This window comes from Podarcis liolepis (genome assembly GCF_965112155.1).
Source record: "Podarcis liolepis genome assembly, chromosome: 7".
NCBI classification, from domain to species: domain Eukaryota; kingdom Metazoa; phylum Chordata; class Lepidosauria; order Squamata; family Lacertidae; genus Podarcis; species Podarcis liolepis.
The window spans coordinates 52,701,075-52,938,461 of NC_139561.1; the positions used below are offsets into that span (position 1 = coordinate 52,701,075).

The 237,387-nt window shown below is 43.4% G+C and overlaps 6 protein-coding genes and 1 long non-coding RNA gene across 14 annotated transcripts; 3 read left to right on the forward strand and 4 right to left on the reverse strand.

Annotated features, from left to right (window-relative positions):
* Positions 1-8,782: 8,782 nt before the first annotated feature.
* On the forward strand, positions 8,783-32,505 carry LOC310712214 (galanin receptor type 1-like). 2 transcript variants are annotated; one of them, XM_083515103.1, is made up of 4 exons: positions 8,789-9,906; positions 20,450-20,515; positions 29,417-29,476; positions 29,703-32,505. In XM_083515103.1, exons 1-4 carry the CDS (start codon positions 9,217-9,219, stop codon positions 30,018-30,020), a joined length of 1,134 nt encoding a protein of 377 aa, XP_083371229.1. In that variant the 5' UTR covers positions 8,789-9,216; the 3' UTR covers positions 30,021-32,505. The 2 variants fall into 2 exon arrangements, with proteins under 2 accessions (XP_083371230.1, XP_083371229.1); XM_083515104.1 differs by lacking the exon at positions 29,417-29,476 and having other exon boundaries at positions 8,783-9,906.
* Positions 32,506-34,168: 1,663 nt separating this feature from the next.
* Positions 34,169-36,093, reverse strand: DDX28 (DEAD-box helicase 28). The gene has a single exon (XM_083515018.1). It carries the CDS (start codon positions 35,976-35,978, stop codon positions 34,323-34,325), a length of 1,656 nt encoding a protein of 551 aa, XP_083371144.1. The 5' UTR covers positions 35,979-36,093; the 3' UTR covers positions 34,169-34,322.
* A 432-nt stretch (positions 36,094-36,525) lies between these two features.
* Positions 36,526-54,418, forward strand: DUS2 (dihydrouridine synthase 2). Of its 5 annotated transcripts, none has more exons than XM_083515052.1 (17): positions 36,555-36,631; positions 37,359-37,421; positions 38,332-38,471; positions 39,655-39,700; positions 40,516-40,607; positions 40,916-40,959; positions 42,453-42,513; positions 43,061-43,108; positions 44,136-44,201; positions 46,580-46,650; positions 46,821-46,907; positions 47,802-47,970; positions 48,862-48,983; positions 49,827-49,970; positions 50,787-50,874; positions 52,466-52,539; positions 53,403-54,418. In XM_083515052.1, exons 3-17 carry the CDS (start codon positions 38,346-38,348, stop codon positions 53,629-53,631), a joined length of 1,467 nt encoding a protein of 488 aa, XP_083371178.1. In that variant the 5' UTR covers positions 36,555-36,631; positions 37,359-37,421; positions 38,332-38,345; the 3' UTR covers positions 53,632-54,418. The 5 variants fall into 5 exon arrangements, with proteins under 5 accessions (XP_083371177.1, XP_083371178.1, XP_083371179.1 ...); XM_083515053.1 differs by lacking the exon at positions 36,555-36,631 and adding an exon at positions 36,638-37,011; XM_083515051.1 differs by lacking the exon at positions 37,359-37,421 and having other exon boundaries at positions 36,526-36,631.
* A 29,125-nt stretch (positions 54,419-83,543) lies between these two features.
* Positions 83,544-93,089, reverse strand: LOC310712250. The gene is made up of 2 exons (XR_014528803.1): positions 91,760-93,089; positions 83,544-83,851 (listed from the first exon to the last, which is right to left on the reverse strand). It is a non-coding gene; the product is annotated as an uncharacterized lncRNA (long non-coding RNA).
* Positions 93,090-93,814: 725 nt separating this feature from the next.
* NFATC3 (nuclear factor of activated T cells 3) lies at positions 93,815-144,567 on the forward strand. The gene is made up of 10 exons (XM_083514927.1): positions 93,815-94,349; positions 109,858-110,980; positions 117,022-117,184; positions 127,102-127,301; positions 129,061-129,233; positions 130,827-130,967; positions 131,977-132,032; positions 133,368-133,494; positions 134,975-136,036; positions 143,470-144,567. The coding sequence occupies exons 1-10, from the start codon at positions 94,208-94,210 to the stop codon at positions 143,592-143,594; spliced, it is 3,312 nt and encodes a 1,103-aa protein (XP_083371053.1). The 5' UTR covers positions 93,815-94,207; the 3' UTR covers positions 143,595-144,567.
* Positions 144,568-155,552: 10,985 nt separating this feature from the next.
* On the reverse strand, positions 155,553-205,112 carry ESRP2 (epithelial splicing regulatory protein 2). Of its 3 annotated transcripts, none has more exons than XM_083512483.1 (17): positions 204,879-205,112; positions 204,449-204,609; positions 203,324-203,452; positions 183,126-183,239; positions 181,810-181,924; positions 180,823-180,921; positions 180,624-180,684; positions 177,696-177,806; positions 176,870-177,002; positions 175,808-175,850; positions 174,573-174,874; positions 170,023-170,244; positions 168,786-168,984; positions 165,265-165,484; positions 164,985-165,162; positions 161,059-161,170; positions 155,553-157,024 (listed from the first exon to the last, which is right to left on the reverse strand). In XM_083512483.1, exons 2-16 carry the CDS (start codon positions 204,587-204,589, stop codon positions 161,081-161,083), a joined length of 2,157 nt encoding a protein of 718 aa, XP_083368609.1. In that variant the 5' UTR covers positions 204,590-204,609; positions 204,879-205,112; the 3' UTR covers positions 155,553-157,024; positions 161,059-161,080. The 3 variants fall into 3 exon arrangements, with proteins under 3 accessions (XP_083368609.1, XP_083368611.1, XP_083368610.1); XM_083512485.1 differs by having other exon boundaries at positions 168,798-168,984; positions 204,879-205,080; XM_083512484.1 differs by having other exon boundaries at positions 204,883-205,022.
* A 25,995-nt stretch (positions 205,113-231,107) lies between these two features.
* LOC310711066 (leukotriene B4 receptor 1-like) lies at positions 231,108-233,468 on the reverse strand. Its single transcript, XM_083512531.1, has one exon. It carries the CDS (start codon positions 233,355-233,357, stop codon positions 232,347-232,349), a length of 1,011 nt encoding a protein of 336 aa, XP_083368657.1. The 5' UTR covers positions 233,358-233,468; the 3' UTR covers positions 231,108-232,346.
* Positions 233,469-237,387: the final 3,919 nt, after the last annotated feature.

Below are 237,387 nucleotides of genomic sequence, written 5' to 3' on the forward strand. Positions count from 1 at the left end.
TTCTTCCCAGCTCTCTTGGATGAGTTCTCTACCCCTGGCACCATATCATTACTTACCCTGAAAAACAGAATTCACCCCAAAAGCTGCTCGATTTGCAGGTTCCATAGCAAAGGGTGGCTTGGGAATGGTGTCGTGGCAAGTTGTTTCACATACGCAGGACTGGGGATCAACAATTTGAAGGTGATGATAATGGCATCACCTATCAGCCTGGAGCTGTTTTCACCAAAACCGCAGTGATAGCAATGACAGGTAAGTAATTTTCACCACACACACACACACACTTTATTTATGCTGCAAAGTGTTTCAGCTTCTACCTTCTTCAGCTTCTCTGATAAAAATAAATTGATGCTTTCCTCCTGTCTAGAGAAAACCTCCATCCAAGGGAGGTGGCAACTAACAAAGAAGCTCTGTGGTAGAGGCTGCCCTGTCATTAGTATTGAAGCAAAATTCAGCTACCAGCCCAGTACATGGAATGAGACTGGCACCATCTTATCCTTTGCATCATGGTCAGCCCTGTATGGGCCATTAGGCTGCTTGTGTTAAGCCAAGAAGAAGGGAACAAAGTTATTGCTCTCCTCTCCTGAATTGGAGCAAAGCTGGCAGTGTAGCTTTGCACACACTTCTAAGAACACCAGGAGAGTGCCCGGCAAGGTGGCTCATCCTGCATTGAGTTCCAACTAACTCAGTCTAAGGAAGCAGGCCAGAATTAGCAGCCATAAAAGCCCAGACGAGCCCCAGCTGGCTCCTCTGCTCACCTGATCCCACTGCAGTACATACTCTGGCAATCTAGAGTGATGGCACTGCAGTGTGGCAGGGACCAGGCCATCAGTTCCCTCTGTTTGCAGTCTGCCACTGCCTCACCCACAAGACTTGATGCTGCTTGGGTTTTTCTGTCGCAGTCACCATTCTATTGCTCCAGCCTCTTACAGTGACCCCTGCTAGAACGGGCTACAAGGGCTATCTAGTAAAACGTTTTTAGTAGTCTCTACCACAGGCATAGGCAAACTCGGCCCTCCAGCTGTTTTGGGACTACAACTCCCATCATCCCTAGCTAACAGGACCAGTGGCTAGGGATGATGGGCGTTGTACTCCCAAAACAGCTGGAGGGCCGAGTTTGCCTGTGCCTGCTCTACCAGTTACTTTCCTGAGGGAAACTCGCAGGAGGATTTTGCACCAGCAGTCAAGTAATTTATTTTGGGCAATCCGATTAAGTAAAGTTTATTACTGCTTAGCAACAGACACACTCAAGAAAAGTATTGTACTTCTGCCGGAGCAAATTTTCACTTTCTAAGGTGATTGGTGTAAATACCTTAAGCGTGCACCAAACACATTTTATCCACGGCGCAAATACCCCCAGAAGCACAGCTATTGCAACCTGATGCAATTCAGGGGTCTCTCTCTCTCTCTCTCTCTCTCTCTCTCTCTCTCTCTCTCTCTCTCTCTCTGTATAGCTGTATTTTTTCCTGCAATGTTTAAAAGCTGGAGCTAGGTGGCAGCACTTTCTCAGTGTTTCCTACTTTAACCATAGGGAAGTAGCAAAGAATCCCCACCACCACCCTGAATCATAGAATCATAGAATCAGAGTTGGAAGAGACCACAAGGGCCATCGAGTCCAACCCCCTGCCAAGCAGGAAACACCATCAGAGCACTCCTGACATATGGTTGTCAAGCCTCTGCTTAAAGACCTCCAAAAGAGGAGACTCCACCACACTCCTTGGCAGCAAATTCCACTGTCAAACAGCTCTTACTGTCAGGAAGTTCTTCCTAATGTTTAGGTGGAATCTTCTTTCTTGTAGTTTGGATCCATTGCTCCGTGTCCGCTTCTCTGGAGCAGCAGAAAACAACCTTTCTCCCTCCTCTATGTGACATCCTTTTATATATTTGAACATGGCTATCATATCACCCCTTAACCTCCTCTTCTCCAGGCTAAACATGCCCAGCTCCCTTAGCCGTTCCTCATAAGGCATCGTTTCCAGGCCTTTGGCCATTTTGGTTGCCCTCCTCTGGACACTTTCCAGTTTGTCAGTGTCCTTCTTGAATTGTGCCCAGAACTGGACACAGTACTCCAGGTGAGGTCTGACCAGAGCAGAATACAGTGGCACTATTACTTCCCTTGATCTAGATGCTATACTCCTATTGATGCAGCCCAGAATTGCATTGGCTTTTTTAGCTGCCGCGTCACACTGTTGGCTCATGTCAAGTTTGGGGTCAACCAAGACTCCTAGATCCTTTTCACATGTACTGCTCTCAAGCCAGGTGTCACCCATCTTGTATTTGTGCCTCTCATTTTTTTTGCCCAAGTGCAATACTTTACATTTCTCCCTGTTAAAATTCATCTTGTTTGTTTTTGCCCAGTTCTCTAATCTGTCAAGGTCGTTTTGAAGTGTGATCCTGTCCTCTGGGGTGTTAGCCACCCCTCCCAGTTTGGTGTCATCTGCAAATTTGATCAGGATGCCCTTGAGTCTATCATCCAAGTCGTTGATAAAGATGTTGAATAAGACCGGGCCCAAGACAGAACCCTGTGGCACCCCACTAGTCACTCTTCTCCAGGATGAAGAGGAACCATTGATGAGCACCCTTTGGGTTCGGTCAGTCAGCCAGTTACAAATCCACTGAGTGGTAGCATAGTCAAGACCGCATTTTACCAGCTTCTTTACAGGAATATCATGGGGCACCTTGTCAAATGCCTTGCTGAAATCAAGGTAGGCTACATCCACTGCGTCCCCTTCATCTACCAGGCTTGTAATTCTGTCAAAAAATGAGATCAGGTTAGTCTGACATGACTTATTTTTCAGAAATCCATGCTGACTATTGGTGATCACAGCATTCCTTTCTAGGTGCTCACAGACTGTTTGCTTAATGATCTGCTCCAGAATCTTCCCTGGTACTGATGTCAGACTGACTGGGCGGTAATTATTTGGGTCCTCTCTTTCCCCCTTTTTGAAAATAGGGACAACATTTGCCCTCCTCCAGTCTGCCGGGACTTCGCCTGTTCTCCAGGAATTCTCAAAGATGACTGCCAGTGGTTCTGAGATCACATCTGCCAGTTCTTTTAATACTCTTGGATGCAGTTCATCTGGCCCTGGAGACTTGAATACATCTAAACTAGCCAAGTATTCTTGTACTATCTCCTTAGTTATTCTGGGCTGTGTTTCCTCTGCTGAATCATTTGCTCCAAATTCTTCAGGTCGGGCATTGTTTTCTTTATCGGAGAAGACGGAGGCAAAGAAGGCATTGAGGAGTTCAGCCCTTTCTGTGTCCCCTGTTTGCATTTCACCATCTTCTCCTCTGAGTGACCCCACTGTTTCTTTGTTCTTCCTTTTGCTACGAGCATACCCATAAAAGCCTTTTTTGTTGCTTTTAACCTCTCTAGCAAGCCTGAGTTCATTCTGTGCTTTAGCTTTTCTGACTTTGTGTCTACACGTGCTGGCTATTTGTTTGAATTCCTCTTTGATGGTTTCCCCCCTTTTCCATTTTTTGTACACATCCTTTTTTAATCTTAACTCAGTTAAAAGTTCTTTAGATAGCCACCCTGGCTTCTTTAAGCACCTTCCATGTTTCCATCTCATTGGTATTGCCTGACATTGTGCTTTTACTATCTCCCTCTTAACAAACTCCCAGCCATCATGAACTCCCTTTCCTTTTAGTATTGCTGTCCATGGGATCTCACCCAGCACTTCCCTAAGTTTTATGAAGTCGGCTTTCTTAAAGTCAAGAAATTGACTCCTATTATGCTCAGCTGCTCCTTTCCGCTGTATAGTAAACTTCAGAAGAGCATGGTCACTCGCGCCTAATGATCCTTCCACTTCTACCCCACTAACCCTGCTTTAAAAGTAAAGGTTCCTGAAATTATGGAGCACCATCACAATTAGATAATTTTAGATTCTGGACTTATTGGGCTCGTGAATGGCACTGAATATTGCTTCACTTACTTAGGGAAGGACTATAGCTTTACATGTTAACTGTCTATGGCGTTTCCAGGTAAGGTTCTGAATGCTTGCTGTCTGAAGGCTGGAGAGCTGCTGCCAGTTGATATAGGTGAGCTACAAGACCAATGGCCTTATCTGAGTCAGTGTAAGTTACAGAACATGTGTTGAGTTATAGCGCATTGATATACTCTGCCTGCAGAAGGTCTCGTGTTCACCCTCCAGTATCTGCAGTATGTTGCCCAGCATGGCTACAATGGAGTAGATAATACAGCTGTGCGAATTGGAGCTGATGGACACTGTAGTCCCAAACACCAGGTTTGAGGAAAGCTGTGTAGCGTAACTTAGTATAAGAACATTCCTGGGGAAGCCTGGGCAGTTGTGGAGGGTGATGCCTCTAACCTCCTTACCAGCCCCTGGTCTCCTCTTCCCAAAAGGGTTATTACCAATTCATGACCAAACAATTCTCAGTATTTGCCTTTATAGCTTGCCAGGGCTGCTTTGCAGTTACTAAAAAATGTAATTTCCTCTCTGCATTGGATCATCTCCATGCCTCAGTGACTATATTTGCTGTTGTCAACAATGTGGCATCACAGGAGTACTTGGAAAGAGTCTTGTTCTAAACTCACAGTGGCCGGCTTAGCTCTCATTCATCCTATGGGACAAAGCATGTGAGTTGCAATCCAGGACACAGTTGCGAGGGGGGCAAACCTGCCACATGCGGCAAGCACGAAGCCCACTGCAGCTCCCCCCACCCCAGTCTTAGCCACAAATCCCCAAGGGTACATCTTTTCACTTTCTCCCAGAGACCATTATTGACTTGTAAAATGTATGCTCTGTCATTCTGCTGTAATCACAGCACTCTGGGAAGCTTCAATTTAAAAACTATTAACAGAATAGATCATAAAACATTTACAAATGCAATAAAATGAGAGGCAGTTATAGCCAATAAAAACAGTTCAAAAAAAAAAAAAAACAACAACACCCCAACAACTAAGAGGAATCATGTTACTGAAAAAACAAAAAACCTTCAGTCTGGTAGGTAAAAAGTGGGCCAGAGTAAGGCATCAGAAAACCAGTAGACTAGGAAAACCTGTGAGGTATGGACTTTGATTGTTGTACTTGCACAAAAAGGTATTAGCCAGGATGGATAGATGGATAGACAGACAGACAGACAGACAGACAGACAGACAGACAGACAGACAGACAGACAGGTAGGTAGATGATACCCAGAGAAGCAGGCAGGCAGCTATACTGTACCAGTCATCTCGTCCAGCCTCGCTTGCACAATCTGCAGTGCAGGATGGAACAATGGCAGCCCTGACAGGTGCCCATCCAGATTCTGCTTAATTCTCTCCCAGAGAAGAAGAGCTGACCAGCCCGCTAAGGTAGACTGCTCTACTGTTAAAACAGTTGATCCTGTTAGGATGCTTCTCCTAATACTTAGCCAAAATCTTCCCTGCAATTTCATCTGTTGGTCTGTGTTTTGCTTCTGTGTGGCAGCCCTTCAGATATCCGAAGACCACTCATGCCTCCCCTTGACCTTTGCTTCTCTGAGCTAAACATACCTGGCTCTTTCAAATAATTTGTTATAGGACTTGGTTTCCAGACCCCTAAGATAGTTGGGAATGAGATTGGGAGAGAGGTATTAACAGCTATTTCCACCTCAATCCATAGCATGGATTGCTCTAATGCAAATTGTCTAGCTAATGTTCTATCCCAGTTCCTGCTGTTCGTGGGTTCTGTTCCCAGAGGAGTCCACTTAACCATTTCCCCACCTCTGTAGGTAAATATGCTGAGTACCTTTTCCACTGCAGCGTTATGACATGCTTTGCCTGATTTTAAAGTGCTTTTGAGAAAGTCTGATGAAAGGGAGGTCTGCAGAGTGCATAATCAAGCCCAGACACCAAAACAGAAGCATTTCAGAAATTCATGGCTCCCTGATGCTCCGATAAACAGCATCAAAATGAGCCAAAGCAATGTTAAGTAATCTTGGCTCTGGCCAATTTACACAACTGTCTTGACATTCTCACATGCAGGGGAGGTACATAAAATGAAAAACAATTGGATTGGGCCAGCATCCAATTTCCCACAGGGGACAACCTGTGAAGCCCACAAGCAAGACGTGCACACTTGTTGTCCTTTCTCATTGTGGTTGCCCAGCAACTGCTTTGAGAGACTCAAGCTCAACCTGTAACAAAATATTGCACTATGGAGTGTTTCGATTCAGCCAGCCATGCCCCGCTCTAAGACACTCCATTCCCTCTCTCCTGTCGGGTCATCCTCTCAAACAGCCAGACAACATTCCACAATCACTTAATTAGCTCAGACTGCACTGGGCTCTGCACTTCTGCAGAACTTGGAGTTTTCCTTCGGCTGCTGAGATGTCCTGTGCATGGATGGTACTGTTTTGGCTACATAAGCCATGACACTCTGCTCCGAACACTGAAAACATAGAGGGAATGACACAGCCTCTGAACGCTGTGGTTGCATATGGCTCTTGTGGAAAGCATCCATGGAGAGACCCAGCCTTCTTCAGAAGTTTGTCTGGTTTCCTGTTTCGAAGCCGTCTAAGTCAGCATACCATAAATGCAAGCTGTGTTCTGTAGGGAAAGTACTTTCTTTTATGGGGGGTGGACAATGGTTTTGCCAAATAAGTGTTCCTAGTCAAAACTGCATAGAAAAATGTGTATATTAGGAACAAACTGCCATAAGATGCTGAAGAATTTTCCTGAGGACTTTTTGTTATCAGTGCAAGCTTATGTAGAAATGTGGAGAAGTGAATTGTAAAAGTGGAAAAATGTGAAACTAATAGGAACTGAAATTGATAGATTCAGCTTTCCCTACCTTAGTCACTCTTGGCTTTTTCCAGTCAGATCAGCCATCCAGCTTATTTGACATTTACATATTGCTTCACTGACAGCTCCCTTATTATCTCCACTTTTCAACACCTAATGAAGCAATCTCCTTTGCCTCTTTAGGCAGGACATAATGATATAAAGCTGAAAGAGCAGCAAAATGTGTCAGAAGCCAGAACGTTTTCTTCAGAGAGCAGTACAGTACATTTTAAGACTCTATTCTTGCTCCTGATGAAAGCAGAAAATTGCAGCCTCTGTGTAACTTAAGGCTGCAATTCTATACCAGCTTAACTAGGAGGAAGCCTCACTGAACTTACTTCTTCTGAGTACACTTGTGGCCATCTACAGGCTGTCAGTATTTTGCCAGAGAGATTCAGGTGTATTCCAGAACTTTAGTTTTATGCAATTAAAGTGGATTTGGGTGTTCTAGTCAAACTCCCTGCAATGCAGGAATCTGCAGGATATATACTTGAATTGTAAAAAAAAAAAAAGCGCCTTGTTTGCCCGAATGATTCTCCTTCACTGAAGGTTTTTAAACAGAAGTTGGATGGCCATCTGTTGGGGGACATATGTTTTGAAATACTGTTGTAAGCTTCAGGAGCACACAGAACTATTGGGCAGAACAGCAGCCTGAGTGGCCAGGACCCACCGGAAGGGAGTGAGGTTTTTGTATTGTAAGACATTATTTAGCTGGAAAGGGATTGATAGATGTATTAAATTATAAAATTACTGGCCATTACAGAGTGGACTGGAATGGGAATGGCTAAATAATAATGTATTTGAATTAATGTTAATGAGTTACCTTGCTCTCTCTCTCCATGGCTGTGAAACCTCCTTCCCTCTTCCTTACTGAAGAGTTCTGTGTAGCAGGAAAGCTTACATACTTGTTAACAAAAGTTAGTCAAATAAAAAGTATATTTTAATCTAAAAAAATAAAATACTGCTGTAAATCTGTCTTGACTTTATAGTTTTATCTTATTGTAAACTGCTTTAAGGGCTTTTCTTTTCTCTTTTTTTACAATCAAATGGTGTATAAATGTTATGACATAAAATTATTTACTTGTGATTCCTTGTTTTGCAGTGGGTTGGACTAGATGACCCTTTGGAGCCCGACCAACTCTACAATTCTATGTTTCTATGAGCTTCATTGGGTGTGCAGCAGGTCCAGGGAAGGGCATGATCTAGGGAGAAGGCGTGGTTTAGACCTGAGGGGCCAGGCAGGTAGGATACCAAAAGGTTTCTAATGGAGAAGGTGGCCCTCAGATTTCAAAAGATTCCCTGCTCTGGATTTCTTCAGGTCCCTGGGCAGCCTGCATTTCTTGTAGAGAATATTGACACGCACAAAGATACAGACCTCCTTTGTGTACATGTTCTGTAACACTGCACAGAAAGTTGAATGCCTAGTGAGCCAGCAGAGGGACTGAAATATCTGTCAATTCTGATTTCTCTCAGTTTCTCACTTTTCTAAGAATACATTTAGTTCTCCACCATTCCACATCAGTTTGCATGAAATAATTTTAAAAGTCCTCATGAAAATTCACCAGCATTTTAGTGCAAATTTCTCCCAATATACACATTTTCCAATGCAAATTTGCCACATATGCACACATTTGCAAAGCAATTTCCCTAAGATGATTCACATTTGCATGCTGATATATGCATTTTTATGAACACTTAGCCCTAGTATATGCATTTTTATATACATGGCTAGAGAACTGCATTGCAACGTTCAGAGAAATGCAAATTTCAAAGAACAGCTGTGTTTAGGTTTGCGTATTGCTCTGGAAAATGCAAAAAGCTTCACCTTTAAATTGAATTTCTGCCCCACCCCTAGAACATGTTTTTAATTTGCACTGTAGATTTTGGGAAATTAGGGAAAAGGCAATACTTTTGATTACCCTGGTAGAAACACCCACTATACCAGCACTTCATCTGCTTAGCTGTCAGCCCTCTCCCCTCCCTCTGACTACAAAGCAAAGGGAGGAGGAGCTGGAAAGAGCTCAGTTTGCCACTCTCAGCCTAGGCTCACAACACTTCAGCCGCAGATCTTTGGAAGAGGCTTAAGGCAACAGCCTCTCAAGCGCAGAGGTCTCTTTAGCTTTTTCTCTCTCACACGCTGTCTCCTCCTGCTGCTGACCTTTGGCTTCCAGTGACAAGCAAAGACCAAACCCAGAAGATTCTCGTCCAGCACACCCTTTCGTGGGGCATCACTGACGTTGACCACCACCACACTGGAGAAGGTATCTGAAGAGAGAGCATTCGGGATCCAACAAGTCTCCATCCTGGAGGAGAAGCCTTTGCCCCAGGGTCCAAGAACTCCCAAACCTCCAGACAAAACACACAGACACCCTCTTTTTCCTGGAGGGTCCAAGGAAAGGTAGTTCTCTCCCTTAAAAGGGCGGGGGGGGCATCCCATCAAGTGACCTGGCTCCATGGAAGAAGCTGTGAGCAATGCTACCGTTTGCAGCCATGACTTTGGGTTCGAACAGGCCAACGCCTCCCTTTCCTGGCCAAGCGTATCTGGAAGTGGCCCGGAGACGGTGATTGTGCCTGTGTTGTTTGGGGTGATCTTCCTCCTGGGCATGGTGGGGAACATGCTGGTCCTGGTGGTGCTTGGCCATCTCCGGCCAGGTGGGCGCCCATCACGGAGTGCCACCAACATCTTCATCCTCAACCTGAGCATTGCAGACTGCTCTTTCCTCGTCTTCTGCGTCCCCTTCCAGGCCACCATCTACTCCCTGCCCGAGTGGGTCTTCGGTGCCTTCTTCTGCAAGTGGGTCCACTACCTGGTCATGACCACCATGCTGGTCAGCATCTTCACCTTGGTGGCCATGTCGGTGGACAGGTACATCGCCGTGGTGCACGCCAAGCGCTCGCTCTGCATCCGCAGCAAGCGCAACGCCACCCTGGGCGTGGGGGTCATCTGGCTCCTGTCTCTGCTCATCGCCATTCCGGTGGCTCAGCACCAGGCCCTCATGAGAGGCCATCGGCAGGCACCCAACAGCTCCTTCTGCTGGGAGCATTGGGCAGACAACCCGGCGGCCAAGCAGGTCTACAAGGTTACCATTCTGGTGGTGGGTTACCTGCTACCTCTGGTGCTCATCACCTGCTGCTATGCCAAGGTGGGTGTCGGGGCAAGAGGGGATGGAGATGGGTGGTTGGCAACAGGTTGCGGAATGCTGCCACAGACTTCTTCTCTGTGGCTTAGTTTAAACCACAACTACTTGATCCCAGAACTTCTTTTGACAGCCTGCATAAGATCATTAGGTCTAAGACCACGTAAACTGCGCCACTGGCAATCCCAGCGTGTTTGAAGTTAGCTATGTCTCTAGAGCTCTTGAAAATCTGAGATTAAGGAGTGGGGGGGCATTGTCTCCATTTTCGGACTTTTTCTCATGGTCATCTTCATACTTTCTCTCTGTCAGCTATGTGCAGGTCTCTCCTCCCTTGGATGTCTGGCAGAACACCTCACTGCTTTCTTTCCAGAAATGTTCTTCTTCCTGCTCTTGCTCTTTTTCTGCTTTGTTCTCTCTTGTAGACTGCCTTGGCTCCCGTTATTTTCTACATTCATTTTTGCTTCAGCCAAATACAGGCACTAAGATTTCCCTTTTTCTTCTCCCTTTCCAAGTCCCCTAGGACAGTGATGAGCATCAAATGGATTGTGTTCACGGGTGGACACTTTCTGGGGTTCTTGCAGCAAATGCTAAGTTACGGATGGTGGTCTAAGGAGAAAGGTGGTTCTTACTGCACATGTGGACCACCCATGGCCTGAGGGCCAATCCCTAGCCTCAGATGCCTTCAGTGTGGCCCCCAAAGGTGACCCCTTGCCACCAAATACCTCCCCAAAATTTTGCTGCATGTCTATGTTCATTCTCCCCATGTCGTGTGCAAAGCCCTCCCCATAGAGATTTGGCCATGCTCAGGAACTGGGACCTACACCTTAACTCTAATATTGGTAGGTAACCCTTAACTGGTGCTACTCCTGGGCTACACCAGTCTAGCTACTGGTGCTATTCTAGTGGATCTCTATGGCTGATGAAGCCTTGGATTGCTGGGGGTGGGGGAACAGAGCTGCAGTTAGGGGTGCGAATTGTTGTCCATTTCCTTCTGATGTGCATCTATCAAAAGAAGGTCTTTCTCCCTTTTCATGCTCTCTCATTTCCCCATTCATTCAGTGGGATTTCTCTCTGAACGGACATGTTGAGGATTGGTGCTGTAAGGCTGTATGTGCCATGTGCATTACTTAGACAGAGGTTATTCCCTAAGTCGGGGGGACCAAATGTCCAAAGGGTTTCCTGAGAGTAAACCCCACTGATCTCCAAGGGGCTTACTTTCCAGTAGACATAGTTAGGATTCAGGCAAATAGTTTGCCCCACCCTGTAGCTCTTCAGAGGGGATTTATTTTTCTTACTCGTATTCTTATTTTTCTTATTCATATTCCTATTCTTCCACGATTATTATGAATAGTTTAATTGCATGCTAGACAATTGTCTCATGATGCACGTTGCCTGTACAGCCAATTTGAAAAGGAAACAGGGCAGTATTATTAGCATTATCTACATAAACACCTGCCATTGGAAAAAAACAACAACAAAATAACAGATCGGATTGTGGCTTGTCATGCGTGCTTACTCCCGGATTTGGAATTGCAGTTGTTGTGGTAGTTGTTGTAGTATGTTTACTCAAAAGTAACTCCCGTCCTTGGATGTGATTTGGACAACACAACATCCCTGAAATCCTATGTACAACAGAACAAACGGACCTGCCTCATTGCTAAAGAGAGCCTTGAGATACTGGGGGTGAAGTGCAGAAAGGTAGTCTTAGTAGGACAGGATCCTGCAGAACTAAGTGCCATTGAATTTAAAGGGGGTCACTCCTATGTAAGTCAGTTTAGGACAGCAGCCTCAGTCCAGTTTGTTTACTCAAATGTTTAAGTCCCATTCTCAGGATGCTTTGGACAGCACAACATGCCTGCAATGTAGAAAATCCTAATCAAATAACTCCTTCTCAGAGCAGACTGACTGAAATGACTGAACCTAAGTTAGTGTGCCTATTAACTTGAATGACCTACTACTTTCAGTAGAATTAGACTGAATACCACCCCAGGCCTACTCATAAGGAAGTCCTAATGGGGCTTACACTCAGGTAGGTGGGTTTAGCGACAGAAATGCACAGTTTTGATGTTGTTGTTGTTGTTAAAAATTTATATACTGCCCTATACCCGGGGGTCTCAGGGCGATTCACAGAATAAAATCAAGATATAAAACCACAAAATACATAATAAAAACCAAAACCTAATAGCCCCCCCCAGCACATTTTAAAAGGGCATAGGATGCCAGCAATTGCCCCCTTGCGCTTGAATGAAGTTAATCCAGTCCTGAGGACTTTCAAACTTGTGAATAGAGGCAATTTCTGCACTCATTTCAGAATTCCCTGTGTGGGTTTGGTTTCTTTTGAAAAAGATCAGCAGAAACTGTGGTGTCTTTAGGATATATGGTTTTTTTAACCCATATATACAACCAGAGTATAAGATGGAAGGACTCATGGCATTATTACTCCCACAGGTCTTCCTTCTGCATTCAGTTTCCAGGAAAGCCCCAAACTCATCTTTGGGTCCCGCCCAGAGCAAGACGTACTATTTTTCCCTCCAGGTGTTTTGTTGTTGTTGTTTAGTCATTTAGTCGTGTCCAACTCTTTGTGACCCCATGGACCAGAGCACACCAGGCAATTCTGTCTTCCACTGCCTCCCACAGTTTAGTCAAACTCATGCTGGTAGCTTCGAGAACACTATCCAACCATCTCGTCCTCTGTCGTCCCCTTCTCCTTGTGCCCTCCATCTTTCCCAACATCAGGGTCTTTTCCAGGGAGTTTTCTCTTCTCATGAGGTGGCCAAAGTATTGGAGCCTCAGCTTCAGGATCTGTCCTTCCAGTGAGCACTCAGGGCTGATTTCCTTCAGAATGGATAGGTTTGATCTTCTTGCAGTCCATGGAACTCTCAAGAGTCTCCTCCAGCACCATAATTCAAAAGCATCAATTCTTTGGCGATCAGCCTTCTTTATGGTCCAGCTTTCACTTCCATACATCACTACTGGGAAAACCATAGCTTTAACTATACAGACCAGCTGCTAGCATTAGCAAAAAGTCACACACAAACTTCTGCCTACTGTTCTTGCACCTCACAAGAGGATGCCACTTCCAACATTATTTATTTTATTTTAGCATATTTATTACCCAACCTTCACCAAAGGTAACAGAATGAGTTACAAAACAATAAAACACAACAGGAAGTAAACCATTAAAACAAATGCCCACCAATAAAATCATACGCAGAAAATAAACCATCATTTCACCTTCCCAAGACCTGGGCAAAAGAATATACACCTTTCCCTTTTCCTTTTCCTATGAAATAGCTGGGTCCAGGTGTACTTCAAGGGGCAGGGAGTTCCAATGTCTGGGAGCCACCTTTAACAATAATTGAAGGAAAGCCTGTGTTGTTTTATGATGAGATAAATGTTGTTTGTTTGTGACTGTTTGTAGTGGAAGGTCTGTGTATTTAAAGCATTTTTAAGAGAGAGTGTGAGAGACACTCAAAGTGTATTTATCTCTTCCCATAACCCCTGTGCCACATATTCTCTCCAAGGCTTCTCAATTACCACCCTTAGACCATTTGTCCCAGTTAGGATGTGTGAATATTTCAATTTCTTTCAATTTCTCTCCCTCCCCCCAATCTTAAGTACAGTTCTTCACATTACCACATCAGTATGTGGTGTTGTGGGTTTTTTTTTAAAAAAAAGTCCTCGTGAACCAGTTACAAATATTTTAATTGAGTCATCATATGAGTTTTCATTCCATTTGCATATGAATAAGATAGTAATTCTGAAGCAAGAAATGTGCTCCCTTTATTTTTAGGTGATGTACAAGTGTGTCATCAGAAGACTGTATTTTATGGTACATGGTGTTTTGATTACCTTGTACAAAGTGTGTGTGTGTGTGTGTGTGTGTGTGTGTGTGTACCTACCATCTTGCATGATAATTTAGGGACATCATTTCAGCTGATTCAAAGTTTCTAAATTGATTAAACTTTGCAGTCCTACTTTTTAATGTGTTTTCTTTCTGAGCAAAATTCAGACAGAGATCCTTTGCAGAATATCATTTTCTTCTGCAGGTAATAGTTGGAGCAGTGAAATTGCTCGCATCAAATTCTATCAAGCAAGTGGATTACATTAGCACATAGTGTGTCTGGGTAAAGAAAACCTTTCCAAGGAGAGGAATAGCTATTATCATCCTTGTGTAATTTTTTTGGGACAAGACCTGGTTACACAAATCGCTACATAGTTTATAAATAAGTTTTGGAAAGACCACAGGGAATATAATATGTACGAAGGTAAAATATATTTATTGTCTCTGGCCCTGGTCCTCTCTGACAATGTCCAGAAGGGAAAGCAGCCCTTGCATTCCCTTCTAGGCCACTATGTTCTCTGAGACAGATGTGGCTGGAGACATGTATATTAAGGGCAGAGGAAGGTGGAAGCCTTCTGGGTGAGAGAGACAGGAATGGAGTGAGAATAGCTCCCTTTCCACAAGAGTACAGCCCTAAACTTATTTCGCCTCCTTTCCTCATTTCTTTTCTTCCCCTCCAGCTAAGATCTTGGGAACTTCCTCCTTTCCCTTCCTGTGGGACTCAGGGAGTGCCACTATCACAAAATACAGAAGGTCAGGTCTAATGGACTTGATACCCAATAAAATGTCCTTTTCATGACAGGTATTGAGTCAGATTTGTCTCCCACGGAAGCTGGGACTACCTTGAATAATCCATGTTCCCAGCCCGGGTGATGCTAATGCAGCAAACTAATTGAACTGAAGACAATAAGAATTGGCTTTCTTTCCCCTTTAATGCACACCTGTGCAGATCTTATGAAGCATTAGGCTTGAGTCAAATCCAGAATGTACCCACATGCCTACTTGGCTTTATGAACCCCACCCCTATTCCTGAACCACGACAGGTCCTATTCTACATATGTGCTCAGTCATGAGACTAGTTCAACACCTGCCTGCCTTTTCTCAGGTGGTTGTGTGTCCTGCTTTACAGAAGACAGTCCTCTGTTTGAAGTCATCCTCTATTTCATGGGTGGGCAAACTAAGGCCCGGGGGCCAGATCCAGCCCAATCGCCTTCTAAATCTGGCCTGCAGACAGTCCAGGAATCAGTGTGTTTTTACATGAGTAGAATGTATTTAAAATGCATCTCTGTGTTATTTGTGGGGCATAGGCATTTGTTCACCCCCCAAAAAAAAATATAGTCCAGCCCCCCACAAGGTCTGAGGGACAGTGGACCAGTCCCCTGCTGAAAAAGTTTGCTGACCCCTGGTCTATTTCAAGGGTAGGAAGCCTGTTCATTGAATGCAACCTATAGAAACCTAGGAAGCTGCCTTATAGCGAGTCAGACCATTGGTTCACCTTGCTCAGTACTGCCTTCCTTTCAGTTAGTAGCAGTGACCCATCTGCTGGGAAGCTGGAACAGCAGCTATGTTCCCCCTGGCGAGTCACTTCCACTTTCCTGAGTGGCTCCACCTCCTCACTGCAACAAGTCCAAGGGGAGGGCGACTTGTCGTTGTGTGGACTCTCCGCAGATACCCAGTTATGCTGACTCTTGGTGCTGGGCCAGGTGCAAAGATGAGCAAAATGATAAGCAGCAACGTTCAGCAAAGCGAAGAGCACGAGCGGAAAAACTGTGACAAACCAAAATGGTCAAAGGCCTGGAAACGATGCCTTATGAGGAACGGCTAAGGGAGCTGGGCATGTTTAGCCTGGAGAAGAGGAGGTTAAGAGGTGATATGATAGCCATGTTCAAATATATAAAAGGATGTCACATAGAGGAGGGAGAAAGGTGGTTTTCTGCTGCTCCAGAGAAGCGGACACGGAGCAATGGATCCAAACTACAAGAAAGAAGATTCCACCTAAACATTAGGAAGAACTTCCTGACAGTAAGAGCTGTTCGACAGTGGAATTTGCTGCCCAGGAGTGTGGTGGAGTCTCCTTCTTTGGAGGTCTTTAAGCAGAGGCTTGACAACCATATGTCAGGAGTGCTCTGATGGTGTTTCCTGCTTGGCAGGGGGTTGGACTCGATGGCCCTTGTGGTCTATTCCAACTCTATGATTCTATGATTCTAAGAGTTAGGCTGGTGTAGTTGTTAGATCAGGACTTTGGAGACCCATGTTCAAATCCCCATTCAGTTAGGAAGCCTTGGGCAAGTCACTGGGAGTGGCCTAAGCTACCTCCCAGGTTGTTATGAGGGTAATACAGCAAACTAATGTGCAGGAGCATATTGTTCCACTGTAAACCCACCTCAGGTGCCAACACTGCAGGGAAGATGTGGATCAATCGAAGGAAAGGTGATCAGTCTTACTTTGGGACAGGCAGGTGACTGGAGCCAATGAATGTATGTTTCCTTCCAAGCAAAAAATTCTGTAGTGTGGCTGCTTGGGAGTAGTTTGATTGCCTTCTGCCTCATTGCTTTGTGTGAGTATGCCAGCAAGAGGTATACATGATGGATTTTCTTTTAATTAATTGGCTTAAGTACGTAAAGTCTCCTAGCATTAATGGTTAAGCACATTCATTGCTTGGTTACAGTGCTTGCTGTAACTGCGTTTTCAAAAGGTTAATCTAAATTTTGTTGGTGCACTGCATGAATTCCCCCTCCCCCTTAATGTCATTCTTTAAAAGAATAAAAATAAAATCTCCAGTGAGTCTAACGTACCTTATCTTGATCCTGGAATGGAGTTAAATAATGGAGTTAAATAATCTCTGCAAAACCTTTATGCAGAGATTATTTACCTGAAAGTAAATAATAGACATTTGTTTACAAGCAGCTATGTAAAAAGAAAAAGTCTCTGTCGAGGGGAAGGGCCATAGCTCAGGGGACGGCATCTGCTTGGTTTTCATGAAGAAGGTCTCAGGTTCAGTCCCTGATATTTCCAGGTAAGGCTGGAAATGTCCTCTGCCTGAAACTCCAGAGAGCTGCTGCCAGTCTGTGCAGACAAAGGTGAGGGAACTTTTTCAGCCCAAGGGCCACATTTCCTTCTGGGCAACCTTCCGAGGGCCACATGCCAGTGGTGGGCAGGGCCAGAAACAAAAGTGGGCAGAGCAATGAATGCAAATGCCACCTTTGCACAGTAGCTTAGTTTCTGCACGTTCCCCTGTTTATCTATTTATTATTTACAGATATATTTATATACCACTATATCACAAAAAACATATCATCCTCTATCCAGGGAAGCAAAAGGTCTCATCAGAGTTCAAGGACACATTCCAGCCAGGCAAGAACCCCCAAGGTGCAAAGCAGAGTCAGCGAAGGGGGCAGCCTGGGAAGGTGAGGGGTAGGGGTAGGGGGTATCCTCCGGAGGGTTTGGAGGACCAGATAGAGAGGCTTGTTAGGCCACATTTGGCCCTTGGGAATGAGCTTCCCCATACCTGGTATAGACAATACTGAGCTAGATGGGCCAGTGGTGTGACTCACTGACAGGCACCTTCCTGTGTAATGATCTACTAAGCCTTGGGTAGGCAAAAAACAGGCTGGGATCTACTGCTAGATCTTTTTGAAACCTGCAGTAAGTAGATCACAAGAATGAATCCCTGGGCTGAGCATAATGCTCAGAAGTATCTTTGTCCTTCTTCAACTGCTCAGCTGCACTGAGCCAGTGTGGAGGGGAAGTCCATGTGGTGCCCCCCAGATGCATGTTGCTGGACTTTGATTCCAGCTCTCATCATCCCTGACCAATGGGCCTGCTGGCTTGGATTGATAGAAGGCAGAGTCCAACAACATCTGGAGGGCACCATATTGGTTACCTCTGCACTTGGTTCCAGTTGGTGGCTGTCAGAGATCCCGTATAAAGCTAAGTAGGCGACACAGGCTGCCCACCACTGTACTTAGCAACACACACCTGCTGAGACTGGCTGTGCCTCTTAGAGATCATAGATGAGAAGCAGGAGCTCTCTAATATAAAGATATAAATAGAAGCCAGTACACAACATTATTTGAATATCCAAGGAGACAGAACCATTCCTGTTTTTACAAGACATGCTTTACCCATCTGCATACTCAGTTTGTTCCATTTATATACCTGCACCTGACATGTAAGAACCCAAGAAGCTGGATCAGACGAGAGACTTAACTGGTCCAGCATCCTCTTCCCCACAGGGGCTTTGCCTGATACCTGGGCAAAGCCTGCAAGGAGAACATTGGGGCCAGTGGCGTAGCGTGGGGGGTGCAGGGGGGCCGGCCGCACCGGGCGCAGCAACTGGGGGTTAGGGTTAGGGGGCGCAAATCCACAGGTTAGGGGGCGCAAATTACTTGCCTTGCCCCGGGTGCTGACAACCCACGCTACGCCACTGATTGGGGCAATGGGCTTATCCTCTCATTGTTCCCTGGCAACTGGCAAATCAGGGCCAGACTGGGATCTCATGTTAATTACATGAATGCAATTAAGTCATGTGGATTTTGTTATGTAAACAGCTGCTCCGGGGGAGCCTGAACAACCTCAGCACCACTGGGAAGGCAATGTGAATACTTTCTCTCCTTGCTAATGATCAATCACCTTTCCAAAGCATTTTTGTGCATTCCACATTAGCGTCAGTGGAAGATTCAACTGAAATCCAGAGAGCTGCTTCAGAAAGGCTGCTGTTTTCATAACAATAAGAATGCAAGTTATTTACATTCACGCAATGAGCATTATGCCTAGTCTCATCCACAAAGGAATATTGCTTCCAAACGTGAAGGTAGCATATAGCCATCCCAGCTAGTAGCCATGGATAGAGAAGGGGGAGAAATTCAATCCAGAACACATTCAAAGCAGAATCTGTCAAATAAACACTATCTGACACAATATATGAAACAAAACACAGTCACCCTCGAATGGAGTCGAATGGCTGAGTCCAATTGTTGAGTTGAATGGTTGCCACTGAAATATGTCAGTCACAATTTTAGTCCATCACACTCCCCTAGTAAACTCAACTCAAAAGACCACTTTTCCCCATTGCTGATAACAAGGTGAGATCTCACTTCAGTTATCCATGCACTTGTCACTCCCAGACTGGACTACTACCATGGCCACCTGTTAAATTTGGCTTATAGGTTGGGGAGTGCTGGGGGATGTAATAACCTGACCCACCAACCAGATCCAACTGCCCACCCCGGGATTGCATCAATGCCATGAGAAACGCAAATAGCAGAGAGCTTCCAAAATGAACCCCAAAGCAGAAAACAATGTGTCTTAAGATGCTGAAAACATGGGTTTTGTTTTCCAAACAGCCCAACGTATTTCAGCCAATTATTGTTTAAAAGCTGTCTTCAGGGGCTATAGCAACAGAGGCAATACATCATGTGAATCATTTCTACTCAACATTTAAAAACAAACTAAATTGATTATGTACAAATTGCATATAAGCCTAGATAAACGAATCAATGTGGGAGAGGGACAGATCTGATTCTGGCAGTGGCCATGGCTGGGAGCAAAGGGTTGAACCCTGTGCTTCCTGCACACTCCATAGTCTGGCCCTTCCGCAGGGCCACCGGTTTGGTTCTGAAAATCAGCTATGCAGCGGCCAACCATGTGACCCAGGCCACACTGAGTTTGACCCTCACTTTTTGACCTTCACCCTTCTGTAGCAAAAGCAGCTTCATTAATGTTGAAGAGGGAGATAGCAGCAATCTTGTGGAGACCTTGAGCTTCATAGAAGTACAAAATTTATTTTTGGCTGGCAATGGGAGGGAGACTAAGGTAGGAAGGACGGTGGGCACAGGTGACTGCTGGGAAATGTTGGATTACATGTGTAAAAATGGAGGTGGGGCAGAATGGTGTGCTCTGGGAAAGGGCACTGTTAGCTGGATTGGAGGCCCAATTTGGTTCAAGACCCAATTTGGCAATTCTGATCGGGTCCCAATTTGGACTGGATCTTTCCATGCCTGATCCAACCTGAGCCCTGAACCAAATCAGGGGCCTTTCATAGCCATGAGGAGCCTTTTATAGAGATATTTCATACGGCTGGACAAAGAGGAGGGCGGGGGAAGGAGATGGTGCTGGCAGAGAGTCTTTGCTTGCATGATCTCCTTCCCCCTCCCCCTCCCCCTCCCTTGACCACATGTTTAATATCTTCCCTCCACCCTCCACAAAACACACTTTTGACAGCTCTGGGTTGCTCCAGGTGGACCAATCCCTTTCCAAGACTGGCTTTCAGTGTGGCTACCCCTGTTTTGTGGAACAACAAACCTGTGGAGATATGACAGGCACTCTCTTTTTTTGTCCTTATGGAAACAATTGAAAACATTTTTGTTTCACCTAACTTTTCTAGCTAGGTGAAAAGGGCTCTACCTTATGCGTTATTTTCAACCTATCTTTAGCTGGTTTTTCGGTACTGTTTTCAAAACTATTTTTTAGCTGTTTCGTTGTATGAATAAATTAATACCACCACATTCTGGCCAGGCAAAGTCACCTGAGGAGAGCACAGGGTTGGTGCGAGGTGACCTGGTGAGAGTCCCAGGAGATGACAAGAAACGGCCAGAAGGCTGCACTTGCCCCCCACCCTGACCTAGGGTACTCCACACCCCTGATGCAGTAGAATAAGAAACATCTATTGTGCAATAAAGCAAGTTTCTTCCTTTCTTTCCTTAGGTTATACGCCATCTTCAAAAGAAGGTGAAGAATATTTCCAAGAAGTCAGAGAGATCCAAAAGAAAGGTAAATTAAAAGAAAACAACATCCAATTACCAGGGAACATTAGCAAGCAAAATATTGCCTGCCCCAGCACTAATGTATAACTGATCACAGAGCCCTGTAAAATTATTCTGTCATGCTCCATCAGAAGCAGATACTTTTGCAGTGCTGTCAGCCAGATCACTATTTAGATGCGTGACTACGGCTTGTGGTTTTGGTCTGTTTCCTTCCCAATTATGTATGTGATTGATTCTGATTCTGATGTGATTAATAAATTGTAGCAGACGCTTGTCTCTTCACCCAGGTGACCTTTGGAAGCTGTACAAACGTAAAACTCCAGAGACATTTATCTTGTTCTGTCAAAATGACGTCTAAAGTTGGAATACGTTTAAGTTCACAAGCGGGGGAGCAGACCTCCCACCCACCTCAAATGAGTGGCCTGAAGAGGCAGGAAAAGGTGCAGAGCAGGGGTGGGCACCTGTCACAAGATTTGGTTGGGATCCTAATTCAGCATGTCGGAAAGCACCTTGCTTTGGTCTGAAGTATTTTGGAGACTGCCTAATTTGCCTTGGGGTCCGAATCTTAGAATTGTAGACCTGGAAGGGACCCCGAGGGTCATCTAGTCCAACCTGCTGCAATGCAGAAATATTTTGCCCAACAAGGGATTTGAACTCACAACCATGAGATTAAGAGTCTCATGCTCTACCAAATGAGCTACCCAGCAGAAACCACTTTGGACAAAATGAAGCTTCATTCACTATGATGGGGAATTAAAAAATGGCTATTGTCTTGACATTTGCAGGAATAGTAGTATCTGTTCTCCAGTGTAGATAAAAACCTGCCAAATTATAGGCAAAATATATCCTTGTGGTTTGGTGATAAGTTATCTTTAAAGCCTGATTATCTTTTCTATTTCTTTATACCATAACTGTACAGTGGTACCTCGGGTTACATATGCTTCAGGTTACAGACTCTGCTAACCCAGAAATAGTACCTCGGGTTAAGAACTTTGCTTCAGGATGAGAACAGAAATCGTGCTCTGGCCGCGCAGCGGCAGCGGGAGGCCCCATTAGCTAAAGTGGTGCTTCAGGTTAAGAACAGTTTCAGGTTAAGAACAAACCTCAGGAACGAATTAAGTTCTTAACCCGAGGTACCACTGTACTACGGTATAGATACTGATATCAGTTCCTTGCCTTTCTGAGACCATTTCCCATGCAACACCTCTCAGCCTCCTAGCTCTCACCCAGGACTCCACCCATCCACCCTGGCTCTCACTCAGACCCCAAAGAAATTCACAGATCAATGCCAAAAACTCATGCAGTGGTACCTCGGGTTAAGAACTTAATTCGTTCTGGAGGTTTGTTCTTAACCTGAAACTGTTCTTAACTGAAGCACCACTTTAGCTAATGGGGCCTCCCACTGCTGTCGTGCGATTTCTGTTCTCATCCTGAAGCAAAATTCTTAACCTGAGGTACTATTTCTGGGTTAGCGGAGTCTGTAACCTGAAGTGTCTGTAACCCGAGGTACCACTGTAATAAGAAGAGTTCCTGCAAGATGCTGGCATCACCTATATCTCTAGGCTTACTTTTATGGGCAGGCGTCAAGGTTGACAGAGCTTGCTCAGGCTGCTCCCAGCTGTGTCCCACACACCTAGTTCCAGGCTACAGCAGATTTGCTTTGATTGGAATTTCTTAGGGGGTCTAAAGGATGGCAAATAGGACACCACACCACACACAGTTCTTTCTCTAGCCTCTGCACATTTCTCCTCTTCTAGCAGGGAAGGAAACATGTATTTTTTAAAAAATTATTGAATTCTTCAGGTGCTGTAGACCTTTCTGAAGGGATGAAAAACTTCAAAATAATGAGATTAAGGAGGAGGAAGCTAACAGGCAGCACTACCCCCTGGATGTAAGAAAACAGTTAGTGGGAAGCAGGTTGTGGGCAGGCCATGGGTGTAACCAGGATTTTTGTTGGGGGGCAGGACTTTGTTAGGGGGGCAGAACTGACATGATTGATTGATTGATTGATTGATTGATCAATTAGTTAAGTATTTCTATTGTTTTACTTGATCTGGGGGGGCAGCTGCCCCCTGCCCCCCCTGACTACACCCATGGGTCAGACAGCATGGCAGTGCAATGCCCCATTCACCCCCATAGGCAGGCCTCCACTGAATACAACAGAAGGATGGAGTAGTCTTGTACTTTGCCACATACACAGAACTTACACATCATTCTCCATTCGTCGCAGACGCTGTGTTCTTTCAATGCCTGGCTTTAAACATTCAAACAGCTTTCAAGGAGGAAAAATGAGGGGATTAACTTGTGTATCAAAGGGGAGAGAATAAATCCTGGATGTGAGCCATATTGCCTGTGCTGCTCTTCTGTTTTCAGGATCATAACTCAGACCGTATAGTCCCATATAGCGTCCTCTTTCAAGCCAGAATAGCCAGTGACTCTTCTCTCCTTTGGCAGAGGAACTGTGCAGGGCTGCCTACAGACATTAGACCAGGGTTTCCCAAAATTGGGTCTCCCACTGGTTTTGAACTACAACACCCATCATCCCTAGCTATCAGGACCAGTGGTCAGGGATGATGGGAACAGTAGTCCAAAAACAGCTGGCGACCCAAATTTGGGAAACACTGCATTAGTTCACAAGAATAACCTACTGGATCAGGCCATTTAGGTCAGCATCATGTTCTCACAGTGGCCGAACCCTTTGCTTATGGGAAGCTAACAGAATGCAAGCACAATAGCAATTCCCAGCAACTGCTGTTCAGAGGCATACTGCCCCCAACAGTGGAGGGAGAACATAACATAGCCATTGTGGTGGCTAGCAGCTAATGGTGGGCGCTGACATTGGTGCTGTGGTCTTGGGGCAACAATAGATAGCTACAGTCCTCCGTTTTAAATTTCCCAAAATGCTCCTGGAGAAATGCCCTTGGTGCCTTAGGGGTCAAATTAATACAAGGACTTTGAACCTGGCTTGGTAGCAAATGGGCAGCCAATGCAGATGCTTTAACAATAATGTCCCATGTTGTTAGCCATGTTGTGCTCCCATCAGTAGTCTGGCCACTGCATTCTGCTCCCACTGGAGCTTCCGAACCAGGCCCTAGGGCAGCCCCACATACAGCATATTACAGTAATCCAGCCTTGAGGTTACCAACACATGGACTACAATGTGCACATGTACATAATGCATATATTGCTGGCAATAACAGACACAAAGGCATTATATTAGAGGAAATTGCTTTCAAAAAGGTGTATGTTAGAAGAAATGCACACTAAAATGCTGATACATTTTTGTGAGGACTTTTAAAAAATTGCAACCTATGCTGAAATGAAAATGAGAAACTTGGAGAAATGGAAACTGGCAGATTCATCCATCCTTGTGAGTCACAGGTTCTCCCAGAGTATCCCCATTGCCATCTGCAAAATGTTGATGGGAGGTTGGAGGCAGCTTTTGCCAGAGGGCAGCTATTTAGCATCTGCTTCCCATCTGCAACAAGTGGGAACAACAAACTTTCTTGCAGCGCTCTTAGATGGGTGACTCAAAATGATGAATGTGAACCATGATCCCATTCCCATGAGCAGCATATGATTCTCATACTTTAGACTGGCTGGTGGCACTTTTAAACAAGAGTGGTTGGTCTTTGCAATGCAGTTCTTCCTCTGCAGCTCTTACATTTTTGGGCTACTACAAGACTAGCAGAAGTTGAATTAATTGGTTTGGATTGAATCTAAAAATCATTTCCCCATTTGGAGCATCTTCTGCTGAGATATTCTTCCTTGCTCTACCTTCCTCTGTCCATTAGCTCTCTAGTGATATTACATTCCATAATATGATTACAGACTTTGCCACCTATTATTCTGGTATAGATGAGGTGGGGAGGGGGAAGGCGAGGGAGAGAGAGAGAGAGCACATTCAGCACAGATATTTGAGTTTTGGTCTCAGTTTTGTGGCAGATTGCTCCATAACATTTTGTAAGTATGTTTACACTCCTCTTTGTAGAGAATGAGCACCGCCTCTTCCATTGCCAATCCTGCCCAATAGCAAAGGGTGCCTTCTCCTATTCTCTCTCTCTCTCTCTCTCTCTCTCTCTTTGCTTGCTGCCACCTGTGCATGTGTAGGCAGGGGTGGGTGAATCAGTCAATTTCAGAGTCTCTCAGTTTCTCCTTTTTCTGCAATTCATCTTTATCGGTTTCTCCTTTTTCCAGTCTTAAGTTCAGTTCTTCACATTTCCAAATGGGAGAGATGATTGCTTTATTCAGGTCTTACTAGCAGGCTTCCCATAGGCAATTGGTTGCCTCTTACTGTGAAAGCAAATGTTGGACTCAATGGGTCTTTGCCAAATCCAGCAGGGCTCTTCCTGGGCTCTTATTGGTCAGCACGGCACAGAGGCGCTCGAACAGCTGCCGGTGTGAGTCTGCAGACACCAAGACGTCATCAAAATATGGTACCACGCCCGGAAGCCCTTGCAGGAGACGCTCCATAAGGCTTTGGAAGATGCCAGGAGCCACACTCACCCCGAACTGCAACCGGCAGCAACGGAATGCCCCCCGGTGGGTGACGATCGTCTGGGCTTCAGCAGTGGTATCATCGACTGGCAGTTGTTGATAGGCTTGGGCAAGGTCCAGCTTAGCGAAGACCTTACCCTCACCCAGGGAATGCAGCAGGTGTTGGACAACAGGAACCGGATAAGCGTGCTGCTGAAGTGCCTTGTTGATCGTGCACTTGTAGTCAGCGCAGATTCTCACCGACCCATCTGGCTTGACAGGCGTGACGATGGGGGTTTCCCACTTTGCGTGGTCAACCGGCTCCAAAACTCCTTGGGCGATCAGTTTGTCCAGTTGTTCGTCCACCTTAGCCTTGAGAGCAAAGGGAACCCGGCGTGGCTTTAGCTTGATGGGGGCGACTTGTGGATCAAGGCTAAAGGAGATGGGCGTACCTGTATATTGGCCCAAGGTGCCGTCAAAAACCTCGGCAAAGTCTTTGACCAGACCCTCAGTCTCTGCGTTAGAGATGCAGTTGATGCCGGTGACTTCCAGGCCGAGGGCATCAAACCAGTCTAGCCCTAGGAGGCTTGGCCGCTGACCTTCGACCACCACCAACCGGAGCAGGCCCGAAAAATCTTTGAAGGCGATCCGGAACCGGCCAACGCCTACCACGGGAATGTCGTTTCCCTGGTAGTCTCTCAGGTGTACGCAGTGAGAGTCGAGTTGCCTTTTGGACACTCTGGGTACCAGTCTTTTGATGGTGCTCCATGACACGATGGACAGTGCAGACCCGGTGTCGATCTCCATGTCACATGGAGCTCCTTCAATGAGCACCGTGACGTTCAGCTTGCGTCGCGTAGGCGAGTCGGTTTGGCCAATCGTGGTTCCAGACGGGCAGCGGCAGTTGGTGAGAGCGAAACAACTTTCCTTGGCAGACTGGAGTGAAGACTTGGACTTGCGAGTCGATGAAGGGGGGGTGTCAGACGGAGCCGATCGGCAGACCTTAGCGATGTGGCCCCTTCTGGAACACTTCCTACAGATGGCGTCTCTGAATCGACACTTGGCACGGGAATGGTTGCCTCCGCAGCCAGCACACTCCGGTTGGCCCTTGAACTTCTGTTGGAACTTCCTGCGCTCCCGCTTGGTCTGGTGCACGTCATCGTCTTCACTGGAGGATGCCTCCTCACTGCTGGCCTCTTCATGATGCACCGGAACTGGCCCCCTAGCAAGACGCGGGCTGCTGGACTTGCGGATCTCCTGGGCGGAGCGTTCAGCAGCTTCTGAGGCCACAGCCTCCTCAATGGCTTTCTGTAGCGTGAGGTCTGGCTTGGCTAGGAGGCGCCATTGCAGATGGATGTCCCGGACCCCGCAGACGATTCGATCCATCAGGGCATCGTCTAAGTCTCGGAACTCACAGTGCATTGCAGCCTGTCGCAGGGCGGTGGTGTAGTTGTTGATTGACTCCCCCTCTGCCTGGTTCCGGTGGTAGAACGCATGGCGGGCAGCAATCTTGGACGGCTTTGGTGCGTAGTGGTTGCGGAGCTTCTCTTGGATCGTGTCCCATGGTGTTGCCTGGACTGCTTCAGGCGCAACCAACGCTCGGGCCGTCTCAAACACCTCAGGCCCACAGAGGCTGAGGAATAGGCCCCGCTTCCGATCCTTTGATACTGCTGTCAGCTCGTTGGCTTGGAGGTAGCAGTCGAACCGAGCGAGGTAGGAGTCCCATGATTCAGAGGCTGGCGCAAACGGCGGTAGAGGCACAAGTGAAGCCATGATTCCGATGCCGGCGTGAAGGGCGATGGATGGAACACAGTGCTCTAGCCAGAACAGTCAGCTCTGAATTGGTTCTGCCCAGTGATTTCGCTCAGTGATTTCGCTCTGTGATTCAGCTCAGTGATTCAGCTCAGTTCAGAGGCTGGCCGCATCTGGCTGTGCTCTGATGTCCATCGATCCCACCTTCGTCGCCAGTGTTAAGTCGTGGGTTGACATAGCAGCCGGCACAGCGATTTCTTCAAGTAGCTCTTTATTATGGTAAGCTGGAATAGAACTGACTGCGAACAGCTCAGCCGGCCTGTATTTATAGGCAGCCGGCTGTCAACATTGTAACCACAACAGCCCAGAGTTCCCGCCTAAAATAACTGGCGCGGACCTGAGTGAAAACTATCTACAGACCTGAGTGAAAACTATATACAGTATCCCCCTGTTGGCCCAGGGTGAAACTACACTACATAACAGGTGCCTTCTCCTATTCTCTCTCTCTCTCTCTCTCTCTCTCTCTCTCTCTCTCTCTCTCTCTCTCTCTCTTTGCTTGCTGCCACCTGTGCATGTGTAGGCAGGGGTGGGTGAATCAGTCAATTTCAGAGTCTCTCAGTTTCTCCTTTTTCTGCAATTCATCTTTATCGGTTTCTCCTTTTTCCAGTCTTAAGTTCAGTTCTTCACATTTCCAAATGGGAGAGATGATTGCTTTATTCAGGTCTTACTAGCAGGCTTCCCATAGGCAATTGGTTGCCTCTTACTGTGAAAGCAAATGTTGGACTCAATGGGTCTTTGCCAAATCCAGCAGGGCTCTTCCTGGGCTCTTATGAGCAGCTGCAGGTTCTCTAACAGAGAGTGCCCTTTCTTCACGTGTGCTTCACCTCCCCTGCCTCCACTCCACAAGCTGCTTTGTAATTATTTTCCAGAATTACCAAAATGTGCTGTCGAACATCTACGCAGCTCCAAATGGCTGTGTTCTCTGAGCCAAACACAGGTAACCAAAGCAACATGATTAGGATGCATTTCCAACAGCACTTTAGCCCATGTGAGGTTTGCACTTTTGCAGTGATGTTTGAATGATGACTCAAATTGAGATTACACTCAGGCACCTGAGAGAAGCCAGTGCTAAAAGGGCAATGCAGACTATACCAGGATGTTGAGCAGGGCTCCCCTGTAATTGACACATCCTGTAAAATCCAAATCAGGGCCTGCTAATGGTGGAGTGGAAGTGCAGGCCATCATCACCATCACACAAAAACACATACACACCCAGGGCCACAAACCCCTAAAGGAAGCATGAAATAATAGCCAATCTGTTAGGATCAGAGTGACTGCAATTCTTTGCCTGATTACCTGCAAGTGAGCTTCACTGAACTCAGTGGGGCTTTATTTATGACGGCATTGGCTAAGAACATAAGTGCATCAGGCATCTTTTTCCCCCCTGACTTCTCCAGGCAGGGCTTGGAGACCCCCCCATCTGAAATCCAGGAGAGTTGCTTCCAGTCAGTGCAGGCAGTACTGAGCCAGATGGATCAGTAGGTCTGTGTTGGTATATATATGGCAACTTCCTGTGTTTCCAACCCAGCATCCTGTTCTCGCAGTGACCAACCAGGGAGCTCGTAAGAAGGACCTGTGCACAACAGCCCTTTCCCCAGGAGTGAATCCCAGTAACAGGCGTTCAGAGGCATAATGCCTATTGCCTCTGACCGTGGCTGGTAGCCGTTGATAGCCTTTATAAAATAAAATCAGCCCTGCAAAATCAGACCAAAGGCCCATCTAGTTCAGCATTCCACACGCAGGCAGGACGTGACTACAACTGGAGACATCTGGTATTTATAGTTAGACAGGCTGAGCAGGTAGGAGAACAAGCGTGCAGGCTGTACGAATCCCAAAGCAGCAGCATTCCAGCACTCCAATAATTCCCTTGCCAGCCAGAAACTTCTTGGCAGTCATCTCCCGCCAGCCTAATTCAATCACATGTTTACAGCTATGTTTTGCTAATGGGAAATAAAGTTTTAGAGCCAAGCCCTGGATGTTTATCTTCTGCCCATGCATGAGCCCCCGCAGGTATATGTACAAAGGGAATGACTAGCCTGTGGTGGTGTCACAGCTCTGTGCCTGCAGTGCTGTGTTCTTAGACCTCTGGCTATTAGCAAACACTATTTCCCTCCACTCCACACTGAATCCAAAGGGAAAACAAAGACACTTCTTTCTTTTGGGCACGAAGCTAATTGGGAAAGAAGCTAATTAATGGGTTCTTAGACTGTTCAAAACAGCTAAGAGGATTAGCCCCCCCATTGACTAAGTTCAGCAGTTAATTGCAGCTATTTTCCATTTAATGTGTTCCAGATGGTGATAAGGCTATCCAGATTGATGATTATTCTAGCATCTTCTGACCATTTCTCAGTACCGCCTCTTTATAACATTCTCTTTTGTAATTGGTTATAAGTGGAGGTTGTCTTTGTTTTGTGCAAATGGTTTGTTAAATGCCTCTTGCAAATTTACCGTGTGCTATTTTTGTTACTGTCTCTCTGTGTTATAAGTAGGACGGGGAGAGTGGAACAGAATTTTGGGAGGCAGGCTCTAGAAATAAAAAAAAAATGATAGAAGTGTAAAAAAACTATCCAACCTACACTGCTGTGCAACTGCACACAAATTAAACATGTATTCCTTCCAGATGTTTTGGACTACAACTCCTATCATCCTCGACCACCGGCCATGCTGGCTGAGGTTGACGGTAGTTGCAGCCAAAAGCATCTGGGGAAGGCTGATTTGCATCCCCCAAAGTCAGCCAAATCTGTTTTAGTTGGTAGCAATAATTTATAATAGCCAGACCACATTCTGTGTTGTTGATGTTGTTGTTAGAATTACACACCCTTCACTCTAAGGTCCCAGGGCAGGCTATACAACTATCAAAACACACTATTAAAATTTGAAAACCTTTGTTTGCTTTTGTCTTCTAGACCGCTCAAACAGTGCTGCTGGTGGTTGCTGTCTTTCTGATCTCCTGGCTCCCGCACCACATCATCACTATGTGGGCTGAGTTTGGGAAGTTCCCCCTGAACGATATCTCCTTCACCTTTCGCATCATCGCACACTGCTTAGCCTATGGGAACTCTTGCATCAACCCCATCATCTACGCTTTCCTGTCGGAGAATTTCCGCACAGCCTGCCGGCAAGTCTTCACATGCAAGGGCCTCCTTCAGCCGCCCCCTGCGGAGAAGATGGTGAGGATCCGCATGGAGAACTTCTCCACTTCTCACTCGACAACCAACGTGTGACAGGGGGCGGGGAGGAAGAGCTATCAGCAAAGGAAGAAACAAAAGAGAAACGCAGCAGTGTCCAGAAATTCCTTGCACAGGCACAGATTCATCTCAAAAGGGATGGGGGGAAAGGGGTGGGGGAAGCAGACCCATTCTGGATGTTCCCTCTGTGACATTAATGGTACTCACAGGAGCTGTCCATTCCTCATCACCACCATTGCTCATAATTGTGGCTTCAGAGTGGCAGCTTTCTGAGATGTTTCCAACATTTTATGGAGGGGTGGCACCTAAAGCTGCTACAGGCTGAGATTTAACTGTGGTTTACAGCTGACAGTAAGGGAGCCACTTAAACCCTGCCCCAAAAGAGGATGCTGGTGTATAGGAATGAATTTAGAATCGCTGTAAATTCAACATAAGTACAATGTGGGGAAGACACTGGCCAAGTGACTGGTGGGCATGCTCACTCTTGACAGGTAACTTCAAACCCTCCCAGGGTTCTTTATTTTTAAACTGGACTTGGACCTCAAAACCCTTCAAAGTAAGGGCTGTCCTTTGTGGAGCAGGACACATATCTGCTTTCACTATTCATGAAGTGTAGTAATGTCTTATAGAAAGTTATGTTCATGTGTGGAGTAAGTCTATTTAGCAGTGACGGATAATAAAGGTAGGAGGATGAAGGAAGACACACTGGAAGGCAATTGTTGCTATGGATCCATAGTGCTAAAGCTCACTTTTATTTCCACCACCTCACTTGTGAAAAGCTTCCTTGATTATATCATGGTGAGATGTTTCATTGCACATACCAAGACATTTTGAATTTTTGGCCCAAGATAATTTTGCCCTTTTGATGCAGAATGTACATTGGCATAGTCACTCTTTTTTGCATAATTTATTTAAAAAACTGATCTGTATTATTTATTCTTGTTTGGGTATTAATAGGAAGGAGCTAGTTAGGGCACTGATGCCTCCCTCTCAACCACTGAAAATTATTTCAGCTACTTTTCTGGGTTCTGATGTTTCAGCATGCCCTGCCTGAATACTGTTAAGTATAACTTCATAGCCATAAGGACTAGAAACTTGTTTCTCCATCTCCAGTTAAACAAACAAACACTTTGATTTGCAGGAAGCAGAAATCTGCTTCTAATACATTTTGCTTCCAATGCCATCCTGTGCTTATTCCGTATCCTGCAGAAAAGGTTGCCCAGGCATAGCCCAGATGGCCCAATTCATATGTCTAAGTGGCACATTTATCATTTGAAACACAATGTGCACAGCTTCATTTGTGAAAAGTGTTGATGTGACACCAGTTCCCTGCACAGTTCTGACAACATGAAAAAGTCTATCACAAACCTCTGCTTTTGTGATGGTGTTGCTCAAATCCAAGGACTATGTTCAGAGCCCCCTGGAGGGTAAAAATTAAATAGATCAATCTCTACAATCAGAAAGAGAGTTTGATCTGATTCCACCTTGCCATGAAGACCTGTGTCCACATAGCTGTGTCTCCAAAAAGTAACCATGCTGTGTGTAATATTCCTGCCCGATCACTGAGGTCTTTGAGAGATTTTCTAGTGGTACTCCCATGGTTCAGATGAATGGCTTGTCGCCAGGAGCCATGCATTCAGTACTGTAGACCCAGTTTCATGGAACTTCCATTCAGTTGGGGTCAAGCAGGCCTGCTGAACTTCCGGCACCTACTGAAGACTTTTTTTAGTTCAACAGGAATTATGATTTTACAGTCTTAATTGAGTTTTGTCATTATTGTGCTGGTTTACTTGAAAGGATAGAATGATAGAATTTGAAGGGACCCCATGGATCATCTAGTCCAACCCCCTGCAATGCAGGAATATGCATCCATACAGGGATAAAACCCGTCACCTTGGTGTTCTCAGCACCATGCTCTAACCAACTGAGCTAACCAGCTTGTACACAGCTTAGAGACTATAGTAATCATGATATAAAATGGCAGATGCAGGTGCACACCAGATCCGGCTAGGGCATGGGAGAGACAACAGAGGGGGAGAGGCAACAAGAATAATCAGAAAATAGGAGAATGGTAGAGGCAGAGGCAACGCATCATGAATGTTAAGAAAATGTCATTAGACACATGTATGCTTTGTGCTAAGCTTCACTATGGTTTCCATAAGGCACCAATCTCTCTTTCTGTTCAGAGACACTGCCTGCAAACTGTGTGATTGAGTATGTATATATTTTTATTTCATTCTGCAAACCGCCCTGACACCTGCGGGTATAGGGCAGTATATTAAGTAAATGAATAAATAAATAAATAAATGTTCATGTAAAAAAAAACACCTGCTACTGTGCATTATCTGAATACATCAGACTAACCACCAGGCTGTGTGTTTTTTCCTACACTGTGTTGCTGTCGTAAAAATGAGAAACACCATTGTGATTAGCCTGCAGTGGGAATGTCCTTTGCTTCACTCTGCTGTGCAAAATTGGAAAACACTGTATTAAAACATTGTGTGACTCCATATTCAATAAATCTCAGTGCTTTTATTATTATTATTAAGAAAAATAGCCCTAATAAACTAGCTATCAATCCTGCATGGTGCTGCTTCAGGGACAAGAATAGAATAATAGAATTGTAGAGTTGGAAGGTCATACTTGGAAAGGTAATGAATGAGGAGGCAAGTCCAAAGTCCAAGAATTATTATAGAAAGTGGTCCCCAGATGTTCCACAGGTGGTCATTCATAACTGGCCAGTAAAAAACCCCAGCACAATAATGAAAACAAAATTTGAACTACAAGCAGGAATTCAAGTCATTGTAAAAGCTTCCATGGATTTAGGAAACTCTAATTGGGATCAGAGAGGTAGCATCGAACTAGCCTTTCTGGATCCTGGTGTATGGGATAAATTTTGGTCTCTAATGTTTGCTGAATTTATTCAAATTAAAAGGTTGTCTCAATATCCACACCAACCTTTCTCTATACTTAATTCAGAAAGGAAATTGCAATTTGTAAAAGGCAACTTGAGCAGAAGGGGCAGGAAGTTGTAGAGCCATAAGACTCCTGCCTTTTGTCACCTATCCTAATAATATACAGATAGGTTCCAAGACAAAAGAAGAAGGGAAGATTCATTATATTGGCCAAATTGCAGGTACAGTACTGGAAGAAATATGCCCAGGTTAGAGGCCCCAAACTCCTACCCTGCTAGCAATATATTGTCCATAAATCAAAGGAATTATCCATTAACAAACGCTCAAGATAAGATCAGGCCTATGAGTAATTATAGAAAAGCATACCTTCAGCTCTCCTTTAAGATACCATAACTGACTAGAAAACATCCAGAAAAGTCTTAACATTCTTTCCTGGGACCTGGCAGGTTGGGATAATAGGAAGACAGATAAAGTTCTTTTTAATACAGGTATCAAGCATTTGGATTAGCAGCCAAAGTGGGTTATGCTAGGGCAACAAGAGTTGCATAGTCATTTGAAGGTCACATCCTATTGGTGCTGGTACAACCACTGTGGCTCTTGCACCAGCAAAACTGGTGGCCTTGCAATAAGTATGTATATTGCACCCACATGCAGATGTCAGGCTGGATTTAATCTGTTAGCTCAACGTGAATACCATTGAAGTAAATGGGTCAAATCAAGTCTTAACTCTCTTTGATTTCATTAGGAGTTAAGTTCAGCTAACAGACTGGCTTCACGTGCATAGGAACATAGGAAGGTACAAATATTTTCCAGTCACAAGTCCTTTTAGCTCAGTATTCTCTACACTGACAGGATTGTCTACACAATCCAGGATTAGAGGTAGGGGCTTTTCTCAGCTGTACCTCATGATGGCTGGAATTGAACCGGGAACCTTTGGCATGCAAAGCATGTATTTCACCACTGACCAACAGTTCATGCATCAAGAAAAATGTGCAAATGGCAGAGGGATAAGAAGAGCCCATTGAAAAGTTCTGCCCCAAATTCTCTAACTGCTCTGGTTGCTTAGGTAAGAACAAGAAACAAAGGGTGCTTCAGGTATAGGTTGTCATTCTTTCTTTGAAGTTGAATCTGACCTCTATAGGCGAAAACAGTAAGGGGATCACACAGAATAGTTCCTCCCTCCCCTTTATCTGATGGATGTGCTCACCTAACACACAAGCATGAGCCTACATGAAACTGAGAAGTCAGATAATTCCATTCCAACAGTAATTTATGCTTGTGCCTTTAATGAGTACACATAGTTATTTGGTTGGGCTGCTCTTTTGCACAGGTTCTCAACCTAAGTACACAGAATGTTTGATTGCACTTACACAGTCAAGTACCTATTCAAACATCACTTTAAACTAGAATCCTTTAGTGAGACTCAGGACTTTTTCTTTTTAGACAAAGCTTTAACAACAGGTTCCATTCCTGGCAATGGAGTCCTTTTACGAGCTGCAGTTTCTATTTTCCGGACAAGGTCCACATCCCACCTGTGGGTTACAAAGCTAACTGCAGTCCCAGGGAACTTACTGCCTGTGCGACCAATACGCCCAACACGATGCAGATAATCGTGCAGTGTTGCTGGGAAGTCATAGTTCACAACTAGCTCTACATGGGTGGTGTCCAGACCCCGGGAAGCAATATCAGTGCATACTAAGATGTCGAATTGGCCTTTCTGGAAGGTGTCAAAGATGCCAGCTCTCTCAAGTGCTGGCATCTGTCCTTGCAGGCGTAGGTGTTTAATTTTATGATCATCCAAAATGTAACCAAGCCAGTTGACAGTGCTGGCCTTGTTGCAGAAAATCAAAACAGCTCCAGATGAGGGCCCCCGGTCTTTCATAAGCTGCAACAGCTCCACCACCTTGTCAGCTCCTTTCAGACGCACAAACTTTTGCTCAACATGAGGTTGAAGACGATGCAGACTAAAGCTGGTTAGGACATTGAAGCTGCTCAGATCAGTGACTTTACTCAGCAGGTCACCCAACCCCTTTGGAAGGGTGGCTCCTACAGCCACTAACTGAGCTTTAGGATTCCAAACATCACCAAGTTCCTCAGGGCTAGTGGCAAAGAAGGCATGCCGAAGCACATCTTCCACAAGGTCTACAAATGTGGGATCCAGCAAGGTGTCCACTTCATCCAACACTAGGCAGCACAGCTTTTCCAGGGACAATCCCTTTCTCTGCAAAGCCTTATACAGTGCACCTGGTGTGGCCACCAAGAGATCAGCAGGACCAGCCCGGAGCTTCTGCTGGACAGAGTGTTTGCCCCGGCCACCACCTATATCTGTCACCTGCAAGTCCAGTGGAGTGCACAGGTAAGAGGCAATGCGTCGCACCTGTCCGGCAAGCTCCCGGGATGGCAACACCACCAAGGAGCGGGGGGCAGGGATAGCAGCGGCCCCATATGTGAGGGCCGGGGATTGCAAGAGCCGCTGGATAAGAGGCAGTAGGTAGGCCAGGGTTTTCCCGCTGCCAGTCTCTGCAGCACACAGCGCATTACACCCCGTCAGAAGGGGAGGGATGGCACGTATCTGCACAGCAGTGGGCTTAGAGATGCTGAGAACATCCTCTAAGATGGAGGCCAGCTGTGGCTGCACTCCCAGAGCTTGGAAAGAGGAGGGAGCAGCATCAGGGTTTCGCTCCTGAGGCGCCTCCTGTCGCATTCGCTGCAGCTGGAAATAGTCCCCCCGAGACAAGCGATGCTTCCAGCCAGCCGAGACCAAGGGCGGCTGTTCCCAGCGCCCCACCGTGTGGCGAGCGGCTTGACTGAGTTCCGGCCGCCGGCTCCGCAGCAAAAGCTTCCCGGTCCGAGGAATGTCAGCTGCGGGGGCGCCTCTTCCTCTGCGCCTGAAGGAGCCCCGCTCCAGCCGCAGTTGCCAAGCGCGCGGGATCCGCACCACCTTCTCCTTCTCCGACTCCGGTGCGAGCGGCGGCCCGCCGGAGCTCGGGCGGAGGGCCCATCGGTGGAGAGCCAGCCGCAGCCACGGGGAAAAGCGGGTCGGGGCGCCCCGAGAGGCCCCGCACGCGGCGAGAGCCATGAGACTGAGCCTCCGCAAAGCAGAATAGGAAAGTTTCGGTAAGAGTCGCGTTCTAATGACGTCTCAAACCCGCTCTTGTTTCTATTCGACGATCGGCCTTACCGCATGCGGTCGTCGACTGATGGCGTAAACCGCGTGCGCTGTGCCGCGTTCAGAGAATGGTACGCCATAGAGAAACAATTAGAGTGATACTTCCGGCATGAAGTTTCCAGCCGGGATGGTCTCACAGAAATATAACAAGATATTGCAGTCACACAAAAAAAGTTCTGTTTATGGACTATTTATGCACGTAGAGTGGTGTCGCTGTATTGCTGTGGTATCTCCATAGATATTATACCGTATCTAGCACTTCATCATACCGTACCTAAATATTTCAGGGCTGATGCCCAAAATTGTAACGGTCCAGTCTCTGTTGTTTTCTATGGACATTTCTCAATTTCCGAGGGAAGAACAAAAATGTTTCTTTTCCTTTTTTCATTTTGTTTTCCAAAGTAGAACTCGGAAATCGAAGTTGCATTTTTCTCCATTTCTATATCTATGGGAAAGGGGAGACTTGTGCGGATGACGTACTGCGAGGGGGTGGAGAAGGAATGGGCGCGCGTGCGTGGTAGCTGACTCCTCGAGGAAGGAGGTGGGGCTGAGTCCGGCGCGTGGTGAGTTCGTTGGGAATGGCATTTGCCTCCTCTAGGCCGCCCCTCTGCCCCTCTCCTTCTGAAGCTCCTTAAAGGGATAGAGGAGGCCCCCATCCCCTCCCCTAAAACCCCCTTCCCTAACTTTGGGCTGGGCTCTCATTTAGCCGTGCTTGGAGAAGAAAGCAGCAGAACATTAAAGGCGATAAAAATAAGTCCATAATAAGTCGGCCTTCCTAAACCTGATGTTTTCCAGATGTTGAACCGCCGGCTGTGCTGGCAGGGGCTGATGGGAACTGGAGTCCCACAACTTTTCAAGGGTCCCCCCCCCATTACTGTCTTGGTCTTTTCCTCTCCTTGGTTCATCAAATGACCCTATTATTGGAGACCACCAACATCTGGAGGTTGCTTAGGCTGCTTAATATGCCATAATTAATTTGTTTAATCATTAAGGTGCTGCAAATCTGGGTTGTATCTAACAAATCAGGGTTGATAATTTTTCATAATGTGGCGCCCTCAAATCCTCTCATTTATGGATCTTCTCCATTTTGTGCTCCCTTGGCTCAATGCCCTGTGTGGGGAAACTGCCCGCACCGCCCTACATCTGGCACTGAACTCATGGTCAGAGCAGACCCATTGAAATCAGTGCTGTTCAGTTAGTCAAGACTTATTTAACTCAATTGGTTTCAGTGGGTCTGCTTTTGAGTATGACCTAGTCAGATACAAGCCTTTTCTCTCTTTGCTTCAGCAGACTAACACAGGAGCTCCCAAATTGTTATCTAGGAACTGTTTGTGAAGAACAGCAGAAGCAACAGTATGTTTTATTATTTACTAAAAAACATGTAGCACCTACTACAGCATATTGCAATTGCTACAACAGACAGAAAAATCATTAAGTGGTTTGCCAAGACACTCTGCAGTTTCAAGTGGCCTGTGGGGAAAGAAGCTTGGGAACCACTCAACCAACACACTTAGTTAAAAGATGCAGCAGGAGTTTCATTGATTCTTAAAGTTTGGAGAGGGCCTTGTAATCAATACAGTCAAACAAGAGATCTTCAGTATCCCCAACAGATTGCTTTCTACCCTCTACTTGAAGGCCTGCAGCAAGGTTGAAAAGCTATCCCAAATTGATTAGTTCCATTGTTGGACTGCACTTACTTTTTAGTTCCTTCTTATTTTTCTTGCCTCTGATCATCCTTTACCAATTTGTCTGTTTCCTTAAATAACATTGTATTCTAGATGTGCTTGACTAGTGCAGAATGAAGAGAAATAATTCGGAAGGGTTTTTGTCCCACTCTTTGGCCCTCAGAGTGGCTTACAAATAAATCTAAATCAGTGAACAGCCCTTGTCTGCAGGTTCCCCAAGAGACATGACAAAAAAGGAGAAAGGATTAGGGAGTACAACAAGCTCAGGTGCTATGTCTTACAGAGTGACCAAGTGAAAGGGAAAAAATTATCACACATCCCAGTCTCCCACAGGGGCAGTAATTTCAAAGTGCTTGCCTAGCTGCCCATGAGGCTACTTGCAAGAAGGGGGAAGTGCTTTGGAAATACTTGCTTGGGTTGGGGCCTGACTGAGAACTAGGAAGAAAATGAAGCTTCCAGCTCATAAGTTCCCACTGTGAACTGCTTCATGACTGAAGTAAGATATACATACTATTGTAGTTTGTCTTTGTCATTGTTTAACAATAATGCAATTTCCCCCCAAAATGTTTTCATTTCAGACAATCCAAGAAACATGACGGTGTACACAACATCGCTCTCTTTCAGAAATAAGGCCATATTGGCACCTATGGTCAGGGTTGGGACCCTACCAACACGACTTCTAGCTTTGGATTATGGTGCTGATATTGTATACTGTGAGGTAGGGTGGCTGAGTCAGTGAGGCAAGAGAATATTTCTATTTTGCTCACGTTCCCAGTGGCTTGGCTTGCATCTTGTGTTAATTTTGTTTCGTTATGGTTAACTGCAAACAAGCGGTGTGTTGGTGGATGTTGCTCAAAACTTGGAGTTTTGCTCTTTCTTTTGTCTGGCTGTGTCACACCAGGGGCCGCAAGACTTTCCTCAAAGCTACAGTGTTTTGTGGAAAATGATGTGAAACTCTGCCAAACTCCTCTCCGCAATGCAGGAAAGTAGGAAGAATGCATGAGCCCAAGGCTTGCAGTGGCTCCTTCCTTCTCATGCATGTAGCATTAAACCATGGTTTAGCATGGTGCATAAATGTAGCCTCTGGAGCAAATGCCCTACTCCTGGCTTAAGCAGCAAAAGGAAACTTCAACTCAGAACTTAACAGTGTTAAATGGTAACCAGGGTTTACATGTCTTTTAAAAATCTAAGGCACTTATACTTTGCCTTTTAGCCAAAAAGGCCCTCTTACAAAAATGAGTACTAAGATAGATTCTTCCCTCAGACCTGCAATCTAAACCCCATGACACACGAGGAAAAAGGAATGGGCAGGAAGAGGGAGAAGCAAAGTCAAGCAGAACTTCTTAAATGTGTTACAATTCTTATAACACAGTTATATAGTTCTGCTATGCCGATTTTAGCAGTCTAGAAAACTCTTGCTGATTTCAGTGGCAGTTCTGGCTGACTTGCTCTTTAAAAACAGCAGTCCTTCCCTAGAAGCAGTCCCCACCCCCAATCACTTCTAGGAGCAGAGTTGGTGACCATGTCCAGGCAGGAGGATGGGGCAGCTCCTGTGACATAGTTCTCCCTTCAGGCTGCTGACTTGATGGGAAACTCCTCATGGAGGGACTCGGTGTATCAGTGGTGGTTCTGGCTGTATAGCCCTCCTCAGAAGCATTCTTCTTCCAAGGTCACAGTGTCCAAGCCAGGAGAAGTGAGCAAATACACAGATTTTCCTTAACATAAATGTCTTGAAGCTGCTTAGTCCAGCTAAAGTCCACTGCTGAAAGTTATTTTTGGATTCTGGTAATAGGAACCTGAGTCGGTTTAAATCATGATTAAGTTGGGGTGCCTTCGTGTATATGAATCCACTTTTCCCTTTGTTTGATGCATTTTTATAACTTTTGCCTTTTTTCTTGAAGGAGCTGATTGACATAAAGATGCTGCAGTGTAAGAGAGTTGTAAATGGTAAGTATCTGCTTATATATTCAGTCACTTGAGGGACAAATAAGGTGAGGTTATAGGTGGGGTTTTCCAGTTTTCTTCTCTTGGGCTCTCCATCATCCCACGCCATTATATATACTTCCTGAGGCTGATGGGAATTATAGTTCAACAACATCTGGAGGGTCAGTGGTTCCCTGTACCTAGTTTAACTGAAGCATCCCATAAATCAGTGTTTCTCAGAGCACTGGTAGAATAGTTTGTTGTCTACTGCTTGTATTTAATTTAGTAGAAAATCTTCACAGACTGCTAAATATTCCCCGTAATATTGGCTAATGGAATGCATTCTAGCACAGCCCCAGAATGAAGTCCTTCTGACCAAATGGTTGTGTAGATAATTGCGAACTTCTTCAACTATGAACTAAATAAATCTTGAAATAAAATAAATATAAGTATGCTATGTCTCTTCCAATTGCTGAAGATTCAGTTATAAGTTGCTGGGACTTCAACCTGTTCAGGATTGTTATTAGAGATAGGGGCACTCTGCACCGAAAAGCAGCATATAAATATTTGATATTTTGAGTTTGAAGTGTATTGTAATGGACCTGCTTCCTTTGGAAGAGTTTAACACTAATCCAACAATGATACACCCAATAAATTTAATTGGGAAAATGGAAAGCCTGCTAATCATCTTTATAATGCATGCTTTTTTACAAAAAAATCTGGCAGCAATTTTGTTTTACTTTCTCTTTTAAGAGCTTAGAACTGAAACACTTTGAGTGAAAAGATGGGTGCATTCTATTTATCTTTATGCTGTTCTGTTTCCCTTTTCTGTCCTGCAGAGGTGCTTGGAACAGTGGACTTCATTGCTCCCAATGAAAGAGTTGTGTTCAGGACCTGTGAAAGGGAAAAGGACCATGTTGTCTTTCAAATGGTAGGAAGTAACTAGCCCTCAACATCCTGCTAACCAAATATGATCTGTGGTATTTACATTTTTTAATGTACTGCTAAGGACAGTTCCAATGAGATCTCCTGTGATTTCATGGGTGTAGGAGAGTACATCGTTTTGTAAGGTTTGGATGAAATCATGGGTAATTCTTGTCTGCCATGTATTAATTATTTTATTCATTTATTTCATAAAATGGCAACACTGCTTGATTGTAAAAAACCCTCAAAGTGGTTCACAAAAAGGTAAAACCATTTTTGTCTATGTCTTTTTGTCTTTGCTGCTGTACTGTTCAGGGGACAGCAGATGCTGAGAGAGCCTTGGCTGTAGCCAAACTTGTGTAAGTATCTGTCAAATTGTACCTTTTTATAAAAACCTTTTTCATCCTTTGAGGGCCTGCTGAAAAATGGCTTGGCATGATCTGTACCAATTCACCCAGCCTTGCAAATAAATTGACAAAAATTACTACAGTGGTACCTCAGATTACATACGCTTCAGGTTACAGACTCCGCTAACCCAGAAATAGTGCTTCAGGTTAAGAACTTTGCTTCAGGATGAGAACAGAAATCGGGCTCTGGCAGTGCGGCGGCAGCAGGAGGCCCCATTAGCTAAAGTGGTGCTTCAGGTTAAGAACAGTTTCAGGTTAAAAACGGACCTCCGGAACGAATTAAGTACTTAACCCGAGGTACCACTGTATCTTGCTTGTTACTCTCTCACTTCATCCATTTTTGTGCATCAGGAGTAAAGATAATACTCTGCATGCCAGCATTTACACCTATACCAGGCAAAACAGTAGCTAATAAGAGCCTGCTTGTTTGTAACAGCCTAATGGTGTGTTTAGGTTATTGTGCAAAGTGTTGCTTCCTTATATTAAAAGTTTTATTTTAATACCCCCAAATGGGACCTTGTGACAAGGGTGAGGACCCATTTTCAGCCTGTGGGCTGTATTCCCTTCTGGACAGCCTCCCAGGGGCAAAAGTAGATGGGCCAGAAGCACAAGTGGCCAAAGCAATGGATGGGAACCTTACCTGTGTATAGTAAAGGTAAAAAGGTAAAGGACCCCTGGACGGTTAAGCCCAGTCAAAGGCGACTATGGGATGTGGTGCTCATCTCGCTTCAGGCCGAGGGAACCGGCGTTTGTCTACAGGCAGCTTTCCATGTCATGTGGTCAGCATGACTAAACCGCTACTGGTGCACAGAGGACCGTGACAAGTGCCAGGGAGCACGGAAAACCATTTACCTTCCCGCCACAGCAGTACCTATTTATCTACTTGCACTGGTGCTTTTGAACTGCTGGGTTGGCAGAAGCTGGGACAGAGCAACAGGAGCTCACCCCATCGTGCGAATTTGAACTGCAAAAGTTGAGAATTTCTTCACCCACCCATGCGCTCCCCATCCAGGCAACCAAAATGCATGATCACTGTTCAAGGACACCTCCCAGCAAGGCAAAAGCATGTTTAGCAGGCTTGGAGGGGATTGGCTTTATCACATAATGCCCCTTAAGCATCTCTCTTGAGTTCTCCAGCCCAGCTGAAAGCAATGTTCCACCTGGTCTGGAAGAAGAGAAGCACTGCCACCTAGTGACCGCCCAGTACTTCTCGGCAGTGTAAGAATGGCATCAACAGAAACGCCAGTTCTTAACATTGTGTTCCCACCAGCTGCCAGTGCCTTGGTTAGCCACCCCACAGTTGAGAGATGAGCAATTGTTTGTACCTTACTGTTTTAATCTGTAGAAAGCCACCTTGGAGATCCATTGTTCAAAGGCAGTGTATAAATGTTTGGGGGTCCTTTGGTTTTAACATACACAATTTCTTTTTCTCTCTGGCATTTCAGAGAGAATGATGTTGCTGGCATTGATGTCAATATGGGATGCCCCAAAGAATATTCCACTAAGGTAGGTTGACTCTTGTCCAGCTGTATTTTTTTTCTTCCTTTAAAAAGAATGCATCTTGTGTTTATGCATGCAGTTCGACTTAATATCCATTTGAAGAAATAGGTTGTTGTAGTTGCAGGACATAGGGAAGCCTCTTCTAGCCCAGGGGTACAGGCATAGCTGAGAACAGTCCCAGCCTATCTGAGATGCTTTGAACTAAAGGAAAATTTGTGGTCCTCCATATATTGTTGGACTACAACTCCCATCATCCATGTTGGCTAGTGCTAATGGGAGTTGGAGTCCATCAGGTCCCTCATTCCTGAATTGAAGATTTCAGGGGTTGAGAAACATGTACATTGCTTTGTATCAGACTACTTGTCAATAGTTAGCATTGCAGAAAGTGTAATAATGATCCATGGGAGCAAACATGATTTTTCTGCGTAATATGTGGCGATTTGAAATTTTCATGTGTGGGTGTGACTGTACTGCTTTATATTCTCTTGGATAAATGCCTTGTTGGTTCTGTGGTACTGAGATAATGAATGCCTTTGTGTACGCCTTTTCCCAGGGAGGAATGGGAGCAGCACTCCTGTCTGATCCCAACAAGATAGAATCTGTAAGTAATTTCTGTATTCATTTTTACTTTGTCTTGCTTTTGGTTTTATGCTGTAACTCAACAAAGAATAAACTGCAAAATGTCCTGGGAATTGGACAGGTTGGCAAGGCATTAAAATGTCTGCTGTTGTATCACGAATGTTTTAAGACAAAGGGTGGTTTGTAGTGCTATTTTGCTATCTCAACAGCTATAGTTTTTGGATTTGGGGGCGTTGTTCAGTGCAGGACCAAAGAACCAGCTTGTGCTTAAAATCCTTGATTTCTAAAGACTTCCAGAGCATATGGAATGTTACTGATTTTTTTTAAAGCTATTAAAATATGTCAAGAATTAGAAGTCCTTGAAAGGAGGAAGTACAAAAACAAGGTACTTGAACATTTCCAACCACCTGTGCATAGGACAAATGAGATTCAGAGAATGAACAAATAACAATGGGGTGCCGGAGTAACTGGTGTGCGCTGTTCAAAAGCTGATGAAAATGCAAGCATACCACAACTTTTTTTTAAAAGAAATCTGCTCGGAAGGAACAGTTGGGAGTAGCATGAAGCAATTGTTCTAGGCATTAGTTAAGTCAAACTTCCCAGCATGGTGCTCTCCAGTTGTTATGGACTTCAAGTCTCTTGCAAGCATGGCAAATGGTTATGAATGATGGGAGCTGTATTTCATAACATCTGAATGACACAAGACTGGGGAAGGCAGCTTTTGACCTCAAGCTGCAGATATGTTGTTTATTATGTTGTGTATTTTTGTGCTTTTATACTGTGTGATCCTCGGGTGAAGTCTGGTTCATAAGTAAAACGAAACAAACAAACAAACAAAACAAACGGTCTGAGCAGATAGTGAATTAGATTTAAGATGTTGTTCACTTTTTAAGGTGCTTTTGCTCCTCCATGCTTCTTACTGAGAAAGGAAGTGAAGTGGGGAGGGATGGGAGCAGAGCAAGTGAGGAAATCTTAGCAGTACTAGCTAGGCATGTCAAGACTGAAGTCCTGCTTTCCTTTTTCTGAAACAGTCCTTTTTGTCTCTTTAGATTCTGACTACTCTTGTCAAAGGCATTTCTAAGCCAGTGACCTGCAAAATCAGAATCCTGCCGTCAGTAAGAACATCTTGTGGTTTTTGAAACATTGGATCTTGGGCAAATGCACAGTGCTTTGACCAGAAAGCACAGTAAATTATGATAATACAGTAATAGTTGTGTTTTATCAGAAATGAATAAAATAGCACTCCTGTCTAGGCAGCCTATGACAAACCAGTGAAGCTTAAAAAGATGGAAATCTTTAGCTTTTAAATTTAAGATGGCAGGCAATATATCTGTTGCAAAAGCCAGCTGAAAATAATTGCTCAAGCAAATGGTTTTATCATGCAGAATAGTGCCAAGTTGGAAGAAGCAACTCTTATGAAATTTCCCCTTCTGTGAATAGGAAAATCAAATATTGCATCCATGCACAATCTGTCTAGACCAGAAATAGAGACCCTATGGCCCTAAGCATTGTCCCTAGCCCTTTCTCATGCTGACAGGGGCTGATGGGAGTTGAAGTCCAGCAACATCCGGGGTGGGGGTGGGTGGGCAGTGCTGTCGCTAGTTGAATTTGGTCTCAGCAATAAGACACGAACATTCATTTTGTGGGGTTCAGGCTGCTATTCTGCACACATTTACCGTATTTTTCGCTCTATTGGACGCACTGGACCACAGGACACACCTAGTTTTTAGAGGGGGAAATCAAGGGAAAAACTATTATTCCCCCCCCCAGCCCCAAAGAGCAAGGGACAGGCTGCGTGCAGCCTGTCCGCTTCTCCCAGAGCTTCTCGGGGCTGCAGGGGAAGCCTGGGTCCCCCCCCCCCCAGCCCCAAAGAGCAAAGAAGCCAAGACAACGAGCGGGATCCATAGCTGCTCAACCTCTCCAGCCAGGAGCTAAACCTCTCCAGCACAGCTAAAGAAGAAGACAAGGCAGCGAGCGCGATCCATCCCGCTCACTGCCTTGGCTTCCTCTTTAGCCTTAAGCAGCATCTTTAGCCTTGCGCAATGGGATGGATCGTGCCCGTTGTCCACCGGGGCTGGACTAGATGACTCCTGGGGTTCCCTTCCAACCCTGTAATTCTATGACCTTGGAAGGTGTTGGGGGTCTCCACCACTGGAGGCTTTTAAGCAGCAGTTGGGGGACCATCTGCCTGGCGTTCTTTAGCTCTAATTCCTACACTGTGAGGGGGCTGGGCTAGATGACCCTCGGGTGGCCCTCCCAACTCTATACAGTCCTACACGTCTGCGGCAGGAGATCCACAGCCACTTCACACAATGCCCACTCCCAATTTACATTGGAGAGACATGTGGCTTCAGTGTCTAGGTAGGTACACCCCTACCTGCCACTCTCCCCCCACCCCACTTAAGCCGAGGGAATTCCTGCCCAGAGAAGCTCCCAGGTGAGGCAAGGGTTAAGATCTGCCTCTGGTAAATGGCTTTCCCTTTTCTCCTCTTCTATGCTATTTCCTTCTTTTGTGTTTTCTTTAATCTGTTTTTATTGTATACTAAAATAAAAGCTGCAAAGTTTCCTTTTTTATAATATCCCCCCCCCAAACTAAAATGTTAATCTAGATAAAAACACTGATCCAGAGGAAAAGAAGGGAGTGGAGAAAGGATGAAAAAAGAAAAAGAGGTAGAGATAGAGAGATTTTTTAAAAGTTGGCTTCTTTAGCCTTGCGTAGCCTCCTGCGGCTGGAGAGGCGCGCACGGCTAAGGAGGAAGCCCGGGCAGTGAGGGGATGGGTCGCGCTCGCTGCCCGAGCTTCCTCTTTAGCCTTGCGCAGCCTCCCCGCGGCTGGAGAGATTGCGCACGGCTTTTCTAGAGGAGGGAGAAGGGACTGACTGACCACGTCAGTCCCTTCTCCCTCCTGGGGAAAAGCCCGCAAGAGCCGCGCAAAGCTTGTGTGTGGCTCTTGGGGGCTTTTCCTGCCTGCCTCCCCCCCTGCATTCACTCCATAGGATGCACAGACTTTTCCCCTTAGTTTTTAAGACGGAAAAACTGTGTCCTATGGTGCGAAAAATACGGTACCTGGGAGTCAGACCTCCTAAACATAGGGAGATTTATTTCTGAGTAAATATGTATGGGATCGCTCTGTTAACGTTGCTTGGTAATGAGCCAGAGATAGACATAGCTCCTGCTGGCATAGAACGTACATGGAGAGGGGAAGCAGAACTGGGATGGACTGGCCTAGCCTCTCTGACATTAGGAATGTACAGCTCACTGCATGTAGACCCTGTCTTCACCCCTCAAAGTTGGGGTGTAATGTTTTGTTCACTGAGCCTGTGTGTGTAGGCTCTTCGCCAAACATGACATAAGGGTACAGACGTCAGGCAAGGCCTGCTCATTTCCCATCACTCATTGGGCATATACCCAGATCATCATATAGTTATGTACTGCCTGCATTGAAGGGAACTTGCAAAACGGGTGGCGGTTTGTGACTTTTTCTCCATTTCCAGAAAGAAGAAACAATAAGTTTAGTGAAGAAGATAGAGCGGACTGGTGTTGCTGCTGTTGCAGTTCATGGAAGGTGAGTTAATTTTCCGTCTCTCTGGAGCAAAATAATTTCTGGTTAGCCCTTCTTGAATGTATTTCTGCGCCGCAAGGGCCTGGCTGGCTGGAATTACATCTGTGAAGAAGAATGCTCTGCGCCAGTAATCTTTGATCTGCTTGTTTCCTTTCATTCTCTTCCTTGCAAAGGAAGAAAGAAGAGAGGCCTCAGCATCCTGTCCACTGTGATGTGATCAAAGCCATTTCTGAAGCAGTCTCTATACCAGTAATAGCCAAGTAAGTGGGACTAGATCGCTACTTTTTGTTGTGAGATATCCCTATCTAGCAATGGGCAGTATGTTGAGAAAAAATAGAGATAGGAACTGAAAGATTCATTCATGATAAATGACATCACACTAGCACTCAGAGCAACGTGTACTTAGTCCTAAAATCATTTTTTTTAAAAAAAATGGTTCACTATATTGCTTTAGTGTGCACTCAAACTCCAAAATGCCCAGAAATTACAAATGTTAAGGACTTTGCATCATTTAGGTGAGCTTGACAAAGGATGTTATCCTATCCTGTGGTTACTTGCAGCTTCAGCAGTACCTTGGAGCTGGGTGCCTGTCAGGGGCAGAGTGGTGGACCCAAGTCCCAGATTTGTCTGTTGGCTTAAAAGTCAAAATTCTCAGGATTCCCCAAACCACATTCTGTGCTGGTGCATATCCACAATTGTGCAGGTTCCTGATGTCAGTCCTTTTATTTTGGCTGAAGTGTTTATGCTTGCTTTAAAGTGTTCCTGAGCTGCTTATTATTCTTATTCTTATTCTTATTCTTATTTCGACCCTCGCTATGAATAAGAAGCTTTGCACAATTGTTTTGACTGCTTTGATGATAAACTTCCTTTAATCCTTCTGGCTGCAACAATAGCACCAGGTTTGAGTACCTTCCAGGCCTTTGCTGGATAAGCATGATCTCATAAAATAGTGGGGCGCATTGTTAACCAAATGAGTCTAATTAGAGCAGTGCCATTCTTGGCTTGCAAGGATTGTAGCATAGGGAAATATTCATTTTAAGCTTTGTGGGGTTAATTGGAATTAAACTACATTGCTGTAACTTGTTGTTGTTTTAAATTAAATTCTAATACTGAGTTTGTTAATACTGATAGAAGTAATGCTGTTCTTATTTCAGTGGAGGCTCTCATGACTTCATAAAAGAATATTCTGACATAAAGGTCTTCCAGCAAGTAACAGCAGCATCTTCAGTCATGGTTGCTCGTGCTGCCATGTGGAACCCCTCTGTCTTCAGGAAGGAAGGTCCATGGCCCTTAAAGGATGTCATGCAGGAATATATCAAATATGTACGGTTTCTTGATTTCTGTTCTAAAAAATCTACATCCACAGTTGCTTCTGAATACCAGTTGCTGGAAACAATAAGGAGAGAGAGAGTCCTGCTTGTGGAATTCCCATGGTCACTGTGAGAACAGGAAGCACCTTAAATTCAGCCTGGAAATGAATAGGCAGCCAATGAAGATCTTTCAGGATCATTGTTACCTGAACCCTAAGGGCAGCCCCATAGAGAGTGCATTGCAATAATCCAACTTAAGGTTACCAGAGCACGAGTCACTGTAGCCACACTCTATCCAGGAATGATTGTAACTGGCAAACCAGTCAAAGCGGGGAAGATACTCCATGGCACTGAAACATATGAGCTCTAGTGCCAAACTTGAATCTGCTCTTTCAAGGGAAGTGCAGGCCCTATCCAGAACATGCTGTCTACCCAATTTCCAGATTCAAGAGCTACTCCACAACAGCACTTCCATCTTAACGAGTTTCATTAAGCCCCCTTTTTTTTTTTTAGATAAATAGGCCCTCCAGATAGTAGGATTTTAGCCAATTTTAGCCAACATAGGGATATAAAGAAACAAGATGGGATGGCCTGGACTAGAACAGGATTGGGAGGCCTCCCCCCAACCCCAAAAGCCATTGATCCACAAATAATACTAATAATATGTTAGGGGACACTTCACACAAGGGAAAATGAGGGATAGTTTTGAGAAAGGTGAAAGTGTAAATAAAGGCAAAAGCATCCCTTCTCAGTCTACTATAATAGATTTATATTTAGATACACTTACTACGAGCTGGATGAAATTCAGTAAGTGGCTGAAGGAGGCTCACAGGCTGTAGGTTCACTAGCTGATTACAACCTGCTTTTTCTTCTACCATGTTGTTTCTTGTATTGCTCTCATCAGGCAGTGAGATATGATAACCACTACACCAACACCAAGTACTGCTTGTGCCAGATGTTAAGGGAGCAATTAGAAAATGCGCAAGGGAAGAAGCTACATGCAGCACAATCCATGCAGGAAATCTGGTAGGAGTATTTCCTTTTGAACCAAAGTAAATAGCCCTTGGTAAAGCGACCACTGTACTGTGCCTGAGAAAGAGGGCCTGGAAGGGGATGAGTTTTAAAATGTAAATGAATTTGAAGTGTGTTATTAAGGTTGCTGTTTTAAAATTTCAGTTAAAGTACCATACGAGGATCTTGAATTTTAAAAAGTAGTTTAGGACTACTTCCTAGTAGTCAATGGTTTATTGCATCTAGTAGAGAGTTGCCATCACAGACAAGTCTTTGAGGTCAGAGCAGCATGTTCAGTGACAGATTGCATTCACTGCCAAGTGGCAGAGTGAGGGGGGTGAAGAGGTGGGTAGGAGAGGATGCTTAACTTGGTCTACTGCTTTCCTCCTGCAATACCTGCTTCCCAGTCACTGGGTTTCCAGGCACATAGTTGCTGCAGCAGGGTGGGGTGTGAAGATTGCAGGGCAAAATGGCAGTCAGGTTAAACATCTTCCTCTTCTTCTTGGCAGCTGTTCAGGAGGGATCTTGGCTCTGATGTAAAAAATGTAGCTTCAGCATGATCATTCAGGACAAAGGAACAAAATCTTTTTGGAAATCATCTCCCCAGAGCAGCTTTCCATGTTTCCAATGTAATCCTGCAGTTCTAAAGAAACCTATGCACACACTTTATACACTGCCGTGCAACAAATTTTGTGGCATAGACTGCCCAAGACATTTCTTAAGAAGTTATGAAATGGGAAAATAGTAATACTGTCCCTGCTAGCTTTGACACCTGATGCATTCTTTAAAACTTCTCTGCAATTAGAGGGTATATTTCTAGTATTAATTTGGATGTATTGTGGCTTTGTTTTTCATTAGTGAAGCTTTTGAGATGAGCAGTTTTTACCAAGAAACTTCCGCTCTTTTGGAAGCCAAAAAAGCATCTTTAGAAGCTAACAACCAAGATGAAGAAGACCACAGTGAAGATTCTGATGTCATAAAAATGGCTGTTAAATTTGATAAGTAAGAAAAATTTGATTTGATTGTTCTGTTTCTTTCAGTACAGGGCTATCCCAATGTCTTCTGTTCTCCATTGAAAAAACCTGCAAACACCCCACTCTTCCCCTGCCTTTAGTTGTGATGTTTTGTGGTCACTTCCAGTTTCAACACAATTGAACATATATCAGACGCACCTAAAATGGTCACTCTCTGCATTGGACACAAGGTTCAGCTTTCTGAGAGTCCCAATTTTTGTATTTAAAGAAGCCCTGATGGTGACACGGATATGCTTGGAAGTGTATGGGAAATGCTTGCTAAAATTTCAGAAGCCAGAGAGGAGCCAATTTTCATTGATTGCAGGCAAGGGGCAAGTTCCTTTGGTGCCCCCACAATACTCTTTAATTTTGATTATGACTAGGAAAAGTGAGAATTAATTATGCAGAATAAAATAAATGAGGGTATGCAACCACGGTCTACTCAGAGTAGACCCAACAAAATGATTGAAACTAAGTTAATCATTGATCATTAATTCCATTGGGTCTCCTCTGAGTAGATGTAACATTCAATACAATCCATGGAACATATACTCAGTTTCCATAATTTACTCAGGTTGTAGAATTTGGATTTTATTGGCTCGGAATTTGGATTGCCTGGATGCAGAGCTTAATTTTTATTTTTAGCACAGGCACCACACAGCCATGTCAGTTGCCCAGAAGAGTTTGTTCCTGCGGTCCCTTTTTTTGCATTGTGCCTGCTTCAGTCATCCTTTTGCCATCCAAAGACTTAACACAGTTACTCTCCTGGGATGATTAATAATTATGTTTTTGCTTTTTTCCTCAGACGAGAATATCCCCCACAGATCACACCCAAAATGTGTCTCTTGGAATGGTGTAGGAAAGAAAAGCACCCTCAGCCTGTTTATGAAACTGTGAGTCTCTGCGTTCTGCAACAAGTACTCTTTTGAAAGACACAGTGTAATCCTATACATGTCTACAGTGGTACCTCTAGTTACGAACTTAATTCGCTCCAGACATCCATTCTTAACCTGAAACTGTTCTTAACTAGAGGTGTGCTTTCGCTAATGGGGCCTCTTGCTGCCGCTGCACCAGCGGCACACGGTTTCTCTTCTCATCCTGGGGCAAAGTTCTCAACTCGAGGTAACTCTTCAACGGTTAGCGGAGTTTGTAACCTGAAGCATTTGTAACCTGAGGCGCTTGTAACTTGAGGTACTACTGAACTGAGAAAAAAGTCCAATTGAGTTTGATGGGATTTGCTACCAAGAAAATGGGCTGATTCACACACAAACATATAAATCAGCTTTCCAGGTAGTATGCAGCGTGATTGAAAGCCATGCTGCATTTGTACAAAGTGGTCTCATGTTTTATTTCTATGTGGCAGTTTTGTCTGTAAATGAATATGCCACATGTGTTTAGTTTCTGAACACTTATTGAGTCTCAGATGAATGTGTGAGCTACCTCAAAGTATAATTACAGAGATAATGTTGAGCAGGATTTAAGATTTATCTGTGGTGGCTGTTGGGCACATACAAGTTATTATCATTTGAAGTTGCAATAATTGCGTTTGAAGTTGTGACATAGAAGCTTCCCAGAATCAAAGACCTCCAGCCAGATATGATTTCAGCCATCTTTGATGCCACCCTCTGGCATTTATTGTAGGGGTATGTGAAACCTTCCACACTATTTTTTTGCAAAAAAATTGCATTGCCAGAAGTTATCTTACATGTCTGGAGCACTTTTTCTTCAAAGATGGGCAGCTTTTACAAGGGTGGTATTTTCTGATTTTTTTTGCTCATTTCTTAGTATTAGTACACATAGTTCCACATTTCAAATATAAAACTGTTCCTTCTAAGGGGAGAAGTGACTTTCTCATCTGGTTCCTCTGTGAAAACCCCAACGAACTGTTTTCTGCTTTTGTATTTACTGGATCATACATCCACCCTGCATCTTTGAAACAGGCTGTAGATCTAGTTCTGCTGGGCCTATTATCTGGGCTAAGCAACTTTACTCTTCAGGTGACAGCTAGTTCATTTTTTAAATCCCATGTTCATAGAAAACTATCGTGTCAGGGAGTAGACTGGGCTAGAACTCTTCTGCCTGACACCTAGATTTCTATGAGAACATTCAGTCGGATGAGTTCCAATCTGCAAGGGGAAGTGGTACAGGCCAAACACAGGTTTCCTTCTTGGTGGTGACATTTGCCCCAACATCAGGTTAAAATATCCTAGCTGCTTGGTGGGCAGGATCTGATGTTTTATGTTGAAGTACCACAGCAATACACCTATTAAATAAGTTACGTGTATTCAAAGAGAGCTGTGCTGTTGCTTCCATTTACAATTTCACAGTTGCAATTCCATCAACCTGCCACCTGAGGGCTGCCCGTACCACTTTCCCAAGAGGATATATGACCCTGTAGCCAGAGCCAGCTCACATCTCACAGGTGTCTTTTTCATTTTATGAAGACAACATGAAATTATCCTTTGATGTTTTGCCTTGTTTTAGGTCGAAAGACCACTAGATAGACTCTTCTGTTCTATCGTCACAGTAGCAGAACAAAAGTACAGATCAACTTTATGGTAAGTCTTTTTGGAGGGTGGGTTTTTTAACCCCAAATGAGAGCTGGAAGGTCAGAGGGAACAACATATAATTGTTCATTAGTTTGCATAACCTGTAAATGCAGAAGTGATGCTGGTGTGTAGGCATAGCGATTTCAAATGAAAAAATTCCTTCCAGTAGCACCTTAAAGACCAACTAAATTAGTTCTTGGTATGAGTTTTCGTGTGCATGCACACTTCTTCAGATACACTGAAACAGAAGTTGCCAAATCCTTCTATATAGTGAGAAGGTGGGGAGGGGTATTACTCAGAAGGGTGGTGGGAATGGGAGATTGGCAGATAGCTGAGATGAGCCTGTTGACGACTCTTAACGACTGTAATAGGTCTTACAGGAAAAGGCAAGGGGTGAGAAGGTGAGAAATGGCTTAGTCATGTATAATGGGATAAGAATCCAATTTCAAATGTTTAAAGAACTTCACATGCATTAGACTGGTTTAGATGTAGCACACTAAACTACCATTTTGCTTTGCCAGAATGAACTGCAGCAAGCCTTGGGCTTGTTCCGTCCCCTCTGTTACAGCTGTGATGATTTCAGAAGCTTTTGATTAATTACAGCTTGCTGTGTTGTCCAAACCCAGGCAGACTGTGGTTAATTGGAATGTAGGAACCTGCTGTAAATCAAGTCAGACCATCAGTTGATCTAGCTCAGTGTTGCCTACACTGACTGACAGCAACTCTCTGGGGTGTCAATCAGGAGTCTCTTCCAGCCCTACCTTGCGAATTCATAATAGGACATGCAAGTGTCACAGCTGGGGTTGGGCAGCATGTACCGGTACGTTTCTAATTTGTTCTCTTCCTACCTTACATTTTGTTCTTTCTTACAGGGAAAAGTCAAAGAAGTTAGCAGAACAAGCTGCAGCTATTGCCTGTTTACGAACCCTTGGCCTCCCAGAAGGGAAATGGAATGAAGAAGCAAACCATTTGGTTAACAAACGCAAGAGGCAAGACCAGGAACACTTGAACAATGGAGAGCACGGAAATGACCTTGTAGCCGAGGCTGCTTGCAAAAAAACTCATTTTCTTCCAGGCACTTCTAACCCCAGTGTTTCTTAAGTGTCGCGATGGCGTGAAAACAGCCATTCTACAACTATGCAGCTTGCCCCACTTGCCCTCTATTTCTTCTGGATGCAGTCCGCTGGAACAGACAATTCTGGATTTTGAATTGCAATGTGTATGATATCATTGGCTTCTTTCTGCTCTTCCTTTGATGCCTTTGTAGCTTGCAGTTTCACTGAGAAAAGAAGATTGGCTCTGCATTGAATTCTCTTTTCCAGTAAATGGGGGGAAAGTTAATGTGTGTGTTTAAATAGTCCTGCAGTTTTCCGGTTTGAAATGATCTTCCTACACAGCAGTCTTCAGTCAGTCAGCCAGCTGGTTCTCTCTTTGGGAAGAGCTCAGTGACACAAAGGAGCTCAAGGGCAGTAACCCCAGTGTCACAGATATATTGAATCTATTACCTATTTAATATCTGATGTTTGGTTGCAGGCTGGTGAGAATCTTAATACAGATTTGTAGCTGTGGAGGGAAGGTGGCTAGGGTGGAAGCGGATTTTGCTGTACATCTTTTCCATACCTTTTACAGCAGCAGAAGTCAACAAGGTGGACCTTGGATGTTGTTGAACTACAGTTCCCATCAGCCCCTTCCAACATGGACAGTGGTTGTGAATGATGGGAGTTGTGGTCATATATGTGGAGGGCAACACATTGGCAACCCTTTTTACAGAATGTATCTTTTTAAGCTATATGAAATTCTGAATTCCAGTTCAAAAAAAGTGTACATCTTGTTATTTGTCTGTCTTCTGTAAGTATCAATTAAAAAGATGATCCTCTGTCTCCTAAAAGTGGTTTTACATTAAGTGCTTTCTTATGTTTTGATTATATTCCGAGCCTAAGTGAGATGAGGGGGACAAAAGTAATTATCTGAACCCATTATATTTAGATGATCTCCTTGCCTTTTTAGAATAGTCAAGACTATTTGTATACTAGCAACATTTCCTTCATTATCAAAAAACAAAACTTAGGCTTGAGCTGATTCAGTCCCAGATTTTCCCCACAAATTTCTGTGGGGCAAAACAAATGGAATGCGGTTTTGAGACACGGTTAGGAGCTGGGAATGGGGAAACGGTATGTTGCAGAGAAATCATGAGGGCGAATGAATGTTGGGCCACCGAGTGTCTCAAGGATGGGTGGCCGATTTTGTCCCACCGAAAAGCTGTCCTCGAACGCAATTGTGATCCCCAGCAACTGGTATTCAAGTAGGGAGAGTGTTCTTGCACTCCAAGTCATGCTTGCGGGCTTGATGGCTGCTGTGAAAATAAGATGCTAGACTAGATGAGCTATTGGCTTGATCCAGCAGCCAGACTCTTGTTCTGTAATGCTTTCATTTCTGCCATACAAATGAAGGGCATCCATTCGCTTACACAGGAGAAAGTAAAGCATGGTGCTTACTGGGTCCTTACTGGTGATTCCCAAAAGAAGGTTCCTGCCCCCCAGCACTCCTGTCTCTGATGATATCTCATTTATTTGGTTGCAATAACTGTGGGAGCTACTTAGAACTGAGAGAGACTTCCTTCAATATTTTCTGTTCTGTTTTTATCTCTTCTGTACCTTGAAAAAAAAGATTTCTGTCAACCAAATGCAAGGGGGGGTTGTACTCTATGTAAACAGCAGAGGGCAGTGTGGTCCATAGCTCATGGTCCAGCTGTGTGCAACTGTAGTGCTGACCTTACCGCCTTGGTAATGCTGAACCAGGAGCAGAGGAGGCCACTTTCTGGGTGAGCCCATACTCAAAACTACTTCTGTCTCTGCTTCAACATGGCTACTGGTATTTCTGCCATACTCACCACAGCAGTCACACTTCAGCTTGCAAACAAACAGAAGTCCAGTGCAGCAAAAACGTCAATGATCTGCTTATGATTCACGCATGAAAACTAGGTCAACATCAAATATGCACCATTGATTTAATCTGAGCATTGATTTTGAGGGACTGGGATTTTCTCGGCACAGCATTTGTACTGTCGCTTGTTCCTCTAAGGACTTCCTCTTAACGACACCATCTGTTACCCAATTTAGCCAGCATAGATCCAAAGGGGGATGTCACACCACCACACAAAAAATTATGACTCTCCCACTGAAACCTTTTGAAAGCATGGTAAGATCCTACCTGTTTGGACTAGCCACTGAGAAGTGTTTTTCCTATCTGGATTGTGTCTTTGAACTCCAATAATGCTTCTTGCTTGCCTAAGTGCAGGAAAGAGGTGTGCATGAGTGTGTAGAAACTTGCCTCCTGCACAAAGGCAAAATTCACATTTTCTTTGCCTACATTTGCTTCTGACCACCAGGTGCATGTGGCTTCCAGGCAGCTGCCCTAAATAGAATGCGGCCTTCTGTCTGGAAAATGTTCTGCACCTTAGTGTTAGAGTTTTGGATTGCCCAGAAATGATTTGGATGCTGCATCTCAATTAATTCTGATTTCTTGCCCTGATTTTTTATTTGTGTGTTGTTGTTTTTAAGCATGCAAATCTAAATAAGTAAACAAACCAAAGCCAGAAATGGGTGCCCTGTCAAAGATCTCAGTGCAGGAGATGCTGCCATCTCTCCCCTTCTGCATTTGCACACACTGTCCATTTGGAATGTGACTCTGAAGAGCTCTTATAAGCCCTTTGGCCTTAGATACTCCTGCATTGGGGACTCCCTTCTCCTGAGGAAATGTCAGTGGAATGATTTTTGGAATGTCCCAGGCTTCAAGCCGAGCCCAGCCCTGGAATGTGGGGCCAAACGCTGCTTGAATAGCGAAACTCCAGCAGGGCAGTTTCAGAGCCACATGGCAGCTCAGCTGCTCTCTGGTTCAGGCTTCAAAAATGCTTGGGTGGTTTTTCTTTCTTTTTCTTTTTTTAACTTACCCACTCTGACCTGCGGGGCAGCGCAGCTTTCAGGAGGCTTTCAGCAGGGCTGCAGTGCCATGAGAAACAGGTGTGAGCTTGTTAAAGGACTTCTCATTCACAAAAGGGTTTTGTCACCAGTTGTGACAACTAAAAGTCACCGGGGGAAAGCAGGTGGCCGGGGTGGGGTGGGGGTAGGGTTAACTGGGGCAGGCGGCAAGTATCGCAGCCAAAAGGACCTTGTTCTGAGCTAGTGGCTGTTGTCTGGCTGGCACCAGCCTCTGATCTCCTGAATACACAACCTCTGTGTGAGCTTGTTATTTGTTGTCCACCAGGGAAGGCAGAATGCAAAGAATGATAGGCGGTGAGGTCTTCTGGCAAAATCCACTTGAAAGTATAGAATTACAGAATTGTAGAGTCAGAAGGGACTACGAGGGCCATCTAGTCCAACCCCTGCAATACAGATTGCTCCTAGTCCTCATGATTCCCTCCCACCCTCCAATTTGTACGTTTTCCTTTCTTAGGTTTCTTACTTTCCCTTTAACCATAAGGTCCTGGGGCAGTAAAATATGCAATTGTAAAAAGGTCGCAACAAGAAAAGCATTAAAAAAATTAAAAACAATTCCATATATAAACACAGGTAAAAAATAGTTTTAAAACCAGTTCAGTGGTTACATTGGAACCTGCTACACAAAATAGAGAAATAAAAAAATAAGCAATATTGATTATTCAACATAGCAGGCAATAATTTTTTTACTGCAGGTTTGGAGTGAGAGTGGGTGTTGATACCAACAATAATATGCATTCAACATGTAACTTTGAAATTTATAAAACAGATGCAGAAACTTCAAAACAATCAGCTTGATGCCTCAGTGGTATTTGAGCTCTCGAGTGTTGTCTTCTTGCGGTTCAGGAGTGTGGACCTGCAAAAGACTATTGTTGTTTTTATTGCTTTCTGGGTATAAGAATTGTTTTCATTTATTTATTTGCTACATTCATACTCCAGCTTCATGTGGTTTTTGTTTTGCTAGCGTTGAGTAGCTAGGATCCAGCTTGAAATGGAGGTTCTCCAAAAGGGCGGCTTAGTCAGACAGGCAGAGCGCCTGGAGTTCAAGTAAAACATGCGGCTGAGGCTTAGCCTATTAATAGCCTTCGCTTTAGTGGCGTGTGAACAAAGCAGTGACCTCAGGCTTTATATGACTCTGTGCAAAATCTGTTCAATAAGTCCTAGTGGGAATGTTTTCCTTGCTGTTGTTTCACTCTGGGAAATCTTCAGATTGGCAAGTTGTGACAAGAGAGTTTTTCCTGCTTTGATAACAGGAATAACTCAGAAGTTGTTTTTGCCCCCCACCTTCTGCCACCCAGAATACGTTTGCACACAAGATGTTCTGTGATAAAGTCGAAAAGCAAGCCTGAAAATTACTTTGGAACTCAGTGCTGTAAGAATTGATTATATAAGAAAAGCTGGTTTTTGCAGCAGCCCTTGCATCTGCTGAAAGTCCAGAACCTGCAGGGAAGTGGCTATGGGTTCAAATATTCTGCATCCCTCCTTGTCCTCTTTCCTGACTCTTGTGTGTGCCACCATTTCCCTGTATCTGCTTTCCATTCCTCCTACTTTATCATTCTTTGCAAGTTGAGAAAGAAAGGGACTTGCATATAGTTAAAAAGCAGTTATGTTCTGGTGTTTCTTTTTAATGAACACGCCAGCTATTTTTCTCTTATGCTACAATATTCTTACTTTGGCACTTTTGCTTTAAAAAATGCTGACAGAAGTCTTGTAACGTACACTTTTGGCTTCATTCCCTAGACCCCTTTGAAAGTCATTGTGTTTTCACATTCGTGTATGCAGCTCAACTGAAATTAATCCAGAACTGTGAGGACTCTCTTTTGAGAGAGGAACCGTGTGTGTTTAGACTGTCAGAATGGTACTGAGTCTCCTCAGGGGTTTTGCCTGTTTGTTGCTGAGTTTATAGAGAGCCATGGCAGCACTGCACAACACCCACCCTCCAGTGAATTAAGCCCTGTGGGTCTTGTCACCAATGGGAAGGTAATTTCAGTTTGTTGTGCTGTTGTGACCTGGGTATAATGCCAGCTTTTAAACTTTTACAAAATGGTGCAGGTGAGAAGGGAATAAGAGTTCAGAGATGATGAGTAGAATTGCAGACACCTGGAAGCAGGTAGTTTATTCATTTGAGAGCTGCTTGGGCCTTTCATGTAAGCCTTTAGCAAGAGCCAAAGAACTCTTGCCATGTGGCTCTTTGCCTGTGCCAAGAGATTGGGGGGGGGGGGAGTTGATGCTGTGGCACCAAGATTTTAAGTGCCAACTCAACATCATATTGATCCTGGATCTATGAAATGGATGCCACTGTGTTTTCAGGACGGGGGTGTTTCTGGCCCCCTTGCTGTGATTGGATGGATCGCACAGGGCAAGGAAGGATCTGTGTAACCTACCTGCTCCATTCTTCTTTTTGCGTGACCTCTGGCATTATGAGGTTTTGTATTTTTGCAGAAATTGTCTTGTTTCTTTGTAATGAGGGTGGAGTGATTTGTTTCCTGGTGTTTTGTTGTATTTTATGTGAAATGGGTTGTTGAAATGTGCTTACAAGAATTCAGGCCTTTTTTGAATGGTTGTAGGATGGCAGTTTTCATTGATTTTTGTCATTTCTATGGGCTGCAAACTACCTTGAGGACAGCAATGAAGAAAGCCTGTAATATAAATTGAAAATGAAATGAAATAAGTAGACAGCTGCCTTCTTTCATGTGCATTAGCTATCAAGTAACTGTGGATTTTAATATCATTTTCCTTCTAATTGCCTTACGGTCAAACTAGATGTTTAGCGAAACACTTGGGTGATGGAATCCAGCGCTTTGTGGAACATCCTAAAAAGTGGTGAGGGGAGAAATTGTGGGGGGAGCAAGAAGGTGATGGGTTAAGCACCCCTCCCACCCCCCCATTCCAAATGCTATTCCTTTACCCTCGTCCCCTTGCTTTTTAGAAGTTTGCCAAAGGCTTAGACTCAAATATCCGAGTCTTTTTGCTGAAAGTTTTCTTTGTCTCTTAGTGAGAGAGCCTGCAGATGATTTAGGGGTTAAAGTTAAAGCAATACATCATACCTGTGCTCATCTGTTTATTTGCTGATAATGAATTACACCCTGAGTGCAGACTTTGCAAGCTGGGATTTCTGTGCATCCCTTGGAGACGAGGCAGCGTTCAGAAACAGTTGGCTGGCCTGAGTCCAGGGATTCCCAGTGGAGTCACAGTGTTCTTCTGAGCAGGAGTGGGGTGGGGGAGGAGATGGTCCTGACACGATTTGGCAAACCGTAGCAGATCTTCAGCCATAATCCAGCTCTGTGTTGGATTACTTTAATCCCTTTGCTCTGCTTGCAGGAGCCCTTCTGCTAAGGGCGCTTTGAAACAAGCGTTTCTATCATGTTGCAGCAATGATGTTGTTTTCCTGCTGTTGAGAACTGGGGATCTCTGCAATGGGAGAAGATGGCAAATGGCACAATAAAGTGGGTTTGCAAAGGAATGTTTGATGGGTGCCTGGAGTTCAGGCTTTTTCTTTAAAAATAAATAAAAAATAAATCCACAGTCCGGTTGTTAACCTCAAATTATATTTCTTAATTTATTTTTATTATGTATATCCAAACAATTACAAAGAAAAAAATTTCCCCCAAAGCAACTCATGAAAATCACAGATATAATAAAAAAGAGGGGGAAATTTAAGATCTGCCAAATGTCAAAACCATCACAACTGCAATGCAAGGAAGACAGCATAAAACTGGGGGAAAGTAATCATTACAAGCCTTGATGGATAAAAAGGTTTTCAGCGCTTGTCCGAACACAGGAAGAGATGAGGATTGGTGTACTTTCCCAGAGAGAGAATTCCTGAACCAGTGAGCCACTGTCTAAAAATCCCACTCCCTTTAACCTGCCATTCACATTTCTGCTAATGACACATCAGGGAATAAGGTCACTGATGCTGATCTTGGGACTTAGATTGCTTTCATATGGGCGGAGGTGATCCTTAAGGTAATGTAGTCGTAGGTCAATTAGGGCAGTAAAGGTTAATTGAGTAGCAGCTGACCTGTGACCCTCCAGATGTTAGATTCAAACTCCAGTCACCCCAGCTAGCATATTCAGGGAAGATGGGAGTTGTAGCACAACAACATGTGGAAGATCACAGGTTAGCTGCTTCTGGGTGGAAACCAGCAGTTCATACTGAGCCCAGAAACAAACTGGTAAGCAAAGTAATTGGTATAGGCTCGATATAGTCTGTGCTAATGGTCTTACTCTTGCCATGATCCTATGGCCACATTCTGAACCCATTGCAGTTTCAAAACTCCTTTAAAGGTAGCCCCACATGACAGCATTGCTGTAGTCTAGCCAGGATCTAACCAACACGTAAGTGATTGATACCAGATCTGCTTTCTCCAGCGTGAAGCTGATAAAAGGCATTCTAATTATCAATGGCACCTGGGCATCCAAGAACAATGTGGGGTCTAGGAGAATCCTAGACTTCAAACTTGATCCTCCAGGGCAGTGCTATTACAGTGGTACCTCTGGTTAAGTACTTAATTTGTTCTGGAGGTCTGTACTTAACCTGAAATTGTTCTTAACCTGAAGCACCACTTTAGCTAATGGGGCCTGCTGCTGCTGCTGCCGCACCGCTGGAGCACGATTTCTGTTCTCATCCTGAAGCAAAGTTCTTAACCTGAAGCACTATTTCTGGGTTAGCGGAGTCTGTAACCTGAAGCGTATGTAACCTGAAGCGTATGTAACCTGAGGTACTACTGTATTCTAGAAATAGAGGTGCCAGAACTCACCCTGAATGCCTCCCTTGTTCTCTTATAATGGAAATGGCGCCCACCTGAGAGGTGCCAGAACTGAGTGAGTTCTGGCTGGGGGGGGAAGCCCTGCTTCAGGGGGAAGTGCAGTCTGACCTGGAAGAAGCTGCATACCTCCACCCAGATCAGCAGAATGCCCAACTACCAGAGCCTCTGTCTTGCCTGGATTGTTTCGGTTAGTTTGCCCTTATCAGGATCAAAACTGCCTGCAGACACTGGTTCAAAGTTTCCACCATCTCCCTAGGATCATCTGATAGAAATGAGAAGGATGGCTGAGTGTCATCAGTGCGCTGATATGTCAACCCAAACCTCTGTGTGACCTCATCCGGCAGTTTTGTGTAGATGGTGAAGAGGAGTCTGTGCCTAAAGGATATTTCTGAAAACATGCACAAATGTTTTATATGTTTTCCTTACTCCTTTTTGGTCTTTAAAAAAGGGAGGGGGAAATTACAGGAGGAAAGGAGACCACAAGTGGAAGCATGACAATGGATTTAATTGCTGCATTAGCCAAAGAAATCCCATCCCTTAACTGTGAAGGTTTCCCACTAATCCTTGTTGCTTTCTAAGTCTTTGGCAGATACTACTGATGTGTGCCAAGTGATTTCTTTATCTAGGGGACCTTGAGCCAGGCACACATAATCTCGACCATATCTCACAGGGTTATTAAGAGGATAAAATGGGATATATCCATGTATAAAATACCTGAAAAGAAAGCAGGTACGATCAAAGTATTCGTCTGGTGTGGCCCAGTTATCCCTGGTTTCCCTGCCTATCAAATTCTACTGATGCCAGAGTTCCTTTCCTGTAAAGTGCTGGGGACCTCAGAATAGGCTTGCAGGTTAATGGGATGATCCAATAAAATGTTTGTGTCATTCTTCCTCTGGGCCTTGGAGTGCATAGAGCAGCCTCCAGCCTTGCCCCAGCAGACAGTTGGTTTCAGGAAACAAGTGAGGTGGGAGTCAGTGAGCCCTCAACTTGAGAGAGAGAAAGAGGAAGCTGTTTCATGTTTCCTTTGCTTCAAGTCAAGTGCATTTGTTCATTGCCTTTGAATAAGGCAGCCTAGGTTGGTCAACAGGGTCCAAAAATAGGCGTGTGGAACTTTCCCCGTCTTATATTGTGATGTTATGTAGAGAACCGCCCTGAGACCTGCAGGTATAGGACAGTATACAGATTTAAAACAAATATATATATATATAATTATGCACAACTAACAAACATAACTAAGGCAGGGGTGGGGAACCTGTGGTGCTCTAGATGTTGTAGTGCCCCAGACAGGATGACCAAAGGGCAGAGAAGATGGGGGGTTGTAGTCGATCAAAATCTGGAGAGCCACAGGTGCTCCACCCCTGTACCCAAAGCTATGAGCAAACCTTTGGGCCGTCTTTTGAAATATTCACTTAATGGAGGCATGGACAAGAGTCGTTACTTTCATGTGTTGACTGGGAGGGGAAGAGAACTCTTTTTAACCACCAGTCCTTCATCCCTTAACACGAGGGAAGGGCCCTTCCTCCACACACACACAGGATGGAGAACTTGTGGCCCTCCAGATGCTGACTGACATGGTCATTGACCATGCTGACTGGGGCTGACGAGAGTCGGGAATTTATCATTATCTGGAGGACTACAGGTCCCCCATTCCTGCTTCACAGTTAAGCTCCAACACATCTGTGTTAAGTGATCTTGAGTATATCTTCATAGCTGGGTCAAGTCCAGAATGCTTTGTGAGAAGCAAGCAGGCATTATTGGGCAACTCATCAGAAATGTGGCTAGTGGTCATCGGTTCCCCCTTCTTTCCAACCTGCAGGGCTCCAACTTGGCTTGCTGCTCTTCTGGAATGGAGAATGTGACGCAGAATATTCCTAGCCCCCCTCGGGTGCCTGCACTTCACAGTAGCAAGTTTATTACTAACAGACAAGCTGTGTTTCAGGGCAGCGTGTTTTCCAAGCTGTGATCTTCCCTTTGAGGAAAGCCCTGAAAAGTTCTAGGGAAACCTCAAACATTCCCAGAAATACAGTTGGAAAGGCACTGTTGAAGAGTGCAAGAAACACTCCAGTCAAACACTCTAAACGGCAAGTGTTTTGATGCTGCAAACAGCCTGATTCAGCAGTTCCTTAACTTTCATCTTCAGAAGCTGTACCATACACACACTGCCTTCTCCCCCACCTCAGTTTGATTCACTGTCCAAGCTTAGCGGTTTTAAGCTAACCTTGGAGGATGTGAGGCTGCCTTGTTCTCTGTTGCCAACCAGAAAAAGCCCATAGGAAGCTGCCTTATTCAAGAGCGTTTGGTCCAACTAGTGCAGTGTTATCTAGAAACTGACTGGCAGGGGCACTCCAAGGTTGCAGGCAGGGACTCTCACATCCCTACCTGGAAAGGCCAGGGATTGAACCTGGGACCTTCTGCCTGCAAAGCAGATGCTCTGCCTCTGAGCTACAGCCCTTCCCCAGCTGAGACTCTTGACTCCTTCAATCCATCAAAGTTACTGGGGAAGGGTGGAGGTTGCCATCTGTTGCTCTATGCAGCCGACGCACCTGTTTGCCTTTTTGACAGAAGCAGAAAAGAGAACAAAGCCGGAGGCCAAATATAGATACAGATAGATCGATATAGCTGTATGCATTTACAGGCACACATACGTGTGTGTGTGTGTGTGTGTGTGTGTGTGTGTGTGTGTTCAGAAGAACATTTTGTCTCCCCCCCCCCACAAGTCCAAACCTAAACCAAATGGATGTGTAAGCAAGTTGAGGGGAAAGTGAGCCTTTGCCAAAACAAGAAACCAAAACAAAAAACCCCAAACTCCCCAAGAAAACACAACTTGCTCTGTTGCCCTGAATTAGAAAGTCTTAACCTCATCCTGTTTGCACCAACAAAACAAACACTTTACTCTTCATCAGCCCCTTGATCTCTTTGAGGCTGGCTGTGTTCATACCCATTGCCCCAGGTTGTGAAGTCTCCATCCAAAAATCTGCTGGAGGAGAAGAATGAGAAGAAGCTCGCCCACACAGTTCACATCCGACATGGAGGAGCAGCAGCTTCCTCGCTCACCTTCTGCGCCATGTGCGCACTGACTTTTCTGCTGACCTCATGCAGCTGCAGACACACTGATGTGCGCAGCTGGACTGGCTTGCCCTTGACGCAGCTTGGCACACAGGCGCTGATGTTTGCTGTAGGAATGTGCAGGTATGTTCTCTAAGGATCTGAAGGGCACACAAGGGACATGTCCCAGTCCTGAAGGTCTGGATCATCCTAGCACATTTGGAACAGAGGAAACTACTGTACTGAGTCAGGCTATTTTTCCAACTGGTTCAGTATACTACACTGACTGGTAACGAATAAATTATTATTATTATTATTATTATTATTATTATTATTATTATTATTATTACCCCACCCATCTGGCTGGGCTTCCCCAGAATTCTCTCCAGGGTTTCAGGCAGCAGTCTCTCCCAGCTCTTCCTGGAGAACAGGAACCTGCAACCTTCTGCATGAAAAGCACCAGGATATGAAGAATTTTGACAGTGGGGAATAGGACAAAAGAGGGAAAGGAAATTGCCCAGAGCCTCCCAGTGACCTTTGGTCATGGATGTGAACCTGAGTTTCCCTATACTGAATTGCTACAATTGGGGTTGGCATGGCTGAGTGAGAACAGACCACAAAGCGTTCCCTAGACCTTCTCCAGCTCCCTTGCTTGCTTCCCTGACCTCTCTGGTCCAGAAGGGGTGAGCAACTGAATAATGGTGGCAGCTGTCATCACCTGCCTACCCACCAGCTATGTGGCCAGAGAGCAGGTTCTGGCATTGATGAAAAGGAAGCACAGCAGCAACAGCTGGTGACAGCAGCAGTGAGGAGAGATGCGCCAACAGAGGGAAGCAGCTCACACTGAGAATGGGTGTCTTACCCAAGAGCTCCCAAATCCTGGCAACAACCAGATATTACTGTATTACAGTTCCCACCATCCTTGGCCACTGGTCATGCTGGCTTGGCCTGATGGGAGTTGGAGTCCAACAACACCTGGATCCCCATCCCTGATCTTGCCCTTGCACTGCACAGATCTTTTCAAATGCTCAGATTAAAAATAAATACAAATGAGACAGCTATTTGCTGGCCCTTTAAGAAACCTATATGGAAGTTTCCCATAAACAAACATGAAAGGGTGTGTGTGTGTGTGTGTGTGTGTGTGTGTGTGTAAAATCGTTTGACAAAACCTAGAGCACCAGGAGGTTTTTCTCTTGATGGGCAAGGAAACTGCACAGCTTCATTAGTTTCCTCCTACACCAAAGTATCTCCAACCACATCTTCTGCCACCCACGCCAGCGTGGCTGTCAACATTCAGCTTGATTGACTTTAAAAGGTCATCGTCTTTTAAGATCTTTGCACATGCATGCACATGTTCTTGTGCTTAAACCAAAATACACTTTCTGAACAAGTGGAGCAGCCACAACTGTCAGATGTGCAAAACAGCTTCCGTCTAGCTTAAGTTGGCCCATCTTAGTGAAGCTGGCCCACCTTTAAAACAATACAAAAATGCAAAACTTGGTGTGGGCCCTGTTGGGTATTTGAGGCTTAAGCCCCTGGTCCAAAGATCTAGTCCCAGCTCCAGTGACAAGTGCTTGCACAGGGTTAGCCAAGTGCTGTATCCTTAAGCCCAGGTGGGATGGTTGGCTGTAGGCCCTTCCAAAGACTGGTGGTGTTGTTGTCATCATAGACACAATAACAGTGCATCAGTGGTGGATTTATACTGGACTGTCCACACATCATTCCAGTTTATTGGTTCTTCTGCAAAGGTTCATCTGGTCCAGCATCCTGTTCTCATAGTAGCCAACCAGATATGCATGGGAAGCTCATAAGCAGGAGAGGAGCACAACAGCTGGTATTCAGGGCGCATGCTGCCTCTGACCCTGGTAGCCATTGACAGCCTTGATTTCCACAGAACTTCTCTCCAGAAGTTCTTCTGCTCACTAGAGGTGTTGCCCATCTCAGCATACCCACCACCATATCCCTTTCAGTACAAAGTCCAGTGTCTCCATCTCACACAACTCACGGAATATATATTATTTCCCCTAACTAATGAAACTAAGGCCAACATCTTCATTTTCTGCTTGTGAATATTACTGGTGATGACTTGAAACTCTGCCGTTTTCAGAACCAGGGAGATATTTTCCAGACACAAAGATAAGCAGACAAGCTCTATGCCTGCCCTGACAAGCTTAGACTCTAAACAGAGTGAAACTAGGGAAACAAGATTGCTTAGTCAAGGAGACCTTCCCTGTTTTCTCTGGCCTACTTTGCCCCCCGCCCTCTTAAATTCACCCTGCTTTATTTTAGTAATCATACAAAGACAATAAAGAGGTATATATACACACACCAAGAACAAGCGGGCAGCATCACCGTGTCACCTATACTGCTTTGCAGGGAGTTGGACTAAATGACACTAGATGAGTCCTTTCCAACTCTACAAATCTGATTTGATGATACGACCTGCCTTATCACAGTTCAGAGCACTTCTTTGGTGCCCCTACATTGTCATCTGAGTGCTTCTGGAGCACTCAATTATTACTGTCAGGAATCATCGCAGATTGGAGCTGTACTTAGAAGTCATCAGAGCGCTTAGCTATTAGGCCACAATTTGGGAACCCCTGCATTATAAGAGGGCATTCTCTGTGTATGGTGGCGAGTGGGCTTATGAAGGGTGTTTTTAGCCCACATGAATTATTTAATAAAGACAATAAATAAAGTGCTTATTTAAGTTCTTTTTGATATTAAATACCATCTTCAATGGTCAGGGATGCTGTGAGTCGTAGTCCAACAACATCTGGAAGGCCAATGTTTTCCCATTCCTGCATTAAGATGTGGCCTACGAAGACCTGGGTTCAAATCCCTGTTCATCAGTGAAGTTTTCAAGGTAACCTGGGGCCACTCACAACCTCTCAGCCTGGCATGGAATAATCCCATTGCAGAACCCTGAGCTGCTTGGCTGATGGGCTGGAGGCAAAAACGACAATGTATTGCATGTGCAGCCAATGTGATTCCCTTTGAATGTTAGACTGATTTGCATTAACCCTCCAACCTTTCCTCTTACATCAGCAGAGCCACCTCCTAGAAGAATATTGTGGCCCTCCAGAAGCTGCCAGGCTGCGACACCCCATCATTTCTGATCATTGGACATGCTGGCTAGGCCTGAAGGAAGTTGGAGTCCAACAGCACTTGGACTCTCCCTGGTGAACATTCAGCAGAGAATTCAAGTATGTTGCACTCAAGATGCAGTTAGTCCAGCCATGCATGATGTTCCCCTGAGGAGGTGCATACAGAGGGAAAGATGGGGCAGAACCAGGTTCAGAGGCAATATATCTCTCTCATTGATTGACTGGTATTTATTTATACACCTCTTAAAGCCAAAATACACTTCTAAGCATTTTTCAAGTACAAAAGCCAATTACACTAGCCTTATTATTTTCTGTGATTCTTGCATTGCAGGGGGTGGGACTTGATGTCTCTTTGCTTCCCTTCCAGCTCTACAGTTCTATGATTCTATAGGCAACAACAATAGGAGGCTACTCTCCTCCTGCCCTGATTGTAAGCATTTTCTTAACCTTTGTAGAAAACTTGATGGCTAGGCAGGCCTTTTATTTGATTCACAAGGCTTCTTCTTATGTTCTTGTTTTTTGTTTAAGGAACATAGGAAGCTGGCTCACTCCGTCTTGATCAGTATTGTCTACACTGACTGGCAGCAGCTCCCCAGGCTTTCAGGCTGTGCTTTCTCCCAGCTCTACCTGGATTTCCTGGGGAAAGAACCTGGGCTATGGCCCTTCCCCTACCATGTGAATCATCTTCTAGAAGGGTCAATTTATTCCTGTGCAAAAAGATGGCATGGAAGCTTGCTGAGGTCTCCAGATGGCACAGAGACATGTGGTCAGAAAGCAAATACCACTGGCTAGGAACAAGGAACATCAAGCAAGGGAAGAGTACATATTGATCTGTTTCATCCATGAAACTTTTTTTTTATGCAGAACGACAGGAAACTAACTTTGAGCAAAGAGGCCAAGTCATCTGTTGAGCCACACACCATAATTACCTGGAAGTCTCCTTCTTAAGTAGCCCAGTTCTATGCTCCTTGTTTATTCACCATTTTTCTGGGTGCATTTGCCACAAACTGAAGTCACAGGCTGCTGCTGGTGCATGCCAAAGATGCGTAAACCACCCTGATTTCTGACTGGATGCCTTGTTGAACAGAGAGGATGTGTTTATCTGAAATGAAAGGCCTTATTTGGCGGCTGATCTTGACAGTTCATAGACAGGCAACACAGCCTTCTCCAACCTGGTGCCCTCTGGCTGTTTTGGACTATGACTACTGTCAACCCCTGCCAGCACAGCTGTAGTCCAAAACAGCCAAGGTGGAGGTATTAGTTTAGAGAAGGGTGAAGTAGTCCTATATGACTAAAATATAGGGGGAGCCTGCAAATATGGAAATAAGAGCTCAGTGGTAAGGCATCTGTTTTGCATGCAGACAGTCCCAGCGTCCACCCCCTGCATCTCCACGTAGGGCTAGGAGAGACCTTGTCTGAAATCCTGGAGATCTGCTGCCAGTTTGTATTGAACTAGATGGACCAGTGAATGCTGGTCCCCTAGGGCAAAAGGATAATTGCCCCACTATCTTCAGCCTGCTCCCCTCCAGTCCCCACCTGTTTGCTTCTTACATCCAATCCATGGATGGTACTGCCTGTCAGCTTCCTCCTCCTTAGTCTCTGTGTTGCCTTTGTATTGCGACTCAGAAGGGGGAATTGGATGAGGGAATGGAATTAGTCGGTCCTGCCTGTCATTGGCTCTGCCTCCTGCTTGGTATCCTTGCCCTCCCCCCTACCAGTCTCAGAGGACGGCAGCCACCACTGAGATGGAGCAAGGGTCTGAGTCAGGATAAGGCTGTTTCCAAAGTTCTGTTTTGAGGACGGGAGGAAGCAGAGGTTGTGAGGTATAAGAGGGAGGGAGGTTTGTTTACTGTGGGTGGTATTGAGTGCTAGTCCTACTCAGAGTCAACCCGCTGCAGTTAATGGACATAACAGGTTCAATAATTTCAGTGGGTCTACTCTGCATAGGATTTTGTGGAATAAAGCCCACTGGGCCTTGCAACTAACATGGTTGTGAACTGACTATTGATATAATTCTTGGGCACCACTGCTTCAGGCAAGAGCCACCGCCTTTCCCCCAACGCTGCTCCTATGCCTTTAGCAGAGTTTCTTCCAGAAGTCTCCTTTCAGGTGCAATTCAAAGCAGAGATTTAATTGCATGCATCTTTTGGAAGTCTGACTGAGCATCTTTATGTAGACTGAAAACCCATCTCTCTCTCTCTCTCTCTCTCTCTCTCTCTCTCACACACACACACACACACGCACGCACGCACACACACACACACAAGAACAACCTTCCCCAACCTACGATCCTCCAGATGTTTTGGATTACAATCTCCATCCCATCTGTAGTTGAAAACATCAGGAGGGCACCCGGTTGGTGAAAGCTGGTGTAAAGCTCTTTTCCTAAAGCTCATTGATTGTCATCTGTTCTGAAGGTTAAGTTGCTTATGCCATTAGTTACATTTGAGACAATCTGGGAAACTCTCTAACTGGAGGAAAGCCCTTCCTTGTTTAGCAGCAGAGAGAAATCCAGTACTTGCTTACTTTGTCTTAGGGCATTAATAGCTATGGTAACAAACTGGCAATGATGGCAACCTTATCCCAGTTACTAGAGTAACAGGAGCCAACATGAAGAGAAACATTCTTTTTTCTTTTTTTTGTTCTCCTTTATCTGTTGCTGAATGTATTTGCCATTGAAACTGTCTTGGTTTCTGCCCGCAAAATTGATGCCTTTACATCACGGGGGTCAAACACAAGGCCCACGGGCCGAATCCGGCCCGCCAGACCTCATCATGTGGCCCGTGTAGCCGCCGTCGGCCGCCAGCCTTCACCTTTTATTCTCACTTTTTTTTTTTTGGACACAAGAAAGCCACCTCTTCAGCGCATGCGCAGCAGCCTACAAGCCAGAGAACATCTGCCCTCTAGTGGCGCCGGCCGTTCTACACAGGAAACCTCCACTTTACATGCATTCCTACAGATACAACCGGCCCTTTGAGGGTGACCAAACTGCCGATGCGGCGCCCGATGAATTTGAGTTTGACACCCCTGCTTTACATTGTGAGTTTGCATCTAACAGGATCCTGACCTAATGCATGTGGCTGGGGCGCAGCCCCTTACTGGGTTTGATATTCCTTGCTGGTAGCACCACCTGGCTCAGCAGAAAGGATGTCAACAGCAGCCATCTTCATGGAGCAGGCTGAGCCAGAAGGGAAGAAAGGGCAGAGCAGCACAAGAACACAAGACAAGCCTTCTGGATCAGGCCAGTGGCCCATCTAGTCCAGCATCCTGTTCTCACACTGGTCAGCCTGATGTCTGTGGGAAGCCTATAAGCTAGACATGAGCACAACAGCGATCTGCTCACCTGCAATTCCCAGCAACTGGTATTTAGAGTCATGATGCCTCTGACAGTGGCTAGTAGCTGTTTATAGCCTTGCCCTCCATGGATTTGTCTAATCCCCTTTTAAAGCCATTTAGGTTGGTGGCTAGCACTGCCTCCTGTGGGAGTGAGTTCCATAGTTTAATTATGTGCCATGAGAAGTGAACCCTGGATAGATAATACCCACATACCTATGTAGATAATAAATAATACAGCCTTGGTGGTCTGGGTGATATTATTCCCTGGTGTGGTATTCAACTAAGTTTTACTGTACTCAGAGTAGACCCATTAATTTCAGTGGCTCTGCTCTGAACAAAACATAATTGACTACTGCCCTAAGAAGCCATAAATATCTCATTCATTGTTTTGGGCTCTGGAAGAGCTTTCCTCTCTTAGCTATTCTTGGCAGGGCCTGACCATCCACATGTAATCTAATTAATACTGTGTTCCAATTCAGTGGCCGATTCAGCCAGTGAAGCATCAGCTGAGCTTTGCAGCAAAGGCAGGGCTGTCTGTCTTTGCTGTTCAAAGGCAGACAAGCCTCGCCATTTGGTTCAGATCCTTGCACAATCCCTGTCCTTTGCTTTCTCTTTAATCTGCCTCTCACTGTGCAGTTCCATGCATGTCTACTCATAAGTAAGACCTACTCAGTTCAATGGGGTAAACGGATATAGAACTACAGCCTAGTAATAAACACACTTACTAAGGAATAACTCCCACTGAGTATTTTAGGATATGTGCCATATAATTGGGGCTGAACAAATGCCAGAAGTTTGGTTTCTAGTTTCTGCAGGCAGCAATTATTTGTGACTAAACAAGTCAGTTCTGCTGAAATGCCAACTCTATTGGGCCTCCTCCCCCTCCACTTGTAGCAGCCACTCTAGCAGGCTGGCTCAGTGGGAAAGATGGAAAGCAGGGCCCAAGAACTACTATTCAACTTTTAAGAACTGTCACACAAGTTTGCTTTTCCTTTTGCCCTCTTCCCTCCTGGTCCTGTTTTCCTTGTATGTTGTGTCTTTTAGATGGTAAGCCTACAGGCAGGAACTGCCTTGTTTAACCTGACTGCAGGTAAGCCTATTTGGGAGTCTTTTTGGCTGAAGAACACTGTACAAATCCTCAAAGTAAACAAATTCACCTGGCTATCCTGGAAGGTGGACTTGAGGTTTGATTGCCTTGGCTGTGAAAGAGACAATGATCTATCTTAAGCAAGCCTGGAAAAATTTCAAAATATTTGGCAGGAATTTCTTGAGCTATTTTAATAATGTTGGTAGTTTCTTAAGAAAATGTCCAATGACTGTTTTCACGTTTCTGCAGTTGAGGCTGCCCTCTCCCTTTTCTCTTTTCCCCCTTGTGTTTTTGATATGTGTGTTTCTGCCACATCATCTGCTCCTCCTCCTCCTCTTCTTCTTCTCCTCCTCCTCCTCCTCCAAAATTGCCATTAATTTGGAGGAGGATGAGATGGAGGGCTTATAGAGAGGGAAGTGAAGGCAGAAAGAGGGTGGATTTCATTGTGGGCTGTGGGTGAAGGGGGGGAAAAGTGGCTATTGTGGCTTGCTTCAGAACTTTATTATTTAGTGAAGTGTGTGTGCACGCCTTTGCAATCCTGTGTGTTTTTCTATATAAGCTTATAGTAATATGGCAGCTGTGCCACCTCTGGAATTACAAAATTGGAAACCCTAAGCTGACAAAAAAATGAATATTAGTAGTTATCAAAGTGTGTGTGTGTGATTATTACATAAGTCTGAACTAAAAGTGTTCAACAGTCTTAAAAGTGTGGAACTCACTAACACAATATGTAGCGATGGCCACCAACTTGCATGGCTTTTAAAAGAGAATTAGACAAATTCATGGCAGAATAAGGCTAGCAATGGTTACCAGCCATGGTGTCTTGTGTTCTACCCCCCGTGTTCTGAATACCAGAATGCTGGGAATCACAAGTGCGGAGACAATGCTATACTCTGGCCCTGCTTGTGGACTTCCCATAATGGGCATCTGGTTGGAATCTGTGAGTACAGGATACTGGACTAAATGGACTTTTAACATTATTCAGCAGGACTCTTCCTGTGTTCTTAGCTATTATTTTGGAAGTTAAGTTGCTTTGAAATGAATGGAGCAAGATAGGTGTTGCCTGCCCTCTGGTCTGAAGAGCTTTCCTTCCTTCTGACCATCACCACAGCTGCTGGCAAACTGCTATAGAGGAGGAAAATATCCCTTCCCTGATTTAATTTCTTGCTTGTTTTAGCTGTCCAAGCACTGCATCTCTCAACCCCCTCCCTCCTCTACTTCCAGCCTCTGAAGCCCCAGGAGGGAAGCTGGCTGTTCTCACAATATTCCAGCTGGGATCAGAACGAGATGCTGCTAACGCCAGCAATCTCTCACAAACAAGCCTTGTTCTCTCAGAAGCCTTCCAGGCTGACATTTCTCGCCCAAGAAACCCAGCTCCTTAAGATGAACAGTCAGACCTCCGAAAGCATCTCTGAATTCAGGCCAGTTCTCATATATCCAACAGTTGCAGTTGCACACTAAGCTAGGAGCTTTCTAGCTATCATAAAATATTTGAGGCCTGGCTGCTTGTTTGGCTTTATTTCATTTTCGCAGGTATGCTGCTGTGGTATGATGCCCTCGCCCTCACAAATCTGTAATTTAAATTGTCATGTGTGTAGACACAGTTCTTAAAGGTTCTTTCGGGAGGCATTGTGCTTTTCTTCACTGAAGTTTCAACACATACTTTCCATCTATCCACTGATGTGTATCACGCTTTCCCCTCACCAATACGACCCTTTGATGAGACTTTTCTCTTTACTTCTCTGGAAAGACGGTCTCAATATTTGCTAAGACACAATAACACATATACACACAAGACTCATTGGCTATAATTTAGGAGACATCTTTCCTTTGTTCTCTGCAACAAACGCTTCTGTTTGTTCTCTAGTATTGGTGCCTCTTCCAGTTTCACTCTCAATCAGCCCTCTCATGTTTTCTTTAAAGGGCATCCCAGGAGGACAGCAAACAGTCCCCTTAGCTTCAGTATATACCCTTGAGCAAGCTGTTTGAGGTAACCAAGATGGTTGTTGGCTTCTCTGTAAACTTCAGGTTGCATTTCCCTGCCTAGAGATCTGCAGCGGAGACTCTGCTGGAATTTGCACCACCCTCTGAAGTCCATGGGGCAGCAGTGCATGAAATAGCCTCCTCTGGGGCAGCTCCCTCTGAGGTGCATCTGTAAATGTAACCTCATTAATCTAAATATTTTGATGTGTGGTCAAGATGCACCCTCTTCCCACAAGCCTTTGTTTGTGGAGGACAAAATCAGAATATCCCTCCCACCACAGAGTTGCTGCTGTCTCTGATTGCTATTTGATGCAGTTTAATTCATAATCTGGTGATGTATTACTGTAGTCTAGTTTATGTATTCCATGGTTTACTTGTATTGAGTTGCATGGACCAACCCTGAGACTGCATGATGAAAAGCAGAATACAGATGCCTGGCAATCAATCAATCAATCAATCAATCAATCAGATGCAGCTATGTATAATCTCAGCAGAAATAAAAAGCTATCCATTCTAAGATAGCTAAGATAAAATTGCCTTATTTAAATGAAGGCAACCCATAATGAAGTTTTCAAAATTAACTTAAAATTTTGCATTCAATTCAATTCAATAGACTTTATTTGCGTAGCCGACAGGCCATAGCATCAAAGAACAAACACCGACAAAAATACATTACAAATATAGTTACCATAAAATTTTGCATTGTTGAAGGCCTCCATGAGGAGAGTGTCAAGAGCATCATGGAGACATAATGGAGAGGGTAATTGATGAGGAAGAGTGGGAGGAGATTGGGGAGCTGGAATAGTCTGGCCTGGGGAAGATCTGAGCCGATTGGGGTATAGGAATCCACTCTATAATTTCTAGGATTCTATGAAAGCTCCTTGTACCTTGTGGCCAGATTGGTCTCCTCTTTGCAGACAAGATATTCACCATATATGTGTCTGATAATCAATAGTGTAAGATGACAAAATGTCTTTTAAAATGTGTTCACAAGCCCTGAAGAGAGAGAGAGAGAGAGAGAGAGAGAGAGAGAGAGAGAGAGAAGGTTTGAGAATTCCCAATTTAGCTCTCAGGCACAGGAACCAGCCGTATAATTTATTGCTGCCTGTTGCTGTGGTACATTCTGACTTCCTTATAGGTCAGAACAGACTGGCCATGATTTGACCCACTTGCATACAGGATGAAGGGATGCCCCTTCCATTCAGTACTGTGCAGAATGCCAGGCCAATAACATATTTAGCTTGTTATAACCCACTTAATAAAATATACACAGGCAGGCCAGCGTTGGTGACAGCCCTACAACTAGGGTCAGTCATTGCTCAGGCTGCAAGATGTTCTGGCAAGGAGTCAATGTGAAACAGTTCCAGTAATTTGTGCATCTGGGCTGACATTTGGCTGCATGGCTGCTGCTTGGTCAGTAATATCACATCTGAGTAGGCATCAGGTCAGGATGGGGAGAAATTCAATTCAGTTTGCATTTAAAGGCAAACCTACCAAATCCACAATTTCCAAAACAATATGTAAGCCATAACGCAGCCATCTGTTGAAAATTGCCCATCTCTGAAATTTGCAATGCAGTTCTCCAGCCAAATAATGTGTACAAAAATACATATATCAAAGTCTGTATATAAATGGTTGTATTTGTAAAAACAGCATACAAAAATGCATTGTGCTGGGGGAAATTGTTTCTCAAAAATGTGTATATTAGGTAAAACTGAATACAGAAGTGGGATAAATTTTCACAGGGACTTTAAAAAATAATAATGCAAACTGATGTAGCAATGTGGAGAACTGAAATTAAGAGTGAATGGCAAACCAAGAGAAACTGAACTGGATAGATTTGCCCATTCTCTCTCTCTCTCTCTCTCTCTCTCTCTCTCTCTCTCTCTCTCTGTGTGTGTGTGTGTGCAGGGCCGTCCTAAGCATATCTGGCGCTGTGGTGCAAAGCTCCCTCCGGTGCCCCCCCCCCCCGTTTCCCAGAGTTTCTTTAGGGAGGACAGTGTTGCTGGCGGGGCTGGAGGAAGAGGGCAGCGGCTGGATGTGGCTCAGCTGGCCGCTTTGTGCCACAGTGGCCATGGCAGACAGAGGCTCTGGGCGTGGCAGAGGTGGGTGAGGGCAGCGAGCTGATGCTGAGAGGCGCCATGTCCAGCTTCCACCTTTTCCCTGGCACCCTCAGCCTCTATGGGTAAGACCCCCTGCTCTCTCTCTCTCTCTCTCTCTCTCTCTCTGTGTGTGTGTGTGTGTGAGAGAGAGAGAGAGAGAGCAAGAGCAAGAGCATATAAGAGGAGAGAGTCCCCCTTCCCTGCTCTACATTCCTTCCCTAATTTTTTGCTATTCATTTCTTTTTAAAGTAAGCCTCCTTAAAAAAAGAAAGCTACTGTAGTCATTAGAGACAGCAGAAATTGTGCCAGCAGTTAACGCATGCAGTCATTAACAGTACAATCCTACTGACCCACTGCTAACATTCAATAGGAGTTATTCACAAACAAGCATGCATAGGATTGCAGTGTAGGATATAAACGCTCCTCTCACACATGCCAGTGCTCTAGCCAAAGTGGGCAAATCCTCTGGAAGATTGGCAAGCACTTGGCAAGCTAACATTTTAATTGCAATGGAAACACTGTTAAAAATTAAAATGTGTTGTCCTGTGATGTCACTTTTGAAGTGCAGACTGTCTGTACTTAGCCCCTTCTGACATGCACCGATTTGGACATAGGAACAGCCTTAGACAGCCTGCCTTGGGAGCCACATTTTAAGTGTGGATGGCGCAGGGTAGGAGGAGAACCCTGCCAATTCATTTCTATCACCACGGAGAGCACAGTCTGCATTTTTGCCTTCAGGCCTCAAAAATGTCTTGGGAAATTTCTGCTTACAAAGGGCTATCTCCTAGCCTAAGCCCCCAAATATATGCATAAAACAGTTCTGGCCTAAGGCCTGGCAGGCACTTTCTTGCTCACATTAAATCCCCGCAGATGTCTCTGTAATCCAGCACAGGAGTTCCCAAAGCGGGAGGTGGGGTGGAAGTTTGCTCTGGCTCCTGCTAGTAAATGGATTCTGCATTCTTTGGAACCATCTGTGATGTAGTGGGGGGGGGGCAGCTGAAGGGTGGGTGGTCTTGCCTTGTGTCAGAATAAGCTTGAGGGTCTCTTCCAATCAAAGCTGCATTTATATTATGATTGTACAGAAGTGAATATAGCTGGGCACAGAAGATATTTCTGTTTCCTGAGAATCTGTGCTTTGATGTAGTTTGGTTTTTTTAAACAAACAAACAAACAAAAGCCAAAACCAGCACCATGATCCCCCCCCCAAAGTTAAGCATTTCTTAATTGCCCTGATTTCAACAGGGGAGATTTGAGGACGTGTACTTAACTATCCCCTTGAAATCAGGCAGATTCAGGCTGGACTTGCATATAATAGATGTACAGTCATATGCGTTCCCCCTTATACTTTTTCAAAATAATTATTTCAGTTATGTTCAGAAAAATAAAACATACAAGTATGTATCCACAATTCACCATATGTAATTTTTGATGCATTTTTACTTACAAATGGTGGGGAAATTTAGTTTGGCTCTTGAATTATTATGTTTTTGTAAACCTACCTAATTCTCACTTCCCCCAAACCACGAGAAAACAGTAAGCATCTATTCTTTGAAATTTGTAGTTCTTTGAATTTTGCAAACCAAAATAAATGCATATTAATGAGAATCATACGGAAATGCACAATCATACAGGAAAAGGCTTGTTAGGCAAAATGGCAGGAAAGTATGACTATATTAAGAGAAATGCAAACTAAGATGCTGACATATTTTTGTGAAGACTTTGTTTTCTAAAAAATTGCAAACGGATGTGGAAATGTGGCAAACTGAACTTGAGATTGGAAAAAACGAGGCAAACCAAAATCAACAGATCCACCCATCTCTACTCCAAAGTAATGTGCTTAGCATTGTAGCCATTTCGACATCAATCAATTTCTTACAGTCAATAGAGCAAAAATAATAAAGCATACAGTACACAAGAATCTTGGAGCAAAACAGATTGTGAAGTACAACACTAAAAACTATCATATAAAACTACAATACTCTCAAGTTAATCCTTGAAGATGGTCCTTCCAGTTTCAAGTGCTGAGTTGTTCTCTTGGCCTTCCTGCTGCTGACAGAAATTTTGCCACTGTGTGCTTGTACCTTCCATTAGATATTTAACGTAGGATTGAATGGACCTTCCCAGTAGTTTGGTCAGCAATGGGCCATTCGTCTCCAGCATAGAAACAAAAGAACGTGATCTACAGATCTACAGATACCACTTCCTGATTAATACAGGGGTAGAAACCTTCCTTAAGAAACCAGAGGCCTTCCTTTTGGGCATTGTCGGCCAAGGGGTGTTAAAGAAGGATAGAACTTTCTTTATGTATGCAACAACAGCAGCAAGAATACTCATCGCAAAGCACTGGAAGACACAGGATTTGCCCACTCTGGAAGAATGGCAGACGCAACTGATAGACTATATGGAACTGGCTGAAATGACTGGCAGAATTCGAGACCTGGGATAAGAGACGGTGGAAGAGGACTGGAAAAAATTTAAAGACTATTTACAAAAACATTATAAGCTGTATGAATGCTAAGAGAATGCACGATAGAAAATAATACGGCATCAGTAACTTAGTCGTAAGATATATGAATAAGTGATATTTAAGGAATTGATGAAATTTGAAGTAATATTATGTTTAAGTTAAGCAGTTCAGCATATGATAAAAATAGCCAAAATTGGGACATAATATTTGAGAACTATAAAATAAGAATTGAAATAAGGTAATAAATTGCTGCTTATAATTATATGATTGAGAACGCAGGAAAGGGTGATGTGAGGAAGTCCAAAGATTATGAAAATATGATTTATGGATAATTGATTTTGTTATACTTTTTTTTCTTTCCATTCTATGTTCATTCTTTAAACTTTTTCTGTCTTTTTTTCTTTCTGTTTGGTTTTATGGTGATGGTATTGTATATGTTTGATGGTTTGTTTTTTGTTGAAAATTTGCAATAAATATCTTATAAAAAAAAGAAACTTTAAGGAAAGGGGGGATGCAACATGCTTGAATTTCTACATGGAAAGCTGGCATTAAACGCACAGTGGCAGAGGTGGTAAGATACAAATCAAAACAAAAACGGCAGGCCTCTGTATCCTATTTCAATTATAAGCACTTATTTGGCATGGGAGTCAGAGGCGATGAGCAGCAGGCACATAGGCCTACCTTTGTTACAGAGCTTGAACAGCTTCCCCAATCAGTGCCTCCTCTACTTTCTTCTTTTTTTATGGCTTTTGCCTTTAATCTTCCTCCAACAACTGTGTAAACCTGGCGGATTAGAGTCTGCAGGAGAGCAAGGCAGCTGTTGCTGTCTCCGGCATTTTCTGCCAAGCAGAAGCATGTCAGAGACGAGAACCACTCGATGCCATTGCCTTGGCGGAATTCGTGGGTACATACAGTTCTGCTAGCTGAGACTTTCCCCCAGCTGGCTTCCTTTTTAGAACAAGCGCTCGCTGCCCTTGACTCACGTCACCTAAGCAGGATCAAATAGGACGCTTTGATCAAAAGGTACAAAAAAAATGAAGGAGGGAAGAGGTTTCCGCAGGCCCCTTGGCCAGGGTGGAATCATAAAAAGGGATACGGGGGCTGGATCTCCCCCCCCCCCCACACAGATGTAGCTGTGTGTGAAGGAGAGAATCAGCTACACACACATGCCTTCTGAGGAGCGACTACCTGCTTTGGGATTGGGAGGCAAACATAATTACGCCATACTCATTTTATCCTCACAATAACCCTGTGGGGTAGGCTAGGCCAGAGGCAGCAAAAAAATTTCAGCCCAAGGGCCACATTCACTTCCAAGGGCCATATGCCTATGCTGGGCAGGGCCAAAGGCAAAAGTGGGTGGAGCAATGATTGTAAATATATCTTTGTGTTGTACGCTAGTTTTATACACATGCAAACTCCTGTATTGTCTATCCAGTCAATCAAGGGGCATTAGCAGAGCTCAAGGGCACATGCCAGTCAGGCAAAACCATTTGGGGGGTGAAGCAGGACCAGTGAGGTATGTGGTCTGGGGAGAGTAAGTCACCTGTAAATATTTTGTATTAGTCGACTAAATAATACTAATGAATTTATAGAAAGGCAGACTGTGCACAGTGCTGATTGGCTAGAAATAGATGACATCACTAACCCCACCCCTCCCTGGGGGCTATGTACTCTATTTCAACGTCGTCGTCATCATCATCATCATCATCTTCTTCTTCTTAGGCAGGGCTAAATGTACTTGGAGTACTCAAAAAATAAAAATAAACTCAGAAGTGGACAGTATGCCTCAAGCATGTTGGGATGACCAAGACAGGGCAAATCAAGGTTCAATTTAATGCCCAGTACACTTGTCAAACATATTGCAGAGGAGAGGGTAAGATAAGCTTTAGATGCAGGAGAAAGTACCCATAGCAAGTCCTGGCCCTTATGTTTTTCTATATACACCCAGTTGGTGATATCTAAAATTAGGTTTACTCTGAGTAGTCCCATTGAAATAACACACTTGACGCCATTGATTTTAATGTGTTTACTCTGAATATGGTTTCATTGGATACCACCGTATGATATCCTCATAACTTAGGCCCCACTTCGGTATAATATCTTTCATTACTGGATCTTAAGCCACTTATCTGTTGTTACTTTATACTTTCTAGATATGACTGAGTTTTGCTTCCTTGTTTTTTCCCCTCCTTTGACCCTTTCAAGGTCTCCACTGTTTTATCTTCACCTTATGCAAACTTCTCAGCTGGCACCAGAATAAAGAGCTGCAATTGTTAAGATCGCAGAGAACAGTTCAGTTGATGAAAGGCACAGGTAGATATTTTTCATTTAGATATCTTTTGATTAAGGGGCAGGGCAGGAACTATCTTCATTAATAGTTTTCAGTGAATAATTACTAGTGCGTATCGAGTGTGCCATATCGTGAACCATATAGTTGGGTTGCCATATTTTGAAGAGCAAAAAAGAGGACACATTTGCCGACTTCTACTTTTAACTATGGGATGCGGGTGGCGCTGTGGGTTAAACCACAGATTCTAGGACTTGCCGATCAGAAGGTCGGCGGTTCGAATCCCCGCGACGGGGTGAGCTCCCGTTGCTCGGTCCCTGCTCCTACCAACCTAGCAGTTCAAAAGCACGTCAAAGTGCATGTAGATAAATAGGTACCGCTCCGGCAGGAAGGTAAACGGTGTTTCTGTGCGCTGCTCTGGTTTGCCAGAAGCGGCTTAGTCATGCTGGCCACATGACCCGGAAGCTGTATGCTGGCTCCCTCAGCCAGTAAAGTGAGATGAGCACCGCAACCCCAGAGTCGGCCATGACTAGACCTAATGGTCAGGGGTCCCTTTACCTTTACCTTTTACTTTTAACTATGGATTGCCATGGGGGGGGGGAATGTGTCCTGGAAAAAGAGGACACATGGCAACCCTATTTTCTATCCCATGTTTCGTTTCGTTTCTCCCTTACATTTTTTTACTTAAGTTCCTTGGTTGGAGCTTTTGTTTGTGAAGTAAGCCAAAGGAGATATTAAAATCTGGGCCTCAATCATTAGGCCCCTTGGTTCTCAAATTGACCTGAACACAGAGGCAGACCCTGTAAGGAAACAGCCATTTTTGTCTGCCCCTTAATAATCTCAGAAATATAAAACAGCAGAGAACTTTATGAAGTAATGTCTGCTTTGTGCGGTAGACTGCTAACCCAACAATAAAGAAAGGCAGTGTTTGTTTCATATCAGAAATGTACCAAGGTGTGTGTGAGAGAGGGTGGGGGGAGGTAACAGGACTCAAGTAGGCTAATCTTACCCCTGCAACTTCTGAGGAGCTGTTAAACTTCCTAAGGAAGGCCATAAAAGTGCTTGTGAGAGACTCCATGGCCTCTCTGAGTTTTATGTGGGATATATTTTCATCCGGGCTCACCTTGTGGGTCGCCATTATTGCTGTAGGACAAATGTCCCATTGATCAGAAATTTAGTATATATATTTTTAAGAAAAGGTGAAGTCAATAGCAGAGGCACTCTGGAGAGTCTGCATTTGACAGCATCTTCTCACATCTCATCTGAACTCTTTTTTTTAATAAAAAAGTTATGACTATGAAATCCCGTTTTTTAAACAAATGCTTCAACTAACAGTAAAGATTTTAATTCTTGAGTGGAGCCAGCTGTTGAGGCAAAACTTCAGTGCTGTATACTTTACCCTCTCTCCCTCTCTCCAAGTTAGCATTATTTACTTGTGCCAGGAGTTTCATGTTTCACCGTTGCACTGGCAATTAGCCAAGGGAATTATTAAAACAACCAGATGTCGTGCATTAAATAAAAGTCACCTATGACCTTCTGTGCTGAATGTAGAACTCCCTTGAATGCTGAATTTCACAACTAATTGGGCAACATATAGAGAGCTGTTAACAGAAATCGATAATCAATTAAAATTGAAGGAATTTCAAGAAATAAAAGGGAAGGTAACAGATTGGTTATAATATTTTCAGTTAAATGAAGTATTTAAAAACGATAAAAAGAAAGGATTCACCTATGAAACTTCAAATTTCCAGAGAGAAATAATAGAAAATGATAATAAATTATTATAAAAAATGTATAATATATTGTTGGAATGGGAAACTAAGGATGAAGTGGTCAAGTGTGTTATGATAAAGTGGGCAATAGATGTGGGAAATAATATTCAAATGGCAGATTGGGAAAGACTATGGAAGAATGATATAAAATGTATGGCCTGTACCTTACTTAAAGAGAATTATATGAAAATGATGTATAGGTGGTATTTAGCAACAGTTAAATTGGCAAAAATGTACAAAACAAGGGAAAATAAGTGTTGGAAATGTAAAGAAACGGAAGGTGGTAGCATATGTGGTAGCAAGATGAGGTTATCAAAAAATTCTGGGAAATGATATATAACTAATTGGAAAAAAATATTAAAAATAACCTTTGTTAAAAAACCAGAAGCTTTTCTATTAGGAATTACAGGAACTGATCTACCTAAAGAGTACAAGAACTTGTTTATGTATGCAACAACGGCCGCTCAAATATTGCTAGTCCCCACTAAGGAAGATTGGCAAATTAAGTTAATGGAATATGCGGAAATGGCTAAACTAACTGGGATACTTAGAAATCAAGATAATAACAAATATAAAAAAGGATGGGAAATGTTTCTTGCATATTTACAAAAGCACTGTAAGGAAGTGAATACATTGGCAAGATTTTTAAAACACTTGTAATGTTATGGATAATGTTTAAATTTGGAGGTAATTAGAGATAAAGACTTTATTGACATGCATAAATGAAGATAATACAAAGGAACCAGGGGAGGGAGTGGAGGGAAGTCGGGGGATTCAAGTAATCCCACAATATGGATTTAATACTAAGTGTATACAGTTATTTTAAATGTTTCATTTTATTTCTTTTACTTTAATGTAATGATTTTGTTTATTGTGAAAATTAATAAAAATGTGTGTGTGTGTGTGTGTGTATTTAAAATGATGAATTTCACCAGTATCTTTTTAAAATGTTGCTTTGATGCTAAAAAAACTCTGAGCCCCGAAAAGCTTCTTTCACATACTTTCTTCAGATGTTCTGTGCACAGCTCTGAAAACAACGGGACAAATTTTGGGTTGACTGACCTTAAGAGACGAAGCAGATTAGTTATACCCGTTGGTTACCTGTAACTTTAGGTATATAACCTTGGATTTATTGATATATTTCTTATATAAATTATTAATTTGTAACAGTCAATATTTTGAGTGGGAATGCATAATAGATCAGAGAGGCAAGCTGCTGGCCCGTCTTGAATGAGTGCCCTTGTTGAAGTTGTGAGCTTCCTTGAGGAGAGAGTGAGTTGTCTTCTTTGGCTCCTTGACTAACTGTTGCATCAGAAGTTGCTGATAATAGCCTGTCTCATCTGAAGAGCTGTGCATCAACCCGGATCCTGTCTGGGCCAAGGAAGATGGAGAAAATAAGGTCATCTTCATTTGGGTAAGGGCATGAGAGATCGCTGTTATGGCATGTGAGCATAGATGCTGCATAAGAAAGGTGGTCAAAATATGTAATTGGACTGTATGTGACATCAGGTTATATAAACCCAAACTGTAACACTTTTCAGTTTAGGCTTCCTGTAATTTTATGCATTACCTGAAAAAAATACCTTGTCACATATGTATTGTGTACCTAACTGAACCCTGAGTGCCTCCACCAAATGTAGTGATGCTGGCTATCACCAGAGGGTGGGGGGTTGGGTTTCGATAGCAGCACCCGTGTTATGCAACAGCCTTCCCAAGGAAGACCGACTCTCCTAAGCAGGGATGGGGAACCTGCAGCCCTTCAGAGGCATTGCTGAACTCCAGCTCCCATCAACCCTGAGCATTGGCCATGCTGGCTGAGGCTGGCGGGAGTTGGGTCCAACAGCATCTGAAGGTCCACAGGTTCCCCATTCCCAAGACTCTAACAGTACAACCCTAGTCATGTCTGCTCAGAAGCAAGCCTTCCCCTCAACTCAGTAGAATTTGCTTCTGGATGAATATACAGGTATGGGATTGCACTGTAAAGTTATTATATACTCTTGGAATACTTTTGAGGTGAGAGCTGAGGGCCACATGCCACTGGTGAGCAGGGCCAGAGGAAAAAGTGTGCAGAGAAACAAATGTGATTTTTAAAATCTTTATACAGTATGCTTACTTCTACACTTGCTCAGATACTCCTCTCTTCATCCTCCATCAAGACAAGCAAGAAACATTATGCGAGTTTGAGGGCACATTCCAGCCTGGCAGAAACACTCAGGGAATGAAGTAGCACAGCCTGGGGAGAGGGGACATGGCCTGGGAAGAGTTCTGTGGGCCAGATAGAGAGGCCTGGAGGGGCCACATTGGCTCCTCAGGCATAAGGCTTCCCAGTCTTTGCTTACTTAGCATTTGAGGGCCTAATTCACCAGTAAGTTTCCTGTTCATTTCAACTGGGTTTTCCTGGCTGCTGGATTGTGCCTTTCGTTTGTTTCTTGCTCTACTTTGCCTGCTCTTCAGAAGGAGTTGTCGAAGCTTAATTACCTCAGGCCATGTTTCCCACAAAGAGCCTGCTTTGGCTGGGTTTCCATTGGCAAAGCTGCCATTCTGACATTTCCAGACTGAAACCGGAGGCCTCCTTAGTGCTTCAGGTGAGGTTCTATTGTCAAGCAAAGCCACACCTGTGCCAACTAGGCATTTCCTTTGGAGTAAGAGACTGTTGGAAATAGTAATAATAACTTCTCACACACCTGAGGGGAAAATAGTGCTAAATGTTGAGCCTAGCCTTCCTGCAGATAATGGAACTATAATCTGAAGCTGAGGACACACCCAGCGTTGCTTTGGAGTAGCTACCAGTCTATGCATCCCAGGCAAACACAACTTTGTTGATATTCACTAAAGAACAAGAGGGATTTTCCTGTACTGACATCAGAGTCCTGGCACTAGGAGAACTACTGCAGTCTTTACTGCACGCCACATATTGCCCCTGGAATGTGTGAGAGCTCCAATGTGGCAAAGTCTGGATCAAATGCAGAGGGAGGCCAGTTCAGATGTCACGGTGTGGTTGGAAGATTAGCAAGAGCTAAAATCTACTATATATTCTATCAAAACGGGTGGAAGAAGGGGTAGCCAATGTGGTGCCCTCTAGATGTTGATGAACTACAACTCTCATCATTTCTGATCGCTGGCCATGCTGCCTGGGACTGATAGAAATTGGAGTCCAATGTCATGTTTATATTCACAAGGGCATCTGTTACTTTTGTTTATAACTCATCAAGTCAACAACACAGCAGCAGCAACACAGGTTAAAAACAGTCACTCTCCAGTTGAAGCAAAAGGGTTTTTTGCCTGAGACATCCACAATCTAGTTGCATTGGTCAGTTTAAATTGTTAACTAACAGCACCAATTCCATCAGACTGCAGAGCAGGGGGAGATATTCAGCAAGGCTATTCAATGGCCTCTACTGAGAGACAGCTGCTTTTGACACTCTGCTTTGTCACTCAATTGTCACTTAGTGGTACTATTCCATTCAGACTACCTAGACTGTTTCCACTCCAGCTGCTTGGTTTAAGAGCTGTCACTTTCAGAACCACTGCCTGAGCTTGCTTTCCCCTCCCTCCTCATTCTCTTTTCCTCTCCTGTCATGTCTTTTCAGTTGTAAGCCTGAGGGCAGGGATTGTCTTACAATCTTGGTAAGCTATGTGGGGAGCACTTTCAGCAAAAGAGTGGGGTAAAAGCCCACTACCTCACTTCAGTGCTTAGGCTGTCTCCTAAGAGAGAGAGCAATCAAGTGCTTAGGCTCTCTCCTCTCTCACGGCTTAATACAATGTTGTTAGAGTTCATCACACCAGTATCTCAGGGTCAGCCTTACCATTAGGCAGAGTGAAGAAGCTGCCTTAGGCAGCAGGTGCCTGGAGAGTGGGGTGGGGTGATCAAGTGAGGTGTTGGAGAACAGAGCTGCATGAACTACATGTCTTGTGCTCTGCAGCCCCTAAGCTGTTGTTGTTTAGTCGTTTAGTCGTGTCCGACTCTTCGTGACCCCATGGACCAGAGCACGCCAGGCACTTCTGTCCTCCACTGCCTCCCGCAGTTGGATCAAACTCATGCTGGTAGCTTCAAGAACACCATCCAACCATCTCATTCTCTGTCGTCCCCTTCTCCTTGTGCCCTCCATCTTTCCCAACATCAGGGTCTTTACCAGGGAGTCTTCTCTTCTCATGAGGTGGCCAAAGTATTGGAGCCTCAGCTTCAGGATCTGTCCTTCCAGTGAGCACTCAGGGCTGATTTCCTTCAGAATGGAGAGGTTTGATCTTCTTGCAGTCCATGGGACTCTCCTCCAGCACCATAATTCAAAAGCATCAATTCTTCGGCGATCAGCCTTCTTTATGGTCCAGCTCTCACTTCCATACATCACTACTGGGAAAACCATGGCTTTTACTATACGGACCTTTGTTGGCAAGGTGATGTCTCTGCTTTTTAAGATGTTGTCTAGGTTTGCCATCGCCTTTCTCTCAAGGAGCAGGCGTCTTTTAATTTCGTGACTACTGCAATCACTGTATACTGAAGTATGGTGTACTCTCTCATCATTCGTGCTGAAGTAGGATTCAGCTACAGATCCAGTTGGCTTCCGTACAAGGAATAAGATGAGGGGATGTGGCATTTCTTGTGGCAAAACATCTTGGGCCAGCCCAACAACATATTCAAAATGGGAAATTGTGGGTTTAAGTTCGGACTATAACCCAAAATTCCAAACCATGGTTTGCCAATCGGGATCTAGCTAGTGCTTAAACTGCAGTGTCCTAATGTGGACATAGCAGAAAACTGTGGTTTAATGAATCCTGGGCATGCTGCATTAAGATGCCAGAGTTGAGGGGAGACTAGGCAGGGCTGTGGAAGCAGAAAGTTTTTTCCTCTTCCCAAAATTATTGTTATTACTCAACCAAACTATTACTCAACCAAACTAAAATATTGAGATGGACATAAATGATCATGAGGAAAAATCACAACTGGCCTGAAACGGGATGTGGAGAGGGGAGGAAGAGGATGGGTTACTCATCCTGTCCTTACTTAGTGACAGTCAGGCTATACTGTAGTTTTGAACTACAGGGTGGGGAGAAAACTAAATTAAGTCAGATTACTGTGAGACTGTTTCTAATAGCATCAGCTTCAGCCTAGCTGTAATCATCTCATTGCTGCATATACAGATCATCACATTCAGCAAATTCAAACAGCTATATTTTAATTAATCTGGTTCTTTTGCTGTTAAATGATATGGCAGCTGTTCTTACAGTTCATATCAAATTACACAGTTGGGAATCAACAATGTGATATTTACACTTTTGCTTCTCTTTCGAGCCCAATCACTTTTCTGAGCAATAAACCTGTCCCCTCAAAAAAAGAAAAAGATAATTTTAACAATAAGATAGAAAAATTATATTAAATAAATTCCATGTGCAGTGAACAGTTTTTAGATTAATATAAAAAGATGGATATGGCAGTAATGTTCTTATGCTAAAATAGTGTGCATGGTTTAGAAATCCCACCCTGCCCCTGCCCCTGCCCCCACCCTGTATCTTAAGTCCACACAATGAGGACCACAGTCAATCATAGGGACAGCTGTTCACACTACTAAAGATAATCCTGTATTTCATTTTAGTGCTATTTTCTTACATTTTAAAACATATCTTAAAATGAAACCAGTTTGACCCTGAATATAAGCATGATTACTCAGGGGAACTACTGAAATAAGAAATAAGAAATTAGGAAATAAATTAGTCAAAGTATTGGGATATTATCACTCATCTTCTAAATACAGATGGACACTGGACTTTTTTTTGATGTTAACATTTTCCACCCAATAGCAAAGGCAGTGAAAAGAACAATTACAAGATAATGCCTTATGATTATTAAGTGAACATAAAACTCACCATCAGTCTATACTGTTTCAGCCAAGAGTCACATCAGAGAACAATAATGAAAAAAAAGAAATAATTGCAACAAAAGAAAATGTTCACTGTAGCAACAAAATCTACTTCTTTATCATACTGCTGAGAAGAGAAAATAGGCTCTCACTTTAGAGGCCTGCCATGCTGAATTCAGCCACTGCTAATAGGGTCTCTTGATTATAAGAGGCTGGCAGAAAAATCAATTTTCTGCCATTCAGACCAATTAGCTTTCCCAGCTGGATCTGAAAAATCTGTATTAACTGCCGAAAACGGCAATAAAATAATGTGGCATGTCCTCTATAGAACTACAGCTGCAAGGGCAGAGACTAAAATCATGAGAGATTTTTTTGAAAAAGCTATTCTAAAATTGCAGTTGGCATCAGTTGGGCCTTTAGATTAGTTAAGGTGGCTCTAAGAGTAGGGTTAGAAATAAATTTCAGGTAGTACTCTGAAATAAACAAAAATCTGCCCTTATTCCCTTATGGGGGACACAACAGCCCTTATAGAGTCCTTTGTAGGTTCTCCATCGGTTGGAGAAAATAACAGAAGCCAACCAGAAAATATTGAGAAGCAAAGCAGCTTGTAAGCCTGATCTTTATTGAACTGTTGCAACAGGGTGCTCCCCTCACACGCAGGAAAGGAGGATCCAGAACAAAGGTGTGTCTGCCCTTACATTTTAAATTGCCCGCCCTGGAGTCCACCCCCCCCCCCAGATACATCATACCTACATCACAGTAAGGGGCATAGCTCAAGACCACCCCCCAGATACATCATACCTACATTACAGAAAGGGTGGTCTACAACAGAAATCCCGAGTGCGTTGGTTATCTCCTGTCTGGCAGACCTGTTAATGGTCACTTGATTGGATACCCTGGGGAGCCTGGTCAGTCTTTTGTAATGACAAATACTTTGTTCCTGAGCCCTTACTTAGTTCACAGGCTCACCCTATTCATACACAGACATACCCTTAAAACAGGATTTGTGAACAAAAAGACGATGGGGAGGCTCCCCCCTCCCTCCTTGCAGAGAAAACATTTGGTCAGTTTGGGAGTCAAAATGGTTTCAGGGCGGTCCTTCTGTGATGCTCCAGACATGTGGTCCACACATCTATGTATGCACTTGGTTGGTACATATATATATATATATATATATATATATATATATATATATATATAACCTTAAATTTTTTATTTCAACTCAAATGCAAATCTCTATGTAATCATGTCACACCAAGGGGCTAATGAAACAGGCTTTGTGGATTCAACATCAAACCAGCTTTTCTCCCTCTCCCTCACTTTGCTTAACATCCAGCCTGCTGAGGTGTTCTGAAGAACTCAAAAGCTCAATCACTAAATATTTTGTGACAGTTTAGGTGGGCCTAATAAAGGTATTGCCTGTCCATGGATTTTGGAACCATTCTTTTGAAATTGCTTGTTGGCAGGCAGAGGCAGTTGGGGCTCTTATTTCATCTGGCATAACAGTCAAAAGTTGCCTTGAGGATGTCACTGTATTAAGAATTTCCTTAACGAGAAGTGCAAGTCAACTCCAAATAGTAAAAATAGAGAAATAAATGAAAGATCCCAGCTACAGTAACACAACTGCAATGTTTGCCTCGTACTGGAAGATGTTCAACATTGCAATAATAATTCTAGACTCTGGAGTTAACGGTCTTACAAACACACATACCTTTTTAGATTTATTTTTTCCATTCAGTTTATGAATCACTTCCTATCAAACCTCTTAAAGTGATTTAACAATAAAAATGTCAACAATAAAAACAATTTCAAATAGATACAAGACTGGGAGGGAACTCTCCAACTAAAAGCTTGTTGAAGAAGAATGACCCTCAATAGGTACTAAAAGAGACAATAGGGAGCATATTCATTTGCTTCTCTTGAGCAGGAGCCTTGTAAAATCTTGGTTTCTCCCTCCCTCCCTTCCCTCCTCCACCTGGGCAGAAAGAAAGGCATTGCAACAATGAACTCCCTTCCTCATGGGGTGCTGGTGGAGAGACTGAGAGTTGCTAGTATTTTACAAGCATCCTGCTGTTCAAGAGAAGCCCCTTTCAAAGTAGATAGGCAAAACCAGGCCCCCAATCCAACCCACCTTTTGCGAGACTGCTTGAAAAGGGGCTTCCTTTGAGCTTAGCCCTGCTTGTAGAATACTAGCATCTTCCTCCCCACTTCAAAGAGTGCTTCTTCTTAAAGTTTAAAACATGTTAAGCCAGCCTGGCTGCATTTGGGAACCCTTCTGCTTATTTTGCTGAATAGGGGTCTGGGCATATGTGCTAAAGTGATGGCATCACTGAGTATTCCGTGTCCCCTGCCCCTCGCCCCAGATCTTAAGAAAAAGATGCTTGATCAAGCTTCTCTTTCAAGCAGTACTTTCCCCACACTCCCTCCCTGCTGCCACTATCACTTGTGTTTTTGCCTCATTGGCTCAGGCCCACCCCTTCTTTCTAATTTGTTTAGCACTTAAAATAATCCAAGTGCTTTGAAAAAAACATAAAGTCCCCATCTGGTGATCTGCAGCAGATCCCTTGAGACACAAGAGTGAAAGGGGGGGGGCAGGGAGGACAGAAAGAGAGAATAGCTTTATTTGTACAGCTGCAGGTGAGCTAAAGAAGGTGTTTGAGGGCAGATGCCAGCTCAAAAAAACATCCAATTTTAGAACAAACAGAAAGACCTGCAGAATCATACCAATCGTCTATCTAATCAGTACAGTGAATTTAAAAAAAGGTAAATTCTATGTTAGGGAGCAGTAGGAAAGGAATTGAAAATAAAACGGTCAGTATCATAATGCCTTCATCCTAAATTATGAAGTACTCTACTTCCCTTTGTCTGTCCTGAATCGTCCCACATTCAGCTCCACATGATGGCCTCATTGGGTTCCAATATTACTTTCTCTACACCCTGCACAATGTTTTGCACTTCTATCATGTTTCCCCTTACCTCGTAACCAAAAAGCAACCAGAATTGTACACAAGTACATTCCAAGTGTGGCTGCAACTTACTGACCTGCGGAGTGCTCTGGGCAGTTCATGGTGCAAATCCAGGTTCTTTGATGGCATGGGGAGGGAGAAGGCGCTGAATGTGTACTGAGGAATTACTTGATGGCAGAGTTCCCAGCCGAAAGGACAGATCTTTTAGATTATAGGTGGTTTTTGGAATGTTTTCAAGTTTTCAGGGGCTGGGGTTGTTTTGTCTTGCTGTGTTTTGTTAAGTTTATATGTTGTATGAATTTATTTTATTCACACTTTCCCACCACCCTGTAATTTTTTTTATGAAGAGCTATTAGAATACTATTAAATAAATAACAATTTGTGGGGATCCTGATGAGTTGTTCCAGGTACTGTGTTTTTTTAAAGAGAGTAATAACACTAAACTCAGTCGGACTTACTTCTTGGGAAATAGGATTAGGCCAGTGTTATCAGCTGGAGCTCAGAAGAGGGACTACTCTCTATATACTCGTAGGCACCTTCCCGTCGAGGCTTGGCTAGAGTCATCTCAGAATCTAACTAAACGGGCATAAACCACCTGGTGTGCCCGGGGACAGCTGCTAGTGCTGCATTCACAAAACAAGCTAGTTCGCTCCCCAAAAGGGCAAAGTCAGGAGGTCTCTTTAAACCAGACATTGTTGGACCACAGCTCCCGTCAGGGTCAGTGAGCGCGGCGCGACCATTAGGGATGATGGGAGTCGTAGTCCACCAAAACAGCTGAACCCACAATTCCTACTGGTTTCTAGTCACGAGGCGAAAATGTCCTGGCCGTTTTTTTTACGTCATCGGGCAAACCGCTTTAGCTTGCGTAGGGAAAGCCAGACGAGAAGGGCGAGGGAGGAGCCCAGGGGACAAAAGTCTTTCCTGACGGGCGGAAGGAGAGGCTGTCGGGTGTGGCTAAGCTAAAAAGCAACGGCTGTGGGAGACTGGCTGCGACGAAAGCGTGACGTAAAAAGGAGGCGGGGCCCGCGCGTGCCAGTAAAGCTAGGGGCAGCGGACAGAGCTGGCGGGTGGAGTGAACTGCTCTTTAAGGGCCCAGAGCCTGTGGTTGACAAAGACACTTCCGGCTTCTTATTGCAGTTCGAATCCTCTTGATGAGGGACAAGAGCTGTAGAAGTACATAGGAATCAATGTAAAACGGCATACAAACCGCAACTCTAAAACGAAAAGTAGATTTCTTAAGAGGTTGCATGGCTTTGCGGTGATCATACCATTCTGCGCTCAAAGTAGAGACGTTATAAGGAGGTTTCACGTTAAATACTATACATTTAAAGCGTATTTCCCGCCTCCCCAAATAATCATTTTCCTTTACATTTCTATCCCCATGCTTTTTAGGTGGTCCCTTCCCATAAACGCGCACTCAATCTTCTTTTAATTGATTGTATGTCGCTGTACTGGAACCCTTTATGAGGTACTACTAATGTTCCAAATGCATAGAAAAGTTCCAAAACAGACAATGAGGTGTCACTGTCAAATTGTAATCCTAAACACGAGTAAACAAAGAAACAGTGCAGTGTACAATGGTTAGAGCTTAAGACTGGGGTATGGAAGACCAGGGTTCAAATCCTTACTTTCAAATCCTTACTGAGCATGTTGCTCAGATTGCCTCAGTCACTCTCCGTCAGCCTAACACACCCTGTCAGGCTGATGAAGAGGTCCGGAGCAGTCCAAAGCTTGCTCGTGATAATGTGTCATTTTAGTAAGTCTTAATACTGTAAAGGCATTGCCCAATTGTGGAATCTTTTGTTGTTGACCAACATTCGGCCTTGCTCTGTTTAGTTTTGAGTACATATGCATAGTGGGATCAGTGGTGCTGCTAATGCAAGGATCTGGGTGAAAAAGAGTTCTGGACCTGTAACAGAAAGATAGTGCTCAGTGCGGGTAATCAAACTGTTTGTGTGGCTCTGCTATTTTCATTTGGGTCTACAAAAGAGAAACAATAGTTTTATTCCCTACTGCGAATGCTTTAACTACTCTGAGCATGACTAATGTTGGATGCAATCCAATATAACTGCAACAGAGCATTACATTTCATACATCTGCTGAAGTTTATGTTCACTTAAGATTGTGCTATAACAATTTGCACAGTAGCACAATGCAACCTAGATTTAATCCTTAAAAATTAAATGGATTTATTCCCAGGCAAATGTCTGCAATCCTAATTTGGTGAGCCCGATTGTAGCCAAGAGGCAGTACCTCTGTGTGTGCATACATTGCTGTTTTTAAATAAATGTTTCTTAAATTTTGAGAATACAACCCCAAATAATCAATAGGATATACTAATCAATCAAAGGAAGATGTAAAAAGAAAAGAAAAAACCCAATAAACCCGCACTGTTAGCGGCCCTGCAAACTCTTGTCTCTTTTCTCGGTTCGCCAACCAATAAGCGAGCGGAGGGCTCGAAATGGGCGTGGCGCGATGGCGGAGGTGCCGCGTGAGGGGAGTGGGCGTGGCCCGGCGCGCGGAGACCCGGGAGGCGTGGCCTCCGCAGCGGCTTCTAGTCGCCTTTCCCCTCCCCTCCCCCCCCTCCGGCACTTGTGAGTGACAGGCGGGAGTTCAGGAGCTGCGAGGACGCCGAGTCGCCGTTGCCGCCGCCAAACCGTGGAAGGAGAAGCCGCTTTTTCGCCGCCCGGAGCGCTGCTTCTGCCGCCTCCTCCCCTTCTTTCTCCTCCTCCTCTCCTACGCAGTACTATGAGGCGGCCCTGACGGGGGCCACCGCAGCCCGCCCGCCCTGCCCCCCTTCCCCCTCTCCTCGTCCCCCCCTCGCCCCCAGCCCCCTGTCCTCGCCTCAGCCCAGCCCAACGAAGCCCGGCGCGGCGGCGGGGTCTGGGCTCCCCACCCGCCCCCCGATGACTGCGGCAAACTGCGGCGGCGCCAACGACGAGTTCGACTTCAGGCTCATCTTCGGGGAGGACGGGCAGCAGCCGGGGCCGCCGCCGTCGACGACGACGCCACTGCCACAGCCGCTTGGGCCTGCCTCCGCCTCAGCAGGTGCGTCTCGCGGACCGGGCTGGCTCGCCTGTTGCCCTCTGGCTCGGCCGGGGGGGGGGGGAGGCGGCAGCTTTGCAACTCCTTCCAGCCGCTTCGGACGTGACGGGGCTTTGGCGAGGTGCGGTGGGGTAGGGGGAAAAGATTGCCCCCAACCAAGTCCTACTCGGAGCAGAGCAGTTGGAATTAACGGACCTGAATTAGTCACGCCCTTTTATTTCGTTGGGACTACTCCGAGCAGGTCTTGGTTGGCTGCAGCCCTTGATTTCCCTACCCGAGTCGCGCTGGCCTTAGGACTGGTGAGGGGTGTGCGCGTGATGGTGGCCCTGCGATTCAGCGCACGTTTAATTTGTCAGGGTTAGTCTCTTTAGGCTGCTGTAACAGAAGCCCCCCAAAACATTCTTGCGGAACTTTGAAGCCTGATAACAAACTTCTCCGAGTAGACGAGTGTAAGGTTACTCGGGAGTAAGGCCCAGTGGTCACAGAGCCGGCGTGCGTAGGATCCGGGTCACAGGGCGTGGCTGCTGTGTATATATTGTGGACGCATAGGACCTTTTGGTTCCACTGACTTGATTCTGCATAAGTGTATGTTAAGTTACTTGGAAGAAAGTGACATTGACCCCAGTCACAGGATTGATGTGCGTGGAATTGCACCACGAGGTCATGAGCGAGGAACTCTTGACGGAATAAATTTATTCAAGATTATTTGAGAGTGAATCCTATTGGAACCCATTGGATTTATTATGCATCTGCTAAATAAATAAACATGGTCAAAACTGCTTCAGGATCAGTGTGCGTAGGATCAAGCTGCATGTCTATTTGGTTCAATTCAGTGACTTAAATTTATGCTTGGGGCAATCCAAAATAAGCCTACATGGGAATAGATCTTGTTGGACCTAGTGGGACGTGATTCAGAGTAAGCACACATAGGATTCAGCCATATGTCTGCTGTAAATGCTATGCACATTTCACTAGTGAGTAATTGTTATTTATTTAGGTAACACTAGCAGGACAGGTGCCTGCTTGGAGGAGCTTACAAACTAAAATTGGTCTCACTTCTGAGTGTAAAAAATGCATACAATTGTATGCACTCTCAGGGGATAAGTAGCATTGAACTCTGTAACTATGCATAGGATTTGACTCTTACGGTGGCTTCAGTCTTTCGTACATTTTCTTCAAAGCAAGTCCCATTGAACTTTATACTCATGTTATGGAATTCTGGACATTCTCTCCCATCCCACCCCACCCCATCAGTTCTCTTCCCCACAAATGCTCAAGGACAGATGGATCAGAGAATGAAGCTTGCTTCTGAGTAAGCATGAATAAGATTGTTCTCCAGGTCCTGAATGAGGAAAGAATAATGAATGTTTTGTTTGGGCTCAAAGATCCCAGAAAGTGTTGTGAGATGTTGAACTCTTGGTAAGGGAGACTGTATATATCCTGTTTAGAAACTTCTGTGAAGCTGATAGAAAATAACTTGGGTTGAACATAGTGTATTTTACACATATGAGGCAGTTGTATACTGAACTGGTTCATGTAGCCCACTATTGCTGCCTCTGACTGGCAGTGACTCAGGCCAGAGGTTTTCCCCAGCTTTGTCATATGAGATCCTCTTAACTGTCAGGGATTGAACTTAGGACCTCAGCACATGAAAAACACATCCTCTACTACTGAGCTATGAACTCTGTGTTCTTAGAGGTTCCTGCGGCGGCGTTAAGGCAGCAGGCGGGTAGTGAGAGGGGTGGTTGGAGGTTCTATCTGGAGTTGTCTTTGCATATGAAAAGGGGTGGGTGGTTGCGGTGCCCAGCTGTAATATTTCATTGATAAAGCAAATTTCAAATGGTCATTAAGTGAGCTGAACTGAGGATTCTGCAGCCAGCTTTTATTTGAATGGTTGGTGCTTTTACAAACTGATGTTAAATCAAATTGCCAAACTTAGCAAATTTAAGCCTCAAACCAAGAAGCCTACTGGGAGAGCTGGCATTCAGACTATTTATTTGTGATGTGGTCTGTTAGTTCCATAACTTTCTGGGAAGTCACTGGTTTATGATTCTGTTTTCTGGAGGTGTTTGGTTTATTTTGGGTTGTTTCTTTAAGGTAGTTTATTTATGGCAGGTTGGATAACAAAGTAATTTAGTGTATATGGTCTGTAAGAATTATTCAAGTACTGTAATGAAAAAAGTGTAGGAAGTTTCTATCCTCCAAGAAAATTTTTAGAAAAATAAACCACTTAAACACAAGAGAAGTCAACTACCAAAAAAACAACAACAAAAAACCCCAACATTCCTCTGGGGGAAACAAACCTGAACAGACTAGTCTGCTATGCCAAAGGCTATGCAGTAGTGTGAAAATGGAGGAATTGGTGGTGAATCTGTCAAGCTGTTGTCTTAGGAAGTAAACTGCTTGTGGAAGATAAATACTGTATTTACTCGAGTTTAATGCGCCATCAAATCTAATGCACACCTCAGTTTTCAGAACCTTGAAACCAGAAGCATATTTGTTGGTGAATGTAAATGTGCTATTGAATGTAATGCACAGCTTAATTTTTGCAACGTTATTTGGCCAGAAAAAGTGAGCATTAGATTTGAGTAAATATGGTATATTCAAATCACCTTGGCCCTCAGTGGTCCTGAAAGCTGCATAACTAGAATTGAGGAATCCTGAGGTGCCTTAGTGAAATAAGTGCAACAGGGTCTCAATAGCATGTGCGTGATGATTATGAACAAGCTGAGAAAAAGGAAATAAAGAGCAAGTGTGTGAAGGAACTGAAACTGGCAGTATTTTGATGAAAGCCTCTGTGAAGATTATGGACATTTTGAGGCAGGTTACTTCTAAAGAAGAGCACAGTGTAAAATATCCTTTTATCGTTCAACGAATCCTTGACCAAGTTATATGTTAGTGATGGTAACAGTAATCTTGTTTGTACTGTGTTGTTGAAGAATATTTGTATAACGTGCATAGAACTTGATTATGGACACAATCATAGAACTGTAGTGTTGGAAGGTACCCCCAAGGGTTATCTAGTCCAACCCCCTGCAATGCAGGCATCACAGCTAAAGAATCACAGACAGATGGCCATCTAACCTCCCTCTGAAAACTTCCAGTGAAGGAGAGTTCGCCACGTTCTGAGGAAGTTGGTTTCAATACAGGCAGACTATATGGTAATCCAGTATTAAACTATTTAGTGTCTTAAAAGTTAATTTGAGCATGGAAATGCGTTGTTAGCCACTTCTTTTTGTGAAATGAATAGCTTACGAATCTCTTAAAACATAGCATAACCACATACCCCCAAGAAAAAAATGAAGGACGCAAGGAATAAGGCTAACGCTTTAGGATGTTAGTGAAGATGATACGTAAATAGCACATGGCTATTTTGGGAAGTCTAGTTTTGAAAATGCACTTCATGTTTTTAAAAATATACTAGAAAAAACTGTTTAAAAAAAGATTGGCAAGTATTGTTGATTCAAATGAGTTGCTTCAACGTGATTTGTTCATCAGGTTCCACCTATATTTCAGTGTTCTTAATCTTTAATTGACTTGTAAATTAGCTGTATTCCTCATAAGAATTCCCATCAGGTGAATAGGCATGAACGTTTTTCTAATTTGGAATAGTTACTGTTATTAGTTTATTGCTTGCTTTTTCAGAAAAAGTTATTTGCAGGGTAAAAATAAACATTAAAACAGGAACCTAAAATGCTCATCCCATTAGAAAGATGAGTAGAAGAAGAGGCAGTAAACCTATCTATGGACCCCCCAAATTGAGGACCAAAAGCCTGGGTGAATAAGAATATCTTTTCCTGGTGTTTAAAAGCAGATAATGATGCTGCCAGGCTTGCCTCCCTGAGAAGAGCATTTCTCCAAGCTTCTCCCCTTCATTTAAACCCTACGACAACCCTGTGAGGTTATGCTGAGAGGTAGTAACTGGCCCAGCAAGCTTCATGGCCAAGTGGGGATTTAAACTCAGGTGCTAGTCAGACACACTAACCACTATATCATACTGACATTAGCAAGTGGCAAGTGCCATAACTGTCCTTTCCTTCACACTTGCGAGATTCCTTTCCTTGTGTGCTTTAAAGTCTTCAGTAAAATTGTACATACTGCCTGCCACTGTGCAGCTCCACTTATGAAGCACCATAGCAAGTAGCACAAAGGCAAATCCTCTGCACTAGCACCTCATCATTTTGTTTTGCTTAATTTTATTTTAATATATTTCAAGTTTTGTGTATCCTTTCATCTATAAAAGAGTGCACATTCGCTGCATGTGTGGACAGGATATTGTCCATCGGAAGGGAACTTGCAGGAATATGATGTAAAGTTGAGCCATGCCTTGTGGTGAAAGGCTGTGTATCTGCATGCAAGTGATAGAATCAGGAAGTCTTTAAAGATAATTCAACTGGGACGCTATAGGTCCAGTGTAACTAGATGTTCCTTAATAATTGGATATGAATAGAGGGATTTTAGAGTTGAGATGAACTGTTTTTTAAATATTCCTTTTCAGCCTGGATAGGTTCCCCAAACACTTTATGGCTAAAATCCATACAAATTAGAATTTAATTAGGGACACGGTGGTGACATGCATGTTGGGGGAGCAGTCTTTGGCCCTTAGAAATTGATGCCACAGTCCAGGCCCCAGGCTTTTCCCACCAAAGGAAAATGGTTTAAAAAACTAAAGATTGACTCAGGGACTGGGTGATCATAAATTTAAACCCACAGAAGTCTTCCGTCTGTTGATCTTCTTTCTTTATTCTTTCTTTGGTGATCACTCGTAGCTGAGTAAGATTGTCTTCCATGAACACAGTCTTAACAGTGAGTCCATAAGTGGCTGCGGAGACCAATTCAGGATCCACACGTCCTTCCACATTGGGGACATAGGTTTCCAGGCGGGAGTTGATCATGGTGAGGGTTTGCCAAATGTGCCTTCCTCTTAGCCTGTTTCTCTGTTTCATCCTACAGTCTTCTAGACCCTATCATCACACCAGTATCTATATACCAAGCCTTTGTTCTTGTTAAATACTGTAGAATGTTCTTACTAAATATGATTTTTGGCTGCAAAATGTGTTTAACTGGCTAAAATCAGGTAGCTATGGTAGTTCATCTGTACAGAATTCAGAGTTATAAAACTGGTATGTGCAGAAACCCATTACTGACAGTACTGCTGAAATGAGGCTGCTAATAAAAAGAGGACCGAGGCTAAAATAGCTTGAACTGTTTATGTATTGACATTTTGTAAAAGTTCAAAGTTATTTATTGGAAAGTGCAATGTTGTTTTTTTGGCTGCTCTTTGAGGATTGTGGCAGTTTTAATGGAGGAAGGGGATGAAGAGTTTGACAGGGTAGTATTGTATTTATAAGCTCACACTGCAAGCTTCTTCATATTGTAAACGACTTAACACTTTTTGTGGATGACTACTTAAAATAAGCCCCACATAATTAGTTCCAGTGTTAGTCTGTTCGCACTGATTGTTGCTGCCTTTGTTTGTATCTGTCCATTTGCATTTATGAAAAAAGAAGTGCCGAACATAACACACACAATATTACCAAACTTTGTGCAAATAAAGATGCAAAATTTCCTTGAATTCTGAAGATAGGGAGGATAATGGTGGTAGTTTGTTTAAATGCAGAGAAAGAAAACAAATCTACAGTAGTTGCTTTCAAAATAGCTTGTATTAGGAATAGGTATCCTGAATAGTATTTTGCATACTTATTAATTTTACTTTGTTCAAATTACTATAGCTATGCATGGTATATATCTTAACTGGACCTGGTGAAATATGATAGCTTAAAATTTGAGCCTCAAAACGTTCAGTCACCACAGAATGGAGGAGAGGGGAAAGTGGTTTGGTTCACATGTCCTGTCAAACCATAGTTAAAATAAGCTGTAGCTTAATGTGAATGTGCTGCATGCTGGCATATGCTGGCAATCAAGCTACTGGGAAACAAGCCCATGGTATCACTTGTATTATCCAGACCAAGGTTGTGACTTTGTCTCCAAACTATGAGTGAAAGGTCCGAGTCTGGATGACACCACATGCTACACAGCATGGCTTTCAGGACCAGGCATCAGACTTCCCATACCCCAACCCAAATAATAAGAGACCAATGAGATTGGCTTTGGGTCAAAACAGGCCACAACTTTATTGAATGCAGATGAAAGAGGTTTGGCTTGGGCGTTGGGCAATCTAAATACTTCCTGCCCGCCTGCCAGAAGTGATGCATGGTCAATCCAGGTGGGGGTTCCTAAGACTTACATGCAATAGGGTGACCCCCACAGGGATCACCGTCTGGGGGAGTGCCTTCAGCCCTGGCCCTGCAGGGCACGCGGACATGGCCATTCCCCCTGGATCCCTGGATACCCCAGCGTTTGTAGGGGCAGGTGGAAACTACAACCTCCCCTCCATCCAAAACAAAGGATTGCCCCAATTCCCAACCAGTTGTGATGATTGCTGTGAGGTAGGCAAAACCACTGGGTCAGTGTCAATTAGCCCGATGGCCAAATTCCTTCCCAGCCCCTGAAATGACGGTGACCACCATATCCACAGCAAAGTAAATGACTATCAGCTTAAACCGAGGGTGGCTGGGCGGGGAAACACGGTGCAGGAACAAACAGGCTGAGCCCCAGGTGCTGGCTGCTTAAATGGGAAAGGGGTGGATCCAAGGGAAGCCCACTGTCTGCTCCATCGGCTCCGCCCCGGCACAGCCCAAGCCCCAGCTGCATCCCGATTTGCCAAAGCAGGGAGCAGGCCAGGATACGGTTCCTGATAGACGGAAGGGGATTATACCCCCTCCGCCAATCAGGAAGGGCACAGCCAGTTTGAATTCCATTGTCAGGGCTCCAGTGAAGCCGCCTCTGTCCTGCAATGCTGCCTCATGAAAAGGCTGAGTGGGCTTCTTCCCTGGCAGCATAGCAGCAGGAGCAGAGGAGGAAGGAAACACCCATTATTTTAGCAATGCTTATTTACATTAAGTCATAGTTTATTTTAACAATGGTTTAATGTGATGTACAAACCAGGCCAGCCTATTGAATGAACCTCAGCTTTCATGTCATGCCTTCCTCTTCTCTTAGATTTTAAGAGAAGAAATGGGGCAGATGATGTTGATGTGGATATCACATTGGTTGTAGGAGTTAAAAGTAACATGCCTTTTCAAGTCCATGTTGTAATATTTTATGAAAGTATATTGCTTCTTTTAAATAAACTTTCCCAGTTTACTTGAAAGTAACATGAATTTTCTTGAGAGAAAATTTGACTGAGTTGCACTTTTGATAACCCTTTAAACACACACACGAACATATTTGTACATGTTTTGAAAATTACAATAACTTATTGCCTCCTGTTACCCTTTTTTAAAAACATGGTTGTGACTGCATATTTAAAACATTTATATCCTGCCTTTTGGTCTCATAAGCTATATGGTGAAGTATAGAGGATGTAATTCTGAGAACAAGATAAATATCATAGTTGTTAACCTATGCACAAATTAGAAACAGCAGCATCATTGACAATAGGCATATATATTTTTTTTAAAAAATCTGGAAGCAGGTGAGGAGGAGCTGGTGGTGGAATTTAGCATGATGAAGTTTCCTAAGTGAGCAAAAGAATCTTTTCTCCTAGTTAATTAGGAGGGAAAGCTTCTTTCATGTGTAACTAAAAAAACTGTAGAGATAATGGCCATTAAAATGTTTTATTTAGTGCCATTTATGTACCTGTCAGTTTACAGACTAATGTAAGCCAAAGGACAGCTCCTTGTCTGTAAGAGCTCACAATTTAAAAAGGGAGAGGAAGATTAAGAAAAAGTAATAGGATGATTGTGCAGCAATACAATACACAATAATTTTTGTGTGGAATGAGAGGTTTCACAGAAGGAGTTGGTTGGGAGGGATTTAAAGGATGGATTCATGCAGTGTATGTATCCTGGGAGGTAGCACCAGCAGGAGGAAAGGCCTGCATGGGAGAATATTATTTTAAGTGATCAGTAGGTCTTTAGGTTGAGGTTTTGCTTCAAGGTAGTAATTGGGAGGTATGATAATCATGGGCAGTAATATCTTGGAATATGAAGCTTTTGGAGAGCTTTAAAATTAAGGACAAGAAGTTTGTGCTGGTTGTTGAAGAGGACAAGATGCCAGTGAAGCAAGCTAAGGCATTGCAAGGTCTACGTAAGGTGAATGATGTGGCTGCCTTATTCTGGTTACAGGTGGCTGAGCTGTAAAAAGTTAGAAAATATGGTTGCAGTAATCCAGGTGGTCAGAATGTTCTGGATTGGTCTTGCCAAAAAACAAAGGTTTTGACATGTTATAGTAGGTACATTCCAGAGGAAACATGTGGTATTTGAGTCTTATCTGAGAGACTTGTGGCTGCATTTTGCTACCTTAAACAAGCTTGAGATGGTCATCATGACACTACCAAACTTCATGGTGGGGAAAACTGTTTCTTGAGTGAATGAGTAAATGAAATAAAATCCTACTTGAAGTGGTTTTCTGGAGAAAACCAGTGGAACTTGATTGAGAGAGACTGTAAGACTAAAATGTTGAGCAGGTGCCCAAGAGCTTGGTGTATTTAGAATTCTAACTATTTTCTTGCACAACTTGCCTGTTTTGTAGCACTTTACAGAATACTTAGTAATTTAACCAGCTTTCAGTTCTGTTTGTTTATAAATCTGCAGCAGTGAGTGTTATCATAAATGGAGAACAAAGCACAGCCATGAAGATGTTGGGCATTTGGTTAGCTCATCATAATTTACGTAACATATGGACTTATTTATCTCTTAATTTTTAGTCTTCCTTATTTTGTGTATAACGAATACAGTAAGCTTTCATGTTTTGCCTCAAATCATTGCAGAATAAAAGTTATGTTTATATGAGATAAGGATTGTTTGTGTTTAAAAAACTGTTTGAAAATGAAACTGACAGATACAGTTGAGGCAATTATAATTAAGTGAAGTTATGAGCCAGTTAATAGAATGGTTGAATTTTGGAACTGGTTATTGGGATTCAAATCCCAGTTCAGCCTTGAATCTTGGAGCAAGTTATTTCTTCCAAGCTTTGGTTTTTCTATAAGATTGGAATTGTAGTGACTGATTTCCTAGTTGTGTGGGGTGCACACTAAAGTTGGTATAGACACAAGTACAGTATTGAATGCATTAGTCTGGTTTATACATCACACTAAACCAGGCATGGCCAAACTTGGCCCTCCAGCTGTTTTTGGACTACAACTCCAATCATCCCTAGCTAACAGGACCAGTGGTCTGGGATGATGGGAACTGTAGTTCAAAAACAGCTGGAGGGCCAAGTTTGGCCATGCCTGCACTAAGCCAAAGGTAAACCATAGAGAGGTGATATGCATAACTTGTAGGCCAAACTATGACTTAGCAAGGTCATGTGATCCACTTTGCATCTTCCAAGTTCTTTTTACTGTTGCACTGCACTGAAATAAGCTAAGGTTTGGCTTGACATGTTGGCATGTTGTCCGAAAAAGGGCTTGTGGCTAAGCGTTCACCTCATTCAGTGCTATTTTTCTGGAAAAAGAGGTACCGGAACTCAACATGAACGCCTCCCTTGTTCTCTCTTTTTTTTTTTAAAAAAAAATGATGTTTATTGAGAATTTTAAAGTTACAAAGAAAGAAGAAAGAAAAGACAAGAAAAGGAGAAGAAGAGATAAAGAAATAGATAAACATAACAATTAAACAATACAGATAAATAAAAACCAAAGTAAAAAAGAAGGAACAAAACACACAATACATCTAAATCAAAAAACAAAAATAAACAATTAAAAAACAAATCTAATATTCCCAAATCCTCAACTTTCATTAACTTATTTCAACGACCTCACACCTCCCTTTTTTGTATTCTAGTTGTTAATTATCTCAGCAAATCCTTTCCATCTTTCACAATATTCTGTCATTTAAATTACCTTAATCTATTTTAACCTTGTCTTACCTAAAAAACTCTAAAACTTAAAACTTATATATACCAAATTCTTTTAACCATAACATATTCTTTCATAATTCTTTTTGACATTTCTGCTAAGGCCAAATAATTTCATTCCAACATTTTTCTAATACTCATTAATTTTACAATACTTTTCTAAATAAATTTTGAAACTTTCTTCCAATCTTCATCCATCGTCTCTTCTTCCTGGTCTCGGGTTTTGTCAGTCCTTTCTCATCTATCTAGTCCATCAACCCGGTGCTCTTATGTCCGAGGCTCTTAAATCTTTTCCATGTCCCTTCTGCAGGTGGTCTTCTTGTTTATACCTGCCCTTTACTTCATCTTTTGTTGATCGTTTTCTTGTTTTCTTCCCTTTCTCATTGGGGGGTAGGTCTCGGGAGGACTCCAATCCAAAAGTATCTCCATCTCTCCTCAGCAGATCAGCCCATTCCCCACAGTCCCATTCCCCACAGTCAACACTGTAATCTAAAAAATATTTAAAAGCATGTTTCAAAGTCTTTCCAAAATTAAGAGCCCTCACAACTCCAGACCCCCCCTGGTCCACTCCAGGTTCAAACTTCAAGAACAGCGGCTTATACTCCTGCAAGGCCTCGGATCTCTCCATTTGTGTTATTTGAGGTTCAACAACAACCTCCTCCATTTTCTTCTGCCCTTGCGCTTGCCCTATCAAAACAGATTCTTGAGCTGGTTCCTGAATGGTTTCTATATGGGTATTCACCGTTTGTCCAAAGTTTTTAACTGCAACAGTCATCAAATCCATCTTCTCATGCATCTGCTCCAGCAAGGCACTTGTCTTGCAAAAAGCAAGCACCAAGACTTCTTGTAAACACACTTTCCCCCCCAAGGTTAGAGTCTGGTCTCACGATCCTAATCATACAGCTGTGAGGTCCCCAGATCTGCTCCGGCAACAAATTAACAAGCTCCCTCTAGAGGAGACAATTTCTATTTGTATCCATCTTTTAAAAGCAGGACCAACAAGGAAAACTTACTTTCACTTTTCAAATACTTTGTTTCTTTTGATTGCAAGAAGCAACATTGGAATCAATATATTTCTCTTTTTTTTACTATCTGTCAAAAGACGTTCCGTTCACAGTCGATGAACTTTCCCCATAAATTTCTGTCTCTGACACCCCGTTCCCAGGTTTGAGACGGTGGAAAATTTATCTTTCTTTACTCTCTCTCCTGCAGGCTTAAACAGTCAAAAATCCCCCTCTTTTCTCCTGCTTCCAAGAGGGGTTTTGGTGGTGATGAATGAAGGAGATTTAGAACTTTATATACGACTTTCCAGACTTTAGCTTACAAAGTTTTTGCTTCAATCTATTTCAATTTGGCACCGAAACGGGAAGGTTCTAAACAGGAATATTTCTTAATACTTAATACATATTTCTTAATACTTAATACTTAATCCAATTTTTCGTTCTACTCACGGGTACTTGTTTAGAGTCCAATTGTCCACAGGAAAAAGTCAGCGCTCTCCGGCAACGGCTGTGCGGCTTCACTCCGTAAAAGTAGCGGTTGATTCAAAACACCACGCCACTCACCCCACGTCGCTTCGGACCCCCCAAAAAGGGTTTCCCTGCGAGTAGGGGAGGCACTCCTGGTGTCAGCCGAATCCCACATTCCCAGGCTTCCTCCGCCTGGGATTTTTAAAGGGTCTCCGCCTTCAACGCGGCGGCAAGACCCGATTTTCACGGAGCGGGTTCCTCTCTGTCAGAGGAACTCCGCCATTGCCGATGGCGCTGTCCTGGAAGGGCTTGTGGCTAAGCGTTCACCTCATTCAGTGCTATTTTTCTGGAAAAAGAGGTACCGGAACTCATGAACGCCTCCCTTGTTCTCTTTAATGGCAATGGCACCCACCTGAGAAGTGCCAGAACTGAATTCCAGTGAGTTCCGGATGAAAAAAAGCCCTGACCTCACTAATCATGAGCTGTTTGTAGGGGAACTTAGGAGAAATTTGTTGAGAGAGTTGTTGGCATACCCTAGGGGTGGGTATCTTAGCTGAGGTGTTTTTCTTGCTTTTAAAACATGTTGACAAGCACTGTATTCATTTGTGTAGTTGTGACTTGCAATATGTGCAGGCATGACTTGCCAAATGCTAGTAAAAGGCACCTTTTAAACAATTAAAAATTGGGTAATGTAGTGAAAGCCATACATAATGGAGAATAATCACTTGAACTTTCTGTTTAAATTTTCATGTCTTCTCTGCACCATAGATGTACAGTGAATGTGTTATTTTTTTTGAGGGGGACTTCAGAGAGGTTCAGTTTGTTAGTTGAGGACAGAACAGAAGTTGCTTTAAGGTTTCATCACCATGTGTCACAGCTGTAAAGCAAAGGCTGTAGGTTGAGGAATTGGGCAGGGAAAGGATCCTGTTACTAGGCAGACTTAGCAGCAATGTCATATTTTCTGGCACAGACAGTGAGAGCAGTTTCATTTTTCATCTGCTCTTGGCTAGCATCTCTGTAGCTTGGAGGGTAAATTGGGCAGGACAAGCAAACCACACATATAACATGTCCCAGTTCATACATAATGCTAAACAACAATTAAGGTTATTAAGCCAAGAGCATCCCATGGATTCTTATTTTCCAACAGACCATAATTAATAAACCATAGTCAAGATGCTGGGTTGGGTTTTCATTTAACACCAAATCATGGTTTAACATTATGTGTGAATCAGGCCGATGTGTAGGTGGTTTCTTTGGACTCAATATTCTCAGAAAATACTATTGTGGAAGGAGAAGCATATCTCACATGGAGCACATCCAACTAAGGGAGATGCCGATGTACTTTAATAGTTGTCAGCGTTTGTTGCTCCTCCAAGGTATCTTCTAAGGTTATAGTATATCTTACATTATAAAAACAGTTACTTGATCATGCAGTTCAATGTGAGGTTGTCATGTCTGGGTTCAAACGTGTGGAGGAGAGGACAATTTGCTTTTATATGGCAGTTTAATTACTGTGTTAGCTTCTGTGATGATGCCAAAACATTAGGCTTCTGGATTCTTGTCTAGAGACTGTATATTGGCATTGTCTAAATTTATTTGATAATGTTTTCCCATTCCATTCACCCTCATTGGTACAAGAATCTAGAAAATCACAATGAATAACTGAAATACTTGGTGTGACCTTATACAGAATGTTTCTGGTGATGACAGCAAAGCTTTTGTCATCCTTGAGTAAAGTCTGTGATATATGCCAGTTAAAGGATAGCTATAATATTAAATGTGGGATTAATTGTTGAGACTTGTTGGTCATACATAAGATAGGCTTCTGGTTAGTATTTTTACTGCTGATGTTTATATCAGGTGTGGGGAAGCATCCAAGTGTTGAAGTACAACTCTCTGGCCATTGGCCATGCTTGTTGTCGGTGATGGGAGTTACAGTTTAGCAGTATCTGGAGGGCTGAAGGTTCCCCATACCTGGTTTATATGAAGTCTGCATTAACTTTTGTGCTCAGTGATTCAGTTACATATATGCACAATACAGGCAGTGAGTGATTTAGGTGTGTCCAGTATGTGCTTGACTTCGCACAATGCGCAGCACACTGAACTTGGAGATGACCTGAAAACCTCTCAAAACATCACAGAAGGGTGAGAACAGGGTGAGGGCAGGGATGGGACAGGGGCAGCCTTACGCAGGCCCCACTGACATATGTGCTTCCAGAATGTAACCCCCATGTAAATTGGTTGCCTGTATTACATATTGTCTAGGTCAGGCTTTATTGCTTTAATAGCAGTCTGTGCTGTGAAGTTGAATTAGCCTAATGCTGGTGTACCATCACCGACAAAAGGTCATTTGGCATGTGTATATACAAACAATGGAAAGCTCAACTTGGCATTTCTCTGACACTGGATTAGTGCAGAGATTATTGTCCTAAAAGGCCATGTCCCTTAGTTGTGCAATTCCTATATGGACAGCACCTCTTTGTAGACCAGAGTTGGAGAAGCTTTAGGCTTCCAGATATGGTTGGACTCGAACTCCCATAATTGGTGGCTGGTGGCTGGTGTTGATGGGTGTTGGGAGTCCCACAACATACAGGAAGCAACAGGTTCCTCGTCCCTGGTGTGGGCCATAGTATGTGAGTGGCAATTTTACATGTGTGTGTGTGTGTTTCTACATGTGTATACACAGTGGGGAAGGCAGGAAGATTCTGACCAAGTATATCTGACCGAGTACCCCACATATAAGGGCATTTGCCCATGGTCTCTATTCAAAGTTTCATATTCATTCTCATACAGAATAGCATTCTGTTTTAAGAACTCTGCAATGTATTAAGTGGCCTTAAATATACTGTGGATCTGCTGCTGCTGTGTAGATTATGTTCTCTAATGAGAAAACATCAGTTTGTTTAAAAATGCATGAGGTTTGGTGCTCATTTTGTTGTAGCCACATTTTAAACATGCATTTGTTGGCCTTTGTGCTGGAAAGGGTAGCTGTATAAACCAGTTAGACCTTTTTTGGGTCAAGATATACTAGAAGGAGGAATATTGCAAATCTTGGTCTCAAACAAAGCTACAGGCACATTTAGCATTTACACTATACAAGTGAGAAATGTGTCAAACAATGTTGAACCAGCAGTTGTATTGTTTGTTTAGCAGCAGCAATGACATTCTGCTGGTATTGTAAATCAACACTATCATTTGAATCTTTTGTTCACAAATGTCTGTTTCACTGAACTGTAAAGTTATAGGCCCTGTTTCAATGTGATGCAAAAGCATATTTTAGTAGTACAAGGCCTTCTTCAACAACAGATTCCTATATTCCTGCTGTTTCTGGTTGGGGCTGCAAGGAAGGGATTGAAAGCATCACCTTCCTAGTTTAAACTAATGCTGGCAGTAAGTAATGAATCAAATTATGTATAGACTTCAACAAAAGATATGAAGATAATATTCCCAGCTGATGATATACTTCTAAGCAAAGCTGCTTTTTCTTTTTTTGCGAAAGATGCTGCCCAGCTTTAGTATGACCTTCAATAATTGAAGTACTTCTGTTGCCATTTGTGTGATCTGCGCTATGTGCTGAGATCCTTTAGAAGTAAAATGTGAAGTACAGTTAGGCTGCTAGGTTTTTTTAACCGTTGTTTGAAAGAACACACACAGAAAATGAATGCGCGTGAATCTGGTACATGTGGTTTGGAAAGGATAGGCTGCTTGTTTTTTGTTTTTAAATAGTGTAGTGAGTATTGTCTGCCTTCAAGGATAGGGCAGCTTGTCTAAATAAAAGCATACTGAAGGAAGAAGCTCTTTTTCTGTAGAATTCAAATTTTACAGGAAGCTAACAAACTTGGTACACATCTGATGTTACCTTTTTATTAATGAATCAGACTTTTTTTTAAAAAAAAGTTGAATGAATTTTTATAATGATTTGGTCATATTATATTAATTTTATCTCCTGTGTCTTTATTTTATATTGCTCTCTTAGTATTTTGAAATGTTAACTGTTTTGGACACTTTGTTGAAGAAGGGTAATGGAATTGCTAGAAATGTCAGCGTAATGAAAAATTCCTAAAACAAAGTATTTAAATAGTTTACCAAGTTACAATAACTGCACTTCAATGTCTGTCTTTCAGATCTTGAACCTGATGACTGTGCTTCTGTGTGCATCTTCAGTGTAGATCATTCACCATCTGTAAATCATCCTATTTGTATCCCTTGTCATGGATTTCAGTCACATCATTCTCCTTTGTCTTCGCCTACTAGACTGCAGGGTCATAAAAGCTATGAAGGAATGTGTGAAGTACCACAATCCAAGTACAGTGCACTAGGTGGTCCTAAGACATTTGAGTGTCCTAGCATTCAAATTACATCTATTTCTCCTAACTGTCATCAAGGAATAGAAGCCAGTGAAAATGAATTGCACACAAATGGCCCTCAAAATGAATATATGGAAAGGCCTTCAAGGGACCATTTGTATCTTCCTCTTGAGCCATCTTACAGGGATTCGTCCCTTAGCCCAAGTCCTGCCAGCAGCATTTCCTCCCGAAGCTGGTTCTCGGATGCCTCCTCTTGTGAGTCGATTTCTCATATTTATGATGATGTGGATTCAGAACTGAATGAAGCTGCTGCTCGATTTACCCTTGGATCACCTTTGGCATCTCCTGGAGGTTCTCCAAGGGGCTGTCCAGTGGATGAACCCTGGCAACAATCTTATGGATTTGGGCATGCCTTGTCACCTAGACAATCTCCTTGTCATTCTCCTAGGACTAGTATCACAGATGAAAATTGGCTTAGCCCTAGGCCAACCTCAAGACCATCATCGCGACCTACATCACCGTGTGGGAAACGGCGACATTCTAGTGCTGAGATCTGTTATGTTGGTTCACTTTCTCCTCACCATTCTCCAACTCCCTCTCCAGGACATTCTCCTAGGGGAAGTATAACTGAAGACACATGGCTAAATTCTTCTCTTCATGGTCTGACTCCTGGCCTTTCACCTTTTCAGTGTTGTGCAGAGACTGACATCCCTCTTAAAACACGAAAGACCTCTGAGGATCAAACTGCCATTATATCAGGAAAAATAGAGCTTTGTTCTGAAGAACAGGGTAGTTTATCACCATCACTTGAAACAGCAATAGATGATAGCTCTGGAGCCCAGCATATGTTAAAAAAAGACTTGTCTGGTGACCAATTTCTTTCTGTTCCTTCACACTTCACCTGGAACAAACCAAAGCCTGGCCATACTCCTATCTTTCGGTAAGTAATTGTGGGAAATGGACTACTTGTGCTGTTGTCTTTACATGTACATATGACTAGAAGTTGATACACTGTAATACAAGATAGTAAGTCTCTTTAGGCAGTTGTATTCGTAAGGTATTTTGTTGAAAACAAATCACCTAGTGCCTTAACATTATATTGCCTCACAAATTACAGCTAAATAACTTGTAAATCATTGAATACGTGTAGAGGTAATTTGGCCTAGACACAGAACTCATTCAAGCATAGTGCTAAGCTATTTTAAGTTTCACTTCCAGTTTTAACTGTTCGAACATGGATAAACTGGTCAATCTTAACTATGGTTTAGGGAAACAAATCTAGCCATGGTTAATTTCCCCCCCCCCATGGCTTATTTCCCCAGGCTATGGTGAAAATTAGTTAAGATAAATCAGTTTTGATTTGGATATAACAATAAATTGCAAACACTTAAAAATGAAAGTCAAAGTTCCTGATCTCTTTGCAGCTTTGCCAGAGAATTAGAGACTAATGAAGAGGGCGGGAAGAGACACAAGCCCATAGTTTAGTGTTGTAAAAAAGGTAAAAAGGTAAAGGACCCCTGGATGGTTAAGTCCAGTCAAAGGCAACTGTGGGGTTGCGGCACATCTCGCTTTCAGGCCGAGGGAGCCGGCATTTGTCCACAGACAGCTTTCTGGGTCATGTGGCCAGCATGACTAAACTGCTTCTGGTGCAACGGAACACTGTGTATCCAAAGTAAACCACAATGACCCGGTTCACATGACATGGTGAGCCAAACTATGGCTTAGCATGACTATGCAAACATGGACTTCCAGAGAGAAGCTTGCAAATTGACCCGCTGGTTGGAGCTGATGGTTGTTGGAGTCCAACAATATCTGGAGGACCACATATGCTGCTGTTATGGTACTATACTCTGTCCTTTGCTAGATGTTCTACAGATGTAGTGTAGAAACAGATAGGGATTTCACCTCTTATCTCTCCCCCTCCCCCTTTTCTCCACCAGAATGTAGCATGTTCAGAATCTTATGATCAAAGTAGGGCACATCCAAACCATACATTTAAAGCACATTTAACACATATTTCAAGCACATGGCTTTCCCCCAATAACCCCAGGAACTGTAGTTTATTAAAGGTGTTGGGAATTGTTGTTCTGTGAGGGGTAAACTATAGTTTCCTCAGGATTCTTTTTTGGGGGAACCCCCCCCTCAATGGTTAACACAGCACACTTTAGGTCTTTCCAATATTCAGCTGGGCAGCTACACGAATATATCCAATTAGGGACGTGAAATGACAAGCCCCCTTGTTGTTTTGAACAGTGTTTAGCAAGGCCAGTTCCAGAGATTTCAGAAGTTGCTGTCCAGACATTTTAGTAATTCAGCAAAGTCCAAAACTGCAACACTTTTTCATAACCCTGGTTTCCAGTATCCTCTCCATCATTGTATTGAATTAGATATCTTCAATTCAAACAGTCTCATACACATCATATACCATTTTTGCACAATTTTTAATGTTTGCTCCCTCCTACTAGCTGATATGGATTAAAATGGGAATGTTAGTCACATATAATTCTAACAACTGCCTTCAATCAAAATATTATTCTCTTACTCTCACATATATTAAAGGCCCTCTGCAGTGCCCATATCAATGTTTAAAAGTAGTTATTTGCATTACCACAATTTTCCTTGGTTGGTTGGTTTTTTCAGATAATTTCATCTGGTCCATTGAAATTGATGGACAAGGCTAACTTGGGTACATTAATTTCAGTGGGTTTATTCCAAGTAGAATTTAGTTGGATACAGCCCACAGAGTTTATGTTGGGTATGTTGAGCCCACTCTTCTCCTTTAGATCTCCCTGATAGAAAAATGAGAGTGCTTTAAATAATGCGTACCCATTTCCCTTCTTTTATCAGTGCAGTGGAACGAATTGGGTATTATTACTTAACATTTGTTTACTAGCCAGATGTCTGAAATCAGAAGGCTTTTTTAGATTTACTCTGATTTTGAATTAGCAATTCAACAATCCTTTAATCCTTTTAGGGTTATCAGTCATGGGTTATCAGCCATAGCTATTGGTGACTGCCTAAACAGAAACAAAATATATCTTAACTGTGTATTGCTCAGTAACATTAGAAACTAAGCTACATTAAATAAACAAAGCCTTCAAATACATTTGTTGACCTGGGAATAAATGTCCCCATAAATTCAGCAGGTACCTTTGAAGTTATTAGGTGTTAGAAGAATAAACAGCTTAATGTTTATGCACCGTCTAATGGATCTTTAAAAATGCAGTTACATTTAAAAAGTTAACACAGGTGCGTGTGTTTGCCCTGTGGTGTTCCGATTTTCAGTCTTTTAGCAATGGCAAACATTCTGACACCAGTTTAAATAAACTTTGGTGCTCTTAAGCATTAGTGTTTGATCCTGAAACCACAATTGCTTTGCATTTTCCTAGGAACTGGAGCCAGAAAGACAAACTTACTGGCTGTTGGAGCATCCAGACTTCCCTAAATAAAGCTCCATGTTCAATTACCAATGTAATAGTGGAAGATAACCTACACATACAGTGGTACCTTGGGTTAAGAACTTAATTCGTTCTGGAGATCCGTTCTTAACCTGAAACGGTTCTTAACCTGAGGTACCACTTTAGCTAATGGGGCCTCCTGCTGCCGCCACGCCGCTGCTGTGCAATTTCTGTTCTCATCCTGAAACAAAGTTCTTAACCCGAGCTACTATTTCTGGGTTAGTGGAGTCTGTAACCTGAAGCGTCTGTAACCCGAGGTACCACTGTACTTGATTCTTCAAAATTGTGTAGTGCAAGGTCAGAAGCAAAAGAGAGAGGAAAAAACCTTGAAATGAACAGTATAGGCTAAGGCAACATTTGCTATATAAAGGTAAAGGACCCCTGACAGTTAAGTCCAGTCGCGGACTACTCTGGGGTTGCGGTGCTCATCTTGCTTACTGACCGAGGGAGCCGATGTTTGTCCGCAAACAGTTTTTCCGGTTATGTGGCCAGCATGACTAAGCCGCTTGTGGCGAAACCAGGGCAGTGCACAGAAACGCCGTTTACCTTCCCGCTGGAGTGGTACCTATTTATCTACTTGCACTTTGATGTGCTTTCAAACTGTTAGGTTGGCTGGAGTTGGGACTGAGCAATGGGAGCTCACCCCGTCGCAGGGATTCAAACTGCCGACCTTCCGATTGGCAAGCCCTAGGCTCAGTGATTTAGACCACAGTGCCACCATGCATCCCAACATTTGCTATACTTTGTGTAAATAGGTTTGGGGCAATTGATGCTATTTGCCTAAGAGCAGCCAGTAGCCTGACATGCAGTTTGACAAAAGAACTTAGGTTTAACAATATTGCCCCTGTTTCTCAAGGTTAGAGCTGTAAAATAGAAAGAGTTTTGTGGCTGATCACTCTGCTCTTTGCCCACTTGCATGTTAAAGCAGTACACACTTTCTGCATTAGCTTTGCAATGCTTCTCTTGCTTGGTATTTCTTAGCCAGTTCTGCCATAGATACTGGGCACTGGTAACTGCTGTGCTATCAGACAAACAAATATTTAAGTAATAACCATAAAGAATTCAATTAAGCCTGTCATAGTCAAGTTGAACTACAGTGTATGTGTCATTAGTGTTTCTATGTTCAGATGCTAGATTTACTAAGTGGTTTCCATTTTTTATATGTTATACTTGGACTAGTTTTAGTCGCAAATAATTTTTCTGTCCTCCTGTGAAATTGGCTAGCTGTCTTGGAGCAGTCAGCTGGGTAATTTGAGGTGGTGGTGTATATTTGTTTCGTTTTTCATAAATGAGATCAATTTAGTGTAGCATTCTTAATAGTACATTGACCTCTCACTGCAGGCTTCTCTTGATGGTGGGATATGAGAAATACTAATAAGCAAAAAAGGTTTTTGGGTAATGTTCTCCCTAATGAACATTTAAAAAATCTGCATCTTTTCTCTGATAGTTTGTTTACTCAAAAATACATTGCTAGCAGATATGCTTTTTACCTTGGTCCCCTCTACTTATTTAAAGTTTAGCTCTTATTTTGAGTAATGCTGACATTTCTTCTGGTATTTTTGTAGGAATTCTCAGTGCTTCATTCTCTTTCCTCTAATGTTAGAGGAGAAAATAATAGTGAATAAAGTGTATGCATTTAATTATAATACAGCTGCTATTATTATCTGCTATTGACAGAGCAGTTGCCAACAAGTGGTGATCATTCTAATAAGAACTCTCATGATTTCTATCAAGTTTGATAATACTATATTTATTATTTATTCATATATGCCCTTGCAGCTTGGGTGAACAAATTCACCTAAGTTTACAAGAAATGCATGCTTTCCTCCTTGGTTTTTCATCTTCTGAAACATGGAAAAAGGTGGATGGTAAGATGACTTAGCTAATTAAGGGTTCTGCTTCTAACCTGGAAAAGGCTGCATGGATTGCATTAAGTTAGGAGGACAGCACTTAATTATGGAAGGTGATCTTAAGTAATCCAGACATCTATCAAAGAAAGCTATCTATTGAGAAAGAGGCAGTCTTAGCCATATTCAGTAGGCTAGGGTTTGCAGGTGTCTGTTTATGCTCCAGAGGAAAGCTTAGGCAATCGCTGTATTACAAGCAGCAGTCTTTCCATGACTTCAGAAATGTGGGTTTACAGCCTGGCTAATGAATATTTTGGAATAATGCAAAAGTTTATTGTGGGGAGGGGGGCTCAATTACCATAGTTATTGGCTTTGTAGTATTATACTTCATTGAAGAATGAATTTCAGATTAAGATTAATGTTAGCCTTAATAAGAATTATGGTTCTGAATGCAGGCTTAACTGCTCATGATGGCCACATTGTATTTAAACAGTTTAAAGTAAATAACTTTTAAAATTTGATCCTGCTATGTTTGTTTGATCCTGCTTAGACTTCTGTTTTGTTTTGTTAGCCAATCTTTTATTTATAATGCTACAATAAAGATAAGTAAGAATCCCTCTATGGCTGCTAATAACATTTAAAAATTGTTTAAACATCTTGAAAGACCAGTAACAATAGAAAGCCCATATATGCATTCCTTAGACTGAATGATCAGGGTTTTTTTAAATAGATCTTTTAATGTATTTAAATAAGAACCTAAACTTCAATAACGCATAAGAACAAAGAAGAAGAAAAAGGAAAACAACGAAACTGAGTGAAAACGAAAATTAAACTTGTACACAAATAGTACAAACTTGGGTTGCTTCATTCACATTCCCTGGAAAAACCTATTATTGGTGTTGGGGTAGTAACATTTTTTAAAATACTTGTTTTATTTTTAAATATCAGGATATTTTCTTTGAATGATCACATAGTTGGGCTCAAACTGTTCCACTCTTCTGATCAACTCAAGAAGTAAAATCTGTCCCAAGTAGGCCTCTCTCATAATTCTTAGTGGGTGAAGTGGTTAATATGAGAGGAAGTGCTGGCTATGATATGCTGGACTAAAATATATGTTTTGGATGGGATCGTTGTTCTCTTTTACCAAGCACACAGCTTTGGGTGCACCATATGTGGAATGGTGAGGGAGAAAGGGGACACCCACCTAGCCAGCCAGATCAACTGAATTAACCCTGGTAATCAGTGCAGTGAAAGATGTCACAGCCAGATGGCTCTCACATCCGACCAAAGGATACAGGGCTTCTGTTAAGGGTTGGTTTTTTGAGTTAAATTTTGCAGAAGAGATTGGGTGAGGACTTCTGCATGCAGTGAAGGTTTATGAAAATGCAACAAATGTCACTTTTGCACATGGTAGTCTCTCCTCATTCATACTGTGTCCTTTCCATGGTGGCAATTGCCTTATAATTGACCACATTACCCTTGTCCAATGGTGGACAAGGTCCACCATTGCATGAAATATTTTACTGTATTCAATAGATTTTTATTCTGTTTGATTTTTGTATGCTCACTTTTATTACTGTATTTGTAGTGCTTGCTGCCCTTGGCGCTGTTTAGGAGTTGAAAGTGCAGGGTATAAATGTATTAAATAATGAAATCTGTTCACTTCTTGTTTTTAGCACATCTTCGTTGCCTCCCCTAGACTGGCCTTTGCCTACTCAATATGGACAGTGTGAATTGAAAATAGAAGTGCAACCAAAAACTCATCATAGAGCACATTATGAAACAGAAGGCAGTAGAGGAGCAGTAAAAGCATCAACTGGTGGCCATCCTGTAGTGAAGGTAAAAGATGCTAATATAATGTTTTATCCGTGAACTACTGTTAACTTTGAATGTTAATGAAGATTGTAATAGAGGTGTGTGTTGAATGATAAATTTTGAAGCATTGTTATCTTGCTCTCCAACCTAAAAAGAGTCACATGGCAGCTTGCAAAGATCAGTTCCTGCTCTCAGCCTTGCAATCTAAAGGCATGGCACTGGTGGATTGGCTGGTTTCAGGTGACAATTGATGGAGGGAGGAGTCTGATGAAGGTGGCTTCTCTGCAGAGCTGATTGGGACACTATTTCTCTTCTATCCCTCTGAGGTAGCCCAATGAAATTATCTTTGTACAGCCGGACTTGAGAACCTGTGCCCCTCCATATATTGTTGGACTCCATCAGCCCTAGCCAAGATGATCAAGAATGCCAAGAGTTGTAGTTCAGTAAGCCTGGAGGGCTTCGGTCCCTTCATCTCAGAGCTACAAAAATAAGGTTGACAGTCCTTTGTACAAGTATTAGAAAAGCTTTAAATTTTGTTCATCCCTGATTATCTGTGGCAAATGACTGTTACTTTCAAGGGATGAGGTGCATTTTCTCTGCTCTGGTAATAGCTTCTGTGCCACTAATGGAGAGAAGTGTGTTGAAGAGCAACATTACTGAGGTTTCATGTATAGTTCTCATATTCAGGGGTTGTTGTTGTTGTTTTTTTGCCTTAAAGATCCTGTCTCAAGATAGAAAAGAAAACCAGATTGCCAAGAAATTAGTTTTCAGAAAATTACAAGTTATGTTTGATAATAAGTGAAACCATACATTATGTTTATGCTCTGTTAGTTGGGACTTATCTTGCTTACTTTGTGGACTGTGTTTTTAGAAATATGCACAATTAGAAAAAGCTAGTTTTAATAGATGTGATAATAGTTGAGTTTGTCCTAAAGAATTAGATGGAAAATGTAGTAGAAGGTGGTACTTTTTGTTAGAAACTGTCTGTAGGGCAGGGGCATGGAGGATATCAAGTTCCACAGAATATTCCATTGAGGAGAGTGCTGTTCCACTTAGTTCCTTCTTGTGGGCTTACCATGGGCATCTGGTTGACCACTGAGAACAGAATGGTGGATAGGTGAGTCTTTGGCCTGATCCAGCAGAATTCCTATTGAAACTAATTAGGCATGCTATCCTATGAGCAGTTTCCTAGCAATAGGATCCATACTCCAGTCCAGAAGGCAAGCGTGACTTGACTGTGTTCGGGAATTTTGGTAGGAGCAATGACTAACACCTGCTCAACATGTCATTTTTATATACCGTACAGATTACTCGCAATTTACACACATTCAACTTTTCAGCATTCAACTTTATGTGCTTAGCATGAATGAATGAGGCATAAAGGGAGTGAGCGTCTGGGGAAAATAACTTTGGCAATCCTACCCACCATTGTACCCATTGTGTTTTGATTATATGCAATTTTGGCTTTATGTGCTACATAACTCCAGCGTAAGTTGATAGTTGTCTGTATAACACAAGTGGGCTTTGAGATAAACGTAATACCATCTATATGAAGAAGCACTGGGATTTTTTAAATTATCAGTTCAGGTTGGGAGATGGGAAGGAAGAAATTTCCTAAATTGTATAATTTATGTAACAATTAAATAGAACCTTGTTTTACTTCCCTGGATAGAAATATTGAGTCTGAAACAGAACCCACAGATCAAGTTCAAATTTTCACAGTATTAGAATACAGCTCTTACTTTTTAAAAAAGCAGCTGTTTATCCAAGTAAAACTACTCCTTTTTAATCAAGAGGGCAAACACTCCCCAGGTGAAGAGTCTAGTTGTATTATATATTTTTCTTTTTCCTCTGCTTGTTTCAAATATCTCTTCTTTTTTAGATTTGCCATATGTATGTATGACTTTAGCACTACTTAGTAGGTATTGGACTGCTTTGAAAGTAAGTTAGGATGTATGCGGCATTTCACCCCCATTTGTGTTATTCATGAAGTTTATACACATATGTGCTCATGCACATAGGTTCAGTAACTGATACTGAAATGTATGTGATCTATAGGAGCTAATGTAAAGGGATGGCAGCCGCCCATGCAGGAGATACACTACTATTCCTTATTACAACTAAAACTCAGTTGCTGATCTGTACAGTCATTATTCAGTGTCATCTTGTGAAGAGGGAAGAAGTTGAGTGGTCTTCAGTCTGTACAGTTTTAGTTAACTGTGCTGTCTTGCTTTCTTGCTCACCAGTTGGTGCTGGGCACACCAGTCCTTCCATTCTCCCCTTGCCTTTGTGTGAACTTAAGTTATCCAGAGAACTTTTATAACTGGACAGCCTATAGATATAGTTAAAGGTAAAGGTAAATAAAAATGCTGCTGTTCTAAGAGATTTACCCATAGCACTTTTCTACTGTTTGTCCACTTTCAAGTGTGCATTAATGTGTCCAATTTGAGTGATCATCTCTTCTATTTCAGTAGTGCAGTTGACTTTCTGAGTTGCTTCTACAGTTTTTGATTGAGAGAGATGCAGTCTTCAAAAAACAGCCTCTGTAAACAAAGTCTTGAAGCAGCTTGCCAAAAGTGTAGTTTATGTGGAGCTGGGATTATTGAACTAACTTTGGATAAGCTGATAGTTTACAAGGATTTTTCTTGTTTTATAATGGTTATTAGAACCAGTTAAGTGTTGCAATGTGAGATTGCTAGAAACCTAAGCACCATGCATAGCCTTTTATAGAATAACATCTTAGCAGTAAGTATTAAAACTGGTTGTTTACAACTTTTATTTTGAAATAAGTTGGCTTGTGTGAAAGGAACATTACTAGGACCACTTCTATAATTAAGCAAAATAAAGTGTGCTGAGCTTGGAGTTCATATGAGAGCCTTTCCACAAAGCTTACATTATTTGATGGGGGCAGTATTGGGGTATGAATTATAAGGTATTGGAAAGTAATAAGAAATACCAGTCAGGATTCTCACTGGGTGGCCTTGGACAAGTTCCTGTTTCAGCTAATAAAGCTCATGGACTGGTGGTGAGGATAAATGAAGATAACCTAGAGTTTCTTGGAAGATTGGTGGGATACAAATGCATTGAAAATGAGATGAAATTTAGTTTAGCCTTGAATTGAATTTAGAACATTTCTGACCATAATTACTAAAGGAGCTTTCCCCACTCATTCATCACAACTTGACTGTCATGTTAGTCTGTTGTGCCTCTGTTTCTGGTGGCTGTTCTTTCTTGTATTTTCTTTTTTAAATAGAGATCTCCAAGGGCTCCATCATTTATTATCAGTTTTTAGGTCCAAACTAGTTAAAAAAGTGAGAGATCTGTGAACATATCGGTTGCATTTCAAAATCTTCTATTTCACTCTTATTACTACTGCATTGGTAGTAGGTTTGAATCAGGGTTGTGCAGTGGAGAAAGGGAAGATTAACCCTAACCATGTGTCATCTTTCCATTTTTAAATCCCCTACCAGTTGCTGCTTGCCCCATGAAGAGAATATTAAAATGTCTTGCAGTTACTCCATTAAGCACAAACTGATCTTGTGCCACTCTGTTTTATTTTCCCTCTGTGCATGCAGTTGGGATTTTCCTGAAGCTGGTACAACTATATGTGTCTAGAAGTTAGCACTTAATTATGAAATCTCTGGCCTGGTAGCTGGAGAGTTTGCAAGAGAATTGATAAGGTGATGGTGATGAAAATGTTGTTTAACATTGGAGCATAATGTTTAATATTAGCTTGCCTTTTCCAGCCCTTCCATTGTATGTTCTCAAGATGCTTACCCCCAGCACCTTTGAGGCTGTTCTGTATGTTGGTGGTTAAATACAGAATAAACTGCCAATCTGCTAAAGGAGGTGGGGAGTCAAAACTAGAAGATACAAAAAACGAACTTTGACTAAAATGACGTTTTAAAGTTTGCCTGTTCAATTTTCTTTGCTATATGCATGCTCATTTTATATTTTTGAAATTTATTACAAGTACCTGTTCTGCACCAGTTCTCTGCACCAGCCCCCCAATCTGGATTGTGTGGGTTATTTTCTGCAAGGACCTATATAAGATGGTAACTTCAGATCTGGAAATTTAAAGGTCTAACCAAAATAATTCTAATGCTGTATAATATGGTAACATTATTTCATTCCAAAATGTCAGTTACTAATTCAAACAATATGGTCAAAAGTTTAACCTTGTTTTTAAATTTTATTTTTATTGCTTTTCTTAAGTTTAAACAACAACGCGTGCACACATATCACAACATACACAACAGAAACAAAGTTTAACTTTGTAATAAACATCAGTATACATCTTTGGTTGAAAGCATCGTGTTCTAGATATTTTCAAATTTAAAAAATGCATACATACTGATTTTCATAAATTCATCTCGCTCTACATAAAAGCAGAGCTATCCACCTGTAACACACTAGTACAATTAGTTTTTTCAGGGGGAAACTATTGTAGCTTATCCTTTGGTGACCTTCTCTCTTCAGCCTTTCAGCTTTAGTTTAACTTAGCATCCACTGACCTTTGCTATGGAAACGATACAGAAACACACAAACAACTTGGCAGAGTTTCCTCCATAAAGCAATGGGTTGTGTGTTACAGTATACAGTTACTAGCAGAGGGTTTTTAGAGGTCAGTAGTGACAGTGTGCTGTAACTTTTTCATTATTTACAACATTCTGTTTGATCCCTTGGGTGAAGAGTATATGATTATGTTTACAAAATGAAAGTGTATGATTGTGTTGCACACGAGTGTGTTTAGATTTAACTGGAGCAGATGCTGGTAGTAAATATAAATTTATTTTAAATATACTGTGCTCCCTTTTGTAATATTACACTTCTAGCTCATCTCCTCTCCCTTCAACCACCAGTTTAATTTACTATCTTTGTGTAAAGGACATATGGTTGCATATTCAACAGGCTGGCATTGGTGTCAGTAATCTAATTAAACTTAATATTTATGGGAGATTTATCACTGCCTAACTTGTATGAGGATTTTGGATTTTACAGAAGGACAACAATGCAGCTGTCATTCCAAGTAGACACACACATTTTCTTTCTGGAAGACTTGTAAAGGGCGAAATCATGCAAAACTCTTCTGCATGGGTGGATTCATAGTTAGGAAGACTGCATGGAACAGAACTATTGTGGGGACATAGATTGGTGCCTTACACCAGACCAGTTTATCTGTCAGTCCTAGGGCTGTCTACTCTGACTGGCAATGGCTCTTTAGGGTCTCAGGAAAAGGTCTTGTTCTTTACTTGTTACCTGGTTCTTTTAACTGGAAATAACTGGGACCTTCTCTGTACAAAGTATGTGTGCTACCCCTGAATTATGGTCAAATGTCTCTCAGAAACCTTAATGCCAAGAAAAAGAATCTTGAGACAATATTGATGATAGTTATTCTGGTTTTTTAACTCCTCAGCTTCCTCTCCAAGGAGATGTACAATAAAATAGTCTGTACACGATACAGTAAAGCACAATACAGTTGGAACATCCACTCTGGCACAACCTATTTTATTTATTTATTTATTTATTTTATATATATTTGTACTGAGCAATATCTTGTTTTCAACATCATGATATATCACTAGCTAAATATGATATCTCGATATATCACAATATATATCTGTGGTGGTGGAGGGCCTTGCTGGGCCTCCCCATGGCGGCAGAGGGTCCCGCCATACCTCCCTGGAGTGGCAGAGGGTGTGTCGTGTTTCCCCACAGCAGCAGAGGGCCTTGACGAGGCTTCCTGCGGTGGTGGAGGGCCTTAAAATTTAAGAAGGCAATAGATTTAATAAAAATATTAAATAAACTTCCATATAATATATTTAATATATTTTCAACTAACTTAAGAATAGTTTAAGTGATTTACTAGTCAAGTTGCATCTGCTTCCCCACTCAATGGTCTAAGTGGTATCTTTGCATGCATAAGCCCCACTGAATTCAACTAAACTAACTTCTACCTTCCTGGGAGCAAGCCTCATTCAATTCAGTAGGGCTTGCTTGTGAGTGGACACAAATTTGCTTGCACTGCTTACTGAAAAACACCCTCCCCATCATTCTCACATAGTACCCAACCTCCCATTTCAGCATAAGGTAGCCAGCTAAATTTCCCCTCCATTTGCCCTCCCACAGAAGAGCCCCCCCAAAAGCCCTCATCTCACCAACCTCTTCCTTTATATCCAAGGGAAGGGAGGGCAAGCAAGCAAAATATAGTCTCCTTTAAATAAAAAAACCCTTCCTTTTTGACATGGAGGAAAGTTATTTAGGGGGAACCAACAACGTAAACACCACCAGAAAATTAAAAAAAAAACCCCGCTTCTCTTTTTTCACTGGTGGGGTTGTGAGAGAAGAAAGAAGTGCTTTCCAGTACTTTGTTTAGTTCTTTGTTTGCTGCTGGATCTTGACTGTCTAGCTGTGGGGGGGGGGGGGTTCCTCCTGGATTGGTAGCAGGTTCTACATAATTAGCTGAGTTCTAAGTGGAAAGACACGGGTGTCGCTGTGGGTTAAACCACAGAGCCTAGGGCTTTCCGATCAGGAGGTCAGCGGTTTGAATCCCTGCAACGGGGTGAGCTCCCGTTGCTCGGTCCCTGCTCCTGCCAACCTAGCAGTTTGAAAGCATGTCAATGTGCAAGTAGATAAATAGGTACCACTCCGGTGGGAAGGTAAACGGTGTTTCCGTGCGCTGCTCTGGTTCGCCAGAAGTGGCTTAGTCATGCTGGCCACATGACCCGGAAGCTGTCTGTGGACAAACGCCGGCTCCCTTGGCCAGTAAAGCGAGATGAGTGCCGAAACCCCAGAGTCGTCCGCGACTAGACCTAATGGTTAGGGTTCCCTTTACCCTTTAAGTGGAAAGATACTGGTGAAGCTGAAAGAGTTTGCTGGTTTGTGTGAGGGCTTTTCTTATCGGTTAGGAGGGAGAGACAAACAAAGCTGGATATACCATGCCAGCAAATAATCTGCAAAGTAAAGTATCGTTCAGCTGAGGTGCCCCCTGGGAAGCTGTTAGTGTCCACTTTTTGTTCACCGGTATATTGCTTTGGTGAAACACTTAGCACAATGTTATTTCAATACTAGTATTCAATGATACGGCGATTTATCACACATCCCTAATCTATATATCTGTATTTTGGGGGTTTTCAGAGCTAGCCCTGCAGATGGCAACAACTGTGTAAACAAAATAGATTTTTAGTATTCTCTTGAAATAAAACTTTTTTCAAGCAAAATATGGAAAGTGCACATGGAAAGTGTTACGTTGCCATATTGTGAATGTGGGCATAAGTATTCTTCACAAGAAAGACCCTAAGCAAAGAATAGGCAGGAATCTGGTACTTTACTTTTAGTTTTGCCTTAAAAAAGGTAGAATCTCAGTTCTGACAACATATTCCTGAAAGAGCATGTGTTCAAGTAAAAGCAGTCTTGGACTTAAATGGTGGAGTAGTTTTCCTTTCATTTGCTGAGGTAGTGCTCATTAAGTACGGTAGTCAATGCTCTTTCTGTGAAGTTCCTGAAGTTCACTAGAAATATTTTGAGCGTCTGTTGTGCATCAACACAACCTGGAATTCAGTAAGTTCAAAGTGTCTGTGGGTGAGAATATTATTCAAGTTTTCAATGATACACAGTAATGTATAGCTGCTTATTTTGGCTGTTTTAATATGGAAGCAAACACTGCAGGATACAAAAGTGGTAAATACATTACAAGACCAAAATGGAATTTGTAGTCCTGTGTTCTTCCTGGAGGTGCTTCTTTTTACCATCTTCATTTTGCTTCAGCACCATCATGTCAAGAGCTCATCTCCACCCAGATGGTTTATGGTAACCTTACTAGCTTACCCTCTGGTCTTCAGGTACAAGTGCTAAATTCCAGGTTAGTCAATAACAATTTTTCCTCATCCATTTGTGATTAATTGTGGATAAGGAGGCTGAGTTGGTGTGTAGTACTGAGACTTGGTGAGCTGGGAGGAGTTAGTCTATCTGGGCTGTTCCTTTTTGGGTACTCAGTGCAAGCATAAGTATAGGCTTGTGAGATCTCTATAGGAATTCCATAAGTCATCCTGTTCAGTCATGTGCCAGGCTTGAGTGTTTGCGTCTTGTACTGGGGTCTAGGGATTGATTAGGGATTCTGCTGGTGTATCAGCCACCTTGCTTCCCATTGGTTTCCCTGCCTGAGCTGATGTAGATGATCCCTGAGTTGATGTTGAGGAAGATTGATCTGGGAAAATTTGCCGAGACCATTATATCCAGCTTGATTGGCACGCATATGAAAGCCTTGGTCAGTCTGTGGTTATGCAGATGGCTCAGGCAGATGACACAATGCTGCATATTATTATTGTTTCAATTGTTTCTGTGTTGCTTGCTGGTTTTAACTTGGGTTTTTTGCCTGGGATTGTTGCCTTGTTGTAGTGTTTTTATTCTGAATTGTGTTTACACGAACCACCCAGGGAACCTGGTTGGAAGTACAATATATAAATGTATTCAATAAATACAAAGCAACATTATTGCAGGGCAACATTTGCATGGGGAGAATTGGTGGACAGTTTAGGTTCTTAACCACTGTGGTCTAATTGACCCCAGTGCCATGATTAGTAAAACACTTCTCTTTTTTAAGCATAGGATCATCAAGACATGTAGAACCGTTCTTATTTTGTTGTTCCAGAACAAGTCTATAACGTCTTCCAGCCAGTGTAAATGTTTAAAAATAAAATATTGGAGAATACTTATACTGAGTTTCCCTAGCACATTGCATTATGTGGCAGTTAATTTAAGATTAGTACAGTTGATACAGCACATTGCTGCTTCCTTAAAATATCCTAGTTTATAACATCGTGTCCCCAACAGCTGTTGGAGTTTGTGGGAAACCCGGCAGTAGTAAGGCCATGCTGGTTCATAAATGTCAAAATGCTGTATTTACCTTATTGGGGCCAATTAACATGGGCAACCTTCCTGCCAAGTAGTATCTCTCTGCCTGTCCCGCCCATCACTTTGGTGTAGAATCCAGGTGAAATTTAAGCTGGTGAAGAGCACCCCCTCTTGTTTAACCCTCATTTGGCACCTGGATATAGCTTTCTGAATGCTTAATAGATGAGCCAGACTAGCAGCCTTGTCAGGTGATGTCTCATTTCTTATTCCTGGGATACGGCGATTATATTCCCCACAACACAATGGGGAGTTATTGTAGGGAGTGATTGTGAATTTTGATTGTATTTGATACATTTCTTGATGAGCCAGGAAGCCAAGTCACTAGTTGGGTTTAAGTAAGCTGCTGTCATTTCTGTTCAGCAGTAAAGCGATATTTAAAGTACTGTAATTCCTTCACTGAGGTCCAGCTCTGAGGGACTTCTGGTGGTTCCCTCACTGTGAGAAGTGATGTTATAGGGAACCAGGCAGAGGGCCTTTTCGGTAGTGGCACCCACTCTGTGGAACGCCCTCCCATCAGATGTCAAGGAAATAAACAAGTATCTGACTTTTAGAAGACATCTGAAGGCAGCCCTGTTTAGGGAAGTTTTTAATGTTTGATGTTTTATCGTGTTTTTAATTTTCTGTTGGGAGCCGCCCAGGTTGACTGGGGAAACCCAGCCAGATGGGTGGGGCATACATAATAAATTATTATTATTATTATTATTATTATTATTATTATTATTATTATTATTCATGAGTTACAAAGATTGCAATGAATGTATGGAAACTATTTTAAGTGGTGGTAGTAGAATTCATATTTAAAGTTTTTTAAGTAGGTACAGCTTAAAAAAATGTATACCTTGAGACAAATTCAAAACCAGTAGACTCCATAATCATGCCTTTTAAATTATTTGGACTCTTGTAAGTAAATGTATTTATGTGTAACTTACATTCGTAATGCATTAACGTCTGTTTTTTAGTATTTGGGCAAAGCCAATTTCTTTTACAAAACTGGGATTCAGAAGCTATCTTTTTTTCTTTTTTATTAGCTCCTGGGTTATAGTGAAAAGCCAGTAAACCTACAGATGTTCATTGGGACAGCGGATGATCGTTATCTACGGCCACATGCCTTCTACCAAGTGCATAGAATCACGGGTAAAACAGTTGCTACTGCTAGTCAAGAGATAATTATTGCAAGCACAAAGGTCTTGGAAATTCCACTTCTTCCTGAAAACAATATGTCAGCCAGGTACGTCAAAAGATACGTTCAAGCAGATCAACATATTGCATTCCAGGTTTCTCAGCCATATTTAGGGAAGTGTTGTTACCAACTTCTTAGGAAATGTGTGCTATCTTCTAATGATGGCTTCTCACCAATTGCAACTGAAAAGACTTTAACAAGCTTTTACCAACTCGATGCAAAGTTTCACTTTGGATTATTTTTGAATCTATCTTCAGTTACATTTTGGATTGTTTTTAAAACTATATCTGGATTTTTATGGGTGTAAATCATCTTGACACATGTAGAAGGTGGATCATAAATACATCGGCTAGATAATAACCGATTCACTTACTTTTTTGTATTTGCATATTAGAATTCTTAAGTAAATTTTATTAGCCTGTAAGTATATTCATGATTGCTGTTTGCCAGTGTGGTGTAGTGGTTAAGAGCGGTGGACTCGTAATCTGGTGAACCGGGTTCGCTTCCCCGCTCCTCCACATGCAGCTGCTGGGTGACCTTGGGCCAGTCACACTTCTTTGAAGTCTCTCACCCCCACTCACCTCACAGAGTGTTTGTTGTGGGGGGAGGAAGGGAAAGGAGAATGTGAGCCGCTTTGAGACTCCTTAGGGTAGTGATAAAGCGGGATATCAAATCCAAACTCTTCTTCTTTCTTTCACTCCCTTTTCCTCTACAATTTCTGTATGATTCATATTGATTCCAGAATATTTTTTTTAAAAAACACATACATAGCTCAATTGTAAAAATCCTCAGAGCGATTTACAAAAATTGAAAGGTTTTTTCAAACAAAACAAATGTTTCTAGTCCATGTAATAGCAAAATACTAAGATCTGACCAAATAGGAATGTTAAAATAGATTGGCTCGGATGTAATGTTCTTGATCTCCAAACCCGTGTTTTGGCAGGTTAAGCATGTGCATTCCCTTCCCTCATGCACTCAGATTTCCTCCTTCCCTTCCTTCTTTGCACAAGTCATAGTTTGAGTGCAACAAGTAGACTATGGTTTGCTCAAACTAGGAAGAGAGTATGTGGGATAAAGGAGTCCATGAGCCTTCACCATGTGGTTTGGAGGGATAGGAATGTTGTATTTGAACTGACTTGGTGAATTTGAGCTTAATCCAACCCTCAAGATTTATTAGTTCAGATGGAAGAAATGTGATACATGAAGGTAACAGTTGCTGAATGAGGCTTGTAACAAGTGCACCATAGCCACCAGCTGTAGTCTGGCATGTGCAATTTTCATGAGCATTACTCATGATAATTTCATTGGCATATGTTAACTATAGGAACAGTCACCCAAGGTTCTTCCAACTCCTACATTTTCAGAGTGGACCTTAGTGTTGGACAGTTTGTTATACCTGTGGTGTAATACTTGGCCTGTTTAGTGTTTTGCAAATTTAAAAAAAGTATCCAGTTTCTTCCACATTTTATTATATGCATAGTTTGCCATTTCAAAACTATCATTTCATGGAAAAATAAGAGATTGTTTTGTTTCCTTGTGTGGCACAGCTGTGGTTGCTTCTAAGGGTGACTCCTGCAATTTTAAATAGCATTCTTTGTTTCTGCATTTGTTAATGGTACTGGGGTATTGAGACTGTATTCCAACATAAGCTAGTAAAGAACAATGTACATGGATGTTGGTTTCATGTCTGACAAGCATTCAAACAGCAGGAAGGAAAATAGGAGTTACTATAAAATACGCATACTTGAATTATATAAAAAGAAACACCTGACATGTACTTTTTCATTCAACTCTCTGTCTCCTATAGTATTGACTGTGCAGGTATTTTGAAACTCCGCAATTCTGACATAGAACTTCGAAAAGGGGAGACAGATATTGGAAGGAAGAATACAAGAGTGCGGCTTGTGTTTCGAGTTCACATCCCACAGCCTAATGGAAAAGTCTTGTCCCTTCAAGCTGCTTCAATACCTGTTGAATGCTGTAAGTTTTCTCTTCTTTGTGTTGTGTTCCTCCTTGACTACACTTAATAAAGTAAAAACTGATTTCATGCAGGATTCATCCCCTTTTGATGCTAATTTGTAAGAACTCATTTTTAAGGTATTATTTTGCTGTTGTGTTGAGTTTTTGCCTTTGTTGGATTAATTGGCTAGATCAGGCTTCCTCAATCTCGGCCCTTCAGATGTTTTTGGCCTATAACTCCCATGATCCCTAGCTAGCCGGACCAGTGGTCAGGGATGCTGGGAATTGTAGTCTCAAAACATCTGGAGGCCCGAGGTTGAGGAAGCCTGGGCTAGATCCATATTGATAGTTATAGAAATACATAATATTAGAATTCTGAATTTAGCATGGCAATATATATTATTGCCTTATTATCAGCTGTGTGGGGCTTCTAGCTGGAGGGAAATAATGGTATAAAATTAGATGCAATTTGCATGCATAACATTACCTGAATGGATAAAGACTGCCAAATTACTGTCAAATAGATCCAGGGTTTTGGTTTTGTGTTGGGCTCCTTTAAAAGTTAATATTGGTAGGAGAACTAAATGGGATTTGCAGTTTTGTGGGCAACAATTTTATTATAAAAATGGCATGCATCAAATACTCTAGGAAAGCAAACTGCACAATTTCAGAAGTTTGGGTGTAGGGACTAGGGAATTATGATAAATGAGTGTGGCGGGAGATGGGGAAACTTCAGCTTTGTGTTCTACTGTATTGGCACCAAAAATCAGAAAGTTGATTATAACAGGAGTGGATTGTGGGGAGATGGTACAGAGACAGAGGGATTCAAATGTCTAGCATTTCCAAGGAAACACCCCTAACAGAACTAGGAAAGACTACGTAATAGACAAGAACAAGGTGATACCTTACTTTAACATCCATTCCCAGAAGTTGATTTGAGAGCCCTGGTAAAATCCCTCTGATTGGAAGCTAAAGAGCTCTTCTTCTCCCTTAAATGGCAAGCTTAGGGAGAAGCGTTTCCATTCTTGGAGATCCACTGCACAGTTTTTTTAACAGTCACATTCCCCTCAATCTGTTTAGAGGTCCCCACTTGTGTTTGCAGCATTTCTGACAATTCCCCTTCAGCTAATAAAAGCTCTGAATATGTCCCACTTCAGTTTTTTATTTGGAATTTGTCCAAATCTGATGCATACCCCCACAAAATAACTTGCATTTTGATATAAACACTTTTGAACCACAATTTCTTATGAAAAACATTATTTGAGTCGTGTAGCATTGTTTTCAACATGGGATTTTCCACCCATTTTAATAGCTTCAATTGTGCCTCATAGCAGATTTATATAAAATTGGTTCTAATTTAGCATTTTCCTTTCATAGAAGGGGCATAGTTGACTTGGAAACCAGCTTAGTGGTAATGATGTAGGGATAAGAAAAAATTGTTTTCCTCTCCTTTAGGAAAATGAACACTGCATGATTACCAGCACCTATCTACTATAATAATTATGTTTAAATGATGCACACTGTTTTAAATGGTAAATACAGGCTTTGGCCACCTTACCCTCTTAGCTATAATTCTAGCATGCTTATGTATATTTGTACATCTTTTTCACAAAGCTCAGAGATCGGCTCAAGAACTTCCTCAGATAGAGAAATACAACATTAACAGTTGCTCAGTAAATGGAGGCCATGAAATGGTTGTTACTGGATCGAATTTCCTTCCAGAATCAAAAATAATATTTCTTGAAAAGGGGCAAGGTGAGTATATAACACAACATTAGTGAATTTTTTTTGTGTGTGTGTGTGTGTGTGTGTGCGCGCATGCATGCATGTGTGTAATTGTATGCAATTTAATATAGAATGTTTTAAATATATAAATAACAGAGCTATTAGCAATATATAATATAACTGCAAGTACTTGGCAATCATTTTTAATGATTTTAATGCAATTTCCCAACATTTTTTCACAATTTGTTTAATAACACAAGTTTAAGATTATTCCACAAAATTCTACAAAAATGTAAAAGTCAATATTGTGTAGTTATTTACCAAAAAACCCTAAATTATATTAATTTAACCAAAATATCTTTTGAATTCTCAAGTCATGTTACAACTTTTCATCAGCCCTCATTTTGGGAATTGAAAAATTCAACACACCCTGCAACATTTCTCATCAGAAGTGACATTAGAAACTAGTGTAGAGCAACAGCCACTGTTTCTGCACATTCTAAGCTTTAGCTGCTTAGAATTAAAGGAGCCTTAAGTCTCCCCACCTCCAAGTGTAGCCTCTCTTTGCATTCCTTTTTTATGCAAGCTGTTCTGCAATTGCAGCAGCCACTAGTTATGAATTAATTATGAATGTGCCAAAACAACAATTTCCTTCTCTCCCCTATTTCAGATTCCTCTTTGAAACCTACCTTTTCTATACAGTATTCATCTTTCTGGAGTAGATAGGTAGCCGTGTTGGTCTGCCATAGTCAAAATAAAAAAATTCCTTCCAGTAGCACCTTAAAGACCAACTAAGTTAGTTCTTGGTATGAGCTTGGTCCATCTTTCTGGACTCTTTGCTAGCAGTTAAATCAAGGCAATTCTGTGTCAGTACTATGCATAACTCAAATGTTGGGGATCTCGTGCATTGAGATACCTTTGGATTTTTAAAGGAAAACTAGTATGAAGGATTTTTACAGTCTGTGTTTTGCCTATCATTAATTATTAGATTGCTTTTTTCAGTAATTTGATACTTCAACTAAAATCTTTCTCTTGATAGATGGAAGGCCCCAGTGGGAGGTGGAAGGAAAAATAATTAGAGAAAGGAGTCAAGAGGTGAGCTTTCTTTTAAACGTGGGGAATTATTTTTAAATGTACTGTAGCCTTGCAAGCAGCTTGGCAGACACTTGAGCACAATGTGGGTAGCCATAAATTTTCTCATTTTAGCAGAAAGGTTAAATGTTTAAGTATAACTGATCTACTTCATGGGTGTTTACATATCAGTAGGGGTGCAAAAAATGTTTGCAGAATGTAGGAGCTAGCTAGTTTTTCTAGGAGTTGGCTTTCAGCATGGCAGTTAGACCAGAATTGGCCAGTAAGAGGAAGTTTTATGTTCTTTCTGCAAGGACTTCCCTGAAAGGTGGCAGACCCGACCTGGAATTCAGAATTTCTGATGCAGAGCCTTTCCTCCATTGAGTGCTGTGACTATCATGGTTGCTGAGGAAGGGCTTATCTCAGTGGTAGTCATGCTTTGTGTGCAAAAGATTGCAGCTTTCAGTCTATGGCACCTCCAGGTGGGGGGTGAGAAAAATTCCATTATGAAACCCTAGAGAGATACTGCCTGTCAGCTCTGTATTGTCTACATTGATCATGTAGGCCAAAGAGCTGTATCAGTAATGAGGGGAAAAGGCACCCACATAATCTTATTGCTGCTTAATATGTTTGAGAACTGAGCTCTGGGTTTGAAAGAGCTCCTGAAGCTATATCCTGGGCAGGCCAGATTAATATTAAAAAGGTTTCTTTCTAGAGTACTATCTGGAAACAAGGAGAAAAAAAGATTAAAACAGAGGAGGTGGAAAAGACTAAAAATGGGTGTCGGAGTAGTGGAAAGGAGTTGAGCCCAGGGGCTTGGGATGTAAAAGGAGCCAAAATGGTGTGAAGAAAAAAGGGGATAATAGATTTCCAACATACCACAGCAAATATAGCAGAAGTCCTATATCTACCTTTTAGCCACAGAGAACCCAGCCATGACTAAGCAGTTGAATTTGTGTGCCACTGACATGTCTAGTAGTCTAGATGTTTGGTTAGCAAATGAAAATTCTGGAATATACTTTACATAATTAAAACATTAATATGGTAATTTGTCCTGCATCAAAGAACTGCATTATAAGAAATTTAAAATCACAGTTAGATTTTCTATGACTTTTAAGGATACAAAAGAAAGGGGATGGACAGATGGGGAGGTGGCCTATTGAACTTTCCCAGCAATGGCCATTCTTTAAAAACATGCCACCACTTAAAAGTCTCTGCTTGGTAGCCTAACAAATAGTACAGTACTTTAGGGGAGAAAGCATATGCTTTGCCAGCTGATCTTGGAGAGGACGAGGCTTATTTAGGGGAAGATGTTTGCTCTTGCTTTTAATATGCAAATTTCATTCATTTTTCATTCAGGCTACAATTGTTCTTGAAGTTCCTCCATACCACAACAAAACAGTTACAGCTACTGTCCAGGTGCAGTTCTATGTTTGCAATGGCAAGAGGAAAAAAAGTCAGTCTCAGCGTTTTACTTACACTCCAGGTACATACATACCTTCTTTCTAGTATAAATCATGGGTGAAATTCAAAATGTTCTTTGTTTCAAATTTCAATAGCACTTAACCTGGATTTGGGGTACCTGTTTTTTAAAAATTATTTTTGCAATTATATTTGGCTATGGCTATTAAAGTGCCTAAATTGGATCTTGATGTTTTGTACAACACTGTAATTCTTGGCAGCTGATAAAAGGTTGAGAAGTGCATCCAGCGGTATTCTGAAAGCATTAATTGTAGCTCTTGACCCAAGATCAGGGGAGAAACTGTTTACCTTTTGAGCTTGAAGGTTAGAAACAGGAAAAACCCTTCAACATGCAGAATAAATGTGAATGTCAATGCTGGGTGGAAAATACAGTATTTTCACTTTATACACATCTCCCACTCTTGACAGTCTGTCTCAAACCAACCATATACAGCTTACTCAGATGTATATAGTATTACTGTCTTGAGTTAAACATATCAAGATGTCTAAAACAATAGTAATGGTACACACATTTTGTAAAATTATGCCATCTCACTACACACAGAGATTATTAATTTTGAAAGCAAGCTATGCCATAAAACGACAGTCAGACTGATTCAAAAATAATGCTTCCTACACTGAATTTTGACTTTGCATACTGAAATGGGTCTCAGCTTTTTAATTTTTGCATAAAGTGCTTGTAAAAAGTTCTTCATTCTTCACAATTTCCAGTGCTTATAATGTGAAAATCTTTAGGTAATGTAAACCTATATGATCAATAGTTGTGTATATTTCATTCACTACTTTCAGCAAAGATTGACTCTCAAAGCAGCTTACAATTAAAATCTATACAAAGACAGCAGAGTTAGATATATGTGGGTTATTATAGCCAAGGAGAGGAGGGCACAATATTTTCTGGTTCTTGCAGTTGGTAGCAGTTCAGGTTCCAGGCTTTTCTTTCTGACTTCTAACAGCACAATTAATTCTATTATAGTTAAGTGTGGCATAGATTCAATCTTGAATATGGGACCTTGTGCATGCAATCTCTAACATGTACCTTAATAAAGATATATATTGCTTACCGTGGCTGGGAATGACATCTGCATGAAACTCACATGGCTTCTTTTGGTCAGGATTGATTATACAGTGGTACCTCAGTTTACGAACTTAACCTGTTCCTGAAGTCTGTTCTTAAACCAAATCCATTCTTAAACCGAGGCGCACTTTCCCTAATGAGACCTCCCGCCGCCGGTGCCCTTCCACCATTTGGCTTCCGTTCATAGACCGAGGTAAAGTTTGCAAACTGGAACACTACTTCCAGTTTTGCGGAGTTCATAAACTGAATAGTTCCTAAACAGGACTGTTTGTAAACCGAAGTACCACTGTATGGTGATATGCATGGCCTTGTACTGACTTGGGATAAGGTTGCATCTTATGTGACCAAGTTCTGATGTCTGTCATTTTATCTGTGAATTTAGTAAATAGTTGATTTTCTTATTTCACAGTTGTACTAAAGCAAGAGAACAGAGATGAAATGGATTTGTCTTCAGTTCCATCATTGTCCTTGACTCGTTGTACAGGTGTCAAAGGACTCTCTTCTCTCCAAACTCAGCTGCCTTCACCAGATCCAGGGCTCTCGCATGATAGTTTACTTTCTACTTCACCTAGGAGCCTTGTATGCCCAGTTCAGCAGACGTACACATCCATGGCATCCTCACCAGTATCTCAGTTGCCACACATCCAGAATAGAAGCATTAGTCCAGGTGAAGAGCATCATGTTTTGTCTCCAGCTGTAGTCCACCAATCTTTTCAGGTAACATCAGCACCTTCTGCGAGGCCTTCCTACCAGCCTATGCAATCTAATGTTATGTTTAATGGACAGACTGGTCTTCCCATGAACTCTGCTTCCTCCAGCCAAGGATATGATGCAATTTCCTTTCAACAAGATGCAGCTGTACCTCCATTGATAAACCTTAGCTGCCAATCTCTACCAACAATGCCCTATCTTTCTTCAAGTCCAGTTTCAGTGTCAACTTCAGCTGCAACAGGAGGGCATCCTTCAGTCCACCCAACTCAATCAAGACAATCGTCACCTCATTTGCAGTCAATGGGATACCATTGTCCAAATCCTCTGCAAAGTTCTGTCTCTTCCACAATGACTCAGTCCCTGGGACACCCTTCCACACAGTTGCAACAAGTTACTTACCATTCTTCAAATCCAGGTAACACTTCATCGCCATCCCCAAAACCTTCTCATTCATTGGGCCATTCACCACGATCTGGGCCATCTTCTCCACAATTGCAGCCTATGCCTTACCAGACTCCTAGCTCAGGACCCGCTTCATCTCCTCCTCCAACTGCTGTTGGTCATTCTGGACAACAGTCCCCACAGGCACACAGCCCAGGCTTGGGTGGAATTCCTGCAGCTTCATCTTTGATGCATCATAACATGTGTGACTCATCTCCATTTTCACCAGAGGAATCAGCTGTTAACATTAAACCTGAACCTGAAGATCGAGAGTTGAATTTTCAGACAATAGGGTTGCAAGACATCACTTTGGATGATGGTAAGTGATGTTATAAGTGTAAGGTTGAATGCGTTTTTGCTTTTTTAAAAAAGCAGTATATTGAAAAAGAAAAGGGAAAAAAACAGTATAATAAAGGATTACATTTGGAGAGCCTGATACATACACATGACCTGGTTGTTGGCTTTCCTGTTTGTTGTAATATTGGTTGCAGGTATGCAACTGGGGAATGAGTGCTTGAGCATTTCATATATAATAATGCCTCTCTAAACATGACTTTGTGTCATACTTTGAATGCAAAACAGGTAGTTGAGGAAAGCATTGCTTACTCCATGTGACAGCCCTTTAGATATTTGGAGATGACTATCGTATCTCCTCTCAATCTTTTTACCAGGCTAAACATACTCAATTCCCTCAACCAGGCCTCATAAGGCTTGGTTTCCAGACCCTTGATCATCTTGGTCACCCTCCTCTGCATACAGTCCAGCTTGTCAATATCCTTCTTAAACAGTTCATAGAAATAATTGATAGACGACACTCCTAAATATTTGCAAAGCACAAACAATTTTTGACAACTGACTGAGTGTCCAAAGTGCATAACTTGCATCCACTGGTCAAGGATGCTCAAGTCTCCTGGAAAATTTACATACATTTATCTTATTTTTAAAAAATAATTATATAAAAGAATCCAAATGGTGGAATGAGTAGCGCAATTACTTAGATTTTGAAAAGATTTCAAGATACTTGAGAATTTTTATATGAAATGTTCCTGTTTTAGTGTAACAATATGCAATCTTTGTTAACTGGTCTGAGGTTATGTTAACCTTGATTTATGTTCAGTATCAGATTATGGTTACCTTTTGCTAATCTTCTTTCACTCCCTTATCCGTTGTATCTCCCATTACATAAAGCTGTGGATTAGAAAAGCAAGGAATAAGGCTGTGTATTTAGGAGTTTGCTTTGGAACTAGACTATGAGCACATAAGGAGGGCTCATTACTTCACTTTCCCTATGAGCAGTATTCTTGGTATAACACTTGAAAAGGATGTTGCCTGATTAGTAAAACCTACACGTCCTGAAGAAGTCTTCATCCAAAATGTGTTGGGCTTTGCAGTATTTTATATCATTTGATAAAGTTAGATTTTAAGCACCATTTTGAATGTCTCAATTTACTTTGTTGCCATTTTGTTTCTGTGTCTTTTGCTTTTGGTGTTGTGCCCCCCCCTTCAGTATTTCAGAATAGCTGAGATGACTCGAATACAAGCCCACCTTCATTAAGAGAGTAACATGAATTACCTCTTTTCAGTTACAGTAAGCCTCCTACTTACGCACATTTAACTTGTGCGCATTCAGCTTTATGTGCTTGGCAAAAAAGTTTTTTTTTTTTTTTGGAAAGGTCGCTGGTGTCCAGGGAAAAAGACTTTAGCAATCCCACCTGCCATAGAACCCATATTTTTTTACTATACTGTATGTGATTTTGGCTTTAGGTGCAATCCCTTGAACATAACTGTCACATAAGTTGTGGGCTTAAAGTGTTTTGGATGCTGTCCTGCTGCTGCTGGTTAGGTGACTAGAAGACATTTTGAGGTAGCTCAAGTGTGACTCCAGTTGCTCATCTTGTAACTTGAGATTCTTGGTTTTAAAGGCTCTGGGGTTCAGGAGCAGCACAGTTCCCTGGAACTCTAAAAACCAGGCAGTTCTGTGTAAATTAGGTTTAGGGTCTTGAACTTATAAGAAGATAGTAAGTTTCCCCAAAATTTACTTAAATTTCAAGTGAAAAACCTTCTGTTACACAATACAGTAATAACCTTTCCAAATTAAAATTGTTCTTCAGGAGCTCTGTTCCAACCTATGGGCATAGAAAAATAATTTGAGTATCAGATGGAGATGTCATAAGTTCCTAACAAAAGCATTTAATTCCAGAATAACATGTAATTAGTAATGATACAGTGGAGCTCCTTTTCAAGTGTACATAAATGAAAAATTTGGAGAACTCAATATGGTGGCCACCTAGTATAACTGATAATTCTGAGGAATTACATTAAATAGCTTAATGGAGTGATCCGCTTCTGCTTCTTGTGTTGCCTGGGCACAGTTTTAGTACAGTGGTACCTCGGGTTACATACGCTTCAGGTTACATATGCTTCAGGTTACAGACTCCGCTAACCCAGAAATAGTGCTTCAGGTTAAGAACTTTGCTTCAGGAGGAGAACAGAAATCGTGCTCTGGCGGTGTGGCAGCAGCAGGAGGCCCCATTAGCTAAAGTGGTACTTCAGGTTAAGAACAGTTTCAGGTTAAGTACGGACCTCTGGAACGAATTAAGTACTTAACCCGAGGTACCACTGTACTTCTCAAATTTAAGGTTTATTTGCCATGTCATTTGTTACATTCTTACTAGTTTGGAGTTTTTACCACATTAGAACCCAAATGTGGTGGTGCAGTCTTGTCTGTTCCTAATTCAGAAGCAATATAACCTAAGGATCTGCTTTCTACAGTTCGTACCTTTCTTCCCTGAAACGTTTGTTTCCAATTCCACTTACTTAAAAATACCACAATTTATCTTGTTTGTTTGCTTTTAAATATTAGATCATAGAATTATACTTCTTGAAATCCAAAACTTTAGCCATTTCTAAACTAGGATTACTGGCACATTCATGACTCAGTTGTATTGTGATTCACTTGTATCTGAGCAGAGGTTCTACGGTTTGCAGATAGGTTAATGCAGCCTGCCAATAGACTCTTACTTTAAAGATCAAAAGGCAAAGCAGATCGTTCCAGCAACTTTATCAAGTGTCACTTGTCACCTGTTCTGCTTACAACTATACAGCCTCAAAATAATTTCCAAATGGTCAGCAGGTAATCAAGTAGTCCAGAATGCCAAGTTCTCAAGCTACATGTAAACAGGATTCCTTTTTTGCTCTCCTCCACTCTGGAGTATCTTATATAAAATACATACTGCCTAGAAGTTTATAAAACTGAGAATAATTCTATAAACCCAGCAGCTCATAAAATACTAAGAAACACATAATTCCTTCTTCCTAGTACTTCTACTACTGGCACAATTTTATCAGATGAACTGCCACCACATGCTTTTTCAGGGACTACTGGCCCTTTCCTTGCATACAACAACTCTTCTAACAGTGCTTTTAGGAATAAATCCAATAGATATTAAAGGCACTTATTCCCTGGTAAATATATGGAGGATTCCAGTCAACACGATGTTAGGGTTATAGATTATTCACTACTGATTTTATCCCACAGCATGAAAAAAGCCATAGTTTTTCCTTAATATTGGTATCAGTGTTGGCATCACTGTTGTAAGCATTTGTTAAAAATAAATGTCACTTAAGCCAAATATTTGAAGGCTCAAATGAAGAGAAACACCAGTAACTTACATAGAACTATAACACCTCCTGTGTTGTTTATCCAGTATTTAGTCTAGGTTGTCTCCTATTAGGCCATACAGAAATCAATGAACATTACTAACTTAAGTCCACTGATTTTGACTTAGTTGGATACAAACCACATTCATCCGAAAAGTCAAAGCCAAATGTGGATCTCTTAGGGAAAGTTTTTATGGTCTTAGAGAGGAATAAAGTGTTAAATAACTAAAGATGTGAAACTGTGCAGAAACATATTCCAGTTAGCTCCCCAAATTGAATAAATGTGGCAAACGTGTGTGCTGCAGACTTTGAAACCTTTAGCTGCTGGCTGTAAGATATCCCTAGCTGGTTTAGCTGCTGAGATGTTTTGGATGCGTTTTAAGCTCATAATTTTAAACTGTCTAGACCAAGAGACCAGATGGAGTATTGGTGGGAAGGAGGTATAAGAAGGTAGTCCTATAATAGTGATACAGTACATAAGTGTTACTGTGTGACAGAGGAGGCAGGCTGGAATGTAGGAAGCTGCCTTATGCAGTGTCAGACCATTGGTCCATCTAGCTCAGTCAGAGGACATTTCTAGTTCTTATCTGGAGATGCCAGGGATTGAATCTAGGACTTTCTGCATTCAAAGTAGTTAGTTGCTCTACCACTGAGCTATGGTCCTTACTTACCCTTGAGAATAGGGAATGAATATTTGCAGATAACCTTTGTTTTTAATCTAATTACAATTTGAAACAGATTGTGTTCACTTTTTTGTTTCATAAACATAACCTAGGTTCTCACCGCAATCAATTTCAGTATGCTTTTGTCAACAGAAAAATTAACTGAACACTTAGCAGTAAATGTCTGGCTATCACAGAGTTAAGAACGATACTATGTATAATTCTAGAAGGCAGAAGCAGTCTAATTCCAAATAATGTTTATTCCTCTGTGTTCTGATGTTTAATAGAAACATGCAGATGCAGCCATTGACTTGAACAGCAGTGTGTTCAATAGCTTGCAGTGCATATAAGGACAGTGTTGTCATTTGTAATACGATAGGATTGACAGTGGATTTTACTGTATTTTATTTCTGTACTAAGGCATTATTTGAATCAGCATCAAAATCGCATATTTAAAAGAATAAAAGTGCAATACATGTAGTCCCCTGTCCTCTTACCAGTAGACTGACTTGTTAACTAATCAGCTTCTCACTTTAGAAATGTGGCAGTATGTTCCAAGTCTCTTAGAATAATAGAATCATAGAATTGTAGTTGGAAGGCATCCCAAGGGTCATCTACTCCAACCCCATGCAATGCAGGAATCCTGGCTACATCCCTATGTGTGCTCAAACCACCAACTTCCTCGCCAAATGCGCTGACCCATTGAGCCACCCGAGGACCTTTGGCATAGTCAATTATTAGTTTCAGTTATGATGGAAAGAATTTGCTAGCATACATTCAAACCATTCAAAATTTAATTATTTATTGTAAGCTCTGCATGTGACATTCCTCAGTACTTTCAATTTTATTAAAGTTTGTAGACTGTTAAAGATTGTGCTTCTATAATTCTTTGCCCATACTGACTTTGTGTGTAGTCCCAAAACAACTTCCTGGCCAGGCTGCAGAGTGTGTGGCTAAGAAAAGTGACCAACTCAGCCCCGAAATACTGGCCAACTGGTGAAGGAGTAAGGATAATGATAGAGGGAGAAAAAGAGACTTTGTCATCTTCTTCTTCACCAATCTCAGTCCTGCCTGTGAATTTTTACAGGCACTTGTTGTTGTTTAGTCGTTTAGTCGTGTCCGACTCTTTGTGACCCCATGGAGCAGAGCACGCCAGGCACTCCTGTCCTCCACTGCCTCCCGCAGTTTGATCAAACTCATGCTGGTAGCTTCAAGAACACCATCCAACCATCTCATCCTCTGTCGTCCCCTTCTCCTTGTGCCCTCCATCTTTCCCGACATCAGGGTCTTTTCCAGGGAGTCTTCTCTTCTCATGAGGTGGCCAAAGTATTGGAGCCTCAGCTTCATGATCTGTCCTTCCAGTGAGCACTCAGGGCTGATTTCCTTCAGAATGGGTAGGTTTGATCTTCTTGCGGTCCATGGGACTCTCAAGAGGTCTCCTCCAGCACCATAATTCAAAAGCATCAATTCTTCGGCGATCAGCCTTCTTTATGGTCCAGCTCTCACTTCCACACATCACTACTGGGAAAACCATAGCTTTTACTATACGGACCTTTTTACAGGCAATTATATTACTGCTATTATAATTTATTAAATGTATTTACCACCCTTTAGCCGAGGATCACAGGGCAGATTATAGTATAAAAACACAAAATGCATAACATGACAAACAAAAACTACCTCCATACATCAAACATTGATTTCTCCCTTTAGCATTAACTCTGCATTTCCACATTTTAAAATTAAGCTGTTGCTGCTATGAAATTGCAAGTTTCTCAAAAAAAACTGGGAAGAAGGAAATAATTCATCTGTCTGTTTCTGGACATGTTGGGACTTTGAGCGCAGGACTAGGATAACCCTGCAAAATTTATTTATTTTCAAGGTGATTTAACTAACTCAGAAGCAGTATGGAAAATAATTACCTCATGGGCCACTATACTATAGAAAAGGAACTGCAAGGAGAATCAATCTGTATTAAATCACGTTCTTGACAAATTCAAACATTACTTTTTAAAAACAAACTTGAGGTTGTTAGCCCTTGGGGCTCTTTGAAGGCATCTTAGCAGAACTGCTAGGTATTGCCAAAATTGCTTGGAAGCAATGACAAGTAGACAGGGAAGAGCTTTTAGGGTAGGGAATGTGATAGCACGTGCTGCAGCTGAGAACAAATCCATTGAAGCTCAAGCATAGCTTAGACTACTGGAGCATTGTCTGTATCTATTTTAAGAGTTCTGTTTTCCAGAGTGCCTCACTGTGTGCTCTTCTGCATCTGATGGCTGATGCCCACTGACACATCTGGCAGTGTAGCTGGAGAGGGGGATTGAGAGTATTGCTGAGTTGCATATTTGTTTTGCACAATCATTAGCTGTAAAAGAGAAAGCTAGCAAGTGCAAGACACGTTGTCTGAAGCAGGGCCCCCCATATGTTTTTGCACTCCCATCAGTCTCACTGTCAGGGACTGGCTAGACACTAAGGAGTGATGGCTGGATACTGATGAGTGGGCACCGGGAGAAGGGACCAGTGGAATGGCGGAGCCTGTAACAGCCGGGAGAGGCAGGAGAGCAGCAGGATTGACGAGTGAAGAACCAGGTGCAGGAGGAGGGAAACATAGGTCAGGCTGGTGTAGTCAAGGACTTCCACACCTCCTCCTCCTGCCCCCACCTCTCCTGCTCCACTGTCTCCCAGGACCAGAAATGGATTGAAGTATGACTTTTGTATAAGATTGACTCCATTCCTCTTATTTAGAAATTAAGGCATACCCCATGACATAAGTTTCTGAATTCATGCATTGTTTACACCTACACATCCATTGCCAAAAATTAAACAAAAATTAAAGAAGACAGCTTGCTTCCAGTTGCATGCAGCTTCTGCAGCCAACCGGAAGCCACGGAGGGTGCATCAGACATTCAGGTTCTAAAGAACGTTCGCAAACTGGAGCACTCACTTCTGGGTTTGTGGCGTTCGGGAGCCAAAATGTTCGACTCACAAGGTGTTCACAAACCAAGGTACAACCGTATTCCAACCAAAAGACAAAAAAAGACTGCTTTGATGCAGGGCACATCAGAGTGCATCAGAACATTTTTGTAATGCATGACTCTGCCTGAAAATGTGACGTAATGATCTCTACTCGTGTGCAAAGTACATCACACTGCTCTGTGAATCTTTGAAAAATGGGATAGGAAATGTCTGAAATTCTAACTTTCAAAAAAGCATGATCTCTCCAGCCCCTTTGTATTGTTTAAAAGCTTAGTTTCATCCTGCATACGTTCTTTTCAATGGTATAGAAATTTTTAAACCTGTGCAGCTTTAACTGTGTTTAATATGAAATTATATAAATATCATCCTGAATGGAGTTTGGAAAATGTACTACTCAGAAAACAATATTTACGAAAACTGAACAAATACATTAATCCTTTCTCTTTCCTTTCAGTGAATGAAATCATAGGAAGAGATATGTCACAGATCTCGGTGTCCCATGGAGCAGGGGTGGCTATCCATTCTTCGCATGCATCTTCTGCATCTCTGGAGACAGGACTATCAGATGGAGCTCAGTAGCTACTAAGCTTGTGACTTAGTGATCCAGAAAACTTCGCACTTTTCCTTTGAGTAATGCTTCATCCCCCTCCTTAGATTTACTGTGCTTCCGACTTTGTGGCCTTGATGATCTGGAACAGTGGATCCTTTGCAGAGCTGTTCTGGGAGGGTGGGGAAACGGTTACACTTCTAGCTTCCTAGGATGCTGTAAAAATTACTTTGTAAAAATGGACACAAAGAAGCAACCCAAGATACTTTAACCATGAAAAAAATACCAATGAGCTATGCTTGTTTTGTGCATTTAATAGAATACTTTTATATTAAGTGCTTAATTGTATGGAGAAATATAGTTTTGCTCTCAATATGCACAGTACTGAATGTGGGAATTCTTTTTTAAAAATACACATCTTCATATGCTGCTTTTCCTTAGAGATATTAGGACTGTAATATAAGTTTGTATACCCTTTTGGGGGTCTTTTTGAAGAGCCTTTAAGCTTATATTGTTTGAAAGAGAACTTTTTTTTATAATGAAATCTTCCAGAGGCACAAAAGTACCTGTCATCTTAAGCCAATGCCTTGGAAGTCTTGCGTATAAAAAAATAGCATTTTCTTTGGACTTTTAGGAAGCAAAGCCAAATGTAGGTCTGTTGTTCTTTATACATTGAAAATGCTTGGTAGGCTGCAAAGAGACCATTCCATCATGGAAATATTGGGATTAAAATGACATTCCAAAATCTAACTTTTATAACTTTATACCCCTTGCTAGCACAGGCCCCCCTATAAGTGAAACAGGTTTTTCTAGTTCAGAAAAGTTTATAAAATGCTAATTTTTAAGGAGAGAACCAAGATTTTTGGATGCTAAAAAGCAATGCTCTGTAAGGAAACCTTTTGGTTGGAATAGTTTTAAGTACGGGTTATCCACACTGTCTTGAAATCCCTCAGGTAGGGTTTTTCACTTAGTCCATGGTGTGTCTCCCCACCCCCCCACCCCACCCCTAGACAAATCCAATTTATATCTCTTGTTACTCAGACTTGTTTCTTAAAATATTTTCTTTATAACATTTTGATACTTATGTTCATGGGGATTCCTCCTTCAAGAAATCTGATTAGTCCCAGTATGTAGTAAAGGAAATGTAACAGGTTTTGATAAATAGTGAAAAACTGTTTAGCCGCTCATGCTCTTAACAGTTGTGCTTAACACTGCTGACAGAGGCAGCTTTTTCTAGTAGTTAACAGACATCAGGGCATACCCACCATGAGTTTCTCTCCTGCAAGCGCTATTGAAATTAGTGGGGACTGCCCTTCTGCAACTCCTGTTGTACTTCAAGCAACCCACACCATCAAGGAATCATGTTTACACTACATTTTGAAATTTCAGACCACCCTGAATAAAAAAATCATGATTGGAGCTGAAACATCAGTGACACAACTGTGTGTTAGTATTTCATACAAGATGGGCAATTACGAATTCATAATCCAAACATGTAAGATCCAGAATCCTTGTTAGATAGTATATTTATGTTGCTTTTTATATGAATATTGAGTTCTTTAAAAAATTGAAAATCCAGCTTATTCAGCTTTGACTAGCCAAATAAGAAAGAGGGACTCCAGATTGCTAAGAAAGCGATCAAGTAAATATTAATCTGGCCTGTTGTAAAAACATTGTAAGTCTTAACTGCATCCCCAGGATATATGTGCAGAAAGAACATAAGAGCCCATCCAAATCAGGGCATCCTTTTCTGGAAATCTGTTCTAACTCTGGCCCACCAGGTAGGAAGCCCAATGCATTTTAATCGATTTCCCACATCTCCTGTGAAGAGAGCTTTGTCTTTTTAAGCCTCCTTTTAGCTATCAAGAGGGCACTTACAGATATTAGCCCCAACTGGCAATGTTCGGCTGACTGATTTGTCACTTGGTCTGCCAGTGGCCCACCATTCAGTGTAAAATAAAATACAGTACATTCAGATGTTTTTGCTTATCTTCAGTGGAAACATAATGCCTGTCTTCTACAAAATTCCTAAAGTTTAGAATATATATATTTAACCTTGACAGTCAAAGCAAATACAATTTTGGGGGTTAGAATTTACAATTCAAGAGGGAAGGAAGTGGCCTTCATATGAACAGCTATCTTGAATGCTTTAATCAGGTAGATGTCAAATTGGAGTAGCTCTTAAATTCATCCCTTTCCCCCAGTAAATTTGCTTTTAATTACCGTATTTTTTGCACCATAACACTCACTTTTTTCCTCCTAGAAAGTAAGGGGAAATGTCTGTGCGTGTTATGGAGCGAATGCCTGCGGGTGGCGGGGGGGATCTGCTGCAGTCGTGAGCAGAGGATCCATGGTTCCCCTTCCTTCCCTCCTCCGTAGTTACAAATCATGGATCCACATGGATCCTCAGGATTTTTGCATTGGGCTACTCCAAACTCACTATCAGATCACATGTCTGTGGCCACAGCATGAACCACAAAAATCATATATCCACTATTTCGTTTAGAATATTTTTTCCCTTGTTTTCCTCCTCTAAAAACTACGTGCGTGTTATGGTCCGGTGCGTGTTATAGAGCGAAAAATACGGTAACTTTTTGAGATATGTAATGTTATTAGACTACTGTTACTAGCTTGACATATATAAATATTAGAAATCAAAAGGAGCGATACTGTCATTTGGAAAAGGTAGTCTCTCTGTAGTGTTGCTTTCAAGTAAGTCTGTCTTCTGTTCACATAAGTTAAATAGCTTTAAAATAAGCTTAAGTACAGCTAGTTACATGTGTAGCACTTCACTCCTTTTTAAATTGCCTTAGCCTTTTCATGTCTAGTTGGTGACAATTCCTGCATTACAGTTTTCACTCCGTAAGTAGTAATGGGTCTCTAGTAACCAGTGGTTGCAGGGAGATTTCAAGTTTTCAGAGCTTTCAATACACCGTGGGGTTTTATGCTCCTTGGTGGTGTACGGTGTAGCCTCTTCCCTCTCTAAGTCCTCCTGAGTAGTTTTGAATTTATATTTTTCCTAAATTGTGGGAACCCAAACAATCCCGTGTTGCTATGCACTAAGTGAGCAATCCACCAAAAGCTGTACCATTACAGCCTCTCTCCATTTCAGCAGGGCTTGCACAGGGGAGCCCCTTGCAAGCAAGCTACTGAAACAAATTGAGATTTTTGCAGCTGTGGAATTGGCGGATGGTTCACAAAATCTTCTGATGCCTTTAAATACCTTGATGCCTGTAGATGTAGAACTGCTTTCCTATTTAAAACAAAAACATAGACTTTGGGTACTAAAAATGGTTGTATTTGCCTTGTAAACACTTCAGTGCAAGGGTCTTAATTTTATTTTAATGTTTTGCTTGTGTGATGCTATAGATTTAAAGACTGTTAATCTTGTGTAATGTAGTGGATATAAAAGCACATGATTTCTATTGGACTATGCAACTTACCATTTTCAGCAGCAGCCGCCTGTGACTGGCACTTTGGCATCTACCTTGCTAGCCTCTCCCGCCTCCAAATCTGCACAATTGCTTTCTATGCTGATGTCCAATTTTTTAAAAAAAATATTATGGAAAGCATTCAAAAACAACTCTCAGCAGAAAGAGTGGAGGCTTTTGTTAATCAAATGAGGAGGCAGTACATGGCCCATTTGATATGGGCTACTAAAAGCAGTTTTGGCTTTACCAAAGTTTGACCACAATCTGGCACTCATTGTAATAAACTCTTCATCAGAGAAATGGAACTGCCATCCTTTGTAAACCAAAGATTAAAGAAGAAAACAATGACAAATTTTGTTTGTATGCAAACAAAACTTTGAAAACTCTATTTTTGATACACAGAATGAATGTCATTCCTTGAGAGGTTTGGAGACTATTCAAATTGAAGTTTTATATTTAACCATGTGGGACAATAATGATTTTAAGACTAAAGGTTACATTCTAGATGTTTACAGAGCCTTGTATTGTAATTTCATGTACATTTTGTGTATTAAACCTTTTGTAAGTTATGATTGCAGTGCTACACGCAGAAATACAAAGGGAAAAACTTGCGTTTTAGGCTCTTGAATCATAGTGTTGAAATAAAGAAGAAAATGCACAAAAATGTGTGTCTCCAATGAGGTGTGTGTACTATTTTGGGAGATTTGGCATGTTTTGCATGAGATGAGACTTTTCTCATGACCTCCTTGGTCCTTGGAGGATTTTATATTTTCTCCAGATTCCATAGAGATGCCCAAATCCATTCCACAGTCTCTTGACTGTAGTGCGCTTTCCACAGTACCTGTTCCACACAGTTCCTGTTTCACAAACTGCTGCGGTAACATTTAGATAACCCAGGAGCCAAATAGGCTTGCATGTGATTTAGAGTTCTTTCCAAGCAGTGTTCTGTCTGAATATCAGGAGGAGCACCCCCCCAATGCATTTTATGAGAGGCAATAGTTCAATAGTAGAGCATGTTATTCTGCTTGTAGCATAAGGTTCCCAGTTCTGTCTCTGGCATCTTAATTGAAAAATAGTCTTTCCCTTAGTTTTCAGAGAGCCACAGCGCATCAGAGCTGCAGATTTGTTGCAAGATGGGCAGTATGTTTCTAATAACCCAAGCTACACTACCTGGTGACAGAAGGCTTGCCTGTACTGCTAAGGTGCCAGCTGTAAATACAGTGGTGCCCCGCAAGACGAAATTAATTCGTTCCGCAATTTTTGCCGTCTAGCGAATTTTTCTTCTTGCGAAGCACGGTTTAAACGGTTTAACAAAGTCGCAAGACGTTTTCGTCTTGCGAAGCAAGCCCATAGGGGAATTCGTCTTGCGAGGCAAATCGCGAATGAAAAAACCTTTCGTCTAGCGAGTTTTTTGTCTTGCGAGGCATTCGTCTTGCGGGGCACCACTGTACAGGATCAGTAGCTTCGAGGTTGGTAGTAGTTGCATCTGTCTATGTGAGGAAAGAGCAAGGATCCAGACCACATGACCTAGCAAGAGCCCTGACCAATTTAGGATTAGCCTCCTCGACGGCGCCTCTGCCTATATGGATGCTCCTGCAATATAAATAGAGGGGGTAGATGGAAGTGCCAATGATTTCATATTAAGCCATGGTGGCCTAGGCTTTCTAAAGATAGCTTGGGGAGGCTTGAACCCTGCTCCACATTCTTACCATGTAATTAAGAGCTGTAACGCTGGAGCTGCAGATCGATTGACAGGAGGATAATTTGCTTGTGGGTTCAGGCTTTCCTCTCTCTGTAATCTGCTAGTGCTTGTGTGAACTGATGAGGCCAAGAGGTGCCGTAAAATGACTTACCCTCTGTGGAATGAAACTGTGACTCAAGCCCCCTCTCATACCACTGCTGTGTCACATAGGGCAATTAGTCCATAACTCATTCTAGGCATCATCGCCTTACGATGAAGAGTTGTGACAGAAGCAGTTTGCCCTTCAAGAGCTAATTGGGTAGATGCACTTACTTACTTGCCTGCCTACACTAGAAGAATTCTTTTGCTGGAACCCAGGAGCTAAGGGGTTTGTGTGCTGGTTCTGGGTCTGCAGAACTGGGTCTTTTGCTTGCATGTTTGGTTAAAGAGGTGTGAATTGTTACTTTTTTTCTCATTAAAATATAATCAATTTTCTCCCTCAAATCTACTCCACAGAATCTGGAGAGACAGATGGTATGGAGAACTTAGGCTCTGCACTTCGATCCTAAAAGGACCATATAAATTACTAAACAACACTCATCCAAGTTCACACCTTTTCTGAATAACCTATTTTATTCTCTCTCTCTTCCTATTACGAAAATGTGTTCATGTTCCAGTTTTATCACCAGCATGTTGTCATATGTTTTTGCGTTTCCCTGCTGGTGGTGTTGTGTTTGGATCTCAGTTTGGAGGCACAGGTTCCGCTGCTTAGAATTTTGCTATTTTCTCTGTTGCATCTCGCTTTTCCTCAAAGTGCAGCAGCTCCTGAAACTTAGAATTTGCATCACTTCCTTCACTCTCTTCCTCTTGGTGGCTCTTGATGGTGGTGATGACATCTAAAATCTCTTTCCTCTGCTTTTTTTATTGCACTATTATAAAAACCATAAAGGCTTGCATGCAGCCTTTCAGGCTTACTGCAGTTAGCATAATGGAATAGCTGTCAGGTTTTCTTTTTGGTTTGTTTGTGCACAACATGGAACTGTGAATTGCTGCTGCCTTTCTCCAAATAATGTTATCCTCATTTCAGTTGCCTCACAGTGCTCTTCTGCTGTTTACACACACAGGTTTTTTAAAAACACACTAGCCTTAGGCTTTCTGCTCATCCACACTGCATTTTTCAGTACTTTGTAATTTTCAGCCCTGTTACTACTACTTACTACTTATCAAACCTTTATTAGGCATTGTGCAAATAAAACCATAAAAGAGGAAATAACATATAAAAGCTTTGAAATATATATAAAAGGCAGCAGTTGGCTACATACATATATATATATATACATATAAAATCAGTGGTTTTCGTTGTTAACCTGCTCCTTGGAGGACTGCTACCAAAAACTCGATTCAGCCCTGTTAAGATAGGACCATCGTAGGCTCTTTACTCATCACTGGTTGAATGCTTTTCGTTAATAGCTGTGCAGGTGTACAGCTCAACTGTTAGGTATTTGCATTCAGCCAGTGTACAGTATGTGTACACAATAGCTGAGCTTGTGTGTGCATGGTTAGTCACATGTAACATTCAGTGACAGTGTGCTCAGAAGTGCAGCATCAGTGTGTCGATGGGTGAGCTAAGATTTAAAAATGGGGGCCATTCCCTTGATGATGCCTGTACACTAGAACTTAATCTGAGCAGGAGATGAACTTTTAATAAGCAGAAGGATATGAGAAAACAGGATGGAGCATACCTGCACTATTCAACCGAACTGGCCTTTTGCTGCTTTGAATTCAGTCTCAGCCGCCTGCGTTACTTAACAGCAAGGCTGTTCCTAAGCCCCTGTTGTTGCTGATGGCTTGAACATCCTGCAAGCAGTTGTTTTGGCGTTCCTCTGAGTTGGTGGAGCCAGTTTCGCTTTTCCAGTTTTGTGCTGTGTTCCACTTGGCATCTTTTCAAGCTCAAGTGAGCTGTGCTAATATTAATTAGCTGATGGAATCACAGTGGAAATCAGGATGCGGCATGTCAATACTGGGCTTCTCACCACCTGCTTTCCCGGACAGGGACATCCGCTATGCACATACCGTGCAGGGAACACCATCGTTCCCATCCAGCCCCGTCACCGCTATTAAATCAGAAAGATACTGTGACCTATTTAGCAGGCAAAGAGTAGTATACAGCATGGCAGTAGCCAATGTGCTGCCTTCCAGTTGATGATGGACTTCCATCATCCCCAGCCAGCATGGGCAATGATTAGGGATGATGGGAGTTGTAGTTCAATAACATCTGGAGGACATCTGGCTACTCCAGTATCATAAGCAATAAGAAAAACAGGGTAAGGCTGCTTGGGAGGGGGCATACACACACACACACACACACACACACACACACACACAATTGTGTGTCATCTGGCCCATCTACTGCAGTTATTAAGTTTGCAGATGACACTTACCATAATGGGTTCAATAACAGGTGGAAACGAATCTGCGTATAGAGGGGAGGTCCAAAAAATATCTACATGATGCCTAGGGAACAACTTGCACCTTAATATCATCAAGACAAAGGAGATGGTGTTGGACTTTTGGAGGAAGAGAGAACTAGCCCCGCTGTACATTGGGGAGGGCTGTGTGGAGAGAGTCTCTTTAAATTCCTAGGAGTTTATCTCAGTGAATTCCCCTCATTTACTGGAAAATCAGTACAACCCAGGTGGTTAAGAAAGCCCAACAGAGGCTCCATCTCCTTAAGAGTATTGCGAAAGAATGATGTCAATCAACATGTGATGATCTCCTTCCACCAGTCCACAATGGAAAGTGTCCGGTGTGGTACGCTGGTTTGACACCAACTGATAGGAAGTGCCTACAGAGGGTGGTGAATACAGCACAAGATATTATGGGCTGTCCCGTGAATCCACTGGATGACATCGTGGAAGAACGTTGCCTCAGGAGAGTGAGGAAAATTCTGAGGGATGATTCACACCTTGGCCAACACTTTCTTGATCTCCTGCCCTCGGGCAGGAGATATAGAAGCATGATTAGTTGCACCAACAGGGTAAAGAACAGCTTTTATCTGTGGGCTGTTAGGCTGCTGAATGAAAAGATAACAGGGCAACTGATGGGTTTGGTGGGTGTGCCTCAGTAAAAGAGGGGAATTAATACTAAGAGGTGAGTGGAGGGTGCTTGTGTAATCTGACTGTATACAAGTTGTACAAGTGACAATAAAGTATTTCATATGAGGGGAAGAGACCAGCTAAGTTTGGCTGAAGGCTTTTGTTGCCTTCCTTCTCCTACTAGCCACATTTTTCTGCTCAGCCTCACTGTTACTGAGTGCTTAGAATGTAGAAGAAGCAGCTGTTGCACCAGTCAGACCAGTTTCTGTAAGATTATCTGTAAGATAATGCTCTTAGCTGGCCATTTACATGTCCAAAGAGATTGCCCTGCTGCTACAGAGACAAATGGGTGGCTCTTTTCCACCTCACATGGCTGAATGCAATGCCATCCCAGGAGGGAGAGCAATAGAACAAGGGAGGCTGTGTGAGAGTGTGTTTTGGGGGGATTCTGGAAGCTGGGGACACAGCTGGTGTGTTGGACCCCAATATGTGACTTGGGGCTTCCCTAGAAACCTAATGGAGAAGCAAAAATCTTCTGGAGTGTTATTGCTCCGAGTTCCTCTGTCCTATGTTCAGGTTGCACATGTGCAAATGAAACCACATATAAAGACACCACAGTCTCTTTTGACCTTCATTCCAAGGAAACAACCCTGGAAAAGAGATATGGAGCCTCTCACTGCTCAGAGATTGGGTTGTGTGCAACAATAAATATAGATTAGTAGCTAGTGGCCCTCCTGATGTTGCTGAAATTCAGCTCCCATTGCCCTCTAACCACTAGTCATGCTGACTCATTGAATGTTGCGCATGAATAACTACAAAAGTGTGCGTACCAATTTTTGTGTACAACAGGTACAGAGGTTGTATACTTGCTGAATTCAACATGTGAATAATACCCTCTATGATGCTGCTTTAAATGTATAGTGCAGATGGGCATTTTTATCTGCAGCAGGGGTGATTGGTTTTTTTATGTTTCATGAGAAGAGAAAACAGAAAAGGGGGAGATTGCAGAAAGAGAAAGCGCTGCCTTACCCAACAGATTATCCTGAGTGAAAGATCCCTGCTTTGCAGGAATTCTGTGTACTGCAAAACACACCAACGCAAACCCAAAACATCCCTCCCCCCATATTACATGATCTGGAATCAAATGTGGGACAGTTCCCCCCCTTCCAGGGCAATGCAGAGGTATCAGGCAGGCCCTGCCTCCTTCTACCCACCTTCCTCCCAGGTGCTGGCCTCGCCTTCAGCTTCATAGAAGAGCTATTAAAAGCTGGCCAAAGCTGTTTTCGTTTGCCACAGTCTCCCTTGACACCTCTCAGACCTGCCTCTTCCCCTGCCCTCCTGCCAGCAGCATCCATTAAATTACTATTTCAAGGATGTAACAAGAGGCTTCATTTATATATTTCCAAGCATTCAGCAAGCTGCTTTCTGTATCGTACATTAGGACAAATGGTACCCATAATAATATAAAATGCTTGGGAACTTGCAAAAAGGCAAGAAATATCCCCCCCTCCCCAAGTACATTGTGTCCATTGACCCGATAGACTCACAGTAATTAGAGTGATGAGGCAGGGCCAGGTTTTAAGGGGGATTTATTTACTGGGTGAAATTCTGCAAATCTGCTCGGAGAGCAAGCATATTTGCATGTGGAGTTAAATCACGATATCCTGTAAGAACTTGATTCTGTTCCTTTTGATGGTGGTCACAACTGAAACAGCCCCGCAGTGTAATTATAGCTTGCTCTTTACACTGGCTAGAATAAAGTCTGGATTCTTGCATTGCAAGAAAAACAGATCCAACAAAGCAGACTTAGTAGAAACCTAATCAAGTTTGACTCATTTGAAGTCACTTAGATGGCCAGGTGTGGCTGAATAAATGCAGTGAGAACATTTGAGGGCACTCCATTCAGTTCTGTGTCCGGCATGACCAAAGCTGCCATAGCCCAGAATCCTCTTCAATCCACTAAGGATTCCTCAGCAGAGAAGACAATGTGGAATGAGTTCCCTCGATGAAGAAAGCTTGAGAATCTCTGCATGGCTTAAGGTGCAACAGTTGGCTGACAGTTAAGAGTTGCAGGAGTGAGTAATGTGCTATCCTCATGGAAAGTGTTTAAGTCCAAGTTGATTGCCCCCTAACATCCTCTTCTGCAAAACGTTAAAAGAAAAGAAAAACCCCTCTCTATTTTAAGACAATTAGCTTTTAAAATAGGAACCGATTTCACATGGCTTTCTTAAAAAAGCATGCATAAACCCGACCTTTTGCATATAACATGAGGTCAAAGGCAAATTAATGTTTCCAAAGATAAACCTGAGAAAAAGTGTGTCTGTGATAGGATGGCCATGTGTCCTCCATTGCAGAAGAGAGTCCTCTAATTTAATTTCATCTGTTCTTGAAGTACTGTCTAGTCCCAGTTCAGGTTCAAGAGGGTGGAAGCAGAGTTGAAGCTGCCCATTAACAGTGAGCTCCTTAACAGCAGACTGAGCAGGCACAGAGCTCAGCTGGCCACAGAGCCTTACACCTTACAACAGTGAGCACTAGTTCAACTGGAATTAATGTACATTGCTTCTAAATTTCCATGTATGTAAACACATTTGCCTATGAACATTTTACCCATCCTTTTTGGAGGCAATGTAAGAAGTGGCCATCTTGCGTGGAAACACATATTTTCCAAATGCACTAGAAAGAAATTTAAGCTCCAATTTAATGCAACAGCATTTCTCAGAAAGATAGTGCGTTCCTGCACCTATGACTAAAATGAGGACCAGGCAGAGTGAACGACTGAGCATATATTTTTGGAAGGTCATTACTGTGTTATCATTAGTGCAAGTAATTCTTACTATAAGGCCATAGCGTCTGCATCAGATTTTGGTCCTTGCTCTGTCAAATTCAGTGTAAAGGGGACACCTACTGGTAGGATGGGTTTGTGGCACATTTCTTAGAGCTGCCTACTGGGGAACCTGCAGCCTTGTTGATATTGCTGGACCACAACTCCCATCACCCCAGCCCACATAGGCAATGCTCAGGGATGATGGGAGTTGTAGTGCAGCAACATCTGCTGTGGTTACTGTGGAACAGTGCCATCAGGAAACCAGCTTTTTCAATTTTCCAGAGAAGCAGCTGTGTTTGCTGAAACAGACCGAGAGCTTCACAGCACTTGAAAGTGGCTTTCCCCAACATGGTGCCCTCCAGATGTTTTGAACTACAGATCCCATCAACCCTGGTTATTGGCCATGAGGCTGGCCCTGATGGGAGCTGGCATCTAGCAACTGCCAGAAGGCCACAAGTTCTCCATTCCTGCCACAGACAGAACTTTCACATCACCTTACCCAGAATGCTTTTGAGCAGAGAAGATTTGCACTGAAAGGCCAATCAAAGGTTGAGGAATCCAGTGAGGTAGACACATGCATTGTAGGGGGGTTCAACTAGATGACACTTTGGACCCCTTCCAACCCTACAGTTCTATGATTCTAACTGCCCAAAGACAAGTTGAGACAAGTATGCCCAGACCCAGGAGAGTGAAGCTGAAAACACCTGCTAAACATTTAATTGCTTCATATCTGTATCAAATATAAAATAGAGAGCGGAAGGCAAGTTCATAACAGAAAGGTTATTGGAAATAAGAACCGCCCAATTCACACTAACTTATTTGTGTCTTTTAAAAACGATATGCAAATTGTTGTTGACTGTATGGTGAAGGAAACTTGCAGAACCTTTTCAGTGTGACATCTCTGCAGGTTTCCAATCCAAGGTTAACATCAATCTAGAGAAAGTTCAAGAAGGCCAGGGTTGTTGTTTTTTCCTGCAAGCATCTTTTTATTTGTTTATTATATAAAGAAGCATACACCATCATTTGACATGGGAGGCAGAGGCTGATTCTCTCCTTTAAGTACTACTCCAAGTCGTATGCTCTTAGCAAAAAGAAAGTAAGACTAGACTGCATACTCAGGTACCTAAGAGCCTCTTGCAAAAATGGGCTCCTTCTGGTTTCTTCTGCTGTTATTGCACATTTTGAGAAAAGTCCTGGATCAAGGCACGGTAAAAACAAAATCATTTAGTGCTTCTACAGTAGATGTTTCAGCACACGCTACGCAACATAAAACTATATTCTTTGAACACATATATACATACTCACATAAAAAAAGAGTCATGCACTAATTAGGGTGAGATTTCAACTTCTCTGGTTGCTTCATAATATACAAATAAAGAATAATGTTGTAAACAAATGGCATGCACATAAACTAAAGCAAAATATGCTTTATACAATATCTGAGAGCTATGATGCTTAAATAAAACAAAATATAATTTACTAGTCCTCAATGTTTATGTGCCATTCTTGTCCTACTGAAATTCTTTGAAGTTCTGGATCTTTCTTCGTTTGGTTTACAGGTTGGCAGCTTGAATGTTAGGAGACAGATATGGCTTTATTTCATTTACTTACTTGTGTCATACCCAACAAAATGATACATTTCATTTTTTTAAAAAAAGAAACTAAAAAGCTTTTTCTGCAATTTCATTTGGATGCAGCTTTCCAAGTTATTCTCTAGTGGAGTAAAGGAAACAATATAAACATTCAAACAAAGTTGTTGTTTTTTGCCCAGCCACATTTCTGGAAAACAGGCTTCCACTAGCCAACTTTCAAGGCAAGGGCAACCCCACCCCTCCCTGCCGCCAACAGCAGCAACAACAACAAAACTTTTGGCAAGTTTGGATTCAAAATGAAATGAAAATTTGAAGAATTCTACAGGCTTCGGTTTCCTCTCCAAACTGATACACAGAAATAAAGTTAAATTAAAAATACATCTGTTGTGGTTACAACTGGTGAAGTGCTACAGATTTATCTCCAAATTAAGTGGGGGGTGGGGGATTTTCATGGCAACGCTGCTGAAATCAAACATCCTAGCACTATTTTTTTTTGGGGGGGGGAGGGAGGTGTATTTCTGTCCCACTCAGTTGAAGACACTTGCGAGGATTGTTTCCCAGGCACATCAGGAGGAGAAGGCACTTTTGAGTGAGGGAAGACGGTGTTCTTAAAGAAAGGGGTGAATTTTGAGCAGGGATTGTCCTCACTCCTGCCCACCCCACAGAAGGTCCAGCCTCAGTTAGATCAGGCAGAGTTCCACACAGTGTCTTCCCAAGTGGCATCCACTTCTCTCGGCCACGGCTTTCTTTGCCGAGTCCAGGCTGGGGAAAGTGACCAGGGCTTCTCCGCTGGGCTGACCACTGAAGTTGTAAAGCAGGAGGATGGAGTCTCCATGGAGCTGCAAGGATGGAGCAGAAGGGTCAGAGCGGGAAGGCTTGGACCCTGAGAGATCGAGGAGAGGAGGAGGAGAGAGAAGGACCACACCTGGAGAGCCAAGCTCCAACACAGCACCTTGCAACCCCAACCCTCACTGAAAGCAGTTGTCACCGCTCTTGGGGATTATAAAAGAAGAGCTTGGATTTGATATCCTGCTTTATCACTACCCGAAGGAGTCTCAAAGCAGCTAACATTCTCCTTTCCCTTCCTCCCCCCACAACAAACACTCTGAAGTCTCTCAGCCCCACTCACCTCACAAAGATGTGTGACTAGCCCAAGGTCACCCAGCAGCTACATGTGGAGGAGCAGAGACACGAACCTGGTTCACCAGATTACGAGTCTACCGCTCTTAACCACTACACCACACTGGCATCTTGGCAATTGTGACTGGACTCCATTGGGGAAGAGGAGGAGAGCAGTCAATGGGAAACGGGTGACTGTACCGATGCTATTCTCAAGAACAGAACAGAGAAACCTAGGAAGCTGCCTTATACCGAGTCAGACCATTTTGTATCATCTACAATGCCTGGAAGCCATCCCCCAGGATTTCAGGGCAAGGTCTTTCACAGCTCTACCTGGAAATGTTGGGAGTGGAACCTGGGACCTTCTGTATGCAGAGCTGATGTTCTGCTGCTGAGTTACAGCCCTTCCCCAATATGATTTACACTACATCAGACTGCCTTGTCCAGGGATTGTGAGCCTGTGGCTCTCCAGCTGCTGCTGGGCTACAGCTCCATCATCCCTGACCAAAAGCCATGCTGGTTGCAGCTGAAAAACAGCTAGAGATCAACCTGATGTTATGCTTATGAAGGGCAGTAAATCCTTTCTAGTTTGGGTTAATTCAGTCCCCACTGGTAGTAGGCCTCTGCTTTTCAGGACAGAAAACTTTCCCAATCCCATATCTGAGAACTTAAGAAGTGTCTGCTGGATCAGGCCAGTGGCTCATCTAGTCCAACACCCTGTCCTCACAGATGTCCATGGGACAACTGCAAGCTGGACATGAGCTCAACAGCACTCTGGCACACTTGTGATTCCCTGTAACTGGTATTGAGAGGCACGATGCCTCTGACAGTGGAGGCAGAACAGTGCCTTATCCTGCATGAATGTGGCTAATCCTCTTTTAAAGCCATCCAAGTTGGTGGCCATCACTGCATCCAGTGGCAATGAATTCCATATTTTCACTATGTGCAGTCTGGATTAAATACTCATTTATCATGAGTGGCTTTCCTGACCTTCCTTGTGTGAAACTAAGATGATCAGTAAAAGATTAAAATGTGCATGGGCAGACACACATGAAAGTGCCAGGTGTCAAGAGATAATACCTCACGAGAAATAACTATTATGCACACAAAAACGGGGGGGGGGGAGACCTGGGGTGCTAGGAAGGAACCATCCCACCATCTCTCCTGGAGAAAGGCTTTCCTTTGAACCCACTGTCAGGGCTGATAACTCCTGCAAGAGTTCTCATGTACAAAGCACCACACAATCCTTAGCCATGAAACACAGGCCCTTCCTAGTCCAGAGAAGGCAGAACCTGAAGCTGGGGAGGGGGAGGGGGAGGGAGAAAGCCCCATGTCTAATGAGTAGTTGCTCCTACCCATTAGTTTGAGTTACACCCATATTCTAATAGGCTACAGTCCCATATAAGGCAGAGTTAGCAGTCTTTTCAATGACCAAGACCGAACTTGGACTGAAATCCCCAGGTGGTATTCAACAGTAGTCATACTCAGAGTAGATTCAATGAAACTAATGAGCATGTCTAACTACAAGAGGTTACAGTAATACTCTAATTTGCTCTGTGTTAGGGCTTAATTGAATACAACCACAGTGTCCTAAAGCAAAGGGCTAGGACACGGTTGTAGAGATTTTCAAAGTATGTTCCAGGGAACCCTGGTGTGTGTGTGTGTGTGTGTGTGTGCGCGCGCGCGCATATATTGAAGCTTTCTAAGAGTTACTTAATAGGAAGGTTGGTTATAACACATTTCCCTGAAAAGCATCCTGGCCACATTACTGAGCTTTCCCTTGCCATATGCAGATGTAGATGACTTGCTTCAGAATAGGCCTACCTTCTGTCTTTGTGGGCTATCTGTGCATTCTAAAACATGCCTCAGGGCTCTGCAACAGGGGTGGGGGACTTCAGGTGGTGCTGGACCACAACTCCCATTATCCCCAGCTAGCATGAATCACAGCCAGGGATGATAAGAGCTAGAATCCAGCTACATACATCTGGAGAGCCACATGCTCCCCTGAGCACATATCCTAAAATGTGTAAAGCTTACTTGACAAAATTAGTCAGTGTGGAAAGGCACCACTGAAGGTAGACCACCATTAAATTGGAGTGGAGAAAAAGAAAAAAGATGGATATAGTCCTACAATGATGGTGCTCAGATATGTCAATTAACACTAGCCTGACGTTCTGGCTTGGACACCACATCTTTCTTTAGCACATGCACACACACTCACACACTCCACAAGGTCAACTTAAAACAAGCAAACAAATGCCTACAGTTGAGATTTGACACATACCTATGAGTTTGAACAATACATTAGCAAAATATGGGTTTGTCCACACAAGTGGTTGCTTGATGTTACTGGAGAATGAAATCTGATACATGTGTGTTATCCAGTCCCAGAGCCCCCACATTTAGCAGCGGCCACAACCCACACCGGTTGCCATATTATGGCTGCAGGATCTGAACAGGAGGTTTAATGCACATGGTTGGCTGCAGGATGTGCTCCTCAGCAATAAGGTGATAAAATGACATCTGCAGCATTAAAAATCCCCAGGTGTTTCAGGCAACACAGTCTTTCTGGAGGAGAGTGATACCAAATGAAACTCAAACTATATGTAAAGTTAATCCTTCTCAACAGATTTCCTGTGTGCTTCTTCGGATAGTTCCCACTGGGGTAGGTCAAACTGTCTTGGGGCTTTAGTGCTTCACATGCTGCTTTGGAGATTCTCATGACAAAATACTCCCCCATACAGTGGTGAAAGATCTATCTCCTTGCACAGGCAGGTAGCATATTGGGGGGAAATGAAGAAAATACCCAGGGTTGGGTTTTTTGCAGTTACATGCATCGTTCATATGAGTTCCCTTAGCTCAGTGTGTGTGTGTTCGTGTGTAAATTGGAGGCAGATTTAAACCAGTATGTGTTTTCTTAAAATGAGCTCTCAGAACAAAGGGCTGGCATCTTCCTTGCAAAGTTGTCAATAATGCAACCTAGTAATGCTGCCTCCCAGGCACCCAGCACTTCCCCTGAGGATTGGCCTCACACCTGCCAGCTGTAGTACTGGCTGCATCATCAAAGGAACTTGGTGCTTCCTTATTCCCTTGGAATGATGCAGTCTCAGTATTGTAGAAGAGGGAAGAGAGATCAATGCTGTGCGCTTCGGACAAGGGGGTGGGGAACTTGTTGCCCTCCATATGTTGCTGGACTTTAACTCCCATCAGCCCCAGCTCACACAGCCAGTGGTCTTGGATGATGGGAGCCGGAGTCTAGCAACATCTGGAGGGTCACAGGTGCCCCCTTCTCCTGCTCTACATATAACCACAAAGCATGGTAAATTGGAAGAACTGGTCATGACCATTGAAACTTGTCCTTCAGTGCCCCAAGTGATAATGTTTTGCCTTCATTGCCTTACATCCAACAGCAAAAAGATCCTGTTACATGCATATATGCCAGAAAGCAGTCAGTATGATCATGTTAGCTTAAAACAAGAGAACCCTTACGGAGTGGAGATAGAATGCCAAGCAGACATAATCACCAGCACTCCCTTTCTCCTCCAGAGGTCTCCAGCATCATTGCCACCATTAGGTTAGTTGATTCATGCCAGGCGCCGAAGCAAGGGAATGTTAGTGAGCAGAGTCCCCACCACAAGCTAGGAAGGGAGGATGCAAGGAGGAAAAAACCAATTTCCCACCACTCCCAGCCGATCATTTTGCCCTCTTTCCAATCACCACCAAAAGGCTCCACCTTCTGCCAATCTGAGCTTACCTTCACTGGAGGTTACAAACACTTACAAACAAACCCAGTCTTTCGGTGCTTGTAACACACTCCTTGCTTGGTCGTTGATCTGAATAAGGCCATTGTAGTCGTCAGGTGCATACTACAGTACAAGTGTGATACATAAGGTCAGCAAGAGAAGGGGCAGGTCATCTTGTTACCAGCAAGCCACACAGACCAGCACTTGCAAATGTCATTAGGGAAGGGGTGGGGAGGAGTCATGGCTACAATTGTCAGAGGAAGATACAAGTCAGGCACTGGGTCCACCTAGCTCAGTGTCGTCCACTCTATTCCAGCTCCAGTATTTCGTGCAGAGAAGGGTTTTAACCCTCACCTGCTACCTGAGCCATTCAACTGGAGAGAGAAGGGATTGAACCTGGGACCTTCTGCATGCAAAGCAAGTGCTATTTTACCCAATAACCTATGTTGGCTGCCTGTCTCCAGGATCTCAGAAGCAAGGGTCTGCCCCAGCACAATGTTTTGAATGGGGATGCCAAAGAGCAGCGTACATTCTCAGGCCCTTTGTTTCTTTGGAAAGCCCCTTGTCCCCATGCCCTGGAGGCATCCACCTGAGGTGCCAGAATCTATGTAAGCAAAAGCATGGCACAGCCTACAGGACACCATCAGAAGTCTAGCTAATGCTTGGGCACCTTTAGATCACATTCCAGGTAGCACTTATGTTTTTAAAGTCACCCATAAGCCTCTTTACAAAAGCTGCAACTGTCAGAGATCCAATCTATAAAGCTGGGTTAAGCAACAGCAAGGCATACTATGTTACAAGCCCAGAGTGTCCTGGGAAAACTAAAATGTATTCTTGGATTGTGACAAAAAACAAACAAACAAACAAACAAACAAACAAACAAAAACTGAATTAAGTCAGGTTAAAAACATTTTAAAAATAGTCCATGGATCTACAGAGCAGAGCTAGTTTCTGACTTGGGCAACTTGACCAGTCAGACCAAGCCCTGGAATTAATGCCAGATGTATTAGCAAACTATGAACACTCATTAATGGCCTAGTGTTAAAATGCAACCCCGTGTCATCTGTCAAACACTGCCAAGCACCAACTGTTAAATATTATAAGGGTGATGAAAGCAAACACCAAAATAAAATTTAATTGGATGACAAAAGGTTGATTTCAAAATACAACCTGTGAATGGTTCACAAATATTGGACATCAAATCTCAGAGCGGTTTTGGAAGCAAATTGGGAAACACAGTTCTAGAATTGTAAGAACTAGACGCTCCCCCCCCCCAAAAAAGTTCATTTTTCCAAAGCTTCAAGTTTCACACCCAAAGAAAGAACAACATACAGAAGAGGTTCTCCACTCCTCCATGCCCTCAATCATATAGACAAAACCATAAACTAGGAGATGTTTCTGAAATGCATCAAGAACAAGTCAGGCAAGATGCTAGGTTTCTAAAGAAACCCAGAGCAGAGAAGACATATTTGTGCAAGCATCTATTTGAAAGAAAAGGAAGGCCACCACAATGAGGTCTCCTGACCTGTTAAGTGGGGACCAGAGATAGAGAATGCATATGCCTCTGGCATTTTGCCATCACTTTGTGTCACTGCCCCCCTCAATCTTTCTGCTTCTCAGTGATATCTGGTCATCATGTCCTAATGGAAAGCTGCAGGGGCAGACACAATAACACCCCTTTTACTTCCTGGGAAGGTGAGGCAGTACTAAAGCTCAGTATAGGTTGGAAAAATATGCACATATATGTGGAAGTGGATAGCTGTCTTTAAGCGCTTGTTTATTCATGAGAAGACATGGGGAAGAAACCTTCACCAGGTGTCATTTTGAAACAAGATGGTGGACCAAAATGCGACTCAGCCATGATTTCATCTATTCTTTTTTTTTTGCATGGGTTCAGCTCTTCTCATTATACCATTGCCAAACTTGACATGAGGGTTCCCAGGGTGGGGTGGCAGTCTTTTTAGCATTTGGATGCCAGCCACCATTTTGAATCACGATGGCAGACCAAAATGTGACCTTGGTGTGACTTCACCCCAATTTTTGGTGTGATGGGTCCAAATTTACAACCTGCACTATCCATTTAAAAATCACATATTTTTTTTTGTTTCTAAAGATACATGGGCAATGCCAGTCACTCTTCACTAGTGAATAAATAGAACAGACACTATACTATTTTGCTGCAAGGATTTATTATAACCCTTCCACCAGCCTTACAGAAGCAAGCTTCAATACTACTGCAGTGGGAAGTCAGAATTTATGTTTCAGCTATGTGCACCATGCTACAAACTGTCTTATGCACAGTAAGAACTGTGACACTGTAATGGGCCCAGACAGCACCCTTGAGAAATGCAGAACAGTGTAATCTAGAGTCATTTAGCTTCTATGCAAGATGTCACACTTTCAAACTGTCAGGGCAACACCCTTTAAATAACCTCCCCTGCATCCCAACCCGATTCAATCAATCATTCTCACACTGATCCACACTGGCCAATGGCAGCAATGCCTCCAAATACAGCACTAAGTTCTAAGCATGACAAACAGCGAGAAGATAATTCAATTAGGTGTAGCAGCGCAGGCTGAGTTCAGAAATAGATTACAGAATGAGATAAGGGGGAATTCATTTTTCGAGAGACCCTTGAATAGGGTAGGGCTGCTTAAGGAGATTTGGGGGAAGATTATAATTTGTAAGAACACCTGTTTGGCAAGAATGAGGACCTAAAGAAGGATGATGAAAGCACACAAGTATTCTCACATAAGAATGGTTGTTTGGAGGAAACAAAACAGAAAATAACGCACACTGAAAATAATAAATTATTCCAATTTTTTATCATTTTTACAGCTGCAACTTTGAATTGATCAAAAGCATCTGGATAGAATAAAACAGGGGTGGGAAATCTCAGGCCTGGGTGGGAAATCCTCCCAGGTCGGAATGTTTCCTTGATCTCTGATAATGCCTCTTGCATACCTGGAGGATAGAGGGCTGTGCTGAGTGTATGGAGAAACTAGCCAACCATAACAAAGGTTAAAAATAAACCACATTCTTGCTCTATCCACTTTTGCCTCTGGCATGCAGTCACCAGAAGGTTGCCCAGAAGGGAATATGGCCCTTGGTTTGAAAATGGTTCCCCATCCCTAGACTTAAAAAGAAAAGAGAGCTGTTCCCAGTAAGTTCAACGTAAGGTTGTTGTTAGGTCCCCCCCCCCCATTTAATGCAAATGTTTTGAAAACTGAATGGCAAATTTTGTCTTATAAGGTGTTCATCTTTCCTCTCTGCAAGATTTGTCCACTTGCAAGCCTTGTCTGTATCATCTTTTCCCCTTTAGAAGAATGGCTTCTCATGTATGCAAATTGGATGGTAATATAAAGATGGAATTAGCCCTAAATGGTTGATGGGACACCATTTCATTTACATGTATGACTGGCAAAGGAAACAACTGCTGGCAAGAAGTGGGACCTAAAAGAAGATGTTGAAGTGTATCCTTTCCAGCTAGAAGGAGTACTCCTGATTCTAAACTGGCCATTTTCTCCAGAACAAGGCATTTCACTCCCAATCCTCTTTTCCAACAGATACCCAACATTCTGTGGTTACCAAGATACTAAGCCCTTGTGCTATTTTTGTTGGTTGGTGGTTTGTTTGTCTTTGCACCCTTAGGGGTCCCTTCTTCATTTAAAACAAATTTTGTAACTTAAATTCTGCAAATGTTGGGATTGTCCCAGGCGTGAAGATTCTTCCTTCTCAGTGGCCCTGCTTTGACTTCCTTCCCATTAGCCTTCACCAAACCTGAACAGGAGCGATCCGCACGGCAACGTTTTGCCGCAGGATCCGCTTGATTGAATGCGGAAACTGCATGATGCAAGAAGTTCCAGCTGCAGCTCTCAGCTGAGAGGCTACCTGGTGACACAGAGGGTGAAGCAAAGGTAGAAACCCAAGACTAACCTGATATCCCTGGAAGAAACTGAGGATTTCCTTCATTCCTGCATTATAGGGCAATCCCTGCATCCGGACAAGGGCACCAGGCTGAGGCAGCATTGGAGTGTGCGTTGCTGAGGCAGCGGCTGCAACTGCTGCTTGGGGTGCTGTGATGTACCCTACTGTGGTCGGGGACACCGGTGGGCTGGAAAGATAGGAAAATGGTAGGTCCAAGGGCTGTTTCACACATGCAGGTGCAAAAAGTTCACCCTACCTGGAAAAGTTACCAGCCCAAACAGGATAGTACCTGGGGTAGTAAGCTGTGTAGTTCATATAAAGTTGAGCAGCCTGAGTTGGGTAGTAGGTAACAGCTGGACTAGCGGCGGCAGCAGCGGCAGCAGCGGCAACAGCAGCCGAAGCCTGCTGGGACCTGGTTTGAGGCAAGAGCGCTTGCGACTGATATAATGCCGCTTCTGTTGGGATCACGGCGGCAGCTGTCTGGAAGGCATAGGCTGGAGGAGAAAGACCTGTGGATAAAGATCACAAAACAAAACCCCAAAAGCAAGTTAGCAAAGACAGAATCCATTGGACAGGTGAGGCCCCGGCCCTCTGTCCCAGGAGCTGCTGGCGGGAAAACTTCCAAGTGGAGTTCCAGCCTTTTGAGTAGGTATAAAATTGAGGGGTAGGTTGCTAGTTACTACCATCATTGCTACTAGTGGCTGCCATTACTTGCTAGTTACTACTGCCATGGCATTAGGGGCTAGAATGGTGGACAAGGAACCTGGGAGACCCTGGTTCAAATCTCCACACACAGGTGATCTTGGGCCAGTCACTCCCTCTCAGCCTAACCATACTGCACAGAGTTGTTGTCAGGATAAAGTGGGGAGGGGGAGAACTGTGTCTGCCACATGAATGTAATAAAGTTTTGGGCAACTATGGGAAATTAATTGGTGTGCTGGTAAACTTTATGTCGGGGTACATTTCCTTTTATATTTTAAGCGAACTGTTACTTGTTGAACAGTTAGGGATATTGTGATATTATACATTTAATTACACATTATGTTTATCATGGCGTTGTATTTTGACTTTTTTTTTGTAAACCACTTTGAGTACAGATCTGTGGAAAATGATATATACAAACAAACCACATGACTGAAGTGCAAATGTGGAGTACAAGTTCACACTTCGAAAGGTGAAACTGGTGAGCAAAAGCTTTATGTGATGGGCAGTGCATGGTCATATGTTCAGAATCCTCATCAATGAGTTTCGCAGGTTTTTTGTCCTTTCTCAGGAGTAGCAAGGCAAGTTTCTGGTTCTCATTGTTTTAAGTCAGTGGTGGGGATCCTCAGTCCCACAGGCTTATTTTGGCTATTTCCCCCAAGCCATGTCCTTGATGTCATACGTGACATGTGCCTCCCTCCCAAAAGCTGATTTTACTATAGATCAGCAGCACCTGAAAATCCCCATGCCTTTGACATGCATGGTTTGTTTCAAGCCACACAGGAAAAGGAAAAGGTGACAGATGACTCTGCCCACCAGTTAAAATGGCCCATTGGGCTTTGGGAAGGTCAGGATCTAGCCCACTGACTAGGCCCAGCATCTTGATTTAAGTATAAACATGAGTGAACCATTTCTTCTAATATGTGTTAAAAGCCAGCAAATGTATTGCTGAGTTACTTTACTGAAAGTAGTTCACGGATGTGTGCGTACATTGCAGTATGTTAAAAGAATATTCATGCATTTGTAGGCCTTACTGTATGTTGTGCTTATTATAAATGGACGCTCATTGCATATTCTACTTTATTGGAAAGCTTGATGTGTCCTCTTGGGGCTTTATTTTCTGGCTGTTGTTTTTCCTCCTGTCTCTAAAAAGCAACTTAGATTGGTAGGCTTGGCAGCATAAGCTCAACAGTCACTGTGGCTGTTTGCTTTTAGCCCTGGAAACAACTGGTCTATATTTTTTCACAATCCTTCTCTCAACTACATTTTAAGCCATGAGCTGTCTAGCAAAATGTGGAAGTCACCTACCCACACTTTCAAGTTCTGGCTCTTAAGCCACCTTTTATTGTCCTTCAACAAAACAAAACCCAAATGCCAAGCTGCAGATATCATTGCTTTGGTGTGCAATAAATCCAGCCACAATGTTTATAAAGTGTTTTAAGACCGTGAAAATGCATTGTTTCATCACTCAGTTTTGGTCCATCAGAACCCTTGTCCCAACAGATGCTCTGTCTTCAACAACAAGCTGTGTCCCTGAAGACCAGCACCTCCCTACTGCAAAGAGGCAGGAGGAGATTCATCTCATTGGCAGCTGCAGAGCAAATTGCTTCAATTAAAAAAAGAAAAGCACAAAAAATGTAATTGCCAAGCAAGCTCTGCTAAAGGTGAAATTTATTGCAGAGATTTTTTTGGGTAATGAGGTTAACACAGTCCCCCAATGAAAGCAAAGTACATAATAATCTGGGGGGCATCTCTAGCTACCAATACCCCCCAAATATTTTAAAATACAGGGCTGCAGGAAACCAATGCAACCCTTCATCTAACACTACTCAATGAAACTAAGCATAGTTACTTAAAAGTATGTTCCACTGGCTGCAATCCTATGTAGACTTTCCTGGGAGTAAGTCCGACTGAACTTATCAGGACTTAACTTTCTAATAAACGTACATTGCACTGTTAGCTGGTTAGAATAGTTCAGGCCAGTTTTAACTGGCAAGCGTTAATTTTTATTACATTTCTGTCTTTCCTTTCTTCCATTATTGAACTTCCTACAGACCTTATTTGGTGTTAAGATTGGCTTGGGATGGGGGCTCTCTTCTTAATTCCACCACCATCATCTGAAGCGTGGGGAATGGTGGTAACCCCAAATTGTGGAAATCACTCTCCACAAAGATGCACCTACACACTATCATGACTCAGCTTCCACTGTATTCCCATCTGTCAGGGAGTCTTCAGCTGCCATTCCTGCATTGCTGGGGGGTGGACTAGATGACCCTTGGGACCCCCAACTCTACAATTCTATGGCTGCATGATTCTACAATTCTATGGCTGCATGATTCTACCTTGTTGCCACAGCTTTTGACATGTTTATTTTTTGGGGTGGGGGGCACTTCTTTTGTTTTATTTAACCTATGTTGTGCTGCTTTTGTTTAGAATTGTTATGCATTTTATGATTTATTTTTAAAAAATGGCTTTACAGTACTTGTTTTTAATTGTAGGATTATATTGTTGTGACCCGCCTTAGGACCTTATGGTGAAAGGCAGGTAACAAATCTTATAAACAAACATGCAAAATAAATGAAACTCAGGATAAGGGTTCATGAGGATTAAAAGAGGGTAGGACAAATTCATGGAGGATAAGCAAATTTGCTCTGTCATGTGCCCTCAAGACCATGCCCTGGGTATGCTTATATTAGGGCTATGAAAGTTTATTACAGATATCCTTCCCTTCTAGCAATGAGTGACAGTCCCCCCCCTAAAAATAATAATAAATAAGTTACCCTTGACTTCCTCAAAAAAGGCACCTACATTGAGAGGTTGCTGATACACATACTCAATTCGTTAAGATAAATAAATCAAAAGTATAGTTAAAAGGCAGGTGATCAATCAGCTAAAATTATTGAAGCGGTCGACAGCCCTAACAGCTTCAGAATCACATCTGATTTGGGGCCCAGCTTCCAATCCCAGCCTATCCACGGAGGAGTGATTACAGACTGCAACTCAACCCAAGACAGAGAGGGCAAGACCCCCACCACAGCGCCATCAGCACCTACCAGAGCGTCCCCCGTTAGCAGCACAGAAGAGAGCAGAAGAACTTGGGAGACTTACATGGTAACTTACATGGTGGCGGAGACAAGCCACTACGATTTAAAGTGCCACCCATTAAAACAAAATTCATCTCCTCTCCTGAACACTGGAACACTTCCACGTAACGGTCCTTCATCATCTTCTTGTGGCACTTCTGGGCCACCAGGAAAGCCCGGTCAGAAGATTTCATCTGGATAAAAGCATCACCAGAGGGACGGCCCTGGAAGACAGAAGAAACCAGGCAAGGGGATGGAAGAGAAGTCAAACAGGGCATTCTCCCCACTTTTGTAGTCAGTGGTCCCATCAGTAATTTTAGCATATTATTCTTTTTAAGCAGAGCTTTATTTTTAATTCTTAAAGGAATTATTCCGTTGATTGCTGCACAATTTACATGTCTGAAATACTGAAAGCATCAATGTTTAAAGGGATGTTAAAAGGCAAGACACACGATTGGTTCTCTGGGATCATGTGATCCCCCCCCCCCACAGGAGGATTCTTCTCTGGGCAGTTCATATCCCAGCTTGATTGATTGGGCCTTCTCTGGACATTACATCAATGAAGAAGTTGGGAGCTCTTGGGCTGTTTCTCCAATGGCCAAATTCAGTTTCTCCACCCGTTGCTTCTAACTTTTCTGGGCTGCATCAATAGGAGTATAGCATCTAGATCAAGGGAAGTAATAGTGCCACTGTATTCTGCTCTGGTCAGACCACACCTGGAGTACTGTGTCCAGTTCTGGGCACCACAATTCAAGAAGGACACTGACAAACTGGAACGTGTCCAGAGGAGGGCAACCAAAATGGTCAAAGGCCTGGAAACGATGCCTTATGAGGAACGGCTAAGGGAGCTGGGCATGTTTAGCCTGGAGAAGAGGAGGTTAAGGGGTGATATGATAGCCATGTTCAAATATATAAAAGGATGTCACATAGAGGAGGGAGAAAGGTTGTTTTCTGCTGCTCCAGAGAAGCGGACACGGAGCAATGGATCCAAACTACAAGAAAGAAGATTCCACCTAAACATTAGGAAGAACTGCCTGACAGTAAGAGCTGTTCGACAGTGGAATTTGCTGCCAAGGAGTGTGGTGGAGTCTCTTTCTTTGGAGGTCTTTAAGCAGAGGCTTGACAACCATATGTCAGGAGTGCTCTGATGGTGTTTCCTGCTTGGCAGGGGGTTGGACTCGATGGCCCTTGTGGTCTATTCCAACTCTATGATTCTATTATTCTAACTGAAACGCTAGGGAAACCATCTTGAATTCCCATACCTGCTGGTTCAGGACCATGTGGACTCCGTGTGGCTTGATGTCTGCAGTAGCGTCTCCCATGAACTCCAGGATGTCATCGATCCCAGCTGTGTAAGGCAGGCCTCTGAGCCGCACACAGTCTCGCACGCTGCCAGCAGCGATGGTGTACGGAGGTGGCATCACGGGGATGATAGGTGTGGGGAGGGTGGGGATGAGAGGCGTCGACATGTACCTGTTGAGGACCTGTTGACAAAGAATCAGGGGTGGAAACAGAAGCAAGCAGGGCTGAGTAAAAGGGACGTTTTCCAAGATGGGAGGCATAGCCAGAAGGCAGCCGTAGACGAAACTGAATGCTGAATGATACTAACCCTCTATAACGCATGTAACAGATTGGCATGCAAAATTCTTGGAATACGCTGCCATGGGCAGAATTGCTCATTCAAGGAGTAAGCAACAACAAATATTTATTTATGAAAAACTGGGTAAGTTTTATTCAGTACGGTAGATCTAGAGGATGCGTGTCTTATATGTGTTACAGTTTTCCCCTCTTGCTGCAGATTGGATTTTGTTGTCTGTTTGGGGGATTTATTTATTCATTGGAAAATAATATTTATTCAAGAAGGTACCAGCTTTCCCTAACAAGGCTTGACAACTTAGGCGATTGGCTTTTGCTTATGCATAGATTGCTGATTTTATTTTTTTGTTATGTGTAAAATTACAATAAATCTTTTTTTAAAAAAACCCCTAACCCTGATGGCTGTGTTCCACCCTCCACTGCCACAAGCAGTGTGCTTCTGAATGCAGTTTCTGGAAACTACAGGAGGGGAAAGTGCTGTGGCGCGCAAGTCCTACTTGCAAGACCAGAAAGCTGGATTCAAAAGACCTTTGGCCTTATCCAAAAGGTCTCCTCCTATCTTCTCACTCATATCAAACTGCTGTTTCCCACCCTGAACCCTTGGTAGGTGATGCGCTACAAACCAAAGTTAAAATAAAACCAAGAACTCAGAAGGGCAAAAGCATCATACAGAGCAGCTCCGGACTGCAAACTAACCCAAAACACAAGACTAGAAGTTCACATTTTAGGAAACACAGTAGCCACGTTTGGACAAGAATAGCCAAGTAGGTTTTTGCATAAATGAACAAAAAGCTCTTTTCTCCTTCAATGAGGCAAGGAAATTGAACTAGGAAGTAATTGTTTTCTAGTTTTTCCAAACAGGCAAGATACAAACCACCAACTTCAGAACAAGAAATCATAGCCAACCAGCTTCCAACTGTGTTTTAATGTCCTGTCTTGTTTCAAAAGTGGTAATTATAGTTTTCCAGTTCAGTTGAAATGGGAAACTATGGTTAATTAGAGACTTCCTGGTTTGACTGTTCGGGCTACAAAGGGAGGATCAAAGAGGATGCATGCACAGGTAAAAGGCTAATTAAAACTGAATATGATAATCCAAACTGGGCCAGCAGTTGTTCAGCTGTGGTCCAGAGTGTGACTTAAGCAGGACTCAATATGTCATAAATTGAGGAATGGATACTGAACTTAAAAATCCAGCTGCAACTGTTCTGATAAGGCACAGTGAAACAGGAATGCTAGGAAGGTGTGCTTTCACTTGCAACAAACTCTGTTTCACAGAGATTTGTTGATCAAAATATGCCACTTATTATTTATGCTTATTCTTATACGGCTTGCGGAGAGCTGCGCGAAGCTCAAAGCCTGGGCACGCTGAGCTCAGTGCGCCCAGGCTTCGGCATGCAGGCAACTCTCCGCAAGCCGTGGGAGAACTGACCCCTCTCACTCTCCAGACTTCAGCAAAAGCCTGCATTCGCCCCATAGGATGCACACACATTTCCCCTTCATTTTTGGAGGGGGAAAAGTGCGTCCTATAGGGCGAAAAATACGGAACCTCTTTGCAGCCAGGGGAGGGGTGATCTGGCCAGCATTATGAAACCTCAGCTGTGAGCACTGATGGGAGCAAGTAAGTGATATAGGAGTAAAACTAAGCAGGTAGATCTCCTGCTTGGGGAATCACTCCAGTGAAATGCAGAAAGAGTCCTGCAATGGGTTGCTGCGGACCACCATATCTCAGTTTGACAAGCCAAGATATGGAAAAGCCTTGGGTTACTTATCCAGCCCCTTCACTCTTCCCACTGCAGCAAGAAAAACAAACCAGGAACTCTTCAGCTAACTATAATTTCACCCAAACCACGAAACAATAGTTAATTACTCAAGAACAAGCCAGGATATTAAGCCACGGTTTGAAGATGGGTTTCTGGCTTGTTCCAAAGCTTGTTCATTTCCTAGCTTGGACAAAATGGGAAACTGTAGAAAACTGAAGACTTCTTGGTTTGCTTGTTCCCTTAATCACAGGGTTGTTTGTATCTTGGTTTATTAAAGCAAATATATGATAGTCCAAGAGCGGCTAGTGCATCATTTCCATGACCCAGGAGAGAGAGAGAGAGAGAGAGAGAGAGAGAGAGAGAGAGAGAGAGAAACTTAACTTAGTCTGGTGAGCAACAGGCTGTAGTAAGTGGGAAGAAATGTGCCACTCTCTCAATTGCTCATTATTGGTACAATCCCAGCCCACATTACATCAGCACCTTTACATCATATACACAGAAGGGAGGGGGGGTCAGGGCACGCTGCACCTACAAAGTGAGCAAGGACTCTGAACACACTAATTCTCTCCAGCTGCCAAAAACAACAAGCACTGCAGACTAGCAGCCTCTGATATCCTTGCTTGCTTTAAACAAACTCCCCCCAAAATAGAAATACGAGCCACAGATTAATTTGGGACATCCTTGGAAAAACCAGTGCAAGCCTCTCCTTGCCACACTGCTTAGCTTGCGATGCTCTTCCCTCTAATCATGCAAGAAGTGATATTGGTTACCTGCCTCAGACATATTATGACACCTGAACCCTGGTCATTTTTCTCTGGTATGTTATTATGTTTCATTACATTTAAGTGGTACAGACATAATCTGAAAATAAATGAAAAGTAACCAACTGCTAAAGTTGTTTAAATGCTACAAATAGCTGTTATAACTTGAGCCCTGCTCAACCATTTTGTTTTAATGACAAGGAAAGCCTCCATGAAAGGACATTACATGTTCCAAAAAGCACGCACATACACACACACGAGAGAGAGAGAGAGAGCGCAAACACAACAACTACCACCAGCTCCCACTTGCAGAAAGATTGCTTATTATCATTTGCCAGATCTGGGCCAGGGGAAATCTCTGCTTCTCACTGGTCCCCTTGCCTCCCAGTTCCCATGAGCTACTTTCTGAAGCTTCTCCCTCTTGGGTTCCTCCCAACAGACAGAAACCAGACAGAAATAATTGGAGACAAGCTGCCTGTTGAGGCCCATTGTTCAAAAGCTGATTAAAAGAGGACAAGAGGGAGGCAGAGCAGCAAATAAAGTGGCTGCTGTCTGGTAATGCACTTGTTTGGTCATAGCTATTCAGCCACACACAAAAATCTGAGGTCAACCTTGCCCCAACCTGTTGCCCTCCTGATGTTCTGGACTGGAATTCCCATCAGTAACTGTGCTGGCTGGGGGTGGGGTGGGGTGGCAGTGATGGAAGTTAACACTCCCAGACACCTGGCTTGGTGAGGCTTTAGTGGCTTCTGCTGCAACAGGCTAACAATAGTGCAATCCTAAACACGCCCACTCAGAAGTCAGTCCTACTGAGTTCAATGGGACTCACTCCCAGGTAAATGTGGTTAGGATTACAGCCTAGCACAGCTCCTGCTCTGGGTTTGAGCTTAGATTGCCTTCTTTTCCTGTTCAAGAACTCCTAGCTTGTTAAAAATAGGATTCCATGTCAGCAGCGTCTGCATATGCATTTTCTGTTTATCAGTCACTGCTTTTAATAAAAACAGATTCAATGGAATAACTGCACAGACGTGGAAGCTGCATGTGCCAGACCAATGAGAAGGACATGCCCTAGGTCAATACTGATCTAGATGGCCCATCATCACGGCAGCTTCTTAAGTTCACACGTGACTCAGTATAACACAGCTTTGTGTGCTCCTAAATGAGGTTCAGTAAATAATGCGTTACATGGATGCACCAACCTGACCCCAAGATGACGAGTTTCGGTATAGCAATTCTCCACCTTCCACTACCTAGCAGTTGTTTCTTCACAATAGTGATTTTTGGGTGCTAAACCCAGGTTGGCTCTCATTCAGGAAGTTCCTGCCCTTGCAAGTGGGGAAAGAGCAAGACTGGACTGAATTCCAGTTCTCGCTTGCTTGTGTGACAAGGAAGGGGAAGCAAAGGCCTCAGCTAGAAATAGCAGCCCTGCCCCTGACCTTTGCTTTGGCTGCATGGAAGTCAAAGCTCCTACTGGTAGGATGGAAGAATGAAGCAGTGGAGGCTGGGCGAATGGGGCCCTGGCCCACCAACAACCTCTGTCTGCCCTCAGTCACCTCATAGCACCAATGCAGCTTCTTGCCAAGAAAGGGATGGGGAACCTCTGGCCCTCCAGACGTTGCAGTTCCCTGTGACACAGTGATGAGCCACTTTTCTCTCCCCACCCCCATATACACAGAATTGGGCAAGTGCTCCAACCTGCTGGACTTCTGCTGCCGTGCTTCTGAAGAGCTCAATGTATCGCTTGCCCAGGATCTCCTTGTGTTTCTTAAGAGCATTCTGCGCGTACTCTTCACAGGCAAACAAGACGAAAGCATCTCCCGTAGGCCGTCCGTCTGGATACTTGACAAAGAGAAGCCCCTCCTTCCCTCCTGTGACAGGGCACTCGGGTCCCAGGAACCCCAGGACATCCTCGGGCGTGGCTGTGAAAGGGAGACCCCGCATCCGGATGATGACTTGGTTCTCCTTGGAGAGGAACTGAGCTACTTCGTTGGAGGTACCTGCGGGTGGGTAGGGGGTGAAGAGTTACAATAATTTGCTATATCTCTTTTACACATACCTGGCATTTAATTAACTGGACCAAAGAACCTAGGAAGTTGCCTTATACCAAGTCAAACCACTGGTCCATCTAGCTCAGTACTGTCTGCACTGACTGGAAGCAACTTTCCAGGGTTTCAGGAAAGGGGCATTCCCAGTCCTACCTGGAGATGCCAGGGATCGATCCTGGAACCTGCATGCAGGATTGATGCTCGATCGTTGAGATACTTTCCCCAACTTTTGAAGAAACTTTTAAGATGATCAAAAGTGTTTCAAAATGAATTCATCTAACCCAGGGATGGGGAACCTAGGACACTGTAGATGTTGCTGGTCAACTCCCACCATCTCTCGCTATTTGCCACACTGACTGGGGCTGATGGGAGCTGGAGTCCAAGAGTGCCTGGAGGGGCACAGGTGAACAACCCTTGATCTAATGCGATTGGTTAAATGTTGCAACCCTATCAAATGTTACCTACGATTCAATGGCACCTGTAAAGTACTGTCAAGCACTCAGTTCCCCTGCACTTGCACACTTTAGCACAGTCTAGCATTACAATACATTAAAGGGGGTAACTCGGGTAACTCTTTGAGGCAGGTCTTTCTTGTTTACTGCTAATTATTTCACAAGCAGGCCTGGAAATTGAGCCAGTGCAGTTAGCAATATTGTCATAATGCCCAGTCCCAGCTAGTAATCCCACGCCATCCTGAACTAACTGCGGTTTCCAAGTAGCCTTCAAAGGCAGCTCCAGGTAAAGTGCACGACAGTAGTCTAATCGCTTAGACTATCCATGCTAATAGAGCATGGATAGTACACTATAAATTTCTTTTGTTTTCACACATTCACAACAGCAAACTTTCAATGGCAAAGCTGAAAAGGTTTATTCCAAACTTCTCACCTCCAGCAATCTTCAAGAATTCTTCCCCAGTTGCTTTGTAAACCTGAAGTAAGAAAAAAATAAAGTACTGTGTTGGTGTGACAGATTATACTACTAAATATGAGCAACAGTAGCATTGCATAACTTCTGGACTTTTTTTTTTTTGACACGTGGGTTTTTAACCCTTCTGTGCATGCAAAACGCACTTTACTGATCTGATAATGCAGAGGTCAGCAAACCTTCTGGGCCCAGAAGCGCCACACACAGAGCAACCTATTACACTGGTTAATAAAATAAAAAAAATAATTTATACCCCACCCTCCCCAGCCAAGACCGGGCTCAGGGTGGCTAACACCAGGTATAAAACAATTGATTAAAATACAACTTAAAAACAACATTAAAATACAACATTAAAATGCAGCCTCATTTCAGTAGAAACTCAAACAAAAAACTTTTTGGGGATGAAAACGTCAAATCTTCACCAAGGCCAACTATCCAGACTGGTCCTATGTGGGCCAGAAAAAAAGCCAAGGAAGTCCCCAAATAGGAGTTCCATCACAGAAGGAGGAAACAGGAAAAAGGATAGAGGGGAAGGGGATCAAGTTGATTCCAAGCCAAAGGCCAGGCAAAATGCATCTTCCAAGCCTAATTTCAGCAGAGGGAGGAGTGAGGGGAGGGGACCCTGTGGGCACATATTGATGATCCCTCAAATTAACATGACCACATGTCCTATTTTACAGAGGACAGTCCTCCATTTTACTCCCCACTAGGATGAGATGCACCCATTTAAATCATAGCATCTCAATTCTATTTCAATTGTAGTTAATTATTATTGAATTTCCATCTTCACCTGCAAATTAGCACATGCACGTTTTATGGAAACATGTACTCTCTTTTCTGGTGATGTTAGATCAAACAGCTAGTATTATTTGACAATAGCTTGGATTTCATGTTGAAATAGGAAACCTAGTAAAGATAAATCTGTTTCTTTTCATTTATTCACCCATTCCCCACTTTTTCTTGTACAAACCATAGGAGCTAACAACATCCAAAAGCATTCAGACCTGAACCCAAACAATGTACCTCAATGTATCTGCTACCCATGTGGTGCTTGTGCCGCTCTAGGGCCAAATCTCTCTGCTCAGAGTTGACAAATCGCACCAGGGCCTCTCCATTCCTCCTTCCTTGGGCGTTCAGGCACAGGGCCACCCCACCTCTAGCAGGGAGACACACAAAAAAGATGAACAAGGATGACTTCATCTACATCCTGAGAAAAAACAATTACTCTTTTATTCTTCCAGGGCAGAGTGCATGGATGCAAGACATATTTAAGGAAAAGCAGGAACATTTTTTCAGCTCAAAGGCCACATTGATTTGTTGGGAACATTCCAGGGGCTACATTGGTGTTGGGGGGGGGGAGGCAAAATTGGTCAGAACAATGGATCTGACTCTTAGCTTGGTACTTCAAGCTACATCCCCAACCTTGCAAAAGTCAGACACCCGCCCCCTTCTGTCCCCCATCAAAACAAGCCAGAAGCAACATCACTATTCAAGAACACATTCCAGCATGGGAAAGCACTTGTGAAAGGTGCAGAGCTTGGCACAGGTCTGTGGAGAGCAGGGAGTGCCCTGAGGGTCTGCCAGAGCCCCCTGGCCAGAGGTTGTCCATCGCTGCAGTAAAGTTTGGGACTTGAATAGACAACTAAGGCTGCAACCCTAAGGGCCCTTATCAGCTGGGGCCTATTTGTATCTTGACTTCTCAAGTCATATGGGCTGACAGCCTAAATGCCTCTTTCTCTCCCAAGCGCTCGGGATCCTTCAGCAGGAAAATGTAACACACATACGAATTTGTAGCAATTAATTCAAATAGCACTGCATCCTGAACAGGGAACTTTACAGCAGATCTTACTTGGCAATATTAAGGCCTTTGAAAAACCGAGCAATGTCCTGGTCGGAAGACTGCCAAGGGAGCCCTCTGGCACGTATTACTGTTTCACTGTCCACTGCTTCTGATTTACTACTGCGGAAAAGAAAAAGGAGGACGTTTGAGATCAGCAACTGATCCAAGCACTCCACAATTCTTTTTAAACTATGCTGCAAGCAACCATGTAATAAGCACAACAGTGTTGAGTTCTTTCTACAAAACAAATTATTCTATTTGGCAATTCCGGTGTGCACAACTTCAGCCACTGAAGTGGGAGCCTCAACCCCTTTCACAGTGGAGGCCAGGAGCCAAAGAACTACGCAATGAGTTCTATGCAACCCAAGCATCTGTGTACTTGCGTTTATTGAACAATAACACATCTCGCTAACTCAGGTGTCCACATAGTTTTAAATGTGAGAGAGCTTGTGATATGGGATGGGAGAATTCGGATATTCAAGGAGGGGGAAGTGCGAACCATTCCACTGGATGAAAATAGCTCTTTGGATCCCAGCCAGGATGTGAAATGAAACATGAGCTTGAGCTTGCAGGAAGTGAAAGACACCGCTCCAAGACAGTGCATTCAAAGCAAAACATAGGTGCACACAGGACTGGCAAGGCTATTGCGATTGCTCTTTCCTTCACAGCCAAAACATTTAGAGGCTACCCCTGGTGTGGATAGCACTGAGCTGGAAGAACGATTCAGTATAAGGAGGCAGCTTGTGTCCCTGTTTGAGCAATGGAAAATGGATGCCATTCAAGACACACTGCCACCTCCCAAATAAAGGACAAATTTCGTCATTTCACTATCACATTTTTAACAACAAAAAAGATACTGCTTTTCTGCTTAAAGATTAAACACCCCATACAATAAAAGAACCCCCTGTGATGCAGCACAGAATATATAACACATCTAAGAAAAAAAGAGAATCCAGATTATCCAATGCAATAAAAGAAAAACAGCACATTATCAGAAATCAAACCAGCCAAAAGATTTGACAAGCTGCAGGAAGCCCCCTGTTGTCCATCTGCCTGTGTCCATCTGTAAATTTGCCTGTGGCTTTTTCCTCTCCCTTCCCCTGCTTGCCATATTAGCTTATTTGTGTGTTTTTAATTTAAAGCAATCCAATCACACCCTTCTCCATCTCTTAAGGACCCAGCAAAACAACCACACATCCTGTGACCCAGGAAATGGGACTGAGGAAAGGCTGGGGAAGGGGAAATTCTCAAGCTCCTGCTGAAGCAAGTTGTCCGTCAGCTGGCCTGGATGCCAACTGCCCATTCACTAATACAGCAGATTACACACTCCTGACGATTTCATTTCAGCCTGACAAAATGCACACTCAGTCAGAGACACACTAACAATAAGAGTGAAGAGCAAAGTGTGCAAATGCCCGCTGAGAAGGTTGCCTCAAGAGAGGTTGCAGCCCTTGACTCGAGGCAGCCTGCAAGGCAGGAGACTTCCACGAAGATCAGAAAGAGCACCAAGATAAACAGAGTTGTCCCTTCATGTAGTCATCTTTCTCTCTCTCTCTCTGGTGGCAGCCCAAGTGCAAAGACCAAGCATGCCCCAAACCTTCCCACACAATTTGAGGCAGCCTGCCTTTCATTGCTTACATTACGTCCAACTGCAGTTTGCAATACAGTTCTACAGTATAACTGCTCCTTTCCCCCATCCCTTTGGACTGAAAAAAAAGAATATAGGATATTCTGTGAGAAAAACCTTACAAGGGGCTGGTTAACTTTTAATGCAACAGGCAAAAATGAGGAAAGGTATCTAAAGGGCTGATTGCAATGGTGTAACAATTGGTGTCTAGGTGCTTTAATTATTTTGGTATTATTGCATCCAAGCTGCTGGAGGGTCAAAGGCCACATCTGCATCAACGTATAGGTTTCTTAGATGCATGGGAAAAAATGGGGAACATGTTCTGGATTCATGCAAAACATTTTACTGTGGCCCACTGGGATTCCATGTCTTATGAGGAATAAGCTGTATCAGCAACATGGACAAATTCTTCTCATAACAAGTTTGGTGTTTAAAGAAAACACCACTAAAATAATGGATCAAACTCTTTTATGTGCTTGTGGAAAAAAGAAACAAGCACTTATATTTGGAAGACTTATGAAGGCTCCCCTTCAACCCTACCGCCTCAAATACGTGCCTGTGATATACTGGAATAAAGAGTGCATATATATATATATATGTGTGTGTGTGTGTGTGTGTATGCAAGTTTGGAAAAGGCTGTGGCCCTCCACAGGTTGTTGGGATTCTCAACTATCATCAGCCTCAGCTGATGGGATGATGGGAATTATATAATCCAGAACTTATAGGTAGCCCACTGATTATGTTTGTATTAGCAAAAATGAGCTTCCTGAAAGATTTAGGCTGGCTCTTTTTTTAAAAAAGCAAGCGTTTAATTAAGTCAAGATTTATATATTACATTTGGTTATACCCACTGCAATTTCTGATGCAAACACTGGGAATTGTTCTTTTGTTTAAACTTGAGCACACTAACCACTTTGGGAAAACTCATATATGAATGCTAAAATGAGAAAAAACAGAAGTGCCCAACTTGTTTTAGATTTATGTACATGTTTGAACCACCTTGACCCATTCTCTCCCTGCCCCACCAACAAAGAAACTCTCTCTAGAATCAGAAGGTCTAGAAACCAAAAGAAAACCGGATTCATGGGATGCACCAGGTATGGGGAAGCTTTGGCACCCCAGATGTAGTTGGACTGCAACTCCCATCATCCCTGGCTATGGGCCATGCTTATGGGGGCTGATGGGAGTTGTAGTTCAGCAACATATAGAGTTCCTCACACCAGGGTGACAGAATCATCTTGGGGACAGAGATATTTGCACCCCCCCTCCCAATCATGCACCCATTGCTGCACTGTGAAGCTACTACTTACCAGGGTCCAGTTTCATACTTGTATTTCACGGTTTCTGGGACAGTGAACCTGTGATCTGCAACTGATCAAAACACATTAAAAAAAATACTTTATTTTTTAAATGGAAATGCACACAGAAGATTGAAGAGAGAAAAACTGGCATTTGTCAGCCATGATGGAAAAGTGCCCACATTCAGCAGAAGCAATTGTTTCCACTTACCACATGTATCCGGCAGCATGCTGAAAATAATGGCCACCATGGCTTTCACTTGCCACACTCCAAAATCCTCCTCCGCTTCGTTAATCCTAAAGCCTATATCTAGACAACATGTTCAAGAAAACAGGGCAAAGGGTTTCACGAGCAACAAGGACACAAAATTATGGCAGTGAATGCACCATAGGCTGATTAATATTGATTCTGTTTGTCAGACAGCAGGCTGCCATTATGAAGAGTTCGCTCAGAAAAATTATGATCCGACTGCAATTGATACATGCACAAGTGCTTAGTAAGAAACATCAGCAGCATATATGGCTATGGTCTCCATGAAATAAAGGCTACACACAATTACTAGTGCTTTTTTCCAGGGGGTCCTCAAGGGTACACAGTACCACCACCTCTCTTTTGTGGTTGAAATGTGTGGCACTTACTATAACAACTTCGTGGTGAGTACCAACACCTATTTTTCTAGGAAAAAAGCACTACCCATGCTATCTTCAGCTACATGGGTTGTTGTTATTTCACTACAGTGATAGAGCAGGAATTGAACTATAGCTCCAGATATCATGGCCAATGATCAAAGATCTTGGACTACAGATCCCATCCATGCTAGGGTGAATGCTATGTTTTCTAGAACAGGGATGGCCCACACCTGCATTCTGCAGGGTGGATTATTCTCGGGACAGTAATCTAGGAACCTGAAGTGTATTATGCCACATAAACTACCCCAACTCTACAGTACCATTGGTGCAACCTAGCAGGAAAAAGGTAGATGGGTCACATGTGCTGAGTCACAGCTAGGGCATTACAGGCAAACCCTAAATAGAGTGTGGCATTGTGGTGTAAGCTCAGCTCTTTCTTAAAACTAAAAAAGAAAGAAAAAAGTTTTCCTTTTCCTTAAAAGTGGGGATTAAAGGTTGGTAGGGCCACTGGGACCTGTATCAACACAAAGAGCGAATCCAGCTTTAGAAGGAGCAAGAGAAAGGATACATTCTGCCATAGACTGGATAGTTTGGTCTTTCACGGGGGCCACATTAGGGTAGCAGTCATGAAACTCTTTGCGCAGATCATAAAATGAATAAAAGCAGTCAGACAGTAGGAGATTCTGTGATGGAGAAAAACAACAACACATATAGAGCATTAGAAAGCCTCATTCATATCCTACACGGATGCAGGTCTTTAGTTTTCTCCAATAGTAGAAGACTGACACAAAGGCATTATTATAACTATAATTATTATTGTTACAAAAACTCATGCAGATCTGCATAGATGCAGATCATTAGGTTTCTCCAACTAAGGTTAAATCCACACCATATATTTCATGCACACTGCTTCGCCCAAAGAATCCTGAGAACTGTAGTTCGCCCCTCACTACCATTCCCAGCACCTTAAACTACTGGAGGAAGCCATGGCAGTGGAGGAGAGAGGAACTTAGGCACTCTCTGTTCATACTTAGTGACAGCTTTAGGATGTTACAGTGGTACCTTGGTTTAAGAACTTAATTCGTTCTGGAGGTCCGTTCTTAACCTGAAACTGTTCTTAACCTGAGGTACCACTTTAGCTAATGGGGCCTCCCACTGCCTCTGTTCTCATCCTGAAGCAAAGTTCTTAACCCGAGGTACTATTTCTGGGTTAGCGGAGTCTGTAACCTGAAGTGTCTGTAACCTGAAGTGTCTGTAACCCGAGGTACCACTATATAACAAACTGGTTTGTTCTGATGATAATGAGCCTTGCCTCCCTGTAGCATTCTGAACTCCCTGCTCCTCTGTTCTTCTCCAGCAAGGAAGAGACTGGAAGCCTTTGTTTCTAATTTTGTTATCCACACTTTAGTGCTATGTCAAAGCCCCGTACTGTGGTTTGTCTTAACCGAAACAAGCCAGCTTCAATAAGTCAGTTTGAAATTGACTTGTTTCCAACCAACAGTAGTTGGGATTAACAAGTTTAGGGTTTTGGAAATGTAAATTGTGGTAAATAAAATCTCTTTCAGCCATGCTAAATAGTGGGTGGGGGGAGGGGGAGCGTGTGGGAGCCCAGCAGAAGGCAGGTCCCATTCCCATCATGATAACATCCAAACCTAGTCATTGTGAAACTTCTGTGTCTCTTACAAGTTGCAAAAGCATTTTATCTCAGGCAGCGAGATGATTTGGTTCAGTGCTGTGCATCTTTCACAAGTTCCACTCACATTTGGAGACTATACAATCTGCCATGGTGATGGCGAAGGGGTTGTACTTTTCAGACCTAATCTGACCACCACTGACTGCATTCATGTTTTCCAGGCTAGTGCTAGGATCCTGCTAGCCACGTACCTTTTTTGAGGCCTCTGGATGAAGGACCTGCCGAATGAGGAGCTGGCCATCTGTGCAGAATGTGTAAGTGTTTCTTCCCAGAGCCTTTAGATCACTGGATACAAGTTGGCTGAACTAGAAAAAGCAAACAGTTGTATTCAGATTTGCAAGTTTCCAACTCAGTCCCTCTTCTCGCCATTTAAAATACTAGTCACCAAATGAGCGAGTTTGAAACATGACCCAATGGAATGCTTCTGCAAAAATGTCTGAAAGGCCCAGCCCATTTTGGGAAACGCAGTCGGGAGAGGCTTGGGAAATGTGAAGGTTCCCAGAGAGGAGATTGTGGCTGCTGTGATCTTTCCCTGATCCTCCTCCTCCTGTGCTGCTCTGAGTCAAGCCATGGTTTGGCTTAGCTTATCCTCCCAACTTGGTCCATGGTTTGAGGATTAGGGGAGGAACACAGCACATGTGATCAATTCTCTGGGAAGCTGCATGTTTGTGTTAAGCCATGATTTGGTCCAGTGTGATGTGCAAACCAGGCACTGAGTGCCTAGATGAAAGGTAACTCAGACTTCTTTAAATAATAATAATATAATAAATATAAAGTAAAATGAGGATCAGAGCGGAGCAATCCAGTCAAACTGGGAGCAGGAAAGTTTTGGTTTCACATATTATTCTATCCCTGATTAAACACATGCACCAATTTGGCAAAAGCTCAGTAATTATGTGCATCTGCCATTCATGGGTGCTAACCACAGCCTTTTAAAAAACAAAAGAGTGTATGCCTGTGCAAGATCAGTGCTGTTTTAGCAAAAGCTACCAAACAGTTAATACTGATTAACAAGTTTCTGTTAACCAATTTGATAAGGAGAGAAAGTTAAGCAAACAATGGTCAGCAACTCAATAAAGGAGCAGATGAGGCAAAGGAGAGCAGAAGACCCAAGTGCTTAGTCCAAGACTGCATATACAACATACATTTAAAGCACCAGACTCTTCACCCGCCCCCAACAAGAATCCTGGGCACTGTAGTTTAAGGGAACTGTAGCTATGTGAGGGAGTAAACTACAATTCCCAAGATTATTTGGTGGAAGTCACGTATGGTGTTTTCACAACCCTATACATCTTTTCACAGCAGGCTGAGGCCAGATTGGAATCAGGGGCTTCCCAGTTGCTGATCTCTTTAAAACAACAAAGGATTGTCACTCCTTCCTGCAATAATATTTTTTGCAGCTATCAGACAGTGCTAATAAGCCCCAGCACAACCAGAAACCCACCAGTCTCAAGAAGTCTGCAAGGAAACAAAAAAACACAACAGCCTTTTACCATCAGAAACAGTATTTTCCACCTGTTCTCCCTCCCTTCAAGGTTCACTCATAGAGCCCAATGATGCAAAACAGTATGCACCGGAAAAAAGCGTTTTCGGGGCTTGTGCCAGTTTCAAAACTAAATCCCAAGACACACTTCTGTTCTTTATTCTCATTAACATGAAATTTCAGAAGTCTGCACATTTTGGAGTTCAGAGGCCTCCCTTGTTAAAGAGCGTGGAGTTCAGCAGCCTCAGAGAAACTGTCTTGATGCCAACATTTAAACAAATGCAGTCGGAGCTCTGACACCCCTCCCCCCCGAGTCTGTTTTGTAGGAGTGTAGCTGTGCCCAAGGTGTGTTTGATTACAGGAATTACAGCAAAAGCAAGGTTTTGACTCAGTCAGATCCATTGTCCAAAGCACCAGCTCTGAAGTCTCTTGCAGGTGACTCAGGTTAGAGGGAATCCAAACACAGTATGTATCTGAACACATTTGGTAAACAGTAACAGTTAGTTCATTAGCATCTCAATAATAGGGGACTGAGGTCAATACATGAATATATTTGTTCAAAACAGAGTGATCCAGAGCAGAGGCTTTCTATGGGGAGATAGAATCTTCCCCGCATGTCTTGAAAACCCGTAGCCCGCCATTCCACTCAAGCAGCCCTCAAGGTAAAATCTCAGGTTGCTTACATTGTTGTTTAATATATGGTTGCTTTGCGCTGCAACCTGAAAATTGCCCTGATTACTGATGTCTTGGGGAGATTAACATGCAGTTCAGTTCCTTCTCCACTGGCCTCTGCCAATGTCTAGAGGGCTGATCTCCACCCAGACAGGTTGGGGAGCTATCACCAGTGGCGGCAACAGAAAGCTCTGAAACAGAGCATTTTGGAGTGGGATGTCAGACATTGTGGATCAGTGGGATCCAGAGTCTTATGGGGTAGTACATGTGACTAATCCTAGTTTTATTCTCACAACAAACCTTTGAGGGAGGTTAGGCTGAGAGATCCTGACTGGCCCACCATCACCCAGCAGGCTTGACAGCAGAGTGAAGATTTGAACCTATACAACACATGGGCACTTGGCATCAAGTCTGATTGATGGTTCCTTTAGCTCAGTGGTTTAGAGTGTGGTACTGATAACACCAAGGTTGCAGGTTTGATCGCCATATGGGAAAGCAGAATATTCCTGCATTGCAGGGGGTTGGACTAGATGTGTCAGTGTGTCTTCCAACTTTACAATTCTATGATTCAAGAGTCATATTCTACTAAGCCCAGTCCTCGCTGGATTGACTGTTGGCAATGATATTGCTATCCTGGCTCATAAACAGAACCAATAATAAAGTTGCAGTGCTAAGCATGAATCATGAAGTAACAAGAGAAAAATTATTGTAAAGGGCTTTGTTTTAAAAGTTTAGCTGCCCCCGCCAGCTCCTATAATACATTTTACCTACAAGTGAATATTTGGGCCAAGAAGGGGAAAACTGATTGAGCAGCAGATTTAGAAACTGGTTGGACAGGATTCTGGCTATTTATCTGGCAGCAGAGAGAAAAGTGGCTCAGCAAGTTTAGTCAGTTGCATGTTGGCCAAATGCCAGCATCTGTCTGCTCTCTTTTCCTCAAGACAACTCCAAGCTTGACAGCATATAACCCCTACTCCCTTTATGCGACCACAACCTGCTTTACATTACCGTAAGTGAGATGGTTGGTTGGTTTGGCTCAGTATTGTCTGCCCTGATTGGAAGTGTCTCTTCTGATTTTCACAGGCAGGGGACATTCTCAGCTAGTCCAGCACTCTAACCACTAGGCTACACTGGTTTCTCAACACTCTCTTGGCTCAACACTCCTATTTCTAGGTATAGTAGTAACCTCCAGGGGCAGGGTAACACAGCCATAACTCTGGCTTGACACTCCATCAATGTGTTAGCACAAACTATGGTTTCAAACCTGCTTCAGAACTATGGCCCTCAGATAGCTGGGCATAATTAATAGATTATCAATTCAGGCATCATAGTTTACCATCCCTTATCGAATGGAGAGCACAGTATCTGAATGGAGTCTTTGATCACATCCATAAAGGGGGTAAAGGGGACCCCTGACCATTAGGTCCAGTCATGACCGACTCTGGGGTTGTGGTGCTCATCTCGCTTTATTGGCCGAGGGAGCCGGCGTACAGCTTCCGGGTCATGTGGCCAGCATGACTAAGCTGCTTCTGGCGAACCAGAGCAGCGCACGGAAACGCCATTTACCTTCCCGCCGGAGGGGTACCTATTTATCTACTTGCACTTTGACGTGCTTTCGAACTGCTAGGTTGGCAGGAGCAGGGACCGAATAAGGGGAGCTTACCCCGTCGCGGGGATTCGAACCACCGAACCTCTGATCGGCAAGTCCTAGGCTCTGTGGTTTAACCCACAGCACCACCCGCGTCCCATCCATACCAGGCCTTTAAAGCACATGGTTTCTTCCAAAGAATCCTGGAAACAGTAGTTTGCTAAGGCCGCAGAGAACTGTAGCTCTGTAAAGAGTTAACTACAATCCCCCAGGTTTCAGGATGAAGGGTGGGGAGCCAGGAGCTTCAAATGTATGGCATGGATGTTGTTTCATGGCACTGGTGCAAACTCCAGAGAATCCTGGGTGCATGGGCACCCACAAAATTCTCACTGTGGGTGCCTGGCCTCCGTCTGCTGCCCACGGCCTTAACTCTGCCACCATGGCGGCGACTGGGCTGAGGCCTCCGCCTCTGGGCCTCTGTTGGGCTCTGCTGTGGATGTGCACCCATGCTCTGCCACCCCCGTTGCGGCAGCACAGAAGCGGTGCTAGAGAGCGGTGGCAGTGTGCATGCTCAAAACGTGATGTTGTGGTGTCACACCACACACTGCTGGGCACACACAGGCTGGGGCCCAAATCATTGCCTTTGTTTCATGGCCTCCCTCTTAAAAATCTAACAGCTTGTTTTCTGCTAAATCTGGTGTTGCTGCAGTCTCCAATTTGGCCTCACCAAGAGCAAGCTCGTGCCCACGAAATACTGCTGAAGAGAGATGAGTTTTTTGGAATACAAACGCACCTGCAGGCATAATAAAAGCAAAGAAACTTTCTGAAACAGAAAGGCCCCCCCCCCACCTGCCAGTGGGGTTTTGCTTTTCATTCGTCTGTTAACTGTTATTCCACATGAGTGAAAATGGGATCACTGTGACCTTGTGCTAAAAAGCTGCCACACGCAACAAATGCAATCCATCAAGCTGTAGCTAATTTCTTTCTGCTTCTGGCAATACACACACACACACACACACACACACACACACAAGCTATGGTGGCTGGACACTAGATCTCTTGCCCATGTAAAACATTCATGATCTCAAAGCCCAAGTTTGCACCTCCCAAAGCTAGGGTGCAGAAAAACCCGCAAGCAAATCCAGTGGTGGCTGGTACCCATTGAGCCTGATAGGGCAGGGAGGCAAATGATGGGCAGAGCCAAAGAAATCCTAGATCTGATGAGTCCTACAAAGGCAGCACTGTAGAAAGGAGAATAAAGCTGACATCTGCCACCCCTTTGACAGATTGTAAGTAAGAAGGCAGGCAGGCAGGCAGGCAGGCAGCTGGCTGAGAGTGGTGGGGCAGTGCCCCATTTGCCCTAATGGAGCAGACTCGTCTGTGCAAATCCCTCTTGGTCACCCTACACACACTGAGAGCAAACACATTATCCAAGCGTTCAACCAAAACAGTGCCAACCAAACACGACAGAAAAGTCTCAATAGGCTTCAGTTTGCATAAGTAGGAAGACAATAAACAACTCTTTGGTGGGGAGGGAATGGAATGGGCATCTCCCAAAGACAAGAATAGAAACAAAATAAGCACAGAGACATAGTAAGGAGAGGGACTATAGCATATTTATCTTATTGATATGTATATGCTGCTCTTGCTCCCAAAGGAGCCCAGGGCGGCAAACGTACCAACAATTAAAACTTCTAAATGAAGTTTTTAAAAACCTGCCAAAAACAGATTAAAAGGTTAAAACATACACTCACAGATAATAATTTCAGGGTTGTACTTAACAGGAATATGTTCTTGGACCACAACATTCATCATCCCTGGCCAGTTGGCCATCCTAGGTGGAGCAGATGGGAGTTGGAGTCCAACAACCACTTGGGGGCCTCAGGATCCCCACCCATGATCTACCATGGCCTTTCCCAACCTGGTGCCCTCCAGGTGTTTTGGACTATAATTCCCATCAGCCCTAGCAACTACAGCTACTTGTAGCCTCCAAACACCTGCAGGGCTCCAGGTAACAACAGTGGAGCAAATGATCACTTGTTGCCATTTGCAGCCCTGCACACCACACACCTGGAAGAACTAATGCTGCAGATGCCTTGAGATGTGCTCCGTTCTTAAAAAAATCCCCACCCAACACAGCTCTCTCACTTCCCCGCCCCACCAGCTTCCACTTCATGGCCATCTTTCAGCCTGCAAACGCCTCACTAAACACTGCCTGCTAGTCTGATTACTCCTAATCAGTGGTGGCTGGCAGTACAATCATTGTACACACACGAACACACACACACAGCATAGCTGCACTGCTGAGAGAACCAGGAAGAAGAAAAGAATACAGGTTTTGTTGGGACAGGAGCTCACGCTCAGACCACTTCCACAAACTCTGCTTCATTCATAGTTCAGGGGCATACTATAGGGGGCTTCCAGATGACCTGGTTATTAAGCATCCATCCATATTTTTTTTTTTTTTTTTTTTTTGCAGGGAGGTTAGACAATGTTGCAGCAAGTCAAGTGTCATCTCATACTTTCCAGGATATTTTCCTGCTACTTTTCTTACTGGAAAAAGTCCTCTTCTCCCTTTTGGAGAAGAGGGTTTGTTCTGCAACACACACACACACACACACACACACACACACACACACATACCTAATTGCACAACCTAAATTTACTGGGTGTGTGACTGAATCCCATCTAAAGAGCGACAGCATCCTGGAAGTCCTGTAACAGAGCCTTCCCCAACTGAAGTCAACTAGCAACTCCCAGCAGCCCCAAATGCACAGGAACAATTAAGGGTTGTGGATAAACAGCATATGTCATGGGGGGGGCATAAGCTAGCCCCCTTTGCATTAGGGGAAAGTGTAAAAATATTTTTTTCATGAAAATCTTTAAATGCATTGTGTTAAGAAAAGTAGCAGACACAAATTTAGGTGAAACACACACCAAAATGCTAACAAAAAACTAATAATCACCAAACTGGTGTGGAAAATTTCAGGGGTGGGCATAGTGTTTCACTTGTAATACGTTTGTGCCCTGTGGTTTTCTGTAAAAATCCTGCAACCTTTCACACCATAAATGCTCTCAATTTGGTTTTCTGTCCCACTTTTGTGGTTCCTCTAGATGTCAATAATGATGTGTGGACCATTCAGCATAAATACAATACTATTTAATTAACAACATGTTGGGTGTCCCCCCCCTTTATTTAATTTTTAAAATGCGGGACAAATTTGAGTAGGGGCCATGCTCATCTTCTCTGTATCATTCCAATTCTAGTATTTGTGCTGCTGGAGTGAGTATTTCATTAATGACATGTTGCAGAAGGCAGCTGCAAAAACTCCCAACACACCTCCAATTTGGAGGGGCCCTAAGGCATCCTCCTCTTTGCATTACTGATCCCATCAGATTCAGAGCCCTCTCTGTGGTTGCATTAAAGGGGGTGGGAAGAGAGAAGAGACGCCTTAGGTATCTCTTGTATGACAACAAGTACAGCCTCAACTCTTACCTAAGCTTAGTTGTAGACGGTGAACTACGATAACTATTTCCAAAGCTATAAAAAGCAACACTTGTTAAGAATTCAGACATTCACACAGATAGATTGAGTCAGTAAAAAACAAACCAACCATGGTGGGCATTGCAGTGTGTTGTTAGTGTTTAGTTTTCCTCTTGCCTTCTCTCTCTCTTTCTCTCCCCCCATTCCAAGGACAAGCTTTCCTAAGCAACGTGATCTTTAGCACTTGCTCTATTGATTGCAAAGCATGGTCCCGTTGTATTTACCCAACACTCTTTCACTGTTTGTACTGCACAGCTGGACCAATCAGGAGGAAGGCTAAACAATAGCTGCAGAGCTGGGGGAAACCGTTTACACCAGCCTTCCTGGTGCTTTGGGCTACAACTCCCACCAGCAGGGGCAAGGCTGGTGTACGCATACTTCTTATAAAAAAATCCACATCAGATATCAAGTATGCTCCCCCCCCCAATGGCATGCGTGGTGCTAACTTTAGAATAAAGAGCACCTTTTTCTGCAGACTCATCTCAACATATCTGAAACTTCCACCTGGTTTTCAGTTTCTGCACATTTATTATGCACATGGATTCATCAGTGCTGTCACCTAGGCCTTGGCACAAGTAAATGCAAAATGCAGAAAGCAGGGGAGGGGGAAATAATGCTACTTTTAAGGCAAAGAACAGGGTAATCCTTTTCCTGGCGAAAGTAGAAGAAACCAGCGATGGCACACCAGACCTCAGATGCGATCCTAAGTAACTACTGCATTAGAGGAGTGCATGTGCTTTTGTATTCTCTGACACTTTAGAAGATGAAAACAAAGAGAGGTGCTTGTTTTATAGGATGTGACAGAGAAATTGCTTGTGGTGGGATGGACACCAAGTGGAGACCCATTTCAGGCATGAAACAGTAAAGCGGACTCTGGGATTCTATTTTAATGATCACTGATAATTCAAGTACAAAAGTACTTTTTCATGCTTAGCAATAGGGCACTGCTATTGAAGAAGTGAGATCAAGAAGTGAGTCCCTCTAGCTCAGTATCTACCTGCACTAACTGGCAACAGCTCTCTGGGTCATGGATGAGAACCCTTCGACCCTCTATCTGTGTTGCTGAATTACAGTTCCCACCAGGGATGATGGAGGTTGTAGTTCAGCAGTATCTGGAGAGCCAAAGGTTCCCCAAAGACTCTAGGGTTTCAGAATCAAGTCTTTCCCAGCCCCAACTAGAGATGTTGGGGATTGAACCTAGAATCTTTTGCATACAAAGCAGATGTTCTTCCACTGAGCTACAGCTTGTGCTCCCTTGACAGACACACAGACACAGAGACACACCATCCCCTAGCCAGGTGAATCAACATGATTCAGTAGTCCACCAAATTAAAAATGGTGCACCAGGCATTTTATTTTATGCACTCCTTCAGATTACTCTCCCATTGACAGGGTTATCAATATAGAGAAATTGCATTGTATATTTGTTCCATACAGCACCTAGCACACAGCTAAATAATTATTGTAGGAATTAATTCTGAAATGCATTTGACCCATTAAATCATGTTACATTGCTATGTTGAAGGCCAGATAACTGAGTGAAGGCATCTTTGTTCTCCAACTACCAATTTTAATAGCCATCCATTTGAACTCTTGCAAAGCTTAACTTCAGCATTTGCCAACCTGTTTTGACTACAATTCCCATCAAATTCAGCCAGCACAGTGACAAGACTCTGGTCTTCTCTTCAGTTCTTTTTTTTTTTTTTTTTTTTTTTTTTTTTGCAGCAACAAAAATTAAGAAAGTGCCACTTCTGGAAATTTGAATCTTTTAATGGAATTTTTCAAGAGCGCACACTATTTTTGGCAATACTTCAGAAGAAAGCTGACTGGAATGAAGTGGAACTAAATAGTATGCAGACTGACCCTAGGAAAGGTAAAGGGGCAGGTAATCTTGATGCAAAAGAGAAATGGATGCTACCAATATATCTGAAAACCTAACTTCTGCAGAAGAATCATAAGCACCTAAGAAAAGCTCCACTGCATCAAAACAGTAGCTCACCCCGTCCAGCCCCCTGTTCTCACAGTGACCACCCAGATGCCATAATATGAAACCTGCAAGCAGAACCCAAGCACAACAGCACTCCCCCTGCCTGTGGTTCTCATCAGCTATTGAGAGAACTGTTGGGGTTGCCTATCCCTGTCCCCATCTGAGGATATTAAGACCTGCAGGCCATGGGGGAAATGCAGAAGACATAAAGCCCAGACCACGGAGCTTGTGCCAGCAGCTCCTGAAGTTGCCCTGAGAATATTTTGTATGATTTGTTTATCCTAATATTGTAAATAGCCTCGGGTGCCTTGGCAGAAAACTGGCAAATAAGTGCAACCAAGCAAATCCGTCAGTCAAAATCCAGCACACCCATATAATTAATGCACCCTCCCTGATCTGCTATTACGAGGTGGGAGGCAGAGAAATAACTTACAGACCTTGACCTAATTCTATGCAGCCTTTGGACTTAGTTCATGCAGATTGGGGGCAGCGGAGGGAGAGCCTGGGGCAGGACCGGCCCAGGACGTTTTGCCACTACCAGTCTCAGTGGGCATCAACCACCACAGATGAACACCTGACAAGTGTTGACTTACACCCAGTTAAATCAGAGAAGGAAACAGAACCATGCTCCATCAAACCCCAAGTCCAGTGGCATTTCAGTTCCACATGCCCTGTGGAAGAAACACTGGCTGGCTCCAAAGAAAAGGTAAACACCTGACAGGCATGTTGGTGAGGGGCGGTTAATACCCCCCATCCACCACCAGACCTGCATCCTCTTCTGCAGCAAAACCAAAGTTTACCCTAGCAACTCGCAGGTTTGGTTTGCATTTTAAAGGCATGCAATGTATTAAATATGCAGCTGGTGGCAAAGCCCTGTGCCTTTCTGTCACTGCTTCTAAAGGGCAGGGGAACATTTCAGGCAAAAGAAAAAGGGGGTCGGGAGAGCAGGAGTGAGGAATCTTTCCCAGCCCATGTGGTCAGCATTTCCTTCTGAGTAAACCTTTCAAGGAACACATGCAAGTGGTGGGTGGGGCCAGAAGCAAAAGTGGGTGGAGCAACAAATGTACACGCTACTTTTGTATGCAGTGGTACCTCTGGTTATGAACTTAATTCATTCCAGAAGTCCGTTCTTAACCTGAAACTGTTCTTAAACTGAGGTACCACTTTAGCTAATGGGGCCTCCCACTGCTGCTGCGCCGCCGCCACATGATTTCTGTTCTCATCCTGAAGCAAAGTTCTTAACCTGAGGTAATATTTCTGGGTTAGCGGAGTCCGTAACCTGAAGCGTCTGTAACCCGAGGTACCACTGTCGTACTTTTACACACACAAACACACAGGCAGGTCTCAGTCCTCCATACACTGCAGAGGAGTGGCTAAGCAGCATTTTCGTCCACACCAAATTAATTCTTCAAATTGGAAGGAATCCTGCTGAATCAGCTTTCCTGATCACTTTTTCAGATGGGGCCAAAGGTGCATATCAAAGAAAGGAAAACTCCTGCAATGAGGCAGAAATACTCCCAACCTCCACCCCTGATGCATTATTGCAATAATTCCTTCCGCACTCCTCCCCTTTTTTTAAAAAAGTGGAATAAAATCAAGATGGTTTGCAAGGCCATATAAAGAGGTAGAAAAGGGACACGCCCCTTGCCATTAAATGGTGAAGGTGGGGTGGGGGGTGGTAGAGGAAGGAGGAAAAGGCTGCAGAACAGGTTTCCCCTGAAACAAAATTGCAACCTGTTAATCAGACTGAAGGAATCTTAGGGCTGTAATCTTCCCTTGTGTCCTTTCCGAACCCCTCTTTTATTTTTTTAAGTTGAAAACATGCAGCCCATTTTCTGCTGACTTCACTAGACTACAGATGTTGAGAAAAGTGATGCCTCTGTTCTTTGGCTACCAAGAGCCAACGCCTCTCACTCATCTGCAGGACCAGACATGAATGCACCGAAGTCAACCTAGGCCCTGCTCTTAAGAGCCTTCCTGAACTGTCAGTTCGTGCGTGGCACTGTGCTGCATTCACCCAGAGTGCTTTACCCTTGTAGGGCCAAATGCAAGGTGTTACTGTTTGTATATAAAGCTTGGGACCAGTTTACTTGAAGGATCACCTCATCCAACATTTGCCCATTTGATCTGTGGAACCAACATAATGATCATTCTGCACTTGCAAGGAATCGATTCTTCTGTGTAGCAGCAGCGCCTACTCTCTGGAATACCCTTCCCACAGATATTAGGCAGGTGCCTCCAGTGCTTGCTAAAAACATATTTGTTTAGGCAAACCTACTTACACATGTGATTTGCTTATTAATATTTGTTTTGAAACTGGTGATTTCACCCAACTTTTCATAAATTTTAAGTCTATTTGCTTTTAAAGTTTTATTTTATCATCAGTGTTTTCTTATGAATATTTTCTACCGTTTTATGGAAACCTCTTAGAAGTTATGGTTGATTACATGGTACTGTATATCAGTCTTGTTAAATAAATAAATAGGTTGCCCCCAAAATCACATTCTCCAGATATTTTAAGGGGTTACAGCCTTCCTGGACTGCAGGACTACAGCCTCCAGTTCCTTTCAACAGATTTTAATGTTGCATTTTTATATTGTGGCAACACACCCTGGGACCTTGTGGTAAAAGGCAGGTAAGAAGCCCAATAAAAAAGCAAAGTAATAACAAGCCTGTCAACCAACTGAATAATTTTAGTTTGCTAAATGACCTGCCTTCCAGCATGTTACATTTTATGTATTACCAGTGCCTTTTCAGAATATAAAAGGAAACATGATGTTCCTTGCAATTTAAATGAAGAAGAGTTCCCACTAGGCATTGGAAGAAGAGACCATATTTTGAAATTTGTTTTCCCCTACTAAGAGCAAATACACCAGGAACCAAACTAGTCTGAAAGAATAAAGACAGATTCCATCTGCTGATGGGAATCAGTGGAAGCATCATGCCTGCCAAAATTTCACAAATGGAAAAAGGTCCTTGTATTCTGACACATACCAAGAACCAGGACCTGAGCACCCTCAAAGCTCCTTTTAAGCATTGCAGAAAACTTTCCTTTGCTCCTGTATTATTATGCTGTTACTAAATTGGATACAACAGTTTCTTCTTGTAAAAACAATTCTGGTAGTAATCTAGAACAAGTGCAGCATCAAACCAACCAGCAAGATTTCCTATCTGAATTGGTGCTGAGTGCTGTTAGGAGCCTCCAGTTCCCCTTAGGGAACATTTCCAATTTCCTTGAGAAGATTGATTAAGCTAGTCTAAGAACTATAGCTCTGGGAGGGGGAATAGGGGTCTCCTAACACCTCCCATCACCCTTAAATTACAGTTCCCAGGATTCTTTGGGGGGAAACTATGACTATTTACAGTGGTATGATGCTGATTTAAATGTATAGTGCTGACAGGGCCTTATATTAGTGGTTTTCAACCCATGGCAACCTGGGGTGCCTTGAATGATGTTCAGGGGTGCTGCAGGCAACACTGGTCTCTGTATCTCTTTTTTTTCTTTCCCTCCCTCCTCTGATGCCCTCTTGTGTCTCTGCTGCCCAAAGGCTTGCACAGCCATTTGTTGCAGCAGCCCTGGCTACAAGTGAATGGTGCCTCTGTGGCTGGCCAGGGGGTGCTGGTTGCCAGCAGCTGAGGGAGCCTCAGAGTAAGCAAGCAAGCAGGCAAGATAGCCAAGCCAGCCAGTCCGCCAACCCTTGCTGTTGGGAATGGACAGACTGGGCAGGCAGGCGTTGTGTTGGCCTTTCTTGTGCTTGCTGTGTGCAAGGCCTGCCTGGGAGCTGAGTGCCCGGTGCTGAAGGGAAGCCTTTTCACCATGCAGGCCCTGCAGCACCTGCTGCTGCCTCCCAAGGTAAGGTGCTGGCCTCACATTCACCTTTGGCCAGTCTCCATTGGGCCACTAAGGCTGGGGGCATCATCTTCCAAGGCTCCGGTGTGGCAGTGTGAAGAGGCACCTCTCTTTGGGGCAGGGTGGGGAGGAGACAGCTCAGAGACTAGGGGCAGCAGCAGGGTGTCTGAAAAAGGATTAGAGGCTGCCAGCTCTGCAGGCAAGGGGTGACATAACTAGGCTCTTGAACCCCACAGGGGTGCTGCAGAAAGAATGGAGTTGGTCAAGGGAGCCATGGACTCAAAAAGGGTGAAAACCTCTGCCTTATATGAATGAGCATAACTGTTGCCTGGAGGTGCCCTGGGGTCAGAGTACATTAGAATCTCCACTAGAATTCCAAGCTCAAAGAAGTGTAGTTGTCAGGGGAAATAAGACATTGATTCAAGGCTATCATGCAGGGGATGCGTGCAGAATGTACTGTCAAATACAGCAACTAACAGACAAGACTTAGCTCCCCTCCAATTTGTTTGCAGGTATATTCTGCAACATGTCATTGATACAATAAGAATACATTAGTGAGAGATTTATACTGGACTGTCTGCACATCGTGCTTCTTGAATACTACTGCATTACTGCTGTCCAGAGAGGCATTATAGCACAATAAAAGTGAGAAGAACACCCACCAGCACAGCACATTCAAGAAAAAATATATACAGGATTTCAGCAGGAATTTTCAAGGTATGGATTGATTGAAAACCATCTCAAACATATAGTATTGAAAGTGAGATCACATGTAATGGCCCCAATACCATAATTAGCACAAACACACAATACAAAGATGTCTGAACGGCCTTTGATTGGCACTTAGACATTGATTATGAGACACCTCTTGCTGTGAAGCAGGGAAATTTTGACCCAACAAATATCACAAAATGTTGGGCACTTTTTCCTGCACTCTCTTGAGCCAAGAGTCATCTTTCACATACTCAGGGATAGCAGTAGCTCAGGACACACAGCACGGAAAACCATTATTACAACAACAGATAACCAAATGCCAATGCATCCAACCTCATAACAGATGGAAGGAAAACATTTTAGTTCCTTGTAGACATGACCTATATACATTTGCTTATGGAACTGTGAAAATGCCATACACATGCATGGTGCACACTATTAAGGAAAGTGGGACCTGGATCCCCTACAACAAATGAGGGACAAAGGCCAAAAGAAAAACTGATGATGCCATTCATGTTTCACACACTTCTTCTTGCCATCTACGGATAGAATGAGTGAAAGAGAGGAGATAAGAGAGGTGTAAAATATGCCCCCCAGGAGATCAGCCTATTCATCCAGGTTGCTTCCAAGTCAGACAAAAAGAAGCAAATATCCCTGCCAGAGGGCTTGCAGACAGAGCTATCAGTGTCTACACATGTCAAAGACCTTACCTTGTGTTTGCTGCAGCAGCTATAAGCAATTGTCCCTGTGGACTTAACCAAATACTTAGATCCATACTGAACAAGCTATGCACATGGCTTTTAGCTATGTGAAGGTTCCCTTTGATCTTCAAGGACTCAGAATTATTTTTTTAACAAAATAAGATAATGCAAAGCTAGCCCTGCAACTTGAGAGTTTAAATCAGGACTAAGCAAAGAGAACTATCAATAAAAGTTTGAGCTAGAATAAAGACTTCTAAAGCTCACAATCAATCATATTGTGAACATGTTATATTTGTGTACCATCAATGGTCTCCAACTATGTTTTACTCAAGAGTAGACCTGTTGGAATTGATGGGCAGGACTAAGGCCAATGAATTTCAATGGGTAAACTGAGTAGAATGTAATTGGATACAACTTAATGTGCATGGGGAAAGACTGGACTCAAGCACACCAAAACTGTTGCTGGACAACTTGTTCATTGGCCATGCTGGCTGGGGTTGTTGGGAGTTTGATTACTGCTCAATAATCAGGTTGTCTAGAATTGACCTAAGAAAAATGGACTAATGGGCCAACTCAGGATCAAGGCAGCTTCCTATGCTTCAAACAGGTTGCTGATCTTCTGACTCTGAAACAGTGCTATTTTCTATAAGAAGGTCAAGGCAAAGAGGAAGGAAACAATGCTGTCTAGATGTCACTGGGCAAACTCCCATCAACCTCAGATAGCATGCTCAATGGTCTGAATTCATGGGCTTTGTGGGTCATCAACATCTGGGTTCAGGTTAGTCAACTGCTGCTCTATATTTGCATATTTTCCAGGCATGTGTCAACTCCTCATTTTGGCCTTCCTGGATATTGGGTAAAGATTCCTGCAGCAAACACCAGCAACTGCCAGTTGCAACTAGCTCCAACTCTACCATCAGCATTGTTTTAGCATTGTCTGATGGCTCAAGTTCAAATGATGCCCGTGGAGACCTTTATGAGTGTGCATGTCACACTGAACCGTGGGTTGCAATGTGACACAAGAATCCCTTTGCATTTTCAAAAGAAGCAGAGGGTGGTTTTCCTGAGCGGATGACTTTCATGTAATTATGACAGCTTTTCTCAACCTAGTGTGCCTCCCAGATGTTCTGACTGCCCCTGATGGGAGTCATAATCCAAAACATCTAGAGAGCACCAGGTTGAGGGAGGCTGAATTACAGGGCAGGAATTACCTGTTGCACTTTATGGGTGACAGCCGGTAGCTTAGATGTATTTAAAGGAGCGTTCTCTTTATCCTCCAGGAATGTGCTTACCAGGGGCTGTTAGTCATGATAGCCAAACAAAACCTCCAAGTTCCAGAGCAGTGTGCTTCCAAATACTAGTTGCTGGAAAGCAAGGACAAGAAAGGGCTCTTGCCTTCCTGATGTCCTGCTAGTGGGTATCCCAGGGGCATGAGATTGGACACTGCAGTGTGGGAAAGAGGGTGCTAGACTAGATGAGCCTTTGGTGTGAGCCAACAGCTCTGCCTATGAAAAGCAACCACAACAAATGCTCTGAAACTGTGCTGCTTTTTGCAATTTAATCTTGACTAGAGTTTGAAGGACAAGACTTTCAAATCTTGCTGGGATTCTCACCCCCATCTACTGAAATCTTTCTTGATGCCCTGCTCAAATCTGGGAAGAGCCACAGCTCAGTGGCAGAGCATCTGCTATGCATGGACATGGTGCCAGCTTCAATCCCTAGAAACTCCAGGGAGATCTGGGGAAGATCCCTGTCCGAAATCCCAGAGTTCGGTTGCCACTACCAGATGGATCTGTGTTCTGATAAGGCAGCTTTGTAAGTTCTGCTAAGCAAGACAGAACTTCTGAACCTCAATTGCACAGGATACTTAACAGAATGTTTTAAATCACTGGGAGCGAATATATTTATATGTAGTTAGCTCAAAAGTAACAATCTCCTTGCCTTTCCAGCTTATTTCTGCAATTTTAAAGGGTGTGGGCTCAGTGGCAACTCCCCAAGTTCAATATAGTGGTACCTCGGGTTACACACGCTTCAGGTTACATACGCTTCAGGTTACAGACTCCGCTAACCCAGAAATAGTGCTTCAGGTTAAGAACTTTGCTTCAGGATGAGAACAGAAATCGTGCTCCGGCGGCGCGGCAGCAGCAGGAGGCCCCATTAGCTAAAGTGGTGCTCAGGTTAAGAACAGTTTCAGGTTAAGAATGGACCTCCAGAATGAATTAAGTACTTAACCCGAGGTACCACTGTACTGTAGCCCCCACTTTTCCCCAAGCACACAAACACCCCAAGTTCCCCACTTTAGCAGGCATAATCCCTATTTTGGGGGGGGGGGTAAATCATCCATTTTTGGCTTCCAGTGTGTCTGTGTATTTAGGAAATGGCACCAATTTAGTTTTTCTTGATTTGCTGTTTTTCAGGATTCAACTTCCTCTTCAGAGCCTTTATAAGTTAAACCTAAGAGTGGGGTGTGGGCGCAACTTATCTGTAATACACTTGCAAATGTATGTGCATGCTGCAAGGCCATTTCACACACCACAGCTGCCAAGGTACATTTCGTAATTGATAAGGCAAGTTGTCCTACAAGATGCCTTTTCTAGTATTTCTCTTAACAAGAACACACCCTGCTGGCTTTTAAAGTTGGTGGAAGACCAGTGACTACAGAGTAAACAAAAGGCTTTAAGGAGGAGGAGCAGAACTTTCAGCAAGGTGTGACATCAAGAGAGAGGTTTGGTAGTGGTGGGACAGTGAGGATTGGAATATTACAAGTTTTCTTCTATAAATAATCGGAGGATAAGTCACTATGGGGAACCAAACGGGCAGTCCTGGTTCCATCAACTGCATGGGCCAGCAGGAACTAGCATGGGCTGAAATGCACCACACCTCTGAATTGCAGCATTGATGGAACACTGAAACCATGCTTTCGGGTCTTGAGGACTAGAAGATTCCTTAGTTCAAATAAATGTTCAAATTGCTGTGTCTTAAAACAGGACAGGATATAGAGCCGAGATTTCTAAGAACCAGCGAGAGTTTCAGGTGGATATCCTTTAACTCAAAATTCTCTGCCTCACCCAGGGCATCCTCCTTCATTTGACGAAGAAGCATCGACCACACCTAGACAGAGGCAGCAGCATGTCCTCTGTGCATGTGCTGCAGTAGCTACATCTAACTTGCAATTTGTGATGATAGGATACAATCACATAGAAGTATTGAGCATAATTATAGTGTGTCACTTTTTTTAAAAAAAAGATGAACAACGAAGTGTACTTAGCTAAGCTGTTCCAGATGTCTTTGGTTGCAAGACGAAGGACAAGATTGAACTTGCAGTACGTAACGTTTGTCTCAGAGCTATTTCCAAACTACTGAAAAGTCACTTTACAGTCTTAACTGGTCTTGCATGAAATCTACCCGGGGAGAGCGAAGAGAGGAGAAGGGGGGGGGGGAGGATACACCACGCCTAATGATTTCTTTTGCAAAAAGACTTCATTCCCCCTGCCCTACCCAGAGCCTGCTGTACTCATAATTAAAACTAAGGATGATTCAATGTAGGGAAAAAACACAGCAACACCGAAATACATTGCTCATTACTTACTGGGCCGATCCCTGTCACCAGAAGTGGCAACACACTAACCTGTTCCACAGCCTAAGCAAGTTTTCCCCACAAACACACTCAACCAGCAATTCTAACGTGATATGAAGAACCAGTTCCATACATTCCAAAAAAAGCTATGGCGTTGTATTTTTCCATTTGACTCCAGGTTGCTCAAAAGCATAAGACACACATATATGAAAAAGTAAAGGCAAAACACCTTTGCATGTTTTGAAAAGTGAACCAACAAACTCTCTCCCCACATTAACAGCAACATACAGAAAGGACAGTACGTGACGCTGCAGTTTGGCTGGGTGCTGGGCAGCGTGGGGGCAGAGAATGCACAGAACTGTACCACTCGTGAAGTCCATATACAACTAATTTCAGGACGAAAAAAAAAGTCTTAATGCCCCAAGCCTTTCCCCCTAGATGGAAAACTGTCCCTGCGTGGAGAACATATATGAGTTTGGCCACCACCTTGCTGAAGTTAAGCAGGTCTGGATCTGGCCAGGGCATGGATGGGAGACTACCCAGGACCTCCACGTATGCTGCATTGGGCCTCGAGGTTAGAGAAAGACGGGATGAAAATGTAAGAACACAGAGCTAGATAGTTACATCCGTGTTCAAATCCCACAGAACTCGTTGAGTAAATCTGAATGTGTGGGCAAACTCCCTGCCCTTCAGTCTACCTTTCCTTTACAGAACTGCTTAAAATAATACATAAAGTATTATATATCAGCCTTCCTCAACCTGGTGCCCTACACATGTTTGGGGCTACCAACTCCTACCAGCCCCAGCCAGCACAGCAGACTGGTGAGAGTTGATAGTCGACAACATATGGAGGGCAGCCAATTCTGCACTCAGGGACAGAGTATTCCCCCCCAAAATACAGTTTTATCCAAAGTTTCATCCCAGGAGTTCAGGGTAGCATGCAAAGCTTTCCCACCCACTTTTACCTTCACATCAGCCCTGTAATAACTAGCTCCCAGGTCAGCCTGAGAGAAAGCGTGTGGCCCAAGGTCACCCAGTGAGCTTTGTGGTGGTGGGAGTCATCTCCCCAGAGAGAGAGCTATACTCTGGCCCCCTTCACCTCACTGGCTTTGCAGAAGCTGTGAAGGGCACGTTCAAGTATTTCTAAAGACAACTATTCCCTTAAAACACCCATTCCTTTCCCTCATGTGAAGTGTTTCTTCATGGAAATGGGCTAATGGTGGGACTGCTTAAAAGACAACATACTCCGGCCCCCCTACCCTCAGGGTTACCAGTTGTTTCCCCTAACTTATTACATTAAGACAAACCAGTTCGGCTTGCTGTCCAAGTTGTGTACAGGCACAGCCCTTTTGGTGACAGCTTTCGGTCTTTTTACAATATTCAGAATAATGCCCCCCCCCATCATCCTCTGTTTCACCTGAACCCCATTAGGGATCCTATTTAAATATTTCTCTGTTCAATTTCTCTTTGGTATTTGGGGGAAAGAGGCTCTTGAGGCTCCATCATTTATTGTTTTCTTTTTTCTTTTTTTACTGGACAAGTAGATCAGCATTTAAAGTGTCATGTCCAGACTACATCACTGCCCAAATCCCATAGGAACAGCCTTACCACATTGCATTAAGAGGGCTAACCTGGCTGTACAAGCAATCTGTGATTGTTTTAGACCTGTGTGCTCCTGGACTTTTGTCAAGAGGCTTTCAAAACCAAAGCTGCCAGAATATGTCACCCACACACAAATTCCCATGGCGAGTTCACATTTGTCCCTGGATGTGGGCAACATCAAGCTTGAGTGGCATGTTTGAATGAGCCACTACAGACCAAATAACTTCAGGTTATAGTCAACATTATACTTTGCATTTAGACACCACATTTGAGATTTCAGAGTGTGTTAACACATAAGCGTAGTAGTTATTTTTGGGGTGGGGGTACAGATAGTCTAAGGCCATTTAGGGAGTTCAAGGCAAAGGTGAAATTACAACCTGGGACTTCCTGGCTCTCATGGCGAACACTCTGGTTATTAACAGCACCAGATTCAATACGTGTCATCGTTCAGCTAGAAGTCACTGGAGACAATAATCAGAAATGTGCAAGCATGTGGTGAATAAACAGAGCAGGCCTTACTGGGGGACAAACCATGCTTGCAATATTGCTGCTGTGAATAACTGGTCTGCGGAGCGGATTTCAAAGCGAAAGTCAAAAGCAAGTCTATTTGCCTTGTTGCATCAGTCAGAATCCTGCTCTCTGCATTAACATTAACCCTCAGCTTCCCTCACCTGCTGGAGAACTCGATCCAGTGGCTCAGCTTTGCTCAGGCCTTCAGGGGTTAAGCCCGTCACCTCTCCACATTCATCGCTCAGCTCCAAATTGTCGGCCTTCACCAAGCATTTGTGCAGGGTCCCTACCTGAAAATATTTAACAAAGTGGGAATGGGGGGGGGGGAGGTTGGAGGGAGAAGAAAAAGTAAGAAAATGGAACAGGGTGGTGTGCACACATGCATGTGTGTTAAAAGAAAAGCACAATGGTTTAAGGGAATCTGCCTTATAATTTCTTTAAAAAGGTTAGATTTTGCCAATTTCACAAAATCCAAGATTCTGTTCACTCCTTGGTTGCTCTCTTCCTCGGGAGACTTGCTCCCTTCCCCTGAAAAAGGGACTTGGCTGCAATTCTTATATAATCCTGATGAGAGGAGTTATGTTTATCCCATCAGAACTGGCTGGTTTTCATGGGCAATCAGGTCACCCTGCAACACTCTCATTAAGGGGCTCAGCCATATTGACAACTGGACAGCTTTTTTGCTTTTTAAATAGCTATTAATATTTGACATAGGGTGTAAGAATGAAGGCGGGGAGGGAATGAGATTTGACTAAGTTACTCTTAATGCACACAGAAAGTCCCCCTCCCTGGGTTCGATTCCCATATAAAGCGATAGGTCCCAGAAGCAACATGCAGGCCTGATTTAAAATAAGATAAAAAAATACACAACACACACCAAATATCCCAAATGAGGAAAAGGCTCAACTTCTAGAAGAAGCAAAAGCTTTTGGCATTTAAAGCCTAACAGATAAAAATTAGCTGGAGTGGGGGAGATAACACTTTTGTAGTCTAGATTTTCCCCTCCATCAATCAATTTTAAGGACAATTTTGAAGCAAGTGAGTTCCCCACCCCGTAAGAGTACATATGTGTATGTATGTAGGTGGTCAAACTATTTAAGTTTTTCCCCCGCCTACGGAGATTTTTGGAGAAGAGGGATACTTAGCCCTTCTCAGCTTTGGAGTGGGGGGGGGAGAGAGAGGGAATGTTACTCTCAGGCAAGTTTGGGTAGGTCTGCATTTGCTGTTTTCTCATTTCCTTTTTTGCACGTCACCCAACTTTGTACCAAGAGTTTGGGAAGCCATACCTTCTTGCTGTGTAGATCCACAACTTGCCACACCAAGAGAATTAGTTCCCTTTCATCGGAACCCAGCTTAGCCCCATATGCACCAGCTGTTGCCCCAAACAAGACCACCAGAGAGTCACTGTGCGGAGAAGCAGCCGTCATGACCACAGGGGGGGAAACAGCTACAATCAAAAGCAGAGGTAAAAAACAAAAGAACAACAAAACAAAGGGGGGAAAATAAGGGAGAGAAAGAGAGAGAGAGAGATCGAGTATAAAACAAACCCAACACAAACCCCCACAAATAAAGGGTTGCCCCTTTCCTCCAAGTGATCAAAGTGGAGATTAAAAAGGACAATATTAGAAGAGCCAGAACTATGGGGAAGGGGGGCAGGGAGAGGTAGCTAAGACCAAAATAAATTATTTAAGGAGAGATTCTGTTTTGCAGTTGTACCTGCCTTGATGAGGTGCTTCTCCTACTTCCTAGGTCAGACTGGGGGATGAAATTAACAAGCGGTAGACTTCTCTCCTTCTGACATCATGGCAGGAAACCCAGCTTTGGTTAATCAAGGAGGGGGGAAAAAATCTTTTTCTTCTCCTCTTCTTCCTAAGTTACCTGCCCATGAGTGAGACCATGTGACCCTAGTCAATCTCCCAAAGGGGCAAGGCCATTGGGCCTTTGGAAAAGGTATAGGGGAGGGACCTAGGGAGAAATCAACGCCTGGCTGAGCTTACCTGATTGGTGTGGGTTGGTGTTTGCTCCTGACTGGGAGAGAAAGAGAGATCAGAAGGGAAACTCCCTTTTCTCCTCCTCCCTCAGTTTTAATTCTGACTCCAGGAAGTGCCTTAACCTGCTTTCTGAGGTTTTTTTTTAAAGGAGTCTTTTATCAGCAAGTGGAATGCAACACTCCTGCTACAATTCGTTTCTAAAGGCACAGTGGACGCCCCCAGGATATATTCGCTCGCAAGACTTCCGTCCTCAATATCTTGTGTTCAGCCCTTCCCTCTCTCGCCAGTTACCTGCCGGTTTTTGTCACCTGGGCACAGATCTCATTATTTTGAAATCTTTACTTGTTTAAAGCTGCAACCGTTTTTTGTTTTTGTTTTTTTAAGTTTTGTTACATTTATATCCTGCCTTTTGCACCAAGGAACTCCAGGTGGTGCAAGTGGTTCGTTCTCCCTCTCCTCATTTCACCCTCACAACAACCCTGTGAGGTGGGTTAGGCTACCACTATCCAATTCTATGCAGAAGTAAAAACCTCACTGCTGCTGTGAGCGAAACAGCCCCCAAATGAAGCTATAAGGCTGGGATCTTATACCTACCTGGAGACAGATCCTGCAAGGCAGAACTATGAGCCTTACTTCAGAGTAAACATGTTTAGGATGGCATTTCACAAATGGACAGCCTTTGCATAGTTTATAGCAGGGGTGGGGTAGCTCCAGATTTTGCCCTCCAGAATAGCCCCAGACAGCCTGGCTAATGGTCAGGGATACAGGGGGTGTGGGGGGAGAAGCTGAAATCTAACAGCATGGGGGGGCAGATGCAAAAGGGAATTTCAGCAGGCAAGCTGAAATTGTGCTATGCAACTATTAAAGGTGCAGAAGCCTCCCCAAATTTGCACCTGGCCACTAGGGGACTTGTTGCGGGTTAGGTCTCCTATCCGTCACCCAAAAACTTTGCTTGTGGGGCAGCTGAGTGTAGTGTGAAATTAAGTGGTTTCCAGTGTTATTTTGGTTTAAACACTTTAACAGTGTATTTTAAATGTTTTTATTGCACCTCTGAGAAGGCGCTTTAAGCTTTGCTTTTAGCTGCTGTATTAATTTTATGATGCATTATTGTGTATTTTATTTCTTGGTTGGTGGTTTTTATTCTGTGTTCCTATACTTATACTTTGAAATGCATTTCATACAGAAGTATCTTAAATAAGTAAGCGAACAATGCATATGCATCACACCTAAACACCAGCAAAACCTACACAAAATGAGGGTTTTCTTTTGAAATTATTTGATTTTTTAAAAAAGCATTAAGGTAGCCATTGTGAGAAAGTCATTTGCTAGCCTTCCACAACACACTCCTCCCCCCTTTTAAATGGTTTTCATTTTGAATTAGAAAGAGAAGGGCACCTTAATCTTTTCAGTGATTAGGGCCTCTAAAAGTCTTAATCCAGGCCCTGCCCCTGAGTCACACGTTTCTTTCTCTTATGCCCTTCCTTTCCATTCTCATTGTTAATAAATATCAAGCTTTTATCTGCAGTTTCCTTCAACACCTTCCTCTGGCCCTTTTCCCCTCAGAGGAGGGAGGCCTTCCCTCTTTCCTGCCCTGGAACCTCTGTCTCCTGGTCACCTTCACTCAGCAGGCAAAGAGTGTCCAGCTCAAAGACTGTGGCATGGCTGGCAGGTTGTGGCACCGAGGCCCTCCCAAAAGTTGCCCAAATGTGGGTCCTCCAGTCCCACCATTTGCTTTGCAGAGACAGTTGGAGGTTGCTTCCTTTAAATAATGATAATAAACTGACAGGGCTCTTATGCACAGCTGGCAGGAATTTATGTGGTGAAGTTTTATTTCCCTAAGGCTGAGGAGGAAGTGATCGGCAGGCTTTGAGGCCTAACTTGGTTCAAGGCAAATTTAAAGGCCCCTCAAAGATTTGGTAGCCTTCATTGCAAGTTATCACCTCCTCATCCGTACTTCAAACACAGCCTGCATAGGAGGCTATAGAAGGCCTCTGCTGTCAAGTAATAGTCTTAAGATGCTGCCCAGAGACTGTTGGTGAAAGGAAGGTATAAAAATCTGGTTAAGAAACAGCACCATTTGCATCTGGAGGTGTTTCCCAGGCACTATAATGACAGCTGTTTGGACATGGCTTCAGAGAAAGGCACCATAGAATATGAAACTGAGCCCTTTCAAATACACACCAGTGGCTTTAAACAAGAGATGTTTGAGAGGACTAACTGAATATAGTTATAGCCCAAAGTGTGTTTGCTGGTTGGACTTGGGGTGGGGTGTGTGGTTTGACCACCTTACGTGGCTCAGTGAATTCCTGTCTTCTCTGTAGAAATGGAGCCAGCACACAAGAGGAAGGGAGTGTTCAGCTGAAAATGGAGTGGCCTTTGCACAGGTATGGAATGTTAAGTGGCTTTGCTGAATGCCTACCGCAGGTGCCTCTGTTACAGGGTCTGCCAAGGAGGGGAAGAAGCCACTGTTTGCATTACCTGGGGGAAGGGTGACTGAGAGTCATAGCACCATAGAACTGCAGAGTTGGAAGGGACCCCGAGGGTCATCCAGTCCAGCCCCCTGCAATGCAGGAATCTAAACTAAAGCATCCATGACAGGTTGCCATCCAACCGCTGCTTTAAAACCTCCAAGAAAAGAGAGAGTCGTATTGAGGAGGAAGGTGACATTTTCTTCCCACAAAAGTTTTAAACTAATGTGCATAATTCCACTAGAGGCTCTCCTGGTGACCTGTTTACTGAACATTCATCCTGATTTGCTTGCTGGGTGTTTATAGGTCTTCCCATAAATCTCTTTTCAGGAATGCCAGCTTAGCCCTGCGACTGTGGGTGCCATGCAGTGTGCATGGCCAAAATTTGTGGGTGCCCAGCCTCTTCATGGGGAAATGTGTGGGGTGCTTGAGCCCCCAGGGCCCCCAGGGAACTGGCACCTATGCTCTCGTTGATCCCACACTTTTCTTTCCCAGCTGCAAAAAAATGTTTACCTCAGTGCCTTCTGAGTATTACACCAACCCTGAGAGGTAGGTCAGTCTTACTGTTGAGGGGCTGAGGTTGAGAAGGTAGCTTGACCTGAAGCTGATTAGTGTGCCAGAAGCAATATTTGAAGTGGGATTTGTAGGTTCATAGTGCAATGTAATAGTTATACATATAGAATCAACTATGTGGACAACACTTTACCAAATATAAGACAACAGGTCTTTGCCTGGAGATTATAGTTTACAGTTTGACTCATATGCAGCCATAGATTTTCGTACTTTGAGCCAGTGCTGGATCTGGGTTCAAATCCCTGTTTAGCTATTAAGTTCACCCTGGGAATTAAAGGCTATCAATCAATGGATACTAGCTGCAATGGCTATATTCTTACCTGACCACCTGGCAGGTGAGTCACTACTGCTTACCGAGAGAGAAGCATGGTGCAAATACAGCAGGAGCACTAGATTGGCTGGGCACCAGTGGCGTAGCGTGGGGGGTGCAGAGGGGGCGGGCTGCACCGGGCGCAACATCTGGGGGTTAGGGTTAGTGGGTGCAAATCCACGGGTTAGGGGGCGCAAATTACTTGCCTTGCCCCGGGTGCTGACAACCCACGCTACGTCACTGCTGGGCACGGTGTGTTTGCACCATGTCTGCCTTGCTGCTACCTGCCACCTCTCTCTCCTGGTAAGCAGCAGTGACACACCTGCAGGGAGGTCTGGTAAGCGCCTCTGCCCCACCATGCTGCCAGCTACTGTGTAGAGTGACTGTCATTCACTCTTAGTCTATTGTACTTCACAGGGTTGCCGTGGGGATTAAATGGGATGAGTGAGAACAGTATGTATTGCTCAGATCTCCTTGGAGGGAGGGAGGATTGTAATATAATAATGATGCAATGTTTTATGTTCAGTTTTCATTGGTTTTGTATATTCATTAATATCGTTGTAAAGTTTTGCCCTTCCAACCCTCAAAAAAGCAGGGAGGGACCTGTCTGAATTGCTTAGAATCTAGTTAATTCTACCCCATCCAATCACCCTCCTTCCTCCATGCATTTCCAACTTGTGATCTATATATAATACAATTTTCTGGGCTGAAAATACTAAGAAATAGTATCGAATGTTTGCAGAGAAGAAAAACAGGATCCATTTCCTGCTGCGACATGTGGGGTTAAGACCCTGAGCATGCAGTGCCAGCAAAGTTAATTTGTAACCTGGAACTTGCTGCAATGAAATGTTACTCTTGTTCAGCTTTAACTTGAGTTCTGAAAGTCATATTTATAGAGAGAGCAGCCTTCACGCAACTTGAGGCCTTCCAGATGTTTTGGACTACAAGTCCCATCAGCCACCAGCCAGCACTGGCTGCTAGAGGTCGTCCTGTTTTCAGGCTGCAAACCAGAATAGCCATTTGTGGTGTAGTGGTTAGATTGTTGGACCCAGGAGTAATTGTTGAATTAGTTTTACAGTGGTGCCTCGCAAGACGAAAATAATTCGTTCCACGAGTCTTTTCGTCTTGCGATGTTTTACGTCTTGCGAAGCACGGTCCGTCGCAACTGCGCCTCTTCAAGCAGCTTTAAAAAAAAAGCGCAAGAAGTTTTCGTCTTGCGAAGCAAGCCCATAGGGAAATTCGTCTAGCGAAGCAACGCAAAACCGAAAAGCCCTTTCGTCTAGCGAGTTTTTCGTCTTGCGAGGCATTCGTCTTGCGGGGCACCACTGTATCTGGATTGCTGGGCTGGACCAACCAGGATGTGTTTTGTGCTGCTGAGTGTAAATTAATTGTTTTTAAAATTTGTTCGATGACACAGATTGTGAGCTGCCGAGAGGGCTCCTTCCTCTGAAAAGCAGCATAAAAACAAAAAAATTGAGTGCAAATTCAGAGGAGAGTCTGCCTGTTCTGTCCCAGTGTGATTCCTTGTGCTGCCATTTCCTTCTTTCCAGCTGCTGTTGTGGTGAATCCTTCTGTGGGCCAAACTATATGTTGGCCTAAATGCACTGTGTGCACCTCTGAAAATATTTTTCATTGGTGAAAGTTAATTACCATATTTTTCTGTGTATAAGATGCCCCCATGTATAAGACACCCCTCAAAATTAAGAAAACACCCCTCAGCACTACCCATGTATAAGATGAGCCCCAATTTCAAACCTAATTTTTTGGTTAAAAAACCTAGTCTTATACACAGAAAAAATATGGTAATTGTTACTATTGTTATTTTGTATGTTTTCAAGATATCTTATAAATTCTAGACACTCCTTATAAATGCTGTCTACAATGAGTCTGCCTGTATTAACCCTGGGTTTCTTCAGTTTAAACATTCCTTGGCATTTTCTTGCTTTTTCAACTTTGCTAATTTTATCATTCCAAAATGTTCCCCTAAGTTCCTTATCAGTGCTACTTTATTTGAACTGTGCTTTTCTTTCCAGGTTTTTGCATTCACTACCCTGGCCATCTTAAAAGCAGACAATGCACGTCAGTAGCATAACTAGAATACAACAAACAGTGTCTCAACACTGGGTGCAGGATCTGAGGAGGCATGCTACAATAGACAGACTTTGGCAATTGTAGCGCTAAGGTGATTCTCTTCAGATAAATTGTCCCCTGTTTTCAGAGGCCATTTCCAAATACCTGGAGGCAGGCTGAGTTTGGATCTGTTGACTGTGTTATTCAGTGTTTTGTACGAAAATTAATCCTCTGCTTCTAGGCTTCTTATTTAACTGTTGGCTAGCAGTCAAGATTGTGCTTCCTCCATACTGGAAAAGGCCTGTATTTTCAGGAATCAAAGAATAGGCTCATGAACGTTTTGGTAGATTGGTGATATGGACAAATTAATAAACAAGTTAACACAGAAGAAATGGATCCAGGTCCCGCCTGAAGTTGGGAGAAAAATGGACACTGTTTGTTGTTGGTTGTAGCTATATTAGAACAGACAGAAATATCTTCTTTTTGTAATATTAACATTTTGAATAAGGCATGTTTTGAGAGATTTGGGGAAGGATTTGAAAAGAAAGGGTTGAAGTTCAGTGGCAGATCACAAGCTTTTCATGCAAAAGTAAAGGGTTATGCCCTGGATCTTCCTATGCTCATATCAAGGTCTGAACAGAGCTTTATATATGTACAGAGTTACCCTACAAGTGTCCTGGAAAAACCGGGACATCTCATTTTTTTTATTGCAAGAGAATGGTGGCCATTTTTGTTATCATTATCTCTGATGGCGTGATTTCCCCTAAAAAAATGTTTTTTTTCAGGGCTGCCATCTCATGAAACATGAAAGTATGCATTTTTGGGTGGTGTGCCTGAAAAAGCATTTTTTTGGGGGGGGGGGGACGGGAAACAGTGGTGATAAATCACACAGGATCACAACAACCAAAATGGCCACCACACTCTTGCAAGAAAAACCGGGAAGATGGCATCCAAGAAGATGGCATCCCAGATTTCTGCTTCAAAGTGTTGGAGGGGTATGCAAACGCAGGGATCCAGCTGCGCAGAGGGAGCCTCTCAGTGCTCAAATGTGGACTTTCTTCAGAGCTTTGCATCAATCCATGAAGGTCTCAGAGGCAGGGGTACAATCTCACTCCCTACCCTCCATGCCTTCCTATCCATGCACACGTCGCATGAACTCAGCAAATGCTTCCAAACGGCCAGAATTATTATTAATTTTTTTTCAACTTCGTGCATTCTAAAAGACTGGCCGTTGCTTTATCACTCTATTGCTACAGGAATTGCAGTGTCAATATTGATAAAAAAAAACCAAAACCAGGCATATGGCTCAACAGGTGCAGAATGCGCTGCGCTGCCTCCTCTCCTGCCAGAGTCATGCTGGTGTAGATACGTGTTCTGGCCTAGCCCTTCCAGATACCTTCAGCTGCCAGTACCACACCCACCTCCTTTCACACAGAGCTTTGCTTCAGAGGGAACGCCCTTGTTTGCCAAGGAATAAGAACTTAGCCAGCCAGGGAACTGTTGGTTTTGTCAATCCAGGTCCAGCCTAAGATATTTTGGTGCCTCAGCCAGAAACAAATGGAAGCCTCCCGTCTACTAGGGAGAACTCACCAAGTAGGTGTGCCAGGCTTTGACCCAAAGTCTCCAGATTTGCCTGGCTTCCTGCCACTTTCCCTCAACAACTTTGCCAAAAAAAAAGGCTCAACTTTTGTGTCTGGATTTTCACCCTAGGCAGGCAGAGGAGATGTATCTCCAGGTAGAGACACACACACACAGAGAGAAGCATGCAGCTTTAGCCCTGCAGTCTGCCACATGGGAGAAAAGTGTGAGAGATGTACAGGAGATAGAGATGCCTCACAATTGTCCCATAACTCTTCCCAACCAGTGGGGGCTGGTGCCTGTTGGGAGTGGTAGGGCAGAAGGCAGGGAAGGTGGAGCTGGAACCAAGGATGGACCACCACCCAGCCCAGATTGGGTCCTTCTAAGCTGCTCCAATAGGCCCACCCCTTGAAACTTACTATGCGCATCAACTTTGCCACCCCAGAGTAACCCACAGCGAGGCTGTAATCCTGCAGCACAATACACTTAAATGCAATTTATAACAATATTTGAATCATTCCAGCCAAACTCAGAAAAGCAGCACAATATTTGTCAGAAATATAATACTGGGCACAAAATGGATGTTGTGTGGTGCCCAGCCCTGAGCTTAAGGGCACATTTCACATTTTCACATCACTAATGATAGGGCTGCCTCTGTCTCTAATTTAGTTAAGGTAAGTCTAGAGATGTTTTGATGGTAATATGGGACTGTTGCAGATTTCCCTTCATCTTCGTCTTGCATAAGAATGTTGCATCATCCCTCGCACCTTGATTTTGGTTCAGCAGCACAGTGGAAGCCTACACACCTCTTTCAAGATCGGTATTCTATGATCTCGGTAGCCTGAACCATTCCAATGGATAAATAATGGGTTTTGTTTGGCAAGCAGTTTTAACCTTTACAATCTGAATATACTTACGACAAACTCAAGAGATGCCTTGCCATGGCCCGAAGCCTCGGAAGGTTGATAAACAAGTCTTCCCCTGTTGTTTTTCCTTGGGCATGTCATATTCACAGATATACTGTGTGTGTACATGGAGGCTCAATTTAAGAAATCAATGACCAATAGTTGTTAAAAATACCTGTCCTCCCTTTTGAATTTGTCTATTGTTATTATATTAGTCAGCTAAGTAATAAGAACACAAGAAGAGTCTGCTGGATCAGGACAGTGGCTCAGCATCCTTTTCTCACAGCAGCCAACCAGATGTCTGTGGGAAACTGACAAACAGGATCCGAGCACAGGAGCACATTCCTCTCCTGAGGATTCCAGCAACAGGAATCCCAAAGCGTTGCTGCCTCTGACCATGGAGGCAGAGCAGTAATCATGGCTTGCAGCCATATCCTCCATGAATGGGTCCGATCTTCTTCCAGGTTGGTGGTCATTACTAGACAAGATGCCCATCTGCTTTATATTCTTCTTCTTTTTAATAAAGCAAAAATAAACTAAGCTGCCCTCTACTCTCCCACAATTCAGATTGTCAGTCAGTTTCATTGGAATATCACAACCAGCCATTATGCATCAAACCATGGATAACATTAACAGTTCGAAAGCAACAGCAGACACCAACCAATGTTGCTCTGTCAAAGGGGAGAAACTGCTGGTTTTCTTTCAGGTATGCATGCGCCTTTAACTTTGCCCGCACCTTCAGAATTTAGACAATATACTTAATTGTTCTATGGCCTGCATACACACCATACATTTAAAGCACATGACTTCCCTCCAAGAATCCTGGGAGCTGCAGTTTACCCCTCTCAGAACTGCAATTCATAGCACCCTTAAACTACAGTTCCCAAGAGTCTTGGGGGGCGGGGAAGCCATGTATTTCAAATCTATGGCATGTAGACAGCCCTATACTGTCATGTGCTTGTTAAGATCAACCTGTCACTTTTATTTTGCAAAGGAGGAACTTTTCTTCTCCTTTCTGCCAAAGGAAGAGTATACAGAAGGGGTAGGCAACCTAAGGCCTGTGGGCCGGATGCGGCCCAATCACCTTCTAAATCCGGCCCACGGACAGTCCGGGAATCAGCATGTTTTTACATGAGTAGAATGTGTGCTTTTATGTAAAAGGCATCTCTGGGTTATTTGTGGAGTATAGGAATTCGTTCATTTCCCCCCCTCCCCCAATATAGTCTGGCCCACCACATGGTCTGAGGAACGGTGGACCGGCCCATGCCTGAAAAAGGTTGTTGACTCCTGGTATACAGTACTTGAAGATCATTTGTACAGCTATGACATTCAAGGACAAAATGTAACAGCCTTGCCCAGCCTGGTGCCTCCAGGGGATTTCGACTATCCATCAGCCCCAGCTTTTTGGACTAGTAACAACTGCCCGACGTAACCTATACCACAGGGTTGTTGTGAGGATAAAATGGGGGGGGGGAGAACCATGTATGCCACCTTGAGCTCCTTGGAAGAAAGTTCAGATATGTATGTAAAAAGGAACAGATGTGAAAATGAATGGACCTTGTCTTGACGGTATCCAATGCCAATAAGTTAATGATGCATTTTGTGAAAAGGTGGTTCCTTTAGCAATCATTGTCACTGCAGTGCTATTCAAGAAGTGTCATCAAGCCTGGTGGTCTCTTCTTCATGTCCGGAGTGGGGGCGGGGAGGAATGGAGCTTATTGAATCAAACACCAGCCTCTTTAATGAAAGCCAGGGGTGGGTGGGAGCCTCAGCTTTGCCTTCCCTGCTTTTGGTTTCCACAAAGCCTGTTTGTTTTACTTAAGGCTAGTTCACTGCACCCTGGTTACCATGGGAATGGCAGAAGGGCGGCCAGCCACACCCTTGTGAACACCACCTGGGTGACTCAGGAGGAGCAACTCAAGAGACAGAGCCTGACCTCATAAAAGCCGAAGCAGGTAAAAGTGCAGGCTCAGGTGATCTCACCCAAATGCTGCATACCCATGTATATATGATCATGGGACAAGATGTAGAGAGGCAGGTCCTGAGGAGCAGGCTGCCTGGATCCCCATGTAGTAAGCCAGAGCCAGTGTACACCGCGGAGTGCTGCACTAGGACTGTGGAGATCTGGGTTCAAATGTGGCTGAGCACAGTAGTATAGTGACTAACAAGCTGAGCTGTGGATCAGGAAGTTCCTTATTCCTGAATCTCACCTTTGCCATGTACTTAACAAGAGGCCTTAGGCAAGCTCCTATTGTTCAGCCTCAATCTTCCCATCTGTCGTATGGGACATAATCATACTGTGTAAGTTTTTCCTTTCTTTTTAATTAATTGTATGCATAGAAACATACAAAGGACATAAGTTAAAACATAGATAAAATTCAGTTCCAGTGACTAAGAGGTGCAGCAAAAAAATACAGAGGAATCACACGTGTACAGTATGAAGATAAGAAATGTCATTGTTATTCTTATCATTCTAAAGCATAAACAAACAACTGAGTTCCATAAAGAAGCATGCTGAGAGGGTGTCATTACATCACTGGTTTTCTTATTCGCATACATTGCAAAATCAAACCATTCTAATCCAGAATGATCTCTCTTTTTAGTCCCTAACTTCATATTGTTTGTCAACTTTCCAACCAAAACTATATTACAACCCTTTTTATACTAGTATTCTCTTGTAACTCCTTCCAAACTGCTGCAAAAAGGGCTGGATGTTAGTTTTGTTGCCATTAAAAATGACTTGTCAACACTTTACTTCACAAATTCTCCTTGCTGTTTGAGAAAATGTTTAATAAAGCTAAATAATAAGCTGGTTCCATATGTTGATTAGTGATGTCCTTAGTTTCATGAAAGAATACACATTCACACAATGTTTGCAAAACTTTATTATGGTCAAGAATTGTTAAGTAAGGGAGACCTGTGCTGTGTACAATGCAGATCCAGCAGGCAAACTCAATTATCAATCAATTATTTTTCCTGTTGATCAAAAGGGGAAATTTCTTTCCTAGGGTTGCAAAAAACGTCTAAGGTGTGATCTTCTAAACAGTTCGAAACACAACAAACATGTACACACACATCCAAAACCATAAGCCGAATAAAGGCATTTTTAAAAAGGGTGGGGTGGTTCTATATAATTCAGCAATTACAAGATGTTTTTATGCTCTGAAGTTAAAGAGAATGCTGGCTCTGCTCCCACAAAAAGCAATTACTCATCCAATGCTCTATCGTACTCAGGGTGATTCCAGGCTGTCGCTACTGTTGGGTGGGATTCAGTTGTATACTCTCAAATTCAGGTTGCACAATGAAAGCTGATTGTGCAACCAACCCACTTTTTGCAATAAGGAAAGTGATGGGGAAATGCCCTGGAAAGTGTGGGGTGGCATCTGCTTGATACAATGTTGTCTAACTTCCCCACAAACAAATAAGGATGAATGCTCAATAAACAGATTGTCTGGAAGCTGCCTTATTCATGACAGCTGGGATTTTTGAGTGTCTTCTAAGAAAGGCTTAGAGCCCTTGGGTGCTGTTGTGGTTTACAACACATGTTTCAAAGTCATATACAATATTCAATTAAACAGTGGCCTGAATCTCCAGGCCTTTAACATGATCCACAGAAGAACAATACAACCCACCCATCCTGTCTCTTTCCTTATTCATAAAAGGCTTTTACTAGCCCCAGTGGCTGTGGATGGTGCCAACAGCACTCCCTGGGTGACTTGGCGGCCTGCCTTGAAACTTAGGGCATGGCAAGTTTGTGAAACCTGCCAAATGGTTCACCAACTGGAATACCTTTCTTATTCTCAATGCTAGAAAAGCAAATGGTTGGATCTGAGTAGTTCAAAGTCACACCAAGCTACAGTTTCCAGGATTGTTTGGGAAAACCATAATCATAACAGTGAACATAAGAACCCAAGAAGAACCAGGATGCCAACATGATTATCTGGGGCTAGTGCACTGTATGTGGATAGGGTCTTCCTCTTGCAAAAGAGGACAGATTTGCATATACTTTGCACCAGAAGCAAATCTGTGGATCCCCAAGTTGCTCTTGTTGCAGCTCTGATTGATGTACCCAATGCTGGAATCAGGGATGTGTTGTGGGGTCAGTTTCAGCTTATGCAGTCAGCTGTTGTGGACAAAATTGCTGTGGGCAATACATCTGGCCATGTGCTTTCTTGAGTCCTGACCCTCCTGGCTTGAGGGGATGTGACTGGTTGGCTCCAGAGTAGGGTTGCCATACATCCGGAATTTTCCAGACATAGCCAGTATTTGGCCCTCGTAAACAGCGTCTGGGTGGAAATCGCTGAACTGTCCGGGGAAAATCTGAACATATGGCAGCCCATGTCGGAATTGTAGATTTTGGCAAATTTCCTTAAAAACAGCTTAAAAACTTTTTTTGGGGTGTTTACAAAAAAAAAAAAAGCTCAACAATGTTTGTGTCTGGATTTTCACTTTTAGAAATATGAAAGCCCTAGTCCAGAGTGTGGTTAACACTTTACTGCGTGTGATGCTGGTCCCTGCTGCTTTGAAAGAGGCAGTGGTTGCGTCTCTTCTTAAAGAAACTGGCTCTGGACTCCTTGGGCAGGAGCAACTATTGACCAACTGCTAATACTCCCTTTTAGGGAAGGTGATGGAGAGGGTTGTGGTGGGGCACCTTTGGTCATCCTGATAGCTGGCTTTTGCGCACAGGGGGACACAGTATTGTCCTGCTTTGTAGGCACAGGACAAGTGGAAGTGTGGATGAGCCCTTAGTGGTGCCCTTATAGAATTACGCAGGGAGGAGGATAACTAGAATTAGTTTGTCTCTGGCTCCACCTCTTCTTCGTCTCTCTGCTTTCTGCCCTATCAGTTCCCAGTGGGCACCAGCCACCACTGTCACTGCCTGTGGTCACCCTTCTATCTACTTGTCAACTCTATCAACAAGAATAGAAAGGGAAATTATTTTATTTTTTTATGACTAGCTCTGCATCCACCTGAGTCTTCCAGGCTTCTCCTACTCACCCAGGCTCCTCTTGTAGCATCACCCAGGTGGCAGGATGTTTGCAGTCAATCCTAGTTCTCTTCATCATGGCCTGGCCTCTTTAGCTACTCTCTCTCTCTGTCTCTTTGCAAGAGAGCTGAAAATTCTCTTGAATTTCACCTGCGTACTCCCTGCCACTCCACCCCCTCTCTCTTTATAAACAGTCAGTCTGACAGGTACAAAACCTAAGTGTAGCTCAGGCGCCTGCAACCGGCTTTGAAACCAGGCTTAGCTTAAGCCTCGGAGGGGCTCTAATAATATACACAGGGTCTCCGGGGAGCCTGGTGCAGCTGTTGCCATGCTCTCAAATTAATGGCTCCTTCCTTTCCTCCACAAACGATGAAGGCGAGACTTCTGTTACAGAGAAGGATAATCCATTGCTGATGAAGGAGGCCAGCAGGAGACCCAGACAAGCACATTGTAAATCTTTGGAGCCTGAAATTTGGTGCACTGCCTCTGCTTTCTAGTGAGGGTACATTGCCCACATAGAATAACATGAAAATGAGAGGATGAATGAGATTTTTGGTTGCGTTGTGCAATATAACACTGGGCTTTTTGAGTCAAAAGATTTCTGCTTTTAACTTCTATTATTATGTAATATTTGTTATTATCTTTATCTATCTATCTATCTATCTATCTATCTATCTATCTATCTATCTATCCTATCTATCTATATCTATCTCATGTATATCCCTATTATCAATTATATGCTAGTGGTGGTTGCCCATTCCCTGGGAATTTTGATAACCCCCATACATATGGTGATTTTTAAATGGATAGTGTAATTGGTGAGTTTGGACCTAGCATGCCAAAAATTGGGTGATGTCACACCAAAGTCATGCTTTGGTCCACTGTCTTTGTTCAAATTGGTGCCTGGTATTCAAACTCCAATGAAATCTCCCACCCCTAAACTCAGGAATCCCTGGGTCAAGTTTTGCAATGATATCTTAAGAGGCATCCATACCTATGCCCCCAAACAGATGTAATCACACCCAAGTCACATTTTGGTCTGCTGTTTTGATTCAGAATGGCTCCTAGCATCCATGTGTTGACAAAGACTGTCACCCCCCACCTCAGGAACATTCATGCCTAGCTTGGTGACAATATATGCTGAAAAATGTGTGTAGTCATGGCAAAGCCACATTTTGGTCTGCTATCTGATTCAAAATGGTGCCTGACACCTAAACAGCAATGTAGACGTCCGCCTCAGGAACCCTCGTGCTGAGTTTGGCGATGATATCTGAAGAGACAGTAGAACTTATGTCAAAACACACTCCAAAGTGATGTTTCAGTCCACCATCTTGATTACAAATGGTGGCCAAGGACCAAATGCTGAGGAAGAGCACTATCCCCACCTTAGGAACCCTTCTGCCAAGTTTGGCAACAATATATCTAGAGGCATCTGAATCTGTAGAGAACAAATGGACAAAACACTTTCCAAATACAGTGGTACCTCGGGTTACATATGCTTCAGGTTACATACGCTTCAGGTTACAGACTCTGCTAACCCAGAAATAGTACCTCAGGTTAAGAACTTTGCTTCAGGATGAGAACAGAAATCGCGCAGCGGCGGCATGGCAGCAGCAGGAGGCCCCATTAGCTAAAGTGGTGCTTCAGCTTAAGAACAGTTTCAGGTTAAGAATGGACCTCCAGAACGAATTAAGTATGTAACCAGAGGTACCACTGTATATAGTAGATTGCTGAGGTGTGCAAATCCCTGAAACCTGGTACATGTTGTTGGCTGACATTTCCTGCCATTGTGTAACCTAGGGTCCCACAACATCATTCCCTCTGGAGGTTTTAGACTACAACTCTCAGCCAGCATTGAAAGCAAATAAACTGATCCAGGATGGATTATTTATTGCCTCTTTCACCATCACCATATTCAGGTGGAGCGCTTGTCAAAACATGCTGACTTTATTTCACCCAAATCAAGGTGTTTCCTTGCCTCACCCAAACAGGCTTTTTAAAAAGATGCAAATATTACATTAAATCTAGGAAGGGTTTTCTTCTTTACTTATTAGTTATCGCAACTTGTATGTATGTATTACATTTATAAGCCACCTATCCTTCTGAGGAGCTCATAGTGGTGCACATGGTTCTTCCCTCCCCATTTTATTAACACAATGACCCTGTGAGGGGCTGATCTAATAGTCTGAGCCACCATTTTCTCCCTCCACTGCCACCACCACCCCTCTTTCTGCCTAGCTAGCCAGGCTTATTTGTGGGGGGCAAACCTAGCGGAGGAGAATGGAAGGGCTCACAGCATCAGGACAGAGATTCAAGAATTCCCATCATGACTGGTTGACTGCGTGTCCAGCTTTACAGAGGACAGCCCCCTGTTTGAAGGCCTCTTCTATTTCAATAATCCCAGAACCTTTTCCACACCAGGGACTCGCCTTGAGTCCAACATGCATATTTTTTTTAATTTTACGCCATCTCTTTGTACAGTGCTAGTGTTGCTGTTGCTGCAGCCCACCTTAAGTCAGGCCACAGCCCACTAGTGGATCCTACTAACCCACCAGATGACAACCAACATACCCTCTGGAGCCTGTCCCTCTGGCCCAAGTCTGTGCTAAAGGTAAATAGCCATTAAAAGGGAGAACAGGTCCTTGAAGTTGCTCAACAACCATTAATACCTGGATAGGAGACTAGTCACTATCTTCCCAGCTATGGTGCAATGTATTACAGTAATTATTTCTAAATTACAGGTAAAATTATCATCTGTTTTTTTTTTAATGAGGATTTGTCTCTTCTTTTTGTCTCTTCATCTTTTCATGATTCATTGCCTCTTTCTCTTTTTTGGAGGGGCTGATGTGTAAGAGAATACTCTATATATCATAGGTATTTATTAATTACTTTCATATCCCACCTTTTTCTCCAAAGGGCTGAAGGTGGCACACATGAATCTCCTTATACCTGTTTTATCTTCACAACAACCCTGTGAGGTCGGTTAGGCTGAGAGATTGTGACTGGCCCAGTGAGCTTTGTAGCCAAGTGGGGATTTGAACCACAGTCTCCCAGGTCCTAGTCCGGCACTTTCACCATTGCACCACATCAGCTTCTATTATATGCCCATGACAGTATTTTATTTATTTAGGCTTCTGCCATTCTTTGAACAGAGAACTCAAGAGGGCATAAAACAATCTTCTGTCCAGATACTGACCAGACCCAAACCTGATTAGTTTCCTCACTGTGTTCCTTTAGGCAGGGTTTGGGTTGGACCTATGGTTCTCCAGAAGTGGTTAGACTATACTCATCATCCCTGACCAGTAGCTATGCTGGATGGAGGTGATGGGAGCTAGAGTTCAACCACATCTGTAGGGCCACAGCTTCCCCATTCCTGTTGAGGACCATACTCTGGGAATAAGTCAATCTCCCATCCCACACCTTGGCAAATATCTTTCAAGACTTACTCTAGATGGGGTTAGAAACCACCGCTTGCAAGCAATTATAAGCTAGACAGGTGAGTGCTGTTAAAAGGCGATCATTGCCCAATGGAAGTACTTGCTGGGCCCATGGTATTGGGCTGGGCCAGTCACTTCGGCACCGTCCTCCTGGGAGGAGAGCAGGGTCTGGAAACTTGGCTTCATAAATGTGCAGGTATACAAATTTTGTGTACAAGAAGATAGTGTATCTTGCCCGGAGCCCTTGGAGTTGAGTGATCCTGGGTGTGCCTGTGAGGAACTTCCTGCCCTGCCAAACCGTGGGAAGCACAGCGAAGAAAGCCAGTGGGAACAGTCTGGTGCAGCTTGCTGGAAAGAAACAGCATCTCACCCACATTACTCACTATGGTCTGGTCTCCTCATATGCAACAGAATGGACTGCACAAGCAAAAACTCTAGCTATCTTTGAGCAGAGGCCTTCCTACTCCTCCTCCTCCTCTGCTACCAGAAAGATGAGGAACCTGTGGCCTTCCAGATATTTCTGGACTACAATTCCCATAATCCTTGACCATTGACCATGCTGGCTGTAAAGTGTTAAGTATGTTGGTGATGTTAAACAAACAAACAATGTTGTTTTTTCTTTTTCTAAAAAAACCCCCTGTGATCTTTGTATCTTAATTTGCTTCCAAAATGTTTTTGTTTTGTTTTTGTTTTTAAAACAAAGCAGTGCTTTTTACTGGTGATGTAGGTTGCTGTTGCTGGAAAATTCACAGAGAAGGGCATCTGGCTTGCATCATGGAGGTCACTATCAGGCAATTCTGCATAGGTTGAAAGCTTGTAGTCTGTTTTACCCAAAGCAGTTGGTCCCTTGAAAGTGAGTTGTTGTTGTTTTAAAAAGCTCTTCTTCCTTCTGAAACCAAATTGCCTCGAAGGAAACAACTGTGTCTCTTAAGTTACTTAAACATTCAGACCAGGGGGGTGGCAACGTTTTTTGAGGCTGGTCCGGTCCACTCCCCGGCAGACCTCTTGTGGGCTGGAGTGTGTGCTCAAGCTGTTTCTGGCGCTCTTCTGACCCGAAAGTCGGTCCCTGCGGTGAGAAAAAAAAAGGTTCCACGAAGGGGGGGGGGAGCACGGAATCCTTATGCCAATCCATGGAACGGCCGTGGGCCGGTTCCAGTAAGCTCATGGGCTGGAAATGGCCCATGGGCCTTGGGTTACCGGCCTCTGGTTCAGACCCTTCTTTTCCTTTTGGAGTTATGGATTTAAGGAAGTTTCTCTTGGTTCACAGGAGGGAGAGAAAAGGCCTTTTGTAAAGCTTATGGTTGGAAGCAGGAACCAGTCTTCCCTGGCAGGTGTTAAGCCTGTGATGTAGCTGACTTGTTCATACCTTTGATCAGTGGCGTAGCAAGGCAAGTAATTTGCGCCCCCTAACTCGTGGATTTGCGCCCCCTAACCCGTGGATTTGCGCCCCCTAACCCCCAGATGTTGCGCCCGGTGCGGCCGGCCCCCCCTGCACCCCCCATGCTACGCCACTGCTTTTGATGAACCACCATCTCTGCCCCAATGTGAAAATTGCTGCAGCCCTGCCTGTGAATATGGAAACTGTGATAGGTTGGTTGGTTTCAGTTGCACTCCTAAAACAGAGAGGGGATGAGTTGGGATTTTTTTCTCACCTAACAGGAATAGGAGATGCTAACAGATTAACTTGAGCATATTTTATAAAGAGCAAAGATAGCCATATTGATCCGTAAGAAAAATCCCCGTTAGGGATTGTGCCAATAAAATTTTTACAAAACAGGGTGCAAGCTTTCATGTTCTCCAGAACTCTTCATCAAGCTAAATGATAAATAAGGCAGGGTGGGGATATCCTGAAAGCTTGCACATAACTGTGTAACATTTTGGTTAGCCTAATACCTAAAATGGATTTTGCAATTTATGTTGGAAAACGCATTTTATACCACTTTTGGGCCCGGGTCCCCAAAGTGATTTACATCAAAGAACTAACCCAAACACCATTGCAACACAGAATAACCATTTCTTCACTGATATCCTAACTGCTATGAGGGACAGTGGGGAGCGGGCAAGGAGCAAATTCCACAAGTGGGTGCCATCACTCAGAAGAATTTTGGGTGCACACCAATAGGCATTTGTGATAACCAATTTTTTTCCGCCACCTGCAGGAAGCAGGCCTTACTGCATCGCTATAATTTCTGGCCACCACTTATTGTAGAGTCAGAGCAAACTACACATGGTCATAAATGTATAGTTCTGCACTTGAGAGCAGGGTACTATCCCTACCACAGATTTCCAGGGCGAAGCCCCCAGCCTGCATCACTGTGATAGTGGGCTTCAAACCTTTGTCGACTAGATGACCCTTAGTCCCTTCCAACTCTACAGTTCTATGATTCTGCCTGCGGTTTCGATCCAGACTACCCCCTCCCCACCTTCAATTTGCTTTGTAGCAAAAGAGCCCATTGAAACAAATTGGGACCTTTTGCATTTGCTTAAAATGCAGATTTCTAGTGCTGCAAGGGCTGAATCCAAGCACAGTTTGTGGGGAAGCACAAAAGTTTCTGTTGGTGTCAGAGGAGGCTTGAAATACAAACTAGGAGATGTGACTTTTGTCAGGCCCACGAATGGCAAGCAAAATGTTTAACTTTCCCTCCCCAACCCTCATGGACTGGAGGCTGCTTAGGCTATTTGCAAGCTAAAGAGAAAATTTAATATCATATCTAATTTGGCCCTGAGCAACACTGAACACCAGTGGAATCATAGAATTGTAGAGTTAGAAGGGACCCCAAGCATCACACACCCCCTCCCCCGCAACGCAGGAATATCATAGAGCATCCGTGACAGATAACCAAATACAGTGGTACCTTGGGTTAAGTACTTAATTCGTTCCGGAGGTCCGTTCTTAACCTGAAACTGTTCTTAACCTGAAGCACCACTTTAGCTAATGGGGCCTCCTGCTGCTGCTGCGCAGCCGGAGCACAATTTCTGTTCTCATCCTGAAGCAAAGTTCTTAACCCGAGGTACTATTTCTGGGTTAGCGGAGTCTGTAACCTGAAGTGTATGTAACCTGAGGTACCACTGTAGTCTTTTCTTTAAAACCAACATGGAAAGAGAGCCCAAGTGAGAATCTGTGCTTTGCATGCAAATAGGCCCAGGTTTGATCTCCAGAATTTCTAAGTAGGGCTGGGAGTGTCCCCTGCCTGAAACCCTGAAGAGCCACTGCTGGCCAGTGTAGGCAATATTGAGCTAGCTAGATGGATCAAATGACTTAACTCAGTATAAGGCAGCTTCCTATGAGCCTGGGTTCTATATTTTGAGAAGGGAAAAGAAATGTCTATCTACTTTCTCTTCACCGTGCATAATTGTACACACCTTTATCATGTCTGCCCCTGACAACCCACCCTTCTTTCTAAACTGAAATGACTTACCTGAAGAGAAGCCTCCTTTGCCCATCTACTTTACAAATCTATGAAGCATTGCTACCTAAAGGGATTTAGCTACACAGGCTACAGTTTTAATGATGGTGTTAGAAACTTTGCCATATTCAGGGGAGCAGGAGGGCTTGTTGAGAGCCGCCTCTTGCATTAATGAATAGCAAATGGAGGACTCGTTAGGCATGCGATGACCTGGAAAATGGGACGGGTCACTCTTTATGGCTCCTTGTGTCAATAACCCCATGGATAATAGGCCACGGCAGAGGTGGTTGGAATCTAATCCACATTGTATCCAGGCTTGAACAAGGTGACGATCAGGATCAATGCATTCTCACCCATGCGCAGAGCACCTTGCTCCAAAGTCAGACGAGCGCCATTGTTGTCAGGAGGAAGGGAGGTGATTCTTAAAAATGACACCCAGGAGGCATTGCTCTGTCAGGCCAATGGATGAGCATGCATAACCCTGAGCTGGCACCCATTTTGTGGGAAAGCGGGAAAGGCACTCAGTGGGTGAATCTATGCTGGGAAGACGAGGAGTGTGCCTCTGGCATGAGCCAAATGGCAAGCACTAAAGGGCTGTCAGCCTGAGGCTCTCAGCCGGTGCAATTTCTGCTGGCCCAAACACTTAAGCATATGAAGAACAGAAGGGAAGAACTATCTGTTCGGGACTCTTGGCACTGAACACTACTGAATGCAGTTTCATGAGAATCTTAGATATCATTTTTAGAAAAGTTTCTTGCACTTATAGCTCAGAGGCTATGCAGTGGTGGAGGTAGGCAATATTAGACTCTGGACTTTATGGCCTTACAAGCTGCTCTTTAGAAATGCAAATCACTTCACTTCCTTTGAAATGTGGTAAGCCAGCTCTCGTGTGTTGCGCCGGGGGGGGGGGGGGCTCCTGCTCATTCTACTAAGTGAAGTCCTGAGTTTCAGCCCCAAGGTCCTACCCTGATAACATCACTGAGGGTATGTTCTGAAGATGGCCTGTGCTCTAGTTACAGGGCTGAGGGCAGAGGGCTGACGGAGTTTCAGGGTTGCTGGGTGAATCCAGCACCCACCAGAGACATCATCTTTCAATTCCTGAAAAGAAGAACACTTTATTGAATACGATTTCCAGTTTCTTGGTTTCTAGATGAGTGGACTCAGCAGCAGTGGCGTAGCGTGGGGGGTGCAGGGGGGGCCGGCCGCACCGGGCGCAGCATCTGGGGGTTAGGGTTAGGGGGCGCAAATCCACCGGTTAGGGGACGCCAATCCACGGGTTAGGGCGCGCAAATTACTTGCCTTGCCCTGGGTGCTGACAACCCACGCTACGCCACTGCTCAGCAGACACAACTTTCAATTCCTGAAAATGAAAAACAGCAACATATGCTTTGTTGCCTCTTTGTGCCCAATTCTGAGAAGTAAGAAAAGAAAGGAAACTGTTTGTTATAAGCCAAGCAGGGGGAGCAGAATGGATCCAGCCCTGTAGGCAAATTGGTGTACCCCCAACCCCAAGGAGTGACTGCCCCCATTAATATTTTTTAATAATTGTCTTTCTATGTTGTGACATGACAGCCCATATTTAAAGAATGACTGCTTACTTTAAGAATGGGAGCGATATAAGAATAGGACCCTTTGAACAATTCAGTGAATAAGACAGGGTGAGTGCACAGCAAAAGCCTCATCAGGAAGAATCCCCTAGACTCTACTCACTCAAAACATTCCCCGACAGAGGGTGGATTTTTCACAGACCCTCCAAGTGTCCCTATTTTCCAGGGACAGTCACAGATTTACAGAAGCCACCACAGTTTCTGATTTGATCCTGGAATATCCTGCTTTCTCCTATTTTCATCAGAGAAATGTTGGAGAGTATGTTTTCACGATCATAAGACTGCTGCTGAAGCACCCTTGATGGGCTTTGGCTTCTCTCACTGCACCACCAAGCAGGGCAACCTTACATCAATTGTATAAAAGTTCTTCTTTTGTTTCCTTTCTTTCTGCACAATGTCTCAATAGCCTGCTTAGTAGAAAGAAGTGGTGGGTGGGGTAGGGTGGGGAAGTGAAATATTTATTCCTTTCATTCTTTTTCCCATGGCTGTGTTCAAGGAGATGTTCAAAAGGTTAAGCCAGGTCAAGCCCTGCCCCGGAAACCAGCATTCACTGTCTGTTCCCATTTTATCTCTGAGCTGTCTGTCTGACCACACTGAATGCCCCTGCCCCTCTGTATGCCTTTGCCTAAAATGGTATTTGACAAGACCTGTGGCCATTGCCAGTTGTCTCCCTGGGGTGGTGCCAACCGTGGGGTCCCAGAACTCCAGGAGGGCACCACTGCCGCTAATACCTGCCCTGAGCTGTCTGTGCCAGGCAGCGGAGTCTGTGCAGCCACCATTTTAAATTTCCCAGAGTGTCCAATCTAAGGCTGCCCTGAAGCATTGTGGGACATTTAAAGTGATGGCTTCCCAGCAGCCCACCATGTGTAAACTTTTAGCTGGGGCAGGGGTTGCTGCAGGAGCTTGGACCTGAGGTTTTTTTTTTTTTACGTTACTCTTACATTATTTCTGTCTGTCTCTATCCTGGCTGCTATCCACAGTTTGGTCAATATCCCTTTACGGTGCTTCGTGTGCAATGGAAGGGATAAGTCATGTGGTCTTGACTGTTTGTCATTTTAAAATGTGAATAAGCTGCTTTTCTGCTTAAAAGTAGCAGCAGCATCCAAAGCAGCTCCCAAGGTTACAGTAAAATGTAAGAGGTTCTGAAGAAGCCTGAAAATTACATTAAGAAACAATAGGGAAGTTTCATAAAACAGTAAATTGCCCAAAAGGTTTCTAAAGAAAACCTTCTCAGGGGCAGAGGAAGTTGTTTTGACAAGATATTGTTAGAATAAAAGAAATGGGCTTCCCAGAATAACCCAACAAAATGAACTCTCATACTTCAGATGAAGGTTTGTTAGGCAATTTGCCATTTCATTGTTTTTCAGCGTCATTCTCAGGCTTGCCTCTTTTTTGCCTTTCTCTTCTGTATTTGGTGCTGCTTCCTTTTCTGTCCCAAACTAAAACCACCGTGTTGTGTATGTGTGTGTGTGTTTAAGTAAATATAGGGAAAAAATACAAAACCAGAACAGCAGAAAAAAACAAATCATGACAAAATCCCCACAGGAGTGAATGCAGTGTTTAGAATTTAAGAACAGTCCTGGAGGATCAGATCAAAGACCCATCTAGTCCAGCATCACAGTGGCCAGCCAGAAGAGGAAGTTCACAAGTAGGACCTAACTGAGATTGATGTTAGAACGTTTATACCCACAAAGCCCCGTAAAGCAAAAGAGTTTGGCCAGGAGACATGTCAGAAGACCAGGAGAAGAGAGTGGGTCTCTTGCAGGAGGAAATTCTACAATCTGAGCATGTCACCCAAAAGACCCTGTCATGTTCAGCCACCTGCCTGTTCATGAAGGTAGGATGCCTTAAGAGAGAACATACATTCCTTCAGAATAAGTCAGTCTTTGGGTCTTCTTAAAAGATTCCTCCGCCTGCTCTCAGAGAGAAATTTTAGCACCAAAATGGAGGAGAGGAGGGGTGCTGCCTTTTACCCTTAAAAAGCAGGCCGAGGACTTTTATCTCTGAACTTAGTTGTTGTTGTTGTTTAGTCATTTAGTCGTGTCTGACTCTTCGTGACCCCATGGACCAGAGCATGCCAGGCACTCCTGTCTTCCACTGCCTCCCGCAGTTTGATCAGACTCATGCTGGTAGCTTCGAGAACACTGTCCAACCATCTTGTCCTCTGTCGTCCCCTTCTCCTTGTGCCCACCATCTTTCCCAACATCAGGGTCTTTTCCAGGGAGTCTTCTCTTCTTATGAGGTGGCCAAAGTATTGGAGCCTCAGCTTCAGGATCTGTCCTTCCAGTGAGCAGTCAGGGTTGATTTCCTTCCGAATGGATAGGTTTGATCTTCTTGCAGTCCATGGGACTCTCAAGAGTCTCCTCCAGCACCATGATTCAAAAGCATCAATTCTTCGGTGATCAGCCTTCTTCATGGTTCAGCTCTCACTTAGTTAGCAGGTGCTTAATGCTAAGAGCAGAGAGAGAGAGAGAGAGAGAGAGAGAGAGAGAGAGAGAGAGAGAAATCCCTCTGCCTGCTCTTTAGAGATGACGCCCCCTGATCTGTAGCGTTCTGTCCTCCCAGTGCTTCAGAACAGCTCCAACCCCGGACAATCGGGGCCAACCTGACCTGGATCCAAACTGAATAGGGGCCTTGCACAGGGTTTAAAATCCTAATTGAACATGCATGCACATGTAGCTAGTCACCCCCCTCCCAACCAAATGCTTCATTAGGGTTTTATTAAACACAGAGGCTACGCAAGGATTGGGATTCCACCTGAACCAATAGAACCTCTTCCCCACCCCAGTGCAAGGCGTTTCAGGAGCACAGGCTACCTGATTTGTGGGCAGTGGGTTCTGCCAAGAAGAACAATGTGGAAGGTAGCGTTAACTTTTGTAACAGTAGGCGTGGCTTCAGAGGACACTCATTGGCAAAAGACTACAGTTCCCATTACACATGGGAGTTCTGGAGGAAGAAGGATGTGGTGGCAGCCGTGACTGAGACCATGAGCTGGGTCCAACCAATCAGAACAATAACTTCTCCACTGGTACTGCCTGACTGCCTCCACCCCTGAGATACCTAAGGGTCACTCTGTGTGGACCAGTTCAATCCTGGGAGATCTGGGGCTGCTTCAGGTCATTGGCCCGATAGGACCTGCATGGGTTTGGGATTTGGTTAGCCCTATTTATCTCCCCCCCATCAGAAGATTAAGTGCTCTGTCTGTTCCTCTGAGTTGCTCTCTGCTTTATCTCCTGATCAGATCAGGACCTGGCAGGCATCTTCCTGTAGCTTGGCAGGCCAGGTGTGGCCTGTGGGTTAACCAGCTCTGCCATCTGATATTCTAGTCCCAGGCCATTTAAGATTCTAAAGCGGTGTGTGTGTGTGTGTGTGTGTGTGTGTGTGTGTGTAACCATTTTGGCTCCATGGGCCAGATCCTTATCAGGCTCAGTAAAGTGGGAGGTGGAGAAGGAACTGGCAACTCACTCCAGTATTTTGCCATGAAAACTCCATGGACATAAAAAAGGAGAAGCTTTGAGAAGAAAGTGAGAGTTTCCAAGGCATGCTCTGATTAATGGGGTCATGGAGAGTTGGACACGACTAAGATGACTAAACAACAACAAAGTGGGTGGAGGAAGTGGGTGGAGGAAGATGCCTACTAGCTCGTTCCTCCCACCATTCCTCTGTGTCCAACCAGCCCGTGACACCAAACCACACCAAGTGGAGGTTGTCTTTAGCAAGATGTGCTGGGAGAAGAAGAGCAGGAGGAGGAGAAAAGGATGGGATCCATCTTGGGCAGGCTGGCTAGGAGTGATACCTTTGACTCCAGTGTTGCACTGCTGTAGGGAAAAAGCCCTGCTTGAGATGACCATGCTGTAAGATCTGGACTCCCTCCCTCCATGCAGCCTGAAAGTGTAAATAGATGAATAAACCTTATTTCTTAAAGCTACGACAGTCTCCGCCCGTGTCTTCAATTCTCCAAAGGAGCACAAATCCTGGGTGAGCGCCTGGAACTCCTTGAAATCTTGCTCCTGCTTGGCTGGGAGCTGGAGCGGTATCCAACATTGGTAACAATATGAAAAAACCCCTCCAAAATGGAACCAAGCAATATAACTTCTTGCAAAGGAGGTGGGTCACAATGTAGCAGGGAGGAAGTCCCGTGGAACATAATAGAACTTCTGAGAGGACATTTATTTATTTATTTATTTATTTATTTATTTATTTATTTATTACACTAGTCTCCCACCTCTACTCCAAGGAGTCCAAGGTGGAGTACATGGTTCTTCCCCACTCCATTTTACCCTCACAACATGTGAGGTAGGGTTAGGCTGAGAGTGGTGACTGGCCCAGGCCACCCAGAGAACTGAATGGGCATTTGAACCTTGGTCTCCCAGATCCTGGTCCAACGCTCTAACCACTGCACAGCACTGTCTCTCACACTGGACACGCATAACTTTGCATTCTAAGAGTGTTTGATTTAGGGTGGCTCACGCTCTAAGTTTTTCTCTCCCAAAGACGGAGAAGGGGAAACAAAACATCATTTGAAGTTTGGTCTGCCCACCCATATTTAATGATGTTGTTCCATTTTTGCATTTATAACAACAACGACAAAACAACCTATAAAACCCACACAGTAGACCCAAAACTACTTTAATTCTTCTGTTTTATTTAGATCAGTCCCCTGCCCTTCAGCTGCTTACCGAAACGTTAAAATTACAACAATACAACAAAACTTGAAATAAAATAAAATAAAATGGCATGAGTCTAAGCAATTCTTTGAAAAAGAAAAATGTGTAATGTTAGAGAAAACTGCTTTGCAAAAATGTGTGTATTTGGGGAAAATATGCAAAAAAATTGCATATTAGGAGAAATTCACACTAAAATACTAGTGTATGTTCATGATAACTCCCCCTCCCCCCCCAAAAAAAGCCTGATCTGGAAGTGTGGGGAACTGAAGTCTGGAAAAATGAGAAACTGAGAGAAACCAAAATGGACATATCCACCCATCCCTAGTACCCCCTTTAAGAAGGACCATGGCTCATTGGATAATGTGGATGCTTTGCATACAAAAGGTCCCAGGTTCAGCTCTGCTTCCTTCAAATAGGGCTGCAAAAGACCCCGCAAGGAGACAACACTGAGCTAGTATCTTGCTTTGTATAAGGCAGCTTCCTAAGTGCCCTTGATTTTGCCCTCAAAGCTCTCCACTGTTATCCCCAGACATCTCCCTGCCCTGGATCTATGTTCCTCCATGGGGCTACCACCTCAAACCGCCCAACTGTCTCTTGCTTGCTTATTCTTATACCACGCCTTCACCCAGGTTACCCCTTCAACACGAAATACCTTCCTTGAACACCACCTTCTGTCTCAGGTGCATAGGAAGCTGCCTTATGCTGAATCAGACCCTAAGTTTATCTAGCTCAGATTTCACTAAACTGCCCCTCAGGGTTTCAGGCTATAGCTCAATGGGGAAAGCATATGCATGAAGAAAGTCCCAAGTTATATCCTGGTGGCTCCAGGCAGAGCAGGGCATGTCCCCTGCCTGGAGCCCTGGAGAGCTGCTGCCAGTCAGTACTGACAATATTGAACTAGATGGTCCGACTCTGTACAAGGCAGCTTCCTCCGTTCCTTCTTATTCTTTTCAGTTTGGGTCTTTGGCACACTGGCTGCTTGCTTTTGTTCAGCCAACATGATTTGCCGGAGTTGGGTCTAGTTAGCTTGTCTAGAATAGCTGTTTTTGAAGAGTCATGTTTCTGGATGAAGAGCTGGTCTGCATAGCTGTGCTTGAACAGATAAAGAACGAAGGAGTCACAGTAAGTAACAACAGTGCGGCCACCGCTATGGAGACTGACCTCATTTTCTCCCCTGGCCCTCATTAGATCACCCCAGTGCTTGTCAAACTCTCCTCTTTCGCGTTTGTGTTTGGTGCCTCTTTCGCAGTTTCCGTCCTCTCTGAAGGGCTCATCTGTTCAAACAGTCTTGATAGCCTGGTAAACCTCACACTGCTTTGGAAGTTCCTGGCAGCAAAGGCGTAAAGGAGAGGGTTGATGCAGCTGCTCACGAAGACAAGCGAGCCTGTGATGTTGGCCCCCACTGCTGAAATCTTCTCCAGAGCTTCAGATGTCCCTGGATAGGACTCCTCCATCAGAGCTGAAGCAATGCTTATCAAGTTAAAGACGTGATGGGGCAGCCAGCAGAGACAAAAGGCCACAACTATTGAAGCGATCAGCTTTGCAGAGCGTTGCTTTGATGGAGAAGTCATGTTGCTGATTCTTCTGCCGACCAGCACATAGCAGATGGAGATGAAGGCAAAGGGCACGACAAAGCCCACAAGAGTCTCCAGCAAGCGACAGGCAGTCATTTGAGCTTTACTATCATAACTGTAATCTGCGCACTGAAGACCTGCCTCTGTGTTGTTGGTTTCCTGAAACGGGATGATGACGGCTCCAAAGGCAATGGCGAGGAACCATATGGCAAAGACCAACATCCTGGTAGTCATCTTCGTCTTCCAGCGTTGGACAGCAAAGGGGTAAAAGACAGCCATGAACCGCTCGAAGCTCAGGGCCATGATCAGGAAGATGCTTGCGTACATGCTGAAATAAACGACGAATGTCAGGGCTTTGCAAGCAACGAGCCCAAAGAGCCAGGTGTTGGTGAAGGAGTAGATCCAGATTGGCAAGGTGACGAGAACCAGGAGGTCAGCGATGGCCAGATGTAGGATCAGCATGACCGTCGGAGGCCTTTGGGTCATTCTGCCACAGATGGTCCAAATGACAAAGGCGTTCCCAGGGACCCCGACGATGAATGACAAACTCAGCACTGTGCAAACCAAATGCCTTGCAATGGACAAAGGCAGGAGATCGTTGCTTTCTTCAGAGGGATCCATTTTGACTGGAGGTTTGGCTGAGCTTCTGCTAGTGGTTGCAGCTTCTATGTTCTGCAGTGAATGCCCGCTATTTGCTTCTGACCCTCCAAAGGCTGTCTGAATCAGACTGGAAGAGAACATGACCACAAAAGATAGCTTCTGCCTAGACAGATAATCATTTCATATCCTATTTTTTTTCTGCTGAGCTTTTTCCGTTTACATATTGAGAAATTGTCCACATTGTGTGGGTGTGTGGGTGTGTCACCAAAACCCAAGCAAAGCATGACTATAGTTAAAAAGAAGTGGAAGCATGATCGTTTTTATCTGCTTCTCTTAAGCGTGTAGGCAGACACCAGTTTTCTTCTGGAGAGCTGGTAAAACCAGACTTGATGTAGGAGGACCCTGAGGAGATTTCACCCCTCCCATATCCAAGAATCTCCTGAGGAGTCTGTTGATTCTCCAGAGAGGAGGAGGCCTGTTCTGCTCTCTACTTATTCTGCTCCAGCACCACATCAAAGAGTCAGTCAGTGTCGGAGAGAGACTGAGTGTTAGAGATCGTGTGTAGAGATAAGGTTGCTGCTAAGAGCAGCTGCAGACACTCAGTGCAGTGCAGCATTCATTTATGTTTAGACCTATTTAGCTCTGTATATAGTTGTATTATAGTTGTAGTTATAGAATAAAGAAGATATTCTACAGAGCTGCTCTCCGAGTTGTTTATATACTCTGCTAGACTCTGCTGTACTCTGCTGTGCGACGACTGTCTTCTTGTGGGAGTGAATCCGGTGCTTTCAACTCTAAGCTGTGAGTCCACAGCACTTTGACCTGCTCCTGTGCAGAAGGTGGTCTCTGGAAGTGCTACCCAGCTCGCCTAGCCCAGTCGGGGCTGAAGTGGATGAGTCCAGTTGGTGGCACTGGCTCAAGGGCGATGCTGACAGACCCCCCCCCATTAATTGTTTTTATCACAAATTTTAAAAAGAAGGAAAGAAGAAGAAAATAACTATCGGCTCTCATTATGGGTACAATAATATTCATCTTATGAATTCATCATTGTGAACACAATATATTCATCTAAATGTAAACATATAAAGTACGCAAATCTCCAGAGAGGTATCCACTCAAGACTGATGTTAATAAGAAATATATTAAGAGGGTAGTAAGGTCCTCAGACCATTGACTGGGTGGGCATTTATCCTTGGAGGCCTGAAGTATACTGGTAAGTTCCTTAGCAGCCACAAGGGTTCGTAAAATCCACTTTTGTTGTCCTGCCATTAATCCTCATGCTAGAGGGATACAGTTTAAAAGCACATGAACATCTGCATATGTCAAGGATTTCTCCAGTACAAAATTTATAAGGACACCAGCTTCAGACCAAAAAGACTATATTATTGAACCTGCCCGCAACAAGGGATTATCAGCATTACACCCTCAGCATCTCTCTCTATTAAATAGTGCCTTCCCTGGAAACATTAATTTTTTTCCGGATCAGTCTCAATTTTAAATCTCATTTTTTTTTTGCAAATGCAATCGGAAGATATATAAAGAAATAGCACAAAGCGCATATATTATCCATGGCAAAATATTCATCTTAGGTGGTCTGTCCCCAATTACTAAATCTCATCTCATTATACATGACTAAGCCATTTCTCACCTTCTCACCCCTTGCCTTTTCCTGTAAGACCTATTACAGTGGTTAAGAGTCGTCAACAGGCTCATCTCAGCTATCTGCCAATCTCCCATTCCCACCACCCTTCTGAGTAATACCCCTCCCCACCTTTTCACTATATAGAAGGGTCTGGCAACTTCTGTTTCAGTGTATCTGAAGAAGTGTGCATGCACACGAAAGCTCATACCAAGAACTAACTTAGTTGGTCTTTAAGGTGCTACTGGAAGGAATTTTTTTATTTTGACTATGGCAGACCAACACGGCTACCTATCTGTTACTAAATCTATGTGATGCTTAGCTTTCCAAATTACCGGAAATCTCCATTATCAACCTATTTTAGCTCATTTCAGTCATTTGTGAAATATCTTTTGGAACCGAAATGCCTAGGTATGCTATGACATTTTGGGCCCCAACAAAATCACCACTGTATAAAATCTTGCCTGACTCCTGGAGAACCCAGAAGCTTGCCACACTTTTGTGGCATTTTGGTTGGTCCCAATAAACAAATATTTCGAAACAGCAGATTTCGTTATGTGTTGAATGGATGTGTGCTTCCACCTAGTGGCTCAATCTGAACCTAACAGCTACACTTAACTGATAATTAACTATGCATCATCGAAGTGGCAGTCATTTTCTTTCTTTCTTTCTTTCTTTCTTTCTTTCTTTCTTTCTTTCTTTCTTTCTTTCTTTCTTTCTGTTGTAATACTCATTTATTACAGTCAGATAAATGGCCATCATAAAATTAGGAAAATGGCGAAACTACTGAGCCATAGAAAACTGAGGAAAATTTATCTAGTACAGTATTGCGACAGAAGCAGTTTGTATGAAAACGTATGTAACCTGAGGTATCACTGTACATCCAAACTAAGTACAGATGGACGTACAGTGGTACCTTGGGTTACATACGCTTCAGGTTACAGACTCCGCTAACCCAGAAATAGTACCTCGGGTTAAGAACTTTGCTTCAGGATGAGAACAGAAATCGTGCTCCGGCGGCGTGGCGGCAGCGGGAGGCCCCATTAGCTAAACTGGTGCTTCTGGGTTAGCGGAGTCTGTAACCTGAAGCGTATGTAACCTGAAGCATATGTAACCCGAGCTACCACTGTATAAGATTTTGGACTGTTATTGCTCCTGAGCCTCACTGGGGGATTTAAGACTAGGAACAGAAGTTGCTATGTGGACTAGAGTCAGGGCTGTATTAAGACCTTTGGACAGAGCTGCAGCTACAGAGGGGGAGGGGGGCTAGCTGGTTTTTTTGCCCTGGGTGAAGCCTTCAGAGGGACATCATTGAGGCTCCCAGACTATATGTGTGTGCATGCAAATGTGTGCACAGGTTTGTGTGCCAAAGTGGGTCTTTGACCCGGGTGAAATAAAGCCTAGTTTCGCCCCTGCCTTGGATGCCCTTAGCACTTAAAAGTGCTCGGTCTTCTTTAGGCTTTAAGCATGCCAGTGCTAATCTTTATGTTTCCCCAAGCTTAGCGAAACATCCCTCCTGTGTGTGGGTGACGATGCTGTTTCAGTTGCATAAGCAACAAAACCCACAGCACAGACGTGAGGAGGAGTCATTATCATGCTTCCTCCAGTTTTTTTTAAAAAAATTTAAACTTGTCCTGTCCTGTCCTGATGCTGTCAGGGTCTGACTCGGAATCTGTGACAATCAGGGGAAGAGGCTGTGGGCTTTACACAGCAGAGTTAGCTAGCATGCTGGTCGTGTTGGTGGATCTATACATACGTATCTTTACTTCAATGAGCAGAGGAACCACATATAGTAGACAGCAGTGTTTAGCACTGCCTTGTGTCTGGAGACAATAAACACGTTTATTACTTTGAACTGTGTGGAAGAGGACCTTTTCCCCTTAACAGGGGACTCTGGAAGAAGCTGTTCCACTGAGAGCACTCTGCTGATATATCACACTGATTGGGGTGTGGTGAACTACCAACTGACTTCCACAGGTCACCAAAGTGCTTCATCTTGGTCAGAAGCAAGTTCCACAGGATGAGTTCTAGAGAACTGCACATGGTATTTCATAATAGCATCAGGTGATGGTGGGAGCGAATGGTAAGAATCAGGATCCCAGTTGGTGTAGACAAGGGTGGCCCATCCTGTTTTGCCCCCTGAGGTGAAAGGAGAAGGTGCTGCCCTCCTGCACATGTGCTGCCGTGCTTACTCTTTGGCACCAGTGGGAGGGGCCCATGCAGATGCCTCTTGGATTTTGCTACCTGAGGCAGCTGCCTCAGTCTACCTCATGGATGGGTCAGCCCTGGGTGTGAAGGAAGAAGTCAACTCTTTCCTCCTCTACTGCAGTTGATCCTGCCAATGGAGGGATAGGGTGGAATTTCCTCTGGTGGAATTCCTCTGGAATTTCCTCTGGTTTGCAAATACAAAAG

Bases quoted from the DNA above. Each gene is read 5' to 3' on its own strand.
- LOC310712214 (XM_083515103.1), top strand. From the start codon at position 9,217: ATGGAAGAAGCTGTGAGCAATGCTACCGTTTGCAGCCATGACTTTGGG. The intron at 9,907-20,449 runs GTGGGTGTCGGG...TTCTTTCCTTAG, and splicing joins TCACCTGCTGCTATGCCAAG to GTTATACGCCATCTTCAAAA. The intron at 29,477-29,702 runs GTAGTTGCAGCC...TTTGTCTTCTAG, and splicing joins CATGCTGGCTGAGGTTGACG to ACCGCTCAAACAGTGCTGCT.
- DDX28 (XM_083515018.1), bottom strand. From the start codon at position 35,978: ATGGCTCTCGCCGCGTGCGGGGCCTCTCGGGGCGCCCCGACCCGCTTT.
- DUS2 (XM_083515051.1), top strand. From the start codon at position 38,346: ATGACGGTGTACACAACATCGCTCTCTTTCAGAAATAAGGCCATATTG. The intron at 43,109-44,135 runs GTAAGTAATTTC...TTGTCTCTTTAG, and splicing joins ATCCCAACAAGATAGAATCT to ATTCTGACTACTCTTGTCAA. The intron at 46,908-47,801 runs GTAAGTGGGACT...TTCTTATTTCAG, and splicing joins TCTATACCAGTAATAGCCAA to TGGAGGCTCTCATGACTTCA.
- NFATC3 (XM_083514927.1), top strand. From the start codon at position 94,208: ATGACTGCGGCAAACTGCGGCGGCGCCAACGACGAGTTCGACTTCAGG. The intron at 132,033-133,367 runs GTGAGCTTTCTT...TTTTTCATTCAG, and splicing joins TTAGAGAAAGGAGTCAAGAG to GCTACAATTGTTCTTGAAGT. The intron at 133,495-134,974 runs GTACATACATAC...CTTATTTCACAG, and splicing joins GCGTTTTACTTACACTCCAG to TTGTACTAAAGCAAGAGAAC.
- ESRP2 (XM_083512483.1), bottom strand. From the start codon at position 204,589: ATGACGGCTGCTTCTCCGCACAGTGACTCTCTGGTGGTCTTGTTTGGG. The intron at 180,922-181,809 runs GTATCCTTTCTC...CATGTTGTCTAG, and splicing joins TATCCAGTCTATGGCAGAAT to ATATAGGCTTTAGGATTAAC. The intron at 177,807-180,623 runs GTAAGTAGTAGC...TCTTTTCCGCAG, and splicing joins AAGTATGAAACTGGACCCTG to TAGTAAATCAGAAGCAGTGG.
- LOC310711066 (XM_083512531.1), bottom strand. From the start codon at position 233,357: ATGGATCCCTCTGAAGAAAGCAACGATCTCCTGCCTTTGTCCATTGCA.